This window comes from Schistocerca piceifrons, chromosome 2 (assembly GCF_021461385.2).
Source record: "Schistocerca piceifrons isolate TAMUIC-IGC-003096 chromosome 2, iqSchPice1.1, whole genome shotgun sequence".
Classification (NCBI taxonomy): domain Eukaryota; kingdom Metazoa; phylum Arthropoda; class Insecta; order Orthoptera; family Acrididae; genus Schistocerca; species Schistocerca piceifrons.
The window spans coordinates 739,071,503-739,359,860 of NC_060139.1; the positions used below are offsets into that span (position 1 = coordinate 739,071,503).

Consider the following 288,358-nt stretch of genomic DNA (forward strand, 5'->3'; position numbering starts at 1 on the left):
TCAATTCTGCCCCAGTCTTACTGTAAACATTTTCTGGACCAGTTTTACTTTGACCACCCTGTACCTGCAGAGCAGGCAATGTGCTTGCGGGGTACCATCAGTCTCTACAAGTTACGCTAACCTATCGATGCGCAGATATGAATCACTTTTCTGCTCTTCTCAAAGCAATCTCTGTGGCATTTGTATGTCTTTGTTATGGTACCAGAATTTGGACACGCGTCTCGTTTGTCTCTCCAGGTAAGCCGGGGTTGTGTTGTCAGTTTCTGCTGTCTGTTTTTCGAGTGTGTAATCTTTGTTCAGTGAAAGAGAAAGGACATCTCTAAAACGAACCATCACAGAAGTTCGACAGACAAATATAGATACAAGGAAGGAATTGCGTAAACACAATGAATATGTCAACTGTGTGACAAAAGAAGGAAGCAAAAAAAATATTTATGGAAAGACAGAAACACAGCGGTATAAATCACTTTAAAATGAAATAAATAGAAAGCGAACTGGAACCAAGGCGAAATGGTTGAAAGTAAAATGCGAAGAAATCTAAAAAGAAATAGTCGTTGGAAGGACTGATTGAGCACGTAGGATAATCACAACAGTATCTGGTGAAATTAAAGGCAAAGGAGTCACATTAAGATGCAGGAGGAGGGGAGGGAGTGAACAGGTAGAGAAAGTGCATTGAAAACTTCTGCGAGCGGGAGGAACAGTTTGATGGCATAATAGAAGAAGAAGTGGGAGTCGATATGAATGGCATAGAAGATGCGATACTTGAGTCAGAGTTTAACAGATCTTCGAAAGATTTGCGATCAAATAATGTGGAAGACATAGAAATATTCCTTCGAAATATCTCAACTCATTCGGGAAAGTGGAAACCAACGTCTATTCAAGTTGGTTTGTGGAATCTGTGCGTTTGAAGATATACCATCGTACTTCTGGAAAAATATATTCTGCACAATCTTGAAGATATGAATGGCAGGTAAGTGCGAGAACTATCGCACATTTAGCTTAACAGCTGATGCGTCAAAGTTGCTGACAAGAATAATATAAATAAGAATGGAAAAGAAATTGGAGATCAGTTAGATGAGGATCAACTTGGCTTTAGGAAAGTAAAGGACCAGAGAGGCAGTGCTAGCGTAGCTCTTGACAAAGGAAGCAACATTTAAGAAACATCAAGACACCATCATAGGATTAGTCGGCTTAGAACAAGCGTTCCACAATGCGCTGTGGCGCAATATGTTCGAAATTCTCAGAAAAATAGCTGTGAGCTATCGGGAAAGATGGGTAATATACAACATGTACAAGAACAAAGAGGAAAAAATAAAAATGAAAGACTAAGAATGGAATGTTTGGATTACAAATGGAATAAACGAGGATGTAGTCTTCGCTATTACTGTTCAGTTTATACACTGAAGAAGCAATGATAAAAATAAAAGATAGATTCAGAAACGTAATTAACATTCATGGTGAAAAAATATCACTGCTAAGATTGGATGATGCCATTACTATACTCAGTGAAAGTGAGGAAGAATTGCAGGACCTGTTGAAAGGAATGAGCAGTGTAATGAGTACAGAATATGGATTGAGAGTCAACCGAAGAAAGATGGAAGTAATGAGATGTTTATCGAAACACTAAATGTCAAAACTGGGGTTCACAAAGTAGGCTAAGTGAAGGAATTCTGCTACGTTGCAAGCAAAATGATGCATGATGGACAAAGCAAGGAGGACGTGAAAAGCAAGCTAGTAGAGGCAAGGAGAGCACTGCTGGTCGAAATAAGTCTACTAGTATTACACACCGAACTGATTGTTAATTGTTCGACGGTTTCACCTGTTCAAAATGGTTCAAATGGCTCTGAGCACTATGGGACTTAACATCCGAGGTCATCAGTCCCCTAGAACTTACAACTAATTAAACCTAACTAACCTAAGGACATCACACACATCCATGCCCGAGGCAGGATTCGAACCTGCGACCGTAGCGGTCGCGCGGTTCCAGACTGAAGCGCCTAGAACCGCTCGGCCACACCGGCCGGCTTCACCTGTATTACTGAGGAACATAATATTACCAGACCATTGCAAGGACGACATTGAGACGTCCAAAGTGTCCTTCCGGAACTAAGCTGAAAATTCACAATGAGGAAACAAGTCAAGCAGAATTTGTGCTGCAGTCCTTCCAGTTAAATAACTGGCACTGGCAGTTTAGAGCACAGTTTCAAACCCAGGTAGATTCAGAAGTAGGAATAGAAAACCGTAGTCCTTGAACCAAAGATAGGTCGTCTAAACCGCCTGATAAGGCAAGATTTGCCCCACAAAGAGGGGTGGAGATTGTAGAAGTTAGATCTGCAGACTCCCCACCAATCATGGACTTAGCCGGGATTGCGTGGTGACTTGTTTGCCATTCTGTAGGTGAGAGGCATATCTGCAATGAGGCCAAAGAAACGTATGTTTCCTGAAAAGGAGCAGCAACATTTTCAGCAGTTGAAGGGGAAACAGTCTAGGTGACTGAATGTTCTGGGCTTTTAACATTGGCCGACATGACCTCGCAATGTTGGTACTGCGAATGACTGAGAGCAAGGTGACACTACAGACATTACATTTCCTGAGGACGTGCAGCGTTACTGTATGATGTATTCTCTTCGGTAAAATATGCCTGAGGTAAAATAGTCCCCTGTTAGGACCACCTACTGGGGACTATTCAGGAGCATGCTGTCATCAGGTGAAACAGAACTGATGTTCTACGCGCCAGCGCGTTCCAATATTATAAAGAGAAATAGAGAAATGGTTAGGTTGAAGTTAGATATAGTGGGAGTCAACTGAAGTGTGACGGCGGGAAGAATACGACTTCTGATCAGTTCAGCACAGGGCTATCAATATAAAATCAAGTAGGGATATGCAGGGATAGGGTGAATAACAAATAAGAAAACAATAATGCAGATAAGCTACTATGAACAATGTAGTGAACGTATTATAGTAGCCAAGATAGATACAAAGTCAACGCCCGTGACAGTAGCTAAAGTTTACATGCCGACTAACTCCGCATGATGAACAAATTAAAAGAATGTATAATGAGATAAAGCAAATTATTCAATTAGCAAAGGTAACCGATAATGTAATTGTGTTAGAGACTGAGTAGAAAGGACGAGAAAGAAAAACAATAGGAGAACACGGACTGCTGAGAGAGGAATGAATGGGAGGCCGCCCGGCAGAATTTTACATAAAACACAATTTAATCATTGCTCATACTTGGTTTAAGAAGGTTACACGCATGAAAGAAACCAGGATACATGGGAAGGTTTCAGGTAGAACATAATGGTAAGAAAGAGATTGCGGAACCAGGTTTTAAACTGCAAAACATTTCCAGGGGTAAATGAGGACTCCGACCATAATTTATTGCTTACGAACTGCACATTAACATTAAGAAATTGGAGAAAGATATGAAATTCAGGAGATGGATTCTGGATAAAGTGAAAGAACCAGAGGTTATTAAGCGATTTAAAGGTAGCATTAGGTAACGGATGACTGAAACAGGAGTCAAGAATATAAAAGGATATTGGGTAGCAGAGGATCAAATAGACCAAACCGCAAAGACCGGTAGAAACCCTTGGCTAACACACAAGCAACTAAATCTAATAGACAAAATGAGAAAAATTAAAGATACAACAAATCAAGCAGGCAAAAGGGAATATAGATGTCCAAAAAATGAAATTGACAAGAAGTGTGAGATAGTTAAGCAGGAATGGCTAGACGAGAAATGCAAGGATGTAGAAGCATGTATGTAGGAGAATTAAATATACCCTTGGAGAAAGGAGATGCAGCTATGTGAATATTAGAAAGTCTGTACAAGGGAAATGAATTTGAAAGGAGAGGGAAGTAGGTGAAGATGAACTGAGAGATATGAAACTGCGAAAAAAGATCAGCTTGTGTTCCGGAGAAATGTAGAAACACGCGAGGCAATTCTGACTCTAAGAGTTGTAAGGCACATTAAGGAAAGGCTAACCTACATGTATGACACTGGTAGACTGAGGGATAGATTTTAACAGTGTTGGTTGGAACGCACTACTTCAAATTCTGAACTACTTCAAATTCTGAAGGTAGCAGTTATAAAATACAGAGCGCGAAAATTTATCTGCATCTTGTACAAAAACGAAACTGCAGTTATCAGGATCGAAGGACATGAAAGAGTGGCATTAGTCGAAATAAAAGCGAGGTGGCGTTGTAGTATCTCTCCGATATTAATCAAGCAGTAAAGGAAACCAAGAAATAATTTGCAAAGGGAAGTAAAGTTTATGGAGAAGATCAAAAATGTTGACGTTTTCCATTGACATTGGAATTTTGTCGGAGATGGCAATGAATCTAGAAGATCAGTTGAACGAAGCTGATAGAGACTCAAGAAGAGACTATAAGATGAACATCAACAGGTAAACTGAAGTGTAGGGAAGCTGATTGCAAAAATTATTCGACACGGATAAAGGAAACAATAACTGATTTCCCTCCCCATTTCGTTGGACGTATTGCATAGGACTGATTGATAAACTCATTGGAACATGCATGTTTCATCACTTTCGTAGTAAGCAGACTACGATGTGGAGGAACAGGGTACGCTCAGGAGCTGTTATATAAGATCATCGTTGAGAAAATGCAGCCCAAACAAGTGATAAGCCTAAAGCACAATTGCGTCGACGACAGCTTCAGCTGATCATTAAAAATGTGCGAAAGGGACGTTTGACAGTTGTGCATTATTGAATCGGAGGGCTAATACGTTCAAAAAAAGGCAAGATAGTAAAAATACCAGAGATATAGTTACAGGGTGGTTAGAAAACTTTGCGGACATATCCGTCATAACATCTATTAAACCTCAAACAATTTTATTTAATATAACGTAGGAAGCCCCTTTCTACCCACCACAGTTACTACGAAATAACTTCACCAGTCAATCTCACAAACTTCCAGCACAGTCATGATACTGACGAAAGTTGTCACCCAATGTTAGCACATTTGGCATAAGAGGCATTGAAATATCTGTAACGCACTCTCACGGAAATGTTTCCTACAGACCTCTCTCAACGATGTAGACCACGCAAAACATTGCGACCATTCTAAGGAAGGAGAAAGTGCTTTCACGTAGCATCTTATCGCTAATTTTCCTAAGTTCCTTCACCAGTAAAACTCCGGAAAGTATTGTTGAGACAATACTGGAATGGTCGCCGTAAATCAACCGCTTACTGGCTAGCACTTCATAGTTTCAGAAGAGAAAAGACGACATAGGAACATCATGAAATCTAAAGATGTATCGCGTCGTGGATAATGAGACACAGAGTTTATTGCCCGGACCTCTCGTTGAGACATCTCGTCGGGCGTCGTTCAACGAAGAACGGCGGCATTAAGTTCGCTCAGATGAGTAACTCTTTATACACAGACGCAAGAGGAAGCGAATGAATCAAGTTTGCCTTTGCGAAGTTCACCTATAGAATGAAGTGATGCGGTTTCTCGTGTTTCCTCGACTTGCTTAATTGACTTTTCTAGTCGAAGATTCCACTTTTCGTTGTCGTGTAAGACTACTTGAAATGTAACCGTGAGATGAGTTATTTATAATGTAGCAAGTTTAAAGTTTTTGAGACAGCGTAACAGAGCATTCTAGCAAAATAAGGATGCCAAGAGACATTATAAACATTGACCCGATACTAAATTTATTAGGATCATCGAAGATATAGACAGGATTCGAACTCGGCTTCAAATAAAGGCAAGACACCGACATATCCTCACACTTTGGTCGGAGTTTAAGCAGCGAGTGCACATAAGACGGTTCGGAGCACCTCATGAAGAACGATTAAATCAGTTGTCGAAAAGTTTTGGGTAAAGCGTACTCGTCATCTCGGCTAGGAAGTGTAAATACGCAACCAATACAACGTCCGTATTTATCTATACCTCTCGATTATTCCAATATATTAAAATCCTGCCTGACAAGGAAAGGCCTCCACGTTAGCCAGCGATTGAACGCGTTCGCTGCCAGAGGACAAGGGGACATAGGTCACCTCGCTAGCGGCGCCTGTTCAGGGTCTAAGGGCCAAGTCGCTTGCGTCAGGAGCGACTGCGGGATCGGAGCCATCTATGCATATGTGCAGAGACCACACTATTCGGCTGGTTTATTCCATTACACTGGCAGCTCCGTGGTAATTCGTGGTGAAGTTCAGGGTCACCGCATTGACGTCGCTAGGCAATCCCCATCGAAGCGATACGTGGAAATGCGGTCTCTTGCTGGCATCACAATGTGTTATGCTTCTGCGTAGGCGCATGTGTGTGCACGTGCAGGTGGATGTGGAGGACTACCGAATACGTGCAAAAAGCTGTTACGTTCAGCCATAAGATATTCATTTCTGCTCTTTATGTTATTCAGCGCTGAGTCTTCGCACATTTTCATTCGGAAAGCAAATTTCTTACACACAGATCCTGGAGGGGGGGGGAGGGGGAGGGGATATCAGTATGATCACAAGCAGGGTTGCTGCCAAGTGTGCAATGCGATTTACGACAGGTTTGCCCCTCTAGCAGGACGGCAGTCTACTAAAAGTCCAACCAGGATATCACAGAGCGTCACGTGACATCTTGAGTACGTCTGCGCCATAGCTGTGTAAATTGTCACTCCATAGCCGCCTAAGTTCACCGATCTTCTGAAGTTGTAATCACGTTAAATTAATACGTGACATTTTTCTGACGTTACGGGCTGCTAAGAACGATCTCAATGTAGATTTTTAATTTTCTATATTGTGGTAGAACAATTCTATCACTATCCAACATTAATCGATTGTTCTACATCAGACATTATTTCTTTTTATTTTCTACTGAATGAACACTACGTTTTAGAAGCCTTGTCCGCACCATTACGCAATCAAAGAACGATTTACATTTGTATGACAGTTGTTACATCTATATTAAAAATTGTGGATAGACACCTCACAAAAAAATTAATACTAATAGACCCAGTCTACAACCTTATTACAGCAAAGACTAGAAAACCTTTAAGTCGTTGCAGCCAGCATAAAACGATTGCGAATCTGACACTATCGATCATTTCTCTCTAGAAAATGCTGATTCTCAGCACATCTGTCGGACTACCGAACGACCACAGCCATTTTGCTATACGTGTGAGAATCAACGTGTCAGAGACTGACTTTTACCCTTTTCTGGCAGTCCGTAAGTAACAGATTCCGGAAACTGGTCACTGTTGTCCTGTTATTTCGACACCTACATCTATACTACCTACGCTAGAGAATCCAATTTGGACAAAGTGAAGAAGATGTAGCTAATTAATTGTACTTAGTTTTATGATAATGAAGTTTTGACGATAATCTCGCTGGTTGCGACTTCTTCTTTTTGAACAAGCTTGAAAACATAGGTTCTTGTAGCAAGATTATGTTTCAGGTTTGCCGATAAATAAATAGTCTTGACCATGATCTCAGTTTTTACCAGACGCTTTAATTCCAGATTCTGATACACTTTCGCAATTGATTAGAATAATCACATGTAGTAGTGGTGACAATAGTTGACTGAGCAATCCTTAACCACATCAGCCTTCGAACATCCCTGACGACCAAGTGCGTCATCTGCATTGCTGTACAAAGACCTTGTAAAACCTCCAGGTTTAGACTGGAGTTGTTATTGTGGTTTTAGTTCACACATTTTTGACAGACGTTAATACCATTACAAAAACTATAAAAATATGAAACATACAGGTTGAGAATAACGCTTACAGCCATTATTGGTAATTCTTTATGAGAATATGACGTTCTTTATTGTGATAATAATGCTAAATTTAATTTTATTTGGGCATATTTTCCATTCTGATAGTCGAACAAGGGTTTTACAGTTTTTTTTCTACAAATGGGTTATATATGTTTTATGTCCTGCATCAGGATATATTAATAATAAAAGTAATTTTGGTACAAACACGTTAGTGAATCAACAATACTTTTGAATTCAAAACTATAATGTAATGTTCATATTTCAGATTTGGCTTTTTCTATTTGGGATAGAACTGATAAAAACTAGGAAGTATTTCAGTTTCTCTGTCTCCTAAGTTTTCGTATGAGACACAAAGTTCCAAGAGGTAATTTAATTAATAATTTAACACTATTCCACAATTTGTATCTTCCGCCTTTTGGTTTGTTATTGAAAGTAATATAGCTATTTGTATGATGTTAAGCTCAGAGTGTTTTTTACACATTACCGGCCCTGGCTTTATGATATTTCCGAACCGGTGCAAAAGGTGACAGTGCCCCTCCCACCCCCCCACCCCCACCCACACACACACACACACACACACCACACAAACTCCTCGAACGTTTGTGGAGAGTTTGATATATAAAACTTATATGTTCGAGATAAGACATGTTATTTGGTCTTAAGTGTGCGAAAGTGCAGTGCCACACCTCTTGACACAGCATTCTTCTATCGCACATCGCTGTATTTCGCTCTGTGGGATTCAAACATATAGATTTTGTAATGGAAGCCATCAAACCTAATTCAGGACAGTGGAAATTAAAATGTTCTGTGATGCCTCTCCTGCTCCCAGTCGACAGGTTTGACGTCCTAACCCCTTTATCAACCGTTAAAACTGGTTGGGATTATTTGTGACTGGGAGAATAAGAACTCTTCAGAAAATTTGCACTCTTTAGTACCTATTAGATAATAACTTTCACTTTTGAGTGACATCAAATTAAAAATAGGAAACATAAAACCAGTAAAGGCAAGAGACAAGCAAGGCAGTACAGCTTACTTCAGTCCTTGCGTCCCAGTATTTTTTCTCTATGTAATCCTACAGCTTTACAAGGCGGGCTTTCCTTTTCTGCAAAAGAATCTATTAACTCATCAACATTCGTCAAACGTTTTGCTACATGAAATCTAAAATGTCTTTGTCTAATACCGAAAAAGCTATTAATATGAATAGCACCCAAGACTGGTGTGGTTTCTCGATTTCATTACGTCTGTTTTGTTACTGTCTGCTAGATAAAACGAACTACGTCTTTTTAATACTGCAGCAATTGTAACACACGCCAAATAAGCGAAGCTGTTTTGGCAAAATTTGTCATTTTCTTATACTGTTCTCCTTCTTCGTTCTAATAAACAATATTGTCATTACTAATTCTGTAACTACTCCTGCCATTGTCAAAACTTATTCTCCAATTAACTTCACTAACCCTGCCAGAATCACTGGTTCAGTTATCCCGCGTTTATTCTCCGGTTAGTCGTTATTACATGTTCGTACAACGCGTTTTCAGCGCTGTTCCGAGAATAGAAGTTAAGGGTGGATGTAATGGAATTTGGTCCAAAAAATCGATTTTTCAAAAATATTATTTTCTTGATCTACACAGTTTAATCTATGCTGTGTGTGAATTTTATCGTGATAGCAGCTTTAGAAATGCCTTACATACATACATACATTAATCTTTGTTCCATAAATCATGAATACAACATTTCGTAATGATGTGGTATGTGTCACTTTAACACAAGTTTTCTTTACACAAATTAATTAATTACTTAATTATTTTTTTCAGTTACTACTTCATATCTAAGAATTCATCTATTGAGCAGAAGGAGTTGTCATTCAGAAATTCTTTTAATTTGCTTTTAAATGTTGATTGGCTATCTGTCAGACTTTTAATACTATTTGGCAAATGACCAAAGGTTTTTGTGGCAGCATAGTTCACCCCTTTCTGTGCCAAAGAGAGATTTAATCCAGAATAGTGAATAACATCCTTTCTTCTTCTAGTGTTGTAGCTATGGACTTCGCTGTTATTTTTGAATTGGGATGGGCTATTAATGACAAATTTTATAAGTGAATAAATGTATTGCGAAGGTACTGTAAATGTCCCGAGTTCCTTAAATAAATGTCTGCAAGGTGATCTTGGGTGGACTCCAGCTATTATTCTGATTACATTCTTTTGTGCTATGAATAATTTCTCTCTTAATGACGAATTGCCCAAATATATGATGTCATATGAAGCCAGTGAATGGAAATAGGCTATTTACTGATACGTTTATCACCAAAATTTGCAATAACCCTCATAGCTTAAGTAGCTGAACCTAACCGTTTCAGCAGATCATCAATGTTTTTCCTCCAGTTCAATTTCTCATCAAAGCACTCACCCTGAAATTTTGAGTATTCTCCCTTAGCAACAGACGTCCATTCATAGTCTATATTTATCAATGATGTTGTGCCATTTACAGTGCAGAATTGTATAAACTGTGTTTCCTCAAAATTTAGTGAGAGACCATTTGCAGAGAACCACTTAATAATTTTCTGAAAGACATTATTTGTAATTTACTCAGCTGATTCTTGCTTCTTGGATGTGATTACTCTACTTGTATCATCAGCAAAAAGAACTAGCTTTGCATCTTCATGAATATAGAGTAGCAAGTCGTTAATATATATTAAGAGCAATAAGGGACCCAAGACTGAACCCTGTGGGACACCATTCTTCATACCTCCCCAGTTGGAGGACTCGGCTGCTTTTTGCAGACTATCTGTACTGTTAATTTCAGCCTTCTTTATTCTTCCAGTTAAGTATGAATTAAACCATTACTGCACTGTACCAATCATACCGCAATACTTACGCTTATCTAGAAGAATTTCATGATTCACACAATCAAAAGCCTTTGAGAGATCACAAAATATCCGAATGGGTGATATTCTGTTATTCAATCCATTTAATATTTGATCAGTGAAAGCATATATTGCATTTTCTGTTGAAAAACATTTCTGAAAACCAAATTGACATTTTGTTAGTACATCATTTATAAATATGTGATGCTACTCTTGAATACATTACTTATTCAAGAATTTTGGACAAAGCTGTCAGAAGCGAGATTGGGCAGTAGTTGTTAGCATCAGATCTATCCTCTTTTTATGCAATGGTTTAACAATAACATATTTCAGTCTATTTGGAAAAATGTCCTGTTTCAGTGCTACTTCATATGTGGCTGAGAATTCTACTTATTTGTTGGAAACAAGCTTTTAGTACTCTGTTGGAAATGCCATCAATTCCATGTGAGTTTTAAATTTTGAGTGAATGTATTCTTTTCCTAATTTCAGTAGGAGATATGGGTTGAATTTTAATTTTATCAAATTGCATAGCTACTGCCTCTTCCGTTAATACAGTCTTCCTGTGCGCTTGGTTGCCCTGTTTCCCTTTTCACAACATTCCAAATTTTTTAAATTTTATTATCAGATGTGCTAATCTCAGACATAAGGCACATACTTCTGGACTTTTAATAATTTTTCTTAATACAGTGCAGTAGTTTTTATAATGTTTCACAGTTTTGGGATCATTACTCCTCCTAACTATACGATACATTTCCTTTTTCTGTTTACAAGATATTTTTATCCCTTTATTAAGCCACGGATTTTTGCATGGTTTCTTACAATCATATTTCACTGTCTTCTTATGGAAACTGTTTTCAAATATACTCACAAAGGTATCATGAAATAGGTCAAGTGTTAAATTAGCATCATGTTCCCTGTACACCTCATCCCAGTCTAACTGTTGCAAACTTTTCCTAAAATTTTGAATTCTTAAATTGTTAATGGAATGCACTACTTTGGAGGACTGTTTTGCAATACTATGTGGTGCTATATTATATACTGTAACCAGATGTGCATCATGATCAGACAGACCGTTCTGAACAGGAAAAGTTTTTATTTGATTACATTTATCTTGGGCTATGAAAATGTTATCTATCAGTGTACTGCTTTCCTGTACCACTTGAGTAGGAAAATAAATAAGTGATGTCAAATTGAGAGAATACTTCAAGGTCAAGTTTCTATTTGACTCCTTCAGAAAATCTATGTTGAAAACCCCACAAAGAATAATTTGCTTTCCTTTGTCTGACAAACAGCACAACAAAGAATCCAACATTTTCAAAAATACACACATCCTCATAAATTAAGGATAATGCTGATACATGGTGAAACGCACTGGTGGGCGGCTTGTGAGTTTAAATCTCCTCTGGATATGACCATGTGGTGCATTCGACCTGTGGGCATCACACGGTGGAGCTGGCAGCAGTCCACATACGCAGAGTTGTGTTGGTGCATGTCAGAGTATGGTGCAACGAGTAAGTTTGCAGACGTCTTCAGACGTGTTAATGGTGACTGTGTGTTGAAAATGGATCAAAGAACATATATTGATTATGTTATGAGGGGTAGAATACTAGGGCGACTGGAGGCTGGTCAAACACAGTAGGTCATAGCATGGGCCCTCTGTGTGCGACAAAGTGTGATACCAAGATTATGGTAACGATCCCAGCAGACAGGAAATGTGTCCAGACACTACAGTACACGACGTCCACAGTGTACAACACCACAAAAATGGTTCAAATGCCTCTGAGCACTACGGGACTCAACTTCTGAGGTCATTAGTCCCCTAGAACTTAGAACTAATTAAACCTAACTAACCTAAGGACATCACACACATCCATGCCCGAGGCAGGATTCGAACCTGCAACCGTAGTGGTCTCGCGGTTCCAGACTGCAGCGCCTAGAACTGCACGGCCACTTCGGCCAGCCAACACCACAAGAAGACCAATATCTCAACATCAGTGCCCGCGGATGGCCACGGAGTACTGCAGGTTACCTTGCTCGGGACTTTACCGCAGCCACTGGAACAGTTATCTCCAAACACACAGTCTACAGACGACTGAACAGACATTGTTTATTCGCCTGGAGATCTGCAAGGTGCATTCCACTGACCCCTGGTCACAGGAGAGAACATAAAGCCTGGTGTCAAGAACTCAGTACATGGTCATTGGAACAGTGGTCCCAGGTTATGACCATGGACGAGTCCAGGTATAGTCTGAACAGTGATTCTCGCCAGGTTTCCATCTGGCATGAACCAGGAATCAGATTTCACCCCTTAGTGTCCTTGAAAGGGACCTGTATGGAGGTCATGGTTTGATGGTGTGGGATGGGATTATGATTGGTGCACGTACACCCCTGCATGTCTTTGACAGAGGAACTGTAACAGGTCAGATGTATCAGGACGTCACTTTTCACCAGTATATCCGCCTTTTCATGGGTACAGTGGGTCCCACCTTCCTCCTGATGGATGACAGCACATGGTCCAACTGAACTGCCATCGCGGAGGAGTGCCTTGAAACAGAAGATATCAGGTGAATAGAGTGGCCTGCCTGTTCTCCAGACCTAAACCCCATCAAGCACGTCTGGGATGCTCTCAGGTGACATATCACTGCACGTCTTCAAACCCTTAGGAGACTTCAGGAGCTCCGACAGGCACTGGTGCAAGAATGGAAGGCTATACCCCAGTAGTTTCTTGACTAACTGATCCGAAGTATGCCAACCTGTTGTGTGGCCAGTGTACATGCACATGGTGATCGTATCACATATTGATGTCAGGGTACATGCTCAGGAAACAGTGGCATTTTGTAGCATGTGTGTTTTGGTACAGTTTCCTCAACTCATCACCAATACCGTGGACGTACTGATCTGTGTCGTGTGTGTTCCTTATGTGCCTATGGTATTAGCTCCAGTTTTGTGTAGTGCCACATTGTGTGGCACCACATTCTGCAATTATCCTTATGAGCATGAGTGTAGTTGAAAATTTCCCATTGGGAACCTATACACGGCTACAATTATAAAAGTGCCATTATTTAGTTTAAGCTCACATGCACATGTTTATATATGTTGCTCTATGCAAAAATTTTTAGTTTCCAAATTTTTCAAACTATGACTGATTTTTATGTATATGGCAACTCCTCCTCTCTCCATAGTGTCTCTATTTACATGTGCTGAAAGCTTATATCCACCTCCATTTACCATTTCCATACCTGTGACCATATGATGTTCAGACAGGCATTGTACATCTATTCCACCCTCAGTTTAAAAATCTTCTAAACATCCAAGAAGCTCATCTACTTTGTTTTTTAGTCCCCTGATATTCTGATGCAAGTACTAACATCATTTTTCACTGTACTTTTATGTGAATCTTGTGACTTTACTAACATTATTTTGCGGCTTGTCCCGGCGGAGGTACGAGTCCTCCCTCGGGCATGGGTGTGCGTGTTTGTCCTTAGGATAATTCAGGTTAAGTAGTGTGTAAGGTTAGGGTCTGATGACCTTGGCAGTTAAGTCCCATAAGATTTCACAGACATTTGAACATTTTGAACTAACATTATTTTTCACTGTACTGTTATGAAAATCTTGTGATATTTTCACATCTCTAGCACCTGCCTGTCTGAACTTTTCATTAAGCTTAATTTGAATCAATGTAGGATGACTGGACACTGATCATAACCTAAAAGAGTACTCCCATGAGTTTTAGTGTCCCCCCGTTAAAGATTTTGCTATCATCCCAGTCAGTTTACCCTTCCCTTTCCTATTGAGATTCAGGCCATGTATTGTGAAGTCCCACCTACCAATACCATCAAACCTATGCCTGACAAAGTTACTGCCCAAAGCGGCTGATCTAGCTGCATATTGAACCTCCTGACAGAGCGGTTCAATTGGGGCCAGTCATACTGTATGAAAGCAGGAACCAAGCCAACATTTGTATGGTTTGTTGCAGAAGCTATTTTTACCAGGTCTCACTCAATATTGTAGCCCTGATCCCTGTCAATACTGTTTCCCGCTCCTCCCACTACCACAACATGATCCTGCTTTGTAAAAGCCTTACACAATGATCCTACAACCTCTATCACTTGGCTAAGGCATGCATTGTGCTTGAAAATACTTGTGACCTGGTACCTGTCACCTAATTTTTCCTGCAAAATCTGGCCCACACCTCTTCCATGGCTACTACCTAACAAAAGAACTTTCCTCCTACTTTTTACTTTTTTTTTTTTTTTTGCAACAGATGGTTTCCTAGTGAAAGTCTGTTGAGTTCTGACTCCACTTACATTTACTTGAGCCTCTTCCTTAGCTGACTGAGATAGCAAGGCAAATCTGTTGTTTGTGCCAATGATGAAACGGCCTGACACTGTTCTCTTTCTGTCGCCCCTGTTTCTGGCTGCCACTTTCCACCTGTCTTCACCCTCCTCCCCCCATAACCTCATCAGTTCCTCACTAGAACTATCCAGTTCAGCCCGAAGGGCTCTAATCTTCCCATGCTGTTCCACTATATCCCTACTCTTTGAACATAATCTACAATACCATGGAAGAGATCCATTTACTTCCCCGACTCCCATGCCACTACATTCACCCCAATACCAACATCTGCCACAACAGCTGCACACAACCCCAGACCTGACTTTCCTATGGCAGCTCAAACACTTATCACTCATGGTTGTAACAATATTCTTTACAAAATCTATGTAGGCAGTAACAGTAATATTCTATTAACTACCCATCACAAAAGTCACTAAAGTTATGTGGTACACTAATATACATGTATACTATTAATATAGTAATGTAATGCAGTTAAACTAATGTTGTATACCTGTAAAATTAGGCCTAAGAGCGTGTAAGCACGATACGTACTTTACGCGTTTTGAAAGGAAATAAAAGATAGAGCTTAGAACCTTTAATTCCCCAAGTAGATATGGTACTACTAAATATATGTGTAATGAAAACTGCCTAAATTCTTCACTTAATATTTAAAGAAATGTCTTAAATCTGTTTGTAAACCTACTTCTAAAGTACACGGAAACTGGCCGTTTAAATTGATAATCTGATTAACTCTGCACTGGCCCCCACAATCATCTTTTCCTACATTTGGGAAACTGCTGGCTTCAGCGAAATGTTCATCAGTGTGAAGGCTATTTTCTTTCGATATCTTTTGCTGACACCTATATCTCTGGCTGACATCTATATCTTTGCCTGAAAACTTTCTTGCATGTCCTTTATTTATGTGTTGACAATACAAACATGTATTAGTAGGTGGAAGGTTGAATTCACAAACCTTTACGTGTAAGTCAAGATTTATTTGTAATGTGTGGTGGAGAAACTGTGTTTAGGAAATGGAATTTCATGGAAGTCGATTTACCAACAAAAAAGAGGAAGCAGCTCGGAATGAAGAACATAAGCTCTCAGCTCCAACATGGAAACTTGGGAAATGAGAATAGTACATGTACATAATGATCTTGATACGGATTCCACTGGATTCAGACTTACTGATTTAGAGTTTCTCTGCCAGGCTGTGAAGTTTTCATGTTCATGTGTTAGCTGTAAAAATATGGAATGCATGATTTTTGTTGAAGAAAGAAGAGTGGGAATAGCTTGTGATTTTAAATTACTTTGTAATTCGTGTGGCTATGAATTTTCATTTTCATCCTCCAAAAAATCTGATGCTGGTACCTATGAAAGCAATTTTAGGGTAGCATATGCTCTGAGATGCCTTGGAAAGGGCAGGGAAGGAGGTAATTTTTTTGCATGGTTTTCTGAACATGCCTCCACCTTGTGCAAGGTTTGAAAAAATAAATAAATGTCTGATGCTGTATGTGATACTGCCTAAGTTTCTATAAAGAAAGCAGTGGAGGAATTGGAGGAAATCAACTGAAAAGAAATAGATCCTGGGGTGGATATTCATGACAGCGAATCCCCTACAAATGTTACTGACCTGTGTGTGTCTGTAGATGCGACCTAGATGCAAAGGGGTTGCACATCTCTGTATGGAGATGCATCGGTTGTTGCTGTTAACTCAGGTAAAGTTTTAGATATAGAAATCATGTCTAAATACTGCCACCAGTGTGCAACAAGGAAAATGTCCAACAATGAAGACAGTGAGAAACTGTGGCATGGCTCAAATGGGGGCATGCAGGCTGGTGCAGTTGTGATGATGTTCTCCAGATGTTAGGACCAATAAGGTGTTAGAGATACTAAATATCTTGGTAGTGGGGACTCCTCTTCATTTAAAGCTGTAACAGAAAAAATCTGTACAATACAACAATAGAGAAGTTGGAATGTGTTGGCCACATTCAAAAGAGGCTTGGTGGTAGGCTTTGTCACTTGATGAAAGAGAAGGAAGGTGAAGTACTTGAGGATGGAAAACTGCTAGTCCTGAGGAAAAGACTGGCTTACTCTGAAAGAAACTGATTCTCTTCCGTTATTTTACAGGGTGGTTATCAGGAAAAACACATATAATTTAGAGGCAATGAGGCATGCTGTATGGGCAATATTTTTCCACAAACTATCCACTGACCAAACACCAATGCACAATATGTGTCTGAAAGATGATTGGTGTAAGTTCAACAACAGAAATGAGACATATTAATGTAAACAATCATTACCAGAACCTGTTATGAATGCAATTAAGCCAACATTCAGGTTTCTTGCAAACCCTGATTTATTGAGGAAGTCTCTTCATGGAAAGGCATAAAATGCAAATGAAAGCGCCAATAATTTAATTTGGATTAGATGCTAAAAAAGGACATTCTGTGGACTCAAAATAGGTGACAATGATGCAGTTTTATGTTACGATAACAGAAATAATGGCAGAATTGGAGTGCTGTAGAGAGTTGGCATAGATCCTAATGTATTTACAACAAAAGCATTTTACACCATCGATGAGAGCAGGGTCAAGAAAGCTAACAGATTAGTGCCTGCAAATATGGGCCAGGCAGAGTCAAAGAGGAGAGAAGGGAAACCTGGAGGATGAGAAGTATCAGTATGGTGCATTTCAAAATTGAGGTAAGCTTATTACATGTAGAAATATCAGAAGAAAATCTTTGAATCTCATTTTCTCTGTTTTACATTTTTAAGATATTAGAAGACTTTTCTAAAAAAAAAAAACAAAAGAAAGGAAAAGCGAGATCCTGCAATTACATTCTGATTTTTAGATGATTGTATGTAGAAAAAAAGCTAATTTTTGATGTGCAAAATTAAAAACTCGGTTAATGATACAATTTGTACCATAAGTTAACGACTATAGTTCAGTGGTCACTTAACCTTTTCAGGACACTACAGTATAAGTTTCAGAATAATTGCATGATTATAAGTTGAGATAATGGCTTTTTATAAAAATGACAAGAAAAATTAAAAATTCAAATTTCTGGGAAAATATTAATCCTGCATATTTTATTACATTTTTCGTTTGCTTTACACATGCAAAATTTTAGATTTGTACATGAATAAATATGGCTGTAATGATTTTTTTAAAAAAAATAAATGTTTACATTTCTGTTACCCCCCCCCCCCCTCCCCCCGCCTCAGTGGCTGCTAACAGGGACTTTACAACTGACCCTTAATAGTGTAGCGCTCTGGCAAAAATCTTCTGTCAAAATTTCATTTTCTTGGGTACATTGAGAAGATAATATGTTATCTTTTTTACCTGTTATTCTTGTTAGTCATTTATTTCCACTCTGGTAGTCTGAATCTCTGTATTTCTCTAATAATTATAACAATGCCTATCATTCACACACCCAGTCAACCACATAAACAAACAGCGATTGGCATTCAGCTGTTTTGGTTTATTCAGCTCAGTTCGTATAGCCCTATCCTCTTTTGTTTGTGGGAAAGTGTTTTATTTTTAGATGCGATGGGGATTCCTCTAGCAGAGAAATCATGTACGCTACGCCAGCATTCAAAAATCAACTTATAATTCGTTAAGAAATCACCTTAAAATGTGTTGAGAAATTATCGAAAACCAATAGGGATGCAGTTTGCAATCATCTGAACAACTAGCAGACCAAAGTCCCCTGGATGCTAGGTGCTATATTAAATATGGATTTCTTCTTCAAGAATATGAATTTGGCGCCTCCTTGCAAATTTTGTTGGAAGCCTATATGAAAGATAATTTTTGATAAGCTGTAAAATACATATATTACATTTCTTGTATATAGAACTTATTTGATGTGAATATAATAGATTTAGAACATCAAAGAATAATTGGCAGTGGAACATGCGCTATATATTCTACAAAGTCTTTTGCAAGTCCTTTAATAAAAAATCTCATTTAACGTGTCGTATAAAACTTGGTTAAAATCTGATCATGATGACATAAATTAGCCAATCAGATTCCTTCCATGGGACAATGGGGATCATTGGCAGTTTTACAACAGTTAAACTTAGTTCCTGAGCTTAACAGGAACAATTATTAAAGGTTGGGATTTTATTCAAATTCAAAGTGTCAAGTTCACTAAGAACTATTTTAGCCATCAAAGCCTTTGTGTAACCCTTGAAGAAGTGGAGGAAGAGGAGGAGAAGGACGAGGAGGAAGATAATATAGGTCCCTGCTGATGAGACCACACTTTTATATGACTGCAGGAAAAAGTACATGAGATTATGTATTTTTCTAGATACAGTTCAGGCTAGTGGTCACTTTAGTGCTGGGAAAAAAGGCAGCACATTTCAAGGGCACTGAGAATTTCTTGACTGTTCTTTTCTCTGTGCTGTTTGTGAACAGAGATAATAAACTTGCCACAAGCTGCTATATGTCAAAGTCTTTGTTCTATGATGGTTCCACATCAATTTAACATCAGATGCATCACTGTCTTCATTTTCTGGTGACTGGATGCATGTCAGTTATATTGGTTTTTAGCTTTTGTGTTTGGTGCCATAAATTACTAGTTTACATGCTGCTAGTGCAGATCTTGAAAAATTACTTAGGGCAGAGGAACATTTAGACATGGGTCAAAACTTCTGGGGTAAAGCATCTAGTCTGGCCAAATCAGTATCCATTCAGTCACAGTGATTTTGAATGTGTTAATCTGAAAGACAGATAGTTACAGTTCTAAAAACTACTAAAAGAACAAAATACTGTAACTTCTACAAAGCCAAAGATATTAAATGCAATACATTTAGTATCTTTCACTGAAATACCAGAAGCTTAAAAAATTATCCATTCAGGGAAATGAAAATGTGTGGTATTTCAGCAGACTTAGTGTGCATATGAGAAGACTACATGGAAAGCAGTGAAACTGAAAAGATTCATCTTGATAGATACAAACTAATATCAATTCTATGTAGAGCCAGTAAGAGGAAAAAGGTATTCCATGAAGTTTTGGGATTGGAGCAAATTAATGTAGATTTGTAGCCATGATATTTTGCCTGACAATCATTCAGACATCTTCAGGTGAGTATACAGCATTGGAGACTGCTAGTCCATATCATTAACTTTATACCAGTACTCTGATGTACTACTGACAGTTTACATGCCAGTAGCAGAGAGTATCTCAAGCGTCAGAAAGCAGCTAGAAACAGTTCTGATGAGGTTATGCAGACTTCATTGAAGAATCATTGTTTGTAGACTATAACTTTAATATTGATTTTCTGTCATATAGTGCTGACCAAGGGCACCTACAGTTATGGATGTCAAGCTCTAGATTATTTCCCACAGTAAAATTCCCCGTGAGGATTGAAGAACACAGTGCAACAGCTACTGACAATTTGTTTTAGACCCTGCAACCCTCAGCAAGTCAGCTACAAAAACAATACTCAATGACTTATCTGACCATGATGGGCAAACTTCAACAAAATCATTTACTGACCGCTTATGCAGATCATAGAAAGAAGTGTTCTGTTGTAGAATCATAAATAACAACATGATAATGATGTTTGGAGGCAAATTATGGGATTATGTTGGGGAAAAATATTTATAAAGCAGACTGTATTGATGGAAATTTTAACTCTTTCTTAAACATATACCCATAGCATTTTGAGTTTTGCTTTTTCCAGAAACAAATAGGAGAAAAACTGAACAGAAGAAAGGATAAGAAGTGGATAACTTCTGGGATTAAAATATCATGCACTAGAAAGAGAGAGATCTTAGTATTTCACAAAAAAAAGCAGTAGCCAAGGTTTGAAACACCATTACCACCAGTACTGTTGTGTCCTAAACTCTGCCATTATAAAAGCAATATTCATTTGATATGCTCAAAAAGTTAAACACTACCACAATAAGGTAAAACTATTTGGAACAATATTAAATGAAAATAAACAAAACTACTTGTCCAGATGAAAATGAGCCCACAGAAAATAACTCCAGCAACAGTGGTGATATTTTCAAGTATTTGGCTGCCAAATTCAGTGATTACTCCCTCACAGTGGCTGCAGACCCTGGAGCCAGTAATAAACAACAAAATACAGATGCATTAGATTTACGTGTGCAGACACTATATGTATCAACAAAAGACATTATTTTTGAGCCATGAATTAGTGATTCATGCCACAGTTGCAGTCCTGCCACACATGGAAGTAGTTGTCATTGGAGAACATGCATTTCTGCTGCATCAGAGCATATGGAAAATTGGAAAACAATTGACCACAGTGAAGGAAGGTGTGACTGTGAGTGATAATGGACAACAGTCTGTTGTGGGGCAAGGAAGTGGCAAGTTGAAACCATCAGCATGGGCTCTGGGCTGCAGCAGTAGGACATGACTTTGTGTGTGGTGCTGGTCCATGGATGGCTCTCATGTACATCCTGGAGTGGCTGGTTCAAGGATCTGGCTGGCAAGTAGTGACATGTGGGGAAACAGAGAGTGGTTTGATGCTGGGTTCCAGTGATAATTGCCCCAAATGTATGGAGAATGTGTCAGCAGTTATCGTCGTGAGGACTTGGAGCAGAGAACCACAAGGAAAGTCAACAAGGGAGCAACCAAGAGAGGGTCAGCAATATTGGTGGAGAAACAAGTGATTGTGGCCTGCACTGGGGACAGTCCATTGGAGTCTGGGCCTGAGCTAGCAGTGAATTTTTGTCAGCATGAGGCATCACTGTCTGTCTAGGAAAGTGGACACTACCTGATATCTTGACTGCAGAGGTCATGTTGATAAGACACAAGTAGAGGTGAACCATGGTGTTTGCTCTTGAGTAGCAGTGACGAAAGAGTGGTATATCAGTTGTTATATGACTGTGTCTTGCAGTGTTTGAGCATCAGTTGTGCCAATAGTTTTATTGTCATGAAGGTGAGGAGCCTAGTGGCGTTACCAAAAATAAATTTCAGTTGAAGAATATTCTAGCAAACTACCTTATTATATTGTCATTTATGCTTAACCGACTTACCTTTCTGATGTAAAATTACAGATTTTATTTTGAATTACTGGTCTCCTTTATTTGGCCCTTTTGCCAGAATTGGGTAGCTGGTTCCATGCACTTTAATTATTTATTCGCTGTTACCTCTTGTTGATCAATAGATTTTCCATTTTAGTCTGGGGCTTTGTTATGTTAGCTCTACTTGGTTTATTTTGGATATTGTGTTCTGAGCTAGAGCACAGCAATTTTACTTTTCTTGTAATTCCTTCTAGTTTGTGTAGTCATAAGTGGTAGTGTTCCTATTGTTTTGGCACACAGGAATTTTACTGCAATGTCATGTTACATTAGATATTAAGTTAATGTGTATTTGCTGGGTTGAGCACTGATCATTTTCCTTGTATTTTAAGTTTTCTCATGCACTGGTTTGTTACATTGTGTTACTAACAAATGTGTTTAAAACTTGTTAAGTATTTACACCCACAAAATCCCCAGCCCTTTGTTTTTTGTACCACACTTTCTAAAACATAGCCCACAAGGGGATTGCAGACTTAATTAAATAAGTAGCCACAAACAATCCAGAGCTAATAGAGAGCATCATGACTGATACAGGGATTAGTGATCACAAGGTCATTGTAGCTAGGCTCAATACCGTTTCTTCCAAATCCACAAGAAACAAATGCAAAATAATTTTATTTAAAAAAGCATATAGTGTCACTAGAAGCCTTCCTAAGAGATAATCTCCATTCCATCCGAACTGACTACGCAAATGTAGACGAGATGTGGCTCAAATTCAAAGGTATAGTAGCAGCAGCAATTGAGAGATTCATACCTCATAAACTGGTAAGAGATGGAACTGATCCCCCGTGGTACACAAAACAGGTCTGAACACTGTTGCAGAGGCAACGGAAAAAGCATGCGAAGTTCAGAAGAACGCAAAATCCTGAAGATTGGCTAAAATTTACAGACGCGCGAAATTTGGCATGGACTTCAATGCGAGATGCCTTTAATAGATTCCACAACGAAACATTGTCTCGAAATTTGGTAGAAAATCCGAAGAAATTCTGGTCATATGTAAAGTACACAAGTGGCAAGAAGCAGTCAATACCTTCGCTACGCAGTGCCAGTGGTACTGTTACCGATGACTATGCTGCTAAAGCGGAGTTATTGAATGCAGTTTTCCGAAATTCCTTCACCAGGGAAGATGAATGGAATATTCCAGAATTTGAAACACGAACAGCTGCTAGCATGAGTTTCTTAGAAGTAGATACCTTAGGGGATGCGAAGCAACTCAAATCGCTTGATATGGGCAAGTCTTCAGGTCCAGATTGTATACCGATTAGGTTCCTTTCAGATTACGCTGATACAATAGCTCCCTACTTAGCAATCATATACAACTGCTTGCTCACCGATAGATCTGTACCTACAGATTGGAAAATTGTGCAGGTCACACCAGTGTTTAAGAAGGGTAGTAGGAGTAATCCATTGAACTACAGACCTATATCATTGACGTCAGTTTGCAGTAGGGTTTTGGAGCATATACTGTATTCAAACATTATGAATCACCTCGAAGGGAACGATCTATTGATACGTAATCAGCATGGCTTCAGAAAACATCATTCTTGTGCAATGCAGATAGCTCTTTATTCACACGAAGTAAAGGCCACTATCGACAGGGGATCTCAGGTTGACTCCGTGTTTCTGGATTTCCGGAAAGCTTTTGACACCATTCCCCACAAGCGACTTCTAATCAAGCTGCGGGCCTATGGGGTATCATTTCAGTTGTGCGACTGGATTTGTGATTCCCTGTCAGGAAGGTCTCAGTTCGTAGTAACAGACGGCAAATCATCGAGTAAAACTGAAGTGATATCAGGTGTTCCCCAGGGAAGCGTCCTGGGACCTCTGCTGTTCCTGATCTATATAAATGACCTGGGTGACAATCTGAGCAGTTCTCTTAGGTTGTTCGCAGATGATGCTGTAATTTACCACCTAGTAAGGTCATCCGAAGACCAGTATCAGTTGCAAAGTGATTTAGAAAAGATTGCTGTATGGTGTGGCAGGTGGCAGTTGACGCTAAATAACGAAAAGTGTGAGGTGATCCGCGTGAGTTCCAAAAGAAATCCGTTGGAATTCAATTACTCGATAAATAGTACAATTCTCAAGGCTGTCAATTCAACTAAGTACCTGGGTGTTAAAATTACGAACAACTTCAGTTGGAAAGACCACATAGATAATATTGTGGGGAAGGCGAGCCAAAGGTTGCGTTTCATTGGCGGGACACTTAGAAGATGCAACAAGTCCACTAAAGAGACAGCTTACACTACACTCACTCATCCTGTGTTAGAATATTGCTGCATGGTGTGGGATCCTTACCAGGTGGGATTGATAGAGGACATCGAAAGGGTGCAGAAAAGGGCAGCTCGTTTTGTATTATCACGTAATAGGGGAGAGAGTGTGGCAGATATGATACGCGAATTGGGATGGAAGTCATTAAAGCAAAGACGTTTTTCGTATGATCATCAAAATAAAATAAGAGAAATCAGAGCTCGAACAGAAAGGTTTAGGTGTTTGTTTTTCCCGCACGCTGTTCGGGAGTGGAGTGGTAGAGAGATAGTATGATTGTGGTTCGATGAACCCTCTGCCAAGCACTTAAATGTGAATTGCAGAGTAATCATGTAGATGTAGATGAAGTAGTATTCTGCTAGTTATGATGGTGTTTCTAGCAGAATATTAAAATCTTTTGCTGGCTTGATAGCATTACCCCCGTTTGTAATCAATCAATGACTTTGGGCATATTTTCTGGCAGAATAAAATATCAGGAACTAATACCCATCTTAGAATTGAAGACAAGCAAACAACCTCTAATTACAGATGTATACACTCCTTCCAGTCTTTTCAAAAATTTCTGGGCAAGTGGGTAATGACAGAACACTGACACATTTAACTGAGCAGAAACTATTATTTGCCTCCCAGTGCAGCTTACTTAAAGATCCTTCATAGAGATAGCTATACAAGACATCTTAAATAATGTGTTAGCAGAGCTAAACAGAAAAGTTATCCTATTTTTATACTGTATGACCTTGTCAAAGTTTTTGATTGTGTGTAGGCTATCACAAAATTCTATTTAGATAACTAAAATGTTAAAGCATTAATGGCATCCTTCTTACATGGATGGCATCATACCTCCATAATAGAAAGCAGAGACTATGGTTAACAGGCATGAAACTAACCTCAGAATGGGAGAACTTAGCATGTGAAGTGCCACAAGGATTGGTACTGAGACCACCTAAGCAACATAAATGCATGAATGATATACTAGTGACTTTAATTGGCAGTTCAAAAACTATAATGTCTGCATATGATGCAAGTATCCAAACTCAACCATAGTAGACTTAGCTCATATGGTAGTTGGACAGGCCTACAAGTTGTTCAAAGTTAAAAATTTAAGTATTAATCAGATATAGATTCATACTATTGAATTTCACACAAGCAGTAATGACCTTCTAGCACCAAGTACAGACGTTAATGGTCATACACTGAATGAAGCTCAGTGTATGAAATTCCTCGAGCTCCAACTGGACAAGTTAAAACTGAGTTAACACAAGGGTTAACTAATGGAGAAGTTCAGTTCAGTATGGTATGCCCTTAGAAGCATCTATCATTGGGTTGACCTAAAGACAATAGTGTTAGCTTATTTCCACACATTTTCACTCCCTATTATCTTATGGAATTATGTCCTGGGGCAGTGCATCTAAAGGAAATAAAGTATTTGTTCAGCAGAAGCAAGCAGTAAGAATATTGAGTAAAGCAGATAATTAAACATCTAGCAGAAGCCTTTTTCAGAATCTTCAAATTCTAATACTCACTTGCCAATATGTTTCCTCCTTGGTTATGTGTATATATAAATCACAATAGAAGATGCAAAGGTAATTTTCATGTATGCTTTGCCTCCTTGTCCAAGGTTCAGAATGAAGTTAAGTACTCTAGAGATTAAATATTCAACAAAATTCTATCCAACATAAAGCGGCGAATTGAGACTCCCTAACAATTCAAAAGAAAACTAAAGACATAGCTCATTATCCACTCTTTCTACAAATTATCTGAATACTTAGATTTGTGGACTGAAAAGTTCTCTTAGCTACAAAGCAATTAACAGTGTTTGTTATAACGCTATTTGACGAGTATTACTGTACTTTCTTACTCATCTTTAGATGTAACAACAATATTTTCTTGGAAAAGTATCATTTTAATTGAATAAATATGAGGCTTCTAATAGCAAATGGGAAACAATTACATAATAAAACTGAAGAGGTAGCTGCTTTTATCTAATTAGCAGCTAGCATCCTTATTTAACTCTTTAAATTCACATTCCCTTAAGCATGAATAAAATTAAACAGTGTAGTGATGGTTTATTATCAATGCAGTGTAAAGATTAAGTTTCTGTGATTTCCTTGCCTTTGTTAATCTGTACCCTGACTCACTCCACATACCTGGAGGTTAATCTTTCCGATGGGGTGAACGAATGAATGAATGAATGAATGAATGAGTTGCTGAGTTTTGCCCTTGTCATTTACAACTATTAACTTTTGCCAGTAAATTATATTTGCCATGAGTTTTCATTTTATGCCCTTGAGCACTTTTTACTTATTAAAGAGTTTGTTCAATTACTTAAAAGTCACTACATTACTGACATTCTTACTTTCTTATCTGTCACTAAGCGTAAAAAAGGGTCACCGCTTCTATTAAGTAATTCTAATCACATTTCAGGTCTGTGAAAACAAAAGCTGTGAAGTTAACCATATTTCACAAAGAATAAAAACGTCATTATGAGTCACCACATAAATTTACACAATGTATTGAACAACAAAATATTGACATTTGTGCATGCAAGTGCAGATTTCTCTGGCAATATGGCTCATGCAAAGTGTCCAGTCATGTATTTTTAGACCTAGACACATGTCTGAGGATGAAACATGATTTAAATTTCATACCTCCTTTGTCAGAAGGAAACAAGTGGTAGCAATATTAGGACATAGCTAAGGTGCTCATGATCATGATCTTACTTAAATACCAACCCAGTATTCAATAGTTGCAATTAGAAATAGCTCAGAATGGGTATACAGGGTGTTACAAAATGGTACGGCCAAACTTTCAGGAAACATTCCTCACACACAAATAAAGAAAAGATGTTATGTGGACATGTGTCCGGAAACGCTTAATTTCCATGTTAGAGCTCATTTTAGTTTCATCCACCTACACTCAATGGAGCATATTATCATGATTTCATACGGGATACTCTACCTGTGCTGCTAGAACATGTGCCTTTACAAGTACGACACAACATGTGGTTCATGCACGATGGAGCTCCTGCACATTTCAGTCGAAGTGTTCGTACGCTTCTCAACAACAGATTCAGTGACCGATGGATTGGTAGAGGCAGACCAATGATATGGCTTCCACACTCTCCTGACCTCAACCCTCTTGACTTTCATTTATGGGGACATTTGAAAGCTCTTCTCTACTCATCCCCGGTACCAAATGTAGAGACTCTTCGTGCTCGTATTGTGGATGGCTGTGATACAAAATGCCATTCTCCAGGGCTGCATCAGCGCATCAGGGATTCCATGCAACTGAGTGTGGATGCATGTATCCTCACTAACGGAGGACATTTTGAACATTTCCTGTAACAAAGTGTTTGAAGTCATGCTGGTACGTTCTGTTGCTGTGTGTTTCCATTCCATGATTAATGTGATTTGAAGAGAAGTAATAAAATGAGCTCTGATGTGGAAAGTAATTGTTTCCAGACACATGTCCACATAACATACACTCCTGGAAATTGAAATAAGAACACCGTGAATTCATTGTCCCAGGAAGGGGAAACTTTATTGACACATTCCTGGGGTCAGATACATCACATGATCACACTGACAGAACCACAGGCACATAGACACAGGCAACAGAGCATGCACAATGTCGGCACTAGTACAGTGTATATCCACCTTTCGCAGCAATGCAGGCTGCTATTCTCCCATGGAGACGATCGTAGAGATGCTGGATGTAGTCCTGTGGAACGGCTTGCCATGCCATTTCCACCTGGCGCCTCAGTTGGACCAGCGTTCGTGCTGGACGTGCAGACCACGTGAGACGACGCTTCATCCAGTCCCAAACATGCTCAATGGGGGACAGATCCGGAGATCTTGCTGGCCAGGGTAGTTGACTTACACCTTCTAGAGCACGCTGGGTGGCACGGGATACATGCGGATGTGCATTGTCCTGTTGGAACAGCAAGTTCCCTTGCCGGTCTAGGAATGGTAGAACGATGGGTTCGATGACGGTTTGTAAGTACCGTGCACTATTCAGTGTCCCCTCGACGATCACCAGTGGTGTACGGCCAGTGTAGGAGATCGCTCCCCACACCATGATGCCGGGTGTTGGCCCTGTGTGCCTCGGTCGTATGCAGTCCTGATTGTGGCGCTCACCTGCACGGCGCCAAACACGCATACGACCATCATTGGCACCAAGGCAGAAGCGACTCTCATCGCTGAAGACGACACGTCTCCATTCGTCCCTCCATTCATGCCTGTCGCGACACCACTGGAGGCGGGCTGCACGATGTTGGGGCGTGAGCGGAAGATGGCCTAACGGTATGCGGGACCGTAGCCCAGCCTCATGGAGACGGTTGCGAATGGTCCTCGCCGATACCCCAGGAGCAACAGTGTCCCTAATTTGCTGGGAAGTGGCGGTGCGGTCCCCTACGGCACTGCGTAGGATCCTACGGTCTTGGCGTGCATCCGTGCGTCGCTGCGGTCCGGTCCCAGGTCGACGGGCACATGCACCTTCCGCCGACCACTGGCGACAACATCGATGTACTGTGGAGACCTCACGCCCCACGTGTTGAGCAATTCGGCGGTACGTCCACCCGGCCTCCCGCATGCCCACTATACGCCCTCGCTCAAAGTCCGTCAACTGCACATACGGTTCACGTCCACGCTGTCGCGGCATGCTACCAGTGTTAAAGACTGCGATGGAGCTCCGTATGCCATGGCAAACTGGCTGACACTGACGGCGGCGGTGCACAAATGCTGCGCAGCTAGCGCCATTCGACGGCCAACACCGCGGTTCCTGGTGTGTTCGCTGTGCCGTGCGTGTGATCATTGCTTGTACAGCCCTCTCGCAGTGTCCGGAGCAAGTATGGTGGGTCTGACACACCGGTGTCAATGTGTTCTTTTTCCCATTTCCAGGAGTGTATTTTCTTTCATTGTGTGTGAGGAATGTTTCCTGAAAGTTTGGCTGTACCTTTTTGTAACACCCTGTATATTTATTAACAATGTATATTATCTGGGTAAAGCACAATTCACACAATGTGACATACTGTGAAATCAGCTTCCAGTTTATATTAATGTTCAAAAATGTTATTTAGTGTCACAGAAATATTTGGGTGTAATTTAAAAAAGAAAAAAGAAACTCTTTGGGCAGAGCTTCTGCACTCTAAGTAAATCCAGTAAACATGTAGCTAACTATTAAGCCAAAAATTATCCAAGCACCTGATGCTTCATTCTGTAATTGTCTGATGTGGATAGTCAGAGAGCACAGCACTACTGATACATTTTCAAAAAAATTTTGAGCTTCTCCTGCAAGAATAAATATTTATGTAGGAAAACTTAGAAGTTCTCATATGCATACTAGTGTTCTAGTAAATGAGCTCTACTACTATCTGCTGGTAAATTGCATGCCCCCTTTTGTCTAGTTAGAGCATCTTGCTGTAGACTTGTCCAGTCAGCAAGAAAAACAGCCATAATTTTTAGAGTGGTTTTGGCCATGACAGTTGATGTTGTTATTAGGAGAAATTAAGTGGCACTTCTTATCAGCCTGGAGTTTCTTATTTATTTCTTCAGCAGTATCAATAATTCTATAATATGATGTATGAATCAAGACTGTTTTTTGTACTTTTCTTAAGATGCAGATACAGTACAGTGTTGAACAAGCATTGCAAAGGTAAAAATGTCGATGTATTTGTGAGATTAACAGTTCCCTTCTACAATGGGAATCAGGACACAGGTACTGTGTTTTACACTATTGTTTACATAATCTATGATTTATTAGACTTTAGCCAATGTTTCACAGGTTTGTTCACACTTTCTTGAAGGAAATTAAAGGGTACTGGTAAAGAAATTGTTTGAATAGTTTACTGATGACTGAATACTGTATTTATACTTTATTTTACCCTGTCATTTACATCAGTGTAACACTGCAGTTTTTATGAACTTTTCACTTTTATCACATACTTCACATTATAAAAATAATACTCTTCATTCTGCTTCAGACTTCTGGAGTATTCTACAGCAAAAATTTAATTATTCACACTTTTCTTGGCAACCAGTGTTCATTAAGTGTAAAAATGTGTTAATTTTTTTTTTTTAATATGGAAGTATATTGTAGTTTACACTAATTATACAGGGTGAATCACATAAGATCTAACAACCCTTTCATTTTGTGAATAATTCCAGATATCAACACAAGTATTCAGCAAATGATAGTGCACTAAGATCATGTACTTTTGTTATGTGATAAGAAGTTCTAACTCTTGTAGCAATCAATATATTGAAGCTAGTATGATTTTTTAAATAGAATGATATACTACTTTTTATTGCTATCCAAAAGTGCTTTTAAGGACACATACAGTGATATAATGATAGTTAATTTTGAGGTTGAAATGCTTTGCAAAAGAATCTGAGAAATATTTTAAAATTGAGAAGAAAGTTGGCTGGAATCAATTATTGAATTGTAAACACACTCATGTCAGGCTACATTACTGGAGTAAGCCTTTAGACTGTACACTTGTTTGCATTGTACAATTAGCAGCAACTATTTCATCTACTGGCTGGTCATTTCTGCTTCAAAATTCCTTGCATGCAGATATACACCAATAAGGAGAAGTTATACATATTACTTTTATACAGCATATGTTACTGAAATGCTGTTGAAATGGTACAGTGTTATAGGCACGTCTACACTGATCGTTTCTGTCTGTCACACCAGACAATTGCATGAATTTTTAGGTCATTAGTGCAAACAGGCAGCTTCAATGTTAATACAGTTAACAGAGTTAACACTGATAAGAGTGGTCAAGGACAAAGACTACAACTGACAGAAAACATGAAGAAGTTAGTCTGGCTGTGATGTTCATCAATGCATATAGTGCATGAGATGTGTTGCCAAAAAATTTGAGAAATGTGGTATCAGCCAGATGAGTGTCACTTGCATCTTCCATTGTCATAAAGTCCAGACCTACCATCTGTCATTACATCAGGCACTTGGAGGACACACAGAATTTTGCTGACTTACTCCACATCACATGGGAGGCAACACTAGGTTTTCCAACATATTCTCATTACAAACTTAGCAACATTTATGAACCACAGTAACATAAATTTATTTAAAATACACTACTAGGCAGCAGAAACTCCACTCTGGCCTCATTAGGTACAACACTAACAACCTTAGAGCATAAGCATAGGGTGCAGCATCTTGGGACCTTACTCAAGGATGTTAAACAGAAGTATGTATACACACTATCTTATGAACATTCTACCTGTTTTTCTAGAAGAGGTACCATTGGTGAAGCGACAGTGTCTGCAGTTTCGATGACACCTAACAGCTCACTCTTCCTCTGTTGCAATGCAAATACTGAATGGAATGTTTCCTGGCCATTGGACAGGATGGAACACTGCAGTACAATCACCAGCCAGGGCTCCTGGTTTTACTCCACTTGATTTCTTTCTATGGGGAGCTTTGAAAGATGGAATTTACTAAGAAGCCCCAAATACACAAGATTATATGCAGTGTCTATTCATCACAGCATGCAATGTTATATCATCAAATATACTTTCATATCTTCACCTATCTCTTGAACAGTGATTGCAGACGTGCCTTGCAGTTAATGGTAAACAATTTGAGGGCATATTTAAGTAAAGTGTTCAACTACATTTCATTAATAAAAGTATTTATTTGTGGGTGACATGTTGTCAGTCATTCTACATAAAATGTTTAGTTTCTTTAAAGTGAGTTCCATCTAATTACATTTTTGAGTAGTACTTATAGAGACATTTGTCCAACAGCAGGTGTGTTATCTTTGCATTCAGGTGTCTCCAGGAACTGTATCTACATGAGGTTTTATCTTGGTAACACAGGCCTGTCCTGCTGCTTATGATGATGGAGCCTGGCATGAGAGCTCTGCTCAGTGTTGTTTACACCACAATAGCTGGCTCTGACCACAATTCTTTCCCATTGTAGTACCTGTCATGGATTCTTTTGTGAAAGGCTCAACATCTATATTAAGAAGCACTGTATCAATGTAACTGTCTTTCCAAGAGCTACTCAATGCAGCTATAAATAGTATATATTTCCATCAAAAAACCATGCTTGTTTCAACACTTCAGTTGAGACCAGAATTCAGAGAATTATCCATACAAAACATTATGTACCCCTCAGCATACTGTAAACAGCAGAAAACCTTGTTTCAATATCTGGAACCATTCATGAAATAAAAAAGTGTTACATCCTACATGACTCAATCTGTGTAACAGGTCAAGAGGACTGCCCTTCCCAAAAATGACAATTATTTACACACAAAGAAAGCCTGATTGTACCTTTTGCTCAGTACCCATTTACAAGTTAATTCACGTCTTTTTAATAATCAAGTACATAAATTTTTGGGTAGGTTACCAAGTATCTTGTACATGCTCAGTCCTGGCATTAATTAAATTGCACAATTAAAGAGCAAACTTGTAGAACCCTTGTTATTCTTAGGTTTGTTCAGCAAGACAATAGCCTGCTGATATTCAGTACATTGATTAAGCTTGTAAAATAGGTATGTGGATTCAGCAGACTGGAGTTCTGTTGCTTCACTGCATATGTATACAACATCCTGTTGAAACAAAAACAAACTTGAACACCATGTTACTTTATGCTCCTAACAGACAGCAATGATATTGATGATAAGACACAAACATGAAGTATCCACATAACCATACACTACTGATACTTTAAAAAATCTATGGCTACTGACATATTTGACCCAGTGAAACTTTAGTATATTAGCAGAAAGCAGCAGTTTTAAGTTCACACATTTCCATTTTTAAGCATTATCATCTCCTCATAGAAACGCGCATCGTTAGAGCTCTCAAATGAAATTAGATTTTTCTTTATTCTTTTATTTTTCAGTAGCGAAGTAATTAATCTATACTCACTCCATCACTGTGTGTTGTTGTTACACTTTATCAGGGAAAGCATCTTCATAGGATACAACATCAAAAATATTTTGTAGAATTTGTCGCATGACTTCTCCAATGGCCTCAGCTATCGTAGGTCCTACTTCCTTAGCGAGGTCTTGCCAGTTTTCATTCAGTACTCTATTTGTTGTTTCCCCTGCAAAAAACTGTGTATTAGCATTTACACCTTAGTGACAAATGAAACACAATAATAGGACTGTAATGCCATTACATGTTTCCCTCACAGTAAACAACACAATATTTGGTTGAATCAAAACCTATTCAAGTGCACAGTGACTTACAGTTTTTTTTTATTTCTTTTATTTCATTTTAACAATTTCCATTCAAAATATGATGTGGTAAAAGTGCCCTTTTTAGAATATTTAACATGAGAACCTTATAAATCATATATATGTATGCATGTACACCAGTTATATTTAATGTACAGAAGACAGCATAAAAGTGGCAGAAGGAAACGTTCTTTCCTTATCATCCCATCTGGTAAGTGTCCCCTGCCTGGGGTTTCGGTGACTTTTCTGAACTCTACCCCTTTTCCTTAACATCTCCAGTCCTTTTCCTTCACTCCTCTTCCTTCCCCTTCAACCTTTCTGCCAGAAGAAGGAGCTTGCATAGGTAAAACCTTTTTTATATGTGTGTTCTCTTGCTGCTGCTTGGTGAGTAGGTTTTTTATCAATCTAATTACAGAACTTAGCACAGTATAGTAGCACAGTACTTTGTAGTTCAGTGATCAGTGGTGTAGCTAATACTGATAAGCACCTGCATGACTGCAGCATTCCGATGGAATCCTACTTTTGAAAATTATTTTTTTAATAGTGAATTAATTTCTTTTATCTATATAAAACATGAAATTTACAAAATGATCAATTCACAGTTCGTAACAAGATTTGGTTGGTCCTCAAAAGGTCACAGATTGTAATTTCTTGACCAAAGATATTCCTCTTCAATGATCATTATCATCCTGTAGAAAGTGAGTCTATAAGGTGAGTAATAAGTCTCTCATTTCTGTCATCTCCTACTGGATGATGTTTCAAAAGTTATCATGGGTTCTTGGCATGAGGTCAAGCCATTTTTCTCACAAGGTCCATTTTTTAATCACCTATACATTTTCAATGGGGCTTAGGTCTGGTGCTGAAGGAGGTCAGTAGAGTAGAGTTACTCAGTTTTGCAAACCACTCCTGTACAATAGCTGCCACGTGTATCAGAGACTGATCCTGCTGAAAATGAATGAATCACTCAAGATAAGGTTGTCACGCTGAAGATCATAACATTACCTATTATACAAGGATCCTGGACAGCATTAAGTCACACACACATCCTGCCACAGACACATGACCACTGTGAAATGACTCATATTTAGGGTCACAATAGACACTATGCAGCCTATATACTTATAGTGGACCATCATTCATTGTGGAAAGTTTTGGTGTATCAGAAGATATTATCTTTCATCAACAATGATAGATATTTTTTCAATAAATGCTATTTGGTAGTGTCAACAATCACCATGGAGCTACCCCTTGACAGTCGCATATTTGTTTTGCAGTCAAGCCTCCCAAAGCCAGTGGCAAGCTATTCTAACCAACTCAGGGAACACAATAGTATGTTTCAACTGCATCAGGTTTAAAAACAGATTTTACCGAAGATTAGATGGGTAGATCACATAACTAATGAGGAAGTATTGAATAGGATCGGGGAGAAGAGAAGTTTGTGGCACAACTTGACCAGAAGAAGGGATCGGTTGGTAGGACATGTTCTGAGGCATCAAGGGATCACCAACTTAGTATTGGAGGGCAGCGTGGAGGGTAAAAATCGTAGAGGGAGACCAAGAGATGAATACACTAAGCAGATTCAGAAGGATTTAGGTTGCAGTAGGTACTGGGAGATGAAAAAGCTTGCACAGGATAGAGTAGCATGGAGAGCTGCATCAAACCAGTCTCAGGACTGAAGACCACAACAACAACAGTTTACTAATTCACTATCCTGATTTTGGGTCATTATACACCAACGTAAGTTCACACATGCCTACTGGATTATGCAACATCACAATATAACTATATCCATCATTGCTCAGGTATGCCATACATGCCACAGGCTTTGATGCCACCTAATTCCTTTCCCCACCTAACCAATGACTTCGTCACAAATAGCCTGTTTACAAGGAGGTATAGCTCATAAATACAATGGCTGCACACAAAACAAGTTGGTTTCAGATATCTGACCTTGAATCCTGTACTGTCATTGGCTATTACAAAACATACAAATTACAAAGACACATATAAGTCTAAATAATTAACATTTATTTCAGATACCTGTTGATGATAAGTAAGACAATGAGACTTGTAAACTGCGAGAAAATAATGCTACACAAGCTATGTCTCTATAAATAAAGAAATTCTCACTTTCTACTCTCCATGGAGCATCACTAAACAAAACAACTGCTGATCCCACATCAAGAGCGCCCCTGGTGGCTGGCCTTCAAACTCACTGACAGCTATGAAACGCAGTACGTAACTGTCTCTTTTGACATGTCAACCCTCTACAAGAAAGTGGAGTGTCATCCAAATAACTTGATGGAAAACAAACTCAATGTCTTCAGTCAGGCTATGAGTCTGTTTTGGATGGTAGCACTTTTGTTTGAGGCTGAGGCTGACTTTGAGGTATAACTGTAGGTGGCATTTCTGGAAATAAGTATGCCAGTTTTAGCCTGTTGATTGAGATAGTAGTAGTTTTACCATTTAGTACAGTAGGCAATGTTTATTCTTCTCTTTTGCTCACTCAGTCTGTTCCTGTGTACAGAGTTTGTGGAGATGGTTTGACAGCATTTCTATGCAACATAACATGCAGTCATGTTTGCAAATCATGACGCATGAATGTAGGTGCTGTTTCATGTCAGGAGGCTTGATGTGGGTGAATGTGTGCAGTGTGGTTTCTCAAGTGACAACAAATGAAATCTGATGGGTTATGGTCTGGTAGCTGTGCGGATCTTGGATCAGTGAATTCGGCAGGTAGTCAGAGTGTTTCGCTACATACAAGCTCGACTGACAATGAGTCTACATCCATTTTTTATGTATTGCAAAGGCCATACAACACCATAGGTAATTCAGTTGGCAAGCTGGTAGTGTCAAACATTAATGTAGCCTTTAAACAATGGTACCAACATTCCAGTACTCACTGGGTGGTAACAGGCTGTCAGTGGTGGAGAGCACTGCAGAATTTGCTGAGTTGGTTAAATAGCTCAGATCATTGTCTTTGGTCCTGGGTAAAGTTCAGCAGACAACAAAAGTGAGCAAGGAAGACATAGGCTAGTTAGTGTCTCCACCAATATGTTATCAACTCATATAGCTTCTGACCAATGGTTAAAACAATCAGTGGCAGTCAACAGATAATGTTGAGCATTAGAAGGAGGAAGTGGACCTACAACATCAATGTGCACATGCATGAAGCACATTATCATATCTGGAAATTCTCCAATGAGTACATGGACATGACAGGCTATTTTACTGTGCTGACATTGAAGGCATGCACAAGGCCACTGACGAAAATCCTTCTGCAAGTCAGTCCAGACAAAATGTATTGACACCATGCAGTTTGATGTTCTAATGCTAGGGTAGCATCTGCAAAAAGTGGATGGCCGAAACAGGCAAGACCTTCCATTGGAAATGTCACTACACAGTTTTATGTCAGAACCAGGAACATCAAGAAGTTGTAATTGGAGGCTGGATGATATGTTATGGAGCAGCTTCTGAGTTCCTCATCAGATTTCTGTGCCTTTGTGAGCTCAATAAAATAAAAAATCTTGTCACACTGTTAACCCTTGACAGACAGTTGGCAACCACATTGTTTATACCAGAAATATGACAGATATCAGTGCTGAATTGAGCAATAAATTCTGGATGGTTTTACTGCCATTGTGAATATTTGTTGTTGTTCTGTCTGAAGGCATTAATAAGCAGCTTGTGATCAGTAATGGTCATAAATCCTCTGGCTTCTAACTGTAGCCATACAAACAGAAGCTTGTGACCATAAGGACTCCATTTCCATTGTGAAGAGGAGAGATTACACGAGATGAAGGCATGTCATTGCCAAGTACTATCAATTTACTACTGCGGCACTGCACCAGTAGTTGCCTGATTAGCATCAACTACTAATTTGAGTGGTGCATCCAATGCAAGTCTGCCAGGAGTGCTGCATTTGCTAGGCTTTGCTTCACTGCATTATAAGCAGATCTCATCTCATCTGTCCAGTGGATGAGTGAATCCCCTTCAGCCTTGGGTCCAGTAAGTGTTGCAGTTAGTGATTCTTGCATTTTGGCTCAGTGGGGCAGATGTTACCAGTAAAAATTCAATGTTTTTAAGAAACAGTATAGCTTATTGATTATTTATGGCTGTGGGATCTTTATGATAGCTTCCCTTTTCTCTAGTGGTGGCAGTGATCCTGCAGGCAAAATTACATGGCCCAAAGAGCTGATCTGAGGTTTACCAAAATCATGCTTAGCATTGTTTAACACCATACCATGCTGTTATAGGCAGGTGTTACTGATGCTGTTCCACTGTGGCTGAAAAGATGAGGATACTACCCAAGTATGCAAAGCAGAATAACAGGCTCAGGAGCACAGAGACAATGAACTGTGATAAGAGTGTCATTCTGCAAACCAAATATCATATAAAGACTTTTGAATAAGCTGAATAGACTAATTATTGCAATCATTGAAACGTCTTCAATCACCACAGGAATATGCATAAAAGCTCTTGGACACTGAAGTACGCTAAATAAAGTTGCACCACTGAGAGCATTGGATATTAGTCCAGAATTATCCTTGCATTCAACAAATGGTAAATCACCACACAGGCAACCCTTCTTGGTTACCAGATGGTAGGGAGAAGACCAAGTACTACAAAAAGGGCAAACAACACCTTCCCTGAGCATTGACCTAAACTCTGCCTTTGCAATTGTGAGATTGTTGGAGCTAAACATGTAGAATGAGATGAAACTGTGGAGGGCCATCAGAAGTTTTGATAAAATGCACAGAGTTGTAATATACCTCCCTCAGCATGCTAGGTGGTCAGGTTATGGCTGGAAACTGGTCAAGCAAATTGATGTATCAGCTTTCTGCTGCCTGCACTAGCTTGGCACCATGAATCCAACAGCAGAAAGTCTGGTGATGTTGTCAAAGAGCAATTCATTTGCTACATCAGGTAACAGATTGTTAAACACCAGGAAGTTGGCCTCAATCGTAGGCTCCATGACATCCACAACAGTAAAATTCCAAACGAAGGCATCATGCAGCCTCAAGTTCATCTCAATATATTCTATACCATAAGTGGCGATTGACAATGTGTCAGTGGCAGAAAGGCAGAACAAAATTGGTAGCTGCAATTATACAAAAAAATCCATGGGAAAAAGCACAAATACAAGTCCATGTCCAAAAGGAATTTCCATCATATCATCCACTCACTAATATATAGATGTTTAAAGATGGTCTGACAGTCAGATGTTCCTGTGTCTGACTGTTGCTTTGATTGGGGTAGGTGTAAGATGAGGTGCACTTGCATGTCTGATCAAATTTCTGGTGAAATCAACATACAGGTAACTGCTCTGTGCCACATAGTATTAACAAGTTTGTTCTAAAATTACTGCAGGATTTTCTGTGGTAAGGACCTCTATCCTTGTGGTAACTGCATTGAGCCAACATTTCATTTGTTACACTAGCCAAATCACTCACTTTGTCTGAGAGGGAATTGTAATCCAACTGCATCACTGTTGGCAATGAGACACTGTTGCATGGTGCCTTCAAAATATTATTTGATGGGACATTCTTGCACCTTCAATCCTGTCAGCCAGATATGCAGCAGTGTTCAAGGGCATTTCTGTCTGAGATTCCATTATGGCTTTAACCTGAGCTTTAAGATGGCTACTTCAGGGTGTATAAAGTAATACATTCAGTACAGTTTCAGAGTAAATTTTACTACGCATGTGCCACGAATATTGTGACAGCTTCCTATCACTGATGACTTCTTGCAATAACACCTGATGCATATGCAGCTCTTGTGATGCAGACACCCATTGAATCACCACTGTCTTCACTTTACTTTATGAATACTGTGCAGCAGGTGCTGTGATAATGTCTTCAACTTGGCCACATTGTGGTGGTTGAGTTGACTGAGCACTAGAGCAAACACCATAGAATCTGTGGTTATTCCTGCAAAATGAAAACTAACAACCACCTATGCCAACCAGAGTGCCAGGTTATGAGGTCAAAATGGGGACAATCACACAGCAAGTTGTGACATTCTCAGAGTGTTAGTGCCCACAGAGTATTGCATTTTACTAATTTGAAAATCCTGTTATCAACTACCTTCTTCTGGTATCCTTAAGCTTATCATGTTAGGGTCATCAATGTTAGAATGGCTGTGGCAATATTCATCTGAACTACTTACATGTGTGTCTTCAGGTAATTCAGCCATAATAGCACGCATACTTTTGGAACCTGTATAACTCTTAATACAAAATATTTATTTACAGATACATGGTGATGATAAGCAATACTTGAGACTTATAAATTGCAATAAAATAATGCTACTCAAAAGGTGCCTCTATTGAGCGAAGAAGTTCTCACCATCTACTCCCATGGAGCATCGATACAAACAACAATTGCTAAAGCCAATCAAAAGTATCTCTGGCAGCTGGCCTGGAAACTCATTGACTAGTATGAAACATGGTATATGACTGTCTTTTGCTACACTTCTTTTGTATTTTTCAAGTGAGGTATTAAAAGTATTTAATATGAAGAGACTACATTGGCTCTAATGGCAACAAATAGTCTTTACCCTTTTAGGGACTTCCATTGTGAAACTAGTATTACTAACAATAAGACAGTTACAGCAGTAATTATTGATAAACTATAAAGGGAACTAAAACAAATAGAAGCGTTTATTTGTTCAGGAAACTATGTACAGAGGTATCAGCGTTATACCTCAGCAAACAATATGAAACATTTAGCTCTGGACAATTCCACGTAGAAGAAATATGGCTCAAATTAAAAACAGTAGTTTATCATCCCATGTACCTACTACAACAGTTCATGGTGGGATGACCCCTCCATAGTATACAGTCACTGAAAAGAAACTTCTAAAGAAATAGACAATACAGCATATTAAGTGTGAAACAAAACACAGGAAAACAAACAGCTTCTGAATCAAATGCATATGGCTGTGCAGAGAGGGATAGGCTTCAGTGACAGTTGTAGCAGAGTTTTAACAGAAGATGTCCCACAAAACCCAGATAAATTCTGGTCATATGTAAAGGCTGCTAGTGGCACCAAACCTAGTGTCCAGGAACTCAAGGATGACACACACTGAAGCTGAGAGTAGCAAAGCAAAAACAGGAATTTTGCACACCATTTTCAAACCTTTCTTTAAAAGGAAAATAAAGGAGTACTAAAACTAAATTAAACTCCTCCTGCACAGGCCATGAAGGCCCAAAGGTACTGACCAGCTGCCGTGTCATCCTCAGCCCACAGGCATCGGTGGATGCGGATATGGAGGGGCATGTGGTCAGCACACTGCTCTCCTGGACATATGTCAGTTTCTGAGACCGGAGCTGCTACTTTTCAATCAAGTAGCTCCTCAGTTTGCCTCAGAAGGGCTGAGTGCACCCTGCTTGCCAACAGTGCTCGGCAGACCAGTTGGTCACCCATCTAAGTGCTAGCCCAGCCCAACAGCGTTTCACTTCGGCGATCTGACAGGAACTGGTGTTACCACTGCAGCAAGGCCATTGGCAAAGGAGTACTGCCCCAATGTAATTCTTACACTGCTGCAAAGATGTGTGACATAGATATTTGTTTTGGCAGTATCAAGAAACAGGTGAAATTACTAAGTTGGAACGAAGTTCCAGGGCCCAGTGGAAACTCCCCCAGTTTCTATGAAGCATTTGCTGTTGAGTTAAGCCCTGCTTTAATTATAGTATACTGTAGATCTTTCAAACAAAAATCTATGTCCAGTAGATGAAAGAAAGAGCAGGTTACACCCGTCTACAAGAAGGGTAGTATAAGTGGTCCACAATGGTCATTGACAGATGTAGAAGTAACTTCAGGTGTGCTCTAGGGAAATGTGTTGAGACCTGTGCTGTTCATGGTTTTTATTAATGACCTTGCAGATAATATTAATAGTAACCTCAGAATTCACAGAGATGATGCAGATATCTATGATGTACTTCTGCAAAAAGGTGGAAAAATATTAAGGCCGATCTTGATATGGTATCAAAGTGGTAATAAGATTGGCAGTTTGCTTTAAATTTTCAGAAATGTAAGACTTTGCACTTTGCAAAGCAAAAAAAAGGTTATATCCTGTGATCACAATATCAGTGAGTATTTTAATTAGTCAACTCATACAAATGCTGGATGTTAAAATTTGTAGTAAATGAAATGGAATGATCACATATGCTCTGTTCATGGGTGTTTGCAGAAATTTCTCCTGAGAAAGACGTAGGGAGAAGGGAGCTGGGGAATGGGTGGAGGGGGGCAACTGCTGTTTAACTTACATTTGTTTAGCAACTTAGGAAGAGATAGATTATTACTTACCTTAAATAAGACAGATTAAGTTACAGACAGGTGCAAGTAAAAGATGCTTACATGAAGTTTTTGGCCACATCCTTCATCATCAATAGAGAAACACACACCGTTCATACACACAAGCAACCACACCTCATGCACACATGACTGCCAACTCTGGCAGCTCAGACCAGAATGCAATTATCACATGGGATACAAGCAGCATTCTGGAGGGGTCAAGGAAGGGATAGTAGTGTTGGGGGTGGAAGAGAGATAAACACTGTCTGGTGGAGTACACAGGGACTAGAATGCCAACAGGCACAGTGTCAGGAAGTTGTGGGCAGGGAGGTGGGGAAGAAATGAGAGAAAAAGGAAAGGAGGGGGGGGGGGGCAAAGTTGGGCTGGTGCATTAGCAGAGGGGGGCAAACGAAGAGGGTGGGATATGAGAAAGGAGAGGAGATGGAGGAGATGATAAGACAGAGAGGATGGAAACTGTTGAATGGAGGGTGGGGGGACAGTGTGTTACCAGAGGTTGAGGCCAGGATAATTAAGGAAGTGGAGAATGTGTTGTAAGGATAGCTCTCATTTGCATGATTCAGAAAATCTGCTGATGGATGGAAAGATCCAGATGGCTCGGGTAGTGAAGCAGCCATTAAAATCAAGCATGTTATGTTCAGGTGCATGTTGTGCCACAGGGTGGTCTAATTTGCTCCTGGCCACAGCTTGGCGGTGGCCATTCATCCTGGTAAACAGCTGGTTGGTAGTCATACCAATATAAAAAGATGAGTAAAGATTGCATCAGAGCTGGTAAATGACACTGAGGCCTCGCCCCTAATGGGGTAGAATAAACCTGTGACAGGACTAGAATAGGAAGTCTTGGGTGGGTGGATTGGGCAGGTCTCACACCTGGGTCTTCCACAGTGATATGATCCTTGTGACAAAGGGTTGAAATTGAGTGTGATACGGGGATGGGCAATAAAACACCACTTTAAGAGGGGTAGGAAAGATCTTGGGTAGCATGTTCCTCATTTCATGACATGACAAGTAATCAAAGACCCAGCAAAGGATTGAGTGTAGCTCAGTTGTTCCAGTCTGGGGTGGTACTGGCTGATGAAGGGGTCACTCCTTTGTGGCTGGTTCTTAGGGGTAGTGAAATGATTGGGGGTGTGAGGACCTTACAGGATATCTCCTTGTGTACTAGGTCTGGGGGAAAGTATCTGTCTGTGAAGGCCTTGGTGGAACTCTCAGCATACTGAGCAAGGTAGTTCTTGTCATTAAAGGTACACCATCCCCAGGTGGCCTGGCTGTATGGGAGAGATGTTGGGAAAGGGACAACAGACGTTGAAATGCCGATACTGTTGGTCGCTTTAATATGGACAGAGGTGTAGATGGAGCCATCAGAGAGGAAGAGGTAAATGTCTAGGTAGGTGGCACACTGCATTGAGGAGGACCACATGAAGCAGATGGGAGAGAAGGTGTTAAGGTTGTGAAGGAACTAAGATAGGATGCCTTGGTCCTGAGTCCAGATCATGAAGATACCATCAATGAACCTGAATCAGACAATGGTTTCAGTATTTTGGGAGGCTAGGAATGTTTGCCATGGGAGGGTGCCATGTGGTTGCCCATGCTATGCCATAGATTTGTTCATATACCTTCCCCTCAAAGGAGGGGTAGTTGTGAGTTAGAATAAAGTTAATAAGGTGTATGAGGAATGAGACAGTGGATCAGGAGTCTTAAGGACGTTGGTAAAAGTAGTGTTCAATAGGAGTGACACCATGGACATGAGGGATGTTGGTGTACAGGGAGATGGTGTCAACAGTGATGAGTAAGGATACAGGAGATAAAGAGCTGTGGATGATGGGGAGTCAATTGAGGAAGTGGTTGTGTCTTTGATATTAGAGACTAGGTTATGGACAATTAGTTGGAGTTGTTGGTGAAGGAGGGCCAAACTTTTTTCAGTGGGATGTTGAGGATTGTTGTGTTTGTGGATTTTGGGTAGCATTTAGAAGGTGTGTGTGTGGGGTGTCAGAGGGGTGAGGAGGGGAAACTATTCAGGGGAGAGTTTATGGGAAGGGTCTAAGGCTTTATGCAAGAAGCAGATGTTGTGTTGAACTTCTGGGATGGGGTCACTCTAACAGAGTTTATTGAGGGAGGAGCCAGACAATTGGTGGAGGCCTTCTGCCAAGTAGTCACTGCAATTCATAACAACAGTGGTGAAGCCTTTGATTGCAGGTGGGATGATTAGGTCAGAATTTCTTTTGAGGTTGTATACAGCTATTCTTTCTGCTACTGAAAGGTTAGTGTTCTGAAGAAGGGACTTGGGGCAGGACAGTGAGCCTAAGTCAGAGGTAAGGAATTCCTGGAAGGTGACCAGCAGGTGGTAAGGTGGGAGGGGAGGAAGACTACAGTTGGATGGTGGTATGAACTGGAAAAGTGTGGTTCAATGTTGGAATGAGGTTGCTTTTGGTTGGAGGAACTGGCAACAAAGAAGTAGTTCCATTGCAGGAGTCAGGAGTGAACCAAGCTGGAGAAGCTGGCAGTATGTGTGCGTGAGGTGTGCTTGCTTGTGAGTATGAATGGTGTGTGTTTCTCTTTTGCTGATGAAGGCAGTAGCTGAAAGCTTTATGCATGTGTCTTTTAATTGTGCCTGAATGCAAGTTAATGTGTCTTCTTTACAGTAAGTAGCACCCTATCTTTTCCTGTATTGTAAATAAGAGGTGTAGTGGAATAAAACAAAATCACTTCTAGAAGTGTATGAGAATCACATAAGAAATAAAAGCTCTGTACTCCAGATTGCAGCGTGGGGAAAGTGGGCCCTCTTGCCCTCCTTTGGAGGTGCCTATGGCTCAGTTATAGGTAAAGTAAATAACAGACATCAGTTCATTGGTAGCAAACTGGAAAAACACACTCAGTTTACAAAGAAGATTGTTTACTAAACACCCTTACTACCCATGATAAAATATTACTTGTGTGTGGAGGACGTACCAAATAAGAGTAATGGTGGATACCAAATGTATATTTTAAAAAAGGGCAGAAAGGGCAGTATGTATGCTCATAGGTTTGTTTGACTCACAGGAGTGTGTTACAAAAATAATGAAACGAAAAGGCAGACACTTGAAGAAAGATGTCAGAAAGCTGTGGAAGCTTACTTTCAAAGTTTCAAGAAACCATTAGGGAATTTAAGAATATACTACAGCCCCCTGTGCACAGTGGGGGCACAGAATAAATATTGGCAGAATGTATATCCAAAATTTTAAGATTGGAAGTGTTTCAGTAAAACCTCCAGCAAAGTCTGTAATGCAAAACTTAGTGGCAAAATGGCATAAAACAGGCACTTTCTGAAAGGAGTTCAAATACCAGAAAACTTTTGTCAAATGAAGGATAGTCTAGAACAAAGTCCCCTTCACTACTTTGAAGAGCCATCACATACTCTCAAGACTGATGTTTGGTGCACAATATCTGGTGTACAGATCATAACATGATTATTTCATCAAACTGTTAATGCTAACAGTTATGACCAGAATCTGTTTAATTCAGGTGTGAATCAACTCATCTAAGATGAATGACTCTATGGATACTTTCAGCAAGACAGAGCTACAGCACACACCACCTCAGCAACCACGTCACAAGTGCATGAGGTTTTTGTTGAGGAGAGGACAATCATCAGATCTCTCTCCCTGAGACTTTTACTTGGAGAAAAAAAAAATGAATGGTCAGAATCCTCACGTACTGGAAGAGCTGCATCAGAGGACTGAAAATGTTATTGTTGTTATCCTTCAGGCAGAGCTGCTATGCATATTTCACAGTTCAATAAATCGAGCACAGCATTGGCTCATCATGGATGGTGGCCACTTCTAGCATCTTCTCTGGTTTTCTTCAGCAAGTGTCAGTCTTGCGTCAGACTAATTATAAATATTTTCTGGGTCAGTTTTATTTCGTCCACTATATACTTCTCCCATAGGGACCACGAAGACAGGATTAGATTAATTACATTGTGCTTCAAGGCAATTCAGTAGCTACTCTTCCCATGCTCTGTACACAAATGCAGGGCAAATAAACTGTAAATATAGTCATATGACGTGGTTGTATGGTATGGATGTATGTGTAGATATCAATTAGAGCACTAAAAGCTCAAAAAACAGATAAATAGATAATTTATAAAATGAGTGCACAATGAATTTTACTCTTTTACCTGATGGATTACCAATTCTTATTTTAATTATGTGGTCATTTTGGATTCTGGAAACTTTCCTGCTATAAAGAGTATTCTGGAAAGTTTTGGGATTGCAACCACATAATATTGACTTCTCACAATGATATTTTGGCTGACCACCATTCATCCATCTTCAGCTGCATGTTTTGCACTGGAGATTGATAGTTCACATTGCTACCTTTATATAAAAAATTAGCATGAAAATGTATGTGCAAAGGCAGCCACTACATGAGTTGAAGTTCAGATGTCAAAAAGTAATAAAATTAGATGTCACATGATGAGTCACTGGTAACAAAATGTTTTGTTTGTGAAGAAAGTATAGAAATCACCAGGTCCTACTCCTTGAAAGCTACCATTGAGACTAATAAGGTCTTGCATTAAATGTATTTTCACTGTTAATAATTTAATCTGAGAAGGATTTCCATGGCAGAATAATCCTTGGAACCTCCTGTGGAGGAACAATGCTCAATTATTGCTGACTTACTGTGCAGCAAAAGGTGAGTGTGGCAATCATATTCAACACATCTTTCAAACACAGTACGTGTTGTCTGATCGATGTAGGCTTTACCACTCTGGCCAGGTATTCTGTAGATTCCAGCCTTCTGCAGTCCCAGATCATCCTTTGCCAAACTGAGAAGAGCACAGGTCTTTGTAGATGGGAGGAAGATTACTTTGGCATGCTGTTTCCTTAACATTCTGCCTAATTTTGACAAAATATTGCTGACATATGGGAAGAAGGTCCTGAACTTGAACTGTTCCTTCTGCTCTTGATCTTGTGGATGGTCACATTTCTTCTTCTTTAAAGCTGTGCTGATCTGATGTAGAGAATATCCATTATCTTTGAGCACTGATGGTAGATTTCCAGCTCCTTTGTAAAACTGTCTTCATCAACATCAGACACAACATCTGCCCAATACACTAATGTTCAAAGGATGCCCATAGTTCGTGTTGGTTGGTGGCAGCTAGATGCCTACAAATACAGACCTTTAGGTGCTGGCTTACAGTAAATGGAATGTCCTAATGATCCTCCACTTTCTGACTGGCCAAGACATCCAGAAATGGCAGACAGCTGTCCATCCCCACTTCCATCATAAATTTGATATTCTCATGGATGGAATTCAGATGCTGCAGAAAATGTGACAGTTCTTCTTCACATACAAAAATATCATCCACATATCACCAGAAGACTTCTGGTTTCAGTTCTGCTAAATCAAGTGCTCTCTCCTCAGAGTCTTCCATAGAAAGTTTGCTATGAGAGAGAAGAGAGGGCTACCCATAGGGACACCATCAATTTGCTCAAAATATTCATTGTTGAATAAAAAGAATGTTGAGGAAAGGGAATGATGAAATAGGATTGTTATATCAGTTTTGAATTTACTGCTGATGAATGACAATGAATTCATGAGAGGGAAACTAGTGATGAGTGAGATGACATCAAAGTTTACTAATAAGTCTAACTCATTGAGTCAGACTGACTCCAGTCTCACCTGAATATGGCTGAAACATTATGGCAAAAAGATGACAGGCTGCAACCCTTAAATTTTGTGGTCATCTTGTTTAGAACATTTTTGCCTGACTGTAAAACTCCATTCTAGGCATTAGACAAGTTATTGCTGTTTTGACACATTGTTGCCCAAGGGTACCCATAGTGTTTTTGATATTTGGGAAGATGAATGTCAATTTTTAAGCAGTCAAAAAAAAGTTGGACTTCCGACCTTGTTAAAAACCTGCATAATACTGACTTTTAAATCATTTTCTTGAAAGAAAAGCAGCTGACTAACATTGTATTTTTTTCTTATGTTCAGGGCACAGGGGAGGGGGGGGGGGGGGGGGGTGCGTGGTACCCCTTCCCCCCAGCTATGGGTTTTCTTGTTGTTGGCAACTTTTACAACTTCTATGGTTAGCTATAAATTGTCATCAGCAAACATCTCCCTTCCCTGTCAGAGATAGCAGTTATATGAGCATGAGGTGGCTTGGTTGTGTGAATACATATGTGTTTTCATTTTTGAAGAACACTGTGGTTGAAAGCTAATTGAGTAACCATCTTTTCATTCTACTTGACTGTAGCTCAATGTGTCATCTTTCTAGTGAGCAGCAATCCATACTTTGTATAATATTATTATTACTTTTCACTTAGTTCATTTTACACACTGCTCCCAAGAATGTCCAAAACGATTCCTTTGGATAGGCAATGAAACATTTATTTCTTCATCCAAATCCAACAGAGCAAGTGCTTTGTCTCTAATGACTAGGGTGTTTAGCAGTGGCCTTTATTTTGGACTCCAAGATCACCCTACTTAAATCTTCTACATTTTTCCATATAGGGTCATCTCAAAACTGAAGTCTACGCCACTCATGTTGGTAAGGTTGATGAACTGCAGTGGCAAAGTGAGCAGTCATATCAAGATTTATTGGATGATTTATGGGTGTTAGAGGACAAACTCACTGTAGATATGAGTGCAGGTTTGCATGTACGTGTGACGATAACACATGGAACAGCTCATTGATAATGTATGGGTGCAAAGGGTAATGTGTTGAAGCAGTATTGAATTTCTGTTAAGATAGATCTTTGGTGAAATTTGAGGTCAGTTATATAAAAACTTGATGAAAGTTTTACATTTCAAATACATTCATACTAACTAGGACAATAATTCATACTGAAGTCAGTGACAGTTCATAGTTATACATTCACAATTACCTCACAAATTGCTCATTTGTGCATGCATGTGTAATGGAATGATTTTGTTTCAGTTATTATATTTTCACTTGTCTCAGTTTTCACTATTAATTGTGATACATCCTATACAGTGTACTTGATTGTACTTTTCCATTTCACTTATAATCAACAGTACCAAAATCTTACTGGAAGACTTCAGTGCAAAACTTGGAAAAGGCCAGTCAGCAATGGGAAAAGAAAATATGCAAACACACAACAGAAAAGCTAGGATACATCCCATGAACAAAATTCACATGCTCAAAAGACTGTCTGCCTCCGTTGTGGAAGAGGTTTGTATATCTGACCATTTGGAGTGTTTTCATGATGGAGAATAGGGATGTGCAAAGTTAATTAGTTACATGTTCCATAAATCATTTGAATAATTCTTTTATTGAGATGGATTATTTATGACAAATTTCACTACTAAATATTTGTATTGTAATGGCACAGTTAAAACTTGTAGCTCCTTGAAGACTTACCTACATGATGTCCATGGATGAACACCATATACTATTCTACTGTTCACTTCTGCGCAGTCAAAACTTGCTTTGTAAGTGATGAGTTACCCCAGAAAATTATTCTGTATGGCATTATTGAATGTAAATATACATAACATGTCAAGAGGATGAAACATTTGTTTCCAAGATTAACAATCATAGAAAGACCAAAAGTAGCTGCACTTAATTGCCTGAGAAGCTCAATAATAAGCTTCTTCTAGTTCAAGTTTTCATCACTATGCACACCCAAAAATTTGGAGCATTCCACCCTATTTACAGTCTCCTGCTCATGTGCCATGTCAGTTGTTGGTATGACTATTTGTTTTGTACAGAGCTGAATGTAGTGTGATTTCTTCAAACTTCCGGGAGAGTCCATTTTCAGAGACTCACTGCTGGATGTTAGGTGATTCACACACACACACACACACACACACACACACACACACACACACACACACACACATAGGGCGAAGAAAAATTCGCGGTGCGATTCCTTGCATTCTGGCATGACAAATATATCTGTTATAAAATTTCGTCCTGCATATATTTAGGTCAATACATGGATGTTTAAGACTGGCAATCTGGCAACACTGTACAGTAAGTACTTCTGTCATCAAATAGTAGTATGGCTGTGCAGTTGGTGCAGTGGATAGCATTTTGGGTTAGAGTGCAGGAGGTCAAGGGTGTGATTGTGGTTTGAGATTTATTTGTTGTTATTTACTGAAAGCAGTCTGCTTCGTATGGTACTTAGCATCGTAACATCATACAGTGATTACAGTGGGTCTTCTATGAAATGTTTGGAGTTATGTATTACAAACACAGAAATGGAAGTACAATCATTTTCATTTCTTAGCTTTTAAAGAAGCCTTTTGCACATCATAGAGATGAATTTTTTTGTGCCACTGCATCTACTAGAGTCCAAACCTGTTTTAAGTCTATGCTCCCCCAGTGGTTCATCGAAAGTACAGATTTGCAAAGTACATTGCTAGCCCTACTCACGACATAAGACCCTAAAAAATTTAATAGATCTGAACATGGTAGGGTTAATAATTGTTACTTGTGGCACATCTGATGCAAAGTGACACTTCTTTGATTACTCTCTTTGGCTTTGCATTCTGTCTTTGTTCACTCATGCCATGTTCAACATCCATTTCTGTATTCACTCTGTTCAGTGGCAAAATAAATGCTAATTCTTACATTAAAAGTGTGTTATTACGGTTTTACATCACACCACACTGGTGAACCTGACTTCAACATTGCATGTTTGGGTATTATTTTGTGCTTATTTTCATCGTTAACAGTCTTCATGTGCCAGTCCACATTGTCTCTGTAACAATGGATCTACCAGTGCCATTTTGTGCTAGTTCCACGTACCCTTTTAACTGTGCTTGCGTATATACAAGTTTTCCTAATGTACAGTTGGTTAAAAGTGAATAATTTACTGGCCCCTGCCACACCAGTGGCAACTTAACCATTGCCGGCCCAACATGGCCACCACCAAATGCTACTACGCAGAAAGGCCCACCACCCAGACTGTGCACACTGCTCACCTACATTGTGAATAATAATCGTGTGAAGGATGTTGTGTTTCACCCTCCAGTTAAGCAGTCACCCTCCAGTTGATTTGATGTGCAGATGCAGTTCGAGAACTATACTTCAAACGATCACTCGCATGGGGTTGCACATTCTTATATGCCTGACATCAGTGCACCTCCCTCCCACACGCTGTCATGGCGACACTGGTCATCTCGGCTGCCTCACGATTGCCTTCCTCCCGCTGTTGCAACAGCACTGGCCGCTACACCCACACCATGCCCACCTCCAGGTCTGCAGTTGGAATCCATTGTGTCATTGAAACTTCCTGGCAGATTAAAACTGTGTGCCCGACCGAGACTCGAACTCGGGACCTTTGCCTGTAGAGTGAAAAATCTCATTCATTGTGTCATTGGTTACACCAGCTCACTCCACATCATGTGCTGCTTGTGGCTGCCCCCCATGCAGACCTCGGGCGACACACCGTTCACCGCTACTGCGCTCCCAGTGTCTGGGGCTCCCTCCACCGCCGACTCAGATCCTCGCCTACCAGTGCTAGGTCAACATGTGTTACCCGGCAGATTTCCTAAGCTGCCTGTTTTTGCAAAAGGACAACCCTAGGACTTAGTTCACACTGGTGAACCATCTACTGGATATCCATGGAATTTCAGATGATGACGCACATTTCGTTTGCCTGGTGAGCCACCTCCATGCCCATCCAGACCTCATCAGTGATCTGATACTCTTGCCACCCACCTCACCCAAGTATTTAAAGGCAAAAACATTACTTATAGAACGCCTTTCTCACTCTCAAGTAGAGGCAATCCACAACATTATCCATGATGAGCACCTCGACGACCTCACACCTTCGCAGCTTTGGCGGTGCATTCATTCATTAATTGAAGATCAAACACAACCAGACATGGTGCTTTGGACTTTGTGGTTGGTCAAACAGTTTTTGGATCTGCCACTTCACCTGTTATCTCACTTCACAGACCCTCTCGAGGTTTGCCTATGCATGGCTGATCGGGCATACGCAATCATTCGCCACCGACACCAACTGTCACAGACAACATCCCCGTCACCACCAGTTGGCATGCCTGTGCCTTCAGTTCTGTACTCTGCCGACAGAGACCAGCGCGCTCGCCTCAACACCTTAGCTGCCTGTCAGGAATTGCCTCCTAGCGGCCTACAGGAGTTACTGCCTGCGGCCCCCCAACAGTCGCTGACCTCACCCGAGCAGCAGTCTGAACAACTTCCTGCCCCATCACAGTCAGCTGCACTGTGCTGGTTCCATGCTACTTACAGAGATGCCACCCACAACTATCGCATGCCTTGCACCTTTCCCAACCAAGACTGGCAGGCACGCTTAGGCACCACGTCCCACCATGATTCTTCATGGCGTCTACCGTCTGATGCCACACCACTTTCTCCAGCGATGTGACGCCTCTACATCACTGACTTGTCATCGGGGACTCACAGTCTCATCAACACCAGTGTCGATGTCAGTGTTATCCTGGCCAAGCACGTGAGCAACATGCTTTCTCCTGCTAACCACGATTTGATCGCTGCAAATCACTCTCCTATCACGGTCCACGGCTCCATCAAGATGTTGCTTCATTTGTCACCTAGCACAACGTTTCCTTGGACATTCCTCATCATCAATGTGGATGAACCTGTGCTTGGGTTAGATTTTCTGCACCATTACGAACTTTTGCCAGACCTGCAGGTGGCTACGCTCCTCCACGTGTCTGGTTCTATCGTTCCATGCTTGAACGAACTCGACACATCTCTGCTCTCTGCCTCCTTGGCTACACTTTCCTGTGCATCTCTGCTCAAAGTTATAATGGCTCAGAAAAACCTGTGGCAAAGAGAATCAGTTTACTAAAACTTTTTGTGGTTATTTCTAGCTGTTAATAAATGCAGAAATAGTTAATTTATGATAAATGTAGATAATATACAGGGCTACTCCTTTTTAAGGGTAAACTATGCTTAAAACAAATTGTTAATAAGATTTTCTGCTACAGTAACTAAATCAGAAATACCGATTTGCTACAAATTAGATTACACACAGAACAATGGCAGCTTCTGAAACTTCTCAAAAATGCATGTTTATATGCATTGATACACAAAATGTTCATGGGTGATCTAATCTCAGTCAGTAACTGCATAGGAACTGTGAATCACAAATGCTAATTTACTATGAAATAAGTTACATATTCAAAACATTCATACTGCCAACTTATAAAACTATAGGTTTGTAAGTGTCTGAAAATTCTCATATACAATGGAGTCCTAAAAATCAGAGACCTGTCTCCACTAGTTGTACCTATTACTTTTCATATGACATTCATTTGCTTTGAATGACCTCAGCACTAAACTTGTAGGCTCCTAAGTATGTTTGAACAAGGCAGAATTAAGCAAGTCCTGTGCTTACAATGGCGAACTTCTTGCACAACTACTTCGTAATGGAAAATGCAGGTTTCCAGGTAGAAGTCACATTCCAGAAAGCACACTGACAAATGTTTAACACAGTTTTGATTTGTAATGAATGTCCTAAGACCCCTCAGTAATTTCGGAAAACCATGGTTTGAACTTCTCATAGAATGCCCATTTGTTTAAATTTCACTTAAATCTTCCATAACCAGTATTAACATATAATACAGAATAAAGCTACATGTTGCATATGAGAGATTTAATACCTTACTAATTATTATTAAGGGAATTTTCACATACCTAATAATTTGTCACCATTGAAGAGATTATCGAGGTGGATGTAGGCACGTGTGACATTGTATTCCAATTTGCTGTTCTTGGGAATGGCAAATGATTTAGTCTCACCATCACGTGTTCGGGACTCAAACCCAAAATCATATATGTAGCGTATCTTCACACCAACTGCAAATGGAAGCAGGAATGTGTCAAATAGAATAACTTCTGTCATGACATAAAGAACTGAGTATTCTTATAAGTGAAGCTATTAGATTTTGTTGTAGAGTGTTGCAAAATATTCATTTATCCACAATAATATCCTAAATTTATCACTATCACCAAACATTATGTACATTAGATTACAGTGTGCTACTGTGAACAAATAGGTCTTTCCATATTCACTTATTTACACAATGTTTCAGCGGAACCCAACATCGCTGAAAAGCTTCATGGATGTGAAAAAAGGACTGCATTTCAAGATCAAAGTAAATATTATAAATGACTTTTGTCTGCTACAACAACTATTACCAGCAATCATGATAGTCTAACTGATGATTTTAATCAGTATAGTAAGCTTTATTTTATTTATACAAAAATGAGGCTAAAATGAACAATTTAAGTGCCCCCCAAAGAGCTGACTACTTTCAGTAATACTGGATTTACATCCAGGAGGATGACAGTTCAAATCTGCATCCAGCCATCAAGATGGATTTTCTCTGATTTCCCCAAATCAGTCCAGCCAAATGCTGGGATGGTTCCTCTGAAGGGGCAAGTCTGATTTCCTTCCCCACCCTTGACATAATCTGAGCTTGTGCTCCATCTCTAACAACTTCGATGTCAACAGGATGCTAAACCCAAACTTCCTTCTTTCCTTTCAGTAATCATTGTTTGTTTCCATTTGCTTTCTTCTAGCTTATGCTCATTTGCAACTATGTATTTGTATCTAAGTTCATGGGTACCCTGTACATAAGATGGGCATCTTGATTTAGCATGGACATTATTTTCCAGAGTTCTAACTTGCTAACTTTAATCTTTTTTTAATTTTTCATTAATTCAGGGATAGTATTTGTTAATCTGTTTTTATATATATACTGTAAGAAAAAAATCACATGAAATCAAATCATGTGCAGTAACTAAAGTCATCACACGAATCTGGACAGATGATCAAGGAATATGTATCCTTCAGCTAAGAATGAAAAGTGAGACATTTCAGCTAATAGCAGTTCTGTTGAAACTGCATGTCTTCTTCAAGTTCATCTATATGTTGCAAATGAATCTGTATAAAATTTAGCATTACAGCTGTTGGGGTACTGTTCTTGTCAAACATTCTCTCTAGAAAAAATGCAGAGACACTGTACATTTAACTACAGCACTTCAGGTCATTAGACACAATAAATGTTCAAGAAGTTCATAACTGTTACCTATCAAACAGAAGTGAAAATTTGTTCAGTTTATGATATCTTACATTGATCAAAATTTTCTGCCTCACTTAGGTATAAACAGCTGCAGGTGAAACTTTAAATGTATTTCTGAAATTCATGACAAAAGACTTACCAGGTTTCTCTTGCCTTTTGCTTTGTTTTTAGACAATGTTATCATATACTGCACAACCAAAATTCTACTCACACTTTGAACAGAAACCCAAAGGACAATGACATTCTTCACTATAGAAAACCATAGAGACTGCTTGACTGATGCTCATTCTCACAGAGCATTTTCAGTTGTTCTGCTGAAAGCCACATCTAACATCTGTTTTAATCCAGTAGCTTTCTTTTTTTGACACCCACAGCATGGCATCAATTAAGTGTGGATCACCCATAGGATGCTCACTGTAGCCTATCATTTTATCAGGTGTAATGTTTTTGATAAACATCTTGACATATAATCATAGTGCTTATCAGGTCATGTAATGTTATCTTTTGAAAATAATAAGCAATGAACAGAAACTACCTCTTCTATCAATGCACTCTCTTTGTAGATTTAGCAGATGTTCCTCCAATTAGTATGTATTTTGAATAATTCTCTTGGGACATTCCACAGGAAACGATCTTACTCCAACAACTAAATGTATAACCAAATACTCTTGTTCATGTACATAAGTAGTAACAGGGAAGTCATTGACTTTACTTACTCAGTGTTATATTGCCTGGCCCATTCCCAACAATGGGCAATAGAAGCACCTTCCCACTTACATTGTAGATGCAGAGGAGCTCAAGGCGTGGCATTGTTAAATCATACTCAACATGCTGGTTTTTGAGATCAATCCTGAAATTTCATACTTCATTACAAAATGGTGAAAGGCTCATCTCAATTCATACAAAAATATTTTACAAAGTATTATCACATAAGTTTTTGAAGTACAATATGTGAAGGTTAATATGGACTAAGCTAATGTGTAGTGGAAAATATTCTTGGTATTTTGTAAAGTTTCATATAGTTTAAGCTTTAGACCACTAACATAGGTCACAACTGTTTCCTTACTTTAATGATATTACTTGCTCTGTGCTGGGGACAGAAATCAGTAGATGTAATGTTTGTATATAGAGAAAGAAATGATTACAATTTCATAAAAATTTAATGATTTATTCAAGAGAAAGAGCTTCACAAATTGAGTACGTGAGTAGCTCATTGGTTCACCTCTAGCCCTTTTGAAAGCAATTATTTAGCTTGGTGTTGATTGATAATGTTGACGTATGTCCTCCAGAGGGATACTGTGCCAAATTCTAACTCATGCATTAAGGGAGCTGCCCTCAATGCTCCAAATGTTCTCAAGTGGGGAGAGATTTGGCGAGCTTGCTAGCCAAGGCAGAGTTTGGTAAGCACAGAAATAAGCAGTAGGAACTTTTACCATGCGCAGGAGGACATTATCATGCTGAAATGTATGCCCAGGATGGCTTGCCGCGAAGGACAACAAAATGGAGCATAGAATATTGTTGATGTACTGCTACGCTGTAAGGGAGCCATGGATGACAACCAAAGGTGTCCTGCTTAGAAAAGAAATGACACCTCAGGCCATCACTCCTGGCTGTCAGGCCATATGGCAGGTGACAGTCAGGTTGGTATACCACCACTCTTCAGGGCATCTCTGCATATATCTTTGCTCATAATTGGGACTCATTTCAAAGTGGGACTCATCATTGAGGACAATTCTACTTCATTCAGTGAGATTCCAGGCCATTTCTTTTCATAGCAGGACCCCTTTGGTTATCATCCATGTCACCCTTACAAAACAGTGGTACATCAACAATATTCTATGTCCTGTTTTGTTGTCCATCTGGTAAGCCATCCTGGGCATACAAGCGAGCAAGATAATGCTCACCCACACTCAAAAAGAGTTTCTACTGGTTGTCTTCATGCATATTGAACCACACCTTGACGAACAAGGTCCCTGGATCTTTTCCCAATTGCGAACATTTGGAGCTTTATGGGCAGGGCCCTCCAACCAGTTCAGGATTTTGATGATTAGAATTTCAGTGGTGTTTGTTATAGTGTGAGTCATTTATGAGATCCCATATTTTGATAAGTTCACCACCACACATGTTTGTGCCATTCAGCCTGCATAGTTGCTAGATACAATGCTGGTATGTTCGGTTACAGTGAGTTTGTGTGTTCCTTGAGGGCATTGCAACTTGTTAGTCAGTGACAGCCCAAGCAGTGAGTGGACAATGGTAGGTAGCAATGCATAAGAAGCCAATATGCTCATGGTGTTTGGAGAGTATAGGAAGACTGCAATTTGTTCTTAAATAGTGTATGCAGCAAGATATCTGGATAGAAGTCAATCTTCTCAGCAGTTATTTATCAACCTCTTCAATCAGTTACATGAAAGTGGTAATGTAACACATAGACAACATAATCATCTTGTGGTGCAGTTCTTCTTGTTGTCTCCGTGCTTGCTAAGGAAATGGGATGAGGAGGTCCGCCTTATGCAAGACACCTTTTTTCTTTTGTTTCACCCATACATGTTTCAGCACTTTTGTGCTATCATCAGTGGGTTCTATTTTTATTTTTAACTTACGTTATATTATTGTCCTCTTGTTTTGGTAGCTGTTATGCTACACAATATACAACATGTCATAGTTTTGAAGTTGTGGTACGTTTTCCTGTTTTGTCAGCGAAATAAATGGGCTTACTTCTTTGCCTGTGTTCGTGTGGTAATGCAGTTTTTCGATTACTCAAAACGTAGGTGGAGTTATCGCTACCGTTACGTGCTCGATCCTGTAGTAGAGGAATATGGAATACTGGCATTGTTTATTGTTGCTCCGTCTGTAACGGTGCCGTACTGTCGTCGTTCCGAAACTGCAAGAATTCTGTCCACTCTTTGTAATTTGGATTCCACATATCATTTTCATGCAAAAGCATCGCGGATCGACTTTGCAGTGGTAACCTCGTTAACGAAGTGTCCGAAGTATGGCATAGGCCTACTGTTGTAGGTAAATCGTTCTTTAGAAATCGGAAATATATTTAATCTCTCATGTGTATGCTGCAACAAGGGCTCACATTTCGTGTTTGGCGAGTGTAGGCACGATAAATAAAGCCTGTGACTGTGGCATGGAAACATGTGACCTTCAAGAAACTGCCGTTACGAAGTTTTCTCTTTGAGCAGAAGAAAACACTGCCAATGCGTTCAATAGGAACTTACAGCAGCAAAAACGATTTGTTCGCAAGTTGGAGACAGTCGTAAAATCTCTCACTGTGAAAATATCTAGTGACAATGCCGGTAGTGAAAATAAGAACTGTTGAATTGTGCCGGAAGTGCCTTCACGCGTGAAACAATACCAGCAAGTGTTTACAACGGCTGTGTCTACCAAAAACAGCTCTGAAGTGATTTCAGATGATAAATGTACCCGTACGATAATTCAGACATTGAGAAAACCAAATTTTTCTTTTGATACTGTGAATATTCCCATGAAAGTGCCGCAAGTACAAAGAAATTATACAAAATTGAGTAACAAGGATAGTACATTTCCCTGTGGCAACATGAAGTGCCATAGCGTAAGTTATAAAGACAGAAAAGTGGTACCATAGTTTTAGCTGATAGCCATGGTCGAAATATTTCGAAGACACTTAATGAAATGAACATTAACGTAACATCTTTCGTAAAACCAGGTGCACCTATATACGAAGTAACAAAGGATTGCAGTAAATTATCGGAGACACACAAAAAATTATGTTGTTGTATTAATAGTAGGTTCTAATGATGTGTACCATAATACAGCTAAACAGGCTGTCAGAGAAACAGCGAAAGCCCTAAACAATTTACGGAATGTAAACGCGATCCTCTCGAGCATACCAACAAGATTTCCTATATCGTGTGTCAACACAGAAATCGAAAACACCAATAGGAAATTACAGAAAATTGCTAAAGTATTTCCTGATGCATCTTTTGTCAAATGTCATTCTCATGAAAGGGATCATTATACTAGGCATGGCAAGCACTTAAATAACAAGGGAAACTGATTTACGTGTCGCCAAAGTAGAGAACATATTAGTAACATAACTAAGGGAAACAAGTCACAGACCGCCCTAGAAATGGGAGTAAAAGGAGATCGAGGTGCTGAAAATGTAAAGGTGAAAAATAACTTGTCAGTTGGCGTACAAATCGAAACGCAGGGTTCATCTAAAACACTCTCCTGTGTTGAAGTTGTGATCTCACCTACAAGATTAACATCATCTGAAGAAGAAAAAGATATGACACAGAAATTCCACATGCAACAAATGGGAAGAAATCTTCATCAAGCAATCCAAATAAAAGGTTGTTGTGCAGAAGAAATGCTGAGTCTCCTAAACATCTCAAGGATTTTTTATGCGTGGGCCTGTAGAAAAAGCGTCAAGTGTCTCCTCCCTCCTGTCTCAAGACACTCCAGTGGTTTCTCAGTCAGGTAACAACAGCACTAATAGAATAAAACAAATCAACTTCTTATTAACATTCATGAAAAGGATTGTACAAATAATGCTCAGATTTTGTGCTTAACTGAGCATCATGTTACTGATAAATGTGTTTTACCATCTATAGTAAGTTATAGTTTAGTAACATACTACTGTAGGTAAAGTAAAGATAAACGTGGAGTAGCAATTTATGTCAATGATAGTGTAGCGTACAAAGCTATAGATATTAAGATATATTGTGTGGAACAACAATTCGAGGCATGTGCAACAGAAGTAATAACTAAATTCTATACAGTAATAGTATTGGCTGTCTATAGGGCACCCTCAGATGACATAAAAACTTTTCTACATATAATGGAAGTACTGCTGTCAGGGTTACCTGCAAAAACAAAGGATATTATGTGATTCTTGAGTTTCTCCCGGCGTATTTGATAATCAAAATATCCACGGGTGTGCTGCCGGTCTATAGTGTCAAACGGGCACAATATTTCGGTGATCATACATGTCGCCATCATCAGGTGAACTGACGGACTGAGCTCCTGTGAACGTGCCGGCACGGAGATCCGTACGCTATGGCTGCTCAGAGGGAACTGGGTTCGGTCGCGGCGGCGGCCGATTTAAATACCCTCCGCCCGCGGCGCGCTCCCTCCGCCGTCCGCACCCCACGCCGCGGTCGCGCGGTGGAACAGATTGCGACGGCGTCTGGGATGACGTCGGTGTGATGGTCTGTCCGCCGTGGTCGTCACAACTATACGTTTGCTCGATTTACTCTTGATTAACCCAATCGCTGGTTCCCAAGCCTTGCTAAGATATAGCCACAGTCACGGTTTATGAGGTCGTCATTGGTGCGAATTTCGATGGCCTCTCTAACAACGCTGTCCCAGTATCTCGACGTCTGTACCAGAATCCTCGTGCGGTCATACTCCATGGCGTGATTTTCCGACAAACATTGTTCAGCGACCGCCGTCTTGCTCGGATACATCAGTCGAGTGTGCCTCTGGTGTTCACGGCATCGATCCTCGACGGTACGCATCGTCTGACCAATATACGACTTGCCACATTGACACGGAATCTGGTACACGCCGGCCTTCCTCAAACCGAGGTCATCTTTGGCGTTCCCCACCAGTGCACGAGTTTTATTTGGAGGACAAAACACAGTTCCGACCCGGTGTTTCTTCAGAATGCGGGCGATTTTCCCCGAGAGTGCGCCTGTGTATGGAATAAATGCAGTGCCTACCTCCTCCCTCGTGACTTCATCCATCTCAACAGGTTGTGCTGCAGTGGTTCGGCGGAGAGCACGTTGAATCTGCCACTCTGAGTACCCATTTTTTCGAAATACAGTTCTCAGATGTTCCGATTCCTGGGGTAGACTCTCTGCGTCAGAGATAGTGCGCGCCCTATGTACTAGAGTTTTAAGTACCCCATTCCTCTGTGAAAGGTCGTGGCAGCTGTCTGCGTGCAAATACAGATCAGTGTGCGTTGTCTTCCGATACACTCCATGACCTAGGGTGCCGTCAGCCCTTCTCTTGACCAAGACGTCGAGGAAAGGTAATTTACCCTCCATTTCAGTCTCCATAGTGAATTTGATGTTGGGGTGTATGGAGTTTAGATGTGTAAGGAAGTCAAGGAGTTTATCCATGCCATGTTGCCAGATGACGAACGTGTCGTCCACGTAACGGAAAAAGCAAGTAGGTTTCCATACGGATGACGACAGGGCTTCCTCCTCGAAGTTCTCCATGTACAAATTCGCTACCTCCGGTGAGAGTGGGCTACCCATGGCGACTCCCTCCGTTTGTTCGTAGTATTCTCCATTAAAAAGAAAATACGTGGAAGTCAAGACATGCCTAAAAAGTTCAGTGGTCTTCTCGTCAAACTTCTGACTAATCAATTCTAGTGACTCTCGCAGGGGTACCCTCGTAAACAAGGAAACGACGTCAAAACTCACCATGATATCTGACTCATCCAACCTGAAGCTATCAAGGCGTTTAACAAAATCCACGGAATTACGGATGTGATGAGGGCATTTACCCACATAAGGACTTAAAATTCCCGTCAGATATTTGGCCAACAAATATGTAGGAGCCCTGATGTTGCTGACAATGGGGCGTAATGGTACCCCCTCTTTGTGAACCTTCGGGAGTCCATATAGTCTAGGCGGTACCGGACCTTGGGGTAACAATTTCTTAGCGTCACCCTCGGGTAAATCTGCGTCCTTGAGAAGCGCCCTCGTCTTGTTCTCCACCTTCTTTGTAGGGTCAACGCTGATCTTCCGGTAGGAATCGTCATTTAGCAGGCTCTGCATCTTATCAGTGTAGTCCTTACGGGAGACAACAACTGTAGCATTGCCTTTGTCAGCCGGTAAGACAACAATTTCAGAGCGCTCCCTCAGATCACGAATGGCCGCCCTCTCTTTATTGCTGATATTTGACTTCATCGGCTTGGATTTCGTCAACGCACGACAAGTTTCACGACGTATTTCCTCGGCTGATTCTGGCGGAAGTCGAGCTGCAACCTGTTCAACAGCACTAACAATTTCTGCGACCGGAGTGAACTTGGGGGTGGGAGCGAAGTTGAGACCTTTCTGCAAAACCGAGACCGCATCATCACTCAACACCATGCCACTCAAATTGATGACAGTCTTGCACGGAACCTGCAGAGATGGTTTGTCAAGGAGACGTGAGAACTTAGCTGTTTGACGTCCCGTAGCCTTCTTATGGGCGGAATCAGCTGATGATGGCGACATGTATGATCGCCGAAATATTGTGCCCGTTGGACACTATAGACCGGCAGCACACCCGTGGATATTTTGATTATCAACCTCTGTCAATGCTTCCCTTCAGAAGGGTGTTTTTCCCAGTAGACTTAAGTATGCCATTGTGAAAACCTTGTACAAAAAGGGCGATAAAACTGAACAAAATAACCATCGAAAACTCAAAATATACACAACTAACAACTACATGTCAATATATTTTTCTCTTATGTGTTTTGTCTGTAAAAATAAAGAGATATTTCAACCAAACAGTAATTATCATGAGCATAACACGTCGAGGAAGAATGATATACACAGCGAGCATAGAAATTTGAACTTGGCGCAAAAGGGTGTCCACTACACTGTAACAAAACTCTTCAATGCTCTTCCTCCTGAAATAAAGATAGAGATTCATAACAAGAATAAGTTTAACAATGCACTAAAAATAATTTCTGCTAGAGAAAGCTTTTTACAGTCTAGATTAATTTTTATATAAATAAACTGCAAAATTTTAATGTTATATAACACAAGTTGACATAACGCCACTAAGAATGTTATTTAACTTGAACTCTGTATCTGCTTGTGCTCTTTGTCTGTTTCTCCGTAGTGCTGTAATGATTCTAAGAAAATATATATCGTCTTTTTTCTTTATTGCTGCGCAAAGACTTTATTGTATAAATTTTTATATAATTATGTACTCAAATGTCTGCATATGCTGTTAGATTATACTGTATTTGTAAAAAATTGACTCATTCCACGTCCTTGTGAACCCAACACAGTTGGACCTATGGAACACGAAATAAAATCTATCAAAATCAAATCAATCAATCAATACCTCATTACTTTTGAGCTTATAATGTATTCTAAGATTCTACAAAAGATTGATGTCAAGGATACTGGATAGTAGTTTTGTGCATCACGTCTACTACCCTTCATGCTGAAGGGTGTGACATAGGCTTCCTTCCAATTACTTGGCATGGTTTTTGTTTGAGGGCTCTACAATAGATTGTAGTTACAAGACAGACTAAATCGCAAATTCAGTATAGAATATGACAGGGAACCCATCTGGCCTTTGAAGTCTGTTCAATTTTATCGATTTCTGCTGCTTCTATATACCACTTATACTAATACTTACTCATTCATCTTTTCAGCATTACGAGTAGTGAATTAGGTCAAGTCTGAGTTTTCTTTTCTAAAGGAACATTTGAAAACGGAGTTAAACGTTTCTGATATGGTTTCACTACTGTCAGTTTCTATTTTGTGTCATCTGTAAGTGACTGGAAACCAACTTTGTGCCACTAAAATCGTTTACATACTATGAGAATGTCATTGGGTTTTGTGAAATATCATTCGACAGCGTTTTGCTGTGGTGGTCTTTGAAGGCTTCATACATTCCTGTCTTGACATCCAAACGCAGCATCTGTCATGGAGGACCCCTACCATTATCAACTATTAACCTACTTACACACGGTCCAGTCAATTTAATGCGATCACCGCCTATGTTCGTCGTCAACGTGTAATAACTACTCACAAACGGCAGGTGACAGCACTATCAGAGGAGGACATGCAAACCGTGTTGGGGGGACACGGAAAACAGTGCACTCATTGTAGCAATGTGGAAATGGAGCGATTTACCTGATGTCGAGATGGCCACGATCATTGGTTTTCGTGCCACCGATAGAAGCGTTACCGAAATGGCAAAGTTCGTAAACTGATCGTGTGCCACTTTGGTTAAAGTATGCCATGCATGGCAAAATGGCGCTATCCAAAACCAGCGTCAAGGCAGCGTGGACCATAGATGACAGGGTCCGCAGCTCGTGGTCTCGCGGTCGTGTTCTTGCTTCCCAAGCACAAGTTCCCGGGTTTGATACCTGGTGGGGTCAGGGGTTTTCATCTGCCTCGAGATGACTGGGTGTTTGTGTTGTTCTCCTCATTTCATCATCATTCGTGAATGTGGCGAGTTTGGACTGAGCAAAGGTAATGAATTTGTATGGGTGCTGATAACCGTGCAATTGAGCGCCCCAACAAAACAAACATCATCATCATCATCGTAGATGACAGGGGTGAACGACGGTTACGAAAATGTGTACGAGTGAATAGAAGTATAACTGTTGGACAACTGACAACCCAGATGGACCAAGGGGTCAGCGTGCAGCGAACATACTTGCATACTGGCCTCTGCAGCAGGCGCCTGGTTCGCACACCTACAATGACTGCTGTTCATCAGCGGCGAAGGCTGGAATCTGCACGTCAATACCGCGACTGGATATCCATTGAGTGGCGACAGGTGGTCTTTTCAGATGAATAAAATTTTATGCTGCGTTGGACAGATGGCTTTTTGTGTGCATGGCTTGAAACATCCTGCGGAATGTTTTCGTGGCATTTCCTGGATGATCTCGCCTTTCTGGAAGGCACAATGAATCAAGGCAAGTATGCATTTATCCTTGGACCCTTGTTCACCCCTAACTGTAGTTCATTTTTCCTCGGCACAATGGCATCTACCTGGAGGACAATGAAACATGTCAAACAGCTCGAAGTGTATGTGTGCGGTTTGAAGAGCACCAGGATGAGTTCGCTGTACTCCCCTGTCACCAAATTCCCGAAGTAAAAGCCAATTGAGAATGTGTCGGACCATCTCAACTGGGCTGTTGGCGCTTTGGATTCTGAGCTGCGAAACCTAGTGCAGTTGGCCACAGCACTGGAGTTCGCATGGTTCCACATACCTGTTGACAGCTTCCAGAACCTCATTGACTCTCTTTCTACGCGTCTCGTAGCGGTCCACACTGCAGAAGGTAATTTATTCAAGCTTTTGACAGGTGGTCACACTAATATGACTGGACAGTGTATAGGAGAAACCTTCAGGAAATAAACTACTATGGGAAACTATAAATAGATCTTGATAGAATATATTGTTCACAACTGGCTTTAAAAATCTATAATATTGATATAGATCTGTTGTTAGTCAATATATGAAAGATGGTAGCTTAGCTTGAAAGAAGTGACAGAAAACACATGGAAAATAATTTGCCGGATATAGACTGGGAGACTCAAACGTTCATAACGGGTGGCAGGGACAAAGAATTTAGTGAAATTTTTTTAAGTGCTTTATCTGAAAACTACCTTGAGCAGTTAAACAGAGAACCGACTCGTGGTGATAACATATTAGACCTTCTGGTGACAAACAGACCCGAACTATTTGAAACAGTTAACGCAGAACAGGGAATCAGCGATCATAAAGCGGTTACTGCATCGATGATTTCAGCCGTAAATAGAAATTTTAAAAAAGGTAGGAAGATTTTTCTGTTTAGCAAAAGTGACAAAAAGCAGATTACAGAGTACCTGACGGCTCAACACAAAAGTTTTGTCTCAAGTACAGATAGTGTTGAGGATCAGTGGACAAAGTTCAAAACCATCGTACAATATGCGTTAGATGAGTATGTGCCAAGCAAGATCGTAAGAGATGGAAAAAAGCCACCGTGGTACAACAACCGAGTTAGAAAACTGCTGCGGAAGCAAAGGGAACTTCACAGCAAACATAAACATAGCCAAAGCCTTGCAGACAAACAAAAATTACGCGAAGCGAAATGTAGTGCGAGGAGGGCTATACGAGAGGCGTTCAATGAATTCGAATGTAAAGTTCTATGTACTGACTTGGCAGAAAATCCTAAGAAATTTTGGTCTTATGTCAAAACAAAATGTCCAGACACTCTGTGACCAAAATGGTACTGAAACAGAGGATGACAGACTAAAGGCCGAAATACTAAATGTCTTTTTCCAAAGCTATTTCACAGAGGAAGACTGCACTGTAGTTCCTTCTCTAGATTGTCGCACAGATGACAAAATGGTAGATATCGAAATAGACGACAGAGGGATAGAGAAACAATTAAAATCGCTCAAAAGAGGAAAGGCCGCTGGACCTGATGAGATACCAGTTCGATTATACACAGGGTGCGCGAAGGAACTTGCCCCTCTTCTTGCGGCAGTGTACCGTAGGTCTCCAGAAGAGCGTAGCGTTCCAAAGGATTGGAAAAGGGCACAGGTCATCCCCGTTTTCAAGAAGGGATGTCGAGCAGATGTGCAGAACTATAGACCTATATCTCTAACGTCGATCAGTTGTAGAATTTTGGAACACGTATTTTGTTCGAGTATAATGACTTTTCTGGAGACTAGAAATCTACTCTGTAGGAATCAGCATGGGTTTCGAAAGAGACGGTCGTGTGAAACCCAGCTCGCGCTATTCGTCCACGAGACTCAGAGGGCCATAGACACGGGTTCTCAGGTAGTTGCCGTGTTTCTTGACTTCCGCAAGGCGTTCGATACAGTTCCCCACAGTCGTTTAATGAACAAAGTAAGAGCATATGGACTATCAGACCAATTGTGTGATTGGATTGAAGAGTTCCTAGATAACAGAATGAAGCATGTCATTCTCAATGGAGAGAAGTCTTTCGAAATAAGAGTGATTTCAGGTGTGCCCAAAGGGGAGTGTCGTAGGACCGTTGCTATTCACAATATACATAATTGACCTTGTGGATGACATCAGAAGTTCACTGAGGCTTTTTGCAGATGATGCTGTGGTGTGTCGAGACGTTGTAACAATGGAAAATTGTACTGAAATGCAGGAGGATCTGCAGCGAATTGATGCATGGTGCAGGGAATGGCAATTGAATCTCAATGTAGACAAGTATAACGTGCTGCGAATACATAGAAAGATAGATCCTTTATCATTTAGCTACAAAATAGCAGGTCAGCAACTGGAAGCAGTTAATTCCATAAATTATCTGGGAGTACGCACTAGGAGTGATTTAAAATGGAATGATCATATAAAGTTGATCGTCGGTAAAGCAGATGCCAGACTGAGATTCATTGGAAGAATCCTAAGGAAATGCAATCCGAAAACAAAGGAAGTAGGTTACAGTACGCTTGTTCGCCCACTGCTTGAATACTGCTCAGCAGTGTGGGATCTGTACCAGATTGGGTTGATAGAAGAGATAGAGAAGATCCAACGGAGAGCAGCGGCTTCGTTACAGGTTCATTCAGTATTCGCGAAAGCGTTACGGAGATGATAGATAAACTCCAGTGGAACGCTCTGCAGGAGAGACGCTCAGTAGCTCGGTACGGGCTTTTGTTAAAGTTTCGAGAACATACCTTCACCGAAGAGTCAAGCAGTATATTGCTCCCTCCTACGTATATCTCGCGAAGAGACCATGAGGATAAAATCAGAGAGATTAGAGCCCACAAGAAGCATACCGACAATCCTTCTTTCCACAAACAATACGAGACTGGAATAGAAGGGAGAACCGATAGAGGTACTCAAGGTACCCTCCGCCACACACCGTCAGGTGGCTTGCGGAGTATGGATGTAGATGTAGATAGAAGCAGATGGGAAGATTGTAAGAACACGAAATTGTAATCTGAAATTAAACAAAAGAGAAAATACAAAAAGAAGGTAGGGAAATATTAACAGGGAGAAAGCAACAGCTAGATAATGTGGAATCTCAAGCAGAAAGGATAGAGAGAAAAGCTATGACAGGAAATACAGAAGCCGAAGGAAAACAAAATAATTTAAGTGAAATGAAATGAATGAAGAGTAGTAGGTTCGTGTTTCAAATCCAGCTGTAACTGACATTCATTAGCAATAGTGCTGTGAAGAGATACTCAAATTTATCATATGGTGAAAGATATACCGACGTCCATGCTGAAATATATCATTCTGTGGTGAACAACTGGATATTAGGCTGTGACTGTACAGACACTTTGTCAAAGGCTGCTGACAAATTTGTGTATGAAGCAGTTCTGCCCAGTTCACGCATACTTCAGTAGCCAACTGGAATGTTTTTTTGAATAAGCACATAGTTCTAATTGCGTAAATATTATATAATGAGATTAATTGTAAAATACTCGGTAGTACTAATTCAACAAGAGAAACTTCAAGGTAACTTATGTTAACTGTTTTCTTGAAAATGAAGTTAAAAAATTCGTCACAAAAAGTGTGATAAACTATGATATGCCACAATGTTTAAAAGCTAATAGTTTCTCCCACCTTCTTAAACTATTATAACATTTTTTTTTCCATCAAAATAGATATAACAGACGAACTACGAATGAACTGTAGCTCTACACAGAAGCTGTGATGTATGCTACAGTATTTGTTGTTAAATGATGAAATCCGTACTTACTTTGTTCCATGTTCAATTATGCATGCATTTTAGTATTTGCACTTGAAGCTAAACTAGAGAAACTCTTACAAATCTGATCAAATGATGGTTGGAAACCTGCTACAATTTATGCCCATATTGACGTGCAAAACCGTCTTGTCATAACTGAATTCATTATGTGTTTGTGGTACATCTCTTTTTCTGAATAAAATGTTTAATTTGTCATCGTCTTCTAGCATGTTAAAAATTATGGTACAAGTTTGATTTCGAGTTTGAATCAAATGCTATTGAAAGAACCGCTGACTCCAGAATTTTCAAATGAAAGAAAAAGTCTCAACAACTGTCACGCTAACGAATGTCCCCAAGCATTACACAGAAAAATGCCAAGTACCTCATCCACAAGATTTTTGTTATTCCTTACTACTACAAGGGTGAGTCAAATGAATACCTTAAATATTTTTTAATATTATTTATTGTGCAGAAGTGGTACAAAGCTGTATCACTTTTCAACATAATCTCCCTCACGCTCAATGCAAGTCTTCCAGTTCTTACAAAGTGCATAAATTCCTTTAGAAAAAAATTCTTTTGGTAGTCTGAGCAACGACTCATGTACCGTGTGGCGTACCTCTTCATCAGAAAGGAACTTCTTTCCTCCCATTGCGTCTTTGAGTGGTCCAGACATATGGAAATCACTTGGGGCAACTTCTGGTGAGTATGGTGGATGAGGAAGACACTCAAATTGCAGGTCTGTGATTATTGCAACTATCGTACTGTCAGTGTGGGTATATTGTCACGTTGCAAAAGGACACCTTGTGATAGCAATCCATGTCGCTTTGATTTGATTGCAGGCTGCAGATGATTTTTTAGGAGAACTGTATATGATGAACTGGTGACAGTGGCCCCTCTAGGCATGTAATGCCCCAAAATGACGCCTTTTTCGTCCCAAAAGAGAGTCAGCATAACCTTCCCTGCAGATGGTTCTGTTGGAAACTTCTTTGGTTTTGGTGATGAGAAATGGCACCATTCCTTGCTCGCTCTCTTCGTTTCCAGTTGGTGGAAGTGAACCCAGGTTTCGTCCCCAGTAATTATTCTTGCGAGGAAGCCATCACCTTCTCGCTGAAGAAGTTCTTCACAAGCATCAACACGTCGTTCTCTCATTTCTGGAGTAAGCTGCCGTGGCACCCATCTTGCAGACACTTTGTGAAACTGGAGCACATCATGCACAATGTGGTGTGCTGACCCATGACTAATCTGTAAACATCCTGCAATGTCATTCAGTGTCACTCGGCGGTTTTTCTTCACTATGGCTTCAACTGCTGCAATGTTCTGTGGAGTCACAACTCGTTGCGCCTGACCTGGACGAGGAGAATATTCCACTGAAGTCACATCATTTGCGAACTTCCTACTCCATTCGTAGACTTGCTGCTGTGACAAACATGCCTCACCGCACTGAACCTTCATTCGTCGATGAACTTCAAGAGGTTTCACACCTTCACTACGCAAAAACCGAATAACAGAACGCTGTTCTTCTCTGGTGCAAGTCGCAAGTGGGGCGGCCATCTTTATACTGATACTGCGACGGTATGAGTGCATCTGCACTACGCTGCCATCTACAGGCCATTCTGCACGCTTTTTGAAGCACGGTTACCAACTTACAGGATAACGGTGCGAAATTTCGATTTGTTATTACAAATTTAAGGTTTTCATTTGACTCACCCTCGTACAAGCACTAAGTAATACAGTATGTTTTAGTTGCATTTTTTAGTTAAAATTTATTCTAAGAAACTCTTTAGAGTTAGAAACGTTAGACATTTTCGTAAATGTAGAAGATTCTGTGTCTCAAGCTCAGCAGCATACCTAACGTCATCGATACTTGTGTCAGCAAGCCCATAGACAGTTGCGTTGTTGGCGGTGAAGGCCAGCCCCAGTGGCCCCGAGCCTTCGTCCACAGCCAGCGTATCGATGCGCAACGGGTTCAGCGACGGGATACGGTACTGACGGTCCCCTGCAACAATACCAATGCACGTCACCATAGCGTGGATAAACTGTATTGCCGGAGAGTGCAGTACACAGAAAGGAAAGCAAATTGTGGAAATTTATAAATATATGTCCCTTCTGCAATAGGTAGACACAAAATTTTAATTTTCGTCTTGAAAAATAAAATTACGTAATTTTGTTTTTGTTTGTTTGGAGGTTTATAGCGGTAGTCATGGTATACAGTGATGTGTCTGTCACAGGTATTATAAAGGGGAATCAAAAAATTTTCGTTCGAAGGCCGTACAACCAGAATTAGTTTGTCAGTCAGGTAAAATCGGCTTGAGCGTTGAAGTAATCATTCCGCTGACGCATCAGATTAGAAATAACTTTTGGGAAAACACCGTGTCCTGCTGCTTGAAGAAATCCATAACTGATAGTTGAATGAAACCCTCAGCTGCCGACAGGTGATGTTGATATACCTCGATGGGGACAACTGAAAGTGTGTGCCTCGACCGGGACTCTAACCCGGGATCTTCTGCTTACATGGCAGACGCTCTATCCATCAGAGCCACCGAGGACACAGATCAATAACGCGACTGCAAGGACTTGTCCCTCGCAAGCTCCCCGTGAGACCCATATTCCCAATTGTCCACAATCTACTTACCTAATGTTAATAATAGTTGCACTATTCATTTGTGTCCCCGGTGGCTCAAAAGGATAGAGCGTCTACCATATAAGCAGGAGATCCCGGGTTCGAGTCCCGGTCGGGGCATTTATTTTCAGCTGTCCCCATCGAGGTATATCAACAACACCTGTCTGCAGCTGAGGGTTTCAATTAATTATCGTTTATTCTAGAGAAGCTGCATGGTCATCAATTGTATCTGTTCTTTCGGGAACAGTTTCTTTAAGGGACCGATGCGTGAGAATCGCACGGCGATAGATCAGCGTGGGTGCTCGAGTTTCTCCCATTTGAGTTGGCGTAGCTTTTGCTTTACAACATTTGGGATATGTGGACGTGCGTTATCATGACGCAGCAACATCCATTGTCACACACCATTCCACAACAGAGGTTTCCAACAGACGTGCTGCCCCATGCACATTCTTCGTTCTCGATTGGATGGCTACCGGTGTTCTTCTTTCCACAGCCAAGAAAAGAATAAAAGCCGGTTGGTCCTGTTCGGACGCATTTGATAATAACGTCGCACGTTTCCTCATTTACCTCACTCACATCGGAAAGACATGATGCCTCATTAATCCCTTGCGTATACGTCGGTGCTTATGTATAATAGCGCATCAGAGTCGCTCTACATTGCATATACGCTGTAGTGAGACCCCAAACGGAAAGTTTTTGGTCATCCTCTTACAAAACCAAATGGCGCAGCCTTTTAATATGGAGCAGACAGACTGCACCAGTTTGCTAGTCCGATCCACAAGCAATGGCATTCCGTGCAAGTGGTGACAAGGACGAGGACTGTATTGTTGCCGGTTCCAAGCCACAGTTTCGCTAAGCGCAATTTCTGATGAAAGCATGTGTCCCGCAAATTCTGTCTCTCGTTTGCTTGTTTTCAATGTGTCGCTCAGGGTCACCGTGAGCCATGACAACTAGCGACAAATGGAATAAAAATTCACTAAATAACTCTATATGACCGCGTACAATGCTCACATTGCGTACAACATTCACAACAGAGCGCTCAGAACAGTACTGAACGCGTGACGTAGGTGTGCAGAACAAGCCTAAATTCGATCGCCATCGTTCGTGACACCAACGCAACGATGTACTAGGAGTGCAGAATGTTCCAGCGAAATAAATAAAATTCAAATAAGCAGTTTTATTTTTCGGAGTTGTAATTTAATCTAATTAAATAAATATGAGACGCCTCATAGAGAAGAACAGTAATAAAAAGTTCTTAAGTCCGTAGATGATTTGGTTGTGCGGTAAGGACGCCTAAAGCGGCCAGGGCAGGTAAAGAGCAAGTGATCACTTCGTTTTATTCTATCGGAGACGGCGAACGTGTAAAATTATTGGAAGGGACTTCAACAAGTTTATTGGCGATAGCTGCACGTGTTCCTCTGCAATGAAATATTTTGTGTTTTCTGATGTAAGGCAAATGACAAATTAATTTTCATTTATGACAAACATATATATAGGGTGAAGAAATATTCGCGCACTAGGACTTCCGAACGCGATTTCTCACGTACTAGCAATATAAAAACGTCTCTCACAAGATTTGGTCCTCCGCAATTTCGGCCAGTAAACGGACGTTAGAGATAGACAATCTGGCAACACTGTTACCACATGCACAGTGGTGACCTCAGTCAGAAGCGTGCAATTGTGCTGGGCAGTTGGTGCATTGTATAACGTTTTGGGCTAACATGCAGGATGTCGAGAGTTCGATCCAGGGTTGAGGTCTATTTGTTTTTATTTGCTAGAAGTAATCTGAGTGGTACGGTATTTGGCGTCTTAATCGTCATACAGCAATTACAGTGGGTCTTCTACATGACATTTGCAGCTACGTACTACAAACACGCAAATGGAAATACAATCGTTTTCGTTGATCAGCTTTTAAAGAAACCTTGTGTATGATGTGGAAGCAAATTGTTTCGCGCCACTGAATCTACTAGATTCCAAACTTGTTTTGTACGTACCTTTCCCCAATGTTCCCATCGATTAATACCAACTGTTATCCTTACCACATTCAGGTCCACCACATTTCATTAAGCTCTTACGTCACCAGTAGGGCTTGCAACGTGCTTTGCAAATGATTTCGATGGGACCATTGGGGGAGCATACACACAAACCAGGTTTGGAATCTGGTAGATGCAGTGGCGCGAAAGAATTGGATTCCACGATCTGCTAAAGGCTTCTTTAAAAGCTAACCAATGAAAACTATTGCACTTCAATTTCTGTGTTTGTAGTTCGTAGCTGCAACTGTTTTGTAGAAGACCTACTGTAATCTCTGTATGACGATTAAGACGGCAGGTACCGTACCACGCAGACTACTTTTTTCAAATAAAAACCAATAAGTCTCAACCCAGAATCGAACCATCGCTCTCCTCCATGTTAACCCCAAATTCTATCCACTGCACCGACTGCCCAGCATTGATGTATTTGCTGACAGAGGCAGTTACCGTACACGTGATTACAGTGTTGCCAGATTGCCAATCTTTACCGACTATTTACTGCCCGAAATATGCGCAGGACGAAATTTTGTGACGGATATTTTTGTATTGTCAGTATGTTAAGACTCGCACTGTGCAAAGTCCGAGTGCGCGAATTTGTATTCACCCTGTATATTGTGACAGTTAATTGTTAAAATGCTGGTAAAGCGATATATTTTAACCTTCGGAGCCACGTGTTTATGAATTGTCTGTGTTATGTCATTTCCATAGCTGGACGACGTTAACCAAAACGTTGGCTTTGCTAATCGTCAATGTTTTACCAAAAAAGTTAACCATGTTGAATGTTAAAGCGTTGCTTTACAGGAGATTTATCGGAAGTTAAAGTTAATCGTTAACTCGTAACTGCTGATACCAACGATTACGTAATAATCGTAATATCTCTACTGTTAAAATGAGTGTCTGTGCATTAGGCTTTAAAGGTCTGCACAAGAAAGACTACAAAACCATTCATGAAAATAAAAAATAAGATTATCTTTCTTGTCAAAATGAAATTTCTCGAAGTAATGGTTCGTACCCGTAGGTAGGCTAGTTTGAATTTCAATGAAAAACTATCTACTTATTTAATAAAATGTTGCTTTAATAGAATACGTCCATCAACGATGCGTCGGCCCAATGTTCTCTTCGAAACTGAACTTTTACTGGTGTTTAAAGATTTTATTTGCAGCTCAAAGGACTTCCATTTGACGTCGTGTAAAGGAATCACGTAGGTGACAAAAAATTTACTATGCATTGGTCCACACTAGCTTGGGACACGCTGCTGCCAGTTGCTGCAATGCCAGAAGACTGTCCAAAGCTTCTCTGTTATCAGAGTACCACCACTGGTTCCGCTGTCTATAGAGTCTATCTGAATGCCCAAGTTTTATTTTTCATTTTGGCTTACCTCGAGCTGATCCTGCTTTCACTGTTTCGCTGTGCATACTGCGATTCATCTGCTCTCCTTATGGGTTGTTTCAAATAGTTAACCCTTAAGTTGTTCCATGACTCGTAAGGTGGGGTCACCGGGACCCCAATATTTGTTAATTCAAAATGTTCCCTGTTAACGTTCACTCAAAATCGAAACCATTTCTTTACAACCACACATCATATGTAAAGGTATCTAAATCGGATTGAACACAATAAATGTAAATTTTTGCTTTATAGAAAATTATATTTAACAAAACGCAAAACTGTAAAAATGAAAATTACAAAATATTAAACATTAAAATTAAAACATGTGTACAGGAAAATCATAAAAAATAGTGATTGATTTCTATTATTTACTATATAAGGAACATTAAAAAATTCGACGAAAGAGAATTTGAAAAACTATTATACAAATCACAAACACTTACAGGCAGTCTTCAAAGACACAATCTGTGCATATTGGTGTATTGCAACGAGAACGGCAGACTGGTGACCCTCCTCTGAAGTTGCGGTTCAACCAGCTGCCTAGCCAAATTTTTAACAAAGTCAAACCTTGATAATGGTCTATTTTCCGGCAATGATGACGAAATCACATATGAATTTACAGAAGAAGTATTCAACATTGCGTAAAAAAACAATAAGGGGCCACCTCCAGTTTCTTCTGTTTCTGCAGTATACTGTGCACTGCTCGTTAAGAGCATCGATTCCTCCTTTCGTGGCATTATAATGATGTATTATTTCAGGCTTTCCAGTTCCGTCAGTAACAGTGTGATGCACCAAGGAAACTAAAACCACTGCCTTTCTTGATTTGGGGACATAGCCAAAAACTGATATTCCTGATTTCCTTGCTTTTGAGGGAACATATTCCTTTGGGATTTCTTTTTTATTTTTCTTCAAAGTCCAACATAAGTAATGCCCCTTTTCCTCAACCCCCTCACAACTTCAATGGATGAGAACCAATTGTCAGCCGTGATATTGCGGTTGGTTCCTTCGACTGATTTTGTCAATCTAAGGACAGCCTGCCTTAGTTTTGAGAATTATTCTCTGCTTCTGACAAAATGTTACTATGATTTCCCTTGGTAGCATAAATGGATCCATCCTAAAAATAATGCGTTCTTGCATCATTGATTGCAAGAATTTTTATACCGTATTTTCTTGGCTTATTTGGGATATACATTCTAAATTTACACCTGACCCGAAAGACAATAAGCATTTCATCGATGCATGCTTGGTCACTAATAGAATAATTTTATTTACTACTTCTTTTAGAAATAGACTAAATATATGAGAAATTGCTGCGCTTGGGTCTGTTTTTGTACGCTCTAGTCCAGTAATTGAGTCGTCAAAACGGAGGGCAGCTAAAATTATTGCAAATCTTTTCTCTGGTATAGTGCATCTGAAAATTTCTCTGCCTGTCCCGTCAGTTGCATATACTGAATTCAAATCCTCATCATTTGATTTGAAAATAGCCATGAAAAAGAGAAATCCAAGGAATGCTTCAACTCCACAACATCAATATCTGCTACCAAACATTTTTATCTGTAAATTTATTTCTTATGGCCTCCATTTTTTTATTCGAGCATAATAATAATTCTTCTAAAATATCATTTGTAAAAATTCAAGACCCAGCAGCTAGCTCAGAGCAACTTTTTTCGAGTAGTTTAAATGGTAAATGGACAATCATTTTGTGGGAACAGGTTCGTACATTTATGGCAATTGGAGTGGAACACCACTTGAACCTATTTTTTCCAAAATAATTCTGAGCTGTCATGCCCTGAGATGCAACATTCTCCGGCACACCGCATCCTTGTTCTAAATTTTCCAAGAAAATACCTGATACTGCTTCTTATTCCTAATTGTCATCGGTCCCATAATCTAACTCCGAATTCGAATCATGGTCACTTCCCAAATCTGGATCAAAGCCCTGGTCACTTCCACAATCGCTCATAGCACCTTCCAGCCATTCCAGAAAATTGGGATCATTAACATTCATCGACTATCGCTGTGAATATTCCATTTTTGACAAAATAATAATACCAATTATTTTTAATAAAAATGTTTCACTAATGGTATGGAGGGTCACACGGACCCCACGCTCCACTAATAATTGAATAAAACTCATAAATCACTTACTGCAGAACAACCACTTCTTTCAACAGCTCAGAAGCGACTGCCTGAGAGATACTATGAACCACAGCTCCTAATAGCGGCCCCTATGGGAATTACAGAATAAATAAAACTGGTTGGGGCTCCCGGGATCCCACCGTATTGGTTACGGGTTAAGGCTTGAAGTTTGAGTCCTAATTATTAATTTTTTAGACAAGCACAGTTTACAATCTAAAAGTATTTCTTCTTCCGATCTGGATAAAAATTGAACGTAATCACTTAAATGTAACCATGAATTCTCACCAGTTGTAGATTGTTTCCACAGTCAGTCCACTAACAAAAAGTGGTATTTAACGCGAACTCAGTAAACGAACAACAATTAACAACCAACACTTCGTTAATCTCGCTCGCACTCGATTGTTTACATCTCTCGCGAACACCCCGACGTAGTCATACATCAACCTAACTTGTCAGAACACGATTTCCGCCGGCGGCGCGACGTCATTTTTGTCGTAAATCGCTGCTACCTAATTAACGATTGGGCAACGGCCTTACCGCAGTGGATACACCGGTTCCCGTCAGATCACCGAAGTTAAGCGCTGTCGGGCGTGGTCGGCACTTGGATGCATGACCATCCGGACCGCCATGCGCTGTTGCCATTTTTCGGGGTGCACTCAGCCTCGTGATGCCAATTGAGTAGCTACTCGACCGAACAGTAGCGGCTGCGGTCAAAGAAAACCATCATAACGACCGGGAGAGCGGTGTGCTGACCACATGCCCCTCCTATCCGCATCCTCAGCTGAGGATGACAGGGCGGTCGGATGATCCCAATGGCCACTTGTGGCCTGAAGACGGAGTGCAAAAAAATTAACGATTAACGAACTCAAAGAATGTTAAGGGAAATTAAAGATTTCGTTAAAGTTTTTCTAAAATTAACTTAAAAGTTTATCCGTTACCCGAAAAGTTAACTTGGTTACTTAACTATTAACAGATTAACGGTCTTAAAAAAGGAGGATGGGCCATAACGTCCCGCCGACACCCAGGTCATTGGAGACGGAACACAGTGTCGAATTGTGAGAAGGATGGGGAAGGAAACCGGCCGTGCCTTTCAAAGGGACCATCCCAGCATCTGACTGGAGTGATTTAGTGAAATCACGGAAAATAAAAATCTGAATGGTCGGACGCGGGCTTGAACCGTCGTCCTCCCGACTCTGTGTCCAGTGTACCCATAACTGCATCACCCCACTTGGTGTTAACGGTCTTACGCCCAGCTATGGTCATTTCATGTTCGAACAACATTCAGCGTAATGTTGTCCTATCTGGCGTAACAGCCAGTTGCCTGACAGGGCCAAATGTTCGCTTTGCGGGAATATGTATTTTGTTATATATTTACCTTGCTTCAAAACAACATAATTACTACTTAGACACGAGTAGACCTGCCTTGTTGAATAATCGGTTTTCTGCCGGTTCCTCGCGTCTTTCTTGCACGATATTTCAGCTGCGTGACTCGCAGTCTGCCTCAGGTGCTGTCTGATACTGATTCCAGTGTCGAGCGGCTGTTGTGTTACCTTCAGGTCGTTGGAGTTCAGATTACCGCCCAAAACTCGGTAGGACTTCCTCCGGTGTTGGGTATATTGTCTGAGGTAGTGCTACCTTTCAAATGTGTCCTTTTTAAATGTACTGGGCTATTTCCTCTAACTCCATCTTTATACTCATGTCCCCTCGAGTCTTGATGTTGCCTCCTTTGCGTCTTCAGAAAATCGAGTGCCGGGTTCCAGAAAGAGCTCAGCTGGAAACCGGTGTCACGTTTAATGAGATTATCCGTGAACTTAATCTCAATAGATTCTTTGGTGACACTGTCCCAGTATCTCAACGTTTGTGTTAGAATTTTGGCATCATAGAGTGACCTAATTCTACTCAATGCTCATCAATCGCTGACGTGGTTGCTTGTCAGTCTGGTGTGCCTTTGCACCTAATCGTCTGGCCGATGTATGCCATACGGCATTCAGATGGTATGTGGTCAACGCCCGGTTTCTGTAGACCTGGGTCATCCTTCACACTCCCTAGCAGAGTGTTAACCTTGACGGGTGGATGGAACATGCTCTTGATGTTATGTTTGAGGAGACTTTTGCTGATTTTGGCAGATATCGGTCCGACATATGGCAAATATGCAACCTACTTCGTTTCTTCTTGTACCTCTTCAGGATCTTCTGGCAGAGAAACAGGACGCAGTGCTTTTTGAACCTCTCGAGAAGAGTATGTAGGAGATCTGTTTCCTTCGTCAAATTATCAGGTTATGAAAGAGTTCGTAACCGGTTAACCAGGGTTCTGAGTACACCATTTTTCTGTACCGGATGGTGTCAATTGCAGGTACAAGTCGGTGTGAGTGGGTTTGTGGTACACACTGTAACTGAAGGTATCATCTGCCTTCCTCTTGACTAGTACATCTAGGAATGGGAGTAGTCCATCCTTCTCCAACTCCATGGTGAATTTCATGTTAGGGTTGCGTGAGTTTAGGTGGTCCAACAAAACATCGAGCTTTTCCCTCCCGTGCGGCCATATAACAAAGGTGTCATCCACGTAACTAAAAAAGCATTTCGATTGATCTGGGGCCAATGTAAGTGCCTCCTCTTCAAATCTCTCCCATAAAGAGTTCGGCCACCACCAGTGAGAGAGGGCTGCCCATTGCCACCCCTTCCGTTTGCTCGCAGAATTGACCCCCATGAGGTCAATACGTGCCTGAATAAATCGAGGAGAGCACCGTCGAACTTCTATCCAATCAGCTCAAGTGAATCATTCAGTGTTAAGTGTGTGAACAGGAAGACCACGTTGAAACTAACCATGATTTCAGAGTCCGTGATATGTTGCTACCTCGGGCGTTGTAGGAAATCCTCTGAGTTGGGATTGTGATGGGCACACTTCCCCACGTTGAGTGCTGAGGTAGGTGGCTGCGCCAATGTTGCTGATTATTGGAAGCAGAAGAACCCCTACATCTTAGGCAGGCAATAAGGAGTGGGTGATACTGGTGCTTTTGCCTTAAGCTACTTAACGATCTTTCGTGGAAAGCCGGTTTCCTTTAGAAGAGCCCTGGTCTTCTTATCCACCTTGTCTGTAGGGTCCTTTCTACTGGTCTGTATGCTGGGTCATCCAGAAGTTTTCGCACCTTACTGTCATAAACTGCCTTCTGTAGGACGACGGTAGTACTCCTCTTATCTGCTGGCAATGTCACAATGCTGTCATCTTCCTGGAGTTGTTTCAGGTCAGCCTTTTATCACCAGAGGTATTTGAGCGCCCTACATGCCTTCCGTCTGATTTCATCAGCCCCACTAGCAGGAAGTTTCAGTGTCACCAGTCCACTGCAGTGACGAAGGCCGCAACAGTAACATTTCTGGAGGTAACTGCGAAATTAAGACCCTTGCTCAGTACTTTCAAGGTGGTGTCGTTGAATTCCTTCTCTCAGGGTGACGACCGTGCGAGCGTTCTAATTCTGCTGCGCCTTGTTGTTAAGACGTTCAAATTTGACTGATTTAAAGGACGCTGATTTCTTCTTCGTCCACACCGCTTGAGACCAGAAGATGCCATCAACTGGATCCCAGTCTTGTCTGGTTAGAGAGTTGCTATAAAAAGGTGTAAGAGACAGCTGTTCTCTGGATGTCACATCGTGTCGGTGGTGCATGTCACATGCTCTCTCCCTGACCAGTACTAAGTTCATTCGATGTTTAATTCTGTTGGTCGTTCTGGAATTGCCGTGATGTTTAATTCTAGCAAATACTGGAACCACGTCCTGTTCTCGGCATCTCAGCAGCAAACAGAGAGAACTGAGCATTCTCCCCTTCCTTTGTCCAAGCTTATCCAGCTTTCTAATATTGAGGAACATTTCCTCCCCATACAGTCTTCTACCACAAAGTACGCGCACAGCGTTCGTAACAGCCACGGCTAGAAGAAAACACTACAGTCGCTGGTGTTGGTCGGTTCATACCACGGACAGAGCGCGTGACGCGGCACCGACCGCAGACGGAGCGCCTAGCACAACGAAGGCAGAAATACCGGAGTCGTTCCACACTGGAATTAATATCAGACAGCACCTGAAGAAAGCTGTGAGTCAAGCAGATAAAATATCGTGTAACAAAGACGTGAATAACCGGCAGAAACCCGATTATTCAACATGACAACGCCTCGCCGGGAAAGGCTGAAGAATTACAAGAGTAGACTTATTTCATACAATAAACATACTGAGACTGCAGTGTATTCACAGAATGGTTAAAAGCTATGTTGTTACTTTATAGGTTTATGTTAAGATACCATCAAATTAACTGAGAAAATCATTACAGAGATCATGGGATTCCCAAGCTATGCAACAGACGCTGGATGCTGCAAGAAAAGGAAAGATGCCATTTGCTACAGCAGAGAAATTATTCACTGTCTCAGGAAAAGCATTTAAGAATTCATTAAAAAAGACCTTGATGTTACTGATGGCTGGAAAATCCTTGGGAACTTGAGATGTGCATTCAATCAAGAGCAAAAGAAAGAATTCTTAACGGTGTTTCTGGCATGGGAAGAGGATATTAAGGCATATCTGTAATTTATTTTCCCCAACCGTCATTTCAGCTTGCTGGCAGGAATAAACGACCACGTTCATTCAACAAAGAGAAAAAGATGACAGGCAAGGATTGGGTGCGACAGTTTAGGAAGAAACATCCCAACATAAGCCTTAGAAAACCAGATTACATTTCATCTGAGTCTTGTGTTTCCTTTTCTCTATCTCGTGCCACTTTGCCCTACCTATAAGGCCAGTACAATTGTTTTTTTGTAACAAAGTATACACAGTTTATGCAGGTATGTTTCACTGCTTGTCTATGAAGTGATGTTAGAACAAAAAAACTTCCATAAAGTGGCCACTCTACCCAGCACTTCCCTATAAAGACCGCAAAATTCAGTACATACGCGGAACTGCCACCACTGGCTATTTCAATGGCTCCAACTTTCCTGGGCATTGAGTAAAACTGAACTTGGATGACAGGTCTGGGTACACCGTGCCACGCAGTTTCATCTCTACGCCAAAGTTCATGATCTGGTAACCTACAGGCAATAGTCGAACATTCTCTGAATCGAGGCAGATCAGGACAGTGTGGGCAACATATTGTCTGCTGTTATCTTGTTGAATGACAATGCCACGGAGATCTCGAAGATAGGCCACAGCCACCAGCCTAAACCCTACTACCAGGAGTTTTTGTCTCACTGTAATGTCCCCCCAGCAAATACCCTCTACCACACACCAATTAATCATTTTCAATCAAACCATCCACATTCATTCACTTTGGAAAAGTTATCTGATCTGATTTTCTCGTACTATATGCGGCGACAGCTCGTCGACGCCAAAGTATTTTCTAGTGCGTTTATTCTTTGAAATAACAGAGATGTATATATGTATTCTCCATGGTTGTTAGAGTGGTAACTAGGACAGCTTCGGGAGTATCTGTGGAGAGACTGACGTGTTTCTGAGAGATACATATTCTGCTTTTCTTCTCGCTAAAGCGAGCCAATTAACATTTGTGCCGCTAGCGGTTTGTTTTGAAGAGAAAGAGATTGTAAAAGGAAAATAATTAAGGCGTGGAATCATCGGAGATCTGGACATGTAATGGAGATGTATTTAATGCACGATTTCCTCCATAAATAAGGTTTGTGACTTTTTTGTTCTGGAGTGAATGAACGAATGAGTTTTTTCTGAATCATTTGTTGATCACGTTGGCCCTATAATTAGTGGGGAAGTTTCAGCTGTGTCGAAGAGAGCCTGCAATCACTGAGTCTGCTGTTATCTTGTTGAACGACAATGTCATGGAGATGTCGAAGATAGGCCACAGCCACCAGCCTAAACCCTACTACGAGGAGAAAAGGCTTCGTACACATCTGGAATTCGCAATCTTTCGTAAAAGGAACAAATTGTTCAAACGATTGATTCTCCCGACTGACTGCAGTGTTTAACAGTAATAATAAATGTAAAGATCTCTTACAGCAAGCCAGCCGCTGATTACCAAGACGAAAGACTCCACCAAAGATTCTTTTTGGCTGATTCTTTTTATCACTATATCACGTAATGAAATCTTATATTAAAAACTATACATAGATAAAGGAGAGAAAGAGAGAGAGCGAATGAAAATAGAGATAATACTAATAATCCTCCATTTGTCTAATTTTTCGCCTGTCTTATCACGGATCAGCCAAGAACTGGGAGGGCCTTACTTTACTGTATAGACTTATGTGTGAAGGTGAAGGGATCTTAAAGACAACAGATACACGTCTATACAGACAAGACATTACACAGAGATAGCGGCTAGCTGCATTGATCATCTATTCTTAGATTAAGGAGACGGCAACTTATTATCCGAGCATTAAAATGTTAAATCACCGATACCATATAGACAACAAGTAATTTACACTGGATTTATTGGCATTACTTTAAAGAACTAACATAAAAACATACATTACAGTTGTTCAATCTAACAGTGATGATTATATTTTTATACATATTGCGTTCAAGAAACAAAAACAGAAATTGGACTGGGGTCGTATTGACTCCAGTGGTACGCAGTACAACAAAACATGAATAAATTTTAATGTGATGTAAGTATAAAACAGAACAAAACATTATTGGATACAGCTGACTCAGAGAGAAATAGTCATGTGTCTTGAAAAAAAGATAGCTTTGACAACAAAGGAAATATTGTTTTTCAATGTGCTTATGAGATCACATTGACTGCAGTAGTACTAGGAAGGATACAACAGCAGTTGATGCAAGAAACCCTAACCGTGGGTACAAAACTAAGCGAGAAATAATATTTTCATTGTTGCAGATGTTTCGTAAAACAGCTGTTCTATATAAAATCCATAATTTTATTTTTATAAATGTTACATTCAAGTAAAAAAAAACAATTTAAGTACCCCTGTGATACTGAGTGCAAAAAAATGTGAATAAATTTTAATTTATCGTAAATATGAAAATGAACAAAACATTAGTAGATACAATTGACTCAGAGAGAGAAAGTTATATATTTTGAAAATAATAATTTTGAAAACAAGGGAGATATATATTTCCAATGTTTTTATAATATCATAGTGTTACTAGGAGCTAATTACTAGCTATGTGAACCAAAAGGGTGCTGTGTGCAAAATGGCAGGCCGTCCCTTTACCACAGGCGCTGGGCCAGTACGAAGATAACAAATGCCGTCTGCTAACACTCATTCGCGTGAGACGTGGATACGTCCATTGTGATGCTGCAAGCGGAATTGGGACTCACGTGGAAAGTCAAAACAGTGTCAGTCTTACGTCCGCTGCTGTCGTTGGGCGTATCGCTGACAGTTCGATTCTCTCTGCTGCCACGTCACGAGAAACTGCAACAATGGTCGCCATGCTAACAGTGCGTGACGCTCCAGACATCGTCGCACTGGCCCTCCGTATACTTGTTTTGTTTTATCTAAGAGGTCATGTGGAACGTAAATACGATGATAGCTGCAGACCATAGCGCACAGAAATGTCTAGAAGCGGATTTTATCCAGCAGTGGGTGTAAAATGACAGATGATGATGATGACGATGATAATTATTGTGATCATCACTCCTATAATCCGTCGCTTTTCATTGTTAAGTAACTTTGATGGTAGTTGGAGAGGTATTTTCTTGCTCACTGCGTTTAATCTGAACGAAATCTGAGCTGGTGAGGGAAGAGTTGTGAAATAGGTCTCAAAGTGCCTCAGTTGCTCAATGATGGCCTTAATGCAACTCGCCTCTCACAATTCTCTTTCTGCATCCTCTAGAACGAAAGTTACTGCTAGGCGCGCGCAAAACTTGCGCAAGGATTTAATCATAGCAAAGAAGGAAAACAGGCTATTAGTTGCATAAACCTAAGTAAAGATAAAAGCGTTGATTTCACTCATACTGCAGAGTCAGTGCGTCATAGAACGCCAATCCTGACTCACAAAGACATCGAGAGCTAGGTCTGATTTTATTGCAGTCTAACAGCACAGAAATTCCTCTGGTAGACAAGACACTACATGCAGCTCCATACTGCATATAAAATATGACTTTTACTCTCTTGCATTCGAAACCGGGCTACACAAATGAGGTCGTTGTATATATTATGAGTTGCTGCAACCAAATTCACCAGGGTAGATGAATTTTGCAAAAATGTTGCTAATCCTTTGCGAGCCCAGCTTGCATCGTACCCAGTAAGCCGAGCAAACAATTTCTATTGATGACCAAAACGCGGGCAGTGCTCGCAGATGCCATGCACTACCGTCATAAGCGAGTTAAGTCTGTCTGGAGACTGGAAATTAGAGGAATGGTGGAAATGGCTCTGAGCGCTATGGGACTTAACTACTGAGGTCATCAGTCCCCTAGAACTTAGAACTATTTAAACCTAACTAACCTAAGGACATCACACACATCCATGCCCGAGGCAGAATTCGAACCTGCGACCGTAGCGGTCGCGGGGTTCCAGACTGTAGCGTCTAGAACCGCTCGGCCACTCCGACCAGCAAATTAGATGAATATCTGAACTAAAATAAACGATGTAAGTTGGTGTTTAACGTCTCATCGTCATCGATGTTGTTTGAGAGGGAGATCAAACTTGGACTGGATATGGTGAAGGAACAAAATCGCCGTTGCCTTGTTTAGGGAAGTGTCTCGGCTTTCGCCTGAAGATATTTAGGGAACCCAAGAAACACCCCAGTTAGGACGGCCTAACGCGGACGTATCACCTCATCCCTCCCCTATCCACTGTAGCAGCAACGGAAGTGCCACGCTTAACATCAGCGGCGACCTGACCAGCAACGGAGGAAAATTTCATTACACTGGCTCACGTCAAAGGAAGGAGCGTCGGGCATTGTGGGTTATCACATCAGTTTCATGCGTAGGGAGTTCCACTGGCTGTGACATGTTAACACATAGCACGAAGTCAGAAAGAGTGTTCATCTTCAGATCCATGACGTAATTTTTCAGCTAATTGAGACAGTAAATAATAGTTATCTCATCAACTCTTGGCTAAAATGTTCGTAAACTCAACGGGCAAAGCAAATTATCGGCTCTCTGTTAGCACAATATGGTAGAAATCTTTCGAACTGTTCTAGCTGTTTTTTTATACTTATTTTCTTTAGACAATTTGAGACAACCCTATTCGGCCAGGGAATGATGGATACGTATCACAGAACGCAGATAAGGTATAAAATACAAAAAAACAATATATTTGTGACGGCATGTAGTATCACGCTCAAAAGTATCCGAAAGAGTTGAACTGCGTTCCGCCTGATTTCCATGCAGCCCACATAATGCAAATTTCGTGCAAGTTCTCTGATACAGGGGTTCCAAACGTTTCCTCTGAAGGATCACTTTGAGAACCCTGATACTTTGATGGTACGCACCATTAATTCTGAATGTTATTAAAATTTTTAAAAATAAGGAAACTTGTGTCATATAGTGATCACTTAAATTTTAAATCATAAATTAAAAAAATATTAAGATCGTAAATGTGCTGAAAAAATCGCAGTGTTAGCAATAGATTTTCGCGGAGCACTTATTCACGTACTGCAACATCAGTGTTCCGGGGAACACAGATTAGGAAACACTGCTTCCTTTCGGTATAACATGGTACCACAACTGACCACCAGAGAACACTGTTCTGCATAGCAGTAACCCTGGATATAATAAAAAAAATGGTTCAAATGGCTCTGAGCACTATGGGACTTAACTTCTGAGGTCATCAGTCCCCTAGAATTACTTAAACCTAACTAACCTAAAGACATCACATACATCCATGCCCGAGGCAGGATTCGAACCTACGACCGTAGCGGTCGCGCGGTTCCAGACTGTAGCGCCTAGAACCGCTCACCCACACTGGCCGGCCGAATCAAATACCATGGTACCTACAGACGTCAAGAAACATATCATTAGAGATGTGACAGTACTTAACCCTTGTAAACTCAAATTTATTTCAATATTTCTAAATTGTTATCACTCTCATTAATCATTAGTTCCTGAGACAAATAATGCCCTTAAGTCTACCACACCAATAATTCCGCAATCCTGACTCAAAACTTGTTTTTTTTGCGAATAAGTAATTTGTCAGGTTAATCTGGACGCCCGAAATTCTGTGATACTTCGAAGTATTCTTGTTCTTTAAAACGTTTTCCAACCACCTATTAACTGTCGTTCGTTTCACGAGTGGTTTTGCACAAACTGGTAATGAACTAAATGAACTAAACAGTACGAAAAACCATGATAAACACAGTCATTCGCTCTATGGAAACCTTGCCATTAACAGCGTACCACTGCTAATTTCACTGTATCCGTTATAGCACGTGGATCTACAGTATGAGCAGTTCGAAAGTAACCTAACGCTTTTATTATCTAACATAAAAGAGGCATTAAAAATTTTAGATAAGCATGAGCAGCCAATTGTGATATGTTTGAACTTTAAATGATGTCATGACCTGCTTTTGCTACTGGTAAACCATAAGGTATAAGGTTGTGGTCCACGAAACTCTCCCGTTCCTATCGTTAAGTCCAGAACTGCGCTGGACATCTTCAGAGGCGTTGCTCCTACGGTGAGTCTAGACGACTGACGAGTGGGACGTCTGAAAGCGACATATACACTGTAGAAAAAAGGGCATGGCCGGAGTTAGACACGTGATAAATAGGGATGATTCTTGTCAAAGATAAAGCTTAACTATCGACTGTCGCCTTGTCAAAGATAAAAAACTGTTTAGCGATTCTGCAGAGGTACTGTCCGAATATGGATAAGTTTCATGGTCTCTTGTTTCCTATTGAAATTGTCCCTATGTTTACGTATTTAAATGGCTTCCCTGCAGCCGCAGATAATAGTTCGTCGTCGTAGATAAAATTTTTGGTTCAGAACACTTCTCTTCTTGACTTCCTGGTTGAAGAGCATGCTCTGCTACAGTCGATTCGTCTATTTTCCCTAGTCGGCAAAGATTTTAGTATTCCTTTAGCCATGTATTCACGCTTCTCTTGGGTGTTCTAATATAAACCTTATCCCACGTACACAGAATTTTGTATAAGCCACATGCTGACAGAGGAGGGAGTTTATCCTTTGCAGATCGGAATGCTTGACCTGTTTTCTCTGTTGATCTGAAACCCTGTTTAATGTCCTGCCTCTGTAAAACCTTTCTGAGCTGATCCGAAATTTTCTTAAATAAAAGCATGAGGAACTGTATTCTTCCATCGTTGTTTTTTTATGCATGTCCTTCGGCCTGCCGTTATTTTGTCGTAGAATTCTGTTTACTTCTTTCCCCGAGTAGCCAGTTTCCTCGAAAGCCTGCTTTACATGTTTTGATTTGGTGTGTAGGAATTCCGGAGTGCAAATCCTTTTGGCTCTATCGGCAAGACTTTTAACGACACCTCTCTTTTGTTGTGGATGGTGATTAGATTTCTTATGTTAATATCTACCCATGTGCGTTACTTTCCGAAAAATCTTATGTTCCAAACTTCCATCGGTCTGTCTCATAACTAAACCATCCGAGAAAGGTATTTTATTGTCATTTTCTGTTTCCGTGATGAACTGGATTTTTGGATTTATATTTTTCAGAAAACCAAAGAATTCATCCAAAGCTTTTTTACCACGTGGTCAGACCACAAACGTGTCATCCACAAACCGATACCAGCGAGATGGTATCTTATTTGCTTGTCCTAAAACTGACTGTTCTAATTTCTCCATACAGAAATTAGCTTTAGCGGGACTAAACAAGTTGTTTATAAAATTCATCATCCCACTGAAACTAACTGGAAGTAAGGCAAAGCCTGAAAAGAGCACACAGATCTCCTGCAAAAATATCCATTACAAAAATCGAACACTATTTGATCAAAAGTATCCGGACACCCCAAGGAACATGCGTTTCTCATATTAGGTGCATTGTGCTGCCAGCTATTGCCAGGTACTCCATATCAGCGACCTCAGTAGTCATTAGACATCGTGAGAGAGCAGAATGGGGCGCTCTGTGGAACACACGGACTTCGAACGTGGTCAGGTAATTGGGTGTCGCTTGCGTCATACGTCTGTACGTGAGATTTCCACGCTCCTGAACATCCCTAGGTCCGCTGTTTCCGATATGATAGTGATTTGCAAACGTGAAGGTACACGTACAGCACAAAAGCGTTCAGGCCAACCTTATCTGTTGACTGACAGAGACCGCCGACAGTGAAGAGAGTCGTAATGCGTAACAGGCAGACATCTATCCAGACCATCACACAGGAATTCCAAACTGTATCAGGATCCACTGCAAGTACTTTGATGGTTAGGTGGGAGGTGAGAAAACTTGGATTTCATGGTCGAGCCGCTGCTCATAAGCCACACATCGCGCTGGTAAATGCCAAACGACGCCTCGCTTGGTGTAAGGAGAGTAAACATTGGTCGATTGAACAGTGAAAAAACGTTATGTGAAGTGACGAATTAGGGTACACAATGTGGTGATCCGATGGCAGGGTTTGGGTATGGCGAATGCCCGGTGAACATCTACCAGTGCCTGTAATGCCAACAGTAAAATTCGGAGGTAGAATTGTTCTGGTGTGGTCGTGTTTTTCATGGAGGGGGCTTGTAGGGGAACTCGGGGCAGAACGGGATAGCGGGGCACAATGCGAAATTGCTCTTTTCTAGACTACACAGTGCTGCAACCTGTTGTATGGGCATGTAACTATTTCTCCGAATGGAAGGGAAGTTAGGGCAGCCATTTTTATTTAGTTTGAAGGGCGAGGTCTAAGTGAATTGTTGTCCGTCACGTTACCGCTTGCATTGTTCTAAGGTTTGGTGAATTTCAACGCCAGGTAAGCTGTTAATTGTTAATTGCATACCCTAAAATGACACATTCTCTTAAAGTGCGTGGCATTTGTTATACTTTAGTTATTTAATGCGTTTAAATACGTCAGTTATTACACTCCATAATAGTTGTTAACCTCAAAAGTGCACTTGGGACGGAACGGGACGGGGCAGAATGGGATAGTGTTCCGTTCTGCCCTGTCATATTTTGATACAAGTAGAGAGCAAACTGTATTCTTTTTTCTTTCCCCCTTGCTGTTTCATATGGTGCTAACGTACATGAAAAAGACTGATACACACCAATGGGACGTAAAAGCGATTGAAATGGCAGTTTCAGCCGTTTCATCTTCCCAAATGGGATTTTTAAAAGCATCTAAGCAGTTCAACGTACCGAAATCAACATTTGAAAGATATGTGCCTAAACCTACGAATAATCATGATTACATAATTGACAAATCAGATGGGTAATTTAAAAAGGTGTTCACTGCAGAACAAGAACATGAGATGGTAACATATCTCAAGTCAACGGAAAGCAAACTTTTTGGTCTAGCAATGAAAGATCTCAGATCACTAGCCTATCAACTAGCCGAAAGAAATGGTTTACCACACATATTTGACAAACAAACTTATCTAGCTGGACATGACTGGGTTAAAGGATTTATTACGAGGCATCCTACACTGTCTATTCACAAGTCAGAAAATACCTTGGTGCTCGAGCAATGGGAGTCAACAAAGTAGCAGTTTCACAGCTTAACTCTCCCAACCAGCTATGTTCGCCGAACAACTCAGCTTTCCAGATATCGCTCGAGGCTGTCATTCCAATCCCACTAATCTGTCAAAATACTCGGCGGACTACAAGACGAAAAGGAAAAACCGTCGTATTAACAGATTCTCCTTATAAGAAGGAACTGCAGAACGCTGTTGCACGTAAAGTAGGCCTACAGAAAGGAGGAGGGTGCACAAACATGAACAATGTCAGGACAGAGACGTCAAGTGCAATGAAACTTAAGGCAAAAGTATCAAACTGTACACACACCAAAAAAAAAGACAGGCGACATCAAAGACCCTAAGAAAAATGAAAGGAAGAAGATGATGGAGAAGAGAGAATCAGAGAGAGAGAGGTTGTTGAGTGTCTCTACTGTGGGAACTTCTACTCCATGAGTTAAATACAACAAATTTTGTCGAAAAATACTGGTTGTCTGTATTATAGGACGACGTTACGCTCATATTATTATTGGCATTAATCAGGATAAAAACTTCATGAAAATTAAACATTTTTAATCAATTTGCATGTTAAATAGATCTTTTCTCTCGGAGAAACGTGTCATCATAAGAGTGAATTATTATTCTTGTCATACAACTCAAAATAAAAGTCCTTATACATTATTCAGCGATTAGCGTATTAAATTATAGAATTACCGTTTGTTGCTTCCCACACGACTTCAATCAAAAAGTAATTCATTCCTTCATTTGGAGTTAATAAAGCAGGTTGCTCATTTGTTGTTTGAAATTGCCGTTTCATCGTAAATAATGATAATCGTGTTGCGAACCCGATTTCGTAATCGAGATCGCTAATGTGCTCTTTTGCAGCGGAACCCGACTTAGGAGGTAGCCGACTCCAGAGACCAGGTAGCAGGAAAAAAATTAATACCACTATTAGCCTGAAGGAGTTGGAGAGATGAAGGTCCTGGTCGCCTTATCGTGCGCCAATGTTCCAGAACAGATAAGAAATCTCTTCAGTGTGTCTCGACGCTTCCCTTGTTATCGCTGTTTCTGTAAATTTTGTTTTGATTTATCGATACCAGATTATTTTCCGGAGAATAGTTATTAAAAATTCCTCCCTTCAAAAGCAGTGTACTCTGTTTGTAATTTCATACGCTCCATCAGTGTCTCTTCCAGTATGCAGGTTTGCACACACATCCTTACTTGGATAAGAATTCCTGTTCTACCATGTTCATATTGTGGACGTCCTTCCGCCAAAATTTTACCTTCTATCTCCCGGTATCTTAGCTGTTGCATTCAATGACTTCACGACCGTTACTTTTGCAGGAAGAGCTTTCGGTAGTAGCTGGCTGCAGGCAGCTGACTTTCGACAAACTAGATAATTACAGGTGATTAAGTTCTTCGTGTTACGGGAAGATAAAATGAAAGCTACGGCTGCGCGACCTCCATAGCCAGTGTATAATATCGTGACCTGTTGGCGGTTGACCAGTGGAACGTTGACTCGCCTCTCGTTCCGCTATTCGCATTAAGCAGATCCGCGGAGCGGCCTTGAGAGTGCGTTCAACCGAAGAACACGTGTGGCGGGACCGGTTGTCTGCGGGGCATCCCCTGCCAGCGCGCCATGCCCCCAGCGAACGGCACAAAAATCCCAGAAACGAGGGAGGATTCAATCCCAACTTCTAATTTATGAAACAACCTATCACAAATGACAATAAGACAATGAGGAGGAGATGTGTAGCTCGATACATTTCCGGTTGATTATGTAAAGGGGTGGGCGAGAAGGCAGCGTACCCTTGTAACCCCTGTTTAGTATCAAATGTTATTACGCAGGTTGGTAGCTATGTCATTTTTTATCATTTGCTGGAATCAATTGTTGGAATTCATGTTTATCCACGGTAGAAGTGAGCGGAGATAGTTACACTTTTGAAGAGCGCTTAGTGACAAGGGTGTCGGTGCACGAACGACAAAATACAGGGCAGACAATGAGACAGATTATGAGAGCATTCTAGAGAAGATTTAATAAGGATCCACCGCGAAAGGTAACCCTTCTGGATCGGGAAAGACGTGCTTTTGCTTCTGGCAGTGTTACAGACACGCCGCGGAGTGGAAGGGAGAACACACGAGAAGAGACATATGCTGGAGTCGTTGCTTCAATTGAACAATCTCCTATGAAGATGAGACATAAAAGTGCTTCGAACTCGGTACACAGAGGACAACAATGAGAGATAGCATGAAAAAAGACCTTAAGGTTAGAGGTTTCCGACCGACGAGTTATCGGATACCGGCCGCAACGAGCGCGTTTTAGCATGCCGTGCTTTGTTAACTCAATTTCCAAATGCAGTAAACCTTGCCAAGATTATGATTTCAGATGAATTTGCCATTTATCGCAAATCTCGTACTAGAATTTTTGTCGTTTGGGCCAAAAAGAATCGTCATTTACACAGTCGAGTTAGAAAGGAACCCGCCTCACATAAAGACATGGGCAGTGATTACATCACAACAGCTGCTTGGACCGTAGTTTTTTTGAAAGGACTGAAAATGACGCAGATTATTTACAGATGTTACAGACTTAGTTAATACCTCAGAAGAAAGAGGCTCCACTGAACGCATACGGCTGCAGCAAGACGGAGCACCCCCTCACAACACTCTCGCAGTGCGCGTAATCGTAAATGAACACTTTCCAGGACGGTGGATAGGTCGTGATTCACAAGCAACACCAACTCACTTGAAGCGGCTGTCAAAAAGTCGTGACCTCACCACACCTGACAACTTTTTATGAGGAATCATAAAGTCGAATGTATCTGCTCGTGGTCATGCTACAAACGACCAATTGCACAATGCTGTTGAGGATGCATTTCGCACTATAAATCCGAACACGAACAAAAATAGGTCAAGAACAACAAGGATGAGTATGGAAATGGGTGTACAGCATGATGGGGAGCGCATCGATGCTTTGGACAGTTAATACGTAAGTAAGTATCTGTGCAAAAAAGAACCACATCAATTAGCAGTTGATGCTAGGCGATACAGGGACTTCTCGCCCGCCCTGTAGGTGGGACTGCAGAAGCTCGTTATTTGAAACTATAAATGTGGTAGTCGTTTCCAAATGCTACTATTCGGGCGATGAGACAGTGAAACTGTGCACGGGAGCGGAATCCTATTGTTCTTGTGGCCAGTGCACAGCTATCCAGTTACTCATAAGATAAGCCACGATTTAAAATGACAATGTGTCGGTATTGTTAATATATTTTCCCAATTGATTCAGAAGTTCTCATGCATGCCTTACTTGACTTTCCTCTTCGGTAAGAAGTGTACAGCGAAGAATAGCCCACAAATTTAATTTTTGCGAACTTTGTACAAAGCAATCTCCTCTAAATGACGAACGATTAAATACAGAGAGAATAACCGAAAATAGAGCATCTACGTGCAAATGTAGACTATTTCGTCGAACTTGCCTTAAATAAATTTCTCTAGCTATAAAGGATTCTGATATTTCGCCAGAAGATGATGAGTACCAGACTAGTTGTTGCGTTGCATCAAGACGACACTCCTACTAGGTCGAGATATTTCTCCAGAATAAGTAAGTCGTTGAGAAATATGTATGATTATATCGAGAAAAAGGCCAGTTTGAAAGAATTCACAACACTCTGAAAAAAATGGAAGACTTAGTCTTAAACATGACTGCGAAACAGCCACTGTGTAAATCTGAAGAGGTTGAAAAATCAGCCAATCATTTGCAAACAAAGGATTATTAGCCCTTGACCTAGGTTTCGATATTTCTCAAAATACATGATGTAACAAGCTCCACTCCTCCTGAAGAAGATATTTTTGGAAATATCGAAACCTAGGTCAAGGACTAATAAACCTTTGTTTGCAGCTGGTTGGCTGATTTTTCAACCTCCTCAGACTGACTGCTTATTAATAATTTGGCTATCGAAACAGGAACGCATCGTAAAAAAAAGATGCATCTCGAAGCAGTTATGCAAATTGGTCACACATTTATATTCATACAGGTATCGATGGAAAATGCACACTTGTAAACTTTGGCGGCCGATGGATGAAAGTGTGACTCTGCAGCGTAATGGCGTAATTTCACCGGGCAGCTGACAAGAATAGTGAACATGTGACATGTCGATACCAGGTCATAATCTTTTCGAATTTCATTTCATGTACTCGGACAGTAATTAAGCCTCACAGATAGGCGCATGAATAATATATGCAGATTTCAATATTTGAGAGCGGAGGTGTAGTTGGGCTCCAGGAAGCCGGTCGCAGTAATTGGCGAATCGCTCGACATTTGAATAGGAGCGATGCCACTATTCGATGATATTGGCAGCAATGGGTGAACCATGTTGAAACACAATGTTAAGAAGGTTCTAGGCCCTTCAGTCTGGTGCCGCGCGACCTCTGCGGTCGCAGGTTCAAATCCTGCCTCCGGCATGGATGTGTGTGATGTCCTTAGGTTAGTTAGGTTTAAGTAGTTCTAAGTTCTAGGGACTGATGACCTCCGATGTTAAGTCCCATAGTGCCCAGAGCCATTTGAACCATTTTATTTGAAGGAAGCGGTCGCTAGAGAGGTGACAGAACATGAGAACCGAGCAATCGTAAGAGAGGCATTCAGAGTCCCGAATTGATCATTATCATCGATACGACGTACGACTGTTTCTACAGAGACTATCAGGACCATTAATAGGAGGCTCGAGAAAGGGGGCCGGGCTAACGACTCACCTTGGGCCGACTACCATTGACCTCTGTTTACCAACGAACCTGTTTGCAGCGATATCGGGAACATTCGGCCTATAATCTCATTGAATGGACTCGAATAATCTTCATTGATGAGTCCCGCTTTGAATGTAGCCCCGATCAACGGCGAAGAAGTGTCTACAGACGCCCAAGACAGCGATGGGATATGACTGTCACCCGCCATACGGCCCGACAACAAGGAGAGGTGGTCTGGGGTGTTATTTCATTTCACAGTAGTACCTCTAGTTTGTCATCTGCAGCACCCTTAAAGTACAGCGGCACGTCGACGATATTCTACTGCCCGTTTTGTTGCCCATCCTGGGCTTACATTTCAGCAAAATAATGCACACAGTCACAGGGCGAGAGATTTTACTACTTCTCTTCGTGCTTGCCAAACCCTAATCTGACCACCAAGGTCGCCAAATATTTCCCCAACTGAGAACGTTTGAAGTATTATGGGCAGTGTCCTCCAAGCAGCTCGGGGTTTTGACGTTCTAACTACCCAATTGGACAGAATTTGACACGATATCTCTCAGGACAGCATCCAAGAACTCTGTCAGTCAATGCCAAGCCGAATAACTGCTTGCATAAGAGCCGGAGATGGACCAGCCTGTTACTAACTTGCTCAATTTGTGATGCTCTTTCTCTAGAATAAATAGTCCTATTTTTCTGAAATTGTAATCATTTGTTTGTCTGCACATGTTCATCATAGCTACCGATTTCCATCCCATTTGGGTAATTTTTTTGCGATGGGCTTTTTTTCCGGTTTTTATTTTACCACTACTCTTATACTGCTGAAGCTATAAAAACTCTCAAAAATGAGGCTCAGCAGAGCAATGTAGTTGAATTTCGGCCGATCTGCGTTAGAGGACCAGCCTGCGTTCGTGACGACAGAGACAAAAGGCCCAGGGATTACCTGCAATAGTGTGTTGCGGTATCGGACAGTCTTAGTAACCTAGTGGCTACGCTAGCATATCTGATTTATGATCTTTCAGTGTAGCGTCACAATGTCAATGAAGTGCCTGTCACTCAGATGTTAGTTAAGTACTGGCCTGTTAAATGCCAATAAATTTGTCTCCTGGAAAGTCTAATCAAATATCAGGACATGGCAAATTATGAAACTCATACACTTACACTACGACGAAGGTAGACTGACAAAACTTAACTAATTTTAAAATCATTTCTGCTACGTTGATAATTTGACTGTCATATTTCAGTTGTATTCTTGTAGGTTAGTATTTAGATTTTCGAAAATGAAATGTCTGTAGACAACGGCAGTACACTGTGTAATCTGACGAATGCTAACTCAACAAGAATTTCCTCTGTATTACACTATTAGGATAGCACACCGGACTCGCATTCGGGAGGACGACGGTTCACACACACGTCCGGCCATCCTGATTTAGATAGTCTGTGATTTCCCTAAATCACTTCAGGCAAATGCCGGTATGGTTCCTGTGAAAGGGCACAGTCGATTTTCTTCCACATCCTTCCCTAAACCGAGTTTGTGCTCCGTCACTAACGACCTGGCATTGGCCCTTCCTACGATTAGTCTTATACGGCCATTCCACTTTTCGCGCTCCGTACGCACACTCCCGCCTATTTAATGGATGTGAGTGGTTCCAGTGCTCGTTAAGGAGTTGTGTAATTAATAGAATGACATCTGCTTCAGTTGTAATAATAATTTATTCAATCCGCCACCAGTTTCAGTGTGGGAATCATCAGGTATATGAAAAATTATTGTACTTGATACATAAAACGCGACCCGACCAGTCAGTGCAAAGGCTCCAAAACGTGTTGGGTGGGAACTGTCCGCCGTCGACCAGCTGCACACTATGGACCCCACCAATGAGAGTCTTTGCTACAATCATGGTTCCGTATGCAGCCGCAAACATAGTTTCATGAAGGCAATGACTGTCTTGTCTCACTGTGGTATAAGTGTTTTAACGGTTATGGCGATTACTTTTAAAAATATTAACCAATTGACTTACTTTTCTCCCTCAGTCTCGCTTTCATTTGACTGCGCCTTCTATATTCTGCAAATCACTGTGAAGCACGTGCCAGAGAGTAGTTTCAGCTGAACAGTTTATTAGGGCTTCTTGTCGTAGCTTCTGTTTACGAAGCGAGGGAGGAGTGGTAGCTCGAGTGCCTGTACGAGCATTTTAATTAGCCTAAGCTGGTCTTCATGGTCCCTACCGAAGCGATACACAGATTCATCACTTCATTAGGTTACCTAAGGCCTTGCAATCAGGCTTTTGCAAGATAATTGGCATCTGTCTTCGACAGTACTCCACCAACCGAGGTGTCGCATTGATCAGCACACTGAACTCGTTTTAGGGAAGACAACTGGCGAAATCCGTGTCCGACCATCCTGATTTGTCTTTAGCGTGATTTCCCTAAATCGCTCCAGGCCAATGCCAGGAGGTTCCTTTGAAACAGGACAGTCGATTTGCTTTCCCATTCTTGAAACGGTCTTGTGCTCCTTCTATAATTACCTCAAGATCCATGGGACATTGCACCCTGATCTTCCTCCTTTATTTCTTTTCCAAGCATATGCCAATTCAGGTTTTTCATTGTCACCGTGAATCTCATCCAAGTGTTAAAGAACAAATGAGCATTCATGCTGCCCTTATTATTATAGTTCAGCTAGCATTTTTCCCGTGGCTTCACCTGTATATGTATTCGACACATATATTGAATACACCTCCTCCTCCCCCTCTCTGTATCTACTTTTTCTTCCCTCCCCTCCATTCTCTCTGTCTCTCCATCTCGTCCTCCCCCTCTCTTTGACCATTTCTTCCTCTCCCTCTCTCTGACCATAACTTCCTCCCCCTCCCTCTGACCATATCCTCTTCCCTTCTCTCTTTCCATCTCCACCCCCTCTTCTTCCTTTTCCACCCACCCACTATCCCTCCATACAACTCCCACAGTGCTGATACTCATAAGGCCTGCTCCTTCTGTGCCGAATTTGGTTGAAATCAATCCACCTACACACTGCTTTATAAATGTAACAGATAACAGATACCCTCTGTTGGTCCTGTTTGGTGTTGGTCCCACCCACTTGAGAAATATACTAAGGTGGGATGCCCAAGCCCATAACAAGCAATTTGCTCAATAGACGAATTGTGTTTTCCTAGACCACAGGGTGGAAAGTTGCTTCTAACTGGACAGCTTAGTGACAGGCGCATTATTACATGAACAATAATTATACCCTGAAAATCACTAAAACTGTGTGCTAGAAGGCAATGGTATAGAGAAATATTCACATTTTTGCTGTTCCACAACATGTCTACTTCAACAATGACTCATAAGCTAGGGCCAGAGTTTCATAGGGTGCTCTCACGTGAGAGAGGGGTTTTACCTCGGGTAAGTGGGGTGGGGTCGATATTCCATGCAGGTGCTGTGTGATCGATGTGATAACACAGACCGCTGCAGAGAAACTGTTTTCACAGAATCATGGCGAAGAAATATCGTTGAATCTATTAGCCGATAGTGTGGCGTAGAGGGACAATCTGGTCATCGTACTAATTGATCCGACTATCATTGTTTTTAGTAAGATACAGGGCTACTACAGTTATTCTGAGTGAAGTATGAGAAAATTTAGCTACCAAACCTTAATTAAACAGATGTGATATCTAATGGTATGATCGCCACTTTTTCAGCTGGTATCATTGAGTTGTGAGGGTCGTAATCGATTTTGCATACCTTGATTTCGGGAATTATTCATTGGCGCAATTATTGGCAGCGCAAATCGATTGTAACTTGTCGCTGATTATCTCTGGCAGAGCGAGTCCTAAGGTAGGTCTTGAGCAACGTTGGTGCGGCAGTAAGAGCCAGGCAGCGAGGCAGCGAGTGACAGCAGACTAGAGGGCGTCATAGGCCGAGCTCCGGACATACTGGTAGTGGGTCAGTCGGCCACGAGCTCTGTTTATGTCAAGAGTTGGTGTAACTGATGAAGTCGGAAGTACGAAATTGGGCTGAATATTGCATCCTTCTGTCCGCGCCGGCCAATTTGTCCGACCTTGATACTCCTTAGGGAGGACGACGGTTCAAACCCGTCTCCGGCCATCATGATTTAGGTTTTCCGTGATTTTCCCTGAATCGTTTCAGGCAAATGCCGGGATGGTTCCTTTGAAAGGGAACGGCCGATTTCCTTCACTATCCTTCCCTAAACTGAGCTTGTGCTCCGTCTCTAATGACCTCGTTGTGGACGGGACGTTAAACACTAATTTCCTCCTCCTCTTGATATTCCATGCTGTACGGGACGGCCGCACTGGATATTTCCAGGATTATCAAATATATGCCGCATTGTGCGTTTAAGGTCAGTATGTTTCACACTAAGATACGCCCACCTCTACTGCCTGCGCTTGTTGGCTTACTGAAACATTTATATGAGCGTAATTGTCTGAGCCAAGGCTCTGTTGCTTCCGATCACTTATATTTCTGATCAGTTGAATATCTGGCTGTATATGTAATTGTGCCTGTATTGGGGATTTCTGTGTACTACTGAGAGCTTCATTGTGGGATATTTGTTTGGGTTCACTCAATGTCAAAGACCAAAGGCAGTGGTTGACCTTAATGTTAGATTTTCCCATTGACATGGCCGTCGGCTTTCCTGTGCTGTAGTATTCTGGGAAAATGTTTTGGAAATAAGCTTTGGCAAAAATTTTGCAGGTTGAATTGTGATCTAGTGTTTTGCAGGATTTTGCATTTAATCTTTTGTTTTAGATTTTGCTTCAACAGAAATTTCCTGTATTTAATACGCATGTTAAAATTGTGTTGTACATTTCTGTTTCTAAATGCCATGGAAGGAAGCATTGTTTGTAGGATCTAATTATTAAGTGCAGCCTCGTAGAGGTAAGCTTGTCATTTTCATTGCAGAACTGTTTGGTTCACGCAAGGTTTGTTGCCGTGCGGTTTGGGCGATTATTGTCAGATCTTATTGTCTGGACATTTATCAAGTTTTCCTGTATCAAATTTTGCACACCTAAATGGTTTAAGAGACATTACCATCACCACTACTACGCATTCTTGATATTTTGTAAATTTGGTTACATACAAATTTTTGAAAAGCTGGCCATTTGTCGAGACAGTGTCCATTAATATTTGTTTAACTTGTTTGTTTGGCCTATGTTTCACGTAGGTGGTGTTTGTTAACATCCCTATTTACTCTTGTGACCTACGTGACCGCTTTTTTCAGCAGCTGGTGGCCGCGGCGGCTTGTTGCTGTTAACGCCTGCCTTGGTGTTTATTGGCTGCCTTTGAGGCGCGTCCGCGATTTCTTTACTACGTTGAATCGCACTGCCTGCTAATAAATTTTAACTAATGGCTACGTTATTTAATGTTCTGATCTACAGAATCTGATTTAAAGTTTCACTTTAAGTTGTACATCTCCTTTGGAATATGCTTGTATTGCCCATGGTATGAATTCCAGGTAGCTAAGTTTTGCTTAAGATGCTTAAGCACAAGATACTGTCTTGATTACTATGTTACACGAATAATCTCAAGTCGTTAACTATAATTACTTGTTTGAGCCTAATTTTGTATTGTACTTGCCTCGCGTGTAAATAATTTTAATCTATTTCGGTATTTTGGTACTTGATAAATTTTTCTGTAGATTTAATGCTGATTTTAGCAGTCTGTTTCCCCTCTTGTTTGTTAGGGCCTGTTTGATTAAATAGATTAATTAATTTCCGAAAATCCTGTGAAGGCCTTACGTGACCTTTCCTTAAATTGTATTAAAGATATTTTTGGTGTAGCCCTCTGAGCAGCTTCTGTTTTATAAGGAAAGATTATTTTTATTTTTACTGTTTTATATTTGTTCTGGCGTTGCGTTTTATGGATTGTTGAGGTAAAATCATTTATTGAAGCAGATTGTTGCTGTAAACCCTGTCGCTCATAGTTATTTGTGAGTATTGTATTTACTTATTCATGCTATTAAGCGGTGTTTAAATGAATGTAACCATTTCGATAACAAATGTCGCTGCTATTCTGGATTCGCCCTTCCTTTTCGTATCCTATCCTGTGTTTAGGAGGGAGGAGGATATTGGTGTTTAACGTCCCGTCGACAACGAGGTCATTAGAGCCGGAGCACAAGCTTGGATTAGGAAAGGATGGGAAAGGAAGTCGGCCGTGCCCTTTCAAAGGAACCATCCCTGCATTTGCCTGGTGTGATCTACGGAAATCACGGAAAACCTAAATCAGGATGGCCGGACGCGGGATTGAACCGTCGTCCTGTGTTTAGGGATTTCAATCATCAACATGAAAGAGACGAGTTAAGCTATGAGTTATTCACCGAAATCTGGTCAGTATTTTCGGGAAAGTTAACAGTATTTAACGGCAACTAACAGTTGCCATATTTTTCTCGGCTCTGTGTCTTAGCTTCGTTATTCTGTTTCTGAAGGTGAGGATATGCACGTTCGTTTGTTAATGTACGATCTGCAAACTATGACCAAAAAATCCCGGGGATGTGTAAGTTTCCTCAGTTTACATAAATGTATCTCTTAAAGCCACGTGCTGGAGAGTCGGTGAGGTTAATCAGATCCCATATTTCCTTTCGAGACAGTCTCATACGAAGCAAAATACGTAGTCTGAAGTAACATTTTATTATGGTGAGTAATATTTTGCATGCTGCGAATTGCCACAAATCTGCGAGCTAAATGTCCAGATTCTGTATCTGTCACTCCATCATGTCTTTTCATACTGCACCCCACACATCGCTATCTTGAAAGAAGATAATTGCGAAGTAAAAAGCCTATAGACTGGGATCTCTCAGGTATTCTCGGCGCTGTTGGTTACTAATGACTTCCGGAAGTTCGGCTGAGTAGTTGTTTCCGTTTTCTGCATAATATTTTGACAACCTACCCAGCCGTCTTCTTAGGGTGCTTAAAATTTTGCTTTATGTATACTCGTTGCCTGGCTAGAGTCCATATAGAATGGAGCGCAAACATCTTCCAGAATAATTAAAAGACGAAAATACACTGAAGGGGTCACGAACCAGTCATTTCTGCGTCCTCTTGGGTATCGTTTGTGATACAAGAAATGGCAAAAAAGTGTTTAAAGGTTGTTGGCAACGAAGTCATTGGAGACGCAATACAAGCTTAGAACGGGAAAGGATTCGGATGTAGTTCCACCGCTTCCTTTTCAAAGTAATCATCCAAACGTCTCTCTCAAGTGATTCAGTGAAACAACGTGAAACCTAAATCTGGATAGCCGGACGAGAATCTGAATCCCCGTCGTCGCGAATGCGAGCCCAGCATTCTAACCACTGCCTAACCAGGCTGGTTAGTTAATGATAGAGGACACCGCACCTAGAGTCACATTCCTGTAAAATCGTTGTCTGTGGAATGAATTTTGTTTACCAGCTCAGTGAAATTGCTGAGAAAATGTTATACAAATCTCGGTATGTGAAAGCTAGACGAAGATAATTAGAGAATGCAAAACATTCGCAAGTGAATGTAAGTATACAATGGGCTTCTCACGACCAATTTACTGGCGTCACAGAAAGCCTTAATTTCTTAGTGACTTGCAATGAAATGTGTGACGAAAATTTGTGAGGAAACTCAGACATCTGCAACTGTCGTTAACTTTAGCCCAAGACTATCTATTTTCTGGCTCAAGATATATATGTATGTGGTTATCTCAAAGAGGTCTGCCACTAGTGTTCAGATGTATTACTCGCTCAAACTCGTTGCGTTCAATAAATCATGATGCTAAAAAAGACTCGATCGCCAAGACTTACGTACGCTAAGTATGTATCTGCTACAAGACAGTCAAATCTTACCAGTTACTACACGGTTCACAGGCTCACAATGTAACAGTTACGAATGCTACAGCAGTTTATTAAAGTGAAGACACAACAAACGTCTCCAGGGATTAAATACACAGGTGTAGAAAATTTAAGAACGTAAGTACCTTTCGTATGATTTGCCACTACCAAGTAACACAGAACGATGAAACTTGGATTATACGCAGAAACAACTGCTACAGTATACTTCAGAGGGTAACTGAAAGACTTTTTGAAGAAATACGCAATCAGATGAACAAAAATGATGGTAATTACACTTACGTCACCGCGATTTATGAAGGATCCCTGGACACTGCAGAAGGCGGAACATGGTTCTTAATAGGGTGTGTGATCATCAGAGAGGGCAGTGCGTGCTCTGGAGTGTCCTCCTAGTCTGGCCACAAGGTTGGTCAGGAGTTCCTGTGGTAGGATGTTCCATTCCTCCGCCAATGCTGTCGACAACTGCTGGATTGTCATTGGTACACGTGGACATGCTTCAATACGTCTCCCCGGCGCGTCCCGCACGTGCTCGATGGAACTTAAAGTCAGAGGAACGGGCAGGCCAGTCTATTCGCCGAATGTCCTCTAGTTCCAAGAGTTCTTAAATCTGCGATGTTCGATGCGGCGGCGCAGTCTCATCGGTAAGAATGAAGCCAGGCCCAAAAGCACCCTTGAAAAGACGTACGTGAGGAAGGAGTACAGTACCACAATAGGGCTGACTGGTGAGTCTAGAGCGTTCAAAGATTTTGAGATCAATGCAACAGTATGCCATTCCACACTGTAATATCTGCACCAACCAAACAATGATGTTCGACAATGTTCCTGAATGGATTAAGCGTTTCCACCTCTCGCCATATGACGGTACGTCCAGCAATGTAGAACACGATCGTTTTAGTGGTCCAGGTGTTATGGTGTGGGGAGGCATAATGTGGCATGGACGTACTGATCTCCAAATCTTTGAACACGTTATACATATCAGAAAACGTTATTGACACTGTACTCCTTCCTCTTGTGAGTCTTTTCAAGGGTGCATTTGGCCCTGACTTCATTTCTATGGGATTTCTATGGATGCCAATGATCAGAATGAAATTTACACTCTGCAGTGGAGTGTGCGCTGATATGAAACTTCCTGGAAGATTAAAACTGTGTGCCGGACCGAGACTCGAACTCGGGACCTTTGCCTTTCGCGGGCAAGTGCTTTACCATCTGAGCTATCCAAGAACGACTCACGACCCGTCCTCACAGCTTTACTTCTGCCAGTACCTCGTCTCCTACCTTCCCAGCTTTACAGAAGCTCTCCTGCGAACCTTGCAGAACTAGCACTCCTGAAAGAAAGGATACTGCGGAGACCTGGCTTAGCCACAGCCTGGGGGATGTTTCCAGAATGAGATTTTCATTCCGCAGCAGAATGTGCGCTGATATGAAACTTCCTGCCAGATTAAAACTGTGTGCCGGACCGAGACACGAACTTGGGACCTTTGCCTTTCGCCTTGGTAGAGCACTTGCCCGCGCGAAAGGCAAAGGTCCCGAGCTCGAGTCTCGGTTCGGCACACAGTTTTAATCTGCCAGGAAGTTTCATATCAGCGCACACTGCGCTGCAGAGTAAAAATCTCATTCTACCACATATATAATCATCACTGCGCATTTTTGGGAAACTAGCATGTCATGTCGAAGTGTAGAATTGTGCTACGCTTGGCAATGAGCATATCGAATACGGCGAAGCTGGTCGCCAGTCGCGTGTTGCTGTCGTGAGCATCTATGGGAAGTAGTTGAAGGGTGGAGAAACCACGGGCAAGTGACAAAATGTTGCACTTGCATCCATCATCACAGAGCTGGCACGCTCCGTAAAGCAGGATAAACGACAGAGTACAGTGCGCATGCAGACACAAGTATTTCAGACCACACCGTTCAGTGCACATAGCTGAACATGGTCCTCCACAGCAGACGATACGTGCGTAATGTCGTGTGACTAGGCATCCCGACGGGGAAACCGTTCGCGGGGTGCAAGTCTTTCGATTTGATGACACTTCGGCGACTTGTGCGTCGATGGGGATGAAATGACGATAATTAGGACAACACAACACCCAGTCCCTGAGCGGAGGAAAGCTCCGACCAGGCCGGGAATCGAACCCGGGCCCTTAGGATTGACATTCTGTCGCGCTGACCACTCACCTACCGGAGGCAGACTCCGTAAATAATGCCATGTTGGGTCAACGACAGAGTCAATTACTGGTGCAGGGGACACAGGATAATTGGCATTGGACCTTGGATCTAAGGAAACTTATCGCATGGCCGGATGAATCACGATTGTTGCTACACCGAATTGTCGTCTACGCTAAAGGCTGCCCGAAATATGCTTCTGTAAATTTTGGAAGGTAGGAGACGAGTTACTGGCAGAAGTGAAGCTGTGAGGACGGGTCGTGAGTCGTGCTTGGGTAGCTCAGATGGTAGAACACTTGGCCACGAAAGGCAAAGGTCCCGAGTACACAGGTCGGTGGTGGCAGTATCATGCTATGGAAGACGTTCACCTGGGATAAAAAATTATTCAAATGGTTCAAATGGCTCTAAGCACTATGGGACTTATCTGAAGTCATCAGTCCCCTAGACTTAGAACTACTTAAACGTAACTAACCTAAGCACATCACACACATCCTTTTCCTAGGAAGGATTCGAACCTGTGACCGCAGTAGCAGGGCGGTTCCGGACTGAAGCGCCTAGAACCGCTCGGCCACAGGGACGGCTCCACCTGGGATCCGCGGAACCTATGGTAGTAATCGAAGGCACCATGACAGCTGTGGATTACTGAACGTTATGGCGGACCACCTGCATCCCTTCATGCTCATCCCAGTCCGGTACACATTTTGCCGTGCTAGGTAACCGGGCGGTCTAGGACGCTTTGCCACGCTTCGCGGGGCTCCTCCCGTCGGAGGTTCGAGTCCTCCCTCGGGCATGGGTGTGTGTGTTTTCCTTAGTGTAAGTTAATTTAAATTTGATTAAGTAGTGTGTAAGCCTAGGGACCAATGACCTCAGCAGTTTGGTCTCACCTCCATGCTTGATGTCTTCCCCAACGGCTATGACATCTTGCAGTTGTGTAAATGTTCATGTTACAAGGCCACAATCGTTCATATGTTTTTTGAGGAGCATGATAGTGAGCTCACGTTGATGTCTTTTCCACCAAATCCGCCTGACCTGAACTCAATGGAACATATCTGGGATGCTATCGGGAGCCAGCTCCATGCCTAAAAACCACCAGTTTTTAATTTATGGAAACTGTGTGATCTGTACTTAGACGTTTCATGCCACACAGCTCTGGAAACCTACCAAGAACTTCTCGAATCTGTCATCTTGAATCGTTGCTGTAATTGGGTCCAAACATAACGGTATTAAACAAATAATTATATCGCGTTTTGGCTCGTCAGTGTATTTTATCTAATACAAAATTTAAGTGGTCGGAATATTTTCTAAAGATAGGTATTTATCTGGAGTTTAGTTCTGTTTTGGTGTGATACGTGGGCAGTGAACAGTTCAGTCAAGCAGAGAACAGAAGCTTTTGGAAAAGGCACTGCTGAATATTAGATGCGTACAGCTGGAACTGCTGTAGAGGTACTGAATCGATTGGGGAGAAAATAAATTAATAGCACAACTGCACTAAAAGAAGTGATTCGTTGATATGGCACTTCTGAGATCTCAAGTAATTGTCAACTTGGCAATTGAGCGAAGTGTGATGGAGTAAAACTGGCAGAGAGCGAGGCCAAGGCTTGGCTACAGGAAGCAGGTTCAGACTGATGTAGGTTACAGTAGGTGTGAAGAGATGAAGAAACTTTCACGTGACAGATTAGCATGAACAGCTGCGCCAAACCAGTCATCGGAAGGTAAATCACAGAAGCAACACGCTCTTCTTACTCTGAATCTTACGCCAGTCTTAACTTGAAGTCTAATGTGAGAACCGACCGTGAAGCAAATCGTTTGTTACGCAAGACTCTTGCCTGTGGCTCGCAACAACTCAGTGGCCAGCAGCAGTCGTCCTGGCAAGCGGCGAGCCATGTAGAGGATTGCGATGCGGCTCAGTACGAATACACGACTCGGTTAACGTCCAGGTGTGCGGCTAGCCGTGAAGCTATTCTGTTTTTCGTGGCTGTTTACCTATCTGTGTAGGTGAGTTGCAGGGTAGATTTCAAGTTCCTTGCGCAATGCTCGATAGCATAATAATAAACACTAGTGATATTTCATCCACAGACAGCGTCAGCTCTTTACATGAACATTTTTGGCATTGCTGACGCCATCAGAAACCTGCCATTAGACGTTGATGTCACCTCTAGTCAGTCTGCAATGATCCGCTCTGCATCACATTCGTTACACTTTTCGTATTAAAGTTCAGTCTGGGCATTACAGTATAGTTTACAATTGTCTTACATCAATACTAGGATGTGACATTCAACACAAATACCGCGCACAGTAGTGTCGTGTGTGGAAATGAACAGGAAAACATTATCAGAATCAAATATTTGATTTTTCCATCTGACAACTGTTATTCTAAAGAGAATATAGTACCATAACATTACCGATAACGAAGAACGCACTTCAGAAACAAAACTGCTAGGACTTGCTGAATAGAAATGCCTCCGAATTCTCTACGTTCAAAACTCTTGAAGCTTTTTAAAGAAAACAAACTTTACTAACATTTTACATCTTTATTCTTCATGTGTACATGTTTGCAGCTCTTTCCCGCTAGGAGGCTCCGAATTCTAACGCATAACATTACAGTGTGTAACGTAACTGTGTGGTGCGTGAGAAACAGCGTTCTGTAATCTAGTTTCGGATTCGAAGAGTTCTTCCACACATGGAGCACCTTCACCTTCAGAATGACAGTGCCAGGCCAAACACGACGCCTTGGGTTAACCATCACCGATCGTCCTCCACACAATCCCGACTTGGGCGCATCCGATTTTCATACTCTTCGGAAATTTAAAAAACGCCTCCGAAGATTTCACTTTGACAGTGACGAAGCGGTGCAAGCAGCGGCGAGTTTTTGGGTCCGCCAATATAGTCAAACACTCTACAAAGCTCACGGTTCTTAGCAATTGACAGAAAGTCATCGAGTAAAACAGAAGTGATTTCTGGCGTTCCCCAAGGTAGTGTTATAGCTCCTCTAGCTCCTCTATTGTTCCTTATCTATATAAATGATTTAGGAGACAATCTGAGCAGCCGTCTTAGTTTGTTTCCAGATCACACTGTTGTTTATAGTCTAATAAAGTCATTAGCAGATCAAAAAGATTTGCAAAACGGTTTAGAAAATGTATCTGTATTTTGCGAAAGTCGGCATGTTGACCTTAAATAATAAAAAAATTGAGTTCATCCACATGAGTGCTAAAAGGAATCCGTTAAACTTCGATTACACGATAAATCAGTTAAATCTAAAGGCCGTAAATCCAATTAAATACCTAGGTATTACAATTACGAACAACTTAAATTGGAAAGAAGACATGGAAAATGTTGTGGGGAAGCAAACCGAAGACTGCATTTTATTGGCAGAAAATGTAACAGATCTACTGAAGAGCCTGCCTTCAATACGTTTGTCCGTCCTCTTGTGGAGTACTGCTGAGCGATCTGGGATCCTTACCAAATAGGACGGAAGTTCAAAGAAGAGCAGCACGTTTTGTATTATCGCGAAGTAGGAGAGAGAGAGTGTGTCATTGACGTGATACATGATTTGGGGTAGACATAATTAAAACGGAGGCGTTTCTCGTTGCAGCGGGATCTTCTCAGGAAATTCCGATCACCAACGTCCTCCTCCGAATGTAAAATATTTCGTTGACGCCGACTTACATCATAACAAAATGAGGTAAATCAGAGCTCGCACGGAAAATGCAGGTGTTTGTTTTCCCCGATCGCTGTTCGAGATTGAAATAAGAGAATTACAGTGAAGGTGGTTCGATGAACCGCCTGCCAGGCACTTAAGTGTGATTTGCAGAGTATCCATGTAGATGTAGATGTACAGTGACAGTATCAACAAACTGGTCTCTGGTTTGGATAAGTGTACTCGTCGTCGGAGTGATTATGTTTAGAAATAAATATGTAAATATGAAGAATAACGATTTAGAAAGTTAATAAAGTTTGTTTTATTTAAAAGTCTTTTAGAGTTTTCAAACAAAAAATGCGGGGGCGTTAGTTTTCAACGCACCCTCGTATCACACAAAAGGCCCATGTAGAAGCAGGATAACCCCACGCTACGTACACACACACACACACACACACACACACACACAAACGTGCACACAAAGAAATTACCTTTTTCCTCTCCAAAAATTTACACACAGACAAGCAAATAACTTCTCAATATGTTTTTTAAGTGGCTTTAGACAAGATCTGCTCACATGTCAGTCAGTGCGTCGTGGGGGAAGACCGACGTGTTGCACTGGTCAAAGAATCCGTGGGCAAAAGAGTACCTGCTGATGACAGCCATACTGCTTACACAGAAAATGCCTCAGAAGTATTGTAAGGTTAAACAAGTAATATCATCAATGATGTTTGCAGTTGGCCCATAGATAATAAAATAACGATGAACACAAAGAAAACAAACACCAAATTTTAGAAGAGAGAGGGAAATTAACACTGTCGACTTAGGAGTACACAATAATAATACATATTTTGTAGCAAACGTATTTAAGGGTTCTGTCTACTGAACCGGTGTGAACGCTAAGACATTAACGAAGAGAAATCATCAGGACAATATATAAAGACAATTTCAAACTACAAATAAATGCGATCAGAATAATAACCACAAATAGTAATCGGGCTCTGGCAGGGATCGATTCAAAAAGTTTGGGACGTACTGCCCCAAGCCATTATGGCTCTATGAAAATGTTATTATACGAATAGCTCTATCAATCATAACAGAACGAGAAGCACACTTAGCTTACAATTAGTAGGAATAAATCAGTGATAGACTCGGAAAATAATTTTCTGTCAAGGAATAAAGTTATGTGGGTACGATAAACTGTTCAAGGAAACTAGAGGTAATCAAAAACCTATTAGAAAAGTCAGTTAAAGCGCGCCTCTCAAATAATACCTACACAACAGTTTAGTATGTTTTACATAACATAGAGGGAGGGTTGAAGAAAATCTAAAACAAATTACTAACAAAAGTCTACTATACACTTTGAGAGTATCATGCTTCCTAGAAAATCCGATGGATAATACCAAATTCGTTTCATTTTTATAATAGCAGACTTCTTCATTTTCCTAAGTTAAAAACCTCGTTATCTATGTGGATTGTGGAGGGGGGGGGGGCGTTGCATCTACATTTATCAGGTGGAGAAAAATAGGGAAGCAGACAGGCAACATTATTTCCATTGCCCTTCTCAGTCGAAGGGAGAGCGAGAGCGAGAGCGAGAGCGAGAGAGAGAGAGAGAGAGAGAGAGAGAATTACACAGTGTAGTACGCGCAAATTGTGCAGTGTCTAGCGGAATTGACAGTCTGACCTTAGTTTTGATACTATCAGATAACTTGCTAACGAGTAAATTTGTGCAAAATCCCATTGTGTATAAATCGTTTTCAGTCTAGACCTAGAAGTAATTGTGAATTATTTTTTTCTTTTTAGTAAGTTAACGTGTCTCATACAATTGTAGACATAATTTGTATATGAATTAATAGCGAGGTAAATAAAGTATTTTAAAAAGTTATGTCTCCCAATGAGGTGGTGCTTGCGTATGAGCTGGTATACCTGGATCAGATTACGCAGACCTTTACACTGTTCGCGCGTAACTTTGACTAAATGACTTGATGCTTTTGCATGTATTTATGTCGATGTAATGGGCAGATGATGAATTCACTCTAAAAGACGAAAATACTAGGGCATGCATGGCTTGTTTGTTAAACAATGCTGTTAACAGCAACTAAGCTCATATATAGCCAAGCCTCATCTCCTGACCTGAATCCCGGAGTATGCATGGGATTATCTCGGAGACGTAGTTCTGCACGGAGGCCCTACTTGTACTGAGAACAAAGAGGAGTCGGCCGGAGTGGCCGAGCGGTTTTTGGCGCTTCAGTCTGGAACCGCGCGACCCCCACGGTCGTAGGTTCGAATCCTGCCTTGGGCATGGATGTGTGTGATGTCCTCAGGTTAGTTAGGTTTAAGTAGTTCTAAGTTCTAGGGGACTGATGACCTCATGTTAAGTCCCATAGTGCTCAGAGCCATTTGAACTATTTTTTTTTTTTTTTTTTTTTGAGCGAAGAGGAGTAGCATTCGACTCCTATTGCGTTCACAGATATAGTCAGTAACCGCGTGAAAATTACTGTGCTGCAACATTGTTTTGGGTACACTACTTGGGCTGTGCCAAACTGCTACATTTACTTTACTCATTTCAAATATGCTCTATGTTCTGACGTAAATTATTTACCTGGATTGAGTTTTTACGTTTATTTCACGTCGTGCCATGAGGTGTCTAATGCGATGAACTATCTTTACATTCACGAAGTTGGTTTTCTATTATTATTTCTTTGTGATTTTTGCTGGTTAAAGTAAAACATTATTTACACTGGCCAGTCAGATTAATGTAACCTGCCAAAGACCTGAACAGCCACCTTTTGCAGCACGGACCGCTGCGAGACGTGCAGTTTGGTGCTGGAAGGCACCGATGGGGATGCGCAGTCATGCCGACTCCAGCGCCGTGGCCAGCTGCGAAAGATTTCTCGTTTGACGATCCATGGCGCGACGTTCTAGATTGGGTTTAAGTCCGGGGAATTTTGTGGTCAATTGAGCACGGTAAACTCATCCTGGTGCTGTTAGAATCATGCTCGTACATTGCTAGCTGGGTGACAAGCTGCATTGCCCTGCTGGTAGATGCCGTCGTGCTGAAAAAAAATGAACTGGATGCAGAGGTGGGCATGTTCCCCAGAGGATAGATGCATACTTGTGTTGGTCCATCGCGCCTTCCAGAATAGTGAGGTCGCCCAGATAATGCCACGGAAACACTCCCCAGACCATAACGTTCCCTCCTCCTGCCTGGATCCATTGCTTTCAGGCGTTCCACCAACGGCCACCTGTTCGATGGAATGTGAAAGGTGATTCATCTGGAAAGGTGATTCATCTGGAAAGGCCACCTGTCGCCACTCGGTGGACGTCCATTTGCGGTTTTGGCGTGCAAAGTCCAGTCTTTGTCGCCGATGAACCGCAGTCAACACGGGTACATGAGCCAGACTCCTGGTGCAGTGGCTCATACGCAGCAAAGTTCCCTGAAAGGACGTTGAGGAGACACGTAGTGACCCAATGGCTCATTTGAACGACTAGTTGCTTAACAGTTGCGCGTCTATCACCTGGTACATTTCTCTGCTGCCGTCGTTCACCCAGTTTGCCAGGGCAAAGATTTTGGAGTTGCCACGGCGCCGGTTTTGAATAGCTCCCTTTAGCCATGAACGGGATACTTTCACCAGTGTGCTACGCGAACAGTTTACAGACTTAGCCGTTTCTGAAATGCTTCCACCCTTGTTTTGAAAGCCAATGATTATATCTATCTGGACGTCAAATAAATCGCCACGTGACTGCATTACGGCAACCACTGCACTGTTTCTTGTGTCCCCCCCCTCCTCCCCTCCCCTCCCCCCCCCCCCCCCCCCCAGCGACATGCTTTATATTTCTTCCACTGCTAGTGCTGCGAGTGCCGTCTGTTAGTTATAGCACTTTGACGTCGAGCATGGGTGATGGTCACATTAATGTGAATCGACCATGTACACCACTGGCCATTAAAATTGCTACACCAAGAAGAAATGCAGATGATAAACGGATATTCATTGGACAAATATATTATACTAGAACTGACATGTGTTACATTTTCACCTCTGGCCGTAGTAACGGCCTTGATACGCCTGGGTATTGAGTCAAACAGAGCTTGGATGGCGTGTGCAGGTATAGCTGGCCACGTACCTTCAACACGATACCACAGTTCATCAAGAGTAGTGACAGGCGTATTGTGACGAGCCAGTTGCTCGGCCACCATTGACCAGACGTTTTCAATTGGTGACAGATCTGGAGAATGTGCTGGCCAGGGCAGCAGTCGAACATTTTCTGTATCCAGAGAGGCCCGTACAGGACCTGCAACATGCGGTCGTGCATTGTCCTGCTGAAATGTAGGGTTTCGCAGGGATCGAATGAAGGGTAGACCCACGGATTGTAACACATCTGAAATGTAACGTCCACTGTTCAAAGTATCGTCAATGCGAACAAGAGCTGACCGATACGTGTAACCAATGGCACCCCATACCATCACGCCAGTATGGCGATGACGAATACACGCTTCCGATGTGAGTTCACGGTGATGTCGCTAAACACGGATGCGACCATCATGATGCTGTAAACAGAACCTGGATTCATCCGAAAAAACGACATTTTGCCATTCGTGCACCCAGGTTCGCGGTGAGTACACCATCACAGGCGTTCCTGTCTGTGATGCAGCGTCAAGGGTAACCGCAGCCGTGGTCTCCGAGCTGATAGTCCATGCTACCGCAAACGTCGTCGAACTGTTCTTGCCGATGGTTGTTGTCTTGCAAACGTCCCCATCTGTTGACTCAGGGATCGAGACGTGGCTGCACGATCCGTTATAGGCATGCGGATAAGATGCCTGTCGTCTCGACTGCTAGTCATACGAGGCCGTTTGGATCCAGCACGGCGTTCCATATTACCCTCCTGAACCCACCGATTCCGTATTCTGCTAATAGTAACTGGATCTCGACCAATGCGAGCAGCAATGTCGCTATACGATCAACCGCAATCGCGATAGGCTACAATCCGACCTTTATCAAAGTTGGAAACGTGATAGTACGCATTTCTCCTCCTTACACGAGGCATCACAACAAAGTTTCACCAGGCAACGCCGGTCAACTGCTGTTTGTGTATGAGAAATCGGTTGGAAACTTTCCTCATATCAGCACGTTGTAGGGGTCGTCAATGGCGTCAACCTTGTGTGAATGCTCTGAAAAGCTAATCATTTGCATATCACAGCATCTTCTTCCTGTCGGTTAAATTTCGCGTCAGTAGCACGTCATCTTCGTGGTGTAGCAATTTTAATGGCCAGTACTGTATATTTCAGTGTGCAGCAAGGGTATCACCGGATAAAATAAAGTATCCTTTAAACAAACCACTCACAAAATACACATGTTCTTCTCTGCCGCTGACGACTGCATGGACTTAGATGCAATATTAATAGAAGACTAGATCTTCATTCTTCTTAAGAAGTACATACAATACCAAATAATTTGGCAGACCACTCTCTGAAGGCAAGAAGCGAGTAGAAGATTCTCCCAGAGAGAGGATGTTTCAAAAAACTATTATATATCAGAAAATCACTCATTTATTGCATCCCCTTTATTTAACCATTCCAACGTGTCACTCGCGGACATGACAACGACCGTAGAGCAAACGCTTTAAATTTTGCGTGGGTCTAGTGCTGACGCAGCTTCCACGCATTATAAAGAATCGGTCTTGTGTTCTTGCTCCAGATAGTACATATAGAGCAGCGGTTGGCACAGTATGATAAAAATGTAGCGCGGAGAGCTCGAGGAGAGTAGTGTGTATGTGGGATCAGCTACGTGGTCGTTGACTGCGACCGATTAGTGATGCATTCCTGCCTGCGACGACGACTTGTTGCAAGAAATTCTGCTTCTGTGTTGTTCCTGAACCTAGACCTGTCCTTCAAGCAGTGTCGTAAGCGAGTCTGCTCCAGGAACCGGTTCTCAAATTACCATGCGCGACGCTGTTTGGCGCTGTGTCTGTCGTGGCCTCTTGGAAGAACAACCCGTTGTAGCAGTCGCCGGCTCGTGCACCCCTCTCACGTCGGTATCCCCCACGCGGAGCATTATCTTGTAAGCAGCAGGTGAAACTAATTGAGCGGAAGTACCGTACTCTTAATGTTAAGTATTCTGGTTTTTTATAGTTCACGGCTATCTTCTGAAGTTGTGTTATCCCTTACCTCGTTACGTATCAAAGAAAAGAATCACTTAATAAGAATGTTGGGTGATGGTTACAAAAGTAACTCTCGTAGACAACACTCCAGATTAGATCACGAAATTGATGACGCGATTACAGTAAATGTATATATTGTCGGATTCATAATCGCGGCATCACAACATAGGGCACGGGATGTTAAACTTTGCTAAATTCTGAATTTGCGTTTACATGGGGAATGAATGAATCAGGCTTCTGTATAACAAATTCATGGTTTACCTAGAACCAGTTTTGTATTTTTGTGTCTGCGTTATGTAATTTTAAGTTCATTTCGGCTCATGTTAGGACATGACAGTTTTTGTATGTGATATTAAAAACACTGTCTCATCAATAAGGAAGAAATGTTACCATAGCGGTCCAGATCTTGCAGTAAGGGTTAAGACACGGCCGATTTCCTATCCCATCCTTGACGCAATCCGAGCTTGTGCTCCTCCTCTAACGACCTCGATGTCGACGGGACATTAAACCCAGTCTGCCTACCTACCTACTAAGGTTTGAGGCTGGTGTTTATGACGTGCTGAAAGCTATTTAAGACAATTTCAAATGGCTCTAAGCACTATGGGACTTAACGTCTGAGGTCATCAGTCCCCTAGACTTACAACTACTTAAACCTAACTAACCTAAGGACATCACACATATCCATGCCCGAGGCAGGATTCGAACCTCCGACCGTAGCAGCAGCGCGGTTCCGGACTGAAGCGCCTAGAACCACTCGGTCACAGCGACCGGCGCTGTTTAAGAATTGCTACTATATAATGTTGCACGATATACAAGCGTACATCAGAAACTTTCATGCGATTTTGTAAGATTTAAATCTCCTACATGTATGAAGATAGACACTTAGTGTGAACTTAAATTTATGCAAAGAACTATAAAATTTGTATTCTCAGAATCACTATTCTATTTCACAAGAGTAGATTTTTTATGCATGCACATGGAATCCTGGGGTGCTTTTTACAGTTACGTTCAGCATTAACGGAATTTTTCGTCGGTGTTTGGCAGAAAATGATATCAAATTAAATAGGAAACACTTCCTACTGTTCTGCAAATATATGTTTATTTCATCAGGAACCGGCTTTCAGCTTTTTAGGCCATCTATAGCTGACGACTAAATGATGCAAACACAGACAAAATGACGCGCGACTTACACGTATATTGTTTATACAGAAGATACAAAAGATTCAAACTGTTGACATGTATTTACGTAGGAAATAATCACATTATTTATCATAAAGAATATTTAACATATGATGAAAAATAAAGTTCAATTTACAATTTTAATCTATTATTTTAAACTAAAATTTAATTTAACTTAGAGTAAAAGGAAATAAATTTTCGTTATTTAATATTAAGCTGACGTTCTGTCTCATGTGTTTGTTAATTTCCAGTAGGGTAATCTGTCTGCTTTTCTTAAAAGAATGCGAAACGTCACAATCTACACCATATGAGTGGTTTTCTATTAAAAGATTTTCCAAATGTTGAAACTTCCTATCTTAATCTCCAGCTTCTCTCGTGTTCAGATAATTGCGAGAACTCTGGCTGACTGACCAAATCCTACATTTTCACTGTTCTTGAATGTCATACACCACTCTGTGCCAACGACTGCAGATTGACTTTACTACTGAATAAAAATCTTGATATGCGTTGGTATTATCTCAACCCACCTTTCAAATAGAACAACACACTGTTAAACATATCGCTTCTAGTAATCGCTACAACTTTTCCCTGGTTGATAAAAATGAGCGTAATATTACACCATTTCTGTACGCTAGCCAACAGGAACAAGTCAGCATTCAAAAAAACCGACACATTCTCGCACATACATTCGCTAAATTTCAGATGACGTCGCAAAAAAAATAAAAAAATAAAAAATTAAGGTCTCCCACCTACAGGCCTGCTTTTTACGCTGTGCTGTTGACCACCTGCCAAAAGGCTGAATAGCCACCTGTTGAGGCACAGACCTATGAGAGACGTGCAGGAAGAGATTCAGTGAGGTTCTGGAAGGTACTGGCAGGAATGTGGAGCGATGCCGACTCCAGTGTTGTGGCCAGCTCCGCTAGATTTCTTGGGTGAGGATCCACGGCGCGTAAGCCCGATCGAGGTGGTCCGCAGATTCTCGCTTGGGTTTTAATCTAGCGTGTTTGGTGGCCCTGGGAGTACGATAAACTCCTCCTGGCGCTCTTCGAACAACGCACGTAAATTGCGAGCTGTGTGACACTTTGCATTGTCCTTCCAGTAGATACCATCGTGCCGCAGAAAAACTATATAAGCAATTGACATGGTCCCCAAGGATATATACGTACTTGTCATGGTCCATCGTGCCTTACAGAATGACGAGATCATCCAGGGAATGCCGCAAAATCATCCTCCAGACCCTAACGCTACGTCCTCCGGCCTGGACTATTCCGATAATGGTTGCAGGATGTCTGCCTTCAGACGTATCACGCCATCGGTGGAGCATAAAACGTAATTTATCGGAAAAGGCCCCACGTTGCCATTCAGTGGATGTCCAGATGCGGTACTGGCTTGCAAATTCCAGCCAATGAAGAACAGTCAGCGTGGATGCATGAACCAGGCGCCTGCTGCAGAGGCCCATACGCAGCAAAGTTCGCTGAACGGTCATTGAGGAGACACTGTTCGTAGCTCCTTAATTCATCTGGGTGGTCAGTGCTCATCAGTTACACGTCTCCATTACTTGGTGTAAAAATACTTCCACAGTGGAGGCAGCTGACCATTCAGATTTGGCACAACTTAGAAATATAGAAAAGTCTTGATCTTAGCAAGCGTTACGCTTCTATTTGATCGTACACATCTGCACAGCCGTCGTTCACCTTTGTCCTCTACGGCCCTTTGTGCACTAGAGCTGCCTTGGCGCCGGTTATGGATAGCACCATTTTGCTTTGCACGGTGTGCTTTAATCAAGGCGGCACTCGAACAGTTTACACATTCAGCCGTTAGGGAAATGCGTCCACCCTTGGCCCAAAAGCCCATGATCGAGCCCTTTTGAACGTCAGATAAATCGCTCCGTTACCATGTTACGACAACGTCTTCACTGTTATCCGCTCTCCTCCACTCACCTGCCCACCCCCCCCCCCCCCCCCTACCACCCACCCGACACGATTTATATACACTCCACCGCCAGTGCGACCACATTCCGGCTGTGAATGGTTATCGCACGTTGAATCGAATGTAGGTGGTGATCTCATTAATGTGACTTGGGCCGGCAGCTGTGACCGAGCGGTTCTAGGCGCTTCAGTCCGGAACCGCGCTGCTGCTACGGTCGCAGGCTCTAATCCTGTCTCGGGAGTGGATGTGTGTGATGTCCTTAGGTTAGTTAGGTTTACGTAGTTATAAGTATAGGGGACTTATGACCTCAGATGTTAAGTCCCGTAGTGCTCAGAGCCATGTGGATGTGACTTGGCCATGTGCAACACGATAAGAATATCACGATTTTTATTAAATAATAAAGGCAATCCTTGGTACAGGGTGGCGTGTACAAAATCGGATGCAAACACTGTGGAAAGGAATGTATGTATTGATCAGCCAAGCTGAGCTGTAGTAGTTGTCGTCTGAACATGAGAGAAACTGGAGATTAAGAAACAAAAGTTCGACATTTGCCGATCATCTTTTGACAGAAAGCCACTGGTGCGATGCAGCGTGTTAGCTTTTTACATTCTATTAAAAAAATTAGTAAATGATCCTACTGGAGCTACTGTACATCAACAAATATATGACAAAGATTGTCAGCTCAGTTTTACATAACCAGACTCAGTTTCCTATTTTGCATATGGAAAATAAATTTTTATTTGCTTTAATAGATTAAAATTCTAAGTTCAGCTTAATTTTTCATCAGTTGTTAAATGTGTCTCCACCTGAAATGTTTCCTTTTGAGTGGTCCGTGCTTCAGTCTGTAAAAATGGAACACTTATAGAATCAATTGGTCTGTCCGACTATTAAGACGCTTTTTTCTCAGGAACAGGTAGAGGCATCAAGTTGAAATTCATATCAGATACTAAGGTCTATTCTCCTTTGGCGGTGTAAAAAACGAAACTCCTAAGTTAATGAAATCAAAAGATACGGCCATTTACACGGCATTTCGATACTTGTAAACCCACTCATCATAACCTATCGGGTACTTCTCCTTGACTTAGAATCAAGAAATTTGACTAGAAGCAAGTTTACATAGTATAAGTGACGGAAAAAATAGGAAAATTGTTAATTTGTAATTATATCACCTAACAAATATTTTTTGACTACTTGCCGTCTATCTATCGGTCTGTCTGTCCGTCTCGTAAGACCACTTTCTTTCAGCAGCGGGTAGAGGTACAAAGTTGAAACCTATGTCACATACAAAGGTGCCTTAGCGTTTTGAGAAATTTAAGCTTTTAAGTAACTGCAGTCGAAAGATATGGCCATTTATGTCACATACCTGTATTCCGATACTCGCAAACTCACTCATCAAAACCTGTAGATGAACTATCTATCTAGATTTCGAGCCTGCTGGTGTAACGGTAAAGCGAGTGAGTGCTAACCGGTATCGGATCTCGATCGGACCACGGATTTTTCACTCTTCGTTTTAGCCCATCCACACATTTCAACGATAAGGAGTCACCATAAACAACACTTTGTTCTGTTTCCATATTACATTGTAGGTGTCCTTTCCCTGGTTGGATAACTGGGGCATGGACACGCAAGTCGCCGAAGTGGCGTCCAATAAGACACAATATGTAAATCGATCCCCCTTCCATTTACATATTGTCCAATAAAAGACTTGCACCAGCCCACGGAGCCACACGAAATTATTATTGTTATTGATGTACATAATTTAGTTTGTGCAGAATTCTCAGTCAGTGGTCCTATTTAACTATTTCCGATTGAAGAAAAACGCTTTCGTATGCCATTAGTTTTTAGTCTTCGGTATAAATAATATCTGTATAAATGGAACGTCATTTTTATCTCTCTTTGCGACATTTTGTTGTTGCCTGAGGATGAGCTATGCCGCAGAAAGTCATTTCGTGACGAAATAAATGTAATTTTACCGAACATTAGGTTGTGTTTCCTATTCAATATCAGAATTACCTTTAGGATCTAAGTTTTAATACTCAATTGGCAAATATTCGAATCTATTCTCGACGGTACACACGACAAACATCCAGACGACAGTCACACTTGTCACATACGACGACGTGCTGAAAAGAAATGCCTCTGAAATTTTAATACGAAAGCTCATGAAGGTCTTTGACTAAATCAAACGTTATTAGCATTATACCTCTATTCTCCGTGTCTACATATTTATTTCTCAATATAGGTACCCTTGCGACGAACACACCTCCCCCAAGACAGGTAAGTTCGTTGATATCGTCACTGCAGAATGTTTGACCGTTGAATGCTTCAAATGGCTCTGAGCACTATGGGGCTTACTTCTAAGGTCATCAGAACTACTTAAACCTAACTAACCTAAGGACATCACACACACCGATGCCCGAGGCAGGATTCGAACCTGCGACCGTAGCGTTCGCGCGGTTCCAGACTGTAGCGCCTAGAACCGCTCGGCCATCCCGGCCGGCTTGACCGTTGACATCTGCTTGCAACGATTTGTTTCCATCAAATCCTCGAAGGTGTTCTTTATGTTTTGGAAAAAGGAAAATGAGATGGTGCAAACTGAAGACTGTATGGGGGATGATGAACGACATTGAGCCGAATGCAGACGTCGCAGCGCTCGTGTGCAGTCTAGCACTGTCATGATAGCGGAGAGGGTGTTCATGTGTGGACCAACTCTTCGAATTCGAATCTCGATTCCTCACACACCAACGTACGAGTCGGTTACGTATTACGTTACGCACGGCCATGTTACACGCTACAATTACGAACCCTCTAGCGGCAGAGTGCAGAAAAAATATGAACACATGAAAAAAAAGATGTAGAATGTTAATGAGGTTTGTTGTATTTACAAAGCTTAAAGAGTTTTCGCAAAAAAAATTCGGAGGCATTACTTTTCAGCCCGCGGTCGTACTTTAGTGAGCATGTCTCGTAAAATTCTTGGACTCATCGTGCTTTACGTTCTCTATTTACGGCCGGAGAGAAACACTGGCAAGACATTTATTTCGAATAGCAAAGGAAGCTGGATTAGAGGTAAATGACGACAAAACAAAATTGATGAGGGTGAAAAGAAATAACAAGACAAAAAGGAGGGATACCATAAGACTGATGACCACGTGTAAGAACAAGCAGAAGAGTTTAAGTATCTGGGGTTGGAGTAGATAATAGAAACGAAGGGAAACAAGAAACGAAAGCGAGGATAAAAGCGACATCCCGAGCATCATATTCACTCAACAAATTACTGTCACCCGAATTTGCTAAAAGGTACCAAAATAAGAATCTATAAGACTGTAATCAGATCAGCATACTATTTGGGGCGGAGATATGGAGAACATATAAGTATACAGAGAGAAAAATAAATGTTTCCGAAAATTAAATCCTGTGGAAAACATTTGGACCAATTTATTAGGGAGGAGAATGGCAAAGAAGAAAAAACGGGGAGCTCAGGGAGATGTATAATGAACTGATATTGTTGCAGAAGCCAAGACAAGGAGGCAGAGATGGATCTGGCAGGTCTGGAGAAGAGAAGAGGGATCAAGATTGAGAGAAGTGTCGGAGGAGGAACCCGAATTGTAAACCGAAAATAAGATGGAGGATCTTCAGATACTTGGAGCAAGTGAAGAAGATGCAAAGGGCAGAACGCTGTGGAGGAGGCTACTGGCCGAGGTGAAGAACCGACTGTGGTTTGGGGAGCAAGGAGAATAAGAGTGTGAGTAGGTATACGTGTATTTTTCCTTATAGTGGCTGCCGGGAACAGCAGGGTTAACAAGGTAGATAAATCAATAACGAATAACAATATGGTACATTAACAGATTACTAAAACCACTTGTGTTAGAGAAGAACAAAATTTTTAGTCCCGATCGTTTTACAATCGCTCTTTTTTTCTCTCTATTACACAACCTCACAGCCATTCAAACATGTTGATCGATGAAATTTATCATATAAATGTTCAAAACAAATATATTCGCAGAACAAAGGGCACTTAACGAACACAACCCTCTGAAATTCTGAAGGTATCAGATATAAAATATAGAGATCGAAAGGCGTCCTTCATCTCATATAGAAATTGGGTTTCATTTATTAAAATCTAAGGGCATAAAAGTGAAGTAATAGTTGAGGAAGGATGATGTACTGGTTTCCCTAGGAAGAACAACATTGATTCATACGAAATTGCGAACAGTGCAATGAATTAAAACTTTTTTGATTCTTAAAAGTCGTTCAACGTAACTGTATTTAAAACCAATATCGATTTATTATGTATATTATTCTTTGTTCTATGTTAAAAATATTAATAACTGTAAAACAGTCGAGTGATTTTATGAAATTACTTACTCTGGTCTTGATCACGGATGAGGATAGACGTGAGGGTCGTTGAAAGTGTACTTATGTTACATTTTGGTTAAATATATGTGTTTGTTTGCTCTTAAAACCTTTATTTATGTATCTTTAGCATCCCTACGAGGTAGGAAAATAATGACTTACTTTTTCAGAGTATCAGAACGCGCAATACGACGCGAGCCTGGGATTGATCGTTGTCGGCCAGCTGCACGGCCACATCGTTTTATTTGAATATTGCCAATATTAAAGGAAGATTTCTCAGGAAGATCCTGAGAAAAATTCTGGGACCGATCAAAACAGATGGTGAATACAGAAGACAATCAAACCAGGAGCTATACAATCATACTGAGAACATCACAGATGTAGCCAGGAAGAGACGTCTCGCTTTCTAGGGACACATCACAAGGATGTACCAAACAAGACTGACCAACTGATATCTCAAGTACTGGAAGAGCAGGAAGACGGTGACACCATGGATGATAGAAGTCAAGAAAGACATCCCGGAACTGAACATTACTGAAAGTGACATTAGAAACCGAGCACTTCTCAGAAGGATACTAAAAAAAAAGTTTCAGGACAGATCACCCCGTAAAAAGACCGGTGCCCTTTGGACAAAGAAAAGAAAAAGAGAAACAGCCAGAGAATGCGGGATTACTGGGCAAACATCAAGTCCCTCTCCAGGCTGAAAAGTTGAATATCGTGGTCTTTAGCTGGCCCATTCGAAAGAAGAAGAAGAAGAAGAAGAAAAGAAATAGAGCCGCGGAAATAGCTTACAAAGTTTGCATTTTAGTTATATTATTTAACTTCAGTGTCAATTTATTTGAATAGATTAATAGCAGATTTCATTAAATTCTTGTGGCTGCCGCATAACGGCTATCTTTTGTCTCAGTTAAGTAAATTGACAACAATCAACTTACTTCGAAATGATCGGTGATCGATATAGCACACAATAATATTTCTCTACGCGAACCAATGGCATTAAAGCAGTATTAATTTGAATGAAACTGCAATGCAAAAAGAGCCTCAGCTATTTTGTTAACGTTCTGGCTAGTACGGTGCTTCACACTGCTTATTATGTGCTTCATATTACGGGCACAAAACCTTCAAATAATATTTCCATAAAACAAGACTGTGTAATTTGCCCGTGATAAGCTGTGTTGTCACTTTAGTGTGTGTGGCGTCATCTGAAATGTAGCTATACGTATAAGTGCCTACAAATCATACAGTTTAATGAACTGCACATATACACACAATTAAGGCACACCATATGACGTACAGAACAGAATACAACAACATTTATATTAAAAAAGAACACGAGGAGAGTTATTAAGTTTGTACCGTTAAAAAACTCTGAAACTCTTCAGGAAACTAAGGAAAGGGAATTAACGTTCAGGGAGAAGAAATAAAAGCTTTGAGCTTTGCCAATGACGTTGAAATTCTGTCAGAGACAGCAATGCACTTGGAAGAGCAGTTAAACGGACTGGTTAGTGTCTTGAAAGGAGCATATAAGACGAACAACAATGGCAGTAAAACAAGGGTAATGGAATGTAATCTAATTAAATCATGTGATGCTAAAGGAATTAGATTAGAATACGAGGCACTTAAAGCAGTAGATGCATTTTTCTATTTGGACAGCAAAATAACTGACGATGGGGAAGTAGAGAAGATATCAAATGCATACTAGTAACAGCCAGAAATCTGAGTGGTCAGCGCTACAGATTGTCAATCCTAAGGGTCCGGGTTCGATTCCCGGCTGGGTCGGAGATTTTCTCCGCTCAGGGACTGGGTGTTGTGTTGTCCTAATCATCATCATTTCATCCCCATCGGCGCGCAAGTCACCGAAGTGGCGTCAAATCGAAAGACTTGCACCAGGCGAGCGGTCTACCCTATAATAATGTCGTGTGACGGGAGGCCCTATAATAATGGCGTGTGACTACGGCCTCCCGTCACACGACATTATTATAGGGCCTCCCGTCGGGGAAGACCGCTCGACCGGTGCAAATCTTTCGATTTGGCGCCACTTCGGCGACTTGCGCGCCGATGGGGATGAAATAATGATGATGATTAGGACAACACAACACCCAGTCCCTGAGCGGAGAAAATCTCCGACTCAGCCGGGAATCGAACACGGGCCCTTAGGATTGACATTCTGTCGCGCTGACCACTTTTTTTTTTTTTGCATTTTTTTCGTTGTTGATCGTTGCGTTTGGTCGTTGCGGACATCACATGACATCCGTTCAAGTTCGTTTGTTGATCCTTCCACTCAGTTTTTTTTTATTATTATAGAGGCCAACCAGCTCTCTGCCCGAACACGCTGAGCTACCGTGCCGGCACCACTCAGCTACGGGGGACGGACACGGGAGGCCCTAGTCACACATCATTTACATTTGACAGCCAGAAACGCATATCTGAAAAAGATTAAAGTTTTGAATTACTTTCTGAGGTATTTGTCTGAAGTGTATCGTTGTGAGGAAGTGGAATGTCGACGATAAACAGTCCAGACAAGATGAGAATAGAAATTATTGAAAAGTGGTGGGGGGGGAAGGGTGACGGGGGCCAAAACTGTCGAGAGAGACCAAGGGATGACTACAAAACGGCTCTGAGCACTATGCGACTTAACTGCTGAGGTCATCAGTCGCCTAGCACTTAGAACTAATTCAACCTAACTAACCTAAGGACATCACACACATCCATGCCCGAGGCAGGATTCGAACCTGCGACCGTAGCGGTCACGCGGTTCCAAATTGAAGCGCTAGAACCCCAAGGCCACACCGGCCGGCGGGGTGACTACAGTTATGGCGTTCATATGTATGTAGGTTGCAATAATTACGCACCGATGAAGAAGCTTGTACGTCATAGAGTAGCTTATTCTGACTGAAGACCATAACAACAACAAAATTCTTTTAGTTTTTGCAAGTATATTATAGTGTCGTATATTTGCCTTTTGCTATCTAAATTTTCTGTTGCCTCTGCCACAACTAATCTCCTATTCCTGTCTTGTGTCTTTTTCTTTGTTTGTTTGGCGTTTTACACACAACAGTTCAATGATTTCGCCTTGCTACTTAAATCTCTTCACTTGGAATATGCTCTCGAATCCGGAGACATGAGATTTGGTCCCTTCCATATACCGCTTTTCTCATGTTAAATACGAAATCCAGTCTTTTGCTACTATCTCCTATTTTTATGCAGACATCTTTCTTTCTGCCGTGGGAGTGGACTGCAAAGTTGTTATCAAATAAATGGTAATAAAGATAATTTTCTAACATTAGTTTCATTTTGCCATTTCTGATCGTTTTTTCCAAAACTAAACTGAAGAACAAGGTAGATCCTTTTACGTATTTCAAACGGTTCAGCTAGTTGTAAAGATTTAACTTTATATGTGTGTTAAATTATGTTTGATAAATTTCATGTAGCATGTTAACAATTTTTGCCGGTATATGTATACATGTCTGAAATTTATAAAAACAATTACTTGTACTCTTTGCTTGGTTTTACTTACCTGAAATACAGTTTTAAGATTTCGGACTTGCTCTGCACATGATATTCTTTTTGAAACTCTGCTTACTATTTTCCAGTCAGGTAGTCTTTTTGTTCTTCAGTCTTTTATGTATGGATCTGGAGAGAAATTTCATAATTAACGTAAAGTAGGTACATTCCCGGCTGTGATTTACGTCTCATTTATTCCGTCTCTTTATGAAGTGAGTTAATTACTGCAGACTTCCATTCTTTGGGATTCCCACAGAATGCCAAATGTTCTGTAATATTTCTGTAAGTATTTCTGTTAATTTATGACTACTTACTTCTAAAATTTCAGCAGTTTTTCCTGATGCTCTTTTCAAGTTAGTAGTTACTTCTAGCATTGCAAGTTGCTCACTATTCAAGTTTAGGATTGTTCCTCAAAGGTATGCTGTTCATTGGGATGTTTGGAAATTAATTTTAGGTACATTTCAACCAAAAGCAATAAGTTATATTTTGTACTTATAACAGTAGTGAGCGAGTGTAATGAGAGTGTTGAGGCTACATTCTGACTGACGTCGTGGGATCAGATGTGTTGCGAAATACTATCACCACTAGCAGGAGAACGGGCGGATATCAGTCGGCAATGAGTGCCAGTATTAACGTAACACATTTCAGCACAAACAGGGCAATATACAATGACGAAACTTGCAGTCCAGAATCTGATTCCTGCCGTCTCCGTCTCGAAGTCGATCAATGCTAACCACTTTTTGCTCACTGGTCTCACACACTGCTGTCCCAGAAGCGCTCTTAAGCAACTGAACGAGAAAATCAACTACTGTATCGTGCAGTATGAAATACAGATAAAAGTGAGACGTGCAATTCCAGTGCTGATCTGTTTATTAAAGAAAAATCGCAGACAGCAAGAAGAATTAAGGACTAGAAAGTCCCCTAAATAGGTACGGAAAGTATTTACTGTCACTCTACGCTGGGACATCGCACAAATATGCACCTGAAATAGGGAAAAACGTAAAAACGCGCAGGAGTTAACAGATTCTGTTGCATTTTTTATCGCAGCCGTCCAATAAATCAGAACATTTAGGACAACAGTTTGCCAACTTTTAGTACCCACAGTTAAACAAAATTCATTCAACCATGCAAAAATACCATCCGTGTCTCCTCCATCTCTATCATCCTTCTGCTTTTGGAAGACAAAATAACTGGTAGGAGCCAAACCCGACGAATCCCGTGGATGTGGAAGAATTTTTTTGTGAAGGTCATGAATTTTAGCAGTTGCGATCCGACTCTTGCGTGAGGGCGCGAAGAACTTCCTTCTTTGCAAGACGTTGGCATTTATTCTACATACATCCCTCATTTAGTCCAGAATTGCGGCACGATACTCTATGGTGATGGTAATGCTCCTTTGGTATAATCACTACACTGAGAAAATAACGATAAATAATTTCATCTACGAAACGAACATTGCAGTCATTCCTTTTGAAAGTAGTTTCTTACTCTTTATGGATATTTTAACCAGCTTACAAGAAATTGGTAAATTGATCCTGGTGAAGACCACCGCAATCCGTCATCAGCTTAAATATTCGGGGAGAGAGAGAGAAAATTGAAAAAATTAATCATTATAGGCGAAAATGGAAAGATAGTTTATTATGAAGCTACACAGTGAAGGTACAAATATTTTTTACCATATTGTTTTTTTTAATCGTAATTTGTCGTGGCACCTAGATAAATGTTACGCATGATGACACTTCTGAAAAGTAATTTTAACAATTGGATGAAAATAAATCGCCAGTTACGCCGTAATGCCAGGGGAATCATAAAGTCCAGTGTATCTCTAACAATGAACAGCTGGGACTGAAACTAAGCGAACGATTTTATTTCTACACTTCTGTTGTCTTTGACATCTGAAAAAGTACACAAATAGTGTACCATCTTTCCGTTCCTCTCCCTGTACATAGTGAGAGAGTGAATCTTTGTAATACAAATATCTTTCAATTCATTAGTGATACTGACTTTGACGAATAGTTAGCAAATCGTCAGTGTGTTAACAGTTTCATTGTTAACAAAAGAGTTTTATTGGGTCAGTTCTATTTCGTAGCATAGTTCTTTTAGAAAAAATTAAGTTGATGCCCGTTCATCTTCGGAGTACATGGTTAGGAAAATTTGATAGTCATTATCTAATGAACCATCCATTAGAAGATAATTATGGTGAAGAAATTCGCCACTTCACTATAAATGGGGAAGGAACAAAAACATGGTACACTATTTGCTGTGAATTATATTCATATTTCTCAGAGAAAAGCCGTTGGTAAGATTCTATTCCAGCCGTTCGCTATTAAAAATACGATGGGTTACAGGATTCCGTCCAAACTGCAACAGAATTAGCATTTATTTTTGTCTGAATTGTTAACAGTTTTTCATTTGAAGAAGCATCATCAGATGTAAGTAACGGCTACATTTCTCTTATTGACAGGTTTACTTTTGCTCCTTTGGCAAAATACACTATATACTGCTCGGACTCACCTCTGCAATAGCTATTGCGATGTAATGTTGAAGTAGAGCGTCTTATCAAACAAAGCAATAAGCGACTAGAGACGTCAGTACCTTACAGAAAACCTCATTGTTTGCAGCAACATACGAGAACGAATTTCACATTTATTTTAATACTTTCCACTAGCTACAACAAATTTCACATTTATTTTAATACTCGTCACTAGCTACCTGACTTTTTAAAAATTACAGTACAGGACTGAAAAAAATTAAATAGAAACTATAGCTCCAGCTACATCGACGTAGATAAGAAAGTTCCTTATGGTAAAAATTTGTATAATACCTGTTGCCAAAATCTTGTTTCGATGTCTGGAACGGTGTAAGAGATATTTTATGAATATGTCATTCTTGCGCTTTTGCGATTGGAAGTGAACATGCGACATAAAATCCATTTTGTCGAGCTTGTAGACAGATAGAGACCTCCTCCTAAGTCCAAACCAAAATTCAATATTGCAGCTAAATTTCACATGCAGCAACATACGGTGTAACATGCACCCAACGCAAAACTATAGCGACTCATATTTTTAATTGCAAATTTTCGAATTTCGCAGTGTCCTACAGATGACTGGCATTGCAACATGAAGCTGACATATAAAGCTATAAAAACTAACCTAAACTCCGACCGAACAGGCCGTGGAAGGCCCAATGGTACCGTCCGGCCGCCGTGTCATCCTCAGCCCACAGGCGTCACTGGATGCAGATGTTGAGGGTCATGTGGTCAGCACACCCCTCTCCTAGCCGAATGTCAGTTTACGAGACCGGAAGCGCTACTTTTCAATCAACTAGCTCCTCAGTTTGCCTCACAAGGGCTGAGTGACCCCCGTTTGCCAACAGCGCTCGGCAGACCGGATGGTTACCCATCCAGCCTGACAGCGTTTATCTTCGGTGATCTGACGGGAACCGGTGTTACAACTGCGGCAAGGCCGTTGGCGTATAAAGGTATAAGTACTGTAAAAATCAAATGTTTTTAACGAATAGTTGTTATAAAATCGTTTGAGAAAGATTGCAGGACGCGCGCCTCGATTCTGTCAGCACACCGCATTGCCAAGCGGCGCGCCGAAAGCAGGCGAAGAATGTCTCGTTCATTCCGGCTCGCAAACAACTGCGGCACCACGCCAGTCGGCACCGCCGAGTGACCGCCATTATCATTGTGTGATGCCTCATTAGGTAACAGTGGGACGTTTGTCACGCTGATTCAAGCCGCCTCGCGCTGCGGCCCACCAGCCTGAGCAGGTAGCCTGCTTTCTGTCTGTGCTCACCCTTTTGCAGTACTTGCCTTACAAAATGTGGAAGACAGCATAAGATCGTTTGCCACCTCTTTTCGATAACAATCATAATATGCTGTATTCGGCGCATTTGAGTCTCGGATAATCACATTACTTAGTGAAATACCGGACTGGTTCCCACGTTTCTCTTTATTTTAATCACCCTAAAACATAATAAACGAGAACGATACAAGCATTTTTTTTCCTTCAAAATCTTGAAGATGGCTGCGGCTCAGGAACTGCGTAAATTTGAAGAGGGTGAAAAAAAAGAAGCAGCCAAACAGCTGCAAACCAAAGGATTATTTAGCCCTCGACCTAGATTTCGATGTTTAGAAAAATATCTTCTTCAGAAGGAGTGGGCCTTGTTACATCACATGGTGGTAAATTACATTAGCTGCACATATGACAAGAGCCGCTCGGCTTCGGCTAATTTAATTTACCACTTTTGATGTAACAAGGCCCACTCCTTCTGAAGAAGATATTTTTATAAATATCGAAACCTAGGTCGAGGCCGAAATAAACCTTTGGTTTTCAGCTGGCTGGCTGTTTTCTTTCAACCTCTTAAAGCATTTTTTCCTGTTCTGTGAGAAACTTTTACTGTTAGTTTCCAATTGTGGCTTTTATGAGGAAGCTTGAATAGAGATGGATGCTCTGAGCACTATGGTACTTAACTTCTGAGGTCATCAGTCCCCAAGAACTTAGAACTACTTAAACCGAAATAACCTAAGGACATCACACACATCCATGCCCGAAGCAGGATTCGAACCTGCGACCGTAGCGGTCGCGCGGTTCCAGACTGTAGCGCCTAGAACCACTCGGCCACCACGGCCGGCCTTGAATAGAGTAATAGCTGATGATGTAAGTGGGAAGAAACAAAAAACTGCCAGGGATATGAGACGGGGAGTGTAGAACTAACTAAATGGCGTAAATATGAAAATGTGGAGAGAGATGGCTGACGACTGGACGTCTACACTGAGAAGTTGACCGGCAAATCCTCACTGTTTTAATGAACTTTTAGTGTTATCTTATGAAATTACGTAGTTAATTCAACATTGTAAAGTGGAAATAGTTTGAAACTTGATATATTTCACTGTGGCTAGGTGTTACTAGGAGGCCGATTCCGTGTAGAGGGATGCAGATCGTGCGGCTGCTGCAGCTTTCGTCCTTCCCAGGTCTTGGCACGCTCTGTTGTTGCGTCTTCGTCGTGATGTTGTCAGGAGCCCGTCCGTTTGTTATTGTTGTAGAACGGTTTTTGTTGATATGAATAGACGCCGAAATTCACCACAGTCTTTTTAAAGGCTGTGTCTAATGCGGTGGTTAAAAACTTTATAAAAATTTCTTCATATTTTAGTCTTTTCCTTGTTTCCTCACGTTCGTCCCACCGATAAGTTAGAAATTGTAATTTCTCAATATGTCGCTGTTGGTAGGTGGAAAGCACTGTGGGGACGACTATATTCGTACATTGGGGTGGTAGGTCTCTTTCAGGCATGGAATGGCTTAAGGTCTGGTGCTGTGATTGCTGTTGAAGCAAAGTGGCTGGGAGCGGTTCTGTTGGTTAGGCAGGTTGCTAGTTTACCAGTTTTCCAAACGTCTGATTCGTCCAACAAAAATCCCGTACTCCTAGGTGTCTGGTCCATTGCACTTGCTGAGGCATCTGCCTGGTCAGCCGTACGCCTGCTAGTTTTTCATTGGACCGTATCGTCCTGTTAAAAATCTTGTACCACGTCCTGCCGATTTCCGGTGATTAAAAAACGCACTGAGGCTTTCTTTTATATACGATGTTTCACCGGTTTTGTTGAAATTTTTAGTCAGAGGTTTTCTTCAGAGGATTGCCTCAGACTGCTTCATTTATTTTCTTTGCAATCTTCTCTCTGTGGCTTACGGCGCTTCCTATTATGTAGCTCTTCTGCATGTAGTATTGTCGCATGTGGCAGAGTGTAAATGGAATCTCTGTGTGGTCATGGACGCGGTTTCGGGTTCTTGCTCTGTATTGCATTGTCGGACTGGTCGGGTTGTTTTCTATGATTTGGGATGTCCTGTGTATCAGCCGAGCAACGTTCTTCGACATAATATCGATTAGGCAGAGGCCTCTTTCTTCTGTTTTTAGAGTGCAACCCTAAATACATCTTCACGTCACAGAAGCCTGGAGAACGGATGTACCTTCGCTATGAACGTCAGGTTACTTGTTGCGTTTGCTTAAGTTAGTGCCCTGGTAGAATATAGTTTTGTTCGTCTTTTGAAAGCTGACATTTGTTGAATTTTGGCTTGAACTTGAACTCAGAGGATTTTTTTGTTGCTCTGTTACTACCCACCAAGACCGCTGGAATCGTCTTATGTTTGTCCCTACGGGTTTGAGCACAGTTTTCGTACGGTTTATCGCTGCAACTGAAGCTCTTCCTATATGATTTGCGTAATCTTTACAAGCTATGCGTGAGTTTCCCACACTCAGTCCAGACCCGTGTAGGATGAGGAGATTTTATGCCGCAATGGGTCGAGTGAAATGGCGAATAGTCCCATAGATAGTGGACATCCTTGTTTTACCGCTCCGTTGACAATCGCTCGAGAATTAGCATTTGTCACTAGATCAAAGCCTGCAGCTCTAGCTTTATTATCAAATCTTTGAGCGTCCCCAGCTGTCGTGAGATATTCATGGCTAACCCTGAAGTCTATCGATATTATTGCTGTGTAAATGTGGATGGTTACTGCATAGCCAATACAATTGCGGGATGTCAAAACTGCGCCGAAACTGGCTACCTTCTAGGGCACAAGTTTGTTTCGAACTAATAATTTTGTTCAAGACCGTATTTCAAGGTCCGGATAAACACCAGCCTTCGGTTTCAAAGTCGCAGTTTAGACGTAAGATGGGCCGAAGGTTTTAGATTCCGTATTTACATTGACGTTTTTGGATTAGGAACGTATCGTTCAGAACGTCCCAGAATTCTAGGTAGAATTCCAGTGGCAGGCTGTCAGTTTCGGGTGGTCTTCATCTTGGACTCGCCTCAGTGCGTCGTGAAGGTCGCTGTCAGAGAAACGTTTGTTGAGCTGCCGTCTGTCCGTTTCCTTAAGGACTCGTGGCGCGTCGTGCAGGTGGCTAGTAGGCGCGTTGTTTCAGAGGTTTTCTCCTGGAAAAGTTCTGTCAAATATAACTGTGTTTCATATTTAATGCCGTGCAGTGTATCCGTACGTTCCCTGTTCTAATGGCGTAGCTCGGTAATTTTCTTGTGTTGCCTGGTTCTGTCCCGATCTAAACGGTAAATCGATACGTCTTCTTCGCCGTAAGAACCTAACGTTTCACTTTTAAGTGGCATTTTTTTGCAACGTAACTCCGTTTGTTGTTGGTGAGGCCTTTAGTGCGTCTCGCAGCCGTTGCACGTAGAATCCCGACCTTCATCTTCACCAAAAGGCACTTTCTGTGCTGTAGTTGACAGTTTGCCGTAAGGCCAGTTTCGTAAAAAAGTCTGACTACATCAGAATCATGCCGAACGTGACTTCTTTTTCTGCCAACTCTGTTCCCACGAACGTAAAATTACAGCGCGGAGACCAGCGTCTTGAAGACGTTTACTTTCCAGACTCTCTGGCGACGGTATATAACTACGCTAGGAAGGTGTACGCGGCACAAGCATGCTCAGTGGTTTGTGAAGCTTCCTGGTAACATTTAGCGGTCGACTATATGGTAGGAACATCACAGCGATGCGTAGAGACGGTCGATTCTACTGGGCAGCAGCAGCTGAACTCTGTGTGGTCGCTCGGTTGAAGTTACAGCCACGTGTCTACCAAGTTCATTCATGTACAACATTAGATCTGTTCTTTTATATAGATAACAGACTAAAAAATATAGCAAATACATAAATAAATGTCTACTAGGTGCAATTTGTCCAGTAGAGTCTGCACTTGCGACATTTGTTTGCTGTGGGGACCTGGACTCGTCCGACAGTGCACAGTAAAAAGTCGCCTCCTACGGAAAGAAGGGAGATTAGGGTTTAACGTCCCGTCAACATTAGAGATCCATACCCAAAGACTGGAAAGCTGCACTGGTCACACCAATATTCAAGAAAGGTAGTAAGAGTAATCCACTAAATTACAGGCCCACATCATTAACGTCGATACGCAGCAGGATTGGAACATACATTGTTCTAACATTATGAATACCTCGAAGAAAGCGGTCTATTGACACACAGTCAACATGGATTTAGAAAACATCGTTCTTGTGAAACACAACTAGCTCATTATTCGCATGAAGGGTTGAGTATTATTGACAAGGGATTTAAGATCGATTCAGTATTTCTGGATTTTCGGAAGGCTTTTGACACTGTACCACGCAAGTGGCTTGTAGTGAAATTGCGTGCTTATGGAATATCGTCTCAGTTATGTGACTCAATTTGTGATTTCCTGTCAGAGAAGTCACAGTTCGTAGTACCTCACGGAAAGTCATGGAGTAAAATAGGATATCTGGCGTTCCCCAATGTAGTGTTATAGGACTTTTGCTATTCCTTACCTATATAAACGATTTGGGAGACAATCTGAGCAGCTGTCTTAGGTTGTTTGCAGATGACGCTGTCATTTATCGACTAATAAAGTCCTCAGAAGATCAAAACAAATTGAAAAACGATTTAGAAATGATATCTGAATGGTGCGAAAATTGGCAGCTGACCCTAATAACGAAAGTGTTAGGTAATCCACATGAGTGCTAAAAGAAATTCTTTAAACTTCGGTTACACGACAAATCAGTCAAATCAGTAAATTCATCTAAATACCAAGGAATTACAATTACGAACAAATTAAACTGGAAGGAACACACAGAAAATGTTGTGGGGAAGGATAACCAAAGACCTCGTTTTATTGGCAGGACACTTAGAAAATGTAACAGACCTACTAAGTAGACTGCCTACACTAGGCTTGTCAGTCCTTTTTTAGAGTACTACTGCGCGGTGTGGGATACTTAGCAGATAAAACTAACGGAGTACATCGAAAAAGTTCAAAGAAGGGCAGCACGTTTTGTATTATCGCGAAATATGGGGGAGAGTGTCACAGATATGATACAGGATTTGAGCTGGACATCATTAAAAGAAAGGCGTTTTTCGTTGCGACAGAATCTTCTCACGAAATTCCAATCACCAACTTTCTCCTCCTAATGCGAAAATATTTTGTTGAACCGACCTACATAGGGAGAAACGATTACCACCATAAAATAAGGGAAATCAGAGCTAGTAGTGATAGATATAGGTGTTCGTTCTTTCCGCGCGCTATACGACATTGGAATAATAGATAATTGTGAAGGTGGTTCGATGAACCCTCTGCGAGGCACTTAAATGTGATTTGCAGAGTATCCATGTAGATGTAGATGTAGAGATGGAGCATAAGCTCGGATTATTTCAAAGACGCGGAAGGAAATAGATCTTGCCCTTTCATAGAAACTATTGCGGCATTTGCCTAGAGCGATTTAAAGAAATCACGGAAAACCCAAATCAGGATGGCCGGATACGGGATTGAACCGTCGTCCTCCAGAATGTGGGTCCACTGTGTTAACACTGCACCACCTCGCTCGGTCGCCTCCTACGACGGTTCGCCCAGCGAATTTTTATACCGAAGAAACGACCCACCGCTTGTCTGTTTTCTGTGCTTCGTGGCGCAAAGACGATAACATGCCACGTGTTGCCCATCGGGTAGGCAATTCCTCGTCGACTAGTTAGAATGTTACAAGTGTGAGTTCCTACCAATAATAGGCCCTCTTCTCATACCCGAACAAGCAGGATTTCTACCAAACAGAAGCTGCACAGGGCAACTTTTGAATCTCACTCAGTTTATAGAGGATGGTTTTGAAACCCGTCAAGTAACGGGCGTGGTCTTCGTGGATCTCACAGCAGCGTATGATACTGTCCATCATCGGTTACTCCATGCAAAACTATACAATATGATCAACAACGCCCACCTCGTTAGACTACTCAGCACCCTCCTCCAAAACCGCAGGTTTTTTGTTGAATTTGAAGGACAACGCAGTCGCTGGAGAGCGCAGAAAAATGGTCTACCTCAGGGAAGCGTCTTGGCGCCATTTCTCGTCAACATCTATACCAACAACCAGCCATTGACCCCAGGCACAAGGAGATTCTTATATGAAGATGACCTAGCCCTTGCTACGCAGAGCTCATGCTTTGAAAGAGTGGAAAGAAACCTGACAACAGCACCTAGAACACCGTCAAGCTACTACAATCGGAACCAACTCAGACCAAACCCTTCGAAGACACAAATGTGTGCCTTTCATTTAAGGAACAGGGAAGGTAATCGTGAGCTACATATTGCATGGTCAGGCATCCAACTCCAGCATCATCACCCACCTAAATACTTGGGAGTTACTCTCGATAGAACTCTGACATTCAAAACTCACTGCAAGAACACCAAAATGAAAATCTCCGCTCGATACAACCTAATTCGCAAACTAGCTGGCACACAGTGGGGATCACATCCACAAACTATTCGCTGTTCTGCAATGGCACTGTGCTTTTCTTCTGCTGAATATGCTTCTCCAGTCTGGTGCAGGTCATCTCATGCCAGACAAGTAGACATTGCTCTCAACGAAACCTGCAGGTTGATCACAGGTTGCTTAAGACCTACCCCAACTGATAAGCTATACTGCCTGGCTGCAATAGCGCCACCATGGATACGCAGAACAGTGGCTGCCAACAAGGAGAGACTGAAAGTGGAACAGGACACTGCACATCCACTGCACGGACATGATCCACCACAGTAACGGCTGAGATCGCGAAAGAGCTTCCTGAGAACATCCGAGAAGCTCACCATTCCACCAGAGAAGGCAAGGCTGGAGTTATGGAAGAAGTCGACGCCACACCTGCAGACGGCAGAAGCTGAAGAACTGCCACCTGGACACAACGAGAGCTGGCTGGTGTGGAAATCTTCAAACAGATTACGATCAGGAGTTGGACGATCCAGAGACAACCTGAAGAGATGGGGCTTCATAACAGAAGATTCGTCCTGTGATTGTCGACAAGAACAAACCACAAACCACATGCTCCAGCGCCTTTTGTGCCCTACATCCTGCACGAAGATTGAATTCCTGCAAGCCACTCCAAGCGCCTTGGAGGTTGCAAAGTACTGGGCACATGTAATATTAATACAATTTGTCTCAAAATTTTGAACATGGCCGATAATGCAGCAATCGAAGACGAAATTTATAATATTACTTGAAAATACAGCTTTTCGGTTGCACAGGTAAAAAATTTTCAACTTTACCTAGGTTTCAACTGCTCTAAAGCAGCCTTCATCACAAGTAAAAAATTTTTACATTACCTATAACAGAGTTTTGGAATAATATAAAAATTATTAAATTAAACATATGTAATAAAATTACATCATAGCTAACTGCTACGGTACAGTAGACAAAGAAAGCGTACTTACATAGGGTAAATAGTTATGAAATGGTTTAGAGCAACAGTGCTCACGTTAAAGATAAAAATATATTTGTACATTATAAAATTTTCCTAGGAATGCACAACTTGATAAGACGCGCCGCTAAGGGTCGCGTGTGCGGCCGGCACTGTAAGCAGCATCAGACTGACAGGCGCGCGCGCCGTCGATGTTACCAAGTCGGCACCTTGTGTCGCGCCATCTAGTATTGAATGCTTGTAATTTACAGTGAAAACAGCTGTCAGAAGCATTGAAACAGGAGTGCACGTAATGTGCTGATTACGTTATGTCAGATAGTATGTAACAGATCGAAAGTTGAACAAAATATTATACTGTAAAACAGGGAGAAAGAAAACAATATTTAAGGCTACAGTACGGGAAGCATAATAGCAATATTCCGCGTTAAGTGATTTTAAGCAAGGGCTTTACACCATCAAAGTAATTTTTATCACGTAATTGTAATTGCTCATTGAGGATTAAATGGTCGTTACCGGGAAAATGTTTGAAAATTTCCAACTATTCAAGAATATCAAGCCTGAAGCCTTTCTTTTCCGTATGTAAGGTACTAATATCATGAACATCTTTAGATTTGTGTCCTGTGATAAGAAGGTGGTCAGCGAATGACGAATTATGCACGTTCGTACGTGTTTTCCCTAATAGATGCTCTTTATATCTAATCGAAAAGGCTCGTCCAGTCTGTCCTATATAATAAGCTGAGCAAGTGTCACAGGTGATTTTATAAACGCCAGAGTTTTGCAGAGGCGACCGTCTTCGTTTTAAATTATGGATAAGATTACTTTTGAGAGAGTTGTTGGTAGAGAAAACTATGTAGCAGCCATATTTATTTTTAAGGAGACGTTGCAATCTGTAGGTTATTGGCCCTACATACGGTAAAGAGAAGTATTTCAAAAATCGCTAGGCTCGTCAATAGTGGTCCCAAGCGTGGTAATTCTGTTATTGGTTTTCTGTCTGAAGACATTATCTACTATATTTGGTTCGTAACCATTATTAACTGCAGTGGTTTTAATTAGATTCAATTCGGTTTTTAAATATTCAGAGGACAAAGGGGTAGAGATTGCTCTATGAACAGCAGAGTGGAAAAATGCTTTTTTGTGAGATCGTGGGTGTGTGGAACAGGCTGGCACAATTTGGTCAGAAAAAGAATCCTTACGAAAAGTATTGAAAGAGATTTTGTCATTCACTATTGTCAAAGTTAAGTCTAAATAATTTAACTGACGGGAGCTGTTTTCAAGTTCACATGTGAAGGTGGTTTTTTCATGTAGTTTGTTAAAGATCTCGAACAGGTGGTTAATGCCCTCGTTCGTTCCGTTATAGACAATTAAAATGTCATCGACGTACCTAGAATATGAAACAATTCCTAAGATGGCAGTGGAAAAATTTTTGAAAAATGGGGATTGCCCATAGCAAGACCATCAGGTTGTTGGTACAGCTGTCCATTGAATTCGAAATAATTGTACTTTGTTACGATCTGCATTAGGTTAATGAAATCAGTAATCTGTTCGTCAGAGAGTTCTTTTTTTAACAAACGTAAGCACTGTTGCTCTAAACCATTTCATAACTGTTTACCCTATGTAAGTATGCTTTCTTTGTCTACTGTACCGTAGCAGTTAGCTATGTTGTAATTTTATTACATATGTTTAACTTAATAATTTTTATATTATTCCAAAACTCTGTTACAGGTAATGTAAAAATTTTTTACTTCTGATGAAGGCTGCCTTAGAGCAGTTGAAACCTAAGTAAAGTTGAAAATTTTTTACCTGTGCAACCGAAGAGCTGTATTTTCAAGTTATATTATAAAATACAATTTGTGTATATATCTGTACATATTTATTGATGTGTATGGCTACTGTAAATTTGTATGTTTCTGGTTCGAGAATAAAACCGTTACTTTTTTGTTTACATATATGTTCCTAAATTGTCGATACCAGAGCACAACGCTGTGTTTACAAGGCAGTTCTTTTCCATAATTCCTTCTGAACGGACGCTGTACTGTTGTAAGAGATAAAAATCTCGCATATTTCAACACATAATAACTCTTTTCTTACCTTTTCGCCACTTTGTCAACGTATAGCACTCGTAATGCCAGTTGGAGGGCATAATGCAAATTCAGTGAGTTTACGGTTCTTTTCGTGCATCGGTTATATTTGTACACGTAGTATTTTGGGAAATATATAACATAAAAAAACAGTAGCAACATTTGCATACGAATGAAATAGCCCAGCATCTTTTCTGTACCGTCATTTGTCACTTCTTGTAATAATATGACTTCAGGTCTGGTGTAGACATTAAGTCCGCCAGCGTTAATACTTTACAATGTGCTTTTTTTCTTGATGTTTACTGAAAGAGCGATGGAGGACCGGAAAGTAACGTACAACAGTTTTTTTTCTCCCCTGATATTGCAGCTGGAATGTTGAAATTTCACGACGATACAGTTTTATGTTCGCGGTCTAGAAGGTATTTTGGTTTCAGGTACAGCTCTAGCAAGAGAAACCTGAACTACGAAACAAAAATGGCGAATGTTTTCATCGTCAACTTGTGAAGAGCAGCGAAGTGTAGTTCGATATTTGCGGGCCAAAGAGCCTAAACCGAGTGAACTTCACAGGGACATACGTAGCGTGTATAAGGACGACTGTATGGACGGTAGCAGCGACGCAGGTGGTGTACATTCGTGCAAGAGCGCCATGTGAACCTTGCTGATTTCCCACACTCCGGGCGGCCGGTAACAGTTGCAACCCTGTAGCACGTCGGAGCCATTGAGGCAGCAAGTGCAGCTGTGAACCTTATCACAGCGTTCAATATTTCCTATGATGTGTCTACGATATTGTACATGACATATTGAAATTTCGTAAAGTTAGTTCCCTCTGGGCGCCTAAGAAACTGGCAGACAGCCACAAGAGCCAGTGAAAGATGACAAGTTTGGATCACTTAACACGTTATGCCGCAGAAGGGAATGACTTTCTGAAAGGAATCGTCACTGGTGATGAGTCGTGGGCGTACCACTACACGCCCGAAACCAAGCAGGCCTCTATGGAGTGTAAACATGCTGGTTCCCCAGGAGAAAAGAAATTCAAAGTGACTCAGTGTGGTAGGTAAGTGCTTATGACCGTGTTCTGGGATATGCATGGTGTATTATTGGTGGACTTTGCTGAACACGGTACCACTTTGAATGCTGGAGGGTACATCAAAGCTTTGGTTAAGTCGTGTCGTGCCCTTCGTGACAAACATCACCACATTAATGCTGATGGTGTCAAACTTCTATATGACAATGCTCGCTCCCATGTCGCTGCCCTGTTCGTGAGGAAATCATCAAATTTGGGTGAAAGGTGTTCCAGCATCTACCATACAGTCCGGACGCTGCACTGTCGGACTACCATCTGTTTGGTCCCATGAAGAAATTCCTTCCCGGCCACTCTTTGCGAGGGATGCAGAAGTGAAATCAGCAGTTCGCAGGTGGCTGTACTCCAATCAAGCGGACTTTTACGAATACTCCATTCTGAAACTGGTATCACGTTGGGAGAAATTATTGAGAACGTTGGTGACTATTTAGGAAGTAGGTTAAAGATATAAGTTCATTTGTGATCTTTCTTTGTTTTGTTACCTATTAAAGTTTTTGGTAACAAAATTATTGTGTGCTACTTTCAGAGCTTCCCTCGCATACTACACCCGTACAATTCAATTGGAGACTAAATCAAAATGTTGCGTCGCAACTCTAAGTGGCATAAAATTTTGCCTCTGACTTAAGGTAGATGGTTTACATTTTCGATGTGACATGATTGTTTCAAACCGTTTATTTTACCTAAGACAAAATTGAGACTATGCAAAACATACAAAACAATGTCAAACAACCCACATATGGAACAATCACAACAGTGGGTTGGCTGTCAGCTATTTACTATTGAATAGCTGCTATCGTGAATCCCACCTCTGACCTCAGAGTCTCAGAGGCAATACGTCTCCGAAGCCTGCCAAGCGCCTGAATGTTGTACTGCAAAATACAGATCCCACTACCGATAATTTGTCATTCACTCCTTACAGGCAGCGGCTGGGGCGCTTGCAGAGAAATTGGCGGCGGGCGAACTGGCAGCGGTTCACCTTGTTCCCAATGCTGCTGCGGCGGCGGCGGCGGCACCTCGCTACCAGCGTGGGGACACGGACGTGCGCCGCGCCGCACCGCGCCGAGCCAAGCAGCGCCGAAACGGACCGCCGCGACGCGGCTCACACAACACTGCAGTGGGCTGCCGGCTCAGACACGTGACGGCTCAGTCACGTGCCGGCTATTTCTACTGACAGAGACCAGGAGCATTTTCTCTGGTGTTTCGCCAGTTACACTAAGTGATCAAAAGTATCCGGACACCTGGCTGAGAATAACTTACAAGTCCGTGGCGCCCTCCGTAGGTAATGCTTATGGTGTTGGCCAACCCTTAGCCTTGATGACAGCATACGTTCGATCAGGTGCTGGAAGGTTTCTTGGGGAATGGCAGTCCATTCTTCACGGAGTGCTGCACTGAGGAGAGGTATCGATGTCGGTCGGTGAGGCCTGGCACGAAGTCGGCGCTCCAAAACATCCGAAAGATGTTCTGTAGGATTCAGTTCAGGACTCTGCAGGCCTACCCATCACAGGGATGTTACTGTCGTGTAACTACTCCGCCACAGGCCGTGCGTTATGAACAGGTGCTCGATCGTGTTGAAACATGCAATCGGCATCCCCAAATTGCTCTTCAACAGTGGGAAGCAAGAAGGTGCTTAAAACCTCAATGTAGGCCTGTGCTGTGATAGTGCCACGCAAAATAACAAGGGGTGAAAGACCCCTCCATGAAAAACACAACCACCATAACACCACCAAATTCAAATTTTACTGTTGGCACTACACACGATGGCAGATGACGTTCATCTGTCATTCGCCATACGCACACCCTGCCATCAGATCGCCACATTGTGTACCGTGATTCGTCACTCCACACAACATTCTTCCACTGTTCTATCGCCCAGTGTTACACGAAGCGCGGCGTCGTTTGGGTTTTCGGACGTGATGTGTGGCTTACGAGCAGCCACTCGATCATGAAATCCAAGTTTTCTCACCTCCCGCCTAACTGTGGCAGTGGCTCCTGATGCAGTTTAGAATTTCTGTGTGATGATCTGGATAGATGTCTGCCTATTACACGTTTCGACTCTCTTCAACTGCCGGCGGCCTCTGTCAGTCAACAGACGAGGTCGGCCTGTACGCTTTTGTGCTGTACGTGTCCCTTCACGTTTCCACATCACTATCACATCGGAAACAGCGGACCTAGGTATGTTAAGAAGTGTGGAAATCTCGCTTACAAACATATGACACAAGTGACATCCAGTCACCTGACCACGTTCGAAGTCTAAGAGTTCCGCGGAGCGCCCCATTCTGTTCTCTCACGATGCCTGATGACTACTGAGGTCGGTGACGTTGAGAACCTGGCATTAGGTGGCAGCACAATGCACCTAATATGATAAAGTATGTTTCTGGGGGTGTCCGGATACTTTTGATCACATAGTGTATCTTCAATTCGTTTTTGCAATGTGTACCTCCAGTGATCCCGACTTTAAGGTCAGAAGTAGTGAGTAAATTATCGTAAGTACAGTCTGCAGGGAGCCACTACAGCCCTCCGATCATCGGGGCAATAAAATGCGCTTCAAAGTTTTTATTTCTACAAAAAATAAAAAAAATTTGAAACTGAAATAATGTGTCTCTCAGCATGACATTTTTTTTTCAATGTTAATCAGGACCGCAGTTATATTCCTATTTTTTTTTCTTTATTGAGCAGATCAAATTTCCCATGCGGGAAACAGTTTAAAACTTGTCAAGACGTCTCAAAATTACACGGTGACGAAAAAGTCTGTTAACATTTGAAAATTGAAAACTTCACCGTATAATGTAGGTAGAGAGTTGAAAACTGACATACATGCTAGAAATAACCCAGGATTTTATTGAAACCAGAAACTTCATATGATGCAAAAACATTAATTAGCATAACAATTGATTTTTAGCAAGAACGATGTTCCTTGCAACAAATGCTCAACATTCTGGCAACCATTCATCAACAATACCTGTCATCGACAGACAACAACACTGTGCAGCACATCAGAAAGTTTAGAGAACCGGCATTTGTGACTGACTGTACAACGATTCCAGTGCTGCCAGCGCACATTTCACGTAAGCAACGCGAGGAAAAGAGAAATTAGTTCACTTATGGAGGCTTATAGACTATCTTTTTTCCTTTGCTCAACTTGCGAGTGGAACAGGAAAGGAGATAACTAGTAATAACATAAGGTACGCTCCGCCGTGCACCATATACTGGATTACAGGGCATGTATGGAGTCGTAGATGTAGAAATACCATTTCTTTTTATTATTGAATATCAAACTTCCTCCCTGCAATCAGTCTTTTGAATCGTTCCTATTGCGTTTCTAATGGACAGCGCTAAGAAAACCATGTGTCTTTTAAAAATTTTGTCAGCAAGTCTGAATTTTGTAATAAGTATGAATTTTAAAGTCTCCATTTAATTCAAAAGATCCTGTGGAAAGTTTGAAACTGACTTACGTTTCAGACCTCTATAATATCGCTAAAACGTAACAAAACCTGTTCTTAATATTTGTTAAGTTCAGAGCTATGTTTTTCCTCGAAATGGACGAAATTTTCGCATCAAAAAAGCGTCTTGCTTGGGAACTGATAGGCACAGCACTTTGCACAGCGGAAGTGGCAGCACAGTTGAAGTTGGCAGTGCCAGGCCCTCATTGGTGTATTGCTAGCAGAACTAGTTCAGTCCGCTTTTTGTCAGATGCCAATTTATTTAAGCGTACTGTGTGCCATTACTGCAACATATCGCTATGCGATAGTAATTCTTTTCTTTTACCACTATTTTGTAGTCACTGGGAAAGTATTCGCACTCTCATTGCAATGCAAGTAAGCGCTGGAGATATCTTGGGTCTCCTTTGTCTGCAGAGGGCAGCCTGTGAATCTCATTTGGTCAGGGACGCCTCCCTAGTACGCTGAGCAACTTTCGTGGAAGCCAGGCTATGGCCCGCTCCACTGCCTTTGCGTGAACGTGGCTGGCACTGGTCCACTTGCTGGACGGTGAGTGCCACATTTGCTTTGCCAACCTCTGGAGATAATATGCCCACATTTTTGCTTTTCTGCGTAAACTTCAAAAGTCCAGATACTGCAGTGGCTCTCGGCTAGTGTGGGAGCATCGGTTACAATTCACTCCAAAATTTTGGTTTATCCCATGAGACTCAAAAATGTTTCAAATGGCTCTGAGCACTATGGGACTTAACATTTTAGGTCATCAGTCCCCTAGAACTTAGAACTACTTAAACCTAACTAACCTAAAGACATCACACACATCCACGCCTGAGGCAGGATTCGAACCTGCGACCGTAGCAGTCCAGCGGTTCCGGACTGCTGCGCCTAGAACCGCACGGCCACCGCGGCCGGCTGTTCCATGATACTGCCACACCACTGAGCATACGGCGTACTCAGGCTGACTAATCAAAGTAACACCGCTTTAGACCAGTGCCAACTTCCAGACGGTAAAATGTGGATCTTGTATGCAATCAGTTAGAAATTTGCAGTCCATTTTGTTTTAATTCCCATCCACGACATTGATAAAAGCTTGGAACCATCTTTGACACGTAGAAATTCTGCAGTGTTGGAAGCTGGGCAGTAGACCCGCCAGGCTAGCCGAGAGCACTGCTTCCTGGACTTGGGTAGGCCCATCGGTCCTGGACCGAATCCGCCCGGCGGACTACGGACGAGGGCCAGTGTGCCAGCCAGCCTGGATGTGATTTTTAGGCGGTTTTCCACATCCCTTTAGGTAAATACCGGGCTGATCTCCACGTCCCGCCTCAGTTACACGACTCGCAGACATCTGAACACATTCGCACTATTCCATGGATTACACTAGAAGCAGACAGATGGGGTACACTAATTCTGTCCCAGGGGGTATGGGGTGGTGACAGGGCGGGCATCCGGCCATCCTCTGACACTAACAATGTCACATCAATAGTAATAAGGACGACCCCGCGTTGAAGTGGGTCGAAGGCACCAGGAAATTATAATGATGATGTTGATGATGATGATGGAAATTGAGTAGGAGGAAGGCACTTTTTGGGCGTTCAGGGACGAACAGCGAAGGAGTCGGGAGAGATTTTGGGGATGAAGTGTTGGAGAAGACGAGAGCAGATGTCCATTTGAGCCTGCTTGGTACGCTTTGTTGATCTTGAGGAGATGTAAGTTTACTATCTGCGGTAGTGAGATCCGTAATGTAGGCAGCTCGCTTCTCTTATGTTCCTGCTACACAGGTTGTGTTGCTGATTTAAGTAGGGTTTGTATTTTGTTTCGATAACCTCGCGCCCAACACCAGCACAGATAAGGATATCTCGGTGCCTCTTTCTCCATGCAGTCTTCCTTTCATTTGGTATCTCCCAAGGTGACAGTGCCAGTTTTTTGTCAGCCTAATTCGTAATTCGATTAATATTGTTTTTTTGATAAATTTTGATTGAACTTGAGAGAAAATAAACTTCTGTTAAAAGCAGGCCCGACTTCTATTTCACGATCTTATAATTTTCTCGCGACTTTCCTGATTAGGCGACCCATTAAAGAAATAAATATAATTGGGTATATCATTAAGTTGTGCTTTGCTGTGACGCCGTTGTACTTCCATACAATGGCAAGGTACAAGGATAATTTATCAACGAGATTCACAGATGCTCAGCTTAACTGGCACGACAGTTGTCAATAACAATTATAAGACTTAGAGACTTCCAGCTTCGGTCAGTCTTTCGTACAATGGAATTTTATGTACCCATTCGTCTAGTGAGACAATCTGATCAACTACGTGTATTAATAAGGACAGCAAAATGCAAATATTAACTGGCATTCCAGCAGTATCTCAGTGTCAGGGCAGCGCTCAGAGAGCGCGGTGTGGGTGACTCATGATGCGGGATAAGTCTGACAACGAAGACACGTCGAACTGTGTTTAGTGATATGATGAATGCTGGAGGACCCTGGAGTTGCCTCTTTTTTTCCTTAGTCCAGAAATATAGTAAACTACAATAGATGTTACAGCGTCAGAGATTTGGCAACTGAAACACCAGCGCGTTTTGTGAAAGTGTCCCAAAAGTGACACTGCATCTACTTTGGCTATGTCGGTTGTACTCTATGAGTATCTAATGCAGTAGATAACAATAACCGACACGGGAGGGTCGATAAACGTTTGTTGGTCACGTCTACCTCTTCCATCTCGCCTCGTATTAAGTTCCGTCCCGCGCGGCGCTGTCTCATAGCTACCGCCATACAGCAGCGTCATTCACTCGTTGCTGGAACGTTGGTGGCTTTTCGTGTTTTGCTGCCCGTGTTAACACATACTGTATGTCACAAGAGACTACTCATTTACCTATCTACACGGAATGGTCATACAAAATTCGAGTTTTAAACACATTTTGCTAGTAACAAGAACAAGATTTCCGTTCATATTGGGCTTCCCACGAAACAAATGATGAACGTACTTGTCTGCAATTAAGTGTGAAAACCTCCGAGAAAATGCAGTTGACGACTACCATAAGAGACATACGACATTTACAACAAGCTGATGAAAAATATCACGTCTGAAGTAATGTCATTTTGACCGAAACCGATTAAGGTTATGTAGTAAAGAAGTGATTGTGTCAAGAAGCAGACAAAATCTTATGAAGTAATACGCGCTCCAGAGACTGTACCTGAGTGCTGAGCATTTATTGGCCATGCAGTTGGTTTGTAAGTAGGCTGTTTATGTTTTCTTATTAGCAACGTTACGTAGCGCTCTGTATGAAAATCACTGGCTGTGCTGTGTGCAGTCTGTGGCTAGTTTCCATTGTTGTCTGCCATTGTAGTGTTGGGCAGCTGGATGTGAACAGCGCGTAGCGTTGCGCAGTTGGAGGTGAGCCGCCAGCAGTGGTGGATGTGGGGAGAGAAATGGCGGAGTTTTGAAATTTGTAAGTCTGGATGTCATGAACTGATATATATATTATGACTATTAAGGTAAATACATTGTTTGTTCTCTATTAAAATCTTTCATTTGCTAACTATGCCTATCAGTAGTTAGTGCCTTCCGTAGTTTGAATCTTTTATTTAGCTGGCAGTAGTGGCGCTCGCTGTATTGCAGTAGTTCGAGTAACGAAGATGTTTGGTGAGGTAAGTGATTTGTGAAAGGTATAGGTTAATGTCAGTCAGGGCCATTCTTTTGTAGGGATTTCTGAAAGTCAGATTGCGTTGCGCTAAAAAATATTGTGTGTCAGTAATTTTTCAAAGGGGACGTTTCAGGTTGCTATCCGGTTGATGAAATAGATAACAGACCTAAATCTTCTTATAGAAAGCCTCCCTCTCCATTACGCAGTGCTTGACTCACTTTCTCATAATATCCCTATAGACTAAAAACCTCTGTGCCACACGGGTACTACAAAAAGGACTCAGACCTTTCGCAGACGAAAGTCTTATCAACTAATCTGACGGCCCGATCTTAGCTATAGGCGTGACCGTACCACTCAGTCTCTACAGAAGCTTTCTGTTTTCACAATAAGAACTGAAGCTCTGGAAGAAGAGAAAGGGAAGAAATTGTAGCGATGGTAGGTTAACCACTCTTGAAACATCTTCGTTACCATCCCAAATTGCGTCTTCTCTGTCAGAATGGTATTTCGGAGAAATGGCAATATTGGCTGACTCCATAACGATTCTGCTGCACCAACGCATATTTCGAGTGCGAAGACAAAAGAAATTACGTCTCGTACGCAGGCATATAAGAGGGGCCTTCAATATGTAATGCAACACATTTTTTTCGGCTAATTTCGCTTGAAAGAACGAGAAATTTGTTGTGGGACATCGTGGAATATTTTCGCTTCAGCCCCTATAGTTTCAGGAAGTTCCGACAGGTGGCGGCACTATACGTAGCCTTCATAATGGCTTATGTAACGGAGACGTATTCCAAGCAGAGAGCTGTTACTGAGTTTCTTTTGGCATAAAACCGGTGCATCGCAGAATGTTTACTAAGACCTGGCAGGGATCAAGAGACGTCTGTCAACGTCGCAACTTAATTGGCCTGTTCTTCCTCATCCACCCCATCGCAACTTAATTGGCCTGTTCTTCCTCATCCACCCTATAGCGCGGATCTCACAACTGCGGAAGCAGTTCGCCGATGATGGTGTAGCAAAACGCTGGCTCACACGTCGACCAGTAGAGTGGTACCATACGGACATACAGGCCCTTCCAGTAAGGAGTCGTAAGGCCATCGCATTGAATGGAGATTGTGTTGAAAAATAGGGTTTTGAAGCCAAAAGACTGGGGAATAATATGATGTATTGGAATTCTAAATAAAACCATCCTGCTTTCAGAAAAAGATGTGTCGCGTTACTTATTGAACGCCCATTGCAGAAATTCGTTTTTCTCTCGACCTATTTGTGAGGGGAACAGGGAGGGTAAAAGACTACAAGTAGTACGAGATACCCTTCGGCATGCATCATACGCTGGTTTGCAGAATATTGTCTAGATCTACATCCTGATGTATGGACCGGATTCCCTAAATCTCCTCAACGGCATACCGAAATGTTTCCTGCGATAAGGTAAATTTCTTCTCCATCATTCTCCAATATGGCTGTTTTTCACACTTCTGGAAAACGATAGAAGCTCTGATATGGCCACGCTGGCCTGCTTCTGAAACCCTGAGGAGTTTGGGTACAGTGAAGAATATCACGGATATGATATTCGAGCTGCGGTGGCAATCATTAAAACCAATACGTTTTTCGTTGCGGCGAGATCTTTTCACAAAATTTCAATCTCCAATTTCATCCTCTTAATGCGAAAATATTTAGTTGGGGCCATCCTACACAGGGAGAAACGATCACCGAAATAAAAATAAGAAAAATCTGAGCTCGCACGGAAAGATCTGAGGTCATCAGTCCCCTAGAACTTAGAACTACTTAAACCTAACTAACCTAAGGACATCACACACATCCATGCCCTTAAGTCCCATAGTGCTCAGAGCCATTTGAACCATTTGAGCCATCCATACCCGAGGCAGGATTCGAACCTGCGACCGTAGCGGTCGCGCGGTTCCAGACTGAAGCGCCTAGAACCGCTTGGCCACACTGGCCGGCTCTTACCTTGATAAAGTAATATGTAGTACGAGGGTGTATGGGAGAAACACAGAGGGGTACGTGATCAAGTCTGAATAACTGCTCATAGTAGACCAACGTAAGAGCGTGTGCCGCTGACCGCGGGAACACGAAGCAGGTTCTGAGACGGCAGCGCTCCAGCGGGGCGACCCGTCCACCTTGGTTGATTCACGCGCCGCCTGCTCGCTCCTCAAGGGGACCACCACCTTCCACCTCGTCCGCTCTACCAAAACCTCGCTGATAACGATGCCGAGGACGTACATAGCCACAAGGCCGTCGTCAGAGGCAGTGTAGCAACTTCGTAATGAAGCATATGTTTTCACAACAGCAGACAATTAGGCAGAAAAAAGACTGCAAACAGCTAATTAGCGGTTTCTTTCTGCAAAATTTGTCGAGTGTCCTTCAAAAGATTTTCTACGAGCAACATGATACGCCGTCAAGTCAGGCAAATGGGCGTGAATAGCATGTGTGACAAGGTCATAGAGGTATACCGAAAAATTTCAGCTTCCAGTTTGCCTTTACGAGATTGCAAAAGTTTATTTTCGCTGCTGCTTATACTTATTCCTCTAATAATATAAATTTCGCCCTGCTCGTGATATGGTTCTCGGTGACTTTCAGCACTGCTTAGAATGGTGTCTCCAGCGAAAATAACAGTGTTAACAATTTGATGCTGCCCATATAGTAGTTTCTCATTTACTGTAAGTCGTAGATCTTCAAAAGTATTATCATAAAGACAAAATAATTATTGCGCTTTTTAAATATTTATGGAGATCTATAATACTATACAAAGACAAGTTGTTCTTTAAAATTTTTACCAAAAATCTTGAACAGTTCTTGTCCAATTTACGTCAAACTTTTACACGATGCTTTAATAAACACTCGAACGCACGGATAGAGCTTGTGAGCAAAAATCTCTTAAGTTCTTCGCCACAAGTTTTTACAGGATAACCGAATAAACAATTGTATGGACAAAGGCAATTTTATATATAAAGGCGAAACGTTGTTAGAAAAAATCTCGAAATTTTCTTGACCGCGGGCTTAAAATTTTTACATAGTACTCAATATTCAGACAGAAATAGGTCGTGTATTTTTTAACCAACAATGTGCAGGTTTTCTATTAAAACCGACTGCGTAAATAAAAATATTTTGTTGTGCCCTGTTGTGAAAATGTGCAATTTCATTTTCTTTTCCATAGTCAGTTTTAACTACGATAGCAAGACATTTAAACACACACTTACACGCGCGCACACTGACGAGTCAAAACATTGTGACCGCCTGCTTAATAGCTTGTTTGTCCGTCTTTGGAACTAAATACATAACTGATTCTGCGAATCACGGATCCGACAGTTTGTTAATAAGTTTATGGAGTATATGGCATTAGATGTCTACGCACAGGTCATGTAATTCGCGTAAATAACGGGTCGCTGATCTGCATACGCGGTGATGGCGACCGATAGCGACCCAGATAGATTTCATAGTGTTTACATCAGGCGGAGTTGGTCGCCGAGACATTAACATGAGATAACCACTAGGCTCCTCAAACCACTGCAATACTGTTCTGGCTCCGAGATACGGATAATTATACTGCTGAAAGATGACATCGCCGTCGGGGAAGACATGAAACATGAAGAGACGCAGGTGGTTCGCAGCTGTCACTGTGTCTTCGTTTACTACCACAGGTCCTATGCAAGCGCAGGAGAATGTGTCCCACCAGCCTGCGTCCATGGCGCGCTGCACGTCTCGAGAGCCGCCGTTCACCTCTATGACGGCGTTTCTGGAGACGACCATCGACGTAGTGTACCAAAAGTGTGATTCACCTGAAGAGCCGACACGTTTCCATTGATCGACCGTCGAACCCCGATGGTCTCGTGCCCACTGCAATCGTAATTGATGATGATGTTGAGTCAACAAGTGAACATAAAAGGGTGGTCTGCTGTGGAGTTCCACGTTCAAGAACATATAATGAACGGTGTTCTCCGAAACACTTGCGCGTGCACCAGCATTGTGCTCTTGTGGCAGAGATGCCACAGATCACAGTCTATCCTATTTTAAAGAGTAGACAAGCCTTCGAACCCCACGTTCTGTGAAGAGTTGTGAAAGTCCAACCATTTAGCGCCTATTATTAGTTTCAATGTCCTCCTACCTCTTTCCGTGGATGATCACGACAGTAGCTCGTGATCATTCATTCTATCAACTTTGCCGTTTTCGAGACATTCGTTCAGATCTGGTCATTGTCAAAGTCGCTTATTTCAATGGATCCCCCCATGCAGCCCATATCTTCGCTAGGGTGATTCCCCCATTCGCGTCTGCTCCGCTTCGCCACTTTTGTTATCGCGTCACGTGCCCGCAACGCCACCAGGTGGCATCCAAAGTGGCGGCCATAATGCTTTGGCTTAACAGTGTGTGTGTGTGTGTGTCAATTATCAATCAAGGATTCGTTCGCAGTAACTATAAATGGGTGGAGAGGGGGGGGGGGGAGAATGGATATAGAGAGGAGGAGGAGGTGGTAAGAGATGGAGGAGGAGGTGGTGGATACAGAGATGAGGCACAGAGAGAGGAGGAGGAAGAGGAAATGGACAAAGAGAGGGAGGGGGGGGGGGAGGGAAAGAGCAGATGGACAGTAAGAGGGGGAGAAAGAGATCAGGATGTATAGCCAATTCGCATACATGTTTAGCAATTGCTAATTATAATGCATATGCCTGACTTTGTAAACGTTCGAAAAAAAAAAATAAATGTGAGGCAAGATGGTCAGTGGCTTCGCGGAAAAATGTTTGCGGTTGTGTACGGAACCATGATTGTATCCAGGCGTACATCTTTTCGTCCGAAGCAAATCGACGGCCACGAATGTCTTTCTTCAAGGCTCCAAAACTATGGAAATCGCAAGGGGAAAGAGCGGGACAGTATGGAGCATGAGTAAGGGTGTCCCGCCGAAACTTCTGCAGCGTAGTCGGAGCAACCTAGGCAATATGTGGACGGATGTCATGCTCAACACAATGACGCTATCCGTCAACATTTCTGGGGACTGGGACTCGTTGGGGCTCTTCAATTTTTGCAAAGCGTCCACGCCGCACAGTGCATTAGTTGTGGCGCACTTTTCCAGAAAGGTCATCACAACTTTTCCGGAGCTGGAGGACAGAAACGATGTTCTTCTTCGTGATACCGTTCCAGGTGCTGCAGTGATGTCGACATTCTGTTCAGCTTCTACTCCTGCGTCAGATTATGGGAAACCCACTGCGCACACATTTTCCAGATCTTCGGATGTTCTGTCGTGATGGCGTGTGCGGTACTATGACTGATGCCCACTGTGAGCCGAATGTCTTCCAGCTTCCGCCATCGGTCATTTCTGCCTGCAGTATCCACCGCAGCAATGACAGTAGAGGTTATCACGCGATCATCCTGTCCTAACCGACTGCGTCTTTCAATGACACACAGACTTCTTGAAATCGTGTACACGCGCATGTGACATACATTGTTCGCCATACACAGCAGACACTGGGGGCATGAATTTCAGCTACACCTCGCTCTGTCCCCCTTTCTCGACCTCTATAGTCCAGTCGGACGAACTGGTCTTTCGTTCGGAGAAATACGTTTGTCACCAGGGTGACTACGTTGAGAAGTAAATATGTAGACATGAATGATAACGATGTAGAATGCTAATAACGTTTGTTTTATTTAAAAACCTTTAAGAGTTTTCACATAAAAATTTCGGAGGTTTGAGTTTTCAACGGTATGTTATTTAGAAACTTTAGTTTCTATCACCAGTGTACCCATTCATATCAGTCAGATCTGTATCACGATTAACTTAATTCAAGGTTTTATCTTTGATAATATGTGTAAACATATCAAATTTTAGACCAAAATATCTCTTCGTTCCAGTGCTTTTTTGTTAGAAAATTATTGTACTTTTAAAGAAACACATCTCACAAAAAAATAGCAGTTCATATAATGAGGCAGTAAGCTTTTAAATCTGACGTGAAAAAAATATCGGAAAAAAACACTTTTCTGCAGTAAAACTGTGTTTGTAAGAAACAGAGTTGTTTATCTTCGGAGCATTCGAACAAAAATTTTATGGCAAACCTAATGAGATACAGTGTTGCTTCTCAAATGATTCCACTGATTCATGTAAAAGTACTGGAATGTCAGCGGTCAGCCATCTTAGAGGTACTTTGCGTATTTCCAGGAACAATTACAAGACATCACCTTCTTAGTTTCTAGTATGTAGTTGGGGCCAGAAATCTTGTACAAAACCGCCCATATATTGTGTTGCAACGTCAGATCGCGTTCTGTATGTATGCCTCATATGATCCCCGTGTTGAAACGAACAAAACCGGTTCTCTGTTTAATTGAGGCTCTAAGTCTGTACGCTAAGAGAATGTCCTCTTATCCTGACTAACTGAAAATTCTTTAAAACTTGATTGATTTATTTACATTTAACATGAAGATCCGAAAGTACGAAGTGATCTTTTTGTTGTGTAGCGCGAAAGATCACCTCGGACTTCGTATACCTTGGGTCTATTACATTCCTTGTGAAGATGAAGAATCTTACGTCGGACGAACGCAGCGCTGACCACTTTTCGCTGCACTTAGACACCTGAGCTGGTAGGAAAATGAATCTGTGCTGGCCGAACATTGTTTAATGCAAAAGGATACTTTGATATCGGCAAAAACGTTAGTCGCCTGTCCAGTTTATGGTTTTGGGGACAGCATTATTGAAGAGGCATTCGAGATACGAGCCGCCACGAATCTTCTACTTCTACATCTACATCTACATCTACATCCATACTCCGCAATCCACCATACGGTGCATGGCGGAGGGTACCTCGTACCACAACTAGCATCTTCTCTCCCTGTTCCACTCCCAAACAGAACGGGGGAAAAATGACTGCCTATATGCCTCTGTATGAGCCCTAATCTCTCTTATCTTATCTTTGTGGTCTTTCCGCGAAATATAAGTTGGAGGCAGTAAGATTGTACTGCAGTCAGCCTCAGATGCTGGTTCTCTAAATTTCCTCAGTAGCGATTCACGAAAAGAACGCCTCCTTTTCTCTAGAGACTCCCAACTGAGTTCCTGAAGCAATTCCGTAACACTCACGTGGTGATCAAACTTACCAGTAACAAACCTAGCAGCCCGCCTCTGAATTGCTTCTATGTCCTCCCTCAATTCGACCTGATAGGGATCGCAAACGGTCGAGCAGTACTCAAGAATAGGTCGTATTAGTGTTTTATAAGCGGTCTCCTTCAAAGATGAACCACATCTTCCCAAAGTTCTACCAATGAACCGAAGACGACTATCCGCCTTCCCCACAACTGCCATTACATGCTTGTCCCATTTCACATCGCTCTGCAGTGTTACGCCCAAATATTTGGTCGACGTGACTGTGTCAAGCGCTACACTACTAATGGAGTATTCAAACATTACGGGATTATTTTTCCTATTCATCTGCATTAATTTACATTTATCTATATTTAGAGTTAGCTGCCATTCTTTACACCAATCACAAATCCTGTCCAAGTCATCTTGTATCCTCCTACAGTCACTCAACGATGACACCTTGCCGTACACCACAGCATCATCAGCAAACAGCAGCACAATGCTATCCACCTTATCCAAAATGCAGAGTCTTCCACTGGAGTTTATCTATCATCTCCGTAACGCTTTCGCGATTACTAAATGATCCTGTAACGAAGCCGTCTGTTGATCGAGATAGCGGTGTTGCCCTCAGAACGACCCGGCAACCGCCTTTGAAGCAATGAGACGGGAGAAGCAGCAGCATGCATCGTATAAGGCACCGGCTGACAGCGGGCGCGGGTTTACCAGCTACGTAAACAACCGGTGGTGTCGCTATTTAACTATTGTCGAGCGACCTTTTATGGATTTAAATGCCGGCCGCCTACACCTATACAAGGTAAAGCCCGATATGGGGGGAGAGGTATGAAATAACAATAAAGGAAAAAAAATAACCAAAACCGCACTTCGTGAGAAGGTGCAATTAGAGAGAACAGCCTTTCCGAAACGTCGCGGTTACTCTACTGTCTTACCATACAATAAAAGCTTCACCATACATATTGCATAGGAATCATGGGACTAAGATAACATAGATTAGACAGTGGAAGCTCCAGGTTGGAATATCTACAATATAAGGAAAGTATATTGTGTAGGTTCGGTGGATGGCAGAATACCACTATGGGAGGGGTGGGAAGGATAGTGGGTAGGACATTTCTCATTTCAGGGCACAACGAGAGGTAGTCGAAACCCCGGAAGAGAACATAATTCAGTTGCTCCAGTCCTAGGTGGTACTAATTTACGAGGAGAATGCTCCTCTGTGGCCTGACGGTAAGACATTGGGAGGTTATGGGCGACTGGAAAGATAAGGCACAGGAGATTTGTTTTTGTATAAGGTTGGGAGGATAACTATGGTTTGTGAAGGCCTCAGTGAAATTGGTTGAGGGAAGATTGAATGTGGAAAGGGGATACATTACGTAGAACCCAGGTTGAGACTGACCCCACTGTTGTGGAAAATATTGCCCTTTATCCACATATCAGACGGGCCCACTTAACACATAAATACTACACAAGCTGCAGTACAGCCGTAGTAAAGAGTACTTTGTGCCAAAATTAGTGATTTTCTACATTGTTCTATTTGCATATTAAGCAAGGGAACAATAACTGTCCATATATTTCTACAATTATCTTAATCTATGTTACATCAATAAAATAAGCAAAAGGATAGAGTGCAACTCACAGTACAGATGACACATTCAGTAGCAGACGGGCACAACAAAACATTCATCCATCCAGTCCGTCTTCAGGCCACAAGTGGCCCATCGGGACCATCCGACATCCGTATCATCCTCAGTTGAGGATGCGAATAGGAGGGGGATGTGGTCAGCACACCGCTCTCCCGGTCGCTACGATGGTTTTCTTTGACCAGAGCCGCTACTATTCGGTCAAGTAGCTCCTCAATTGGCACCACAAAGCTGAGTGCACCCCGAAAAATGGCAACAGCGCATGGCGGCTGGACGGTCACCCATCCAAGTGCCGACCACGCGCGACAGAGCTTAACTTCGGTGATCTCACGGGAACCGGTGTATCCACTGCGGCAAGGCCGTTGCCGGGGCATAACAAAAGACTGTTACAAGTTTAGCTTTAGGCTAAAGGCTTCTTCAGAAAAGGAAACACACACACACACACACACACACACACACACACACAAGCACATCTTACTTAGACATGACCACCATCTCCAGCAGCTGCAACCAGAATTGCTGGAGGTGGCGACATGAGGCACGCTTGCTTGAGTGAATGAATGTGTGTGTGTGTGTGTGTGTGTGTGTGTGTGTGTGTGTTTGCTTTTGTGAAGAAGGCTTTGGCTGAAAGCTAAAAGTGTAACAGTCTTTTTGTTGAGCCTGCTTACAACTCAGTGCGTCATCACCTATACAGTGAATAGCAATCTATCCCTTTACTTATATTGTAGATATTCCAACCTGGAGTTTCCACTGTCTAATCTATGTTAGTCTCATGGTTACTGTGCAATGTGTATGGTGAAGATTTTATTGTACTTTGTTTGTAGTTTACAATAACTGCTCATCTCTTCCATTTCCAGTTTGGTGTTTTCCGGAGTGTTCTTCGCTTTCGGACGCTGGTGTAGCTAGATGGCCGTGGACTTTTTGTGCCGAGGGCGGCGCGCCCCGTGCCAGATGAGCAACAGAAGCGAGAGCCAGCTGGGCCGGCCAGCGCCGCCCTCCGCAGTGCGCAACGGCGCGCCGACGCGTCTCGCCCCCCGTCCAGACGTCGCCGCCGACGCCGACGCCGACGCCGCCACACAGACGCCACGGCCACGGCCGCAGCCGCACCGCCACAACCGAAACTCGATACGGGGCTGAGGAATGCCTCCACAGCCTGGTCGGCTCTCTTCTGCTCCCTCTGCAGTGCGTACGTCACACTAGTTGCCTCGGTGCCAACAAGATATACGGGTCCTGTGGCTTGCGTCAAAAATTGTTCAGATGGCTCTGAGCACTATGGGACTTAACATCTGAGGTCATCAGTCCCCTAGAACTTAGAACTACTTAAACCTAACTAACCTAAGAACATCACACACATCCATGCCCGAGGCAGGATTCGAACCTGCGACCGTAGCGGTCACGCGGTTCCGGACTGAAGCGCCTAGAACCGCACGGCCACACCGGCCGGCTGTGGCTTGCGTCACAGCAGGTGACACTACAGGTACGAGTTGCAGCATTCGTCTCCGGCGGGGAGCGAGTTACTATTTTAGACCAGTTCAGTATGTACTTCGTAGCTGCGTGATTAAATATACTCACTCTCTTGATAATTTATGAGCACATTAGGAACTTTAGTGGGTATGTTCCCTCTGAGTTACTGATTTCCTGCCCGTCCTCGGACGTAACCGAGCGTTTGTGATGTATGTCACGCAAGGGAACTACTGGCCCACGAGAAGTACGGGTCGCACAACGACCTTGTGACGTCACAGTCTCGCCTTGCCCGACATACATCGTGAGAGCTCGGCTATGTCCGCAGCCAGACAGTAAGTCAGTGTGTACGAATGAAAAAGTACCCACTAACCTCTTTAATTGATAATGTAGTATCGAGAATTTGACTGTATTTAAAGGCGCAGCTACGAAGTATTAAATTAGTGTGAAGTAGTAACTCGTTCACTGCTGGAGACGGTCGCTGCAACTCGTAAGTTCTCTTATGTCGCGTGCTGTGACGCCCTCCACACGACCCGTATATCTCGTTGGCCCCCCAGGCAGCTAGTGTGACGTCACAAACCCGTTGCAGGGCCTGTATTTCCCGTGGGTCCTGAGGCGAAAGTATTTCTGCTTTGGCTGGCAACGGGAGATGCTCAACAAAAGCCACTAACGTCTTCATGTTTACATGTAGAGGAAGGATGTCTCCATAGACAAATTCAAGAATTAAATTTTTCGGGTCATCGGTCTTCTGACTGATCTCCTACCTAGCTGAGAGCACAGTATGGCTAACTTTGCCATGAAGAGAACCCAGATTCGATTCTGGATACTGCCACGGTTTTTCCTCGGTACGAAGACTGGAACGGAACGAACTCAATCTCATGACGCCTACTGAGGACCCATTTGACACGCTTGCAGCGACACCAGCTCTGCCAAACCGACAACGGCCGGGAGTGCGGTGAGCTAACCCGCACCCCTCCACACCGTATGGCGTTTGGCTGACAGATTACAGGGCCGTCCGTCGGACCTGGTTATCCCGTCTGCAGCCAGAACGAGGATGCTGATCTGATGCAGCCTGTCAAGGTTTTCTTCCGTATGGCAACATCTTCATCTCCGTTTACCACTTGTGCCCAAGACCCTCAATTATTTGTTGGTATAAGTCCTGTCATACTCTCCCTTCTTCTTGTCAGTGTTTCCCACATGTTCCTCTCCTTGCCAGTTCTGCGGAGAAGCTCCTCGTTTCTTGTCTTCTCACTTGAATAGCATCGCATCTCAGACGCTTCGATTTTCTTATTTTTCCGGTTTTCCCACTGTCCATGATTCACTGCCATACAATGCTGAGCCCGACACGTCCATTCTCAGTAGGAGACATATTTTGGCAAGGAATGGCTTCTTCGCCTGTACTAGTCTCTCCTGCTTCGTCCGTAATGTGTTATTTTGCTTCCAATACTGCACTGTCCCTTACCTTCTTAGACTTGTTGGTCACCAATACTGATATTAACTTTCTCGGTAATCTTTTTATAGCTGATTGTAACCATGCTCATGAAGATCGTCTAGTGGAGAAAGGATCATCAGAACTGGTGACTCTGCAACAACATCGTCCTAACTGAGCAGAACTCAGGTTATCTTTCGTTTAAGCACTTTGATGCAGAACACCAAGGGGTACTGATGTGTTGGTAGTACATCCAGAAAATAATACCAAAGAAACGTTCTCCAAGTAGCGCGTCAACATATTTTCAAAAGTTGTAGATACTGTGCAGAGTTAAGATGATGGTACACCGTAAATGAACCACCACATATTATATGATGATGAAAGCTGAAAAATTATAAATAAAAATATATTAGCGCATCATTACTTCTTTTCTGTCACTGTCACTATCATTGTAGATTTACATACACGTATCTTGTGTAGACCGTACGCTGATACTAAGTCAGTCCCTTTCTGAAACGTGCCACATAGGCTAATGCAGAGTGACTCGTATAAAACACAAGGAAATGGCTTTGTAGCACTTGAGAACTTCGTTGTCGACAAAGCAGTGTAATTTTACTAGTTACAAAACAAGAAACTTGTGGGAGATTGTGTGACCCATTTTCCGGCGTGCCTAATTCACTAAATGTGACTGCTACAACTACAAGAACTATGTTAATAGTTACTCGTTGAACATAAGTGCCAAATTTAAACCGTTTGCCGGACTGGAAGTCGAACTGGAACAGCTGCCTTTAGCAGTAGTGTTCTTCCGATTGAGCCATCCGTACACATCTCAAGGTCCGAATCAAAGCTTCATTTTCCCCACTACTTCCACTCCACGCCTCCAAACACGGAACAAGGAGGAGTTCTGAGTCGGTGGTGGGCGCCTGCACGGATGATCCAGTCGGTAAGAGCACTGACTGTCAAAGGCACGGGTCCGCAATTTGAATTTATTGCTTTGATCAGGAGCGTGTATGACGTCATTCGACATTTTGTTGCTTGTCCTGAGCTAATTGGTGAACTGCCATATTTCTTCTGTGTCCAGAGAATCCTCGCCTCTTACCGGCACGTCTCAGCATTTTCAAACTCTTATTTTTCTGACACCATAGTACTATGACTTCGGTCTCGTATTTCCGTCACATCGTACAGGCAGTAGAGGAGGCTGCGTCGGAAATACTGAATAAAAAATCTTCCATTTTTATTAAATCTCCAGCTTCATTTTCTGGATAAACCTCGTTGATTGTTCCATCTGCTTGCTCCTGTATGTAGCGTACACAGGAACACAGATATACCAAAGGATTTCAGTCAGTTTCCCAGCACCAGGGCAACAGTTCCTTTCACTTTCCCCACACAATACGACTTAGGTTAGCAGCAGAGAGGGTGCAGATTCGTCGGCCACTCACCGTTGATGAAGTCCTTCATGGCGGCGCGACCGGACTTGAGGGCGCAGCCGCTCACATCGGGGTCGTTCCGCGAGCAGGGCGTGATGTAGCTCGCTGTAACAGAGAGGGTCAACGTGCCACATTATACACGTAGGCCTGTGTCCAGTTTTTCAGTGTTGAAAAAAAGCGAAAGAAGAAAAAATTATGACTGATTTGTGAAATCAGTAGTAAACTAAACCTCAATATACCGTCGCCCTTCATTTCGAACACTATTTATTCATTAAGAAATGTCTACGCAGAGAAGGAGTGTACGTACGTACGCCTGACAAACATACTTCTTATTAACTCATCCGGATATACCATATACAGTAAAATGTTCCTTTAGATACAGTACAATACATACTGCAGTAAACTGACGTAGGTACTGTGTAATTATTGAATTTGTGACTCTAGAGGCAAGGGAGCAATATTTGCAGTAGCAGAATAGTTAGAAATCAGGCGAAGTACACGGACTCGTAGCTTCTGCTGTGAGATTTGTTACTTAACGCGTTAGAATAACAACTGAGTAAACAGCTGAGAATCAAAATGAACGTTTTACACTGCTGCTGAGTGTGAGATTTAGTTAAACCTGTATACTAGACCTAGTCACAGGCCGGTGTGGCCGAGCGGTTATAGGTGCTTCAGTCCGGAACCGTGCTGCTGCTACGGTCGCACGTTCGAATCCTACCTCGGGCATGGATGGTGTAATGTACTTAGGTTAGTTAGGTTTAAATAGTTCCAAGTTCTAGGGGACTGATGACCTCAGATGTTAAGTCCCATAGTGCTCATAGCCATTTGAAACATTTTAGACCTAGTCTCGAATTCGAACCATTCTCTTTCGTCAGCAATGGCTATTTTCTATTATGCTACCCAGAAAACGACTGACGACCTATCCCACAGCTTTTAACTGTCTTTAGCTTACTCCTACCTCCCTGATTTCACAGATGCGCATCTTGCTAGAGTGGAATTCTTGAGTGAAATGGGGCTGCGGAGAATGAGTCTTTGTCTCTAAAGTGGGTTGTACGTAGAATGTAACTCCCTGACATATTACAATAATTTGCCACAGCGAGATTACGATGCGGAACTTCGCCATTTCGTGCTACAGAAAGATGTGCAGGAGACCTTTTAGGGACCTGGCAAAGTAGCACAGAGGTAGGGTACTAGAAGCTATTAGGTGCATAGTGGGTCTTGTCTAAACAGCTCTGGCAGAAAGAGTGACAATAGCTAAATCCAACGGTACGGTACATAAACTTCAATCTTCCAAAAAGTTTCACGGCTGAAAACCATCCCATAATTCTCCAATCTTGCTGTAGCTAATTCCATAAGAATGACACCCAAGTGGCTCCTGCTATTACGCGGGTAAATCAAGAGGTAATGCTTCCTATTTTTTTCACCTTGAATACAGCATGCAAATGGAAATGAAGTCCCAGGCCTCCTGACAGAATGTAGGGGAACGGTGCGGAAGACCCACACCGCCGTACTAAGCAAGGTCCTAATGGAGGTGATTTCCCGTTACCTTCGTCCGACTGTAATGGGGAAAATCCCGCCGGGAATCGAACCCGGGATCCCGTACTCGGGAAGAGAGAAAACTACCGCGAGACCACGAGCGGCGGTCTAAATACAGCATATAAAGTGAAAAATTTGAATCTGGTGCTCTTCCCAATGCTTCATCTTCAATCCGCTGCAGCAACATTCTGCGCCAACAGATGGCAGTACTGGAGTCGCCTGCAAAATGTCCGACGTCGATGTTCATATTAGATGGCGTTCTGTGACAGAGTTCTTGAATGCAGAAGATGAAACGCCCACTCGCATTCAAGAAAGACTGAAAAATGTGTACGGCGTTGCAGCAGTTGATATCTGCACTGTTAGACGATGGGTTCGCCGCTGTAAGGAAACTGAAAGGCGAATACCTTTAGCTGCGGAAACGCTGCGCGGCAGACCGGTAACTGCAGTCCCTCCACACAACGTTCAGCGAGTCGATGACATCATTCGTGGTGTCCTCCGGTGACTGCTGATGATTTGTGTCGCATTACCTCACTGGGTAAAGGCAGTGTGATGATTATTATTCAACATCTGGGATACACAAACGTTTGTGCACCTTCGTTACCAACAATGGCTTCGGAAGCAGGACCGTATATTTTACCTAGCTGGAATACATGCCCTTTTTAGATGCTTGACCAGAACTGTGGAAATTAACGGAATTACATTGAATAGTCATAAATTAATCGTCAACGTTGTAGCTTTCAACTTATGTAAATGCGTTAGGAATTCTTGACAACTGAAAAAAGGAGGCATTACTTTCTGACTGGCTCTCGTACACCAACTAAAAATGAAGTTTGATAAGACTCTGCCTAGTCAAACTGCGGCTCACCTAACAGCCCCTCCTAGAAAAAAAGTATCAAAAACACATAGCTACTCTAGACAGTAGTATAGGTGACGACATTAATACTGCAGAGTTCCAAAATTGTACATCTGTGAAATCTGCTACCGATTTTCTGTTTTACAGCTGTAAATTATGCCAGAGCCTTCTGTCTAAGTTCCTCCTTACGCACTGACGGAAAAGAAAAGCATTTCACCACGAGGAACCAGTTCGATATTTATCAAATTTTGTTGATACTTTCTTTCCTTTTTTCTTTCTGGAGGCCTTTGTCCTGCATCACGCGGGGTCGGCCTCGTTATTTCGAATTTGACAGTGTTAACAACTAACACTTGCAGAGACGACCGAATGCCCTTCCTGCCGCCACCCCGAACCCCCTGGGACGTAAGTAGTGTGCTCCAGCTGTCTGCATCTAGTGTAATCCACGAAGAGTGCGAACGTGTCCCAAATGTCTATGAGTCGTGTGAGGCGGAACTTGGGAACCAGCCCGGTATTTACCTAAGTGGATGTGCAAAACAGCCTAAAAACCACATCTTGGCTGGCCAGCATACCGGCCCTCATTGTTAATCCACTGGGCGGATTCGATCCGGGGCCGGCGCGCCTACGCGAGTTCAGGAAGCAGCGCATTAGCACTTTCGGCTACCCTGGCGGATCAAATTTTGTTGACAGATCAAATTTTGTTGATACGTTCATCACAAAACGGATATTAAGAGTTTAAACTTTCATTCCGAACCGATCATGAATATCTGTAAGCCTTGTGACCCCCACGGGCACGAATACACTCTTGTATTCATTGTGGCATGGACACAAATACTCACCGAACGTCACATTCTGGAATTTCATCCAATGTGTGAAACACAGTTCATGAAGACTTCTGGATGAAAGCAGACGTCTTCCCATCGCATGCCAGACATGCCAAGTGAGTGACAAATCGGGGGACCTGGCAGCCCAGTTAAGGCTTCATGCATTCCTCAAGGAGTGTGAACTGCAGCGTGGGATCCCGCATCATTCTGATGGAACGTGTCACTTGGTACTCTGGTCGTGAAGGAAACGGAAACAAGATTTACCATTCTTGCCACATATTGGTGAGACGTTCTGTCAGATCTACTGATAATCTTAGCCAAGACAAAACTATTCTATCTGGTGTTCAAGACGTATAAGACAGGCGAAATACCCTCACAGAGAAGAATGTAATAATTCCAATTCCAAAGCGAACCTATCACTTCAATAAGTCATGGTAGCAAAACACTAACACGAATTCCTTACAAAGGAATGAGGAAACTGGTAGAAGCCGACCTTGTGGGAGACCAGTTTGGCTTCCGGAGCAATGCAGGCGCGAGCGGGGCAATACTGCTCTACTACTTACCTTAGAAGATAGGTTAAGGAAAGACAAACTTGCATTCTTAGCGTATGTAGACTTACAGAAAGCTTTTGACAATGTTGAGTGGAATACAGTCTTTGAAATTGTGAAAGAAGCAGGGATAAAATACATGGAGCGAAAGGCTGTTTATAACTTGTACGGGAACCAGACGGCAGATATAAAGAGTCGAGGGGCATGAAAGGTGAGAAGGGAGTGAACAAGGTTGTAGCCTATCGCTTATGTTGTTCGGTCTGTACAGTGAGCACGCAGCAAACGAAACCGAAGGAAAATTGGAGTAGGAATTAAACTACAGAGAGAAGAAATAAAAGCTTTGAGGTTTGCCGCTAACATTGTAATTGTGCCAGAGACAGCAAACAACTTGGAAGAGCAATTGAACGAAATGGACAGCGTCTTTAAAGGAGGATTAAGATGAACATCAACAAAAGCAAAACAAGGGTAATAGAACGTAGTCGAATAGAATCACGTGATGCTGAAGGAATTAGATTAGGAAACGAGACGCTAAAAGTAGTAGATGTGTTTTGCTAATTAGGTAGCAAAATAACTGATGATGTCCGAAACAGAGAGGGTATAAAATGTAGACTCGCAAAGTGGCAATGGCAAGAAAAGCTTTTCTGAAGAAGACAAGTTTGTTAACATCGGACATAGATTTGCCTTTTTTGAATGTACTTGTCCGGAGTGTAGCCATGTATGGAAGTGAAACATGGACGATAAAAAGATTAGAAAAGAAGAAAACAGAGGCTTTTGTAATTCGGTGTTACGGAAGAATGCTGTAGGTTATATATGTAGATCGCACAAATAATGAGGAGGGACTGAATAGAATTGGGGAGACAACAAACTTGACTAAAAGAAGGCATCTGTTGACAGGATACATTCTGAAACATCAAGGGATTACCAGTTTAGAATTGGAGGTAAGATCGAGGGGGGGGGGGAGGGGAGGTAAAAATCGTAGAGGAAGACTAAGAGACGAATACGGTAAACATTTTCAGAAAGACGTAGACTGCATTAGCTATGAAGAGGCTTGCACAGCAAAGAGCAACATGGAGATGTGCATCAAACCTGTCTTCGGAGTGAAGACCACAACAACTGGAGAGTATTCAGTCTCGTTCTAATAATTATCAAAGCAGTCCTATCATATCTAAAGTCTTCACAGACCACGATTCCAGGTGTTGGATAGGTGTCGGTCTCGAGACTCACTGGTTCCTGTGAGCTTTCTCCAGGTCGTCCACGACGCGTTGGCGCGACGTAACCGCCTCTAACAGAAGCGAAGGGCGTCGCTGAACACAGAATGCCACTCAGTGGCGCAGTTAACTTTGTCTGTACAGTATACGTCTGTGCTGTCTGTATGGTGTCAGTGGTAAAGGGCGCGTGTCAACTCAAGATCTCAGCCGACCTTCCAGTAGTCATTTCCCGACGGTTCTTGGTGACACTCTTCCCGTCATCTGTGACTGGACATTCGTCTGCTCGCCAGAGGTACTTGGATAATCTGACAATCTTCTGCTAGGGCTCCTTGTGTAAAGACCCGTGTCTACTATTCTGGCCATAGTGTTGTCCTAACTCAGTTTCTCCATTACTCATTGTGCAATCATTACACTCTTTCCTTCAGCATCTCCATTTATTACAGCCTTTATTGCCGTGTTCTCCCCTCTCGTCCTGACGTGTCCGTACCATCTTAGTCTCTTAATTTTCACACTCGCTACGTCGTCAGGCAATGTGTATAATCGTCTGAGTTCTCTGTTTTTCCTTACTCTCCACTGTTCATTTTCTTTCACCACGCCTGGAAGAAAACTAGCCTACCAGCCGTTCCAAGCCCGGATAAAGTGGAAGGGTTAATCGTTGGGCTAACCATCCAAAAAAACTGACGGGTTCCTATACACTCACACCCAGCCTCGCATTGGAATGGATCTAACGGAAAACGATCCTAGCGTATGAATAAAGGACTACCAATAGATACATGGGAAGTAAAAACACTGTACGCTGAGGGCAAACAAAGATACTTGATGAAGAACTAACAGAGTACAAGATGGACATTACAGCCCTGCAGGAGATAAGATGGCCTGGACAAGGTATGCACAGAGGAAAAAACTACACGATCATATACAGCGGAAACAAGCATGGTCACCATATATTCGGGACAGGATTTGTGGTTCATAATAAAATAATGGCCAATGTGATGACACTAGAAAATGTTAGTGAAGGAATATGCTACATCAGAATCAAAGGCAAATATAGAAATATCTCATTAATCAGTGTTCATGCCCCAATTGAGGACAATGAGGAAGACATAAGAGATGAATTCTATGGCACCTTAGACCAGATGTACTACAGATTACCACAGTATGACATCAAAATACTGCTGGGAGACTTAAATGCCAAAATAGGACAAGAACAGCAATGGCAACCATATATACGCATGTTCAGCCTTCACGCTGAATCAAATGATAATGGTATAAGGCTTATCAATTTCGCCACAGCTAGAAACATGAAAATAGCAGGTACATCATTCCACGATAAACACATACATAAAGCCACATGGTCATCACCGGATGCATTAACTATGAACCAAATAAACAATGTTTTGATAGAGAGAAAACATAAAAAGGCAGTAACAGATGTTAGGACAATGAGAGGGACAGAGATAGGATCAGACCATTCTCTTGTGCTAATAAAGATGAAACAACATTACCAAAACCACCTAGTAAGAACAAAAGATAACTATTCCTACTTGCGCAAAATATGCCGCATTAAAATATCCCCTATTGTGTCGTAAGGCATCTAAAGATTTCTTTTTTTGTTTGTTACTGACAATATATAAACATTTCGTAATTTATGTGGCAACCTATTAGTGTTCTTCTGTGACACCGGCTGATCCCGGCGGAGGTTCGAGTCCTCCCTTGGGCATGAGTGTGTGTGTTTGTCCTTAGAATAATTTAGGTTACGTAGTGTGTAAGCTTAGGGACTGATGACCTTAGCAGTTTAGTCCCATAAGATTTCACACACACATTTTTCTTCTGCGACACAATATGTCAAGTGGTTACAGCTTTTTCTTATAGTATTGTGCCACGGTCCGCTAGTGTCCCCCTTACTCCTGTAATCTTGTGTAATTTTGCTCCTTGAGCAGAATATTTTCATTTTCGTCTACTGCGGTTTCACCAATTTCAATATTTAAAACTCTGCCCTCGTTTCTACCGCTTTCAGCATTAGACCGATTTTTTTTAATTGATTCTTGTTCTGTGGAAATAGTCTGTCTACTCCATTCAGCGATTTTCTTGGTGTTCTCTAGTTAAGGCAGTAATTCTAAGCCGTATTCTAAACTTGACTGGTACCTGTGATCACGGCACTACATTTTTTTGTTCTGAAACTTTCTGCCCCTGTCTTCATTGATTCCTCCACTCGAAAGATAAGCTACCGTAATGGTAAGCTGTTTGAATGCGATAGGGAAACCAGAATATCTGAGAAGGGAAATGGAAAGGCCCAATCTAGATATAGCGGAGATCGTTGAAGTGAAATGAAAAGAAGATAAGGCTTTCTGGTGAGATGAATGCAAGGTAATATCAACAGCAGCAGAAAATAGTATATCGGGAGTAACTTACTGTGAGCAGTTTAGTGATAGAGTGCTCTTTATAGATTGGACAGCAAACCAGTAGCAACAACAATAATGCAGGACACAGATGGACGTCACAAGTAGAGAATGAAGAGAGAGAGAAAGTGAGTGAAGATGCTGAACGGGTTAATTCAATATGTAAAAGGAGACAACAATCCAATAATTATAGGGGATTGAAGTGCGGTAGTAGAGGAGAAATTTAAGGCAGCGTTGTGGGAAAATAATGGGCTTGATAGTAGGAATGAGAAAGGAATAGGATTAATTGAGTTCTGCAATAGGGGATTGAAGTGCGGTAGTAGAGGAGAAATTTAAGGCAGCGTTGTGGGAAAATAATGGGCTTGATAGTAGGAATGAGAAACGAATAGGATTAATTGAGTTCTGCAATAAATTTCAAATGATAACAGCGGATACCCTGTTCAAGAATCACAAGAGGATGAGACATATTTTGGAAAAGGCCCAGTGACAGAGGAAAACTCCAATTGGATTACATCATTGTTAGACAGATATTCCATAGTCAGACACTGGAATACCCAGGAGTAGAACAGACTCCGGTCATAATTTCGTAATGACGAGAAGCAGACTGAAGTTCGAGAATCGTCTGGGCGAATCAATGTGGTAAGAAGTGCGATTCCGAAGTACTGAGAAAAGATGATATACATTTTTCTCTGAGGTTGAAGATACTGCTATATTGAACATCTCAATAGGCAGTTCAGTTGATGAGGAATGGATATCGCTAGAAAGGGCAGTTGCAAAAGTTGGGCAGGCAGACATAATAAAAGGGAGGGAACTGTGAATAAATCTTACTCAGGATTAAAATTCTGAGTGATGAAATGTCAGTGATAAGATTCACTGGTGACATTTGCTATCCTCAGTGAACGTGAAGAAGAATTGCAGTACCTCTTCAGCAGAATGAACAGTCTGTTGAGCACAGAATATGTTTGGAGAATAAACGGAAGAAGAAATTATTGGCTGGCTCTGAGCACTATGGGACTTAACATCTGAGGTCATCAGTTCCCTAGAACTTAGAACTACTTAAACCTAACTAACCTAGGGACATCACACACATCCATGCCCGAGGCATGGTTCCAGACTGTCGCGCGGTTCCAGACTGAAGCGCCTAGAACCACTCGGCCACACCGTCCGGCCAAGAAATTATTAAGACTAGCAGAAATGGGAACAGTGAGAAACGTCACATCAGGATTGGTGATCATGAAGTAGATGAAATTAAGGAATTCCGCTACCTGGGCAGCAAAGTAACCCGCGACGGACGGGGCAAGAAGGACATGAAAAGCAGACTAGCACTGGTAAAAAGGACATTCCTGACCAAGAGGAGTCTGCTAGTTGCAAACATAGGCCTTAAGCTGCGGAATAAATTTCTGTGAATGTATGTTTGTAGCACAGCGTTGTATGGTAGTGAAACATGGGCTGTGGGGACACCAGGAAAGTAGAGAATCGAAACCTTTGAGATATGGTGTTATGGAAGGGTGTCGGAAATTTGGTGGACTGATAAGATTAGGAATGAGGAGGTTCTCCGTAGAATCGGCGAAGAGAGAAACCTACGGCAAACACTGACAACAAGGCGGGACTGTATGATAGAACATTTGTTAAGACGTCAGGTAGTAACTACCATAGTAGAGAAAACTCCAGGGAAAACAGAGACTGGAATATATCCAACTAATAGTTGTGCATGTAGAGTGCAAGACTTACTTTGATATGGAGAGGACGGCGCAAGAGAGGAATTCGTGGCGGGTCGTGTCAAATTACTCATAAAACTGATGAATCATCAAAAAGAACGAAAATCTGTTAAGGTCCGTGCCCCTGTCTAACACGATATTATATTATATATTTGTTCTAATTGTTTTTTTTTAACATTGTAGACTACTGTCGCCACTCATCTGTCTTCGCACTGCATTCCTATTTTGAGCGTCTTATGTTACCTGAAATTATCTTTATAGTTACAAATATACCCTGATTTTTATTTGTTCTTCTTTCCTACTCATAGCACAAATTTGTAATTGCTCCTACGCCACCAAAGTGATCGTCATTCTGTGATCCATCAGTTTTTCCCATTATTATGCATCTTGCTGTAGTCAACAGCTCGACGCGTGTGATATCAGACTCGTTTCTGGTGGTTTCTCGTGTCTTCTTTGTAAGTTTAAAATTTTGTTTCGCCTCAAGCTGACTGCATAGCAGTTTTTTAAGAAGTGTGTTGTCGCTGGAACACTGAGTATCAGCAGGGCTTTGGAAACCAGGCGAATTCCATCGTTCGTGAGCACATAAAGATGGCCGTTTGGCGTAACACACGCAATGTGTAATTTTCTAACAGCGGGGGGTCGCTTCCGCGACGATTCTCAAGGTGAAGTTGAATACCGATAAAAATTACACGTGGTTTACGTTCAGTTGCTTAACAGCTGTTACGAAATAAATTTTCACTACAGCTGTGCATGGAAGACAGCTGTTACGAAATAAATTTTCACTACAGCTGTGCATGGACGATTGATGTTTGTCTTCAGCGCCAAACGGCTTGCTCAGCGATGCATAATCGCTCATGCCGAACCAAAACATCTTCTTTTCATTTGTCCCTATAATAGGTGAATTCATCATACGTTCCTCCTAGAGGTACAAAGAACATGATTTCCAGACCTATGTTTTCAAAGATTCTGTTAATGAAAGAAATGGATGTTTAATATGTGAAAGTGCATCTGATTATATTTTTGCAGGACCAAATAGTCGTACTTAACCTTCAGATCTACGGAAGACAGAAAGTAGATCTAATACTGAATTAAACTATGTGTTGTGATAGTTTTCAGTTTCTACATATTTATCTTCATCTCTAGCTCACCTGGCACTTCACGGTGTGTGGCGTAATTCAGATCTGACACCACTATGATTTCCCCTGTTCCTTAATCTATTCCGAGATGATGCGTGGGAAGAAAGACTTTTGTCAAATCTCCGTATGAGATCAAATTTGTTTAATTTTGTCTCCGTTCTTGTTTCACGAGACGTATTTGGGAGGAAGGACTTTGTTGCCGATAATTCGCCAAGCGCACGCTCATGGAATTTCAACAGTGAACCTGTTGGCGATGTTGCGTCTGCCACTGCAGCTTGTTCAGCCTCTCACTGTCACTCCATGCTAATTCCCGACTCCGTCCTTCAAGAGGTAACACAACTGCAGAATGTTCAAAAAATCATTTTATTAAATGGCTTAACAGATGCTCTGAACCTTATAAAATATGAGAGAAAAGTCTAATCCCTGAAAAAAATTACTGTGTTATGTGATTCCGAGCTCCTCCTCTGGCGCCTCGGATGACCCAAAACGGCCTACCTACGCCAACTCGATACCCCCGTACTGACTGGGTGTAGTTAGAAGCATTTCAAAATAATAATACATTAGCTTCATGTTATCAAGCGTCAGTACCTGTACGAGAAACACAGTTCTTTCGCTTCGAATCTTGATTTTTGTCTGCAGTATTGACTTTTGTTAGTGTATTTGTGATCTTATAGTATACGGTTTTGTCTTTCAAGTCGGAATGAGTGGCAAATAAGGTACGAAAACTTCGTATCCAACGAGGCGTCGAAGCAGTGGGACATCAAAGTTTCCAAAGAACAGATAAGGGGCTGAGAGGAATTCGGAAGGAGTCAGCGTGTCTCGTACGAAATTAAAGGACAGAGCAGTATTTTGATGTAAATTACGGACTGCGCTATAGGGTTATAAATTTTCTTGTTTTCTCTGTCGTTTGTCAGCACGTGAAATGTAACACGTGCAATGCAGACATCGCGTTATAAGAACGAAGTCGTCAAGGCTTAGGCTTCACAATAATTATTGCTAGTTCAATATCTCCAGAAGTTGTTATACCAAGTAGTAAGTTTAAGCGGAATCCATAGAAATCAACCGTCTAATCGTCCTAACCATGCGCCTGCTTTGAGTAGGGCTAAACGGAATTGTACAGTTTTGTGTATTCATGGATTTGACCACTACCGATATTTTAATCGTTCTGTGATAAACTACTGCATATGACTTCGATCGCAACGCCAGCAGTAACGTAGTCCAGTCCTGGGATAGCAGATTACCGGTAAGAGTTTGTTAACAGTAGAATTTATTCATTCGTTCACGTCTGTCACACATTTCAAAACTTCAAACGAGTTTGTCTCGGAAAACGATTATTCAAAACGGCACGCAGCATAACACCGAAAGTTTTCGGTATTTTTATTTAAAAATTTAATCACGATTTTTCAGAGTGAGGGGATTTTCGATTATTTAGTTTAAACAATAGTTATTAACAAATAACTGTCCTTCTTTGGTGAAAATTGAACGACTTTATTCAAATATTCGCCAGTTACACAAGTATCAATATCTCTAAAATCCCTTACGTGGTTCATTAGATACGCTGAATTAGATTACATAGAATTCTTTTGTTTTTTCCAGATTCAAATTGGCAGCAGTTACAGATCATGTTGTATATCGCCTCAAATTGAACTTGCCTCCGGAGAATTGCTGCAGTGTCGAAATTTTGTAACCTTTTCCGAAAATTTTTTGTGTACTATACTTAAATATGTCAACAACTACCCCAAGTATTATTTCTCTGTCACCTTTCCTTTCGCCTAAAAAAACTGCCAAGGCCGTTACAGTGGTATTACAGCTTAAATGAACAAATATTTGTACATACACATAGATACCAGAATCAATCTAAGAAACAAGTGCGATCACAAACAGTCCGTCGTTACAAGAGTCTAAAAATAGAGAGATTTCAAGGGTTCAGTTTTCACAAAAATGCCTTTGCCTATAACTGAACTATGGTCTCATACTATAGTAGCTAAACTGTAGAACAGTATAGCCTTTCAATATTTCCACTTCATCGATATGAAAGACTGATTTGTTAGCACTGAATATAAGTGGCATTGAGTGTAGTACGTATCCTGCCATTTTAAATTTTAGATTAATTTTGTTCCGTTTTAGATACGAGGGGCGTTCAGAAAGTAAGCTCCGATCAGTCGCGAAATGGAAACGACTATGAAAATCCGATAAAGCTTTGCACAGATGTGTTGGGTAGTGTCTCTAGTATAACACCAGTTAGCATCACGTCGCTCTTCTCATTTCTGAGATCGCAGTGAGTGCGTAAAGATGTCTAGAAAATAGTGTCTGCCGCCAAGTACAAGGGCCTGGTGAGAAATTTCGCCTGAAGCTATGCAGCTAACATTACATAACTGTCGTGCTGTTTCTTCTTCAAGACAATTCTCAGGACAACATTTTGACACAGACAACGAGGTGTAGGCCAGCGTGGAGAATTGGCGGAAAGCACTGGCGGCTGCCTTCTATGATGAGGCTATTGAAAAGTTGGTACAAAGCTATGACAAAAGTCTAAGTCAGAACGGCGACTACGTAGAGAAGTAGCTGAAAGGTGTAGCTAATTGTTACAAGTAAAACATTTCTGATGTTCACTGTGGTTTCAATTTGGCAATCAATCGGAGCTTACTTTCTGAACAGGCCTCGTAGATAATGAACAGTTCGTTAGTACGACTACAGAAATTAGATAAAACTCGCACTGCAGTTAGAATAGAAGTATAGCGGTATAAAAAATCGAGCGACATCACATAAATTTGATGGATACAGGTACGTTCACACTGCAGAACCGGAGCTGACAACCGTGAACTGTACTCACAGCGGGTATCTGCACGGTGCAAGGTAAGGTATAGCTGTACGGGCCTGCTGAAAAACGTTATGTAAACACGGTCCACCAAGCTCAAGATTTCACCCAAGTAATCAAAACACTGTGGTCATTGAGATATGCAATGTTTCTTCAGTATGTTTTGAAAATTTAGACTCAGCGGATACTACAGAATCTCTCACCACAGCACATTAACACTACAAGTGTCCAGTTGTATGATGGGTTACTACAGGCAACAATGAGGCTGCAACGTTTCGTACACGCTACTGAAGCACAAAGTGTGTGGCCCTGAGTTTATCGAGTCACTGCAAAAAGGGAACAAGATGTAACCAGGGGAAATCATTATGACTGATAAGAGGCGCTCATATTCGAGGGCTATTTTTCCAAGTTTTGAAAAGGTTTTAAAGGTGGGGCGGTGGTTTCCTATTTCAATAGCACAGCTGCTGCGGGATGCAACAAGACATTAATCGTGATGAGCTGACACCCAGGCTTGCCACCATGCCTCCTGTACCTTTCCGCACTGCGAATCTACACAGTCGGCAAACACGTTACATTCAACTGTGCATTAGAAATTCACGCAATTGCAGCTTAGACTGAACATGGCACTTATAGTCGCCATATAACTTCTTTATAATGCTGTAAGCAGTACTCCGCATGCCAAAGAATTTTCATTCTTTTTCTCTTGCTTTGCTAGCACTTGGTCGACCGCCAAAGCACTGCAGACAACTGTGCCATGGGTCGTGGGCCACACATTTGTCAAATGAGCATCATTCTCGTCAGAGGAGCCATAAAGGAAACGATATTCTCAACAATGAGGCTGCAAGACACGTGCTACCAGCAGATCTAACCGAGAAATGTCATGAGTCATGAATTCTCAATTTATCGATTGAATGTTGTATAATGAAACTACGAATACAGCTCTAAATGTTGCTTCAGTACAAGCAGATAACATCGTTTGCTCGTTCACTTATTACAGGGAAATGGCATTGTAAGAAAATTGCTGCAAATTACAGGGAACCTTAGGGCGGTCATTTCTCGTTACATAACTTGACAACAGCTTATCAGCACAAGCTAAAGTAACCGCGATATGCTTAAATATGCGAAAAGGCGATGTATGTTTTTACTACACCATCATCTCTCTATCACAGTTGTAGAATATGAACGATACTAGTCGAAAGTGGTTGTAGGAGAAACGACCACAACTCCCTTTCATATGTGGAAAGCTCAGCTGAAATATTCGTAGGAAGATAAAATCATTGATGGAGAGGGTTGCTTCCGATACCATCGTCCCGTGGGTATCAAGTATTGTACGTCTGCATTCGAAGTTAGTTAAACCGAAAAAATACAGAAAACGACCTGGGCGAATCGTAACGCGTATTTTCAATCAACAAAACCCTCGTCCGATCGATACCTCAGTATTGCTTGTCATTGCGGGACGTTTTATCAAACAGTATTGATAGAGAAAACTGAGAAGATCCAAAGAAGAGCAGCATGTTTCATCAAAGCTACGTTTAGTAAGTGCAGAAGCGTCACGGAATTGCTCTTCCGACTCCAGAGAGGCATTGTACATCACGGTGTCGTTTATTCTTAAAATTCCGAGAGTGTACTTTCCTAGGAGAATGAACGAGTGTACCGCTTCCCTTACCTATGTACAGCGTGTCCCAGAAACTTTGCGACGGGTGGAGTTATACAAGGTGCCTTGAGGAACAAATCGAGTATAGGAACGCGTGTCTGAAAACTTTATCCAACGATGGTACGGAGAGTTGAAGTTACAGGCGCCTGCGCCTGCCGCTAGGTCACACCTTCAGAAATAAATGTGTCTCTGTATGCTGATGGACGTAGGCGGAGCGCCTCAGAATGTTGTTTGTTACTCAGTGATCGCGACTGACTGGCACGATCGCCAATGGAGAAGACGGAGCTAGCTGCTGCCTAGGAAGGCTTGTCTCCTATGAATGTGATGGTCTGTTGCCAGGGTGGATGACAGTTTCGAACGCGTATTTCCATCTGCAGTTAATTTTTCTCCTGAAACCCTCTAAAATTTCCATTGTTTTTCAGTACACAGGAGAAAAACAAACTGCAGATGGAAAGCCATGTCCGTCATCCAACAAGGCAACAGAGCATCGCATTCGTAGGAGAAAAGGCTTCTCTACGCTGCAGCTAGTGCCATCTTCTGTACTGAAAATCTTGACAATTAGCAGCGATCACTGAATAACAAACAACATCGCGAGACGTCCGCTTACGGTCCGTCGGCGTACAACGTGACGTTTGCTTCCGAAGTTACGGCCTATTGGCAGGTGCCGACGCCTGTAACTTTGACGCTCTGTGGCATCTTTGGATGACTGGGACACCCTGTATGTTTGGAAAAGACCATAGATGTAACATCCTTACAACAACGTATTTCTGTCATCCACACGACACAGATACACACCTGACACTACATACGTATCACGTCGGCGTAAAGGAAAGGCTAACCAGCTCCACTAGGACCTTGCCAATGATTCCGACCTCTGCTCCAAGCACTTATTACCTGCGAACGTGACTGACTTTCACTTACAATGTATGTGAAGCAACAGGTCGCCCTACTAAGCTAGCGAGACTAAGTCGACCAGAAGATGAGAATATTATTCAAACTACTCGTTTGATCACTAAAGTGATATACCATCTATTCTACTTCTACATCGATACCGTGAAAATCGCTGTGAAGTGCGTACCAGTGAGGCCTTACCGTTAATACTTCCGTCAAATTCGCGTATGTCATGGAGAGGAGCAAAATGATTTCTTAAACGTCTCTCTGCACTGTATAATGCTGGTTCCTGAATCTTTTTAAGTGGACTATGGCGAAGCTAGTTCAGCTCCTGAGTCAAGGAAATGTGTATATGTGCTGCCCTTCTATGTATTCACACTGTAACGCACGTTATTCCAACATGGTATTGGTTCAACACATTCGAGTTGTATTCTAGGAAGGCTTCTTGTAAGCAATCCCCTTTGTAGACTAATTGCATTTCCCCAATACACTACCAATGGCTACACGTATGTTACGTGCTATGTGATCAGTCTGTGTCATATTCTTACAAACTGTCATAAGCAGATACTTGTAAGAGTTGACTGAGTCCAACAGTAACCCATTGATAGAACCTATTGTAAACATATACTGCATCTTTCCCTCTTGTGAACTGCATAATTGTACATTTCTTAGCGTTTAAATCAATTTACCAACCTTTGCACCTCTTTGAAATCTTATCAAGATCTAACTGAATATCCCTGGAATTTTTTCCAAACGTGATTTCATTACAGAGATCCTGAGGTTACCACTGTACGCAAAGCCGTTAATGTATAACATGAACAGCCAGTCTCCCAACACTTCCCTGCCGTACACCTGAAGTTGCTTCTACGTCTGTCCATGGCTCTCCATCAGAGATAACAAGATGTGTCCTCCCCATCAATAAATCATCAGTCAAGTCACAAATTTCGTTTGATACCCTATATGACAGCATTTTCATTAATAAGCATATGGAGCTGAGTCAAATGCTTTTCGGAGGTCACGAATTACTGCGTCTTCCGTCTATGGTTTCAGGGTGCCATGAGACACTAGCATTACTCCAGTGTTTAAGACTCAAGAACGAATGAGAGTTTTAGGCCAGAGGCTGTTACACCGTAAATATTTCAGACCACCGACATCTGACATCAAAAGGTGAAAACTGGCAACAGCTGCAAAAGGGAGCCTTGCACAACAGTCTAACTACCGTGTTAAGTATAACGCAAGGCGTGGGGTGCAAGGCATCTTCCGTCTACTGCAGTATGTACATATTTTTGTTTACACTATTTAGTTTACATTTAGGACGTTGTATATACAGATTATAAACAGTTCTGGCATTCCTACATATTGCGTTCTGGTTTCTTTGTTAGTGCTGTTCTATTTCTTGTAATTGCCATTTGAAATTTGGCTTTTCGACCTCACAACACTAAGAACTGAACACTTGTTTTGATGCTGTTTGTTGTAATATCAAAGTAAGTGCTCAGCTCCTAGTACTGTGAAGTCTGAAAACAAAATTTCAAAAGTTAATTATAAGAAGTAAAACAGCACTAACAAAGGTATAAAAACACAAAGTGTAGAGCAACATCCATGAAACCTGTAAGTAGGACTAAATTATCATTACATTAGAGATAGGAAAACTGCCGGAACTGTTTATGACCTATATATTCAACTCCTAAATCTAAATTAAATAGAATAAACAAAAATATGTACATATCCCAGGCCACTGTAGGTGCCTTGCAAAGAACATGGCGAAACGCGTGTAGCACAGAAATGTTTCATTCAGTTGTAATTAGACGGTCTGAAAGTAAAAATTATCAACGTACCATATTATTATACGCAACTGAGGACGATAGGACAACAAAAGCTGAAGATGTAAACATTAATTTTTTCTTCAGCATATGGAACATGGAGCCGCGTGCTCCACAACGGTAGTGATTACTGTAAATCAAATAACAGCACCTGTTGCTCTTTTATTTTCGATCACCAAGACCAGTTTCGGCGAAAGACGCCATTTCCAGTGGCTAGAGTTGGTCTGCCTGTGTACTCTCACGACGCTAGTCCCATAACCCTGCAAAATGGCCTCGGTGATCGCAACAGATGGTCGTGGTCGAGCGTAAAAGTGCAGCTAGTGCCGTTATATGATCTCTAGATATACATTACTTTCCATCGACGAACTCCACTAATTTCCCCCGGCAAAGGTGCTGTGGTAGCGAGAACATACGCAAGCTGCGTTTCGGGTAACAATGAAAGGAATAAAAGAGAACATAAAATATCATTATTTCTGACTGACAACCTACACAGCGAACAAAATTCAGATTTCCGATGCTGCTATAAATAACATAGATAACTGAGTCCAAGACTATGCAGTTTTTATAAATCCCTGTAATATTTTTTACTTTAAAACTTGTCACTTCGGTTCTTGCCTCCTGCATTGCACCTACAGTGTGGGGCGTGATAAGCTGGCAGGTGTAATTCGTCCTTCGTGTGGCCCCCAAAATAATCCACACAGATCGGTTTGGTTAAAACTGGACTGGAGTTACGTAACATTACAAAAAGTTAAGTATCGCAGCCTTCAGACAGTCATTTCAGAATGTGCCTCGATACTCTAGTGGTAGTAAAGCTGCGTATCACTGTCTCACGTAGAGAGCACTGCTTTAAAGTTGTCAAATGGTCGAACGACAAACATCCCGTGAAAATAATGTCGGCACCATGTTCACAACTTTCTCGGTGTCAGGTGTAATATCGAGTCTAATGTGTGGAGGTGGGGATAATGTTTCCTGCATGGCTAACATACGGTAAGCTACACGAGGCATCTGGGTCGCGCATCTCACGGAACTTGGCCAGTCTAGGCCTGGTAGGAGTTTGGGGTTTGGCGAGTACGGGGCTCGGCTGGGAGCAGGTGAGCGTCATCATTCCTCTGCATCAGTACAGCGGCCACCGTGCGGACCGTTGGCGGAATGGTGTGTGTCACAGGCAGCGGGGATCTAGACTTCACTGCCTGATTCGCAAGGTACAAACATGAAAATTATTTATTTATATGAGAAGCGCTCCGTCTGTGTCGGCCTAAACAACCCCAGTTGCTCTTGGGAATAATCATGACATCCAATTCGACACACAAAAACAATCTCAACAAAATGGGCTTTCGGTCTGGGAGCAACAACATCTAGTCAACAATATGGGCTTCAGACAGCCTGCTGTTGTTTTCAGTTCAGAAAACAATGCCTATGAGTAACAGAGCACTTAACGTGTCACATAATGTGTTTCTGATCGTTAAGAGAGAAACAAAGTCTTAAAAACACTGCCACCTTTTTACACAAATAAAGAGCTGCAACGTATACTAGGTACGCTAAAGTCTGTCAAGGCCTTGAGTAATGGCACGCTGTTGATATAAACAGATACATCACATCAAGCCGAACAGATGCAGAAATCAGAAGCATTGCACAACATCCTAATCTCTTCCAATGTCCGATTTTCGCGTCCAGAGACTATTTCAGTGAAATTCTTCTGGGTGTGTCACCATTTCACGAGACGAGACGATAAAACTACTCTAGTTTTAAAGCAAGAAAATTAGTTCTCATCCTCACACAAGCAGTATTATTCATAGACAAACTAACTGCTCAAGCTGCGAATACGTCCTTACAGTAGATAGACTGAAGTTAGGCTATAATAAAGACATCGTTGTCTCCACTGAGCGATAAAAGCGGTGTGAAACGGTCGAGTACGAAAAGAAATAGCCAAACGACAACAGATCTAGACAAACTATTCTTCTGTGACTAATCTGGTGAAGATAAAAGTTCATATGCTGAGAACCTTGAAATCTGCCCAAAGGAACGCATCCAACAAACACCCTTGTGTCGCAACTTCCTTGTCTCGAAAGAAAGACAGGGGCGAAGAATGTACTGAACCTCATCGGAAAGTGGCTCCCGTTTACAGAGGAATGCAATCGACTCCAGAACACACGTGATGGCCTTCGCGCTTGAGTTTACTAGAATTACATGCTAAATTATCTGACGCCCCCGTGTTGAGGATTATAGCATTGACAGTAAGAATGGAAAAAGTGTGAAGAGAATCAAAAGTGGAGTACATATCTTCAAAAGTGATGCTTACCTTTCCCTGATGACACGGCCAGCCAGAAGTTATCATTACAACGTTATGCAACATAGTTCTACTGTACGTGCTCTCTATCTCCATCCCCTCCCCCCCTCGCCCTTCCCCCCCCCCCCCCCGCCCTCCTGACACAGCCGCTCCATGAACCAGTTACCCAAGAGACTCTCACGAACCTTAACACACAACTCCCTCGTCCCCGGCTTCTGTAGGGTGGGGGGGGGGGGGGGTATTTTACCGCACATAGTGCTACGGAGCGCTGCTACCGACTGCTCTCTGTGTCGAGTTGTTAAGAGCGTTTTTTAGTAGAAATTGTTTGTCTTCTGAAGATGACATAGAGCCGTGTCACAGAGCTGTGCTCCAACATCGGTCTTTATCCTCTGCATCCGTCGCACCTGTTGTTTACTGGAAAGTCATTGATGATCTTCATCCAGTGACAGCTGGATACTCCTATCAGACAGAGAAATATCCGAAAGAAAGTCACCAAGAGGAGAGCTCAGGAGGCAAACTGAACGCTGTGTAGCCCGAGGGCTGTGTTTAAACGTAGAGACACCGTCCAGAAATGGGTGGGTCAAGTCAGTAGCACAATCCACCACACCGCACCAACACCTATGCCGTAGTCTTTAAGACAGCTCAGTCTATTCTCCACATAATCAGAGAAAGCCACGCGACACTTAGAAGATCCAAGAGAAAACCATCGCTTGAGACAGAAAAAGTAAAATGAACTTATCTTTTAAACGAGAGCAAGAAGAGATCGTAATATGAGGGGCATTCAGTAAGTAATGAAACATTTTTCTTCGGCAGCATGTTGGTTTTATTCTGGATTCCAATACACCATATTATTCGCCATTTTCTTGGCTATAAAACCATGTTTTTCAACGTAATCTCCGTTCAATGCGACGGCCTTACGCCAAGTTATTGGGAGGGATTTTATGACCGCAAAGTACCATTCTACTGGCCGACGTCGGAGACGACGTATTGCTGCATCAATAACTCCCCTCCCCCCTCCCCGATCTACCGTCATCCCCGTACTGCTCCCCACGGAATGCATCATTCATTGGACCAAACAGATGGAAGTTGGAAACTGCGAGATACAGGCTGTAGGGTGGATGACGAAGAACAGTTCAGTGAGGTTCTGTGAGCTCATCTCAGGTGCGCAGACTTCGGTGAGGCCTTGGGTAGTCACGGAGGAGAAAACGCCTGTTTACATTTTTAAGACGCCGAACGCACTGAAGTCGTTTCTTCAATTTCCTAAAGTAGCACAATACACTTCAGAGTTGATCGTTGCACCATAAGGGAGGACATCAAACAGAATAACCCATCCACAATCCTAGAATACAGTCGCCATTACTTTACCGACTGAGGGTGCAGCTTTGAACTTTTTCTTCGGAGGAACGGTGGTGCAGCGCCAATCCATGAATTGTCGTTTTGTTTCGGTTTCGAAGTGTTGAAGCCATGTTTCACGCCTGTGACGATGTTCTACAAAAAATTTTCGGGATCAGCCTATTAACGCGCAAACAATTGCGCACAGATGGTTCTTCGTTGTTCTTTATGGTCTTCCGTTAGGCGGCGAGAAATCCAGCGGGCACGTATCTCTGTGTACCCCAACTGACGGACGGGTGTGTCAGCACTACCAACGGACACTTCCAGTCTAGCAGCGATATGTCTGATTGTGATCCGCCGATATCTTCGAATGAGAGTGTCCGCACGTTCCAACACTGCAGGAGTCGCAGCTGCGTGCAGCCGGCCAGCACATGGCGACAGACGCCTCGCCCAGCGACTCACCGTGCTTTTGTTCATTGCCAGATCTCCGTAGACATTCTGCAAGCGCCTACGAGTACCTGCGATGCTCTGGTTTTCCGTCAAATGAAAAACAAGATGACAGCTCTCTGCTTGAAACTCAGTGCGTTACGTGCTCATTTTGGAGGCTACGTATAGAGCCAGCACGTAACGGAACTTCGTGAACATATATGGGCCGAACCGCAAATATTCTACAATGACCCACAGCAAAGTCAGCATTTTTTCAACTAAATTTGATGGAGGTATCACGGAAAGTATTGACAGAATATCTGAGGGACATCCGTGAATAATAATAAACACCAAACGTGTCCGGTGCCCTAATCCTATACCGCCTGTGCGTGGACAGGCCGACTTAGATCATACTGTAGTTGGAATCCGCCACGTGCAGGACCAGGGGGTGCGGGTTACAATAACACCGAATCGTGACATTCGCTAAATATGACATAGACTAGAACCTTAGTTTGTAGGATTTAGAATTAGGAAATTAAAATAGGTACCTCCAGCGATAAGAAATCTTTGGCCTGCCTAGTGTCAGGGGCACGCTCACCGGGGTTAGCTCGATGAGCAAGGCTCTATAGTAGGTTTATATACTTGCTGACACACCTGTGACGCTGGAGGCAGTAGTGATTAGATATTAGTAGCTTATAAAGTAGAGTTTACGTAATAATATAGCTGCCCATTGCAAATTTATAAATCTGTACTGGCTCTAGCTCACTTGTTAACATGTAATTAGCTGCAATTATAATAATTTGTAACATTTAAGGACCCTCTAATTATGTAAGGTGGTGGGTTACATTTTATAATTATAATGGTTTTGTAAATGAAGAATTTTTTTAATTTGGTGGAGAAAAAGTGTTGCATTACTTATTGAACGCTCCTCGCAGATTTTCTTGCATTCCACAAATTGTACGGCAGACGTCGAGAATGCCTTCGTTCACAGATCCATGCGGTTCAGTTGCTGCTGTAACGAAGAATGTTACTGACCAGGCTAACAAAGGGGGACATTGCCCAGACTATCAGGGGGCATTTTGCACGCCGACAAGAATCGACCTTTCCGTCAACACCGAACGCTGAGAGTGACGCTTATGCCTCAAGGTCGTCCAATGGTGAAAGTTAGACCGTGCACTCTCAGGATGGAATTTTGAATCGGCATTGCCTGCGGCTTGTGACACCTCATCAGATTACGACAGCTTTCCGTACAGCATGTTGCATCGTCTTTACAGAAACGGTAAATACATGGTATTAAAATTGCAACAAATGTCAAATTGGCATGAACATACTACATGCTGATTTTGCAAACTATTTACATATCAGTGCTACCGCACAAAGTAGATCGTTAGCCGCTTATTTGGCGAGCATTCTTTGCTCGTCATGTATTCAGGTTAAACATTAATACGTTTTTTCTGGTAAACCTCGTTGGTGTTACGTTTATCTGGCTTCCTGTATTGACCTCAGGTAATGTGGAAATGCTTGTCCTCATACTGATGCTCAGAAAATTATTCTCGCAGCAAGATTGGCCTTTGGTGATCTGTGGACGGTTTATCCTTACGCTGCTGTTTAGAAAATTATTCTCATAGCAATTTTGCTCAAAATATCGTGGGCCTGTGTTGAGGCTGGGGCTTAGTTCCGTGACGAGCCGATTGCGGGAATGACACGACTTTTCGTAGAAGGGACGTACACTCTGCCGGATTCTGTTCCGCGAAAGTGGAATTCCATTCTCTTCGTGCAGCAGACGAGTTGAATACTGCCTCGAGAGGCGTAGAGAGAATTTTAAAGTTCAGTTCAGCACCCTCTGCAGCGACGTGATGTGTGATTCACCAGTCTTTTCCCACATCACGGCCGCAAACTCTAGCACTGGTCTGACCACATGGTAGGTAAGGGTAACAACATCCACACTTTGTATATAAGGAAAGCTTAAACAGCGGGTTTGTCATGCGTATATTGCATTAGAATGCACACTCATGCTCATAAAATGTGGACAATGCTGATACATGGAGAAATAGTGGGCGGTTTGTGGGTTTAAATCACCTCGGGGTATGACCATGCGGCGCATTTGACCTGCGGTCGTCGCACAGTGGCGCTGGCAGCAGTCTACATATGCAGAGGCGTGTTGGTGCATGTCAGAGTATGGTGCAGCGAGTAAGTGTGCATACGTTTTCAGACGACTAATGGTGACTGTGTGTTGAAAGTGAGTCAAAGAACACATACTGATGACGTTATGAGGGGTAGAATACTACGGCGACTGGAGGCTGGTCATACACAGCACGTCGTAGCACGGTCCCTCCGTGTGCCACAAAGTGTGATCTCAAGACTATGGCAACGATTCCAGCAGACAGGAAACATGTCCAGGCGTTACAGTACGGGACGTCCACAGTGTACAACACCACAAGAAGACCGATATCTCACCATAAGAGCCCGCAGACGGCCACGGAGTACTGCTGGTAGCCTTGCTCGGGACCTTACCGCAGCCACTGGAACAGTTGTCCCCAGACACACAGTCTACAGACGATTGAACAGACATGGTTTATTCGCCCGGAGACCTGCAAAGTGCATTCCACTGACCCCTGGTCGCAGGAGAGCCCGTAATGTCTGGTGTCAAGATCACAGTACATGGTCATTGGAACAGTGGTCCTAGGTTATGTTCACGGACGAGTCCAGGTATCGTCTGAACAGTGATTCTCGCCGGGTGTTCATCTGGCGTGACCCAGGAACCAGATATCAACCCTTAATGTCCTTGAAAGGGACCTGTATGGAGGTCGTGGTTTGATGATGTGGGGTGGGATTATGATTGGTGCACGTACACCCCTGCATGTCTTTGACAGAGGAACTGTAACAGGTCAGGTGTATCGGGACGTCATTTTGCACCAGTATGTCCCCTTTTCAGGGGTGCAGTTGGTCCCACCATCCTCCTGATGGATGATAACTCACGGTCCCACCAAGCTGCCATCGTGGACGAGTACGTTGAAACAGAAGATATCAGGCGAATGGAGTGGCCTCCCTGTTCTCCAGACCTAAACCCCATCGAGCACGTCTGGAATGCTCTCGGTCGACGTAACGCTGCACGTCTTCAAACCCCTATGGCACTTCAGGAGCTCCAACAGGAAGAATGGGAGGCTACACCCCAGCAGCTGCTCGACCACCTGATCCAGAGTATGCCAAACCGTTGTGGGGCCTGTGTACGTGTGCATGGTGATCATATCCCATATTCATGTCGGGGTACATGCGCAGGAAACAGTGGATTTTTGTAACACATTTGTTTCGGGACGGTTTTGTCAACGTATCACCAATACCGTGGACTTACAGATCTGTGTCGTGTGTGTTTCATATGTGCCTATGATATTAGCGCCAGTTTTGTGTTGTTCCACGTTGTGTGGCACCACATTCTGAAATTATCCTTAATTTATGAACATGAGTGTTGACTGGTAGTGAGAAAATGGTGTTTTGTCTCACGTTATAATGGAGGAAGGTCTACCAGCAGTATCGTGGTCTACAATACAACAGTTAGCGTTTCGTGATATTCCTACTTGTTCTGCTCGGGACCTCAGAGTCGCGCGAATATGGAATCGATGTATTCTGGAGGGTACTACTCAACGTCATGTGTAATCTCAGCAGAACTTGTGTGTAGCGCCCGAGAGGACAGACATATTGCTCACTCAGTTGTGCAGGTTCTTCGAGTCGAGTCAAGCACCTTGAGCCAGGAACTGGTCTTGTTTGCAGTAAGTACCCGCACGGAGAGTATGGCGACTTCTGGAAAAACTTCTGATTGTCAGCATGGTGAACGCTGCTGTGGCTCCCGTTAACGCGGCAGCAGAGAGAGGCATGTCGATTCTGCTGCACACAGCGACTGCACTGGACACAGCAGCGGCACTAAGGCTTCTTTCCTGACCAGACCTACACCCTCGAGACACATTAAAGTGACCACCCGTCAAAAGCCTGAACAACCACCTTTCGCAGTGCAGACCGCTGTGAGATGTGCAGTAGGAGAGTCAGTGGGGTTCTTGAAGTTACCGACAGGGATGTGTAACCATTCTGACATCAGTGATGTTGCCAGCTGCGCTAGGTTTCTCGATTGAGGATCCATAACACAAACTGCCTGATCGAGGCGGAGGAGGAGATTAGTGTTTAACCTCCCGTCGACAACTAGGTCATTATAGGCGGAGCACAAGCTCGGTTTCGGGAAGGATTTGGAAGGAAATCGTCCGTGCCCTTTCAAAGGAACCATCCCGGCATCTGTCCGTAACGATTTAGGGAAATCACGGAAAACCTAAATTAGGATGGCCGGTGACGGGGTTGAACCATCGTCCTCCCGAATGCGAGTCCAGTGTGTGATCGAGGCGTTTCAACAGATTCTCGATCGGGTTTAATTCTGGGGAGTTTATTGGCTAGGGGAGTACGGTATACTCATTCTGGGGCTCTTCGAACCACACACGTACACTACAATCTGTGTACCACGTTGTATTTTCCTGTTGGTAGATGCTATCATCCCGAGGGAACCAACTGCTTCAGGGGTTGGGTTTGGTCCCGAAGGAGAGATGTATACTTATGTTGGTCCATTGTGACTTCCAGAATGATGATATCATCAACGCAATGCCACGAAAACATTCCCAAGAGCATAGCCGTTGCAGAGTGTTTGCTTTCAGACGCTTCATGCTGTACACGCCAACGGCCATCCGCCAGATAGAGCATAAAAAGCGATCTATCTGAAAAGACCATTTGTTGCCAATCAGTGGACGTCCTATTGCGGTACTGGCGTGCAAATGCTAGCCTTCCTCGCCGATGAACAAACAGACAGCATGTGTGCGTGAACCAGGCACATGCCACAGAGGCCCATATGCAGCAACGTTCGCTGGAAGTCGTTGAGGAGACACTGGGCGGTTAGTTGCTCGTCGGTTGCATGGCTATTCTCCCACACACATGTCCACTGCCATAGTTCAGCCCTGTCATCTATGGCCTGTAGTGCTACATAGCTATCTCGTCGTTGTTAATGGATAGTGACAGTATGCCATGCACAGTATACAGTGGTTTAACCAAGGCAGCACGCGAACAGTTTGCTAACTTAGCTCTTCTGGAAACACTTGGCCCAAAAGCCAATGTTCATACGCTTTTGGACGTCAGGTATATCGCTCTGTTTTAGGCGTCCCCGTGGCACGCTTTATATACACTCCACTGCTGGTGCTGCCACCTATCACATCTGTGTCTTTATCGCACGTTGACGTCGAATACAGCCGGTGGTCACATTAACGTGACTAGTTTGTAATTCTATGTACAGCAAGCATCACGAAGGACGTGTCCCCGTATGGAGGTTTCGAGGAGAATGAATGTTGCCAGATTGTATTCGTCTTCGGCAAACGGGCCAGCACCCAGCGTGATGATAAGGTTCAAATGGTTCAAATGGCTCTGAGCACTATGGGACTTATCATCTGAGGTCATCAGTCCCCTAGAACTTAGAACTACTTAAATCTAACCAACCTAAGGACATCACACACATCCATGCCCGAGGCAGGATTCGAACCTGCGACCGTAGCGGTCGCGCGGTTCCAGACTGAAGCGCCTAGAACCGCTCGGTCACCGCGGCCGGCCTGATGATAAGGGGTGTCGTCTGATACACATTAAGATCACATCTGATTCGCGTAGTCGGTAGTCTGGACAGCGGTTGTTGCATTTCGGACTTGTTGGGGCCGATGGCTTGGCTTTTCTCGAGGTCTCCATAACGTTATCTGTCCACAACATAATGCAAAACCACATGCTCACTACTGTACTCATCTACGACGAGACAGAAAGCTTTCGACTTTAGCGCTTGCCATCATGTTCTCGATAACTCTGACCCATCGAAAACATCTGGTCACGTGTAGCCGGGAGACCACTACGTCACCACTCGACGGCCCCCACTGTTAATGAACTCCAGCGCAGAGATGAGGCAGCATGGAACGGGACTCGATGTACTAAATGTTTCACCCTGTTTTACCATAACTCACCTACAGAATTAATAAAGCATTCTCCCAAGAAAAAAGATTTTCTAGTCCTAGTGTTGAAATTTTATTGGTCAACTGTTTATCTCTACTGGAAATTTCCACGACTCATGGAAAGAATGTGTTTCAGTTCCTCTCCTCGAACATGGGAAGGGTCTCACATGTCTTGAGACGTTACCGTAATTTTGCTCTGTATGAGAAACCCACTGGATGCACGATTAATAGTCACATTGTGTGAATCATAGATATAGACAGTTATTTGTGTTCTTTCGGTGTTGGAGCAAGAAACATCACTTACCATCAATAAACAGACACTGCTGGAGGCATCAAAACATCAGGATCTTCCGCACAGTCGTTACCTAATACGCAACTTCATCGACATCGTGAAGGCTTAAAATAATTTCAGTCTTCTAATTTAGCGATGAAGCTTTCTGTCCCATAGTTAAACTCTAACACACACACTAAAAAATGACGCACCATAAAGGAATTATCCGAATGGGACGGTAATTTTGGTAGATTTAATGTACATGTACAGACAAACAAACGACTAGATATTCAGAAAAAATGTATGATTTATTCACGAGAAAGAGTTTCACAAATTGAACAAGTCAATAACGCGTTGATCCAGCTCTTGAGCTTATGCAAGCAGCTATTCGGCTTAGCATCGATTGATAGAGTTATTGGGCGTCCTCCTGAGGGATGTAGTGCTAAATTCGGCATTATTGCCACGTTAGATCCTCAAAATCCCTAGCTGTATGAAGGTCCCTGCCCACAATGTTCCAAAAACTCTCGGTTGGAGAGAGATCCGGCGACCTTGCTGGCAAAGATGTGGTTTGGCAAGATGAGGGCATTACCTAGTTGAACTGTAAGACCAGGACGGCCAGCCATGGAGGGCGACAAAACAGGTCATAGAATATTGTCGACGTACGGTTGTGTTGTAAATTTGCCATGGATGACAACCAAAGAGGTCCTACTTTGAAAACAAATGGCGCCTCAAAGCATCACTCCTGGCTGTCGAGCCGTATGGCCGGAGACAGTCGGGTTGGTACCCGACCGCCTGCCGGGCGTCTCCAGACAAGTATTTTCATGTTATCGGGGTTCATTTCGAGGCACGACTCATCACTGAAGACAACTGTATTCCAATTAACGAGATTCCAAGCCGAAACTGAATCTGGAGAATCCCCAAACACTGATGGGGTACCAACCCGACTGTCACCCGCCATACGGCCCGATAAGCAGAAATGATGGTCTGAAGTGCTACTTCTTTTCATAGCAGGACCCCTTTACTAGTCATCCCATACAGGACAGCGGTACGTCTACGATATTCTACGCCTCGATCTGTTGTCTTTCCTGGCAAGCCAACCTGGGTTTACTTTTCAACAAGCTAATGCCCGCCTGCACACGGTGAGAGTTGCTGTCGTTTGTCTTCGTGCTTGCCAAACCGTAGCCAGAAAGGTCGACAGATCTCTCAGGAACCGATAAAGTCTAGAGTATTACGGGCAGAATCCTCAAAACAGCTTGGGATTTTCACGATCTAACGGGCCAATTGGACAGAATTTGTCACGATGTCCCTCAGGAAGATATCCAACAACTCTATCAATCAATTCCAAGCCGAACGACTGGTTGCATAAGAACCAATTTGTGAAGCTCTTCCTCTTGAATAAATCGTCCAATTACTCTGAAATTTGAAATTTTTTTTGTAGGAACCTAGCTGAATCTTCTACAAGAGAATAGTTTTCTCAAGAAAGTATTTAACTTAATCTTTTTTAAATTAGTTTTCTTATGTGTGGATTCCTAGCCTCGAAGTTGTTTCTGAAGGCTAAAATCATTTTTATATTAACAAATTTTTATACACATAAGCTTTGCTAACAATATGTTCTTTTACATAGCGACTGAAAACGCTGTGTTATTGGTAAGGGACTCCGTTCAATGTACCTTATTCTTGGACGGTTTTGCAATTGTTTGTCCTTCTACCAGCTTCCCGGTAATCGCTTGGCAGCTGTGTTTAACTGGAACAGCACTTCCTATGTCCATACAAATTTAGGTATTGCTATGCTTGTTGAAAGATACGCCATTAGTGACTCTATTGTAATCTATAGTTGTTCTGCAGTTATTGAAAATAGAAGCCAATATGTTTCTGAGCTATTCATCGACGGGTCCCGGCGGAGGTTCGAGTCCTCCCTCAGGCATGGGTGTCTGTGTTTGTCCTTAGGATAATTTAGGTTAAGTAGTGTGTAAGCTTAGCGACTGATGACCTTAGCAGTTAAGCCCCATAATATTTCACACACATTTGAACATTTTTATTCATCGATGCAAAAACTGAAGACAAATTATTTTGAGTCATCTTGACGAGAATTATGGATTACGTGTTCAGTTGAAGAGATATGTTTTACAGCAGCAGTGAAGATAAACAAGTGCTTGTAGTTCTTATAAGTTTTAGAGTCCACGTGTACTGGACATTTATTTCTTGTTTCGGTCCATACTAGCACCTCTCAGTATATGGAAAGCAAAGGTCTTTCGCCAGAAGAGATTTGTTTAATATTATCGAAGATGAAGAAGTGCTCAGATGTATTTTAGAGCCCATGTTTACTGGATTATTTTTTGCTTCGAATTAACCTTTCTGTCATATCGCTGAATACTGACCATTCCTCCTGCGACACCCTGTATGCGCAAGCTGACATTTAGCTTTTGCGAGCAATACGGAAGGGAATAAAAAGCAGTGTTAATTCTTAACTGATTTCGAATTATGACAGACTCAAACGAGGATTGTTTTACTGTATATTCAAGTTTAAGCTCGCTTCCTCCGCGGACTGTTTACGAAACCCTATGGTACTAGTCAAGTCATATGGTCACAATCTTTACAGCGACCGAGGAACTCTGAAGACTTCAGTACTCGTGCGATATGTCACGAACATTTCTGAGAAATACACACATCAAAAAAAGTTTTGCATCGCCTAGGATTCGAGAGTTCCGGAACCTGTACAGAAAACTGGAATAGAGATCAACATAAACATCGTTTCCGCCCTTTTTATTGCTCATGAAAACCACACAATGAATGTTGTGCCACTATACAGCGAGAGCATCAGAGGTCGTGGTTCCTCTAATACCCAGTAGCACGTCTTCTTGCATTGATGCGTGCCTGTATTCGTCGTGGCATACTATCCATCACTTCAACAAGGCACTGTTGGTCAAGATTGTCCCACTCCTCAACGGCGATTCGGCGTAGATCCTTCAGTGTGGTTGGTTTGGGTCACGTCGTCCATAAACTGCCCTTTTCAATCCATCCTAGGCATGTTTGATAGTGTTCATGTCTGGAGAACATGCTGATCACTCTAATCGAGCGATGTCGTTATCCTGAAGGAAGTCATTCACAAGATGTGCACGATAGGGGCGCGAATTGTCGTCCATGAAGACGAATGCATCGCCAATATGCTGCCGATATGGTTGCACTATCGGTCGGACGATGGCATTCACGTATCGTACAGCCCAGCCATTACGGCGCCTTCCATGACCACCAGCGGCGCACGTCGGCCCAACACAAAGCCACCCCAAAACAGCAGGGAACTTCCGCCTTGCTGCCCTCGCTGGACAGTGTGTCTAAGGCTTTCAGCCTGACAGGCTTGCCTCCAGACCGGGTTGCCTCCAAAGACGTCTCCGACGATTGTCTGGTTGAAGGTATATGCGACACTCGTCGGTGAAGAGAACGTGATGCCAATCCTGAGCGGTCCATTTGCATGTTGTTGGGCCCATCTGTACCGCGCTGCATGGTGTCGTCGTTGCAAAGATGGACCTCGCCAAGGACGTCGGGACTGAAGTTGCGGATCATGCAGGCTATTGCGCACAGTTTGAGTCGTAACATGACATCCTATGGCTGCACAAACTCATTATTCAACCTGGTGGCATTGTTGTCAGGGTTTCTCCGAGCCATAATTCGTAGGTAGCGGTCATCCACTGCAGTAGTAGCCCTTGGGCGGCATGAGCGAGACATGTCATCGACAGTTCCTGTCTCTCTGCATCCCCTCCATGTCCGAACAACATCACTTTGGTTCACTCCGAGACGCCTGGTCACTTTCCTTGTTGCGAGCCCTTCCTGGCACAAAGTAACAATGCGGACGCGATCGAACCGCGGTATTGACCGTCTAGGCATGGTTGAACGAGAGACAACACGAGCCATGTATCTCCTTTGTGGTGAAATGACTTGAACTGGTCGGCTGTAGGACCCCCTCCGTCTAATATGCGCTGCTCGTGCATGGTTGTTTACATCTTTTGGCGGGTTTAGTGACATCTCTGAACAGTCAAAGAGACTGTGTCTGTGATACAATATCCAAAGTCACCGTGTGTCTTCAGGAGTTGAGAACCGGGGCAATGCAAAACTTTTTTTTGATGTGTGTATTAAAACTTGTGTCCACAGTGAGGACATCAGAAACGCTGCAATTGCTTAGAAGAGGAAAAAGAAAAAAAAATGGGTTAGTTATGGACAGAGCGCGCCGTAAAAAGGCAATTTCAATAGACGAAAGCCACAAAAGCCGTGCCTGAGACTTTTCGAAACAAAGTTTCGAAATTTCCTAATTGTTATTCGTGGCGGCCTCAAAACTACTTAATGTATTCATAAGAAACCTCAGCAATGCAAACGGTTGTGAAAGTTTCTCACTTGGTTGTATTGCCCAGCTGACGGAGCCTTTGGTGTACCAACCCTTTGTTTCGAGATGACATCGTTCCCACCGAGGCGCCGGCGCAATCAGTGTGCTGGTGGCGGCAGTATATCTTCCGCAGCTTGCGTCGCCTTCAAGACACGGCAAGGTCGACCGTGTGGTCACGGGCAGCGGAGACGCATACGTATGGCCGCCTCACCCGGAAATGGCACCTGCGCAACCAGCAGCCGCTAAGGCAGCGGCCGCCGCCGGCGTCGCTCGCCGTCAACGCCCCAACGCTGGGTGCTGGGAGTAACTCAAGGGGGCTACCCAGGCGGGCTATTTGAAAAGAAGTGTCGCGTATTCCGACAGGAGGTAATGACGGCAAAAACTAGACGAAAAGTTCTTTCAAATGTCCGAAAACCGATGCCTGTTGAGAACAGGTAGTTTTATTTGTGACTGGCAAAGCAGGATTCACAACTGATGGCGCAGTAAATTACAACAATACGCACGAGTGAACAGATGCAAATCCTTGAATAATTGTGGAGATGATGCATCAATATAAGGCCAGGAACTGTCGGTGACGGACTCACAGCACCATAGACTTTACCAAACAGATTAGCAGGTGCTGTTATCAAGCATTTCTGGGCGATTAATTTCGAGTGGTAATGGAAAACGTTAGCCTCGCAGAAGGACAATGACTGTGGTTTATGCGAGTTGGGACACAACCCCATTTTCTACGGACCGTGGAACAGTACCTCACCCCAATGTTTCCTGGTTGACTGACTGGTTCGAGAGAATCTTGTAGTTTGGTTTCCCTGGACCTGAGTCCGTTACTTTCCTGCCTGTGTTAGCATTTAGTTGCACTGGTATATGCCCAACCTAGCGCTAATGTGCAGACGTTACAAGAGCGTGTGAGTAGTGCATGTGACGCAGTCCGAATGAATCCAGGTGCATCTGAAAAAGGGCGTCATTCACTGCGAAGAGGGACTAATGCATGGTAACCACTTTCAACACTCGCTATGTGGCTACTTCTACGTAGGAGGCTGATGGGAACAAGAGGACAGGTTGGCCAATATCTCAACAGATATTGGTTTCCAAACGTATTTTTATGGGAACTATTCTTCTAGTTTTGACCAGTACTACATCCTACAGCAATATGTGTCTCTTTCTTTTCAAACACCTCACTATTATCATTCAAGTTTGGCCCTACTAGATTACTGGTCAAATGGCATTTTCAGAGTCTTGTTTTCGCTTTTCTTTGTGCTCATACTAGTTTCATTCTCTCAGTATGGGTATATTGGACCAAGTCGTTTGGGTCTTCTTGGTACTTTCTGATTCCTTCAGTTCTTCTCTTCCGGCTCAGATCCATTTTACACGGAGGTGACAAAAGTCATTGGAGAGCGGAATGCACATATACAGATGACAGTAGTATCGCTTACACAAGGTACACAAGGGCAATGCATTCGTGCAGCTGCAATTTGTACTTAGGTAATTCAGGTGAAAATGTTTCCGACGTAATTATGGCCGCACGACGCAAATTAACGGACTTTGAACGCGGAATCCTAGTTGGAGCTAGAGGCATGGGACATTCCATTTCGGGAATCGTTAGGTAATTCGATATTCCGAGGTCCACAGTGTCAAGAGTGCATTGTCTCTCACCACGGACAATGCAGTGGCCGATGGCCTTCACTTAAGGACAGAGGGCAGTGCTAAGAGACAAGCAACATTGCGAGAAATAACCATAGAAATTAATGTGGAACGTACGACGAGCGTATCCGTTAGGACGGTGCGGCGAAATTTGGCGTTAATGGGCTGTAGCAGCAGAAAACAGACTCGAGTGCCATTCGTAACAGTACGACATCGCCTGCAACGTCTCTCCCGTCCAGTGACTGTATCGGTTGTACCCTAGGTGATTCGAAAACTGTGGCCTGGTCAGATTAGTCCCGAATTCGGTTGGTAAGAGCTGATGGTAGGGTTCGAGTGCGACGCAGATCCCATGAAGACTTGGACTCAAGTTGTCAACAAGGCACTTTGCCTGCTGTTGATGGATCCATAATGGTGGCTGTGTTTAAGTGGAATGGACTGGTTCCTCTTGTCCAACGGAACCGATCATTGTCTGGGAATGTTTATGTTCGGCTACATGGAGACCATTTACCACTATTAACAGACTTCGTGTCTCTTAACAACGTTGGAATTTTTACGGATGACAGTGCGCCACGTCACCGGGCAAAAATGTTCAAGATTTGTCTGAATGATATTTTGGACCATTAGAGCGAATTATATGCCCAACCAAGTCGACCGGCGACAATCCCATCGAAAATTTATGGGACATATCGAGAGATCAGACCATGCACAAAATCCTGCACCTAGCAATTATGAACGGTTATAGAGGCAGTATGGGTGAATATTTCTGCAGGGGCTTCCAACGACATGTTGCATCCCTGCTACGTCGAATTGCTGCACTACAACGGGCGAAAGGCTGTCCGACACGATGGTAATGCGTATCCCATGACTTTTGTCACCTCGGTGTCATGTTTCAGTCGTAGCTTTACGGCTGCTTCCGTAGAATTTAGTCTATCTAGTTAATCTGGTTGGCTGCATTCTTTCAATGTGCTCGTAGAACTTGAGTCTAAATTTCTTCATATCAGGAGAAATATTGGTACAGTTTTCACTTCCTTCATTTGCTCTTAGTATGTATGTTCCTTCTTCAATACAACATCAACTTCAAATTCTCCTAATTATTTTTTGTTTTCTATTTTGGATTCCTTCATTATCTCTCTTTCTGTTAAAAATGAGTGTTTCAACCCCATAAATACGCTCTGGTTTCATTACTGTGCTGTACTGTCTCAGTCTGATGTATTATGAGAAGCATTTTTGTATGTCTTGAAAGCCATTTGTTAGAAAATGCCTTTTATACTATTCATCTTCGCGCGAGTTGCTAGCGAGTTGCAGAGATTCTCTGAGCACTGTTTTCATTTGTTATGGAAGTCACAACCTCTGACTGCATGACGAAAGCTTATCTACAAGTGGCACTTTGGAGCGGTACGTTAGTGACCAATGCGGGAACGGGACGGCTGAGATTTCAGGTACCGTGCCCACTGGACGGAGAGACAAGGCATACTTGTTTTTCCGTCGATTGCTTGGGTATGCGTGGACGCTGCCTGCAACTTTCAAGGGTCTATTGGTTCAAACTCAACGACTTCACCTAATGTTAATTTTTGTTTGTGTTATATCCCATGTTTACCATTAAGAACATTATATACGTTCTCACTTTTTTCTTCTCACTTTCTTCTCCAGACACCACTTTTATGCGGTTTAGGACTGTTGCATTGCAGCGAAGACCTTAGGGAATCACATTGTATTTTTATCGCCTAACATGATGCCGCTTCTTGGACACGTCAGGCAGTTAGTGGTGCCTTGAGAAATTCTGTTAATGAAGCAGATCACGTGTTGTAAAGAAAGGCCACACGCGTCACGCACGCGAATGCTGTCCCCACACGGACGAACTTGCCATAAAGCAATGCGACGCACAGAATCGAGAAACATTCTAGCAGCAGCATGCTAATTGCCAGTGATGCAGCCGTGCCGTATGTCTCAGTGTGACGAAGAGGTCCGTCGACACGGCACTGATCCTTCTGAGATCTCGATATTGACTGTGATGTCGCTCCTTTTTGTTTTGTTTTAATATGGCAGCCTTAAATGCATTCCCATTTCAAAATTAGGCACCGGTGAAAATTGTTGATAACCAGAATGTGATCATCAAGAAACATACCTGTGGCGGTTAGCTACTAGTGATTACTACTCTGTGCACGTATGTGCTGAAGACATCCATGGTGCTGTAAGAAGTGAAAAATAGGCCTTCGTGAATCGTATTCTATCTTCTAACGAAAAGGAACGTCATCATTCTAGAAGGAGAGAACCTACGTCACGGTATTTTAAGGAGGTAGATCGTTTGATTCTATTAGTATCAGACAGGGTGGAATGACAGAACCTTGAACGAGTGACTACACGAACAGTAAATTTAAGTCAGAGCCTTGGAGCGTGATGTAGACTACCATTCTGCCGAACAACGTGAACTACGACTTACAGAAGAGCACCGCTATTCATTCGTGTGAGAGCCACAGGTCGAACTGTTCCTAAACGGACCGTGAATTAAAAGATCTGTCCTTTTACCTTCTACTATCCCCAAGACGAATAAGCATCTCCATTTGAATTAAATGTGAACGATATCATCTAAAGATATAATTTGTCACTGTCACTCATTGCAGATTAGAATAAATGGCTGCGTTACTCGTGGTGTTAACAGCTGCTGTAGTAACATTGTGTCCAGGAAGGTGACATCGTTAGGAAGTAGAGAGGATTGGAACTGGTGCAAGATCTCTGAACGGCGATCAATCACGAAAGGAAGCCAACACCGCTGAAGTACGTAAGAGAGTTCGTACCGAGTGATTAATCGGAGAAGGAACGACCGCACAAACCTAGCCGTCGGGAAGACGAATGCTGGAGTGGGATTTATTGGAAGAATCCTAAGGAAGGGTACACGCGATCAAAAGAGATCGCTTACTAAGATCCCGTTCAATTAATTTCTCAACATTCTAGACATTGCTGGAGCATTGCGAAGATGGATCAACGAAAGGCATACTAAACATTCCAAGGAGAACTGAGCGCTCCCTGAAGAGTTCCTTTAATTAAGAGCATGGAAATGGTCTACAAATTGCAATGAGAAGAGCCTTGCAAAAGTTCGAGAGTTCACTTACCAAAAAAAGTCAAGCAACACTTTCAGTCCTCCATAGGGCACCTCGAATAATGACTAGGACAGTGAAACTACACATATCTAGTCTCGAACAGAGGACTGAGAACGTCTTCCAGTGTGCCATTCGTGGATGGAGTTGGAAGGGGGAAAGAAAATTAGCTCAATCCGTAACCGCCTCCGCGCACTATACTGCGGTTCGCGGAGTGCAGTTATTAATGTCGTACTCTTATGAAGTTACTGTAGATGTAGCAAGCAGTACGAGCTTGGTGCTCAAATTGTGTGACGTACTAGTGCCGTGACGTAAATTTTTTAGTAGTGAGCATATCTGTCGAAGAAATTCTGCCTGTTTCTTTGTTTTTTATTCCTCTATTTTATCATAGTTCTGATATTATTTTTCTAATATCATTATGAAGAAAACATTAGAGATGATACAATGGAAAGTATCTTTTCGTATGCACTACATGGTATTGTGCAGGAAATGGGTGTGTGTAAGTATGAGTAGATGCAGATGCACATATACATGTAAATATTTATAGTTAACGTTGGTGATGTAGGGACAAGTGAAGTGTGAGAGGGTTACGTATGTCTAGATACAGGCAGATGTAGTTTCCCAGACCACAGGTTCATCGTAGAATGTAAACTGGTACAATAATCGTTAGTTACCTGCCCTACGTATTAGGATTTTCATCTTGCGTTTATATGAGGCTAACAGGACACATGCGTCTCTTTCGTTGCACTTCTGCAATAACACTAAAAATCCATCGTGGTATAAATAAGCTCCCACTGCAGAAACACTACAGCGCCGCACATCCAAAACATGGTTCCTCAACATTTATTTCATCAGTGCATACCAACAGCAATACATAATGAATAAATCATGAACAGGCAATACCACACATCTCCCTCTAGGATCTTACCATAGGCGCAATATTATGTCTGGTAGGTCACCACAGTTAGCGCGAACTTGGGCTCTCTTTCTTTACTGATGCTTATTGTTTCCCTGATTGACGGTTACGAAAGGAAGGAGGGAGATTAAAGTTTACTGTCTCATCAACATGTAACTGAAGTTATATAAGAAGCGAAGCAGCCTAAGATCGAGTAGATTGGGGGTAGTAACAGGGAGTGGGAGCAAATGCAGCACTCGCCTGAAGTTGTGCATGGAAACTACACTACTGGCCATTAAAATTGCTACACCACGAAGATGCCGTGCTACAGACGCGAAATTTAACCGATATGAAGAAGATGCTGTGTTATGCAAATGATTGGCTTTTCGGAGCATTCACACAAGGTTGGCGCCGGTGGCGGCACCTACAACGTGCTGACATGAGGAAAGATTCCAACCGATTTCTCATACACAAACAGCAGTAGCCTGTTAATACGTTGTCTCGTGTAAGGAGCAGAAATGCGTACTATCACGTTTCCGAATTTGATAAAGGTCGGATTGTAGCCTATCGCGATTGCGGTTTATCGTATCGCGACATTGCTGCTCGCGTTGGTCGAGACCCAATGGCTGTTAGGAGAATATGGAATCGGTGCGTTCAGGAGGGTAATACGGAACGCCGTTCTGGATCCCAACGGCCTCGTATCACTAGCAGTCGAGATGACAGGCATCCGCATGACTGTAACGGATCGTGCAGCCACGTGTCGATCCCTGAGTCAACATATGGGGACGTTTGCAAGACAACAACCATCTGCAAGAACAGTTCGACGACGTTTGCAGCAGCATGTACTATCAGCTCTGAGACCATGGCTGCGGTTACCCTTGACGCTGCATCACAGACAGGAGCGCCTGCGATGGTGTACTCAACGACGAACCTGGGTGCACCAATGCCAAAACGTCATTTTTTCGGATGAACCCAGGTTCTTTTTACAGCATCATGATGGTCGCATCCGTGTTCGACGACATCGCGGTGAACGCACATTGGAAGCGTGTATTCGTCATCGCCATACTGGCGTATCACCCGGCGTGATGGTATGGGGTGCCATTCGTTACACGCCTCGGTCACCTCTTGTTCGCATTGACGGCACTTTGAACAGTGGACGTTACATTTCAGATGTGTTACGACCCGTGGCTCTACCCTTAATTCGATCCCTGCGAAACCCTACATTTCAGCAGGATAATGCACGACTGCATGTTGCAGGTCGTGTACGGGCCTTTCTGGATACATAAAATCTTCGACTGCTGCGCTGGCCAGAACTTTCTCCAGATGTCTCACCAACTGAAAACGTCTGGTCAATGGTGGCCGAGCAACTGGCTCGTCACAATACGTCAGTCACTACTTTTGATGAACTATGGTATCGTGTTGAAGCCGCATGGGCAGCTGTACCTGTACATGCCGTCCAAGCTCTGTTTGACTCAATGCCCAGGCGTATCAAGGCCGTTATTACGGCCAGAGGTGGTTGTTCTGGGTACTGATTTCTCAGGATCTATGCACCCAAACTGCGTGAAAATGTAATCACATGTCAGTTCTAGTATAATATATTTGGCCAATGAATACCCTTTTATCATCTGCATTTCTTCTTGGTGTAGCAATTTTAATGGCCAGTAGTGTACATAGCCGCGCGGGATAAGCCGAGCGTTCTGAGGCGCTGCAGTCAGGGACTGTGTGGCTGATCCCGGCGGAGGTTCGAGTCCTCCCTCGGGCATGGGTGTGTGTGTTTGTCCTTATGATAATTTAGGTTAAGTAGTGTGTAATCTTAGACTGATGACCTTAGCAGTTAAGTCCCATAATATTTCAGACACATTTGAACACTTTTGTGTAGTGTACATAAGCGACTTACACCGTTTAGTTGTGTGCGGTAGTGTTAATTATAAACATCGTGCTATTAGTTACAAAACATCCACTATATATGACAGCAGAGTAATGGTTCCTCGGTATTGCTTGTGATGTTATGCGCGTACGCGATTAGCAATACTGCTGACAACAATATCATAAGGTCTTTGCCTCTTGGACAGGAGTCTTTATGTTGGCACCACGTTGGTGATACCGTACTTTAGATTATGTTTCGACGCTGTGTGATGATTTTGCATCAGTAAGAAAAGTCATTCGATAAAGAAATGACTAATAATTTCATGACGAATGTGTTCAATCCTGCACGTGCCCAGAAGGAAAACAGAAAGAAACGAACATGAAGCTGATTTTTATAGTAGTCAATGCTAAGGCAACTGCACCTTTTTTTTTCCTTTTAACCGTCTTCCAGTCATGCTACTTCACACTACTCAACTTGTAGACATTCATTTTCCCTCAGCCGACACTCCTGCGCCAGGTGGGTTAAGTGCGACTGCAGTTCGTCTTAAACTGTGGATCTTCTGTAACTGCTTGCACGAGCTGTATCTTATGTCGTACTCTCAAATAGCATCATACGGGGTAAAGTAATGAGATCTCTAAACCAACCATCGAATGGAGGTCAGCTTCTATTTTCTTCGCCTGAATGATAGTTCTGTGTCCCAATTATAGTTAAGAGAAAGTCGTTTTGATAAATTGCTACTAAATGCAGTAAATCTCCAGCAAGTCTCGAAAGTACTTGAACATAATTTAGGTTTTCTGTATCTCAGCCGCGCGAGGTAGCCGTGCGGTCTGGGGCGCCTTGTCGCGGCCCATGCTGCTCTCCCCGTCGGAAGTTCGACTCCTTCCTCGGGCATGGTGCGTGTGTTCTCTTTAGCGTAAGTTCGTTTAAGTTAGATTAAGTTGTGCGTAAGCTTAGTGACCGATGACCTCAGCAGTTTGGTCCCATAAGACCTTACTACAAATTTCCAAAATTTTCCTGTACCTCAGATACTATTAGGAGCAAATATACTACTATAAGAACATAAACAGATCGCCAAACATAAGTCGCTGTTTAAAAGATTCAGTGATGGATGTGGTAAAGGCAGTGAACCCGCATTCGAGGATAGTTGGGTTCAAATCTTCGCCTACCTATCCACATATGTGGTTCACCTAAACCTCTAAAAGATAATGTCTTGCCGATTACTTGGAATAGGATACGGCCTACTTTCATTCCAATTTTCATCCATTCGTAATTTGTGTTTCGTCTCTAAAGACTTACTTTTTTTTCAGACTGATAATAGCCCACGAGTCGCGACGTATTCGCAATTAGGTTCTCTAGTGATCCAGGAATTATTTATGTTATTATAGATGCAATCACAAACCGCAAATGGTTATTAATCAGGATATTAATTTAGGTCAACGACAAACACCTTCAGACATGAGCACATGCAGTATAGAAGACACTTTGTGTCATTGCGCATTTGGATAGTACAGTTCTTTAGTTAGCCACAGTAGATTCGTCAAAAAATTACAGATTTTGGGTACCACGGACATCATTATGCCTTACAAATTGACACTGTAAGGGAACGAAAAATAATAATAAATGAAAAGCACCAGTTTGCTTTTGTTCTACAATATTATTTTTATTGCTAACCGGTTTTCGGCTTACAAGGCCATCTTCAGGCATTTACTGAGTATTATCACCAAAGAAGTTAAATGTTAGCAGACAACACTGGAAGAGAAGTAACACATCTAGAGTGAAGTAGAAACATACAGTGAGTAACATCTTTGCAATGAAATAGTAAAAACTGAACAGTACATAAATAACAATGGAGTTGACAGAAAAACATTTAGCACAATATAAGAATAACATGCCTACATAACGGTATCTATTGATAAACAAAACTATTGAAATAAGATAAACTTAGTACTAGGCAAGGCTGCATCAAGAGGTATGAAACATGGAGAGTGATACACAACCAATTGAAAAAAAAGAAGAGACAGTTGTCAATGTAAATACAGAATACACGAAGAACTTAAGCTATATCAATACGATAAACAGAAATTAATAAATGCAGGAAAATTGAGGTGTTTGAGGGAACCTACAGTTTGAGAGTGTGGTGGTACTGCATTTTAACATTAACTTTATAATCAAAGCAGTGGCTGTATACCAGTTTACATTAAATAAATGAGCAAAGTAAAATATGAACAGTATTTGATGAGACAACTACAAGGGGAGTTAAACATGGACAGTAATACAAGTACAAGTTAAAAGCAAACCCTTAACTATTGAAACTACAGCATATGTGGAATACAAAGACAACTGCAACAAATAAAACAACTTAATGACTACAGGAAAATGGGAATATGTAGGAAGAGAAGGTGTGGGAAGTAATGAACAACAAAGATGATTATATGAAGTTTAGGAGAGGGGAAGTGTTGAGTTGTGTCTGGTCATTTAGGATGAGATCTGGACTGTGAGCAAGATGTTTGTTAATTTCCAGGGCTTCCAGCAGGTTGAGTTTATGGCCTTTGTTTGCTAAGTGAAGTACATGGGACACTGGCTGGTAGTTGTGACCCTCACTCAGTACATGCTCAGCAAATGCAGAGTCTGAATTCTGCAACCTCCAGCTGCGTTCATGTTCAGCCAGCCTAGTTGATATGTCTCTGCCTGACTGACCAATGTAAAATTTGTCACAATCAGAACAGGTGATTTTGTATACCCCACTGTTGGCTAATAACTGGATCTTATCTTTGCTATTAAAAACACACTGGGCTGTAGTGTTCCTGACATAGTAGGAAACCCTATACTTGCAGGATTTCAGTGCTTTGGCTATAGTCTGTGATACCTTACATAGAAATGGTAGAGTACACCATTTCTTGCAGACAGTGGATGGGGAAGCAGGTGGGGCATAGAGGAGGGGTATAATTTTCCGTTTTTGTTTCCTGTGCAAGATGTGGTCAATAAGAACTGGATTGTAGCCATTGGCTGAGGCAATAAATTTTATTGTATCTAACTCTGCTTTAAAATCATCTCTGGACATGGGGATGGATATGAGATGGTGTACCATTGAGTGGAAAGCTGCATGTTTGTGAGCTATGGGGTGTTGTGAGCAAGAAGGTATTACTGTGTCTGTAGTTGTTGTTTTTCTGTAAATTTTGAAACAATGTGTGTGTGTACTGATGTCAATGGTGAGATCTAAGAAGTTTATGGATTTGTTGCCAATTTCCATAGTGAACTGGATATTTTTATGTTGACCGTTTAGGTTTTTCAAGAATGTGTTGAGTTGTCTTGTAGTACCCGTCCACATACACAGGACATCATCTACATATCTAAACCAGTATTTGATGTTTGCACTCGAAGGTTCTGTTTTTAGAAAATTTTATTCAAAATGGTCCATAAATATTTCAGCCAACAGTGGACTAAGAGGGGAACCCATAGCTAAGCCATCTAATTGTTTATAAAGAGTGCCTTGGAACTGGAAATAGTTCTGTGCAAGGCAGGTCTGTGTGGCAAGTCTCAAGTCATTCAATTCCACAGGATTGACATTAGACTTGTGCATCAGCTCTGTCAGAATGTCTATACATTCTACTACTGGTATGTTAGAAAACAAACTGCTGACATCAAAGGATACTAATTTATCACTGTGTGAGACAGATATACCTTTTAACTTGTTTACTAGGTCCACAGAGTTTGTAATACCATGCTTTGGTTTAAATTTAGTCTTGCTCTTAATTAGGACATCAAGTTTACTGGCTAGTTTGTAAGATGGAGCAGTGAATGATGATACAATTGGACGAATAGGAATATCTTGTTTATGCAGTTTAGGAAGGCCATACATTCTAGGAGGCATTGGGTTCATGTTAGTTAACAGTTTTACTTCAAATTCAGAGAATATGCTTTTGCATGAAATGATTGCATATTTAACATCCTCTTTGAACAATTTAGTAGGGTCTTTAGGACAGACTTGGAAGCCTGTGGTATTCAGAAAATCATTAACTTTATCCACATAATCACATTTGTTCAAAAGCACAATGCTGTTGCCTTTATCAGATTTTGTGGCAACGATACCTTGGTGTTGTAATTTCTGTTTTAAGGACTTGAGGGTGTGAAAGTCAATACACCGTGGGACTAAATTTAAACCAAAGCATGGTATTACAAACTCTGTGGACCTAGTAAACAAGTTAAAAGGTATATCTGTCTCACACAGTGATAAATTAGTATCCTTTGATGTCAGCAGTTTGTTTTCTAACATACCAGTAGTAGAATGTATAGACATTCTGACAGAGCTGATGCACAAGTCTAATGTCAATCCTGTGGAATTGAATGACTTGAGACTTGCCACACAGACCTGCCTTGCACAGAACTATTTCCAGTTCCAAGGCACTCTTTATAAACAATTAGATGGCTTAGCTATGGGTTCCCCTCTTAGTCCACTGTTGGCTGAAATATTTATGGACCATTGTGAACAAAATTTTCTAAAAACAGAACCTTCGAGTGCAAACATCAAATACTGGTTTAGATATGTAGATGATGTCCTGTGTATGTGGACTGGTACTACAAGACAACTCAACACATTCTTGAAAAACCTAAACGGTCAACATAAAAATATCCAGTTCACTATGGAAATTGGCAACAAATCCATAAACTTCTTAGATCTCACCATTGACATCAGTACACACACACATTGTTTCAAAATTTACAGAAAAACAACAACTACAGACACAGTAATACCTTCTTGCTCACAACACCCCATAGCTCACAAACATGCAGCTTTCCACTCAATGGTAAACCGTCTCATATCCATCCCCATGTCCAGAGATGATTTTAAAGCAGAGTTAGATACAATAAAATTTATTGCCTCAGCCAATGGCTACAATCCAGTTCTTATTGACCACATCTTGCACAGGAAACAAAAACGGAAAATTATACCCCACCTCTATGCCCCACCTGCTTCCCCATCCACTGTCTGCAAGAAATGGTGTACTCTACCATTTCTAGGTAAGGTATCACAGACTATAGCCAAAGCACTGAAATCCTGCAAGTATAGGGTTTCCTACTATGTCAGGAACACTACAGCCCAGTGTGTTTTTAATAGCAAAGATAAGATCCAGTTATTAGCCAACAGTGGGGTATACAAAATCACCTGTTCTGATTGTGACAAATTTTACATTGGTCAGTCAGGCAGAGACATATCAACTAGGCTGGCTGAACATGAACGCAGCTGGAGGTTGCAGAATTCAGACTCTGCATTTGCTGAGCATGTACTGAGTGAGGGTCACAACTACCAGCCAGTGTCCCATGTACTTCACTTAGCAAACAAAGGCCATAAACTCAACCTGCTGGAAGCCCTGGAAATTAACAAACATCTTGCTCACAGTCCAGATCTCATCCTAAATGACCAGACACAACTCAACACTTCCCCTCTCCTAAACTTCATATAATCATCTTTGTTGTTCATTACTTCCCACACCTTCTCTTCCTACATATTCCCATTTTCCTGTAGTCATTAAGTTGTTTTATTTGTTGCAGTTGTCTTTGTATTCCACATATGCTGTAGTTTCAATAGTTAAGGGTTTGCTTTTAACTTGTACTTGTATTACTGTCCATGTTTAACTCCCCTTGTAGTTGTCTCATCAAATACTGTTCATATTTTACTTTGCTCATTTATTTAATGTAAACTGGTATACAGCCACTGCTTTGATTATAAAGTTAATGTTAAAATGCAGTACCACCACACTCTCAAACTGTAGGTTCCCTCAAACACCTCAATTTTCCTGCATTTATTAATTTCTGTTTATCGTATTGATATAGCTTAAGTTCTTCGTGTATTCTGTATTTACATTGACAACTGTCTCTTCTTTTTTTTCAATTGGTTGTGTATCACTCTCCATGTTTCATACCTCTTGATGCAGCCTTGCCTAGTACTAAGTTTATCTTATTTCAATAGTTTTGTTTATCAATAGATACCGTTATGTAGGCATGTTATTCTTATATTGTGCTAAATGTTTTTCTGTCAACTCCATTGTTATTTATGTACTGTTCAGTTTTTACTATTTCATTGCAAAGATGTTACTCACTGTATGTTTCTACTTCACTCTAGATGTGTTACTTCTCTTCCAGTGTTGTCTGCTAACATTTAACTTCTTTGGTGATAATACTCAGTAAATGCCTGAAGATGGCCTTGTAAGCCGAAAACCGGTTAGCAATAAAAATAATATTGTAGAACAAAAGCAAACTGGTGCTTTTCATTTATTATTATAATGTTGTTCTACCAAGAACCGACGGAAGATTCTGTTAATATGAACGAAAAATACTATTGGCTAATCTTGTACCATCAAAGTAAGCAATGACATGAATTGTGTAATATACTGCTTTTATTGAGGTCTGAAGAGAATCATCGTTGGCCGAAATTAATAACCCGATTAACAAACATTTGCAGCCAGTCATTGGTTTTCTAATAAATGATAACAGCCTCTTCTCTAATCAAGCATTCTTATGAAGTTACATGCTACGGGTATACATCCCAATCAACGCCTTTAGCTATCATTAAAATTAAGCTGGAAACCACTCGACGTAGCGATTTAAGACAGAAACGAGAAGGTATAGATGAAGAATGAGCACGAAGTATATGAAAACAGCTACAGTACACATTTATTTTGTCCCCCACTGAAGTTTTCATGTGCGTGTAACGTATGACGAAGTCAATCTTTCTGTTGTTTCTCTACTTCGGAATTCTCTCTTGCAAACTTACTGAAAAAAATCCGTGAGTTTGTAATATTATATTCTGTGGCGTGAATCAGTTTCATTATCTACCAGAAATATATTCGCTAATCAAAGGAATATGAAAACCGGTTGCTTTAGATCTTCGACTGGTCGACAATCAACACGTGACTTTACGTATCAAGTACAGGTGCTAACCCATGTCAATGATTACAGTGATGAATAAGTATGGGAATTTGACAGGAAGACGTATTACACTTTCTTCAACACGTCTCTGCTGGCCCATACAAGTATAACTGTTTTCGGTAGCACATTTCCAGAGTAATCGTCTCAGGTGTTTAAAAGTATAAACTAACAAACTGTGGGGAATACAACACATTCTACTCAGGCCACAAGAAGTTGTCAACGGCGAGTGTCCTAACATCCGAAGAACTAAATCAATCAACCGCGCGACCGCTACGGTCGCAGGTTCTAATCCTGCCTCGGGCATGGATGTGTGTGATGTCCTTAGGTTAGTTAGGTTTAAGTAGTTCTAAGTTCTAGGGGGCTGATGAGATCAGATGTTAAGTTCCATAATGCTCAGAGCCATTTGAACCAGCCAACTCCGGCCGGTGTAGCCGCGCGGTTCTAGGCGCTTCAGTCTGGAACCGAGTGACCGCTACGGTCGCAGGTTCGAATCCTGCCTCGGGCATGGATGTGTGTGGTGTCCTTAGTTTAGTTAGGTTTAAGTAGTTCTAAGTTCTCGGGGACTGATGACCACAGATGTTAAGTCCCATAGTGCTCAGAGCCATTTGAACCAGCCAACTAAATCAATCGAAACCGTACACAGAGCAGAAACGTCAACAGAGTACGTAATATGTCAAGAGGGCAAACGGAGAGAGATATATAGCCGTAAACAAGCAATCGTCTTCGTGTCTGTTATCAAGTCTGGCTTCTAATCTAGCGATCATCCAAGTGAAGTGAGTCTACAGTCACCTTACCTTCTCGCCTCAGGCCGGCCGTTGTGGCCGAGCGGCTCTAGGCACTTCAGTCCGGAACCACGCTGCTGCTACGGTCGCAGGTTCGAATCCTGCCTCGGGCATGGATGTGTGTGATGTCATTAGGTTAGTTAGGTTTAGGTAGGTCTAAGTCTAGGGGACTGATGACCTCAGATGTTAAGTCACATAGTGCTCAGAGCCATTTGAGCCACTTTTTTTTTCTCGCCTCTGTCAGCAGAGGCTGTTTCCAACACGCGGCGGCCGCTGTGACAGGTCGCTGGCTGCCGGCTTAACTGGTTCCGCGTCCTTCGCAGGATTATCCGCAAAACGTGTAAATATCGCTTATTCTTTAAACGGAGGAGGTATGCAACGTATTTCGGATCAAGAATATTCAGATTCGACCTGCACTGAATATGCTTTGCAACCACTGTCGCCTATTGGAAGTCGTTTCTCCTGTAAAACATGTAGCTTATTAGTTCAGTAAATTGTTTCACAGAAAATTTCGGTTGTGGTAGAGGTTGTTTCAAAATAATCGCACAATAAATTAATCAGTAATAAGTTAAACGGAGGAAAAAAGACGAATATGCCCCTGTTTAAAAGACTAACTGAAAAGTGGGGTACCAGCTGTATCATTCTAACTTTCTCAGCACGTTTGAAAATCTTCTCAAAAATTGTGGCATGCAAACATATTCGCACTCTTTTTAACGTGCAACTCACCCCTCACTCCTATAAGCTCCCCTGGGTCTCACTCACTCAGCCACCAGTCGCTCATACCCATCCATCCCCACTTGTCCATTATCACTTACGCATTCAGCCCAACTCATCTGCATTATCTCTTTGTGTGTATCTGATTGTCACTGTCTCTTGTCTCACAGCCACAGTCTCCTTAGTTCTGTGCTACTATAGTGTCTTCTCTCAATGTCACTGTCCTCCTCTTGCCCCCTCTTACTGCTGGTATCTCATTCAGTCCTTCCCAGTGCTGCTGTTACTTCGCACGTCACTTCTCTCTGTTCCTTGTTGTCATTGTCATAGACTTGTCTCTCAATATCAGTGGCTGTCCCCCACTCCCACTTTCTCCTTCTCTTTATTTCTCTCCCACTGGCGCTGTCACCCTCACTCTTTTCCTAGCGCTTTTCTCTCACTATGTTCCACTGCCAACGTGTCTCCCTCTTTCTCTCACAATGCCATTGTCTCCTTCCCCCTTTCTATAACAAATGCACTGCTTAATGTCTTCCAGTATGTATTACTTTTCCATCTATTTTCCACTACCACTGTCTCCTCTCTCAGAACAAAAAATCACGAATGTGTTTGCGTGCGGCGGCCGGAGTGGCCGAATGGTTCTAGGCGCTTCAGTCTGGAACCGCGCGACCGCTACGGTCGCAGGTTCGAATCCTGCCTCGGGCATGGATGTGTGTGATGTCCTTAGGTTAGTTAGGTTTAAGTAGTTCTAAGTTCTAGGGGACTGATGACCTCAGTTGTTAAGTCCTGTAGTGCTCAGAGCCATTTGAACTAATTTGTTTGCGTGCCAAAATTTATGGGAAAGTTTTTGAAGATTGGTAGAGTGACGCAGCTGGTAACTCATTTCTCAGTCAGAATCTTTTAAACAGGAACATTTTCGCCTTTTTTTATGCTCCATTTTTCCACTGGTTCCCTTCTTTTCCCTACTACAGCAGGGCGTGGCACTCATATGAAAATAACTTTATGGGCCACTCAACTTTTGATATTTCACTTATGCAAAATTGAAACTAAGCAAAACTAACTTCGCATTTCGTACCGAATTTCACAGCATAAAAATTTTGCTTGTGCTTCCGTACTGCAACATCGGTTATCTAGAACCCTTCTGATGATAAAGGAGACACTTTTGGGCTTATTACTCCCTGCTTCGTCACTTTAGAAACAACTTTTTCACCCACGCCATATTTTATGTGCCTATTTTACATGTACAAGCAGGGTAAATTTGAATCTCTGAGTCTCGGAAGCGGTTACAGATATGAAGAAATTTTTCAATGTTGTTCGAGATTGGGCTCTTAGGAATATAGCGTAAGAATTCCAACCATTTGCTGTTCATAGCCATCTTAGAATCCGCGGCTCTGATGTGGTACCCAAAAAGTTTTTCGAGTTCTCTCAGGAATGAAATAAATGGTGACTCCTAAAGCCACTTAAGGCGCACCACAGACCACGTATAATGGAAAAAGAACCAATCCATTTGCTCCGTTTGCCTAAGCTGGAGAAAGTGTTAAATACTCAAAGACTGACTCTGTGCTATAGGATAGTAAGTCGGTGCTTCTTCTTGGTGTACAAATAGTCCCTCGCCCCAGGGCTGTCTAAAACACTTGACCCTACCTTTCTACCATTAATAGAACCCGAGATATGAGCCACGGGGAAATTCCGTTTTTATGCTCTGCGGTTTGGAACATAATAGGTAGCACATGCTGTCGCACGCATACCGTCTTGTAAAAAATGGTCACTTCTTTTGATAGCTTATATCCGCAAGCGAGGATAACAGTTGGGAATCGTCGTGACGTGGATTGGACCTTTTGCAAGTGAGAGACAATCCGTGCAGGATATCCTCATCGTGTCTGACTTTTGATATAGTTGATGCAGGCAGTCCAAGAGAGTCTCAAAACAGTTTTAAAATTCGTAGTCTACAATGAAATGGCGGCTCATGTCATCTGGCATTCTGCTTCAGAATTCATTCCGTGTAACCGCTCTGTTTGGGGAGCAAATGGGAGCAGAACGCAGAAACCTGACCACGGATAAACTTAGGCTAGGGAGGAGCTACTACACTGTGCCACCTGTTTAATAACGTGTTGGTCCATTTTTGAATCGCAGTACAGCAGCGACTCTACTTGGCGTGGGCTCGACAAGTCCTTTGTAGGTTTCCCGAGGTATGTGACAACAGATGTCTTCGCTGAGATCGCGCGACTCGCGCAGATTACTGGCCAGTGGTTTGTGTGCTCGGAGCTGGCACCCGACTGTGTCTTAGATGTGTTCCATCGGATTTATATGAGGCGCACTTGGTGGCCAAGACATTGGCGTGAGTTCACTATCGCGCTCCTCAAATCATGGTAGCACACTTCTGGCCTTGTGACACCAACATTTCATCTACTGGAAGATGCCATAGGTATCGGGGAAGACATCTACCATGAAAAGTACAGCTGGTCAGCAGAAATGTTCACGTACTTCTCAGATGTCATGGTGCTTTCGATTACTACCACAGGTCCCTAGAAGGCAACATGAATGTCTCCCATAGCATAATACTATCCCTACCGGCCTGTGTCTGTAGAGTGATGCATGTTTTGAGAAGCGGTTCGCCTGAATAACGGAATATCCGAACATTTCTGTCGACCTGGTGTAACATGAAATCTGATTTATCTGACCAGCCGATACTTTTCCATTGATCGACAGTTCCATCTGGACGATTCCGCGCCCACTGCAAACGTAAGTTGGGCAGTCAATAATGCAACTTTTTTTTTTCTTCGCCCGTTTCGGTTGAAAAAGTACAAAAGTTTTTGTGGGACATGGTGGAATATTTCTCTTTCACCCCCATGGTTTCTTGAAGTTCCGATTGGTGATGACGCTATAAGTAGCTTTCACAATGGCATTTGTAACTGAGGTACGTTCCGAGTAGAGTGGTGTCACTGAATTGCTTTTGGCGGAAAACAAGAGCACTGCAGATATTCATAGGCGCCTGCAGGATGTCTACGGAGACCTGTCAGTGAACGAAAGCTCAGTGAGCCATTGGACGAGGCGTCCATCAACATCGAAACAGGATCAAGCAAACCTGTCCGCACATAGTTGTGACTCCTGCAATGTTCGAACGTTCGGACACTCTAATCCGAGGTGATCGACAGACCACAGTAAAACACCTCGCTGCTCAACTCGACGTCTCTGTTGGTAGTACCGACAGACCCGTTCCCCAGTGAAGGTACTCAAAGGTTTGTGACCGCTTTGTTTCCAGAATATCGTAAATGGCAACGAAGGGCCATTTGTGCGAAACTGCATGCTCGTTACGATGCTGATCGTGACAATTTTTTGTCGAGCATCGTCACAGGCGATGAAACATTGGTTCATCACTCCGAACCGGAAACAAAAAGGGAATCCATGGACTGGCGTCAGACCACCTCTCCGGCGAAGAAATGGTCAAAGCCGCAACCTCAGCCGGTAATGTCATGGCGACAATCCTGTGAGAGTCTGAAGGGGTTATTCTGTTTGATGTCCTCCCTCATCCTATCCTCAGGAAACTGAAGAAACGACTTCAGACTGTTCGTCGCAACAAAAATGGAAACGAACTTCTCCTTCCCCTCGATAATGCATGGCCTCACACACCTCTACGCACCAGAACGGAGCCCACAAAACCTCACTGGACGGTTCTTCCTTGTCCAACCTACAGCACGGCTCTCATTCCTTCTGGCTTCCATCTGTTTGATCCAATGAAGGATGCACTCTGCGGGAAGCAGTACGTGGATGATGGGGAAGTTATTGATGCAGCAAGACGTTGGGCTCGAGGTCGACCTGTAGAGTGGTAACATGCGGGAATACAGGCCCTCCCAGTAAGGTGGCGTAAGGCCATCGCATTGAACGGAGATTAAGTTTAAAAATAGGATTTGATAGCCAAAAAAGTGGGAAATAATATGGTGTGCTGGAATTATGAATAAACTCAACATGCTCTCAGAAAAACGAGTTGCATCACTTCTTGAGCCGGCCGGAGTGGCCGAGAGGTTCTAGGTGCTACAGTCCGGAACTGCGCGACCGCTACGGTCGCAGGTACGAATCCTGCCTCGGGCATGGCTGCGTGTGATGTCCTTAGGTTAGGTTTAAGTAGTTCTAAGTTCTAGGGGACTGATGACCTCAGAAGTCCCATAGTGCTCAGAGCCATTTGCATCACTTGTTGAACTTCTCTCGTAGCTGACGATGTCGTAGGATCAACAGGGGAATACGTAGGGGTGGCCTGCTGCGAAGGTAGACAGTGTGCGCTGAACGCTGTGCTGCGGAACATTTGGGCTCGAAACAGCACCGCAGCCTATCGTCAGACCTGCCACAAATAGATTTCCATCCTTCTTTACAGCGTAGTCACTTTCTGTAATGAATGGTTTACGTCCTGAATCTTGTTGTCTACTGGGCGTTTAACCGTCGTTCAGTCACCTCCAATTGATGACACGAGAACAGCCGAGCTTCACCGTTTTCGAGATGGTTGTTCCCGACAGCCAGATCATAACAATTTGCCCTTTGCCGAAGTCGCTTTTGGTAACGGATTTCTTCATTTGCAACCCGTATCTTCGCTAGAATTGTTCTCCCTTCGTCTGTGCTCTGCTTGTATTCTTACCTTACTGCGTCAAATGCCCGCAACGCCGGTGGGCAGTGGTCATAATGTATTTGGTTCACCAGTGTCTACTTCGGCAGCCTGCCTCCGTGCTCTGAGGCTTGGTTCTTACTGCTGTGCGAGTGTATGTCGTGCAGACTAATAAAGATTGTCTACACCATATCTGTGAGGCGAATTTCCATTTCTTCGCTTCGGTACTTCCGCACGTCAAAAATTTTCACAACCTGCAATTTGCTGAGGTGAGTCCATAAACTCGCTGTTTAATAATTTTGCACGCTTCACTCTTGAAAAGCGCATCTATAGAAAGCGATAGTACTGAATGTGTTTGTGAAAACATATCGAATTTTGTCAAACGTAATGTAAGTTGCGCGAAAAAACATCGAAGAAAGAGGACGTCTGCTGGCGGAACCCTCTGACAAGCAGCCTAGTCTCAGCAGCTGAGACCTGTTCAATTGGCTGTGCACACTTACTGTCTGTTCGCCGTAGAGTAACCAGATTAAAAACGGACACGCTGAGAGCTCTGATGACAGCCGTAACACGTAACTAAATATCGGCTCCCTCGCACTGGCCGACTCGAATATAAAACCTGCTCCCGCAAGCTCGTAATGCCAGGGTTCTATTTATTACGTCGTGCACTGTGTACCATCGTGCAGTTATCGGCCTCCTTATCTTCTTTCTCTCGGCTGCTCCGTGTTGTGACGCCTAGGGTTAGATGCACTCGTCCATCATGTAGATCACGAACGTCCGGATTTCCCTCGTCTTTGTAACGTAGAGACTGAGTGAACCACATCTACATAGAAACTTCACGAGTCACCGTCAGGTGAGAGGCGGAGGGTATCATGTACTATTGCTACTAGTAATTTTCTTTCCTGTTCCACTCGCAAACAGAGCGTGGGAAGAACGAGTATCTATATGCCTCCGTAAGAGCCATAATGTCTCGTATCTTACCTTCGTGGTCCTTACGTGTAGCGATGTTGGTGACAGCAGAATAGTTCGGCAGTTAGCTTGAAATGGAGGTTCTCTAATTTTTCTCACTTGTTTTTCTCGAAAAGAACGTCCCCTTGCCTCCAGAGATTCCCATTTGGGTTCCTGAAGCACCTCAGCAACACTTACGTGTTGTTCGAACCAACCGGTAATAAACTTAGCAGCTCGCCTCTGAATTGTTTCAATGCCTTTCTTTAATCCGACCTGGTACGGATCTCAAACACTCGAACAGTACTCAAGAATAGGTGGCACCAGCGTCCAATATGCTGTCTCTTTTACAGGTGAACCACTATTTCCTAAAATTCTACCGATAAACCGACCATTCGCCTTCCCTACGACAGTTGTCACATGATCGTTCCATCTCATATCGTCTTGCAGCGTTATGCCCAGCTATCTAAACGACTCGAGTGTGTCAAGCAGGACACTTGTAGTACTGTATCCGAACGATACAGGTTTGTACTTCCTACTCATCAGCATTAACTTACATTTTTCCACATTGCTAATAATCACTTGTACACTGCAGCTTATATTGTTGAAGTTTTCGTCATTGGCCTCATCGTAAAGATCCCTTGACCATAATTTGTTTTCTGATTTCCCCTTCCACTACATCTTAACATCCGCCACTCAAAAGAAAATCATTGTATTTGGTTGTTTTACCGGCCAGAACTTTACACTGCTGGCCGTTGAAACTCCAACGCCAGGAAAGACACGGAATGGCAAAGTTTTAAACATGGCTGCTTTTTTCAGTGACCGTTTATAAATTAAAATTTAAACAAATGAGCCCTCGGTCACAATTTTTAGTCTTATTAACCAGGTTTAAACACTTCTAAGAGTGCCTTCATCTGAATTTAAACGCTTAAAGTCCCTAAAGCCCTTTTGGCTTGTTATTTATTTTATACGTGACACGTAAGTACGTCTCTGTCTTATATTGATAGTCAGTACTTACACCTTTATATAAAAAATGTCTTTTCCCATAAATTTGTGATTACATTATAGGCCACTTTAAACGTTTAAATTCTAATGAAGGCACTGTTAGAAGTGTTTAAACCTGGTTAATAAGACTAAAAATGTGACCGAGGGCTCATTTGTTTCAATTTTAAGACATGGAATAACGAAATTTACTTCTTGTGCGCATACAGTACTGTGGGAGGAACTCATGATTAAATTTTTAAGTGATTTGGAGATGTGCTTAGTGCAGTACACAGAGCTGCTACAAGTGGGAGCGACAGCGGCTCTAACGAGGCTGGACATCTAGGCGAGCTGAACTTGTGGCTGGTGGCTACCGAGTAGGCGTGACGGTGAAATATAGACGCGTCAGACAATTTTTAAGGTTTTTACGTGTACTGAAGCTAAATTAGTAACGCAAGTTCCAGCATTTGACTGCATTGCACTGTCCAGTCACATCAACGCGACCACAAGTCAGAAGCCTGAATAACTACCTTTCGCAGTGCAGAGCGCTGCGAGACGTGCTGGAAGAGAGTCAGTGAGGTTGTGGCAGGTACCGACAGGGATGTGGAGCCGTGCCGACTCCATTGCCGTGGCGAGCTGCGCTAAGTTTCTCGGTCGAGGATCCGTGGCGCGAACAGCCTGATCGAGGCAGTGCCACAGATTCTCGATTGGGTTTAAATCCGGGGTCTTTGGTGGCCAGGGGAGTACCGTAAATTCAAACCGGTGTTTTTTCGATCCACACATGCTAGCTTTGTGACACATTGCATTGTTCACCTGGTAGATATCATCGTGCCGAGGAAAAACAAACCGCATGTAGGGGTGAACATGGTCCGCAAGTACAGATGCATGCCTGTGTTGATCCACTGAACCTTCCAGAATGACTAGATCGGCCAAGGACTACCACTAAATAATTTCACATACCATAACGCGACTTGGACCCTTCCGTCGATTGTTGCAGGGCCGTACACCCCAAAGGCCATCTGTTCGATGGAGCGCAAAATGTGATTCATCTGAAAAGTCCACCTGCAGCACTCAGAGGTCGTTCAGTTGCATTACTGGCGTACAAATTCCAGTCTTCGTCGCCGATGAACGTTAGTCAGCACGGGTGCATGAATCAGGCGCCTGCTGTGAGGACGCATAAGCAACAATGTTCACTGAACGGTCGTTGGGGAGACACTTCTGGCAGCCCCTTTGTTCATCTGGGCGATCGGTTGCTCAAAAGTCGCACGTCTCTGCTCCCGTACGCATCTCTGCAGCCGTCATTCACCCCTCCAATCTATGGCCCATAATGTACCCCAGTTGCCTCGGTGCCGTTTCTACCCATGGCGGCCCGCGATCTGTTTACAAACTTAGCCGTTTCGGAAATGCTTGTATCTTTGACGCAAAAGTCAATGATGATCTACTTTTGGACGTCAGAAAAATATCTCACGAAATATTCGTCAAACGAAAAAACTGCAAGGAACGAAACTTGTCAAGCTTGAAGGGGGAAACCAGATGGCGCTATGGTTGGCTCGCTAGATGGCGCTGCCATAGGTCAAACGGATATCAACCGCGTTTTTTTCTTTTTTTTAAAAAATAGGAACCACCATTTTTATTACATATTCGTGTAGTACGTAAAGAAATATGAATGTTTTAGTTGGATCACTTTTTTCGCTTTGTGATAGATGGCGCTATAATACTCAGAAACATACGGCACACAATTTTAGACGAACAGTTGCTAACAGGTAGGTTTTTTAAATTACAATACAGAACGTAGGTACGTTTGAACATTTTATTTCCGTTGTTCCAATGTGATACATGTACCTTTGTGAGCTTATCATTTCTGAGAACACATGCTGTTACAGCGTGATTACCTGTAAATACCACATTAATGCAATAAATGCTCAAAATTATGTCCGTCAACCTCAATGCATTTGGCAATACGTGTAAAGACATTCCACTCAACAGCAAGTAGTTCGCCTTCCGTAATGTTCGCACATGCATTGAGAATGCGCTGACGCATGTTGTCAGGCGTAGTCGGTGGATTATGATAGCAAATATCCTTCAACTTTCCCCACAGGAAGAAATCCGGGGACGTGAGATCCGGTGAACGTGCGGGCCATGGTATGGTGCTTCGACGACCAGTCCATCAGTCATGAAATATGCTATTCAATACCTCTTCAACCGCAATCGAGCTATGTGCCGGACATCCATCATTTCGGAAGTACATCATCATCCTGTCATGCATTGAAACATCTTGTAGTAACATCAGTAGAACATTACGTAGGAAATCAGCATACATTGCACCATTCAGACTGCCATCGATAAAATGGGGGCCAATTATCCTTTCTCCCATAGTGCCGCACCGTACATTAACCCGGAAAGGTCGCTGATGTTCCACTTGTCGCAGCCATCGTGGATTTTCCGTTGCGCAATAGTGCAAATAATGCCGGTTTACGTTACCGCTGTTGGTGAAAGACGAATTTTCGCTAAGTAGAACGCGTGCAAAAAATCTGTCATCGTCCCGTAATTTCTCTTTTGGCCAGTGGCAGAACTGTACACGCCGTTCAAAGTCGTCGCCATGGAATTCCATAGAAATATGGTACTGGTGCAATCGATGTTGATGTAGCATTCTCAACACCGACGTTTTTGAGATTCCCGATTCTCGCGCAAATTGTCTGCTACTGATGTGCGGGTTAGCCGCGACAGCAGCTAAAACACCTACTTGGGCATCATCATTTGTTGCAGGTCGTGTTTGACGTTTCACATGTGGCTGAACATTTCCTGTTTCCTTAAATAACGTAACTATGCGGCGAACGGTCCGGACAGTTGGGTGATGTCGTCCAGGATACCGAAGCAAATACCGTCCGCACTGGCGGAATGTTACGTGATACCACGTACTTATACGTTTGTGACTATTACAGCGCCATCTATCACAAAGCGAAAAAAGTAGTCCAACTAAAACATTCATATTTCTTTACGTACTACACGAATATGTCTTAAAAATGGGTGTTCCTGTTTTTTAAAAAACACGCAGTTGATATCCGTTTGACCTATGGCAGCGCCATCTAGAGGGCCAACCATAGCGCCATCTGGTTTCCCCCTTTAAGCTAGACGTGTTTCGTTCTTTATAGTTTTTTCGTTTGGTGCTTATTTCGTGAGATATTTGGCGCGGTCACTATCAATGGACCACCCTGTATAATATTTTGTAGGTGTTTCCGTAACTTTTCAGGAGTTATAAAGGCCCTAACGCACTAAGAAGTCGAAAGTTTTGCCCTCTACTTTATTATTTTATTTTCACGTACAAATATTTCGTGTGATACCTTACAACAAGTAGATTCAAAAGGTGTGACCGGTAAGCTTCTCTGAATAACCGTGGTTTGGTGAATATTCAGTTTGTTTGAGAGCGCCCACTTAGCCCATATTCCCCCCGCGCATCTCAGACGTAATATTTGACTTTAATACGTTGCAGTCCACGTCTGTTGTTTAGTAGAGTGACGAATTAGTAAGAGAGGAAGAGGCTTACGCAGCGGCGTCCAGAGCGCAGCTTTGGCGGCTGCGCAGAGCAGCGCGAGTGGGAGCAGGTGTCGGGCGGCCATGGCTGCTCTCTGTGGCTGCGAGGCGGCGGAGGCTGCAGGGGCGACTGCCGGCCCGGCCGCAGCGGCCGCCGCTAAAAGCCGCGCCGCGCCGCGCCGCGCCGCCCCTCCACACCGGCCAGGGCGCTTTGTGAGGGCCGGCCGGCGCGCGCCCCGCTGCCACGTGCCCGTCTCATCGCATCTCTCAAGGCGCAGCTCATTAAAAACCCAGATGACGGAGGAAGATTAGTCTGTCCAGTCGAGATCGAGGTCATCAGAGACAGGCTGCCGGCCGCTGTGACCGAGCGATTCTAGGCACTTCAGTCCGGAACCGCGATGCTGCCGCGATCGCAGGTTCGAATCCTGCCTCGGGCATGGATGTGTGTGATGTCCTTAGGTTAGTTAGGTTTAAGTCGTTCTAAGTCTAGGGGACTGATGACCTCAGATGTTAAGCTTAGAGCCATTTGAACCATTTAGAACTTGAGACATCCCACCTCTGCCAGATCTCACTCAACACTGAATTTTAGTTGGTGGCAGCGGTCTGTGTACTTGCGGTGGGCCGGCCGGGATGGCCGGGCGGTTCTAGGCGCTACAGTCTGGAACCGCGCTGCTGCTACGATCGCAGGTTCGAATCCTGCCTCGGGCATGGATGTTTGTGATGTCCTTAGGTTAGTTAGGTTTAAGTAGCTCTAAGTTCTAGGGGACTGATGACCACAGCAGTTAAGTCCCATAGTGCTCAGAGCCATTTGAACTTGCGGTAGTGCACGTCCAGTAACGAACAAGAAACTCCAGGTCAGATTGGTCCTGGTGTACACTTGTAGGTTTAATGTGTCAGTCGACGTGGTATAGAGTGACTGTTTGTCAAAGAAAGAATGTGTGGTGTCACTGGAAGAGAGAGGTCCCAGAGGAAAGTTGGCACCTCACGACGAAACCACAAGCTAGACACTGCCACGAATGAGCCATCGAAGAAGATACGCGTTCGAGAAGTTGTGTGCGCCGCCGCTGCTGGATGACTACTTACGTAAGACGACAGCGCCCCTCACCCCATTCTGTGGCAGGCGATTATGACAGCAGCATAATTCTTGTTTAGGTACGGCAGCGAGCTAGTATTGTTAGTCAGAATTGTGTCCCAAAATAAACTGTTAAATGTACAGTGATATGTGAGTGTCTTTCAGTACTATTCGGAGTAATAACGGCTATTGTGTTGTGCCGCAATACCGTAAATGTACAGTGTGGTTATAATTAAACTTTCCCTACCTGAGCCAGCGTACACAGTAGCTTTATAAGAACATTGTTCAGACTGCGCGCTGCGGTATTTACGTTGTTAGTAGTGTTAGTGTCATGACTTGCCGTTAGGCGCTGGTAGTAGTGCGGCGACGTAGGGTTGAAACACAAACATCAGTGTGGATTACAGTACAAATGGCTCTGAGGACTATGGGACTTAACATCTGAGGTCATCAGTCAGCCGGCCGCGGTGGCCGTGCGGTTCTAGGCGCTTCGGAGCCGCGAGACTGCTACGGTCGCAGGTTCGAATCCTGCCTCGGGCATGGATGTGTGTGATGTCCTTAGGTTAGTTAGGTTTAAGTAGTTCTAAGTTCTTGGGGGCTGATGACCTCAGATGTTAAGTCCCATAGTGCTCAGAGCCATTTGAACCATTTTAATCATCAGTCCCCTAGAACTTAGAACTACTTGAACATACCTAACATAAGGAAATTACACACATCCATGCCCTAGGCAGGATTCCAACCTGCGACCCTAGTAGTCGCGCGCTTCCGGACTGAAGCGCCTACAACCGCTCGGCCACCATGACCGTCTGCATTACAGTTGCCGAAAGTCAACGCAGGTCTGCAAAACGTGAGAAGGGCTTTACTAATAAAGCTGTTTCATCAAAACAACGGTAACAGTGCTAGTGCTCTTCGTGAGCATCGACGCACTCCTCGTGAGGTCACTCTGCTACTCCGTAATACATTTCAGGAAAATCGAATCATTGGCGATCCTTCCAAGCTGTGTGGCCACCAAGGTCCCCAGATTTTAACGCTCTCACGGGGAAAATAAAATTTTTCTTTCAATTGTTTGTTTCTCATTTCTCTTCCACATGTCCTTATTAATGTTTCCAGAAAGTTTCATTATCCTACGATTATTCGTTTTTCATAGGGCCCTCTCAAGTAGCGAAAGTTTATATTATAACCACCCTGTATATTGTCATTCAGGTGCACATTCATGTTAAGTACCCCACATAAAACATTTTCACTAAAAGTGAACTAATATTCTTTATGTGAGCTGTAGCTCCCTCTCAGTCTCCTCCAGAAATAAACCTACACAACTGTAATCTAGGATTCCTACGAGATACATCAGAAGGCAATCGCGCAGCCCTTTGGACACGGCTCTTGTCATCTTGAAAGACGGGAGTGTCCACACCGCGTTCGTCATGAAGATGGAGAAGAAAAGGCAACGTTTTGCCCCCAAGAATGTTGATATAAACATACTGTTTCATGTTCACAATAACCTGAATGCGAGAGCGTGGCACGAAAACACCTGTAAAATATATTACGGTCCAGTTACAAACGTTTTTTTTTTTTTTACTCCCCACTAAAAAATTAAATTCAGATGTAAAGCTAGGAATATACACATACGGAAAATAACCGCAACCTCAAAAAATAATTAATGTTGAGTAATGAAATACTGAGAGTACATTCGTCTAGGCAACATATTTAAGTGATTAACATTGCAACATCACATGTTAATATAAGTACGGAATAAGGCACTGGAAATGTGCAAAGCTGGTACATTATTAACCGGTATAACTGCCACAATTTTGAGTGCAAGCATGTAAAAGTGCATGCCTCTGGCGCATCGCACTGCACCTGCAGCAGCAATCTGAGCAACAATTGACACCACAGTGACAGAACGAATTATATTGCATAGGTGCCTGATGTTAGTTTGTGGGATGGAGTTCCTTGCCTGTTGCACTGGGTCGGAGTATACAGGGTGTTACAAAAAGGTACGGCCAAACTTTCAGGAAACATTCCTCACACACAAAGAAAGAAAATATGTTATGTGGACATGTGTCCGGAAACGCTTAATTTCCATCTTAGAGCCAATTGAAGGAAGGTAATGTTGACTTCTGTGCTTGTGTCGACATGCGACTCATTGCTCTACAGTACTAGCATCAAGCACATCAGTACGTAGTATCAACAGGTTAGTGTTCATCACGAACGTGGTTTTGCAGTCAGTGCAATGTTTACAAATGCGGAGTTGGCAGATGCCCATTTGATGTACGGATTAGCACGGGGCAATTGCCGTGGTGCGGTACGTTTGTATCGAGACAGATTTCCAGAATGAAGGTGTCCCGACAGGAAGACGTTCGAAGCAATTGATCGGCGTCGTAGGGAGCACGGAGCATTCCAGCCTATGACTCGCGACTGGGGAAGACCTAGAACGACGAGGACACCTGCAATGGACGAGGCAATTCTTCGTGCAGTCGACGATAACCCTACTGTCAGCGTCAGAGAAGTTGCTGCTGTACAAGGTAACGTTGACCACGTCACTGTATGGAGAGTGCTACGGAAGAACCAGTTGTTTCCGTACCATGTACAGCGTGTGCAGGCACTATCAGCAGCTGATTGGACTCCACGGGTACACTTCTGCGAATGTTTCATTCAACAATGTGTCAATCCTCACTTCGGTGCAAATGTTCTCTTTACGGATGAGGCTTCATTCCAACGTGATCAAATTGTAAATTTTCACAATCAACATGTGTGGGCTGACGAGAATCCGCACGCAATTGTGCAATCACGTCATCAACACAGATTTTCTGTGAACGTTTGGGCAGGCATTGTTGGTGATGTCTTGATTGGGCCCCATGTTCTTAAAATGGAGCACGTTATCATGATTTCATACGGGATACTCTACCTGTGCTGCTTGAACATGTGCCTTTACAAGTACGACACAACATGTGGTTCATGCACGATGGAGCTCCTGCACATTTCAGTCGAAGTGTTCGTACGCTGGAGTATACGCTGGATTGGTAGAGGCGGACCAATTCCATGGCCTCCACGCTCTCCTGACCTCAACCCTCTTGACTTTCATTTATGGTGGCATTTGAAAGCTCTTGTCTACGCAACCCCGGTACCAAATGTAGAGACTCTTCGTGCTGGTATTGTGGACGGCTGTGATACAATACGCCATTCTCCAGGGCTGCATCAGCGCATCAGGGATTCCATGCGGTGGAGGGTGGATGCATGTATCCTCGCTAACGGAGGACATTTTGAACATTTCCTGTAACAAAGTGTTTGAAGTCACGCTGGTACGTTCTGTTGCTGTGTGTTTCCATTCCATGATTAATGTGATTTGAAGAGCAGTAATCAAAAGAGCTCTAACATGGAAAGTACGCGTTTCTGGACACATGTCCACATAACATCTTTTCTTTATTTGTGTGTGAGGAATGTTTCCTGAAAGTTTGGCCGTCCCTTTTTGCAACGCCCTGTATAGGGACGCTGGAGTTGTCACCCGATGATGTCCCACGTGTGCTCGAGTGAAGACAGATCTGGTGATCAAGCAGCATAGAGCAACATGTCGACATCCTGTAGAGCATGTTCGGTTACAACAGCGGTATGTGGGCGAGCATTATCCTGTTCGATAACGCCCTCTGCAATGGTGTTCATGAATAGCAGCACAGCAGATCTAATCCCCAGACCGAAGTACATATTTACAGTCGGCGTACGTGGGATAACCACGAGAGTACTGCTGCTATCGTACGAAATCGCACCACGGGCCAAAACTCCAGGTGTAGGTCCAGTGTGTTTAGCATGCAGACAGATTGATTACAGGCCCTCAACAGGCCTCCTTCTAAGTAACACACGGCCATCAATGGCAGTGAGGCAGAACCAACTTTCATCAAAAAATACAACAGACCTCCTCCCGGCTCTCCAATGAGTTCTCGCTTGACACCACTGAAATTGCAAATGGTGGCGGTCTTGTCTTTGTGGAATGCGCGCTACGGGGCGTCTCGTTCGGAGCTGAGCTGTCCTTTTAGTAAACGATTTGTAACAATCCTTTGTGTCACTGTGATGCCAGCTGCTGCTCAGATTGCTGCTGGAGATGCAGTACGATGCGCCAGAGCCATACGCCGAACACTAAGGTCTTCCCTCTCTGTAGTGCCACGCGGCCGTCTGTTGCCCGGTCTTCTTGTGACTCTGCATAGTCGTGACCACCGCTGCCAGCAGTCATATACAGTTGCTGTATTCCTGTCAAATCATTCTGCAGTATCGCAGAAGGATCATCCAGCTGCTCGTAGCCCCTATTATGCGACCTCCTTCAAAGTTTGTGAGGTGTTAAATATGGCGTCTCTGTCGCCTTAAAGGCATTCATGACTGACATCAACTCACCACGTCCAATCTGACAGGTAACTAAAACTCACAACCGTTACAGCGTACATTTAAAGTAAACTTGATTTTCATCCTCGTGGTGGTAGCGCCACCCTTACGCAACTGGAGCGAAATTTGAATAAATATCTTCTTTCAGATGTAGAAACACGCCTACGCAATTTCGTTTATGGCGCACAACTCCTTTTTTCGATCAGTGTATTCGTTTCACACTATTGCTGAGTGATAACAGAAGGGTAACAAGTGAGGAAAAATACTTTCATCAGCAATTTTAGAAAAAAACTGTTTCATAATAAGAACGTCCGAACCGCTATCAGCTTCGAGTTTCGGGAAATGCACCGCACTGAAGACTGCTGTCAAAGCTGTGGAAGCCCCGAACAGTGGGCTACGGAGGACTAGCTGTTGTGTCGCAGTAACAAGAAATTAAAACATTGTAGTAGTCAGTCATACCTTTATGTTTGTTCTGGAGGGACTGTTATACAAGGTGGTTCAAAACTCGACGGCAAAACTTCAGGAATGAATTCTTCATTAAAAGTAAACTACTAAACTCCGTCCTGACACGCCTTGGAAGGCCCAACGGTAACCGACCGGCCGCCGTGTCATCCTCAGCCCACAGGCGTCACTGGATGTGGATATTGAGGGGCATGTGGTCAGCACACCGCTCTCTCGGCCGTATTTCAGTTTAAGAGACCGGAGCCGCTACTTCTCAGTCAAGTAGCTCCTCAGTTTGCCTCACAAGGGCTGAGTGCACCCCGCTTGCCAACAGCGCTCGGCAGCCCGGATGGTCACCCATCCGAGTACTGGCCCAACCCGACAGCGCTTAACTTCGGTCATCTGACGGGAACCGTGTTACCACTGCGGCAAGGCCGTTGGCATGAATTCTTCATACAACAAGAAGAAAAGAATCACTGTCAATATGGGACCGGAAATGCGTAGTTACCGAGCTATTCGAGGATTTTACTGTTACGCAGAGCACACTGACAACTGCTGTTTGCCAGAGAAAAATGTACAACGCCTATTAGAAATGTTACACAAGTAATCAAATTGTGACTAAATGTGACATGAGTCTGAATATCTTCCAGCGCGCAGATGAAGTACAGCGATCACCAGTTAGATACGTAGCTGTCGGCATATCCATGGCTAGTAATTGTGGTGTGTAGTCTGGTCTGAAGTGGCACATAGTACTAGGAACGTTAATGAATCCGTAATAGTTACCAGAATTGTGCATGCGGTGGTTTGTAATTACCTGTGCCCATGGTTTGCAGTCTGGAAATGTACACCAACGAAAAGGTCGCGACCTTTCATTCATTACATGTACAGTTTGGCGGATGGTAATACATTGTATCACGAACCCTACCCACTGCGCAGATTACCAGACCGAAAGACGTTTGAAGGAATTAATGGCCGCCTCTGTGAATACGGGAATTTCACGCGTCCACCGGGGAACAGGGGTCGGCCAAGATGTATAGCACCATAGGATGAAGCACGTCTGCTCAGTACTATGCAGGAAGTTCCTGGTTAGACTTCCAAAGCAGTGCATCGCACGTGACTATCTGGAGAAGTTTGCGTGCTGTATCCGTACCATCTGCAGCGTGCACAAACCTTGTGTTCTGCGATTTATCTTCCAAGAGTAACTTTCTACCACTGGTTCCTGCAGCAATGTGTTATGACGACAAAGTTTGCAGCTGTTGTTTGATTTATACTTGAGAATCATGTATACGATACAGGCCATCCCCTTAAGGCCGAGGTCGGCGACCTGCGACTCGCGAGCCACATGCGGCTCATTGGATGTGAAGCTGCAGCTCTTTAGTTCCATAAGCAGATATTATTTATTTTATAAGAAAAAAATTATACGTTCTTAATCGATTAATGAGAATTAGGCACTATTTCTATCCCTCACAATCAGCACATTGTTCTCGCTTTTCACCGCTCCCCTCCCCCGTGACACTCGTCACTGTCGCACCGCGATAAGCACGTTCTGAGTTCTGACGAGTCCGCTCATGCCAGTCGGCGATCACCGCACACGGTAGACGACCACAGAGGAAGACAAACAGTGTTTCGTGTCTGAATTATTCATTTTAATAATTCAATTATTGCAGAATTATTTATTCTATCAAGGTAAGTATTTTAATTGATAATTATCGATGTAAAATTTTTTTGATAGATTATATTTTAAAGCCCATCTTTTCGTATGCATTTACGTAGGTATACGTTGACATAGTAAATAATTGCAAAACTTGGTTCAAATGGTTCAAATGGCTCTAAGCACTATGAGACTTAACTTCTGAGGTCATCAGTCCCATAGAACTTAGAACTACTCAAACCTAACTAACTCCGGCAAACACTACGGCCCGCCAATATAGGACAACATATGAACGAGCAGTAGAGAGATTTTTCTTCTAATAACAAATGCAACTAAACTGTGATATTTACAACAGCAGTGTTCAAGTTTCTGATCATCAGAGTTTCTACTCATGACATATACAACATATACCAAGGATGCTAAGATAATGGTGGGCCGTTTTTTAATTCTGTCGTTACTCCAACGGGAACCGATATAACTTGTAATTCCCCGACTCCGTTGCGAGTTCTAAGATACTTCTTCAGTCACTGAAGGAGGAGGAGGAAGAGGAGATTAGTGCTTAACGTTCCATCGATAACGAGGCCATTAGAGACGGAGCACAAGCTCGGATTAGGGAAGCATGGGGAAGGAGATCGGCTGTGCCCTTTCACAGAAACCATCCCGACATTTGCCTGAAACGATTTAGGGAAATCACGGAAAACCTGAATCATGATGGCAGGACGCTGGTTTGAACCGTTGTCATTCCGATTTCGAGTCTAGTGTACTAAACACTGCGCCACCTCGTTCGGTTCAGTCACCGAAACTCGTATAAGCGGCACATTAGGAAACTCTTCAGAAGATCCAACATTAATAGTGACTGCCTTGTCCCAGGCAATCTGTCGCTGTCTACTGGCTGCAGTAAAGGAGAATTGGTACATGAAAAAGGATGCATGTCGACCGTTCAACTACACTGGTTCCGAAAAGTGGAGTAGAATGACAAATATGGAGCATTAAAACGAGATACAGCACTGAGCCGTGGCGACTGGCGCTAGTTATGCTCCACTTGCGTCGCTGATATCGACACTCGTCTGATCTTGTATCTCTGACTGTCCTGCCTTTGGTTTTCCGGCTTGGCGTGTGGCACGGGTCTCTCTTCGGTCGATGTTCAATGAGGCAACATGTTTTGAAGGCAGCCCTCGTCTCCATCCGCTGTGCCTGGGCCTCGCCGTCCTCGCCGTTTTGCCGTGAGCCGGGTGTACGGTGCTGATTAGTCGACGCGTTTGCGTACGAAACGGTGGCGGGTTCGTCTTCTCATGCTGGACATCTTCTCATCGCGTAACTTGAAGCGTGAAATTACGTATGATTCACACTCTGCTGTTAACCTGTAAATATTTGTGAAACTTATGATGGCATGTATCTACCAGAGATCAGTTAAGGATGGTTCTGAATAAGAGAGTGTTATACGGAACTTACGAAGTCTAAGGCTTCGAAGTGTTGTTTCCGCGGAGCAGAGTCTAATTAGTTCGGCAAATGCAAAGGGAATAGAGTTCTACTGCTTGTTTTAAAGGTTCCTTGCAGTGTTAATTTCATTTAGTATGTTAGTGTGCTCTTCACCCAGTTTTGGTTTTAGACTTGCTTTTAATATGAAGGGCAGAGCTTTTGTTAAGTCAGTGTAATTTTAATTGTTCTTTTATTCGGCAAATCTCTGTTTGGTTTCTAATTATGTTATAGATAGTCACGTAGTTAGTAAGCCTAGCATGGTCTTGAAGAAGGTGAATCACGAGTTGAACTTGACTGCTGCTTGAAATATTTGCTGTTGTAGAAATGGTCTGGTATGTGGGGCAGATAGAGTTTGTCGCCTTGGCGGCAGGCTGAGATCGTGTGTGTGTTCGGCGTGTTTTCTGCCCTGGCTTGCAGCCTGATCATCTTTGAATTTGCTTGGCGGTTACTTCCTACTCATTTGTTTCGAGTACCTCCGTGTATAAGTTGCGCTTCCATCCTTTAGTTAAACATCCGGCCTGTCCGCCGGGACGGACGAGATCTTTTCATAAGTAACTCAAGGTGAATCATTAATGTTGTGTAACTTTTGGTTACGTAAGCAAGGAACTTGATAGTATGCTTATGGTGGTGACTGTCTGTGATCCTTTTGGAATCAGATCTAATTATTATTTTTAAAATACTGTTTGTTATATAATTCATGATCTAATCACATAGTTTTTCTAAGTTTGGTGAAGGACAAGCGTCCGAAATTTAAAGACTTGATCTTTGGTAATTCCGTCTGTGTCCTTTAATAAATAAATAAAAGGGGCAGACGGTTAAAATCAGTTTTGTATAAGTTGCGCTTCCATCCTTTAGTTAAACATCCGGCCTGTCCGCCGGGACGGACGAGATCTTTTCATAAGTAACTCAAGGTGAATCATTAATGTTGTGTAACTTTTGGTTACGTAAGCAAGGAACTTGATAGTATGCTTATGGTGGTGACTGTCTGTGATCCTTTTGGAATCAGATCTAATTATTATTTTTAAAATACTGTTTGTTATATAATTCATGATCTAATCACATAGTTTTTCTAAGTTTGGTGAAGGACAAGCGTCCGAAATTTAAAGACTTGATCTTTGGTAATTCCGTCTGTGTCCTTTAATAAATAAATAAAAGGGGCAGACGGTTAAAATCAGTTTTGTATTTTCTTAAGAGGACAAAGGTCCGAATTAAATTTTTATATTGTTATTCTGATTCTGTAATTCTGTGATAATGAAATTTGTTCTTTAGTTGAAATTAAAATTATGTACCAACCACAAGTTTGTCCATCAGCAAAGATCCCTAACTTCCTATTTCCTTCGATTAGCTGTGGTTAAATAGCAATTTTGGTTTCTCTAGCAAGTAACTTGAGCAGTAACACAGCTCAAGCATGAAAACAGTGCTCCCTGCGCCACGATGTAACACTTATCCTTGCCACACTTACGTGTGCCTCCTGAAGGTTATACCACTGGATGACGTGTTCAGACCTCATTTCGTTGACTTTCTCCCCAGTGAATAAGTTCGTATTAAGCTCAGGTGGGCTGTTTCTGTGAGGGAGTGCTGCTGTGCGGAAAACGGCACAAGTACCCACTTCGGTTCCCTAACCGAAAGGTACCTTAACTTGAACAACTGGAAGCGAGGCGAACACGCAAAGAGGCTGCCAAATCGACACTGTATTTGACACCTCAGCTGGACTGCCATTTCTTATTACCGAGAAGCTGCTGGCAATCATCCTCCCAGCAACTGGTATGACAACCCACAGCAACAGTGCAAAAACCTGTTCCAAGGCAAACTGTCCGCCTACAGTTGTGGCTGGAGCCAGCTAACGTTGTACAATATATAACCATCCCAAAAGAATAATTATTCGAAATATAGAGAAAATTACGGACTCATTTCTATGCTGTCACCTTCACAATCAATTATGGAAGAAAAATACCTAGTGAAGCGCTGTTTGGTTTCTAAAGTAGCATAATTACAGAATGCTTATCAGGAAATCAGGGTAGAGAGAGTAGAGAAGCACAGATCTCAAATGAAGAATTTTTTTCGTGAAACATTTACGAAATCAAAAATACAATACTGAAGCACTTTCTCACGAAACCTTCTAAGAACCATTACTGCACTACATATACACCGCATAACGTCATTGATAAACTAGCACGAACGACAGGACAGACACTAAGGATGATCATTGTTAAGGAACATACTCTTTCCAACTCGTTGTTTGTAAGTGAGGGACTTTCGTCGTGGTGTGTAACATACCATAGGCGACTTATAATTATTTGTTATACTTACTTAAGCGGGCAGCGGCGTTGCCGCAGTGGGTACACCGGTTCCCGCCAAATTACCGACGTTAATCGCTGTCGGGCGTGGCCGGACTTCGATGGGTGACCATCCGGGCCGCCATGAGCTGTTGCCATTTTTCGGGGTGCACTCAGCCTCGTAATGCAAATTGAGGAGCTACTCGACCGAATAGTAGCGGTTCCGGCCAAAGAAAACCATCATCACGACCGGGAGAGCGGTGTGCTGGCCACACACCCCTCCTATCTGCCTTCTCAGATGAGAATGACGCGGCGGTCGGATGGTCCAGAAGGGCCACTTGTAGCCTGAAGATGTAGTGTTTTTTACTTTAGCGTGTCTTACCAAATGTTTCTTGCGCCTGAGTTTCTGGATCCACAAGCGCCTGAGTTTTTGGATCCAGCACGAACTACAAATTGTTCTATTACAGTTTATCTCAGTTATATGTCACACTGGTGTGGAGATGGGCGTGGGGGGAGGGCGAGGGGCGCAACATGTGTTTCAGTATATCTACGTCTACATCTACATTTATACTCCGCAAGCCACCCAACGGTGTGTGGTGGAGGGCACTTTAAGGCGGGTCCACACTGAGCGCATCGTGCCGCACCGCGCTGCGCAAAGGGGCTGTGCGCGCTCAGTGTGGACGGCGAACCGCGCTGCGCCGCGTCGTGCCGCGCCGCGCAGTTTTCCGGCTGTTGTCGGTACATCAAAGGAAGTGGTGCGTTTGCGCGCGCTCAGTTTAGACGGGGCTTCGGCTGGCCATCTTCAGACCATGCGCGCGCTCCAACTGGAACACAGTGCGCGCCTCGGAGCGGCGCGGCGGGGCGCGGACGGCGCTCTCCTCCCTGTTAACAGCTGTGCGCGGGCTGAAGCAGCTTGGCACAGCACGGCGCGGCGCGGCGCGGCGCGGCGCGGCGCACTCAGTGTGGACCCGGCTTTACGTGCCACTGTCGTTACCTCCCTTTTCTGTTCCAGTCGCGTAAGGTTCGCGGGAAGAACGACTGCCGAAAAGCCTCCTTGCGCGCTCGAATCTCTCTAATTTTACATTCGTGATCTCCTCAGGAGGTATAAGTAGGGGGAAGCAATATATTCGATACCTCATCCAGAAACGCACCCTCTCGAAAGCTGGACAGCAAGCTACACCGCGATGCAAAGCGCCTCTCTTGCAGAGTCTGCCACTTGAGTTTGCTAAACATCTCCGTAACGCTACCACGCTTACCAAATAACCCTGTGACGAAACGCGCCGCTCTTCTTTGGATCAACAGTAAAATCAACATGGGTGTTTATAAACGCACACAACACATCCTAATAGATCCTTCCATCACTTCTTGGTAGAGATGGGAAAATTCCTTCGTCTTTGGGAACTAGATCATTGGTGGTCGTTTCTTTTTGGGAACCGCTCATTTTTACCTGTTCACTGTACCTTATTTATCTAATTATGTTTGATATGGATTTTAGATAAATTTCCAAGAAATCAAACACTCGCAAAAATGGTTCAAGAACCCACTACTATTCAATACTGCTAATTTTCTGCATATTTTGATCATTTAAATCACTGCGGAAAAGGGCAGGGAAAAGTTCTACATGAAACTCGCACTGAATTACTTTTCTGTTAAATCATTAGTCTATATCACAGCGACAGAAAATACGATCCCTTGTAGAGGTTCGTGCGTTTTGATTGAAAATATTCTGGAAAATGACCTCTTATATTTATCCTGGAGGCATAGGGTATATGAGACGTATATATTGATAGTTTTGTTAACTAACCACCTCAGGGGTACCTTTCCGTGCTCCAGATGGATCCATCAGATACGGTGGATGGCGATAACAATTTATGTATTGAAAATGTCTGTTGCCTGGTGAAGCTGAATTGCGACCACACAAACAGAATGCAGTCGTGTTTATATCTTCCTTACCGCTGTGATTGTCGAAGCATGGTCCTAAACCTCTTCAGAGGCCAAAACTCAGTGTTTGGAGCCGGCCGCGGTGGTCTAGCGGTTCTAGGCGCTCAGTCCGGAACCGCGGGACAGCTACGGTCGCAGGTTCGAATCCTGCCTCGGGCATGGATGTGTGTGATGTCCTTAGGTTAGTTAGGTTTAATTAGTTCTAAGTTCTAGGCCACTGATGACCTCAGAAGTTAAGTCGCATAGTGCTCAGAGCCATTTTTTTCAGTGTTTGTATTTCAGAATTCGTTGAGAACTTCATATGTATCTTTCAGGTAGTAGACAGTAATATCCCGCGTGTGACTTTATAAAATCCGAATATCAGTTACAGTTCATGTCTCTTATTCTGTGCCTTAATTTTCTGAGTCAAAAATAAAAATCGCCACTACAATTTATCATGAAGCACAATGAATAAACGAAGATACATGAGGATACAAATAGGAATCGATCAGGTCCCAAAAATTATGGCTATTGGGACTGACCTGCTCGTTTTCAATAAAATAAGAATGTATTTAAGCAATCAGATTTAAGTGACAAGTTCCTGAAGTGACACTCCAGTAGCATGAAAATGAAGATATCGACACTCTACACCTACAGTTACTAAACTGAACGCTATAAACCATATTAAAAAATACTTCAGTTTGTGTGTGAGCTTTCCCATATGGTTCTGGGGCTCAAAAGGCACTTCATTGAAAAATAAGTTTCTCGTCTTTTTTGCGTCATACGCTTAATAAACAGTAGGTTTATAGCCTGTATTATCAAAGTTAATGCAACAATGGAGTATTAATAATTAAGTTGAGAGTAATAAAAAAATTTTTGCTAAAAAGATATTTCTGAACAATTTTTTGAGGTAAAGGGTAAATACGATTTAATGCCATTCTGCGACTTTTCAAATAGAAAGGCACCCCTTCTCCTTTTCCTACGGTACCGAAACCATGAACAATACATTTTTTCTGCAAGGAAAGCAAACTGGTGGCAGCGCAAGGAAAAAATTAACTTTAAAAAAAGTGCCTCCATAAATGTCATGTTTTATTTTTGGGAGAAATGCGAAAATCGCGAGTCTTTCGTAAACTTTCTTACCCCACAATAAAAAAGACAAAGTTATCTTAAAAACTTGTCGCTCAATCAAGCAGATGAAATCTCTTTTTTTTAAAAAAAAAAAGAAAAAAAACTTTCTCTTGTGAAAAATACTTGTTTTACATTTGCTCAAAACGAAGAGGAGATATCGTCTTTAAATGTGTATACCACACACAAGTTAATTTTTTTGTAAGTACCCACACAAATTATAAAAATATGTGTATGTATGTGTATAGAAAGGCACCCACATATATACATTACATGACCAAAGTATCCGGACACCTGGCTGCAAATGACTTACAAGTTCGTGGCGCCCTCCATCGGTAATGCTGGAATTCAGTATGGTTTTGGTCCACTTTTAGCCTTGATGACAGCTTCCACTCTCGCAGGCATACGTTCAATCAGATGCTGGACGGTTTCTTGCGGAGTGAAAGCCCATTCTTCTCGGAGTGCTCCACTGAGGAGAGGTATCGGTATCGCTGTCGATCGGTGAGGCCTGGCACCAAGTCGGCGTTCCAAAACATCTCAAAGGTGTTCATTAGGATTCAGGTCAAGACTCTGTGCAGGCCAATCCATTACAGGGTTGTTATTGTCGTGCAACCACTCCGCCACAGGCCGTGCATTATGAACTGGTGCTCGATAGCATTGAAAGATGCAATCGCCATCCCCTAATTGCTGTTCAACATTGGGAAGCAAGAATATTCTAAAAACATCAATGTACGCCTAAGCTGTGATAGTGCCACGCGAAACAACAAGGAGTGCAAGGCCCCTCCATGAAGGACACCACCACACCATAATACCAACGCCTCCGAATTTTACTGTTGGCACTACACACACTGCCAGATGACGTCCATTGGGCATTCGCCATACCTACACCCTGCCATCGGATCGCCGCATCGTGTACCGTGATTCGTCACTCCACACAACGTTTTTCCTCTGTTCAATCGTCCAATGTTTAAGCTGCTTATACAAAGCGAGGCGTCGTTCGGCACTTACCGACGTGGTGTGTGGCATATGACCAGCCGCTCGACCTTGAAATCCAAGTTTTCTCACCTCTGTCTAACTGTTATAGTACTTGCAGTGGATCCTGATGCATTTTGGAATTCTTGTGTGATGGTCGGAAAGACGTGTGCCTATTACACATTACGACACTCTTCAACTGTCGGTGGTCTCTGTCAGTCAACAGACGAGGTCCGCCTGTACTGTTTTGTCCTGCGCGTGTCCCTTCACGTTTCCACTTCAATATCAGATCGGAAACAGTGGACGTAGGGATGTTTAGGAGTACAGACGTATGACACAAGTGACACCCACTCACCTAACCACATTCGAAGTCCGTGAGTTCCGCGGAGCGCCCCGTTCTGCTCTCTCACGATGTCGGATGACTCCTGAGGTCGCTAATATGGAGTACCTGGCGGTAGGTGGCAGCACAATGCACCTAATATTAAAAACGTATGTTTTTGGGTGTGTCCGGATACTTTTGATCACATAGTGTATGTTCCATATCTCCTCTGAAACCACTTGACCCATTTCAGCCAAACTTGGTTCTCGTATCATTTAACGACTGGAAAGAATCAGTGTGGTCGTAAGAACCACCCATGTATCAAAGGGGTGTGGATGGAGGCTAGAGAGCAGTGTAAGCCACGACACGAGGATACCCATACTTTAGTCATCTAGTATTTGAGAGCGAGGGCTCATAGACTTGCAAAAAATCTTACACATAATTTCAAACATTTTCGAAATTTTTTCTCTCTGTCGGCCCCCAAAAAATGAAGAAGGGAAAATCGTTCATCACGTACACTTTCGCTGTTCATTCTGTAAAACTGCCACATGAAGCATGACGTTTTAATCTATTACTTCTTTGATTCTAACTCTATTCGCAACACATTTCTCAGACACTATCCACATATGCCGGTGAATGTGTCTACAAAATTACACACAGTTCATTGAGCTGCCTGAAAACGCGACTTCAGGGAAAAATGCGTAGGAGACACCCAAATATGCGTTAAATATGTTAAATTATTTGAAATATGTTTGCCTGTCCGTATACAAGTGAAGCCACGGGCAGAAAGCTCATCCTAAAGCACTTGAACGATTTGAGTCAAATTTGGTACACACATCTGTTACAGTCTGGAAAACAATATTTTAGAGGTTCAAAATGGCTCTGAGCACTATGGGACTCAACTGCTGAGGTCATTAGTCCCCTAGAACTTAGAACTAGTTAAACCTAACTAACCTAAGGACATCACAAACATCCATGCCCGAGGCAGGATTCGAACCTGCGACCGTAGCGGTCTTGCGGTTTCAGACTGCAGCACCTTTAACCGCACGGCCACTTCGGCCGGCATATTGTAGAGGTAAGAACAACCAGCCGCCTATTGGGATTAGTTTGATAACGTGGAGAGAGAATGGAGGAGGAGGAGGAGATGGACAGATAGAAAGGGAGAAGGAGGAGACAGGCACAGATCGGACGAAGACACAGGGGAGTGGGGAGTAGACAGAATGTAGGGAGAGGAGGAGATGAAAAGGGACTGGAAATGTGAGGAGATGAACAGGTACAGGAGGATGGGGGGTATGGACAGAGAGAAGGGGAGGAGGTTGACATGGAGAGAGGAAGGGGGAGATTGAATTAGAGGGGGAAGGGGGGATAGACAGAGAGGGAAGAGAACACTGACAGAGAGGGGAAGGAGAAGATGTGCAAAAGGAGCGACAGGAGGAGATGGACAAAGTGGGGTGTAGAGGAGGTGAATAGAAAGAGGGAGTGGTGGAAATGGACAGAGCGAGGAGGAAGGAGGAGATGGCCCAAGAGAAGATTGGAATAACTACATACCTTAGGAAGGCTATGTACTCAGTAAAATATTTATAAAAATATTGGCATGGAACGTAGAATAAGTGACTATGGAATAAGTGACTACTCAAAGAAGAACGAGGCAGGTGGGAACAATGCAGGCCGCGACCGTTTTCGGGAACGAGGACCGGCCATTTCTGGTGTGAATACTGGCAGCTACCGTTCCACGAAAGAGGACCAGTCGCGACCGTTCCGACCGTTCTCACCGTTCTTAGAACGATCGAAGTGAACGATGAACGACGTTTCCTTAGAAATCGTTTCTCGGTCCTTCTGTTAACTTTAGTGAACCGTTCCTTTGGAACAGTTCACTCACGAACGACCCACCACTACTTCTTTCGATAAAAACCTAACATTTATCATAATGTACCCTGAGAGCCTGTTTTCGACGTACTAGATCGTTACCAAGCCTGCAGATACATGCCAGTAAGTAGCTCTACCCGTATGAAACTGTATTTAATATCAGGAGGACACCAACATAATTAGTCACAAACACAGGCAACACACATCGTGATTTGTACAATACCAAGACCAGTCTGCAGGTTCCAAAACAAGAAAGCACAAGAGAACCCAAAATGAACTGTTTCCAAGCCACAATATAAGCACAACGATAGTGAGCGAGCTATGAAACGCCACTATGAGACCATCACGCAATGACGAAGACAGAAATTCGTGGGATGGCTGATGAAGCACGCCTCAGTTTGCGCTGCTATGAGGCGACGACTACGCTTATTGGGGTGCCATCTACGTGTGTCCGCCTATTTTTCTTCTATTGTCATTAGAGTGTCTGGTGGGAATAGTAGACCGTCCCCCCTACCCTCACCTCCCCTCCCCTCCCCACCCGATAACTAGCCTGTAGCGGTGCTAAGTGGCCTCATGACATAGCTGTTGTACTAAGAAAGAGATTGCTATTGGTATACCCAATGGTACCATGATGGTAAGCGGTGTGTTCTCTGCTGTAGGCTGGCTGGTATTTTCTTTGCAGAAAAGTGGAAGTCTCTTCTGGAGGAGGGGGTACATAATCGCTCTGACTCCCTATACTTCTAACACATACCCCAGGGCTCTACTTGGCATGATGCCAGTTGTTCGGCTGATCTCTGTGTAAGCGGAGATTTTACAGTCAGGTAGGATGCTGCTGTTATCCAGAGGTTAACTGCTTACTTGTCAGTGTATGTTACTTTGATAACTGTAAATTAAATGAAATGAGCTTGGGAGGCGAGCACGTTACCACCCAACTAAGCAGGCGGACGGTAATTGTATTTGCACTTGGTTCGGGTGACGCGTGACTTCGATAGTGAGCAGCGCTCATTCTCAACAGTTCACGATGCTTCCAGGCGCCCATCCTGGTGAGCATGCATTATGCACACCATTAAATGGTGAGCTCTCCTGGTCCTGCAAGGTTCGCAGGAGAGTTTCTGTGATGTTTGGAAGGTAGGAGACGAGGTACCGGCGGAATTTAAGCTGTGAGGACGGGTCGTGAGTCTTGCTTGGGTATTTCAAATGGGCGAGTCGGGCTTGAGAAGCAGTGCGGCGAGGGCGTGTTGTTTACGTACTAGCCGCGGCAAACGGCGTAAAGAAGTGGCGAGAGTTGTGATAGCAGCGAAGCGTACCGCGTAGACAGACGACGTTCACAGGGCTAACTCTTTACGAAAATCGACAGTGAAATTCACATTCGAGAACTGCTTTGCCCGACCAAAAGCGCTTGAAGCAGAACTTTTTTGAGAGAAGTTGTGATGCTAGATCCTCACGAACTGATTGGCATTCATCTTTCAATAGAGGCAAGTAATGTAAATGTAAAACTTACCAATGACTATTGCTGTGACTGACTCCATCGAACGTCAGGCAGGTCTTATAAGTTCCTGCACTCCGATGGCAATGTAGGGAATGTCCTTGTGGAGCAAACAGGCATTGGAATAAGAACGGTGCGTGTTTTTGAATTACCATTCGAGGTGACAGCACAACGAGTAACATCGGCAGTGTAGCAGTACGGGACGGTCCCCACCCATATCGAGGAAAAGCCAAAGAGATAGCACAAACGCAACGCAGCACTCCGACGATGGGTCATGCAAAAGATCAGGAACCCATACAGCAAGTGACAACCCGAGGTCACTATGATGGTGAAGACAGTGCTGCGACACCCATGGACGTGGATACGACGCGACAACCCGAACCACAACCTTGCACATAGCCGACCTTATGCACAATCCTGTGAGTCGCGGGGATGATGGTGAGTTTGATAATCTGCATGTAGGACAAACTTAAAGCATCAGTGGACGTGGCCGACAACCAGGGTCCCACGGGCAGCGCAAGACGAGGAAGTGCAAGTGAGACAACCGACGTCTCGGAGAGAGAACAGCAAGTCGAGCCGTAGAACATGTAGCGGAGTTGTGCAGAATGAACCCTCAACAGGCGTATCGAATAGCGACGATAAACATTAACAAAATCGGCGGTGATCGTAAATTGCAGCTTCCGAATGACATGTTACGGGCAGCAAAACTCGATGTCGCCTTGTTACATTAAGCAAGGGAGTCGGATCTCCGCTCCTTGCGCGCTTATAACGCTCATATCCATCCTGGCATCGCGCACGAACTGCGCACTGCGGTTCTAACCAAAGAGGGTATCGAAGTTAAGGATGTCAGGTTTCTACCATCGGCGAGCGGAACAACGCTTACGCTTGCTGACGTCCGACTTATTAATGTACGCGATCCATCTGGCTCTAGCAACAGACGCGCCCGCTCCGAATTCTATCGGACTGAGATGATGCCCCTGTTCGCGGGCAGGTACAATCATGTCGTTCTCGTAGGTGACGTCAACTGCGTGCTGTCACCCCGTGGTCAGACACGGAATTACAACAATCGCCCATATCTCTCCACCATCGCACGTGAGATGGCCTTGGTGGATACATGGACCTGCCTACATGGGGACGCGCTGGGGTTCACATATTTACGGCTACGTCAGCGAGCCGCCTGGACCGTATATATATGTCGCGCAAACTTCGTATCAGTCTTCAACAGTCGAAACTCTGGCCGACGATCTTTCCCGACCACTTGGCATATATCTGCACCATTACCATGGCGCGCCAGGCCACCTATCGCGGTAGAGGGTTGTTGAAATTGAATGGAGCTGTTCTGAAGGATCGAGATTGGCGTGCAGTAGTCACCGAAACCTGGACGAAATGCTTACGTCGCAAACATGCATATCAGTCGGCGCTCCTGTGGTGGATACAATGCGCCAAACCGGCTTTGAGGCGGACGCTGATGAACTACTCCCGAGACAGAACCCGATGGTAAACAACACACACAACCTGTATAACAGTCCAGAACAGCATCCGGTTCGTCTTGTAGAAATCAACCATATCAAATCCAAACTGTTGCACCTCATGCACCAAAAGATGGATGGCACAGTCTTTATATCACGACAGGGATATGTGGTCGCGCATGAACCACCCTCCATGCACCACATAGTAGGAGAAAAGAGTCAGTCCAAAATGAAACTCGTCACGACACTTCGGACAGAGGACGACTAGCTGTTAACAACTGTTTCAGAGATTAAAAAAAAAGGGTTCGCGGCTTACTACGCCCATTTGTACTCGCAGAAGACTCCGGATGGAGCTGCACTCGATGACATAGTCACGGCATTTCATGCGCCGACTGGACTGCGAGACTGCCGACGAGATGCAAGTAGATGTGACGGAAGAAGAGGTTGTAATGTCTCTTGCAGCGGTCTCTCCTCAATATTTTCAGAAATTTTATAAATTATATAACTCAGTACATATCTCGAAATATCTCTTCTTATCTTACCGATTATCAATGCAAAGTAGTTTCACGCCCAATTATTCCTTGGAGCGTCCATTTACTCCATGGAACAGCTTCTCTGCTATCTATGTTTTCTCTTATGAAAAGAATGAAGGAATACTTGCCGATTAGTCGTGAAAAAAGGAGGATGTATATGTATGTATTGTTGAGCTAGTCGCCATCTTTATGAGATCCTGTATGAGAAGGAATTTAATACATGAACTAAACTAAAGTAAGTGTGTTCGCGTATTATTTAACTGATTATTATTGACAGTGTCTGCTTACAACGCTGTGTTGCACGGGATCAGTGGGGAACGTCTGATTTACACTGGACGAACCTGCCGTTTTGTATGCTCATGATATCCAGTTACTTCAAATAAATAAGCTAACACGGTCTTACCAGCAGATCTCCGGTCTTCCCCATGTGATCACCGAAAGTTAATAATTATTACAAATGTTTCCAGGAGATCGACTGACAATTTTCGTCGCACCGAGACATCGAAATTGCTTCCCTGCCTTATGGAATTTAAGTTAAGCTCAATTTAATCAGTACCGAGCGAGGTGGCGCAGTGGTTCGACACTGGACTCGCATTCGGGAGGACGATGGTTCAATCCCGCGTCCGGCCATCCTGATTTAGGTTTTCCGTGATTTCCCAAAATCGCTCCAGGCAAAAGCCGGGATGGTTCCTTTCAAAGGGCACGGCCGACTTCCTTCCCCGTCCTTCCCTAATCCGATGAGACCGATGACCTCGCTGTCTGGTCTCCTTCCCCGAAACAACCAACCAACCAATTTAATCAGGACAGAACAGTATTGAACTGTGTGAATGTGATAAGCCTGCTTTGTGAATGAAAATTCCCTTAACATACGCATGTTTTTACTATCCTGATCAGTGAAGCTAAATCAGGCCGGTGTGAGAGAGGTTTTTTAAATTTTTTGACTACCACACAAAAAATATTAAAAGGTGGCGACGGCTTTGGCAAAGGGTCGCAAGAATAAATCCCCTGGACCCAACGGACTACCCATAGAATTCTACAGGGAATTTCAAGATATACTAACGCCGATGTTGCGACAGTTGTTGCAGGAGTTACTCACCTCCGCTATGACCGTTCCTCGCGACTTTACGTAAGATCAGTTCATCCCCGTTCCGAACACGTCGTCAGGATATTCTGTGCATCAATTCCGGCCGGCAACACTTCTTAACAGCGACTACAAATTCTTTGCAGGACCTCTGGCACTTTGATTAAAACCAGCGCTTACGATGCTGACGGGAAAAGACCAGACAAGAGTAATTGACAACCGCGCTATTCACATGGCATTATGTGACTACCGTCATCTGATAGCCATCGCAGATGCATGCAGAATTCAAGGCGCCATGCTTGCGGTCGACTTAGCCTTTGATGCAGTCGGCCATGACTTTCCGTTTGCAGCAATGGCGGCGATGAATATTCCACAACGGTTCATCACGACTGTAATGCGGCTTCTTCACAGTTGACAGTCAATGGTCTTAGACAACGGTCTTTTAGATGGACCAATACAGATACAGTACTCTATCAGACATGGATGTCCCCTCTCATGGACCTGTTTGCACTCGCGACTGAGGCGCTGTTGATCCAACTCCACAAAACGCTACGGGGCGTCAGTGTGCGAGGAGATAAACTCGTGTACAGGGCTTACGCGGCTAATATAGACGTTCGAATGAAGAGATTGTCATGGCACTACCCCTGATTGAGAGATTCGGCTGGTGCGCAAATGAAAATGCTAAAATCACGTTCAAAATGGTTCAAATGGCTCTGAGCACTATGGGACTTAACATCTGAGGTCATCAGTTCCCTAGACTTAGAACTACTTAAACCTAACTAACCTAAAGACATCACACACATCCATGCCCAAGGCAGGATTCGAACCTTCGACCGTAGCGGTCGCGCGGTTCCAGACTGAAGCGCCTAGAGCCGTTCGCCCACACCGGCCGGCGCTAAAATCGGGAATTATGCACATTGGTCGCGGGTTACCATCTCAAACGGGAGGCCTCATTAAAGAGGTTACTGAGGTAAAATGTTTGTGAGTGGTTTATAATGCAACGCGCCGCACGATCGCTCTCAACTACAAACTCCTCTTGAACAATATCCGCGCCTGTATCCGCCTACACTCCTTATGGTCCCTAGACGCGCTGCAAAAGGTCGAATTAGTTAACGCCTGTTTAGTGTCGAAGATTACATATTTGGCAAGAATATTTCTCACACCGCGAGCGACAGTGGACAGCTCCAGGCAGCCTTCGGACATTACGTGAATCAAGGACATCTCTTCAAAGTAAATTACACGACGCGCACTCTCCCGGTGAGTAGTGGCGGCCTCGGACTCAGGAATGTGTACGTCAAGGCTTTGGCGTTATTTGTGCGACTGACGCTATGGCAATGGAAACGCGACCATAGCAATCTGATCTTATTCCTCCTTACGGAAATTGTGCCACCCAACCTGGACCCGCCGATAGATACACACCACATTCCTACAGTATTCTCCACTGCAGTACTTTTCTGCTAGACTACAGTTGCCTGAGGAGAATGTTGAGCAACGACGATCTGCCCGCAGTTCGCAGGGTGTACGGCACCCTCATGTTGCGACAGCGACGGAACGTGATCGAAAGCAAATCTCCTACTGTTGACTGGAGTATGGTCTGGTGCAATGTACACACTAACCACTCCCCCTCCCCCCCCCCCCCTGCCCCCCACCCGAAGGTACCGACGGCAACCCGGACTACATGGTACTATTACGTGAATGATAAATATCCGACGCAGTCACGTCTGCACAAGATTCATCTCGCGGCAATGTCGTTGTGCAAGACATGCCATATGCAAGATACAGACATTCACGAGCTAGTTTTCCGGACGGCAAAGTAAATGTGGCAACTTCTCTGCTGCCTTTTGGCGTACATCCAACGCACCGCGCCGCAAACGATTTCTCTGATTTCCTTACTTTATACTGACGACATCCCATACCCGGGGACGAAGAGAAATGCAGTACACTGGCTAATGGGAGTCACCTCGTACTACGTATTAAGCACGTCGGAACATGTCATTGGTGTTTATAGAACATTCCCGGAGAACCAACATTCGATGCTGAAGCGAACTCCGACCTACCACAAAAATTATGCTAATTTTCTTCTGAAGACTTTCTGGTGATCAATTGACGATGGGCTTCAGCATCATACACTACTGACCATTAAAATTACTACACCACGAAGATGACGTGCTACAGACGTGAAATTTAACCGACAGGAAGAAGATGCTGTGATATGGAAATGATTAGCTTTTCAGAGCATCAACAAGGTTGGCGCCGGTGGCGACACCTACAACGTGCTCACATGAGGAAAGTTTCCAACCGATTTCTCATACACAAACAGCAGTTGACCGGCGTTGCCCGTTGAAACGTTGTTGTGATACCTCGTGCAAGGAGCAGAAATGCGTACCATCACGTTTCCGACTTTGATAAAGGTCGGATTGTAGCCTATCGCGATTGCGGTTTATCGTATCGCGACATTGCTGCTCGCATTGGTCAAGATCCAATGACTGTTAGCAGAATATGGAATCGCTGGGTTCAGGAGGGTAATACGGAACGCCGTTCTGGATCCCAATGGCCTCGTATCACCAGCAGTCGAGATGACAGGCATCTTATTCGCATGGCTATAGCGGATCGTGCAGCCACGTGTCGATCCCTGAGTCAACAGATGGGGACACTTGCAAGACAGCAACCATCGGCAAGAACAGTTCGACGACGTTTGCGGCAGCATGGACTATCAGCTCGGAGACCATAGCTGCGGTTACCCTTGACGCTGCATCACAGACAGGAGCGCCTGTGATGGTGTACTCAACGACGAACCTGGGTGCACGAATGGCAAAACGTCATTTTTTCCGATGAATCCAGGTTCTGTTTACAGAATCATGATGGTCGCATCCGTGTTTGGTGACATCGCGGTGAACGCACATTGGAATGGTGTATTCGTCTTCGCCATACTGGCGTATCACCCGGCGTGATGGTATGGGGTGCCATTGGTTACACGTTACGGTCACCTCTTGTTCGCATTGACGGCACTTTGAAGAGTGGTCGTTACATTTCAGATGTGTTACGACCCGTGGCTCTACCCTTCATTCGAACCCTGCGAAACCCTACATTTCAGCAGGATAATGCACGACCGCATGTTGCAGGTCCTGTAGGGGCCTTTCTGGATAAAGAAAAAGTTCGACTGCTGCCCTGGCCAGCACATTCTCCAGATCTCTCACCAACTGAAAACGTCTGGTCAATGGTGGCCGAGCAACTGGCTCGTCACAATACGCCAGTCACTACTCTTGATGAACTGTGGTATCGTGTTGAAGCTGCATAGGCAGCTGTACCTGTACACGCCATCCAAGCACTGTTTGACTCAATGCTCAGGCGTATCAAGGCCGCTATTACGGCCAGAGGTGGTTGTTCTGGGTACTGATTTCTCAGGATCTATGCGTGCAAATTGCGTGAAAGTGTAATCACATGTCTAGTATAATATATTTGTCCAGTGAATACCCGTTAATCCTCTGCATTTCTTCTTGGTGTAGCAATTTTAATGGCCAGTAGTGTATATATATGACTGTGGAGACAGAAGGTACGGAGACTTTCCGGACTCTCGGCCATCTTCTCGATGCGTATTTGATTTGGGAACAGTGATTCGGGTAGGGTCATACCTACTTCCACACACATATATATATATATATACACTCCTGGAAATGGAAAAAAGAACACATTGACACCGGTGTGTCAGACCCACCATACTTGCTGCGGACACTGCGAGAGGGCTGTACAAGCAATGATCACACGCACGACACAGCGGGCACACCAGGAACCGCGGTGTTGGCCGTCGAATGGCGCTAGCTGCGCAGCATTTGTGCACCGCCGCCGTCAGTGTCAGACAGTTTGCCGTGGCATACGGAGCTCCATCGCAGTCTTTAACACTGGTAGCATGCCGCGACAGCGTGGACGTGAACCGTATGTGCAGTTGACGGACTTTGAGCGAGGGCGTATAGTGGGCATGCGGGAGGCCGGGTGGACGTACCGCCGAATTGCTCAACACGTGGGGCGTGAGGTCTCCACAGTACATCGATGTTGTCGCCAGTGGTCGGCGGAAGGTGCACGTGCCCGTCGACCTGGGACCGGACCGCAGCGACGCACGGATGCACGCCAAGACCGTAGGATCCTACGCAGTGCCGTAGGGGACCGCACCGCCACTTCCCAGCAAATTAGGGACACTGTTGCTCCTGGGGTATCGGCGAGGACCATTCGCAACCGTCTCCATGAAGCTGGGCTACGGTCCCGCACACCGTTAGGCCGTCTTCCGCTCACGCCCCAACATCGTGCAGCCCGCCTCCAGTGGTGTCGCGACAGGCGTGAATGGAGGGACGAATGGAGACGTGTCGTCTTCAGCGATGAGAGTCGCTTCTGCCTTGGTGCCAATGATGGTCGTATGCGTGTTTGGCGCCGTGCAGGTGACCGCCACAATCAGGACTGCATACGACCGAGGCACACAGGGCCAACACCCAGCATCATGGTGTGGGGAGCGATCTCCTACACTGGCCGTACACCACTGGTGATCGTCGAGGGGACACTGAATAGTGCACGGTACATCCAAACCGTCATCGAACCCATCGTTCTACCATTCCTAGACCGGCAAGGGAACTTGCTGTTCCAACAGGACAATGCACGTCCGCATGTATCCCGTGCCACCCAACGTGCTCTAGAAGGTGTAAGTCAACTACCCTGGCCAGCAAGATCTCCGGATCTGTCTCCCATTGAGCATGTTTGGGACTGGATGAAGCGTCGTCTCACGCGGTCTGCACGTCCAGCACGAACGCTGGTCCAACTGAGGCGCCAGGTGGAAATGGCATGGCAAGCCGTTCCACAGGACTACATCCAGCATCTCTACGATCGTCTCCATGGGAGAATAGCAGCCTGCATTGCTGCGAAAGGTGGATATACACTGTACTAGTGCCGACATTGTGCATGCTCTGTTGCCTGTGTCTATGTGCCTGTGGTTCTGTCAGTGTGATCATGTGATGTATCTGACCCCAGGAATGTGTCAATAAAGTTTCCCCTTCCTGGGACAATGAATTCGCGGTGTTCTTATTTCAATTTCCAGGAGTATATATAATGTACTAAGTAAGAAAAGACCCTACCCGAATTTACTGGTCCCAAATCAAATACGCATCGAGAAGACAGCCCAGAGTCTGAAAGCCTCCATATCTCCTGTCTCCAGAGTCAGAAATGTGTTCCAGAAGGGAACCATATGACTTATGGCCCGGAGGGGCCTTTTATTTTATTGCTTATTTTTTGTAAGGACTTCTACACGGTAAGTGAAAACATGTTAAGTTGTGTAGTAAATAACAAATAAAATGAAGAAGGGGAAAAAAGATGGTAAAGCACTTGCCCACGAAAGGCGAAGGTCTCCATTTCGAGTCTCGATCCGGCACACAGTTTTAATCTGCCAGGAAGTTTCATATCAGCGCACACTCCGCTGCAGAGTGAAAATATCATTCTTCCTCCGAGAGTTATCTACTGCCACAAATAAAATTATGCCTTTAAAACTGTTCACATGTCAAAGATGATGATGAAGGGGTATACTTATAATAAAGATAATTTTCAGCTATTGTTGCTATCAACCAATAACTTAACTTCTATTTCTTATGGAACACTCCTCTGAGCGATAAATTACTAAAATTATGTGTATTAACATTTTCTTTAATCTTACAAAGTCCATGTTTTGTTGTCAGATTATAAGACACTTTTTCAAAAACTAAAGAAGAATGGTGTGTGTACTTTCTCCTTGATTAGCTGAATCCTGTTAATTGAGACGTCACATTAACATTCCCAAGCACAGAAATATACCTAAATTCAACATAGAAGAACATCGGATATAGATCCTCTCAGTGATCAATATTGACACTTTTCTCTTTTCAACATTTATGACATGTTTAACTGTAACGTTTCTTAGTAATATTAGCATAATAATCAATGGGACAATCTTGTGCATAGAAATATAGTCGTGATATCAGCCAACAATAATTTTATTAATTTGTTATGGTCATCATAGCACTTAATGTCATAGAAACTCATCTTAGGCAATACTGAAGAAATAACAATGACTAACAGTTCCCTAACAGAAACATTAATAGCTATGTACATAAATGTAACTGTTGTTTATGGTTCCTTGGCAGAGAGATAAAGTATAATAAGCTGAAATGGAACAGGCACAAAAATAATTTGATCAGATAACGCAGTCCAGTTTCGTTGACAGTAAAATTCATTGCTTGATATGTAAAAAATCTGGCCATTATTTGCATAATTTGGTTTCCCACATTCTTTTAGAAAAATCTTCATATTGTTGTTGTTGTTGTGGTCTTCAGCCCTGAGACTAGTTTGATGCAGCTCTCCATGCTACTCTATCCTGTGCAAGCTTCTTCATCTCCCAGTACTTACTGCAACCTACATCATTCTGAATCTGCTTAGTGTACTCATCTCTTGGTCTCCCTCTACGATTTTTACCCTCCACGCTGCCCTCCAATGCTAAATTTGTGATCCCTTGGTGCCTCAGGATATGTCCTACCAACCGGTCCCTTCTTTTTGTCAAGTTGTGCCACAAACTCCTCTTCCCCCCAATTCTATTCAATACCTTCTCACTAGTTATGCGATCTACCCATCTAATCTTCAGCATTCTTCTGTAGCACCACATTTCGAAAGGTTCTATTCTCTTCTTGTCTAAACTATTTATCGTCCATGTTTCACTTCCATACATGGCCACACTCCATACAAATACTTTCAGAAACGACTTCCTGACACTTTAATCTATACCCGATGTTAACAAATTTCTCTTCTTCAGAAACGCTTTCCTTGCCGTTGCCAGCCTACATTTTATATCGTCTCTACTTCGACCATCATCAGTTCTCCCCAAATAGCAAAACTCCTTTACTACTTTAAGTGTCTCATTTCCTAATCTAATGCCATCAGCATCACCCAAGTTAACTTGAGTACATTCCATTATCCTCATTTTGCTTTTGTTGATGTTCATCCTCCTTTCAAGACACTTTCCATTTCATTTAACTGCTCTTCCAAGTCCTTTGCTGTCTCTGACAGAATTACAATGTCATTGGCAAACCTTAAAATTTTTATTTCTTCTCCATGGATTTTAATACCTACTCCGAATTTTTCTTTTGTTTCCTTTACTGCTTGCTCAATATTCAGATTGAATAACATCGGGGATAGTTTACAACCCTGTCTCACTCCCTTCCCAACCACTGCTTCCCTTTCATGCCCCTCGACTCTTATAACTGCCACACATCGAATTTCTTATTCATCAAATCTGATCCCTAGAACAGTGTGAATAGCTTTCAGTGAATGAATCTCCTAAATATTAACATTCTGATACTTACATCACTGTGTCTAGCAATCAATGATATCACTACTTTAAAAAATTAAACAAAATAATCTTCAATCTAACGGTATTGTTGCTGCTCTAACCAGATATAAGAAGACCTACAGTCAGTGCAGTATCCAAATCACAATGTGACTATATTTTTCCACACATTCAAATCGTTGATACAGGGAAAAGTTGCACTGGCTGTTAAAGAGATCCTTGGACTGACCAGCGAACAGACCTTGAACCTTCATATTTACGATGTGTCGCACGCCACAGCCAACGCTGTTTTAAACATGCACATATTTGTCGTCAGTAATTACTGTAATGGATGAGACAAACATGAGAAAATGTTGAACAATGGACGAACAAATGTGCATGGTGAAACTCAATCTGGGAGACCATCAGTCACCACAAATTTTGTAAAGATTTAAATGAAGAACCAGATCGTGTAAGATACCTTTTTACGTAGCTGAAAGAGCTTATGGGCGGGTAAAGTTCTAGAAGTGATACCAAAGGGAAGAATGTGGGGAACAGCTGGCTCAACATCCTGGCGGCAGCCGACTATGACATGGGAATTCTAAATCTTGTGGACATTAAGTAGTAGTAGTAGTAGCTTTATTCAACTGTAGATCTCTTTTTACAAGGTTATAGGACATGTCATAGTATTTACAGTTTTAGACCAATTTAAAATAAGCTAATTCGTATACACATACATTTACAGACTTATAGTTAGAGAGACTCATTAAATTTACTCCTGGTGTACAATAATTTTTTTACAAATAACTTATTAAATAATGTAATGCCACACTCATGTCTCACTATCAGTCAGTGCACACACTATACACACATTGTTTCATAACACTTCACTCGCTACACACTCAAACACATACACACTGGTGATCTCTGGACCATTTTCTATACCGCAACTTCCCCCCCCCCAAAAAAAAAACTGATTCAGCATCCCTCTATAATGAGTGAGATATTGTGGTCAAGAAGAGGAAGAGGAGTTCGTATTGTGCTATACATAGCTTGGAGGTAACTTTTTCTAGAAAAGGAAAAATGAAGGAAAAACATGCTGTCAACGAGTTACGTGGAATGTTGGATGTTTTATAATCATTATTATTATTTATTTGTATACAAATTTTTTATCAAACCCCTACTCTGTTTTATCTAAGCAATCCTTCAAAGTATAAAATGGATTGCATAACAGGTACTTTTTAGCTTCCTTTGAAAATAAGTGTATTTTTGCAATTTCTTCAATCTCTTTTGGTAATTTATTGTACAATTTTATTCCTTGGTAGAAAATGTTGTTTTGAGGTTTTTTTTTCCTTGGTAAATGTAAGTTGAGTCTAGATCTTGTTCCACGGCCATGGACAGAGCTGTTTGTGCAGTAATTACCAATGTTATTTTTTATTTGTAAAATTAACTGGTAAAGTATTCACATGGAGCAGCTAAAATCACAGTGTTTTGAACAGATCTTCACAATGAGCTCGAATCCTATTTTTGCTTATTATTCTTATGGCTCTTTTCTGGAGTTTGGAAACTGTGTTCATATTTTGTGCATTTGTTCCCCAAAAAAGAGTGCCATAACTAAGAACTGAGTGTACATATGAATAGTGTGTAACTAAAAGACACTGCATGTCACTCGCTGATGATAGGATTTTAAGGGCATAACATGCTGATGACATTCTGTTTGCAAGTACCTTTGTGTGTTCACACCACCTCAACTGAGAATCAATATTCATTTCTAGAAATTTGGCATTTGTTACACTGTTTATAGAGGTGCCATCTACATTTAATCTAACAATGTCATTTTCCCTCTTCAAACTGAAATTCATGGCATTAGTTTTCTGTATGTTCAATGCCATTTTATTGCTTATTAACCAACCAAAATCTTCCCTGAGAGTTTCATTTGCTTTCGCTGCAAGGAGTTCTCTTATTTTCACAGTGACAATAACACTGCTGTCATCAGAGAAGAGAATTTTTTCGCCATGAGTAACACTACTGAGAAAGTCATTGATGTATATCAGGAATGGTATTGGTCCTAATATTCTACCTTTCAAAACCCCTATATTAACGTATTTTGTCTGTGATACGTATTTTACTAAATGTTTGGATCTATTTGAAGCATCTGTTATCTCTACTCTTTGTACCCTATCTGCTAGGTATGATCGGAACCAGTCATTAGCTACCCCTCTTATTCCTAATGTTTTTAATTTGTTTAATAGAATCTTGTTGTCGACTGTACCAAAGGTCTTAGAAAGATCCAAAAATATGCCTGTGACACACTCATCTTTATCAAGAGCATCAAGTACAACTTTTGTGAATTCTACTATGGTTGACTTCATATTTTTGCCACTTTGGGAACCAAACTGTGATTCACTTAAAAGATTTATTCAAGTAATTCATTAATCTGTCTTTCATAATTGCTTGTATTATTTTTGAGAATGGTGACAGCAGGGAAATGGACCAGTAATTTTCTATGTCTTTTGCATTCCCTTTCTTAAGTAAAGGTAAACCTCTTGCGTGTTTTTTAACTGCTCTGGAAATTTGCCTGATGTGAAGGATTCATATATATATATATATATATATATATATATATATATATATATATATATATATATATCCTCTCGTGGTATCTTTGCTCGACTACTATTTCATCCCGGTCTTGTCTGTCGTAAGGGAGTTCGGGTACCGAGTTCAGGCGGCCAGTGAGTTGGAACGCGTCTGGAGCGCAGACCGGACCTGCCAGTCGGGAGTTGCAATGCTGCGCTAGTGAAGTCGGGTTGGAGCAGCAGTGAGGCCTGCGTCGACATTGCTCGCCCGACCATTGCCGCTACGCATTACTTGAACCGGGCCACGGTCTTTTTGGATCGTCGGTCGGTCGTCCTAACGGACGACGCGTTTTGGCTCGCCGATCGTTCATGAGTCGGCTGAGTGTTTGTGTGCATCGACTCCCGATTTGTCTTCGTGCGTGTTTAGTTACTGTTGGGTACCGTTCATGTCTTCGTGCAAGTGTTTATTAGGTTGTGTCTGTAGTTGGCGTTAGTTCCACTGACGATTATTTAAATGTTGTCGGCGTACTGGCTCTGAGAGGTCGGTCGTCTCATTGAGCGACGTGTAATTGGCTCCCTGAGCGCTTCTGGGCCACTTCGGTTACCACCTTGTGGACCTTGGTCGGTCCTTTCCTGGTGCAGGGATGTCGTTTAGGCAGTGGGCGTGTTTCCTCTGCATGGTAGGGTCCGAGCCAGTATTTCCGCCGTCTAGTGTCTGGAAGTGAGTGAGAGACGCACCGGCAGTGCAGTCGTGACGGGGTAGCAGTCGCGGAAGGACCAGCAGGCAGTCGGTCGGTTGCTCCGGACCAGACAGGATATCTCCGTGCGGCGCAGTCGGCTGGGTCCGCTGCCGGTCCCTGCGCAGTGTCGGAGCGTGTGTGGAGCTGTCCGATCGCTACAAGCTTCGTAGCTCACCGACCCAGGACGTCAAGGTTGAGTGGTTACATATTTCATTGTGGATAATCACCTTCGTAACCTTTTGTGTTTGAGTTCTCATGTACCGATTGGTGGCAAGCAAGTCGTTTTGTCGGTCGGTCCGTGGCTGTCTCCTGGTTGGGTTCCGACGGATGAAGTGTATTTGGGCTCACCACCTGTCTCACATAAGTGAACGAGGGCAAACCGACCTCCCTGGAGGCTTCTGAGTGCCGCTGTCTTTACTGTCTTTCCCACCGTGTTTAATTATCTGTTTTCAGCTATTTAAAATTTAAGGCTTATGGTTATATTTCTTAAGAAATTTTGGAAAATTAGTTGTGGGCTTTCAGCCTTGCAACTTTATTCTTAAAATTATCTTTCAAGCTTAAACATTGCAGCCTTCTGCCTTTAAAAGATTATGGTAATATATTTTTAAATTTTGAAATTTAATTGTGGCCTTCAGCCATTTTTATTGCACCTTATATATGTTTGTTCTATCTAATTTGCCTTGAGGCTTTCCATCTACCTGTGATATGTTTTTTAATTATTTTATTTGCTGTTTTAACTGCATTTTTTATCTTGTTGATTTTTAAGAATTCTTGTGTGGAGGCCTTCAGCCGTGGAAGACTTGCATTTGGTAAAGGTTCGGCTATGTGTCGCTTGTAAATGTGTTATTAAATTACAATAAATTACAATTTTGAGTGAACCTGACCGACACCTTATTTGGCCCTTATCACAATCCTAATCACCTGTTCTGCTCTGCGGGTTTAGCGGGCGTATATATAGTCTCTATGCATTGTTTCAGTACACTCATTGATACTTCATCTAAGCCTACTGACTTTTTTATTTTTTAGTTTTTGAACAGTTTTATTGACTTCATTCTCTGTGGTTGCAAGTAACATCATTGTATTTAGTGCAACATTATTTACAGGTGTTATGTTCGTTTTGGGGAATTTTTGCTGTAACTTCTCTACAATACTTAATAAATGCACGTTTACATAGTTTGTTAAGTGTTGTGGATCATTTATTACCTTATCCCCTCTCTTAGCAGCATGTTATACTCTTTAGGTAGATGAACCTGTTGGCTAGATTTATCCTAAAAATACTTACTTTTGCTACACATGAAAACAGGTATTTGACAATTGGTGGCCCGAGATCCACCCCTTATAATTTCGTGAATCAGCTGTACCAATCTTCCCTTCCCAGTCCTGTTTAGTTGCAGGCCATGCCTAGTGAAACCCTATTTGTTGATAGTCCCAACGGGCACCAGAGAAACATGAGGAAGGTTGGCTGTCCTCAGAGCCATCCCTCGCCCCACATTGATTCGCCTCACAGCGCCATCAAGGTGTGGCCGCTCATGACGCCGGAACAGCTCAACAAAGTGTACATTGGTACCATGAGTCAGGGAAGCTATCTTGTCCAGGTCACCGCCTATGTCATATGCCCTGTCCCTGTCTAAACTATTTACCGCACCACCCACTATCACTACAAGGTCCTCTTTTGTAAAGTCCTTACATAAAGACCCCAAGTCCTCTATCACATGACTTAGCCCTGCATTTGGATTGAAGACACTGGTGGCCTAGTACGCTGCCCCTAAACTTTCCTGTAACTGAAGGCCTACACCTCGCCTATGGCTACTTTGTAAATTCCTAGGCTTTTTGGCCTCGGATGAAGTGTGCTGCACATTTCCTGCTCCTCATTCTACCTGAGGCTCTTTTCCACTTAATGCTGGCAGTGGTAGACACCTGTTTTTGGTGTTGATGATAAAACTGTCAGATCGCATTCTCTTGCTTCCTATCCTCCTAACAGGTACCAGTTCCCAGCCACCCTCCTCTCCCCCCCCCCCCAATCTCACTTGATCCTTATCATTTCCTTCCTTGCTTCCTCCAACTGTGCCTGAAGGGCACAGATTTTCCTTTCCTGTACCCTAACCAAATGTTCCTACAGCATAGTCTGCAGCTCCAGGGGAGAGCCTCTTCTCTTCTCCTAACATTGTCCTCACTAAATCCGCCCCCCCCCCCCCAGTGAAAATATTTCCTACTCACTACCCTATAACAGCTCCCACATTTCTCACTCATGGTCAATTTCGAAAGAACAATCAAGTTTAAAGAATGTGTTAAATTTGTCAAGGACGCGAGATTGGCTGTATGTAAACAAAAAACGACGTCTTATGTGCGGTTGTTGTTGTCTTTATATTGATTTAGAGATACAATGACAGAAAATGAATTAGTAATTACTTTGCTTTTAGAGAATTTACTTTATCAAGCGAATTTAGGCAGGTTTTTAAACTTTAGTAAGTCGGAAAATTTAGGCCTAGATCGTGTCTAACTAGTAAACAATACGAAATGTGTTAGTTTAATACGCTTTAGAAACGTTTAATTACGCTGATGAAACTAGTAGTTGTCTTTTTTTTTAACGAATTTTGCACTATCAAGAAAACTTGAACAGAATTTTTTTATGTCAATCAAAATTTCGTATTATGTCAAGATTATCGGGACTTCAGACATTACAAAATTTTTTCAAGAACAAGCTGTGCTGGGACGCTAATATTCAGTTCTGTGACAAGGAGGGACACTATAGCAAGTATACTAAGCAAAGAAAATTTTAATTTGACACTGTTTCCTCTTAAATAAGTTCTTTTAACGGACGAAGAAAATACCTGTGATCCAACTCGGCTGCCATCTCGAATTGTCAGCAGGTGAATACACGGAGAATTAAGCAAGCTTCTGTTTTGTTAATAAAATACATTGCTGGAATTCATTAAAGCCAAATGATGATTACTTTCTGGGTTACTCTCACATCTTATTAGTGAGAGTAGTAGCGAGCCCACCACTATTGCGAGTGCCACAGTTAAGTGTTCGGGGTATTCTGCAAAACTGTGTCTATCTGAAACAACATTACTTCTTATCAATATTCTGGTGTGGGCCCTTGGATAATCATTATAGTGTCAGCGCATTAAAAAGTACTTATTGTTCTACAGTGTATTTTACAATTAGAATTACTTAGAAATAGTGTCCATTGCTACATTGTGCGGGTAGATTTCTCGACTACCTGGAACATGAAGCATTTATGGCAGTAAGTGCTTTACGATCAGTGACTAAGTGAAGCTTAGAGTTAATATACAAAAATACGAAATTCATAACTACTTAAATTATTGCTAATTCCTCAGTCTCAATTTGAGAATGTTTGTTGGGACCACTTTCATTGTCAACGAGGCAAAATCCATACCAGATTTAAAATGTTATGGATATGAAAAGCATATGTTGACAATGCGTAAATCCCATTAACTTCCTCTGATATTGAAAGAGCAACGAAGACAAATTTTGGGGGTCAGTAAACTTTCCTAAGTAGCGGAACCTGTGCAGAGCATCGAGATTCTATGCATGCCGTCTCTGCCGGTCGGAGTGGCCGTGCGGTTCTGGGCGCTACAGTCTGGAGCCGAGCGACCGCTACGGTCGCAGGTTCGAATCCTGCCTCGGGCATGGATGTGTGTGATGTCCTTAGGTTAGTTAGGTTTAATTAGTTCTAAGTTCTAGGCGACTGATGACCTCAGAAGTTAAGTCGCATAGTGCTCAGAGCCATTTGAACCATGCCGTCTCTGACGTTCGACAAATTCAGTTAGGCAATCCTAGAGAGACTTGAAAGGATTTCAAATTCGTAGACTGCAATGCAATGGTAATTCAGTACATTCGACAATCTCTTCAGGTAAGAGGAGTTCGTCTGACACAAATACGCCATTTACGCATGATTTTACACTGACGAGCCAAGCATTATGATAACCTGCTTGATAGCATGTTAGTCAACTTTTGGGACGCAAGACTGCAGCGACTCTTCGTGGCATGGTTCCGAAAAATACATATAGATTTCCAGAGGTATTTCGCACCGTATGTCTACGTACTCACACGTGATTCATTTCCCGTAAATAACGGGCCGCTCGTTTGTGGTCGTGGAATAGGCGTCCAGCAGTTTCCCAGATATATTCTATTGGGTTCAAATCAGGCGCATATGATACGTCAGACACTGTTAAGCTTCTCAAACCACTGTAGTGCGATTCCATCTTTGTGACACGGATAGTTATTCTGCTGAAAGACGCCATTGCCATGGGGGAGGTATCAATCTTGAAGTGATGAAAATGATCCGCAACAACGTTCACGTAGACCACAACTGTGATACACTAGGCGATCAAAAGTATCCGGACACCTGGCTGAAAATGACTTACAACTTCGTGGCGTCTTCTATCGGTAATGCTGGAATTCAATATGGTGTTGGCCCACATTTGGCCTTGATGACAGCTTCCGCTCTCGCAGGCATACGTTCAATCAGGTGCTGGAAGGTTTCTTGGGGAATGACAACCCATTCTTCAAGGTGCTGCACTGAGGAGAGGTATCCACGTCGGTCGGTGAGGCCTGGCACGAAGTCGGCGTTCCAAAACATCCCAAAGGTGTTCTGTAGGATTCAGTTCAGAACTCTGTGCAGGCTAGTCCTTTACAGGGATGTTACTGTCGTGTAACCACTCCTCCAAAGGCCTCCATTATGAACAGATGCTCGACCGCGTTGAAAGATGCAATTGCCATTCCCGAATTGCTCTTCAACAGTGGGACGTAAGAGGGTGCTTAAAACATCAATGTAGGCCTGTGCTGTGATTGTGCCACGCAAAATAACAATGGGTGCAAGCCCCTCCATGAAAAACACGACCACACCATAATACCACCGCCTCCGAATTTTACGGTTGGCACTACACACGCTGCCACATGACGTTCACCGGGCATTCACCACACCCACACCCTGCCATCGGATCGCCACATTGTGTACCATGATTAGTCGCCCCACACAACCATTTTCCACTGTTCAGTCGTCCAATGTTTACGCTCCTTACACCAAGCGAGGCGTCGTTTGGAATTTACCAGCATGATGTGTGGCTTATGAGCAGCCTCTCTCCTTGAAATTGAAGTTTTCTCACCTCCTGCCTAGCTGTCGTGGTACTTGCAGTGGATCCTGATGCAGTTTGGAGTTCCTGTGTGATGGTCTGGATAGATGTCTGCCTATTACATATGACCCTCTTCAACTGTCGGTGGCCTCCGTCAGTTAGCAGACGAGGTCGGCCTGTACGTTTTTGTGCTGCACGTGTCCCTTCACGTTTCCACTTCATTATCACATCGAAAACAGTGGACCTAGGGATGTTTAGGAGTGTGGAAATTTCGCATGCAGACGTGTGACACAAGTGACGCCCAACCGCCTCACCACATTCGAAGTCCCAGTTCCGCGGAGCGTCTCATCTGCTCTCTCACGATGTCTAATGACTACTGAGGTCACTAATATGGAGTGCCTGGCAGTAGGTGGCAGCACAATGCACCTAATGGAAAACGTATGTTTTTTGGGGTGTCGGGATACTTTTGTTCACATGGTGTATATGTGACAGAAATAATTTATCGAATGATTGAATGCTCTGCTATCGTAGTTGAAACTGACTGCGAGAAAGGAAACGAATCTGCACGTTTACAAAGCACAACACAGCATTTTCTATATCTAGGCATGTTTTAATAGTAAACCTGTACAGTATTGTGTAAAATATATATAGCCTTTGTTTGTCTGAAGATTTATTAGAGTATTATTATAAATTTGAAGTAAATCTGTCAAGAACTTTTCGAGATTTTTGCTAACACGTTTCCCCTTAACAGAGGGTGGTAAGAAATAGTTTGTAAGGGTTGTTGGAGTATTGTAGAGTAGGTTGTGCTGATAAATAATTGTTAAGAAAAATATTTGATACGTTGTACCGTTTTACAGGTTCGAAATGCCGTGTTGCTAGGGCCTCGTGTCGGGTATGCCGTTCGCCTGGTGCAAGTCTTTCGAGTTGACGCCACTTCTGCGACTTGCGTGTCAGTGTGGATGAAATGACGATGATAAGAACAACACCCAGTCTCTGAGCAGTGAAAATCTCCGATCTAACCGTTAGGCATGACATTCCGTCACGCTATCCACTCAGCTACCAGGGGCGTTTTACAAGTTAATTAGCAGTGAAGTTACCCAATCAGAAAGTTGCGAGCTCAGATTCAAGCGGTGCGCCAGAGACGACGGTGACGCAAACGTGTCTTTGGTTTGTTTTCCCAAAACCGAACAAGTAAGCGACATAAATATTGGACGTGGGACGGTAGTAAGGATCGAACCCGAGCCAAAGATTGAGCAGTCTAGTGCGCTATCATCTACGCTACGAGAACGAGAGACGTACTTGTATCTGGCAGGCTTTCTGAATTTGCGCGCACAACAGGCTGATTGGCTAAATTCAATGTTACTTAACTCGTCAATCGGCCAATGAATCGAATTTTTTTCCTAACAGTTATTTCTCATAACAGCCTACACTGCAGCACCCTTGCGAGCTTTTCAGGCTGTTTCTGGCCACCCATTATATCACAATACAGGAGAGCATGCTGAAAAGTAATGCCACCGAATTTTTAATGTGTCAATTCTTAATGCTTTTTAAATAAAGCAAACGTTACTAACATTCTACATCTTTATTCTCTAGGCCTACATATGTGAAACCCTCTGCTGCTAGAGCGCTCGGAACTGTAGCGTTTAACGTGGTGGTGTGTAACGTAACTACGTTGGTACGTGACAAACAACATGCGGTAATCTAGTTTGGAATTCGAAGAGTTAGCGCAGACATGAATTATCCTCTACTTCGAGATGAGAATGCCAGACCCTACGCGAAGGCTGCAACATCGGCAACAATCCGACGCCCTGATTTCAGACCATCCTCACACAGTCCCGACTTAGCCCATCTGTTTTCCACCTATTTCCAAAACTTAAAGAACACCTTCGAGGACTTTACTTTCATAGTGATGAGGAGGTGGAAGCAGAGGTGAGGTTGTGGCTCCAAAACAAAGTGGTCTATGGCTGGGAGAAATGTGTTTGTCGCCAGGGTGGCTATATTGAGATGTAAATATACAGACATGATCAGTAAAGATGTGGAATGTTAATGTTTGTTTCAGGCAAAAAAATTAACATAAAATTTTCGGAGGTATTACTTTCCAGCACGCCCTCATATACAGGGTGACTCACGAAGATACGCAAATATTTTAATATGCTATTCTGCGAGTAAAACTAAAGAAAAAATTTGATGTAATATAGGTCCGCAAATGTTTATTTATGGAGTTACGGCTAGTAAAAGATTTTGCCCGCAATTTAGCAACTTGGCTAATATGAAGTCATGGCAAAACTGTACGAGGTTAAAGTAAAACATGATTTCCATTTACTTTGTTGTTATTGGTCTGGTATATCTAATGAAACATGTCCCAGACGAGTATCTGCAGTAGTTTTCCAGGACCTCCAGAGAAGCAAAGATTACTATACAAGTAATTTTTTTTACTTTCCATTAAAACGTAGAAACGTTTGTATCATTGTTAGCAACCGTTAGTGAGACATTTTTGAGCCTTTATTGTGAATGTATTGTGAAATTGTATGTTTACTGTACAACGTCCTTAACAATTAGCTTTGTTTTTTCCGGTTAAAATGAATTCACGAGTGCTTTGGTATTAATAAAAGCAAATTATCTGACACTTTCATACAGTTTAAGTTAACGTTATTACCATCATTTTTCCAAAATTAAATTCTCTACAACTTCTGTTGAAAACTTTGTGCAGTTGTGTGGGATTTAAAAAACAAATTGGGTCAAGTAGTCAAAAATTTTACTTCTTTGGTTCTCTGGGTGTTCTGGAAAACTGCAGATAAACGTCTGGGACATTTTTTATTAGATTAACCAGATTAATAACAACAAAATAACTGTAAATCGTGCTTTACTTTAATCTCGTACAGTTTTGTGATGGCTTCAAATTAGCAAAGTTGCTAAATTTCAGGCAAAATTTTTTAATAACCGTAGCTCCGTAACTAAACATTTACGATGTTTATATGAAGTTTTTTCTTTAGTTTTACTTGTAGAATAACATTTGCGTATCTTCGTGAATCACCCTGCATATTAGTCCGCATGTTTCTTAGAGCGACATCTAAAAATTCGAAGTAAGTCTGTCAAGAACTTGTAGAGATTTTTGGCAACAACGTTTAGTCTTATCTTTATTATTATTACTCTTATCGTTATTATTGTCAGTACAGACAGATGTAGGGCTATATATATTTATGTATTATATGCATTAAAAATATTTCGCCTATATCTGTCCGAAAGTTTATTAGACTTACGTGTAAAAATTTGAAATAAATCTGTCAAGTACTTTTGGAGATTTTTGGTAAGAATGTTAAACAACTTATTGTCTTTATATAGTGTATAGATTAATAGACGCGCCGGTTTGAGGTCGATGCGACACAAGCGGCCACTTGGAACGCCAATCTAAGTGCAAAATTTGTATACAAGTACACCATATACAGCAAAAACTGACAGGGGTCTACAAACAAGTTGTTTGTGACGTAACTGCGAGTGTATGGTTGTGCTAGTTAATATAAATGTATTTCTGATGTGAACTCCTGTATTAAAACCCCATCTATTTGGGCGAAAATTTCACCAAATTTTCACAAAATTATGAAATACGACACATCATGTGTTACCATTTACTGTACAGTCATACTGCTAAAGGAAGTGTCCTCCTTGTCGTTCTCGCATTTGGTGGCAAAACTGCACCCCTCTCTCCATTGAGTTTCAAATTCTTTCGAACACCCCCATATCACCTCGTAAACCTGGATAAGACTGCACAATTCGATGCTTCAGTTGTTTAACCGTATTAGCAGGAGTGCTATACACTTCACTTCTGAGATGACTCCAGACAGAAAAATCAAGAGGATTCAGTCGAAGATACAGGCTGTGCTCAACCTATCCTTCTTGGACCATAGAGCCTTGCGTTGAATGCCGTCTTCTTTGTCTCAGCTACGAAATGTGTCTACGTCCTATAATTACAGGCACGTAGCAACAGTTGCTTCCAGACCGCAGTGTTCAATTGGTCACCGAAAGTGCCCTTGTTCCACGCCTGTACATTGCTCCATGTCCGCTTGTTCAACACTTGTGAACTTACTCTGTCTTCATAACGACGAATCAACTGACAGAAATGTATGAAAAAAAGAAAAAGAAAACTGCTAGGCACGTGTAACCGAAAGGGCAAGCACAAGAAAGGAAGGAAGGAAAATGAAAACAAGCTAAAGCTATGAATTGTTCTAAATCGCCTTCTAAAAGTTGCGACAATTCCTCTAACAATGTTATTTCTGCAAAGAGAAATATTATGAGCTTAGGCGATGACACCTCTACAGCTACAACTGTCTCTTCAAGAGTTGAGCGATTGCTGGTTCAGGTAAAGGCTTACCGGTTTTTTATTTTCTTGTTGCCAAACTCAGTACCTTATCTTGTTTCTAAAATATTATGGATCTTATACGAAAAGTTTCATTAGTGTAATTCTTTATTACTATACTCATCAGATAGATGTAATCAAAGAACTAAAAGTATACAAGCTGTAAAAAATGACGAAGGGACTACCTGGACCACTATCTGCTTTCTGAAAAACAAGAGGTAAATGAAATATCGCTCTTGTGGAAAAATGTGCTCGAACGGGCCCTATTCCTTGATTTATCGCTTAACACTGATTCTTGAAATTCCGATTAAGCGAATGTAGCGTCTTTTTAACTTTTGCTACCACACAGAACAGTTGCTTGGGCTATGTCATGTGCTCGTGGAAGAAAGACATCACAGATTAATGACTTCGGATACGAACGTTTCCATTTTACATTTTCACACACAAAATTCGAATACTGTCTCACGACTTCGAGGTCTGCTGCCCAAGAATTGACACAACTGTTCCTATTGCATATTAAATGGAAGATCGTTGGTAGCAGCGGCAGAAACAATGCTGGCTGTGTTCCTTGCGGTAAGATGATGTTGATGTGTGGTTTGTGGGGCACTTAACTGCACAGTCATCAGTGCCCGTACACATTCCCAATCTGTACACAATCCAGTCGAACCACTTCCATGAATGATGATAGAATGAGGAGGACAACATGAACACCCAGTCCCCAGACAATGAAAATCCTGAACCCGGCAGGGAATCGAACCGGGATACCGTGATCCAGAGGTAGCAAAGCTAGCCACTACATCACGAGCTGCGAACTTTGCAGTAAGAGCTGAAGCTGTTCTGGTTTTTTTGCAGCAAGGCTATCTGCTGCTGTATCTGTTACTGGTATAACTTTTGCAGAGACCAGTGTTGCTGTTGCAGCAGTTACCACAGCAACTATGATAATATGATTATATATGAGTCACTAAAATAAGTACAGTACAGCTGGAGTTCAACTATATTTGATCGATTTTGTTATGGTGACAGATAGACCTGTAGCATAGCCCAAGATCTATGTTAGGTTGAAAGGTTATAACTTTTTTGTGAGTTGGCGAAGCCAATGAATGTGAATGCCAAATGAAGTTTGTGGTAATGAGCCTGTAGTGTAACATTTAGATTTTCATCATATTTAATTGGCCAATTTCGCCTGAAAATTAGTTGTACAATATTCATTTTAATTGCTTCTTTATCATATGGGGTATCAAATGAAATTTATGATTAGTTTGATGATTTCTTGGTAGGGAGTGTGCAGCATGTTCTTTTTGGATGCAGATTCATAGACAAATGTAGCAATAACTTCAAGCATGGTCCAAGGAATTGTGTTTGGACCACTGCTGTATTTTTTGTAAGCTATTGCCTGACAGGCCATTATTAATAGAAAACTCAGAGTTTTTTTATATAATTTTTATTATTTTTTTTATTTTTTCAGATGAGCAGCTTATCCATAAAGAAGTTATAGCTGAAAAAAGCTGCTCAGTATTCAGTTACATCTTGTTGAGATGTCAAAGTGAAACAATCTATTGGCTACTTGCTACAAAAGTCAGAAATGTAAAATAGTGCACTTTATAAAACAAAGAATCTGTGATATCAGTATATATGATACACAATTAACTCATCCAAATATGTGTGTGTAACAGTTTGTGGGGATATGAAATGTGCCAATCACATAGGCTAAATAGCAGGTAGATTAGGTGGCAGACTTTGGTTTCTAATAGGATATTGAGAAAATACAGTCCATCTATGAAGTAGATTTCTGACAAAATACTCATATAACCCATCATAGAATACTGATCAAGGATGTTGGGACCAACAGCTATGAGTAATATGGACTTTGACACAAATAAAAATGAGTAGCGCAAATGATCACTGATTTGTTTGACTCTCAAGACAGTATCACATAAATGCTGAGAAACACGATCTTATGGACACTTGAAGATGGACATCAACTATCTTGTGAAAGTTTACTAAATTTAGAAAACTAATATTAAGTGTGGAATATGGAAATATAGTACAGCCTCTTTCATATCCTGCCTTCAAGGACCACAAAGACAAGACTAGATTAATTGCATAGACATTCAAGCAATCACTTTTCCCAAGCTCATTATGTGAATTTAATGAGAATAAACATAATATGTGTTGCACTAAAAAGTATCCTCTGCTATGCACCTCACGGTTATTTGCAGACCATGGATTTAGAAGTTGAAAGTCTAAGTTCATTTTGTTTATATGACTCATCTGCGTGTTACTGTACCATAACCACTTGAATCGAACAGTGACAGCCAATAGTTGAGATGCCACATACACTAGTGAGGTATGAAAGGCTATCTGATTTTCTGAATAAAAATAATATATTGACTAATGTTCAAAATGGATTTAGGAAGAACAGATCATCAGAAATAGTGCTCTTTCAGTTCATGAAAATGGCCCTAAATGCCTCGAATATGAATGAATTAAGCTGTGAGGCGATGCCAGATTTATTCAGAGCATCTGATCAAATCACCCATGACTTACTTCTTATGAAACTAGATTGCAACAGTGCTGGGGGTTGTCCTTTAAATGGTTCAGATTCTGTCTCTCTGATTAAAGAGAACACAAAAAAGAACAAATATATAATGATGGTAAGTAATACCTCTCAGATTAAGAAAAAATTAGCCACTGAGTGCCCTAGGGTTCTGTGTTATGCCCTCTGTTGTTCCTGGTGTGTGTAAATGGTTTGCCAAACGTTTGGTGGCAGCAGATGTAGTGATGTTTGCTGATGACACAAGCAGTTTTGTAAAAGGACACACTGAGGATGCGCTACAGCGAGAAGTCTCTAACACAATAAAAGAGCCAGGAAAAGGGTTTAGTCCATAAATAGTTTATGTTGTAAATAAGGAAAAATGGCATGGATGGATTTCAGTAATACCAGAAGTCAAGTTAGTAGCAGCATAAGAGCAGAATTAGGGAACTTTGTTACTGCACAAGTTTCATTCACAAAATTTCTAGGCATATGGATGTATGAGCACTTGAGATGGGAAAGCATCTAGAAGTTTTCAGTAAAATACTAAGTAAATACTGTTATGTTTAGACAATGCGCCAGGACTGTTGCAGCACTGGATCATTGTTGTGTGCCTATTGGTTAGTTATAATTAAGTGCAGCTATTCATGGAGGTCCAGTGTGGGTTGTAATTATTGTATGGCAGCAAAACTTCGTTGGTATGCCAGTGCATTAATGAGGAATCCGTTTATACTGGAAAAAATTAGTTCCAATTTTGGCCACCAGGTGCAAAATGAACAAACTGAGTAAGTGGCAGTTAATAATAAAACCAACGTTATTTCTTACTCATTTGTTTGACTTTTTTGCCTATGCCCCTTTCCTAATCCATTACATATGGAAACATTTCTATACACTTTTCCTGCATTCGTAGTGTCTGGTGGTCAGAACTGGGACAAATTTTTTCCACAGTAAATTAGTTTCTCATTAAGGCATAAGAATACCTACCAAGTCTGGCAGCAGTATGATAATTACAGCCCATGCTGGACCTCTGTGGGTAACTGCACTTTAATTATAGCCACATGGTAGGAACAGTTTACTTAGGTGCAGTGTGATCTTCTGGAGAAATACAGGTACAACCAAACAAACTTTCAAACTTAAAAAAAAAAAAAAACTATCAGAATAATCCTCCATAGAAAGGCAAGCAGACAAATATTTAAGTAATTTACAATAATAACACTTCTTAGCTTTTACCTGTATAAATGTGTGTATCTTCTAAAAACTCACTGTGAATTTTCAGTGTTGAACAATTAGGTTCTTAATCACAAAACAAAAAACAGATTTGATTTTCACAAGGACATTCATGAGGAAGCCCTGTACCAAAAAGAGGGCATGTTATTGACCCAAAATATTGTTCTGCTTATTTCCTGCTAGAATAAAGAAACTTAAGGAATTCCATGAATTCAAGGTAGAAATGAAACAATCTTTAACAACATACAGATTTTATATTAATTATATATGAGGTGTGTTCAAAAAATTCCAGAACATTCATAATTTCACACCAATTGTGTGTTGGAGTGAAATGCGGTTGGCATCCCTGCACATGTCTGTGTTTAATGTGTAACTACCTGAAGTTTCATTATTGTATGTCTGTTAGCTACTGTTCAGTGCTTTATTGAGTAGAACGTTGCAATGCACAGTTTGTGAATTTCGAGATGGCAGAATTAGTCGAGCAAACATCTACATTAAATTTTGTGTGAAACTCAAGAAAACCTTTACAGAGAAACACCAAATGATACAAGAAGCCTATAGTGATGAATGCTTAAGCCATGCTCAGTGTTACAAATGGTTCGCATGGTTTAAAAATGGCTGGACGGGAATTAAAGATGACCCTCATTCAAGATACCCTTTGACAGTTACCAACGGTGCTCATGGCAGGAATGTCAACAAAATTGTGCATGTGCCAATCAAAGACTGATTGTCTGAGAGATTGCAGAAGAATGTAACATTTCAATTGAGTCTTGTTATGAAATGCTCACACAGCATCTTGGAATGCATCTTGTTGCTGCCAATTTTGTCCCATGTCTCATGAATCAAGATAATAAAGACCTTTTCCTCACAATCTGTGAAGATTTTTTGCGTTCATTACTGGTGATGAGACATGGGTCTATTGTTATGACGTTGAAACCAAGGTTCAGTGTTCACAACACACTGGGAAAGGTTCTCCAAGACTAAAAAAAGTTCATCAGGTTAGGCCAAATGTCAAACCCACACTGATAGTTTACTTTGACTTTGAAGGATTAGTTCATCATGAATTCATGCCCAGGGACAAATTAATAATTGATGTTACTATTGGAATGTGTTGCAATGCCTACAAATGTGAGAAGGAAATGGTCTTAAATGTGATGAGACAAATCATGGCTCTTGGATCATGATATCACAAGTGCACATTCATCGATGTTGTGCATGTCTATTGTACAAAAAAGAAAATTGCTGTGCTGCCTCATTCCCCATACTCTCCAGACGTGGCCCCAGTGGACTTTTTTTTGTTTCCAAAGTTGGAAACCCCATTGAAAGAACAAAGATTTGCAATGGTAGATGGCATAAAAGAAAATTTGCAAATGGCACATCACACAATACATCAAGAGGTCTTCTGGGACAGCTTCTGAAAGTGGAAATGACATTGTAAGCTGTGTACCAATTGTGGATGAGAGTATTGTAAAGGAGACTGTGACAGTAAGTAAAAGGTAAGTGTAGAAAAAATTTGTAGACAAAGTTCCAGAATTCCTTAAACAGACTTTGTATTTAAAAGTTAGTTAGTTAGTTGGCTGCGTGTTCCATTTATCAATTGCATGGTACGGTAGCCGTTATGAAATGGAACGTGCCAAGTGCACAAGAAATGCACATATGAAACAAGATTTTTTATATATATAGAGGGAAACATTCCACGTGGGAAAAATATATCTAAAAACAAAGATGATGTGACTTACCAAACGAAAGAGCTGGCATGTCGATAGACACACAAACATACACACAAAATTCAAGCTTTCACAACCAATGGTTGCTTCATCAGGAAAGAGAGAAGGAGAGGGAAAGATGAAAGGATGTGGGTTTTAAGGGAGAGGGTAAGGAGTCATTCCAATCCCGGGAGCGGAAAGACTTACCTTAGGGGGAAAAAAGTTTCACCTTATCACCCCTCTGGCTAGTCCTTTTCTGATCCATCCTGGTCTGTTTCACCAACAATTATTATAATGCAAATATGATGTTTCTTTCATTATTTAAGGAACCAGACAAATAAATGGCGGAGATGCTGAGTCGCAGATAGGCACAACAAAAAGACTTTCAGCCAAGAAGGCCTCTGTCAACAATAGATGACAGACACACACACACACACACACACACACACACACACACACACACACACACACACACACACACACATATGCACACACACACAAATGCAACTCACCAACTCACACACATGACTGCGGTCTCATGTCTTAGGTAGCTGAAACCACACCGCAAGCAGCAGCAGCAGCAGTGCATGATGGGGAGTGGCAACTGGGTGGGGATAAGGAGGAGGCTGGAATTTGGAGGAGGAGGGATGGTGTGGTAGGGGTGGTGGACAGTAAAGTGCTGGAGGTTAGACGGGGGCAGGGGAGAGGTAAGGAGGGGCATGCCAACCTGTTTATGGACCATCTAGAGGAATCCTTTCTGAAAACACAAAACCCTAAACCTCTCACCTGGTTCATATTCATTGATGACATCTTTGTGATCTGGATTGAGGGTGAGGACACCGTATCCACATTCTTCCTGAACCTCAATAACTTATCCCCCATTTGCTTCATCTGGTCCTACTCAACCCAATAAGCCACCTTACTAGATGTTGACCTCCACCTCAAAGATGGCTACATCAGTACCTCCATCCATATCAAACCTACTAACCACCAGCAATACCTCCACTTCGACAGCTGCCACTTGTTCCATACCAAGAAGACTCTTCTGTACAGCCTAGCCATCTGTGGTTGTCGCATCTGCAGTAACAAGTGGATCCTCTCGAAATAAACTGGGGATCTGACTGAAGCCTTCACAGACCATAATTATCCTCCCAACCTTGTACAAAAACAAATCTCCAGTGCCTTATCTTTCCAGTCTCCCACCATCCTCCAAAGTCCCACCATCTGGCCACAGAGGAGCAGTCCTCTCATAACTCAGTACCACCCAGGAATGGAGCAACTGAATTACATTCTCCACCACAGTTTTGACTACCTCTTGTTATGCCTGGAAATAAGAAATGTCCTGCCCACTATCCTTCCCACCCCTCCCATTGTGGCATTCCACCATTCACTGAACCTACACAATATACTTATGCATCCTTACACAACTCCTGCTTCCAACCCATTAACTCATGGCTCATACCCCTGCAATAGACCTAGATGCAACACCTTTCCCATACATCCTCCCACCACCACCTACTCCATCACCTGTCCTATCACAGGGAGGGTTATCTGTGAAACCAGTTGTGTGATCTACAAGCTAAGCTGCAACTACTGTGCTGCATTCTATGTGAGCATAACAACAAACAAGCTGTCTGTCTGCATGAATGGCCACCAAGAGACTGTGGCCAAGAAACAAGTGGACTACCCTGTTGCTCAGCACGCTGCCAAACATGACATCCTTCATTTCAATGGCTGCTTCACAGCCTGTGCCATATGGATCCTTCCCACCAACATCAGCTTTTCTGAATTGCACAGGTGGGAACTTTCCCTGGAATACATCCTACATTCCCATAAACCTCCTGGCCTCAGCCTTCGTTAGTCACTGTCCTCATGCATACAGCCCCTTCCCTGTTCCCATTCCAGCACTACACGTCCGTCATTCCACCATCACACACAGTCTTTTAACCTCTCTGCCTTTCCACTATCCCCCCCCCCCTCCCCACCTCTCCCTTGTTGGTGTCTAACATGTAGCACTTCACTGTCTTCCACCCCTACCATAACATCCCTACCCCTCCCTGCACCAGCCTCTTTACCGCCATCCAGTTGCCACTCCCTTCACACAGTGGTGCTGCTGCTTGTGGTGTGGTTTCAGTTGCCTAAGACTGCAGTGGTGTGTGTGAGTTGTGTTTGCGCATAGCAACTTTCCTTTTCATAGTATTGTTACAATCCATCCTGGATTTTCCATTGTTTAACATTAGCTAAAAATAGGAAAATAGTGTGCATGCACACTACCCCCAGACGCTCACACACATACACACACACACACACACACACACACACACACACACACACACACACACACACACACACACAGAATAATGTGTTACATAAAATATTGCTCTTTCTCCTCCTCCTCCTCCTCGTCCTCCTACTGCCTCTACTACTACTACTACTACTACTACTACTACTACCAGTAAAAATAGTAATTCCAATAGTGGTTGCTTGTAGCATTGTAGTTCAGTATCAAGTCTATTAACAAGTTGTAATTATGGTGTGCCTATGGATACTAATGTAGCACACATATTGAACGAGGAAAACAACTGTGAGTGTGCTATCAGCCAAGTCACTATTTATTGTAAAGAACTGGCAGGGGAACAAATCTACAAGTCCACATATAATGAAAAGAATCAATATTAAATATACTATTTAACCTTCACTGGATTTTGCAGATCTGGATCACTTTTCACATCAAAGAACTGTTGATCTTAAAAAACAAGATCTTGGATATCATGATTACACACAGGCTTCTTCCAGCATTAAGTTAGACAAGTATAGCACATTATTTATTACAGAATAAAAGTTAGAAGGAACTGTAAAGTTGGTTGGTTTAGCAATTCTGTACTGAAGATTACAAGCAAGGCTTCACACATTAGAAACGTTACTTCATTTGGAGAATTAAATTAAGCTTACAGTTAATTATCATGCCAACATCAGTGTCATCAAAAGCAGAGTATAACAAGAGATGAACAAGAATGAGGAATGTGATCTAGTTGTAGGAGTAATCCTTTCATTACTAATATTAGTTTAAGGAAGATAACAAAAAAACTTAAAGTCTCCTTTCAGTTACCTGATTTAAGGCCCCCACCTTCAAAATATGAGAAGAAATGGACAAGGTTGAAGACAGTGGCACAGTTGAAGGAATAATATTTTCACTAGGCTGGTGTGTTTTATTGAAACAACAGAAAACCTAAATCAAGAATCAGCATAGCTGAAAGGGGATTTGAAGCCTGCACCTCCCAAAAAGGAGTGTAGTATTTTAAACACTGATCAAATGGAGGGAAATGCAACAAAGTATGAGAATGAAGGAAGACAGATAAATCTTTGTTTAGTACAAACATTGGCTTGTCAGGAAGTGTTCTCTTAAGAGCATTCTTGTAGCTTGTACATTTATCATTATTATTATTATCGTAGCATGCAGCTCTGATCCATGTATTTCTGGAGGAAGAGAGAAAAATGATATAAAATGAATGATGCTTATAGGTAGATCAATACAAACAGAAATCATTTATTCCATTTCTGAAAATAACATGAATCTACTGAAAAGAGTACTTTTTACCAAACTATGTTAAACATACAGTTCTGGTTCTAGAGCTCAGTTACATTTGACAGAAAACTTATTGGTGGCCACAGCAGGTGTTCCAGACTGTGCTACATCTCTTTGCAAGACAGAATCCTTCAAATGTTTCTGTGAAAATGTACAAGAAATGAAAATGAATTCCGTTTTTCTCACTAATATGAAAAATTACACTTTCTTTATTATTGTTAGAAATATTATCAATCATAGAATATTTTTTTAAAAAAAATGTTGTAGAATGTCTCTCTGACTCACTGACTGACCCACCACCACTTTCTTTTTTCCAAGTTCTGCAAGAGTCATGGGAATTGAAAAATGTCTCTTTTGTTTCACTGGTGACTTTCTTTCAGTATTCCAATGGATATAATACATCAGTGCTCATAAACTTCCATTATTAACACATATTTACATAGGAAATTTTCTAAAGTAAAATTATTGTGTATATATTCTTGTGCCATTGCTGTATGATATATTCGTTTATTGTGACAGTTCAAATGCTTTGGTAACTTTTTGGACAACATGTATTTTATTGTGATAAGATTTAATGCAATAAACAATCTGTATTTGATTTAGGGAAGGGACCTATTTTGAATGGGATAGTATTTTTGTTTAAACGAAATAAAAACTTTGCTAGACAAAAAATCAGTCCACTACTTTTTTCCACACACCTCATAAGAGTCAGTTTAGTTCAAAATGGTGGTAATATCCTATATTATGTTAGAATAATTTAATTTCATCATTCTATCATTAAGTGGTTTAATACAGCTGTTATCTTTAGGAAAACGAAACTGACAGATCTTCTGAAGAAATTAAGGAACATAAAGACACAGGTAAAGCAAAGCGCACCAGGTAGGCCTTACAGTTACAGAAAGGAATTATTATATGTCCAAGTAGGTAGATAATATAGGTATCATGTTAATGAAGAGGCACACAGTGCATCATCTTTTTGAACCAGAGTGAATGCCAGTATAGGAATATACAATAAAAAGGAAAGTATATTCAATTATATACCAATAGGAATTCATTCAGTTATTCATAAGTTGAATCAATCATCTTGTAGGAGGACCTTCAGAGACATATAACAGGTTGAAGTATAGGTTAACACAGACAAGCAAGTCTTAGATTTTAAATTTATACATTTTATTAACAATAAACTATCACTTTTGTATATTGCTTGTGCTTACAATTGTATTTAAATTACAACAACAACTTCTACTTTGCTAAAAGTTGCTATTTCCTCAATCATTTTAATGGTTGCTCTTTATAATCTTCACTTAGATTTATACCTGCATGATCTTGTTGATGTTTCAAACAGCTATATGCTAAACAGTGATTAAACTGAATATTGTTACTTGTTATAAAGCTAACAAGAGTTTTTGATTATCATGTACTAAAAGTCAGATCATTTTTGGAAGAAGTTCAAACAGCTATATGCTAAACAGTGATTAAACTGAATACTGTTACTTGTTATAAAGCTAACAAGAGTTTTTGATTATCATGTACTAAAAGTCAGATCATTTTTGGAAGAAGTTCAACTAACACTAGATTTTATTATCAGCAAGAAATACCATTGTGGAGCAAAAATGGAGTGAGTGGTTCAGTGGAAGGACACTGGACTTGTATTTAGGAGGTTGATGGCTCAAATTTCCAACTGATCATCCAAATTTAAGTTGCTTTCATTTCACTTAAAGTAAATTCTAGGATGTTTCCTTTGAAAGGACATGACAAGTTTCCCTCACAATCAGGGCTTGTGCTGTATCTCTAATGACCTTCTCATCAACTGGGTGTTAAATCTTAACTGCTTGAGATCCTATTTGACAAACAGGTATCAGAAAGTGGAAAAATGACAAAAAAGGAAATAAATCTTACTCAGATACAAAGGAAAGTTATACACAGTGTACCTCAATGAAGCATGCTTGGGCCCTTACCCTTCTTGATTAATGTAAATGATCTTCCCAATAAGACAATCCTTTATGCTGATGATGCCAATATTGTGGTCTTCAGTCCTGAGACTGGTTTGATGCAGCTCTCCATGCTACTCTATCCTGTGCAAGCTGCTTCATCTCCCAGTATGTACTGCAGCCTACATCCTACTGAATCTGCTTAGTGTATTCATCTCTTGGTCACCCTCTATGATTTTTACCCTCCACGCTGCCCTCCAATACTAAATTGGTGATCCCTTGATGACTCAGAACATGTCCTACCAACCGATCCCTTCTTCTAGTCAAGTTGTGCCACAAACTCCTCTTCCCCCCAATTCTATTCAATACCTTCTCACTAGTTATGCGATCTACCCATCTAATCTTCAGCATTCTTCTGTAGCACCACATTTCAGAAGCTTCTATTCTCTTCTTGTCCAAACTATTTATCGTCCATGTTTCACTTCCATACATGGCTACACTCCATACAAATACTTTCAGAAATTACTTCCTGACAGTTAAATCCATACTCAATGTTAACAAATTTCTCTTCTTCAGAAACACATTCCTTGCCATTGCCAGTCTACATTTTATATCCTCTCTCCTTCGACCATCATCAGTTCTCCCCAAATAGCAAAACTCCTTTACTACTTTAAGTGTCTCATTTCCTAATCTAATTCCATCAGCATCACCCAAGTTAACTTGAGTACATTCCATTATCCTCATTTTGCTTTTGTTGATGTTCATCTTATATCCTCCTTTCAAGACACTGTCCATTGCATTTAACTGCTCTTCCAAGTCCTTTGCTGTCTCTGACAGAATTACAATGTCATTGGCAAACCTTAAAGTTTTTATTTCTTCTCTGTGAATTTTAATACCTACTCCGAATTTTTCTTTTGTTTCCTTTACTGCTTGCTCAATATTCAGATTGAATAACATCGGGGATAGTCTACAACCCTGTCTCACTCCCTTCCCAACCACTGCTTCCCTTTCATGCCCCTTGACTCTTACAACTGCCATCTGGTTTCTGTACAAATTGTTAATAGCCTTTCGCTCCCTGTATTTTACCCCTGCCACCTTCAGAATTAGAAAGAGTATTCCAGTCAACACTGTCAAAAGCTTTCTCTAAGTCTACAAACGCTAGAAATGTAGGTTTACCTTTTCGTAATCTAGCTTCTAAGATAAGTCATAGGGTCAGTATTGCCTCACGTGTTCCAATATTTCTATGGAATCCAAACTTATCTTCCCTGAGGTCAGCTTCTGCCAGTTTTTCCATTCATCTGTAAAGAATTCACGTTAATATTTTGCACCCATGGCTTATTAAACTGATAGTTCGGTAATTTTCACATCTGTCAACACCTGCTTTCTTTGGGATTGGAATTATTATATTCTTCTTGAAGTCTGAGGGTATTTCATGTGTCCCATACATTTTGCTCACCAGGTGGTAGAGTTTCTTCACAACTGGCTCTCCCAAGGCTGTCAGTAGTTCTAATGGAATGCTGTGTACTCCCGGGGCTTTGTTTCGACTTAGGTGTTTCAGTGTTCTATCAAACTCTTCATCCAGTATCGTATCTCCCATTTCATCTTCATCTACATCCTCTTCCATTTCCATAATATTGCCCTCAAGTACATCGCCCTTGTATAGACCCTCTGTATATTCCTTCTACCTTTCTGCTTTCCCTTCTTTGCTTAGAACTGGGTTTCCATCACAAGTAGTTCTCTTTTCTTCAAAGGTCTCTTTAATTTTCCTGTAGGCAGTATCTATCTTACCCCCTAGTGAGATAAGCCTCTACATCCTTACGCTTGTTCTCTAGCCATGCCTGCTTCGCCATTTTGCACTTCCTGTCGATTTCATTTTTAAGACGTTTGTATTCCTTTTTGCCTGCTTCATTTACTGCATTTTTATATTTCCTCATCTCATCAATTAAATTCAATATTTCTTCTGTTACCCAATGATTTCTACTAGCCCTCATCTTTTTACCTACTTTACCCTCTGCTACCTTCACTACTTCATCCCTCAAAGCTACCCATCCTTCTTTTACTGTATTTCTTTCCCCCATTCCTGTCAATTGTTCCCTTATGCTTTCTCTGAAACTCTGTACAACCACCGGTTTAGTCAGTTTATCCAGGTCCCATTTCCTTAAATTCCCACCTTTTTGCAGTTTCTTTAGTTTTAATCTACAGTTCATAACCAATAGATTGTGGTCAGAGTCCACATCTGCCCCTGGAAATGTCTTACAATTTAAAACCTGGTTCCTAAATCTCTGTCTTACCATTATATAATCTGTCTGAAACCTGTCAGTATCTCCAGGCTTCTTCCATGTATACAACCTCCATTTATGATTCTTGAACCAAGTGTTAGCTATGATTAAGTTATGCTCTGTGCAAAATTCTACCAGGCAGCTTCCTCTTTCATTTCTTACCCCCAATCCATATTCACCTAATATGTTTCCTTCTCTTCGTTTTCCTACTATCGAATTCCAGTCACCTATGACTATTAAATTTTCATCTCCCTTCTCTATCTGAATAATTTCTTTTATCTCATCATACATTTCTTCAATTTCTTCATCATCTGCAGAGCTAGTTGGCATATAAACTTGTACTACTGTAGTAGGCATGTGCTTCGTGTCTATCTTGGCCATAATAAGGCGTTCACTATGCTATATTGTGATAAAATGCTGAGGGGGTTCTTTGTTATCTTGCTACATGGTTTTGCAATAATAGATTAGTACCAAATTACAAGCAAACCAATTTTATCTGTTTTAAAAATAGCAAGACCAAACAAAATTTGTTAAAATTAATGACAGTACAATGAGCAAGTGAAAAGAGCAAAATTTTTGTGTCTCTGCATAGATAACAAAATGACATGGTCAGAGCACATCAATACTGTATGTCATAGGCTTAAATCAGTTTGTTTTGCTATCAGGAAGTTAAGTGAAATTGTCAACATGGAAACCCTGATAAAATATTACTATGCACAATTTTATTCCATTATGTCCTATGGGATTGAACTAAATCATTATTATACAGAAAAAGGCCATCCACATAATGATAAGGCAAAAGAGGCATACCACTTGCAGAACAAACTTCAAAGAACTGAACATCCTAACAGCAGTAAACGTCTACTTCTACAGAATTCTGACACTCACAAAAAAACACAGTAATCCCTACCAAATAAATGAACACATACACCAATATGAAACTAGTAATTGCTGGAAACTAAGGGCAATTCAGCTTTGAACCAGCCCATATGAGAAAGTGATTACCTACATAGAAATGCGCCTCTATAACTATCTTCCATATGTCATTATGCAAATAGAGAACATAAATGAATTTAAGAAATATATGAGACAAATACTGAGAGAGAAACTATTTTATTCAATGCAGGAATTTTTTGATCAAAGCATAGTTATGAATAAATTAATGTATGATTGTAAACTTTTAAGATTATAGACTAATGTGATTATCAACCTATGTGATTGTAACCTGTATGATTATTAATCTTTATAATAGTATTAACTGTAACTATATATTAATTTGTAACTGTATATGTAAACTTTAATGTACTCTCAACTTTAGTGTGTAAGACCTGACAATGCCTATGTGTAAAGATACAACATGTGACAACTGTATTACATCATAGCGGCTGCCAAATAAATAATAATAATAATAAAGAAGTACATAAATATATTATGAAATAAGAATAAGACTTGCTCAGATATTTCAAAGGCCTTTGGAAAGGAAGGTATATCATTGTCTGCTCCACACTACATCCTTTCTGACTGACATTTCTGGGTAAACGTTTTACTTTCTTCAGATACATTACCCCAGATGACCATTCCTTAAGAAAAAGAGGAGTGAAAACACCTGAAATAATATAAAACCATTAGCTTTAAATGAACGCAACTAGAAATCTTCTGATTTAAAACATGCTGAACTCATCTTATTTATTAATTTGCCTATGTGTTCTCTTTGTTTGACTGTAATGGAAAATCCAGAATGTAAAACACAAACAAAAATTAAGAAACACATTCACTGATTTGCTACTGATTTGTGGGTGATACAAACATGCATGTAAAATCAGAAATACACTGAGGTGACAAGGTATGGGGCAGCAATATGCATATATACAGATGATGGTAGTACTGCATACGCAAGGTATAAAAGGGCAATGCATTGGCAGAGCTGTCATTTGTACTCAGGTCAGCTATGTGAAAAGGTTTCTACATATTTATGGCTGCACAGTGGGATTAACGTACTTTGAACATGGAATGGTAGTTGAAGCTAGATGCATGGGACATTTCACTAAGGAAATTGTTAGGAAATTGAATAATTCGTGATCCAAAGTGTATAGAGTGTACTGACAAAACCAAATTTCAGGCATTACCTCTCCCACAGACAAGATAGTGGTCAATGGCCTCGACTTAACGACTGAGAGTAGCAGCATTTGTGTAGGGTTCTCAGTGCTAACAGACAAGCAACATTTCATGAAATAATTGCAGAAAAAATGTGAAACATATGATGAACATATCCCTTAGGGCTGTTTAGTGAGTGTGGCAGTAGATGACTGACGCAAGTGCATTTGCTAACAGAATGAAATCACCTGCAGCACCTCTCCTGGGCTCATGACCACATTGGTTGGAATCTAAACAACTGGGAAACTGTGGCCTGATGAGATGAGTCCCAATTTCAGTTAATAAGAGCTGATAGTAGGGTTTGATTGTGGCACAGACACCAAGAAGTCATGAAGGCAGGTTGTCAATGAGTTACTGTGCGTGCTGAAGGTGGCAACATAATGGTGCGGCTGTGCATGTATGGAATTCAATGGGTCTTCCATTCAAACTGAATCAGTCATTGAATGGAAATGGTTATGTTTGGCTACTTGGAGACCAGTTGCAGCCATACATGGAATTCATCTTCCCAAACAAAGATGGAATTTTTATGGATCTCAATGTGGCACATCACCAAGTCCCAATTGTTTGTGATTGGTTTGAAGAACATTCTGGACAGTTGGATTGAATTGTTTGGCCACCTGGATTGCCTGACATGAATCCCATCAAACATTTATGGGACTTAATCAAGAGGTCAGTTCACACACAATATCCTGCACTGGCAACACTTTTGCAGTTACAGATGGCTACAGAGCAGCATGGCTCAATATTTCCAGTGACTTATTGAGTCCATGCTACACTGGGGAAAATGAGATCTAACATAATATTAGGAGATATCCCATGACTTTTGCCACCTCAAGGTAATGTCACCAAAAGTTTTCATTAATTTTTGTTTTCACTTTTTTTCTCATTTGAGAAAACACACGCGCACACACACACACACACACACACACACACACACACACACACACACACACACACTTTTGTTGTTATATGCTCTCTACAGAATTCCTGAAGTTTTATAGTTTTTTGCTTTTTTCCCGCACAGAAAACTTAAATACTAAAGACGTAATATTTGTTACAGTCAAACACTTAAATAAATCCAAAGCAAGTTTCCTCTAAGACAGTAATCATAGTTGTGACGTACTTTTAACAAATTTTTATTACTGAGAAAGGTGTCAGTGTTGTTAAGAAATTGGACTCTTATCCACATTCAGGCCCTCATTTTACTATTTACATTTAAGTTTTTTATGAGGGGTGAATTGTTTATGTAGACCAAGAACAGGAGTGGGCTAAGCACTGGCCCTCACACAATATTTAATTTTCTCCCCTCTGAATTTAATCTTAGTCCTGTTGGATCATATGACAATGTGACACTCCAGTTTCTATGGTTAAGATATTACTCCACCCATACAAAAGAGAAACCTTTAGTGCCATTCCACTTTATTTTCCCTCACAGAATTTTGTGATCTACACAATTAAAAGCCTTGGCAAGAGCACAGAGAAAGCCAACAGGGTAATTTTATAGTTAAGTTCTTATAGAATTCAATTAGATGGATCATATACATTATATGATCAAAAGTATCCGGACACCCACAAAATCATACGTTTTTCATATTAGGTGCATTGGGCAGCCACCTACTACCAGGTACTCCATATCAGTAACCTCAGTAGTCATTAGACATCATGAGAGAGCAGAATGGGGGGGCTCCGGGGAACCCACACTCTTCAAACATGGTCAGATAATTGGGTGTCACTTGTGTCATACTCCTGTACGTGAGATTTCCACACTCCTAAACATCCCTAAGTCCACTGTTACTGATATGATAGTGAAATGGAAAGATGAAGGGACATGCATAGCACAAAACTGTACAGGCTGATCTTGTCTGTTGACTAACAGAGACAGCCGACAGTTGAAGACGGTCATAATGCGTAATAGGCAGACATCTTTCCAGACCATCACATAGGAGTTCCAAACTGCATCAGGGTCCACTGTAAGTACTATGACAGTTAGTTGGGAGGTGAGAAAACCTGGATTTCATGATCAAGCAGCTGTTCATAAACCACACATCACACTGGTAAATGCCAAATGACGCCTTGCTTGGTGCAAGGAGCATAAACATTGGATGATTGAACAGTGGAAAAATGTTATGTGGAGCAGTGAATCATGGTACACAATTTGGTGACCCAATGGCAAAGTGTGGGTATGGTGAATGCCTGGTGAACCTCATCTGCCAACATGTGTTGTGCCAAGAGTAAAATTCGGAGGAAGTGGTGTTATGGTGTGGTCATGTTTTTCATGGAGGGAGCTTGCACCCCTTGTTTTTTTGTGTGGCAGTACCACAGCACAGGCCTTCATTGATGTTTTAAGCACCTTCTTGCTTCCCACTGTTGAAAAGCAATTTGGGGATGGCAATTGCATCTTTCAACACAATCGAGCACCTGTTCATAATGCACGGCCTGTGGCAGAATGGTTACACAACAATAACATCCCTGTAATGGACTGGCCTGCATAGACTCCTGACATGAATCCTATAGAACACCTCTGGGGCATTTTGGAATGCCATCTTCATGCCAGGCCTCGCCGGCTGACATTGATACCTCTCCTTAGTGCATCACTCCATGAAGAATGGTCTGCCATTCCCCAAGAAACCTTCTGGCACCTGATTGAACGTATGTCTGCGAGAGTGGAAGCCATCATCAAGGCTAAAGGTGGGCCAACACCATACTGAATTTCAGTCCCACCGATGGAGGGTGCCATGAGCTTGTAAGTCATTTTCAGCCAGGTGTCCAAATACTTTTGATCACATAATGTATTGCCTCTGCAGCAAAAAAGCATGTACTGAAGCCAAACTGAGCTGGTGTTGATTTATTAGAAATATGGTTCGTTATTCTCCTGTGAGCTACTTACTTAAATTTTTTTAAGAACATGTGAAGGAGGGAGATTGGTCCGTAATTAGAGAGAAGCTTCTTATCACCAGTTTATATATTGGTGTTACTACTGCATACTACAGTTTTCAGGAAGTATGCCTTGATACATCAGCTGGTTACAGAAATAGCTCAAGGATGGCACCACTAAGTCAGCATAAGATTTTATCACTTAAGCTAAGATATTTTCACATTACAAGAATTGGTGCTTATTAGTAGCATAATAATTTATGGGATCTCTGTGGTAGGTGAGTTAGAAGAACTGATGTCATCTGAAGGAGTATGCATTGCCAGTATAAGTTTATTGTATCCTATATCTGCTTTGATGAAACATTGCCCCTATTTCTTCAGCTGATTTTAGGAATTATTCATTAAATTTAGTATCCATTGATTCGAAATTCATATAACTTGTCTTGCTGCTATTGTCATCTGGGACTTCATTGTCATTTGCCTTGCTGATTTTATTTGTTTCTTTCAGAATAATGTTTCAAATTTCCTTGGCCTGCTCTTGAAATTTTGAATCTTTTGGGTATAGTACAGGGTTTTTGCCTTTTTGATGATACACTGAGGAATTTTGCAATACTGCTTGTTGTGTATTTTAAGTTCTGACTAGCACTGTCCTTTCAAATAAATAAAGCTCTCTCTTCCTAGTACTACATACTTTGACCCCTGATGTTAGCCATCCTTTTTACTTGTCTTCCTCTGTAAATGTCCTTGCCCCATCATAAAAGAAAACTGAATTCATAATGTTGTAAGGGAAATTTTAGGAAATAATTAAATTTTTCATCTGCTATGAGTCACTGGGAAACTTTTTCCCATTTTTCATTTTGTAAAATCTCTCTGATTAGTGTAACTGAGTCAGTTCCATGAAATTTTCTTTTTCCTTTCTTAGTTACATACAACTGACTAGGATACTTTATTACTACCATTTGGCCGTTATGGAGAGATAAACCATTTACTAAAGGGCTCACATCTGTTTCACTACATCCAGTTAGATTTAGAAATAAATTTATCAGCCATTGTTGCACTATGTCCTTCTATCCTTGTTGGGTATGTTACTGTGGGGGACAAAAAAAGCTGGATATCTGCAGTTCTAGATGACTTTGATCAGAACTATTAGAAAGAAAATCTATATTGAAGTTTCTACATACATTCACTACCAGGCTATGTTAACTAAGTTATATTTGTATTCTCTCTGTGATGTTACAAACAGCTGGTTTGACTGCTGCAGGATAGACTGAATCTGACAGGTAGGCTGTGGGATGGTGTGAATGTTGGAGTGGCAAACTGCCAGACAGCTGTGACAGGTGAGCTGAGTAGAAGTCAAGGTAGCTAGCAAACTATGAGGCCCAGTGGTCATCAGGGTTTTTTCAGGCAGGGAGAGAGATGTGTCTGGTGACATAGGCTTGGAATGAGCTAATGTGGAGGGACCTGTGGCTTGAAATGTTGTCACTAACATGATTTTAATGAAAATACATTAAAACATGTTACAAGTATGCTGGAGAAAAGCCAATGACAGTTTTGGAACCATGGCAGTGAGATGAGATCATTAAACAAAAATCCATGTCTGAATCTTTAATAGTTGAAAACTTATTGGCATCATTAACATTATTGTTTATAATAAATTGTAACAACTAAATCATGAAAGTCACACTCATGATACAACAACTGAAAGAGATAATGCTTGCTATATAATGTACAGATTATTTTGTTCATTGAACAAGTACAAAAAGTGTTATAAACAGTTTAGTTTATTTACATAAATAGTGTCAGAACTGTGAGCTCCTCCACAGGGACACAAATGAGTTTCTTTCTTTACTATTCTAATAACTTTTAACATTTGTGTGTGAATTCCAGTTGTGATTTATAAAATAGGTCAAGTTACTCTTTCAACTAGACTGTTAATTGTGGTGTGTGTTTGAGATTTGTTTAAAACAGTTGAAATAATGTGTGAATGAGTTTGTTAAGAGATTGGAAAATCACCACTAAGATTTTCATGTGTTTTATCATTGATAATTGTACAAAATTGTTATGAAAATTATGAATCATTTATTTTATTTATTGATTTATTTAACCTTACAAGATTAGGGCCATCATGCACTCTCTTACATTTAACCAGGCATTCTACTTATTTTGCATTCATGTGTTTTAGTAGGCATGTTAAACTACATCTAGTACAAAAAGTGAAATAAACAGGTATAAAGGCACACTTGGAAAAATACATACATATATGGTTTATATTCGTAGATAAGTACTGCTGTAATTAGATATTATGATAGAGACAGATTTTAGACAGGAATGGTAGCAGCAGGGGGGTATGAGGAAGACTGATGGTGAAGGGAGGAGAAGAATAGGGACATGATGAAACATAATTAAGGAAATATAAAGAAAAAGAAGATTGCATGATTAATGGAGATAGATGAAGAGGAAGAAGAGAAAGGAACAAGATAGGTGACACCAACTTTGCTATTTGACAGAGGGTAGGATTGGCCTTGTACATTAATATTGTGGAAAAAGTTATGAGGATGATATTAGGAAATGCTTCAACTTATTCTCAAAAGCAGCAGGGGAACTTTGAGCAAGGTAAGGGGCAGTTTCTTCCAGAGGCAGAGAGTGGCAACTGAGAAGGAATTTGCAAAAGTTTTTGTGTTGTGAGTGGGCACAGTTAGGATACCAAATAACAGTGACCTTGTGTTTTGATTATAATGGCATGAAAGGTGTTCAGTCACTTAAGCAAGATACAGGGGTGCTTGCACAATGAGGAGCCAGTGAAGTAGACATAGAGTGTGGTAGTCATGCAATTTGTCTGGCCACAGCTACCCTAGCTGGGAGTATGAAGCACTAACATGATCATATCGCAAATGTTGCTGGTGTAACACACAAAGGCATTCATGGTTAGTTCTAACAGCCTTTGGTTTCAGTACTCATGCCTTGTTGAATTATATCACAATAGTGGAGGTTCAGTAGAATGAGTGCTTGCATGAGCTGGAATTTCACGTCCTGTGGAAATACGTTCCGAAACTTTTTGAGAGCATGGAGACAAGCAGATGTCTTCCAGCGCAATGCGACTGTATTCTCTGCCCAGCTGAGATGCTCATCCAAAGTTACACCCAAGTTCTTAACTGTTTTCTGATAGGGTATTGGAATACTGTTGAACAGAATAGGAGGCAGCCATTAATGGAAATCTCAGCTTATTAATTTCTGATGAGCTATTAAGATTACTTGTGTCTTTTTTGCATTTAGTTTAAGCCCCTGGTTTTTCACCCATGTCACCACTGAAGACAGATCATCATGCATCTGAGTGATTGCAGTGTTTATATCTTCAGGTCTGATGGTTAGGTAAAGCTGGAGGTCATCAGCATAGAAATGATATTTACAGGAGGACAGAACAGACGAAATATCATTGACATATAACGAAAACAAAAGTGGTCCTTAGACCGATTCTTGTGGCACTCTTGAATTGACATGTTTCCAAGAAGATTTTTCATTTACACAGACAACACATTGCTGTCTGTCTTTTAAGTAGCTTTCAAACCATCTCATTGCACTATCTGAGAAATTAAGCTGTCACATTTTTCTTAGCAATATGTCTAAGTTTACAGTGGCAAAAGCTTTGCTGAAGTCTAGTAGCATCAATATTGTTGCCTTTTGGCTGTCTATGGCATATTTCATTACAGCAGTGTTTGTGCTCTGGTGTTTATGGAAACCGGATTGAAATTTATCATATAGGTTGAATTCATGCAGGTGTTCAGTGATCTGCTCATGAACAATATATTCAAGTTCTTTGGAGGCAGCAGGCAGTATGTTAATTTGTCAGTAATCACTAGGCAGTTGCACGTTTTTGATCATAGGGATGAGTCGAATTATGCTTCTTTTCCATGCAGTGGGGTGTATTCCGTTCATGAGGGACAAATTGAATATGTCAGTTAAGACAGGTACTATGATATCGGCAACATTCTTAATCATGGTTATACTGATACTGTCATTGCCTATCACATCGGAAGAGATTCTCATTATTGTTTTTCTTGCCATATTTATTGTTATGTGTTTTAGATCGAAGGTATCATGGTTAGTTACCTGGTTAGGGGATTCTTGTGGACAGTAATTATCAGCTGTAAGGACATTCAGGGCTGCAGAGAAGAATTCATTTAATTCGTTGGCTGAGACATGAAAAGCAGTTTCCGATTTTGCCTTTCCGACTCCCAAGCTATAGAGATTCATCCACAGAATCATGGGCTACAAATTGTTGCCTACAAGGGAGGGAGCATGCCTGATTTTAGCATTGCGAATGCATTGTTTAACTCTGTTCCATAGCTTTCTATATTCTTTGAAACGCTTGTGTTTCAGATCTGCCTTGAAACGCCTGTGGGTAGCATCCTTATTATTCATCATTTGATGTAATTTATTTGTCAGCCATGGAGCAGGAGATTTTCTTACATAGATTCAGCATACATGCACATGTTTGTCACAGAGGGCAGTGAGTTTATCACCAAGTTCATTAATTTTGCCATCAATTGTAGGTCCTTTGATAATTTGATGCCATGACATTTCTGAGCAGTCAGGTGTTAGAGCATCAAGATCAATACATTTCATGTTCCTACAAGTTATGTTATGAGATTTGATCTTTGGTGGCTGCCCAGAGTAGGCCAGGAATATTACATCGTGTACTGAGAGGCCAGGGCCCGAGGTTTGACAAACTGTCAGTGTTCTCCGTTGCGATTACATGTATAAGATTATGAATGTGCACCGTATGGTGTGTAGGTTGTAATGGAGGAATGTTCATGCTATTGCAACTAAACAATTTTCTTAGATTTATTGTGTAGGGAGTGTCTCTTAGCAGGTCTGTGATCATGTCTCCCACTACATTGACATGTTTATATTGACACTGAAGTGAATGTAATTATAACTGAAAGGAACTCATTAAGCTTATTTTCGGCAGCTTTTACATGACACCAGTCAAGCACTTCTGACGTTGTATATTTATTTCAGTGAACATGAATTCAGCCTCTTTTTCTTCAGTAGGGTTTGACGTATGTAAGACTTTCGCTTTAAGATCTGTTTGTATATATGTGCCAGCCCCGCTACTTGATCTGTCTGCCCTCAGAAATGTGTACCCTGGGAGATGAATAGGTGCAGAGGATATTTGTGGTTTTAACCACATTTCAGATAAGAGGATTACGTGTTAGTTTAGCTGGTTGAAGAGGAGATAAAGTTCTTCATAATATGCAGATAAAGACTGGATTTGCAGTGCGCTACTAAAAGCTCTGACGTGTTCCTCTGGGCAGCCTAGAGTAGGGTGGTACACTGGATTGTCCCTTTGTTACACAATATCTGACATGAGGGTCAATGGCCACTGCTTCTAGTGATATTCCCCAGGGGTGTCTGAGATTTTGCACACCCTGCTTGCAATACCGCGAGTGCAGAAAGAAAGGCGATCGCAAGAGATTTCCTGAGGTTGCAGGTGTATAGGAAATGGAGTAGTAGCATTTGGTGTAAGGAGAATATGACCAAAACAATGATGGCTGTATGTCATTATGTATCCTCTGTTGTAAAAGATGAAATGCAATTAGTGTATTTTAAACAGTGTAGGGTGAAAGAAGGAAAAAGGGGAGTGATTTGAAAGGCTGATGCTGCCAGCAGAGAGAAGTGAGCTTAATAACTAATATATTATTGTAGGAAGCTACAATTAAATTGAAATTTACTAAAGTGACACTAATAGTGATTTTTGTTATGAACAATTTAAACCAAAGAGATGGGTGATTAATGAACTAAAGGAGAGACTAATAGTTGCAATGCTACTGTTACAGAAAGGAAGAGAATAAACTGAGCAAATAAAATAGTATTAGCAGTAATTAAAATTAAGTAAACTTTAGAGCTAAGGTACAAAAAAAAAAAAAAATACAAAGTTAATACAATTACAGAAGCAATTATTTGAAGGTACAAATATGGGGATAGTGAAAAAATTAATACAATTACAAAACAGTACATCTGAGTATAGTGGATTGAACGATTCATGTAGCATGTTACTTAAGTTTCTTCTGCAGCACCCACTGATGAATGAATGTGCAATTTTCATGCTTCACAAAATTTATTCACATTAATTGACATCCAAACTGCACACTCGTCATGTAAACAAAGCATGGACGACTTCACTGATCTCTTTGACTTCCGAAGTAACTTCAAAACTGACTCGTTGCAGCATCACTCAATTGCTTTATAGAGAATTTTATCAATAGCTTCCAAAATAAAGCATTATTAATTTTGTACAATTTTGATGTTACAATTAAAATTTACAAAACGTGAAGAAACTGATTTTACAGCCAAATAAGGTATAAAATACAATATTCAATGATAATCTTTTATAGTAATATCTTTAGTTTTCCATAAGAAAATCATTCTGAACTTTAATTACAATAATGTCTCTCATATTATTTTTAGTTACATAATGAATTACAATTTGGATTTGGTTACTAATGTGTAATGGTAGTACAGAGCTCGTGCTTTATCTGATTAAATACATAGAAAGTATAAATAAGGTCTCATATTCTGGAAATTGGAAAACTGTGAGATGTAAACAACTGGAGAGTTAATTAGAAATATAATTACAAAGAATATTAATTAAAGAGGAAGACATAAAAATAAATAACAAATGAAATTACATTGCTTGATAATAACTTTTAAGCTGTTTCTCAAGAGAACGAGGTCTTCTGGTAGTGGATTTTTAGATTACCATTTTGTTAATTAGAAGCATTGGCTTTTAATACCAACATCCCTGCAGTCTCTAGTTATTTATTTCTAAAGACTTATTACTTCAATTTATTGATTAGTTATTTAATTTGGTACATGTAAATAATTTTACCAATGACAACAATCTACCGATAATTATGACAATGCACATACTTCCAGAACATTCCACATGCCTTCGCAATGAATATCAAGTTGTTTATCAAATAGGACAGTAGGACAGAATGATTGATATATATATCATTCTGTCCTACTGTCCTATTTGATAAAAAACTTGATATTCATTGCGAAGGCATGTGGAATGTTCTGGAAGTATGTGCATTGTCATATATATATATATATATATATATATATATAAAAAGCGCTGGCAGGTCGATAGAAACACAAACAAACACATACATACACACAAAATTCAAGCTTTCGCAACAAACTGTTGCCTCATCAGGAAAGAGGGAAGGAGAGGGAAAGATGAAAGGATGTGAGTTTTAAGGGAGAGGGTAAGGAGTCATTCCAATCCCGGAAGCGGAAAGTCTTACCTTAGGGGAAAATGTCTGCTTGTGTCTGTGTATGTGCGGATGGATATGTGTGTGTGTGTGTGTGTGCGAGTTTATACCTGTCCTTTTTTCCCCCTAAGGTAAGTCTTTCCACTCCCGGGATTGGAATGACTCCTTATCCTCTCCCTTAAAACCCACATCCTTTCATCTTTCCCTCTCCTTTCCTCTTTCCTGATGAGGCAACAGTTTGTTGCGAAAGCTTGAATTTTGTGTGTATGTTTGTGTTTGTTTGTGTGTCTGTCGACCTGCCAGCACTTTCATTTGGTAAGTCACATCATCTTTGTTTTTAGATATATTTTTTTCCTATGTGGAATGTTTCCCTCTATTATAACTATATATATATATATATATATATATATATATATATATATATATATCTGCTTGTGTCTGTGTATGTGCGGATGGATATGTGTGTGTGTGTGTGTGTGTGTGTGTGTGTGTGTGTGTGTGTGTGTGTGTGTGTGTGTGTGCGAGTGTATACCCCTTTTTTCCCCCTAAGGTAAGTCTTTCCGCTCCCGGGATTGGAATGACTCCTTACCGTCTCCCTTAAAACCCACATCCTTTCATCTTTCCCTCTCCTTTCCTCTTTCCTGATGAGGCAACAGTTTGTTGCGAAAGCTTGAATTTCGTGTGTATGTTTGTGTTTGTTTGTGTGTCTATCGACCTGCCAGCACTTTTGTTCGGTAAGTCACATCATCTGTGTTATATATATAGAAGGAAACATTCCACGTGGGAAAAATTATATATAAAAACAAAGATGAGGTGACTTACCAAATGAAAGCACTGGCAGGTCGATAGACACACAAACAAACACAAACATACACACAAAATTCAAGCTTTCGCAACAAACTGTTGCCTCATCAGGAAAGAGGGAAGGAGAGAGGAAGACAAAAGAAAGTGGGTTTTAAGGGAGAGGGTAAGGAGTCATTCCAATCCCGGGAGCGGAAAGACTTACCTTAGGGGGAAAAAAGGACAGGTATACACTCGCACACACGCACATATCCATCCACACATACAGACACAAGCAGACATATTTAAAGACCAAGTCTTTAAATATGTCTGCTTGTGTCTGTATGTTGCAAAAGCTTGAATTTTGTGTGTATGTTTATATATATATAACTATCCAGATGCATAAAAAAAAGGTGGTACTGGAAATTTCATATGAGTCCTGAGGGAGGCTGTACCGTTATAGCATGTTACAATTTTCAGATGGTGCTAAGTTTGCACTTTTGGCTCAAATAGCTTCACTTAATACTTTTCAGTTCTTCTATGTTTGTGACTGTCTTCTTTCCAGCTGCTGTCCTGATGATTACTCTGCCATCCTGAATCCACACATTCTGAAGACCAAAATGGGATATGGCACTGTTTAAAATCTTTAGCTGTTCATGTGTCAGATCTTCCTTATTGTAAGCCATGTCCTTGCTAATCTCTTCTTCTGGTAAAGATCTCTGCCCTTTTTTGGTATGAGAAAAATTTAACTATTATTGGACGAGGTTTGGCAGCACCTCGCAGTTTTCATCCCATCCGATGGCTGCTGTCAATGTCTGCCTTAGTCAATGCAACACCTAATTTTTCACACGCAACATGTATAAGTAGTTGGTCTGTGTCTTCTTCCTTATTTTATGCTACGCTAAACAGTCATAGACTATTTTCCTTTGCTACTGTTCTAGCTCATCTGTCACAGCAGACAGTTTTACTTCCATCTCTCGTGCCTTTTTCTCATACTCAGACACAGCCTTTTTAATACTGTAATTTTGGCAGTATTGGCCTCAACAGTTTCACACATTTTGGCCAATACTGCTGCCATTACTGTATCTGATATAGTGCCTGCTATCAGATCAAGATTGTCTTTATCGTGAAGCACAGCGTTTACCTCAGAGTGGACCAGCTCCACTACACCGGGAGCCACTGCCACACTTTCTGCCAATAACACGCCCACTGCACCTGCTGCTTCCTTGCTGCTGGATGTGCTGCTGTTGACTCTCCTGTTTATCATTTTTCCAGCATAGATATTGGTAAAGCCCAGAAAAAATAGCACTACTGCACTAAACACTGTTATTTACACAATTTCCACTGGTACTTGACAGCAACACCTGTGAGAGCACCTTCAAATTCAACTAAATTTCACAAGCCGAACTTATCACATGTTACACTGCAGCCACCATCTAGTCCTGTGGTGATCAGTATGAAAGTCTCTGCACTGAATCGAGGAGTGGTCTTGTGACTGAACGTTTAAATAAGAATGCAGAGTAGAACTTGTTGTCTTTCACCTGTTATCTTGAGTCTGGAATGCTGCTGAGTTATTTAGTCTGGAACCAGTAATGCAGCATGTATGCTGCAAATGTTATTTTTGTGTGCCAGGACTTGTACACTGTGATCTGGTGCATCAAAAAATCTAGGTTATGGAAGTGAGCATCTAGCATGGGGCTCTCAACTTTCTGTATAGTGTGGTAGTGGCAAAAGCAGTCTGCACAAAATAATACCAAATTTTTTTGTGGCCACCATTCGCATATGTTGTGCCTCTTAAAAAAAAAATAAAAAAAATAAAAAAAAATTCTAAAAAATTATATAAAACTTAAACCAGAATGTTTCAAGCAATATTATTACAATATTATTATCCTTTGGCATTTTGACCAACAGATCCAACCTCATAACATCTTTCACTGCTAATATAACATTTT

At 42.1% G+C, this 288,358-nt stretch overlaps 1 protein-coding gene and 2 pseudogenes across 1 annotated transcript; 1 reads left to right on the top strand and 2 right to left on the bottom strand.

Annotated features, from left to right (window-relative positions):
• Positions 1 to 30,083: 30,083 nt before the first annotated feature.
• LOC124775062 (protein takeout-like) lies at positions 30,084 to 218,028 on the bottom strand. Its single transcript, XM_047249857.1, has 7 exons — positions 217,916 to 218,028; positions 159,848 to 159,940; positions 70,057 to 70,204; positions 55,541 to 55,674; positions 53,434 to 53,595; positions 33,149 to 33,326; positions 30,084 to 32,826 (listed from the first exon to the last, which is right to left on the bottom strand). Exons 1-6 carry the CDS (start codon positions 217,986 to 217,988, stop codon positions 33,169 to 33,171), a joined length of 768 nt encoding a protein of 255 aa, XP_047105813.1. The 5' UTR covers positions 217,989 to 218,028; the 3' UTR covers positions 30,084 to 32,826; positions 33,149 to 33,168.
• Positions 76,907 to 77,024, top strand: LOC124778865 (annotated as a pseudogene).
• A 6,077-nt stretch (positions 218,029 to 224,105) lies between the features above and the next one.
• Positions 224,106 to 224,222, bottom strand: LOC124778409 (annotated as a pseudogene).
• Between the last annotated feature and the right edge of the window lie 64,136 nt (positions 224,223 to 288,358).

Coding starts and splice junctions, on each gene's coding strand:
- LOC124775062 (XM_047249857.1), bottom strand. CDS start 217,988: ATGGCCGCCCGACACCTGCTCCCACTCGCGCTGCTCTGCGCAGCCGCC. Junction 70,205..159,847: donor CATGAAGGACTTCATCAACG/GTGAGTGGCCGA, acceptor GTATTGTTGCAG/GGGACCGTCAGTACCGTATC. Junction 53,596..55,540: donor GCCAGGCAATATAACACTGA/GTAAGTAAAGTC, acceptor TTCCATTTGCAG/TTGGTGTGAAGATACGCTAC.